The sequence below is a fragment of the Pezoporus occidentalis genome, unplaced genomic scaffold, assembly GCF_034315485.1.
Source record: "Pezoporus occidentalis ecotype Australia unplaced genomic scaffold, CSIRO_AGI_Poc_V1 ctg4, whole genome shotgun sequence".
Taxonomy (NCBI): domain Eukaryota; kingdom Metazoa; phylum Chordata; class Aves; order Psittaciformes; family Psittacidae; genus Pezoporus; species Pezoporus occidentalis.
This window is the reverse complement of record NW_026915724.1, coordinates 4417210-4657760: the sequence shown is the minus strand read 5'-3', so window position 1 is coordinate 4657760 and position 240551 is coordinate 4417210. Positions and strand designations below refer to the sequence as shown.

The 240551-nt window shown below is 38.7% G+C and overlaps 6 protein-coding genes, 1 long non-coding RNA gene and 1 other non-coding gene across 32 annotated transcripts; 2 read left to right on the top strand and 6 right to left on the bottom strand.

Annotated features, from left to right (window-relative positions):
* The first annotated feature begins 3332 nt into the window (after positions 1 to 3332).
* On the top strand, positions 3333 to 10824 carry MCMDC2 (minichromosome maintenance domain containing 2). 4 transcript variants are annotated; one of them, XM_062633239.1, is made up of 14 exons: positions 3333 to 3472; positions 3564 to 3694; positions 3791 to 3850; positions 4167 to 4362; positions 5454 to 5576; positions 5766 to 5873; positions 5977 to 6105; positions 6599 to 6830; positions 7748 to 7953; positions 8259 to 8419; positions 8598 to 8774; positions 9319 to 9461; positions 10002 to 10111; positions 10508 to 10824. In XM_062633239.1, the coding sequence occupies exons 1-14, from the start codon at positions 3373 to 3375 to the stop codon at positions 10672 to 10674; spliced, it is 2043 nt and encodes a 680-aa protein (XP_062489223.1). In that variant the 5' UTR covers positions 3333 to 3372; the 3' UTR covers positions 10675 to 10824. The 4 variants fall into 4 exon arrangements, 3 of the variants coding, with proteins under 3 accessions (XP_062489223.1, XP_062489224.1, XP_062489225.1); XR_009967546.1 differs by lacking the exon at positions 9319 to 9461 and having other exon boundaries at positions 10508 to 10646; XM_062633240.1 differs by lacking the exon at positions 5766 to 5873.
* On the bottom strand, positions 3508 to 14039 carry LOC134171224 (uncharacterized). 4 transcript variants are annotated; one of them, XR_009967547.1, is made up of 5 exons: positions 12607 to 13265; positions 11825 to 11968; positions 10373 to 10572; positions 7798 to 7965; positions 3508 to 5130 (listed from the first exon to the last, which is right to left on the bottom strand). It is a non-coding gene; the product is annotated as an uncharacterized LOC134171224 (long non-coding RNA). The 4 variants fall into 4 exon arrangements; XR_009967548.1 differs by lacking the exon at positions 7798 to 7965; XR_009967549.1 differs by lacking the exons at positions 3508 to 5130; positions 7798 to 7965; positions 10373 to 10572 and adding an exon at positions 13759 to 14039 and having other exon boundaries at positions 11277 to 11968; positions 12607 to 13619.
* LOC134171359 (small nucleolar RNA SNORD87) lies at positions 12054 to 12132 on the bottom strand. Its single transcript, XR_009967612.1, has one exon. It is a non-coding gene; the product is annotated as a small nucleolar RNA SNORD87 (small nucleolar RNA).
* Positions 14040 to 17845: 3806 nt separating the features above from the next.
* Positions 17846 to 25615, bottom strand: TCF24 (transcription factor 24). Its single transcript, XM_062633238.1, has 5 exons — positions 25265 to 25615; positions 24166 to 24251; positions 23112 to 23203; positions 21812 to 22221; positions 17846 to 18906 (listed from the first exon to the last, which is right to left on the bottom strand). Exons 1-5 carry the CDS (start codon positions 25463 to 25465, stop codon positions 18793 to 18795), a joined length of 903 nt encoding a protein of 300 aa, XP_062489222.1. The 5' UTR covers positions 25466 to 25615; the 3' UTR covers positions 17846 to 18792.
* Positions 25616 to 28688: 3073 nt separating this feature from the next.
* On the bottom strand, positions 28689 to 53034 carry PPP1R42 (protein phosphatase 1 regulatory subunit 42). Of its 4 annotated transcripts, none has more exons than XM_062633261.1 (7): positions 52748 to 53025; positions 50644 to 50810; positions 50068 to 50206; positions 47870 to 47986; positions 42439 to 42556; positions 40766 to 40894; positions 28689 to 30159 (listed from the first exon to the last, which is right to left on the bottom strand). In XM_062633261.1, the coding sequence occupies exons 1-7, from the start codon at positions 52874 to 52876 to the stop codon at positions 30155 to 30157; spliced, it is 804 nt and encodes a 267-aa protein (XP_062489245.1). In that variant the 5' UTR covers positions 52877 to 53025; the 3' UTR covers positions 28689 to 30154. The 4 variants fall into 4 exon arrangements, with proteins under 4 accessions (XP_062489245.1, XP_062489244.1, XP_062489243.1 ...); XM_062633260.1 differs by lacking the exon at positions 28689 to 30159 and adding an exon at positions 38189 to 38289 and having other exon boundaries at positions 52748 to 53034; XM_062633259.1 differs by lacking the exon at positions 28689 to 30159 and adding an exon at positions 38314 to 39463 and having other exon boundaries at positions 52748 to 53034.
* A 9778-nt stretch (positions 53035 to 62812) lies between these two features.
* COPS5 (COP9 signalosome subunit 5) lies at positions 62813 to 73214 on the bottom strand. Its single transcript, XM_062633258.1, has 8 exons — positions 73003 to 73214; positions 72674 to 72908; positions 70038 to 70166; positions 68751 to 68816; positions 68069 to 68154; positions 66885 to 66996; positions 65970 to 66118; positions 62813 to 63218 (listed from the first exon to the last, which is right to left on the bottom strand). Exons 1-8 carry the CDS (start codon positions 73158 to 73160, stop codon positions 63134 to 63136), a joined length of 1020 nt encoding a protein of 339 aa, XP_062489242.1. The 5' UTR covers positions 73161 to 73214; the 3' UTR covers positions 62813 to 63133.
* A 142-nt stretch (positions 73215 to 73356) lies between these two features.
* On the top strand, positions 73357 to 131730 carry CSPP1 (centrosome and spindle pole associated protein 1). 13 transcript variants are annotated; one of them, XM_062633254.1, is made up of 31 exons: positions 78516 to 78638; positions 80012 to 80108; positions 81343 to 81443; positions 82142 to 82165; positions 84677 to 84757; positions 88947 to 89048; positions 89908 to 90353; positions 93728 to 93829; positions 94449 to 94531; positions 96235 to 96328; positions 97298 to 97355; positions 99397 to 99411; positions 100354 to 100520; positions 101404 to 101522; positions 102245 to 102335; positions 102713 to 102833; positions 104626 to 104773; positions 107003 to 107155; positions 107918 to 108030; positions 109035 to 109184; positions 110475 to 110618; positions 111431 to 111535; positions 112476 to 112542; positions 113990 to 114110; positions 114828 to 114985; positions 116299 to 116439; positions 121057 to 121097; positions 122380 to 122443; positions 126221 to 126330; positions 126524 to 126674; positions 130908 to 131730. In XM_062633254.1, exons 1-31 carry the CDS (start codon positions 78537 to 78539, stop codon positions 131132 to 131134), a joined length of 3696 nt encoding a protein of 1231 aa, XP_062489238.1. In that variant the 5' UTR covers positions 78516 to 78536; the 3' UTR covers positions 131135 to 131730. The 13 variants fall into 13 exon arrangements, with proteins under 13 accessions (XP_062489230.1, XP_062489229.1, XP_062489231.1 ...); XM_062633246.1 differs by lacking the exons at positions 121057 to 121097; positions 122380 to 122443; positions 126221 to 126330; positions 126524 to 126674; positions 130908 to 131730 and adding exons at positions 73357 to 73651; positions 75915 to 75957; positions 77029 to 77101; positions 77782 to 77883 and having other exon boundaries at positions 78535 to 78638; positions 89905 to 90353; positions 114828 to 114989; positions 116299 to 116436; XM_062633245.1 differs by lacking the exons at positions 121057 to 121097; positions 122380 to 122443; positions 126221 to 126330; positions 126524 to 126674; positions 130908 to 131730 and adding exons at positions 73357 to 73651; positions 77029 to 77101; positions 77782 to 77883 and having other exon boundaries at positions 78535 to 78638; positions 89905 to 90353; positions 114828 to 114989; positions 116299 to 116436.
* A 2813-nt stretch (positions 131731 to 134543) lies between these two features.
* Positions 134544 to 227830, bottom strand: ARFGEF1 (ADP ribosylation factor guanine nucleotide exchange factor 1). 4 transcript variants are annotated; one of them, XM_062633233.1, is made up of 39 exons: positions 227557 to 227830; positions 197670 to 197700; positions 193333 to 193489; positions 192141 to 192287; positions 184620 to 184799; positions 183202 to 183504; positions 182564 to 182681; positions 181745 to 181917; positions 180697 to 180830; positions 177103 to 177337; positions 171111 to 171210; positions 170850 to 170989; positions 170636 to 170744; positions 169401 to 169602; positions 168234 to 168345; positions 166839 to 167044; positions 166657 to 166741; positions 165843 to 166014; positions 165110 to 165261; positions 161864 to 161992; positions 158232 to 158390; positions 157700 to 157850; positions 152990 to 153080; positions 152272 to 152312; positions 152005 to 152174; positions 151308 to 151459; positions 150974 to 151146; positions 149863 to 150023; positions 149118 to 149248; positions 148184 to 148313; positions 147189 to 147324; positions 146965 to 147103; positions 142299 to 142368; positions 140110 to 140239; positions 139124 to 139263; positions 138590 to 138758; positions 137694 to 137832; positions 136734 to 136851; positions 134544 to 135995 (listed from the first exon to the last, which is right to left on the bottom strand). In XM_062633233.1, the coding sequence occupies exons 1-39, from the start codon at positions 227678 to 227680 to the stop codon at positions 135831 to 135833; spliced, it is 5574 nt and encodes a 1857-aa protein (XP_062489217.1). In that variant the 5' UTR covers positions 227681 to 227830; the 3' UTR covers positions 134544 to 135830. The 4 variants fall into 4 exon arrangements, with proteins under 4 accessions (XP_062489217.1, XP_062489218.1, XP_062489219.1 ...); XM_062633234.1 differs by having other exon boundaries at positions 182564 to 182677; positions 183240 to 183504; XM_062633235.1 differs by lacking the exon at positions 182564 to 182681 and having other exon boundaries at positions 183240 to 183504.
* Between the last annotated feature and the right edge of the window lie 12721 nt (positions 227831 to 240551).

Below are 240551 nucleotides of genomic sequence, written 5' to 3'. Positions count from 1 at the left end.
TGCTGCTTCTTGAGGTGTTGGAAGGAGTGATTGGGTAAAAGAAGTAAGAATTGACATTGGTATGGAAGGAAGGACCTCGATTGTTTGTGGAAGTGAAGTAGTGGGTTGGCTCTCATTTACTGTGGTGCTGCTCTGGAATTTTGAGAGGTTTGGAAATAGCTGTGCAGACGGTCAGAACAACCAGCAACTACATGAATCCTGTTACTGCCATTATAATAATGAGGAAGCAGCAGCATTGCCCTTTTGGGGGAAAAAAAAACAACAAACACAAAACAAAAAACCAAACCAAACACCAAAACTCATGTCTTTCTGATGGACTTGAAAGCAGAAGCTGAGTGTGAGAATGTAAGCGTCCATCATTCTCATACCAGATTTTCGCTCTGTATACTGCTGAAATTATTGTGGGCTACTGTAACTGCCTTAATGGCAAAGAAGTACAGCATTGTAGAGAGACAGGAAGAGGGGATCCTTAAGAAGTTATTGCTGGGGAAGGTAACACCCCTTTCAGTTCATCTTGTACCTAGCTGCCTGACTGTGTGAAGGGTTTTGGGGAGAGGGTTATGACAAATTTAGGGTTTCTTGCCTTTCTTAAGATGGTGGTGGTGGTAGTTATTTCTAGGAGAGCAGCTCAGTAATTGCTTATAAAGCTTTTTCTGTCTGCAGGCTCTGCCTTTTTGGTGAAGTGTGAATTTGTTAAACATACCACTTGAAATAGTTCAGTTCACTTTGTTCTACTGTAAGTTCATGTTGTGAAATGCCTGGGTCAGCTCCCACCTTGTGAAGATAACAGACTGGGTACAGCATCAGGCAGTACAGGCTCACAGCAGTGCTTCGGCACCTAGTGCTCTTGTTCCTCATCTCCCTGCATCCCATGATGATGGGTTTCAAAGTAAGATAGGTTCAGAGTGTCACAGCTCCTTCACCCAGTGCTGAGCTGGCAAGTGAGCTCGGAAGCACTAGTTGTGGTAAAGCCTGGACAGGAGATAGTCAGAGACCCTACCCAGGAACCACCTGTGGTGCTCCCTTTCTGTTTTGGCAGATGGGTAATAAAGGGAGGTAAAATTTGACTTTGTGACTAACGGAGGGGGTTTTGCCTGTCCTTAGTGAAGGGAAGTTGTTCCTCCCTTCCAGAGAGGTACATCCCAGCCCTGTGAGGAGCAGACCTCTCCTGGTGCCACGAAAGCAAAGGAAAGTTGCACCAGCTCTGTTGGTTTGGACATGGGATGGGAGTGGGAGAGGCAGCAAGATGGCCTGTATGGCAGTTGTAAAAACACAAACTGAATGAAATGCAACAGAAGAAGTGTAGATACACTGTTCTGTGAGATAAGTTTGCAGATGGCTGGCGGGATAGGCAGCAGTTAAATATGCAGTATTTATTAATGAGAGAAAATGGTTTTACATTGGTATTTAGTACTTGCTACACTGAGTGCATGACACTTTCCTGGTGCCCTGCCTCATGCGCTGGCCAAAGTAAAGGAACGGCCGTGCGCCCACAGTAGCCGTATTTAACGGGGCAGAGTCCTCCAACAGAGGTGCTGGCGGCTGTGCTTGTGCAGCCGCTGGGTTTCGGGAGCCGTCCTCAACCGCGACGCTGCTCTTCAGGGCCCCGGTGGCGGCGCCTCAAGAGGCTGGAGTGGGGAGAGAGCGCGGGCGCCTTTCCCGCCCGGGCCGCGCGGGGCCGTTGCCTCACGGCTGCCCCCGGCTGAGGGCGTGAGGGAGCGGCAGCAGCCGGAGGCTGTGGAGCCTCTCGGTACCAGCTCGTAAGCGGCGCAGCTGGCCTCTGCCGCGGGTACAGCGGCGCCCTGAGGGGGAAGGCGCCACACCCCGCTGCGGTGTGAAGAGCCCGGTCGGTCTCTGTACCCACTGCTGCCGACACAGCAGTGCTGCAGAGGGCGGCATATGAACCTGTAGAGCACTTGGGAAGCAGCGCCAGTGAGGTTTATGGAGGGGAGGGGAGGTGGGTGGCAGGAGCTGGAAGCCAGGAGGCGGTGCTGGGTATCGCTGGCTGTGGGGAGCACCGATGAACACCATCACCCCCGTAGTGGGACAGGTCAGACTTTCTGAAGTTTAGGTGCTGACAGTATTTAGTGTACGATGACCTGGGCCATAGTTTAATCCTTCCTAGTCGTGTTTGGTGTCCCTTCTAGCCTGGGGAACACAGGGAGGGGAGGCATAGTGAATCTGTGTATGTGTTTCTATAACCCCTTCTTGATAACCATTTTGAGGGACGAATCACTAATCACGTAGGAGTAGACCTAAAGAAACTCTGTGTGTGTGTAAATCTCTACTATAAACTATCTTCCAACTTGTGTTTAAAATGTGATGCTTTGGGCACTAAACACATCTACCCGGCCACAGCGTACAACTGTCAGTCAATAGTTTGCACTGCTGCTGCACTGGTGTTGCACTAGTATTCAGTTACTCATCTCTGATGTTGATCTGTTTGTCTTCCCAAAGCCAGTTCTGTGAACTACAGGGGATCTTTCATATGCTATGAGCTTTGATTCCTCATCAGCCCAATAATTTTGTGTCTTACCCTCTACTAGGAAGCTAAATCTATTTTTGAAGATTGAAGTGGCATTTTTATATTGGTCATCAACAGAGAGGATAAAGGACGCTTTGTGGAAGAAAATCTGTAAGACAGTAAAACAGATACATATATACAAAATGCTGTATTTTGGCCTTAGTAATCCTCCCTCTAAATTCAGCAAAGTAATGCTTTGTGGCACGAGATTCTGCTTTAAAAAGAAAATAATTATGCAGCAGTACACAATGAAAGCAACACTGAAGAGCACAGCCTCCAATCCAAAACTGTAGTTGTTAAAGCTTTGTCTGTGGGAGTTGGGACTGATCTTCTGTGTACATGGTTGGAAATAAGTGTGTGCAAGATCAGCACCTTAAGTGGGTAATATAGGAGGTAATAGCAGAGTAGGAAAGTCAGATTTAAAAAGGGGAGAATATGTCCAGTTTTGCACTTCTAGCAGCCAAGACAGACTTCTTAGGTAAGGGAAGTGTTTAAGTCCTACTTTTGATAGGCTGATTATACCTATAAAATATAGAGGGAAGTTAAATTGAAGCTTTCATTTCATGGGTTAGGGAATTGAGCAGTGAAGTAAACCACTGAGAAAAGAAAACACCAGAGCATTCTCCAAGAATTTACTTTGGGAATGTAGTATGCTTCAGCCATTGGAAAGAACTTTCCACTGAATTTTAAAAATCCTTAGAGAATTGCATAGTCTGAAAAAGAGACTTACTTGTATGGCTTTGTTCATATTTCCCTTTATTGTTATCATAGCTTGGACAGCTCTAACGTTATTTCTTCACAGTTTATTCCAACATTTTGATAAATAGCACAAAGGTCTTCCGTGGAAGATGCATCGTGAAATACAGAAGATGAGGGAAGTTGCCCTTGTTTACCTGGACAGAAGTGGTGGCCTTCAGAAATTCATGCAGGATTGCAAAAAATACAGTGGTATTACTCAACAGATAGTCTGTTAAATTAATACATAATGTTACATAAGTCTTCTGTTGTTTTTTATTTGAGATACTTTTTGCTCCTACAGACTCAAAACAAAGTTATGCTGTTTATCGTTTCATTATTTCAATAAACCCTTCTGATATTGCTGAATTAGATGCAACTCTTGGAAACTATATTCTTCATAATCCCATACAAGCTGCACAGATTTTTCAGTCAGTAAGTACAGACTGATAGACAAGAGTAGACAAAAGTACATCTTCTACATTTTAACTAGATTTTCCTTTCTAAAATGACACGATTTGTCAATCACAGGTGTGCTTCATAGCTATTAAGACATTATCAATAATTGAACAACTGCAGACAGAGGCCCAGGTGAGGCTGCAGTTTTCCTCCATTTAGATTTTAAATCTTTCAAGCATGGTGAAGTATTAACTAGTATTATTTTTACATTAACTTTTCATTTAGCGTTTTTCCCTTGGATTGTAGTATTAGTTGTAATTAAAAATAGCTGGAAATCTCACCCAACCCTATCGCAAGAATTTAGAGATAATTAATATGAAACCTCATGCATTTCTGATTTTTCTAATTGCCATATATCACATTGTATGCTTGTCCATGTAAGTAAAGTGGGTTTAAAACAAACAAACAAATATTTTGATGGTATTAATGTGATTGTGTCTCTTGTTAGATCAGTATATTGCTGAAACCAACCCATTTGCCACCTTTACCAAGTTATGTTCTGAATCTTGCTGCATTTCCCTTTAATTACACATCTCAAAGATTTTATATGTCTGAAGGAATAGCAATTGCAATGGGAATTGTAACGAAATATACACAAGGAGCAAGATTTCTTTGTACTGAGGAAACCTGCCAATTTTCTAAAGGTAATAAAAAAAAATTGGTACTATTTCAGAAGCTTTATAATAATTTTGATAATTTAAGAGCTAAAACCCCAGCATGACAAAGGCATTTTTCTATGCAGTCTTATTATGCATATATTTTTGTAACGAGCACAGTATGATTTCTGTTAATTGAAAGCAGTGGACCCTGCCAGTGGTTGCTCAGCATTATTAAATGTTTTGGAAGCACAGCAATGCCAGCAATCCATTTTCCTAATGATGAAGATAATTTATTAAATTATATTGGCATACATATTTTCTCATATAAACTGAAAGAAAAAAGCTAAGCTAGCAGAATACTTTTTTCCCTTGGAAACTGTGTTTCTGTGTGTATTTGTACACTGTAGAACAGTATCCTTAAATGACTGGCAAAAACTGCTAGTGTAGAACAAGTTTGTTTTAATAAGTAGCTCACTTCAGTGGAACAACTTCTTTCAGTAATATTACTGAACTGCCTCCATCGTTGCAGGATTAGGCCTTAAGGACTTTTAAGGCTGTTTTGTCTGCTTCTTCCTGTAACATAGACCATGAATAATAAAAGAAAAGCCAAATCCCGAAGTTAGGAGACTGCAGAATAAATCATAGTGATGCCTTTATGAGGGCACGTACCTTTCGTAATGAATATCCGTTTTTCCATGGCATTTCCAGGCGAGGCAGAGGCGGCAGTGGCTTCCGTCCCACCGCTCAGAAAGCCGCCCCAGGCTTTTCTGCTTGCGAATGTGCCGTAGGAGCTACTGCCATCTTGTGGTCAGCCTGCAATAAACGACAGAGATAATTTTATTGGAGGCATAGTACATGAACGTATGCTCATCCAAAGAAACACATGATACTTTTGGCATTTCAGTGTCCAGTATTTTAACCATAGAATCATCGCATGGTTTGGGTTGGAATGGACCTTAAAGATCATCTGGTTCCAAACCCCCTGCCATGGGCAGGGACATGTCCACTATACCACACATAGCCCCGTTCACCCTGGCCTTCAACACTTACAGAGACAGGGTATCATGTCTATACAGAATGGGAAATTTGAAAGCCATGTCCTCATTTTAAATGTTCCATAAATAATTTCTTTTTAGGGTTTAGGTACATAAGAGTGCATCTGCCTGGAGCTACAGAATCTGCCACAGTGAGAAATGATTTTGTGTGTGGTTTGTGTTCTTCACCACTGCAGGAAGACATGAAATTTAGAGTACTTGGTGGTAGGACCTATGTAGTTTTATCTGTATTACTTTCCTACTTCTGTTAAACAGTAAGTAAGCAAAATGGTGAAATGGAAAAAACTTGAAAATCATAGAACCATAAAATAAACCAGTCATTTAATAAAAATACTACTAAAAGCCATACTGTTTTCTAGATAACTAACCTTTTCTTTGCCTTTGTTTTGAAAGATAAGCAAATAGTTGAAATGATTGATGCAAAAGTTCTGAACGCTTTGAAAGGATATTCCAATGATAAATCACATTTCAGGATTCAGACCTTCACAGTTTTCTTGAGAGGTAAGCTGAATGTCAGTTTCTGACCATGTCTTTTTAACTAACTGGTTTATACCTCACACATCTGCAGGTTTCTCCCTTCCCCTTCCATTTTTTTTATTTCTAGATGAACTGGCCAATAAAATGAAAATAGGAAACCACTACAAGATTATAGGAATTCCAGCTTGTGTACAAAATGGCTTACAAGCTACAGCATGTATAGAAATCAATAGCATACAGCTCTGTAAACCAAGTGGTAAGAAAAGTTCCATTAAAAATCTTCTAGAACAAAATCTTGAGAACTGGTGGAGTTTTCTGTTATCTGGAGGTCCAGGTTATGAAACCACTCTGCGACTTTTCTTCTGTCTGCAATGCATGCTTTCTGTTCCTTGAGAACATCTTCCTTTGCCCACTTTCCACACATTGGGAAACTACATCATTATTTACTGCCATCCTTCCAACTTCTCTTTCCAACTTTTCCTATCCATTGAAAACTATTTTGAAATCATACATTAGATAAACCTGATTATTTCAGTTTGTTATTCCTTTCTTAGCCTGTCAGTTTTAGCAGATCATGTCTGCTAGCTTTTAGTAGTAAAATTAATGGTGTCAGATGCTTACATTCTGAATCTGTGCTTAATACATAGTAATTGTCAGTTTTGCATCAAGACTAAACTGGTGATTTGTTCTGATATATCTGCACAGTTGTCTTATTAAGCATTTGTTAACCTGTACTTTGTTTTCATTAGGTCCTTCCTTTGTCAGTGACAATTTTAAGTATCTGCTGTCACTGACTGCAAGTTCATGCTGGAGGTTTACTGCCATCCTTGCCAATATCTTTGCTTCTGAAGTTGTTCCACCAGGCACTTACAATACGCTCAAACTGGCAATATTGCTGAGTCTAGTACAGACGTGTGAAAAAGAAAATGCAGATTACCTGGATCTGTTGACTGTGGCAACTGACACATTAGTAATTGATAGGTAAAGAGATTGCTTATTTTTCATATAGGTTAGAATGAAAAAAAGAGTATTTTTTAAAATAATAGTAAGTGCACGCAGAGCTTGCAAGTTCCCACCCAGATTTTTCATTTATCCCAGATGGTCAGGATTACTAATGCCATACCCTCCTAGACTGAGGGAAAAGTTTCTTTAGAAGAGGAACAGGAATTAACAATATAGGGTTAAATTATGAGACTTCTTTGACTTCTTAGGAATTACTTTTATTGCAAACCACAATTTGCCTCACGTTAAATCCATAGGGAATACAGTCCTGCGGGGAGCTGTTGCAGAGGCGGCTTGGCCTCCTACGTTCGTGTACTTTGGACACAGAGTTACTTCAAACATTTAAGTTTTGACACTGGTTTTATGTTTAAGTTTTACGTTGGGTTTGTTGTTGCTTCTGAGTCTTAATATATGTAAATTGATGGCTTGGCTTCACAAGCAAAGATTTTGGGAAGGGCTTTAACCACGCTTACTAAAAGCACGATGACCAAGGGCATGTGGGCTATCCAAATCTGGTTGGAAAAAAAGGATGCTTAGGCAATCAAGAAGTGTCCGACCACGACTGTCAACTCCTGAGCTAACTCGAGCTACCCATGTGCTGGTCCACCCACATGCAACTTTGGATCTGCAGCTTCCCATGCACCTTGTCACCTACTGTTTAGACCCCTGCCCGTCCATACAGACAAGTGAGAGTAAACCCTTCCAGCCTGCACAGTGGATTTTTTTAGGTGAAGCGCAGCTTGCGCAGAACTGGCCCCACCCTTTAAACCTGAGGTTTAACTGCCACAGCCTAGTTAGCTAGGACGGTGACGGCAAATATGTAAATACTATTATAAAGTGTTGTTAGATTTTGAAAACTGAACAATAATTTTACAATTTGTTGTTTAATCTTTTAGGCTTCTGAATTACAGCCTCTGTCTTCTGCCTCGTGGCATACGACACCCACCTTACAGTGACATTTTCCCTTCTGTGTCCAAAGACAAACACGGAACTGGAAGCGCTAGTATTCAAGCTTGCAGTGCTGTGCTGGCCAAGGGTGGTATCTGCTACATAGGAGACCTGGCTTCATATAAAAAGGATAAACTTGAACTTCTACAGTCAGGTAATCTCATGCCTAATGAGGGGACAGAACAAAACAAACATGCAAATTTATGGCTAGGTATGTCTCCCAGTTTATGGCCCTCAAATGCTGTGAAAAGCTTTAACCTGGTTTTAGTAAGTCTGTGTAAAAAAAAAATAAAAAAATATACAGGACAAAAAAGCCCAGGTCCCGTAAGCTTACATTTGCTACACAGGCAGAGATCACTCCATTGATTGTGACAATTCAGTAAATACATAATCGTGACTGGTTTCAGATAGTGGGGGGGGGAGTTAGGATTTAAACTGATGTATTTTTTCTTATCCTAGTGCTAGAGAGCAGAACAACAACAGTCTTCATTCCCGGGAAGAAGTATGGAGAAGAGGTTGACCAGCAAGTTACTATTTCACTTCAGACCAACTTTTGGTCTTATGTGGATTCTTCCTCAAAGAAACATATACAAAAGGACAACTTTTTAATTGGACAGATGGTAAAGCACATGCTTTGTTATGACTAACTGTACTACAGCAGCCATGTGTTTACTTTGTTTCATGAGTCGAAATAACCATATTCAAATTTGTATTTCCCAAAAAGTCACATCTTCAGGGACTTCAGCTCATCATGCTAAACTGAAGTAGCTGTTTTCTTTCTCTGGGTCTTCCCTCTAGGACATGAGTTTGATTCCACCTAACCTTGTAGATGGATTTGGACTTTTGATACACAATGAGTTTCCTTCAGGCCAACAATCTTCACCTCTGGTACACCATACCTTGAAAAAAGCCATTCATCCTGAAGCCATGCTGTACAAAGTCTCCCAGCAGTTCAGAATGCAGGATTACGAGGAGGTAACAAATACTACCCAGTAATTTAAAAGTGCATTATACTTGGGAATATCATACTGTTTCTGGGATTGGAAGGTTCTCTCCACATTCAGACTGCTAACGCTCATTTTCTACCCTTCCCCACCCCACCCAACATTCCCACCAGTACTAACAGGATCATTGATAACATTAGCTTGAGTTCCTTAAAAGGACCAGCATAATAAATTCCATTTGATCTTGTTTCTGAAAAACATCCTGGGTTAACACTGACATGAGAACTGATCTCCAGTACCTACTTTTGACAGGAATAGTTTACAATTAGTAGTAAAAGTTAGTATTCCATTCTAAACAAACTGTCAGCGCCTCTAGAATAATTAACAGACGATTCTGTTTAGCATCTGAGATGCATTCCTTATACACAGCTGAATGGTGACAGCTGTCTTTAAAAAAATATTTCTAGAATACATTGCCTAAACTACACTACTATGCCACTGGCATGTTAAAAGGCATAAAAAAGGTAAATTCTTCATTTTCCAGTTAAATATTAAAATGTATAACCTCTCTCCAGTTTATTTTGTTTGCTAAGAATCTTCATGTTGAACTGAGTCCAGAAGCAGAAAGCCTCATTCAGGGCTACTATCTTGCAAGTCGCAGAGTGAGAAGAGATTCTACTCATGGATCAACACTATCAGCATCTGCACTAAAAATTCTGTATGTCCTACTTTTCATAATAAAGGAAACACACCTACATTTCAAATAGAAATTGTGCTGAGCTACTCAGGAGCTTGCTAAGTAAAAATCTAGACAGGACTCAAAAGTTTTGAAAAGTTCAAGCATAAAGAATCTCACCATTTATAAATGCCATTTATTTTACATATTGATGTTGGAGGAAAAAAAAAAGTTTAAAGAACTTTGCCAGACAAAACCCATGATTTAAGAAACAATTTTCAATATTAAAGCTATCTAGAAAAATGGGATTTTAGTTATTACAGCCTGCTGTTATGAAAATAAAGGTATTAACAGTATATAATATGCCAACTTCCACTGCTTTCAGAGCGTGAGAAAATCATGCCTAGTGACACTTGTCAGTGACAAGTAACTCCACAGTATCTGGGGGAGTTACACAGCCAAAATACAAGAAAAACCCACTTGTGTTAACTTTTGAGGTGTGGAAGTGCTTGAAGCAGCACAATACATACTACATTAATGTACACAGTATTTATTTCTGATATGCTTGTATTAATCTCTCAGGATTTCATTGTCTAAGGCTCATGCTAAACTAAGTTTAAGAAAGAAAGTACTTGAGGAAGATGCGCTGATTGCCATCTTGTTCCTTGAATCATCTCTGACCCTAAAACACGGTAACTAATGCAACTCAAGTCTTTAGTCTTGGTACAGAGTTTTCAAATTTTGTCAGTTTGAAAAAAGTTTGTATCATCGATTGTAGGAATAGCTCATTTCAAATCAAAGTCCAGAACTTGCACTGAAGACTCTGCCACATAGTCAGTGCTGTCCTTTATGCTGGCAGATTTCCCTCCTTGGGGAAACGGAAGACAAGGGTTGGGGGGTTTTGTTGTTTTATCTAGCATTAGTCACAAATCTGACACTGAGACAAGTATTACTATGTAACACTCCATAACACAATCTTCTATGTTACCATTTAAGTAATCTGTGTCACAGCTTTTTTTCCCCTTCAGATGGAAGGTCTGGCAAAAGTTTATCACATCTTTTAGCACAATTCTTTCTTCTTTGCTTAGGCAAGTCTGCATTATGCATAGCACCAAATCCTCTGTTTCCATTTGACCTCAATGATGAAAACTCCCTGCAACAGAGAGACAGTTACCTCATACAGTGTCACCATCAACTGCTTAAGTTCATTGGTGCGTATGGCCCAGGAATTCACGTTAACACTAATGAAGAGTGAAAACCCCATTGTGCAAGTGAAGCCTGAATCTTTAGGCTTCCAAGACTGCAGATAGAAATATACAACTAGTAAGTTTTTAGTGTTTTTGTCAGACGGTTCAGTGCTGGTTTGCTAAGGAATAAAGCATGGTTGACAAGATTTAATTACAAACTTTGTGACAGTGTTGTTTGAGAGGCAGGAGTTACATCTTCATCCTGAGGCCACAGCTACAGAATAAAGCCAGAACCTGACTTCCTGGTTACCACTGTTCATCCACAGCTAAGTGAGGAGTAAAGCAGGACTTTTAATAAGACTACAGCTAAGAATTAAACCAGGAGTTTAGAATCTGTCTCCAAAAAGTTTCTCTTGTTGCTTCTTTTTAAATATACCACCCAATGAGGGGTGGTAGGTTCCCAGCATAAGCCAACTTTCTTAAATTACTCATGCTCTGTAAATTGTAAAATGTATAAAAGCATCACCATGCTGCTTGATGTTCTGTGTCTTAGTTTCACATTTACAGCACCATATTAGCACAGGATGCCCAGGATGCTCCTGCAGTCTAAAAAACCACAGTATTTCCACATTACTGTGTAGAGACTGCAGGGGAGAGTAGAACCCTACAGGAAAGTGAAACAAAAAAGCTATTAGATAACCTGGTGGGTAGGCAGCTCAATGAGATCAACTCCTATCTCACTGCAAAAAACACTGTAAAGAATGGTGTGGTAGAATATGAGGTGTTCAAGACACCACAAGGTTTTACAACCATGGACTTCCCTGAATTCCATCTTCCTGACAAGGATAAGGTAATAGAAAGAACACTGACCAAGTTTTACATCCAAAACGGCCCTGGTTAAACAAAAGGCAGCAGAAAAATTGTACAGGCTGTCAGCTCTTGACAAGCTGAAAACCAAAGGTTTGCTTGGTGTGACTCCTACCCAGGGTGTCCAGCAGGACGTACCCCTCACATCACCTCAACAAAAAATCAGTCACTGAAAACAGAAACCCAAGATTTTACTCATACACACGCTGCCAAAACCACTCTGATTTAGACAATTTTTCCTGCAGGTTTTAACACTTGATTCGTTCCAATTTTGTTCTGTTTGGTACATTCAAATACTCAGTATGAGTTCTTCAAGTGCCCACAGGACCATTTCCCTTTCTAGAGTTTCACCTGAACATAATTTGAAGATTGTTCACAGAACAGCTGCTCCCTTTCTTTCCTGTTGAATCAAGCCGTATTTCCGAGGAACAGGAAGGGCCAGGAAAGCATTTCCAAGCTCATTAGGACTCCAAATTTCAGGCTGCTGTGTTCAAGCTAAGGACAGACACAACAGAAAAAAAGAAATTTCAAAACTAGTGTTCTGTGCCCTTAACTGATCTTACACAAAGAGGCTAACTGCACTGGCATGTCAGAGTCAAAGATACACATCAGAAAAAATTCAGATGGGTAAACGGCAAAGATTTCATCATTATGCCAGCAAAAGTTCTCCTAAAATAAACTTAATACAACACCTTTATAAATCACTATTTTTGCAAAGCTGTATTAAGGAAGGTACATCCTCAGAAAAGGGTTTTCTCTAACAGCACAGCTTTTTATTACAGAATCATGAAATGGTTTGTGACTTAAAGACCATCCAGTTCCACCCCCCCTGCCACAGGCAGGGACATCTTCCACTAGACAAGGTTGCTCAGTACCCTATCCAATGTGACCTTATCCTCACCTCTCCCCAGTTTCTTCTGGGCTGTTTCAAACAATAAATTAGAAGACAAGCAGCAGTACCACAACTGAAGGTCAACAAAGTCAGTCAGTAGTCCAGACGTGTCCCTAACAGGCAACACTTCCTGCCAATGGAAGCCTGCACAGCTCCAGGCAGCAGCAAGTGTGGTCACTACAGGCTTTCATCAGTACCACTTACCAGTTACTTAACTAGCTTTGTAAAAAAAGCAACTTACCACCTTAAAAACCCATTCTTCTAGAGGTGGATGGAGTCTGCTGTTGCCTGTATGTGCATACGCAGGTTTTGGAGACAGTGGAGGTCATGTGATGTCACAGCACCTTTAAAATGATGAATAAAATCAGAACTGGTGGTAGCAAATTAAACTGGGAAAACCCTCCTAGTTAGCTGGCACCTCAGATACAACACTGCTCATCACACATTTCAGCTGGGTAAACGGCAAAGAGTGATCATCATAATGCCAGCAAACAGGTTCCTGCCTGTTGTAAGGCTGCTGTCATGTTCCCAAGGTATCAAACACAAGGGGATTTGTTTGTCTCAAGATACTCACTTCTATAAACTGAAGGAGAGCCTTATTTGTAACTGTTAAGCACAGAATGGTTTCAGTAGAGATAGGAGCAAGAGAAAAAAGCTCTTTCAGTACAAAAATACAGGTCCCTCCCTGTTAATTCAAGCCCCAGGTGCCAAGTATCTTTCCAGAGGTGAAGTTTAGTGCTGCAGCCACCTTTCCCTTCAGGATATATTCCAGTAGACTGACACAGCTAAATGACAGTAAAAGTAGTGACTTGAACACACTGTTCTTCAATCGCTCAGTTCTCCACAGCAGAAGCCTTGTTTCCCACCCCAGTTAAAAACTAGACTCTCTGATACTATTACAAACCTCTCCCTTACAATTCCTTCAGAGTTCTTGGGTTACATCTGATTTGGAGCACGTCTGGGAGGTTTTACAGCTGGCATAACAGCTTCTGTTACTGAGTTTCAACCTCTTAACACTACATGTAAGCATATTTCTCCCTGTTCCACCTGTAAGAGAATTTACAAGCCAAAAAGCATCTTCAGAACTCTAGATTTCAGAAGGCTTTCCTCAACATTTTTAGGTACAGGAAGAAATAATTACTTCTGTAGCTCCAGAATTCATGTGACATCTTTCTGCTTGCAAGGCAACAGCATAGCAGGGTCCAGACTGAGGATTCCCAAAGCCAGTAACAAACTCATAACTTCACTTGCTGCCTGAAACAGTGAAAAGAAATCAATGACATTTCATTTAGAGAACTCCACTGCTGAGCCAGTAGCCAAAAGCATTGACATTTCCTTGGGGAAAGTAAGCGAGTCAAACAAACAGCTACCTCACTGCTGCCTTTGTCCTTACCTGGGGATAACAACTACTGACAGCACCAGCTGAGCTGCTGGTTAGACAGGATTCACCTAGAGAGCTCCCACGTCAAGAATGACTGATTGCAGGAATGCTACACTGATCCTGAAGAACAGCCATCCCTGGGGAGAGGAGTACCCCAGCAGGGTACAGCCTTTAACCCCAGCTCACCCACCACTACTGACCCATTTCCCTATTGGTTGAGTTAGGGTCAGCACTCACACGATGGTTCTGGCAGGAAAGCATGGCCACAGTGACCACTGAGCCCCTGGGGTCATGCTCCCGCTCCCTGAGAGGCCACAGCTACAGGGCAGTCAGGGTCACCACACACCACTTGCCAAATTCCCAAAAGGAGAAAAGAGGCCATTTATCTTCAGAATTAGGACATGCATCTGCCGATGAAAATGATTTATCAGCAAAACCGAGTCTCTCTGGATGTCTGATCTGTCATTCCTTTGACGACTCGATGAGTCAAGAGGTAAAGCGACCACCACAGCTCTCGCTGGCAACAGAGCACAGCACACTACCAAGGTCCCTCTTACTTTCACAACACACACACGTCCCTTTGTGGCCAACGGGCGTCAGCCTGTACTCCACAACTCCAGCATCCAGACTCAGCCTGTTGTTAGCACACAGCCACTACGCTTGGCAGCCGAAAGAGTTACAACAGGGTGATAACTGCTCACCTGTAAGTGATGTCTTTCGCCGTTAAGGGAAAGGTGCCAGCAACCCGCCCCTTCAGCTCCTGAGGTTGTATGGTTTTGCGCTGCCAGAATTGAACTTACAACCGCAGCCTGGTTTGGGTCGGAAGAGACCTTAAAGATCATCCAGTTCCAACCCCGCTGAAGCTGAACACCAGAGAACAGTTCTAATTCCTCTGAAAAAAAAGCGCGAAACGGCTCTGCTGCTTGGACGAGCATATGCTCTGCCGGAGGAGCTGCCTCGGGGAGGCAGCGGCTACGCCCCTGAGGCCGGGTCCACCACTCCCTCGGCCGCTGCCGGAGGGCCCGCACAGCCGCCCGGTGGCCCAAGTTACGGCTTCGGTGCGGGCGGCTGCGCCACGGACGGAGCCGCGCACAAGTCACAGAGCTACCGTACATCGTCCCCGCCGCCGGACCGATCGGCACCGCCGAGGGCCGCTCCTGCAGCGCGGGTCCCGCAAACGCGGGCGCACCGGCCTGAACCGACACCCGGAGCCCGCCGCAGGGCGCTCCACACCCAGCGAGCCCTCACCCACCACAACCGGTCCCACCGCCCGCGGGACGCGCCAAAGGGCTAAGCTCCTTCCGGGACCCCCTTAAATAGGCCGCGCGCCAGGGGCGGGAAACGCGCGCGCCACCGCGGCTCTTTGCGGCGGGGCGGGGCCTGACCGAGGCTGCGCGCGCACGCGCACGGGAGGGTTGCGATGCCGCTCGGTGTCGGTTTCTCTGCCGCAGCGCGGGGCTCGGCCTGTCTCGGCGGGGTCCTGGCAGCCCCCAGCGCTAGGCCCTCGGGTGGCACCCGCGTACCCGTCGCCTTGGTCTCCCGCCCTCAGGCCGCCGCCGACACAGCTCGTCCTCGGCACTGCGGGGACGCGCGGTCCGTTGGTGCCGCGGCCACCGTAACGGCGCTCCCGCTGGAATTGGGGCAGGAGAGCCGGCGGTGTCGCGGGAGCCCGCGGGCGCCGAGGGAGCGGCGGGGCCGCCGTGCCGGGCCCGGTGTGGAGGAGCTGGCGGCAGCCCCGGGGCTGTGTGTGCGGGACGGCTCCTGGGGCGGCGGTTTCGCTGAGAAAACCGAGGTGGGTCGTTCCAGGCGGGTTACAGACAGGACTGCCAGGGGTGGGAGCGCCTTCGCTTGCTTTTTGGTGTGTCTCATGTACAACCCGGCGTTCAAAACGCTTCCGTTCCCACAGTCGGCCTTTGAGAAGTCAGAGCCATGGAAAATTCGTGTTTGTGGTGTCGTCATTCCTTAGTTTACACAAGCACAATGAGTGCGTTGTCGTAAAGGTCTCGGGGAGAGAGGAGGGATTGGCGGGGTGTGTGCTAAGGGAAGGTGCCGTGTGGCTGCAAGGCACGGTGCTGCAGTTACAGCCGCAATAGGGTGTGTCAGGAAAAGATGGATGTGCAGCAGGCTTTGCATAGGCAGGTTATTTAGATACGGCCTTTAAGGTTTACCAGTCCTATCCCTTTCAAGGAAAAGCTGGGATTTCAGTAACTGAGGTTCGCTAAGACTTTTATGTTACTTCTGATAGCGGTGTGTGAATATCACGGTTTTATTCCTAAGCACCTATTTCCAGTGCCAGTGCCAAACTGTTGTTTCAGTATACAATGGTATGAACTGTTCCTAAGAAACCTGGCGTTGGATCCAGGCATCAGATTTGAAACAAAGAGGTTCAGAGGATCTGTTTTGATCCTGATGTAGATTCCTGGAAAATGAGCTCTTGCACTGGTGGAAGGAAGTGGGTTTGCCAGCCTGGTGTCTTGGTGCTGGGGGAAAAGGCATACAAATTTGCAGCTGATGCTGAGTAATGTCTTGGAATAAAAAAATCCCAGCTCATACTGATGGGGGGTTCTCAGGTAACTATTGAGTTCTGTTGTAACTGTCCAGATCTCACTGGCCTTTAAGGCATCTGTAGAATGCCACTGAGATCTTTGCGCTGTCACCTCTGTAGCCACAGCTTCTGCAGATGAGGTGCACAGTAGACATGGAATTTACTGCTTGGCCCCTCTGCCTTCCAAGCATTGTGAATACTACACGCTTACTGTAATCAAAGTTTGAGTAGACATGTCCTCTTCATACCATCCATGCATAACTTCCTATGATTTTAACCCTTATCACTCTCCATTTTTCATGCTTACTTCATGGATAAACACTCCAAGTCGTTCATTTACATTTAGAGGAAAGAGGCCTTTAAAAACAACAGGGGACCTATCATTTTTATCACCGTTTTTTTTCCTGCTTTCTGGCATTCTGTCCCTTCCAGGTGCATTATTTAAGAGCCCATGAAGTAACCAGCACCACTGTGCTAGGTGAGAGCACACAGTTGATGCGGACCATAACCACAGTTTTTGTTTTCCTCACGCTGTTCTGTGTGCTTGAGTCACACATGGTCTGTTTTTACTGTCACACTGCTGCTCCACAGCAGCAGCTCAAGGTTTGATGTTGAGTTCTGGCTGAGATTTCACTTGCCCTTTTCTCCCCAGTGCCACCCGTTCAGATCTCAGTTGCACACAAAACTAGTTTGAATTCTCTGTGCTTCTGTGTCACCATTTAACATTTGTCTGAAGCGTGATCTGTCTCACCCTCATCTCGTACAGCTGAGTCCTCCTGAGAACCCTCACTGCTCTGTCACTCTCTCTTACTTCACTGTCATCACCTCTACAACTCCTTCACATTGCCTCATTAAGAACCCCACACACAAATAACCATTCCCATGATAAGAGGTTGTGCTAACCCACTTTTTAGTAATATGGAAAGCACATACACTTTAAAAAGTCAGGCTCTTATCCATGAGTAGATATTTCTGTATGCAGAACTACTCTTTTGTATGTATTTTTTCACAAAATGGAGTAGCTCCCGTGTTGAGTGGTGCCCTGGCAGTGTAACCATCATATCTTAATAAACCACTTACCATTTCCAGCTGGAAATATGAAGTAGATGCCTAAAATATATATTAAATGTATTTCAAATATTTAAAGTACGTTTACTATTTAAAAGAATAATCTTGCTAAAAGCTCAGAGTGCTGCAGGGGTGATGGCAGCCCACACTTTCACCATACTGCCATCTTAGATGGTTTGTCCAGCTCTTTCTAATGATTCTCTCTTTTGCCAGGGGCTTGGGGTTCTGTGAACCTGGGCACTCAGCTCAGCACCTCTGAAAGACATCACAGGTTTGACTCAAGACCAAGAACAATAGATATATATTTATATATATATATATATAAAAAGGTTGTTCTTCCTAGTATTTTTGTTTTGCTTTTTCCTAAATGTAATTTTAGAACTTAAACCATTAAGTCTTCAGAAAGAAGTTACTCTAAATGCAGAGTATTACTATTAAAAACTAGCAGTCCTGTACAATGAAAAACAGGCAGTTTTTACAACTTGGTAAGTATATAATGTTCACTGAATAATGTTTAATAAAAGGTTTACCTCGGCAATAACAAGTAGTACAGTGTTTTACAGAACAGACACATCAGATGGCACTTATGCGCTTAGTTTCAACTTTTCCTGCCTAAATACAGATGCTGCTTTAGTGAAAAATGTGCTGTGAACAAACTAACTCCTCAGGCTTCAACGTGAAGTTCACCTGCTTCAATACATGGGCCCACTAAAAGAATAGAGAAATGCTCCTCAGTGTCTTGAGCAGATAAGTGGTTGTGCAAGGGAAAACACCTAAACACATTTTAAACATGCACCACAATCATGGATTGACACAAGTGATACTTAATGTGCAAGAGCAGCTCGTGGCTATTGGACATGGTGCTGCAAGACAGACCTCAGCACATTTTTACTGCAGGTGAACATGCATCCACTCTTCTGGGAATAGCTCTGGACATCTAAGATTCCCCAAAGGATGAAGCCCTTGCCTGACAGCCATGGTCCGTGGGATTTCCAGCATTGGCTTTATGCAGTGAAGAAAGTGCAGACAGGATTCTGATTGCTATTTTGAGGCTTGCCTTTTGGTTTCCACCTGAGCCCACGGTGCTCTGCTCTCAGCCAGTACTGCACCCTGCCTTTTCCCTCCTTCTCTGCAGCACACCCCTCCACCACTTGTCCCAGAGGAGGTGCAGTGTCCCACTCTACCAGCAGCCGCTTCTGCTGGTGGTGGCTGCAGTCACCTTCCCTAATACCTCTGTTCAGACCCCAGCAATGCCCTCTGTGATAGAACCAACCACACATCACATTCACTTAATGAGGTATTAATTACATTTAAGAATCAAATTCCTTCTCTATAAACAGTATTTCAGGAATTGCAGCTTGTCTATAGGTACTATTTTTAACTTAAATATATAAGGTGTAATAAATAATTATTTTTAAAAGCCAGAAGGGAGGTTAGATTTGTGGAGCTGTTGATGTTTCTCCTTGGTTTGCATCATCTCCTTGCGCTGAGTGAGTCAGAAACTGCCCTGTGGCTCCAATGTATAACCTGGAACGCATTGGCCACTTCTGCAAGAGAGGAGAGACAAGCAGAGTGCTGACCCACCTGGGATCTTTGCAGTCTGAGTGCCGCACTCTGCAAAGCTTAAGTGTTGATGGATTACGGAATGAGAAAATAGGAAGCTTGCTATCCCATTTTGTCACTTGTTGGGAAAAGTCATTAGAAGCTGGGTAAGGGAACTTCAGCCTGGGTGTTTGTTATCTTTGGTATTTAATCACAAGGCTCTGCTCCCAAACCCCACTGTGACCCAGCAGGCAGGAGTGGGCCATGCTGGTCAATCTCCTACCACCACACGTATAACCAATGCACCATTGGTCAAATAAAGCAAAGCAGTCCTCTTTATGGTGCTGGAGGTACTACACGGATACACCAACACCTGCAGAGACTGTAGCCCTGTGCACGTACCTTCCATGCTCTCAGCCCTACGATACAGGGGCTGCAAAAAAACGTATTAAAGGGAATTTTATCTAATTGCTGCAGCACTGGCATCTCCTTGTCTTTGTCAGCTCTGGCAATGAACACTGAGACACCCCATCTTTCTGTTCAGTGATTGTTGGAGTCATCAGTTAAATTTGTGTTAGATACTTGCAGCTCAGGTTTCTTTACCCAAGGAAGTTCCTTACTGCAGACAGCAGCTGGACACCCATCTCTAAAGAGGAAGGGTTCAGCTCCACTTTGATAAGCCAAGTTCATTATCAGAGAGATAGACGTTTGAAAGACAACTTGTCATACACATTGGATGCAAAAATACCTGACACACAGGTCTCTGTTGGTACTTATCAGCTGCCAATTATCACTAGCAGAAAAACACTTTTGTTCCAAAAGACCACAATTTATTTTGGACACTTTGGGAAGTAGGCTGGCACCTTTCCTGGGGTGAAAAAAAAACACAAACCTTGCTGTAAAAGCTAGAGAGGCTTAATACTGCAGCTGAATCTCAGCTTTTCTATTTAAAGACAGGAAGCAGCAGCATTTTCTCACTTGGAAAGACCATACAACCTCATTCAGTATTTAAATCTCAAGAATGATGTAATGAATTTGTCACCAGTGAGACAGCTGAGTTGAAAGCCATTAACGGTATCTTTTGTTCTGTTACACACAACTGTACCTGGATACTTTCCTCACTGTATTTACTGTGCTTGATACACAAATGTTGTTAAGGTCCTCATTGTCCTGGTTCTCTCATATCCTGCACTCGGGTTTGTTTTTTTTTGAAGCACATAACACGATTCATCTGTGACACGTGTTTTAGTCCCAACTAAAACAATTAAATTGGCACATAAGCTTGGTTAGATTGATAGAATTTCAAGACTAAATAAATGCAGGTAAATGGCACATCTGTAAGATTAAAAAATGCAGTTGCTTAAATGAATCCAGTATCGCTGTATTCCAACAGCCTGGGGAATGCACATCTGGGTCATTTAGCTGCTGTAATAACTATTTACAGGTGTTTTTCTGCAAGTAATAGTTGGCAGCTGATAACCACTGTAGGAGACCTGTGTCCTTTTCGCTCCGACCAAAGGACTAACAGAAGTGGCGTCAAACTTACTTGAAAATATATCACACAATTTTTGTTTCTTAAATTAGAGCCATCTTCCAATTGCTGTACAGGTTTTGCTTTCTGGAGGAGCTGTTGATCAATCATCTGGCCTCAGCAGCACACGTTCGTATTGCACTTTTTACAGTGACCAATGGCATGAATAAGAAACTCTGAATTAAGTTCACTTTATAGGAATTAAAGATTACCTCACAGATTAATCTTAATTAAATCATTCTGAATTCATCAGACTGTTTAAAACAAAACAAAAAACCCACCCCAGTCCTCTTAACTTGCCCCCCGAGACCAGAGCCAAAGAAAACACCCTGGGGTATTGGAGTCCCTTCAGTCAGTGAGCAATGCGTGTGAACACAGATTCCAGCTGCAGGCCCTCCCCAGGAGCAGTTCTCTGTTCTTGTCGCCTCCACATTGCCCTTGTGTTATTTTTTTTGGATTCAGAGAAGATCTACACTAACCACATGAAATGAACACATCAGGAAAGCACTTTCACAGGAGGGGTTAACATGTGGCCAGTGATTAACACCGCCCTTCATGCCATGGCTGCCTGGCAAGAGAGCCAAAGTGGGCCTGGCCCTGGGGCTGCTGTCACAGGACCATGCATCACAGCCACACACATCCCCTCCAGTGGGCTCTGATGGGTTTGGTGGGGGATCACCAAGGTTCCCACATGGGGACTGAGGATGTGCTGGTACTTACTTCCAAAGGGACCGAGCCCCACTGGGTCTGGACCTACACTGTATTTGGTAGTTTTGTGCAAAGTCCCTGAGGGAGACAGCTCCTGGACATTTCCAACAGGCCCTGACCACCTAGACAGTGGCTAGTCTAGGCACTGTTCTCACATACTCATAGAATAGATTCACAGAATGGTTTGGGTTGGAAGGGACCTTAAAGATCATCTAAGTTCCACCCCCCTGCCATGGGCAGGGACACCTCCCACTTAGACCAGGTTGCTCCAAGCACCATCCAACCTGGCCTGGAACACTGCCAGGGATGGGGCAGCCACAGCTTCTCTGGGCAGCTTCCTCACGATCCTCACAGGGAAGAATTGCTTCCTAATAACTAATCTAAATCTACCCTCTGTCATCTTAAAACCATTCCCCCTTGTCCTATCATTACATGCCCTTGTAAAAAGTTACCTCTCCAGCTTTATTGTAGGCTCCCTTTAGGCACTGTTAGCACTAGGAAGGCTGCTATAAGGTCTCCCTGGAGTCTTCCCCAGGACGAAGAAGCCCAAATAGCTCAGCCTATCTATATTAACATTAGCAAGGTAAATATAAATTGAAATTTTAGTCTCATCTAAGACCACTCTACTTCTCCACCGAGAGGAGATAGCAGCTGATCCTCAGCCCTCCTACCTTGACAGGGTGGAGGTACCCATCCCCTCGGAGGGTACCCAAGCCTTCTCCCGGTGACTCCTCCTCATCCTGAAGGCTGCGGGTGAGGTGTGCGATGTAGGTGGTGGCCAGGAGGAGCACATCCAGCTTGGAGAGCTTGGTGTCGGGCGGCACGGAGGGCAGAGTCTTCTGCAGCTCGAGGAAGGCATGGCGCAGGGTCTGAACCCGGCTGCGCTCCCGGGCGGCATTAGCGGCAGCGGGTCTGCCCGGAGAGGCTCCGGCCTGCCTCCCAGCCACGGCGGGGCTGCAGGAATTGCTGCCGGCAACAGGAGGCAACGCGGAATCGGGCTCTGCGCCCGGGCTGGAGGTCTCCTCGCCCCTCTCACGCAAGTGTCCGCAGTCCATCGGTGACTTCCCCGGCGGGGAGGGACCTGCAACCAGCAAGAACATCTCTGGAGCCAGCCCCTGCAGCAAACGCTTTCCAAAACTAAAGATTATTGGAGATACAAGTGCTGCCCATGCCAGGGAAAGCCGGGATGCAGCGGTGCAGGCTGCTCTTCCACTCGCTGCTTGCAAATTTGATACCACACACAGGTACAGAAGCAGAACTCTTCAAAGATTGTATTTAATACTTTTTGGACAGTACTGCATAGAGCAAGTTTTAATCCCTCAGAGTCCAGAGATTGCTTCTAAGAAAAGCCTTTCTGAAAACAGGCTCTGCTGAGCAGCACTACCTTGGTGGCTCCCATTCACAACCAACTGAAAATTAGGCTAAATGTGATTTTTTAAAAAACATTATCTGTATAATTTGGCATGTAGGACTGTCTATATATATATATATGTATTCTATTTAGCTGCAATTATTTCATAAAAAGTCTTACAGGTGATCAGTTTGGATTAAAGAAAGAAAATCACTGTTTTCAGGCAGAGCAATGTGTGGAGCCACAGAGTGCAGCACCGAGGTTCTGGAGGGCAAAACTTGGTCCAGTTTTGTAGGATCAGGAGCAGACTTCTCCTGTCCTCCCTTAACATTATTCAAATTTCCTTGCTAATCCTCTATCTTCTACACTTTCAAGCTTTAAAAGAATCCTGTAAACTGTACTTTGGCCATTGTGGGGCAAGAGAACCTTTGGAAAACAACAGCAAAAAACTTTTGAGCAAAGCTGAATGTAAAGCCCGGGAGGTCTTTCCGTAGCTTTCAGAAATGTCAGCCAGCTCTCCGTGGAGTAACACTCACAGTCCTTTAGTTCATTTAATTCTGCAGTAAAGCGTAATTCAATCAATGCTCCAAAAGTGCAGTACTCCTTAGCCAGAATCATACCTGTTCCTGTCGCCCTCAGCCAAGCAGCCTTCCCAGGCCTCTCGGATCCTGGCTTCCACGTGCTGGGAGCGGCTGTTCCTGTGACAGCCCAGCTTGAATGGAAGAACAAGAACAAGACATCAAAACTTTTAATTTCATTCAAATACTACGCAATTAAAAACAAACAAAAATGATGTACATAAATGACCAAATATCTAAATTTGCAAAAATTAACCTCGATTTTACAAAGCATTTCAGTCTCACAGATGCCCCTCTGCAGCCGGTCGCAGCAAAACCCAGGACAATGAAGCAAATCACAGGTTTCTAGCAGAAAAGAGGAGAGGTTTCTCAATAACCCATTTTGCAATGCTCTGGTTTGATGGCATTTAGAAGGCATTATTACAATAGAGTGTTCTATTGTGATTTTCTGTTAATGAGGCTCGCAGTTTTATCAGGTCAGGTTCTCTTAAACAGATGTACGGTTCAGGCTGAGATTATTTATGAAAGTCTGTGTGTGCATCATAACTGTAAACCAAAGGGGAAAACCCTCTTTAAAAAAAAAAAAATGGTAATATCTATGACCAACATAAAACTCACGCTAAGCCTACATGAGCTTGTTTTGAGGGAGGGCTGAAAAATGGTCCTTAAATTGGCTGTTTCCTTTAACTCACAGGAAGAAAAGGTGCCATGTGCTTTTTTTTCTTTTCTCGTGTGTTCAGGCACAGTCAGGTCTGAATGCATTTTATTATCAGAAAGAAAACAAAAATCATCATTATTGCAGAGTCAAGACGATCATGAGAACTAGCAGAAAAGCACAGGCTCATGCCTATCAGCAGTGTTTCTCATTTGCCACCCAACTGAAATCCCACCAAAATGATGTATTATTCCCCTATTAGTGGAAAAGCCTGAATTGCCCAAGAACACAGACCAGCTTCATATAAATCCATGCTTGCCTATTGCAGTACAGGACTAGGGCTGGTGTACACACTGTTCTTATGGTGCTGTGTTGGTACGTAGCCACAGTTAGAACTGGGATGAGTTTTGCAGGAAGTACAGGACATTAAAATGCATGTACCTAAAACCCTCATCTCCTTGGGCACTCCTTGAAGTAGGAATTTCTGGTTTACAAGCTTCACACCTACGTCGGCTGAAATCCTGGGCCTATGGAAAACAAGGAAAGGCAAAATTTCAGCTGTGAAAATGAAAGATTTAATTCTGAATTAATCCGTTCTCTGTCAGATTTTCTGTCATATACATACAGCAAAAGGCTCAGGAAAACCCACTGCGTAGAAACACGGGATCTGCTGTAGGTGTGCAAGTACATGCAGCCAGAACACGGTGGTTCCTGTCACACACTGGGGTGGGCAGTGTCACCCTCCCAGTGGGGAGGTCGCGATCACCCAAACCTCACGGTCCGAAAATCTGTTGCTGAGCGCTAAAGTAAACGAAATGCCCCTGAGCAACAGCCGGTTTCCAGGTAACCTCCTTTAAAAGAGAGGTTTGGATTTTAAGGTCATTTCAACGATTTTTGTCAACACCTGCTTGCTGCACACCTGGAAATGCAGGGGTGAGAGTTTAACTTTTTAAGCATTCTTAAAGTATTTATATTCTTTTTAAAGCATTCCTATTGCAAAATTTGTAAAGCGGGCAGATGCATTAGTGGTTTTACATGACAGTACAAAGGCAGAATCAGTTTGAAACCTAATCAGTTTACGGAACAACACAATGCTTATTTTAGTTCTATATTCCGTGTGAGCAAAAGAGCATCAGGAAAAGATCGAAAACACCAAAGCGGAGCACACAAACTAGGAAGAAATAGGTGGAAACCTCAGATATAGACGAAAGCCTCCGATAACCTTGCTGTCAACTTTTGCCGTTGTTCCTAGAGGGGGAATACAGTGAACCTGCATTGTTTTGCATCGGGTTTAAGAACACCTCGTCCTTCGCGTAACTCGGTAATAGTTAACGAAACCACTGTCTCCGAAGAAGTGAAAGAGGATCTTGCCCATTCCCGTGCGAAGCCGGCACAGTCGCTGACCCGAGCCCCCTCCAGCTGCGGTACCGCGGCTGCCCCATCCCGCACCGGCGGCGGATGAACCCGGCCCCTGCGGGGATCCAACGCCGCGACCGGTATAGGAGATACCCCTCGGTCCCCATCCCGGGGATGAACTTACCGTTCCCGCCCGGCGCGGAGCCGCCCGGCACAGCCCCAACACGACCCGTCCCGCGGCGCCCGTCTTAAGGCGTCGCGGCCGGTGGGCGAGGCGGGGCTGCTCGCACCTGGCCGCTGGGCTCCCCCCGCCCGCCCGGGCAGCAGCGACCGCCCCTTCCCCGGGGGTTCCGCCATTAATCACGCAGCTGTCGGAGGGCGGCATCTCCTCACGGCCCCGTTCTTCCCCCCCGCCGGTGCGGAGATCCCGCGCCCGTTGTTTCTCTTAGGATGAAGTAACGCTTTTGCTGGAGGACGGGAACACAACCGCTGGGCTGGGAGCGCCGGCGGGGCGGAGGGGGCCCGGGCGAGGCTCCGTCCCGCGGCCGCTGGAAAGGGGTCGGTGGTGGCTGCCTTCGGGACCCCGACCCTCCTGCGTGGGTCCAAACGCGGGTGGAAACGCGAACGGCACTAGGCGCGGGCGGGCGATTGCAAAGTGAACAGGGAGCGATTAACAGGCGGTAACGTTAATAAGAAGGGGCAGTCAAAATAAATCCTGGCGGTATAGAATCGGCCCGGAGAAACATTTTGAACGAAGCCCGATCGTGCGATAACAGGGACCCAATAAATCACGCCTCGGGGGCAGCAGAAAAACAAAGTCTGAGCTGTTCGCTGCCGCTTTTGCAGCCAAGAAAATCAAGAACTTAATCTTTAGCGGCAACGGGGAGTCCCAGGCAGGGATGATTTAGGAGCGGGATGGACGAGCCCGGAGAGCACACGGCGGGGGGGCAGCCGCTCCCGGGGAGCCGCGCACCTGACCCCGGCCCCGGTCCCGGCAGCGGCCGCAGCAGCCGTGGGCCCCCGGCACGGCTCGGAGCGGGCGGAACGCTCCGGCCCGAGTATGTCACACCGAGGGGACCGAGCAGGAGCTGCCCGCGGGCGGGACCCCCGGTCGTGCCCCGCCGAGGCCCAGTGGCTGCTTAAAGGAGGTGAATTTAAATGCTTAAGCTGAAGCTGTGCCTCAGCATCGACCTTTGCCTGGAGCTGGTAGCCTCGGTAGGGGTTTCCCATCTTCTGTTAGGCCTTACTGTGACCAAAGCTATTCTATCAGTGTATACAAGGTCGTGATTATGGGCTTCACCCACAGTACAGAGCATCCTTCAGCCTCCTGGTGCCTGGAAGAATGATGGCTGCAGCCTCTTGGAGGATGGTGGAGGTATCTCCAAGCATCCCTGCTGAGCCAACTTCACATCCTGGCCCACGTCTTAGTGACAAGGTTTCCAGGTTTGCCTCCAGTGCAAGCGAACATTCCCAGAACCTTTCTGCAGCTAAAACCTCTTAGAAGTTCACTTGCTGGACACCTCTCTGCTTAGCCAGTCTCTGGGGCTCAAACAAGCAGTTCTTGAACAAAGGCTCAACTGGTGTTGAAAACATGCTGGCTGATACCAGTTCTGTAGGGAGCAGGGCCTTGTCTTCCAGACCCAGTTTCCCTGGGGCTCCTCTTTCAGTTTGTAGCTGTCAAACGAGTGCTGACTGGGTCCAGTGCCCAGATGTGACTGGGGGCTGGCTGTCCCACACCTCACAGAGGTGTCCTGGCTCTGCCTGCCCAAGGAACGCCTGCTCAAAAGGACATGTAAGGAGACTGGGGGACACTTGGCTGCGTTAATATGAAGGGGTCAGTGACAGGCAGGTGTCCAAACTGCCTGAGATTTCCCAGCACCCTAAATTAGCATATCCTGAGTGCTGTGCTCACCTTCACTGCTCTAATGATTTAATGACACAAAATTACGTGCTGTTCTGACTTTAAGCAACCTGATCTAGTGGAAGGTGTCCCTGCCCATGACAGGGCGCTGGAACTGGATGGTCTTTAAGGTCCCTTCCAACCCAAACCATTCTATGATTCTATGACTGCCCACTGTACATGCACGGAATTCAGCTTCAGAGCAGGAAACCCAGCAAAGGGGCCTGGAAGAGAGGTGATGCAACCCCTATCACCAGCTTTCAGCAGCTCCAAATCCCATCTTCTGCAGGGTGCAGTTAGGGAGATTTGTGAACAGGGTTTGGAGAGACCACCCTGGCTACTAAGGCTATTACCACAGAAGATGTGCTTTAGATACATTAAAAACCCCAAGAGGTACAAAGGTCAAGACAGTTGCTCTTTGCCTTATCAAGACTTTCTTTCACTGGAAGACAACTCTGCTGTAACCACAAGTAGACCCAGTGATTATTTTCTTGTATCAACCCACTATTGAAGTCTAAAGCTGTGACAAGCTGCTGCAGCTGTTTCTTCTCTCCCACTTAAATGCCTGAGAATTCTTTTCCTGCCTCACCTTTCTCAGTACATTTCAATGAGAAACGCCAGAGCCACAGAAGAGCCAGATTTCCAGTGATTTAGGTAAGACAGAGTTCTGCAAGAGGCAGAGCAATGTTCTTCCAGGTGCACTTTGCTCCCTTCATGTCAAATTATTTGCTGGCTTTACAGCTACAACTTAGCAAAAACATTCCCCTTAAAAATTCTCCTCTCTCTAGATTTTTCCATCAAGTCATAAATACAAATATTTTAATGTAAATGGTTTGGGTTTTTAAAAGAGGCAGAATTATCAGAGGCAAGTTGCAAAAATGAAGCTTGAGTGACTTTAGTATTTCATACTCCCAGCTACCACCAGGAAGTAATAATAACTTGAAAAATATGTCTAAAATACATATCAGAAAGGCTCCATTTTGGGGGGTTGTGTACTAAGGGTTAGAGCATAATTTTTCTTAAAGCCTTAGAGATACTGAGATCCCACCACAATTCCATTTCATACCCAAACCTATTTAAGGAAATACTTTCTGACCTGCAGATCAGAAGACAGGTGTCCGGTTTGGAAGGGTCTCCCTGACCTTGGCTGTTCTAACTGTAGGAGAAGATGAAGGAGAACCAGGGTAGAGGCAGCACGTCCCAGGGTCTCTGGCTCATAGGAGCTCTGGCTCACAGCTCTCCCCACAGCTCTTCCCTGCAGGAAGCACAGGACTGCAGCCAGCATGAGTGTCATGGGAGCCAAGCAGGGTCAGGGCTGTCTTTGCTGGAGCTGGAGAAGTGGGAATATTTAAGCATCAATGACAGAGTGAAAGACTGCACTGGAGAGGGACTGCAGACTTAACATGCTGCAGGGCTTTGGAGGAGGCCAGAGAGTGGGACTGAACATACATGTGTGCGGTGGGGATGCGGCCATATTACTACAGAATGTAAAAAGTGAGAGGAAGATTAGATCCAGTGAGAGCGAGACCCACTTACCACACTGGTGCTACTTCACCAGCAGAAGCATTTGACAGGGGTTTGCTTTATCTAGATGTGAGCTGCTTGGCTGCAGGATTCTCTGTGGGAAACCCCATGGCCCGCATTGTAGGGGCTCATTTACTACCTGAGGTTTGAAAATCTTTATAATAAAGATCATGTTATTCAAGGGGAGAATGCCTGCAGGAGTTAAGTTTATTTGAATAATATTTATCAAAGAGCAGTAAAATATTACCAATAACAAAATACTCAAAACGTTGAAGGTGAAAAGACAGAACTGGATCTCCTTATTCAGTAAAAATTCCTTTCTTATTTCAGAGAGGGTCTCAAGCATAAAGTAATAAGGTAGATTCAGATTAGACATTAGGAAGAAATTTTTCACTGTGAGGGTGGTGAGACGCTGGCACAGATTGCCCAGAGAAGCTGTAGCAACCTGTGCCCTGGCAATGTTCAAGGACAGGTTGGATGGGGCTTGGAGCAACCTCATCTAGTGGAAGGTGCTCCTGCCCATGGAAGGGGGGTTGGAACAAGATGATCTTTAAGGTCCCTGCCAACCAAAACCATTCTACGATTCTATGAATCTATGCTGAGCTGAAATTCATACAGAGAAACTCCACTAGGAAAGGTTTTATTCCAGGGACAATTTACAATCTGGGCATTCCTTTCCTTATCTGTATGTTTGGAATTTTCCTATATCAGGAGTCTTGAGCATTCATTTAATCACTCAAACCAGTGCAAAGCAGCCAAACTCAAGTTCCAGTTACTTAAAACAGAATTTGAGTTAAAATGAATGTGTAATACTCCCAATCCAAAAATTAATCAGCGCAGGCATCATTAATCTTCTTTTACCTTGCTCTCTAACTATTTCACATTATTCACCAGAACTTGGAAAAATCCAGATGATGGAAATTACTTGTTAGGACTACAGATCTTCTCAAAAACCATGTGCTACTTTTTCTTGAAGTGAGAGACTGTAAGCATGCCTCTACGTAATTGCTAGGAGTATAGAAAGAAGCAGGTCTTCAGGTATTCAGGTCACAAACTAGGTAAGACACTGGTTAAGAACAACTCCTCCTTGAAGAACTGTAAGAACTAGGTAACCGGTTTAACCTACCACACGCAGATGTTTTTACATGCCTTCAGTACCAAAGCACTGCTCCTACATAAATAAGCAGCCCCCTTATTTTTCTGAATGCTCTTAAAAGGCAGTGTTAAGTTCAGCATACTTCACTGTGGAGATTCCTACAGGACACAAGAGGAAAATTTTTCACAATGAGAACAATCAGGCATTGGAATAATCTCCCCAGAGAAGTGGTGGATTCCATAGCGTTGGATACTTTTAAGATTTGGCTGGACAAGGTGCTGGGACATCTAGTCCAAGTCATGTTTCTCTAAAAAGGCTGGAGCAGATCATCCTCAAGGTACCTTTCAACCTGGTATTCTATGATTCTACAATTCATTTTGTCAGGTTTTGAGATTACAGAGACACAGATAACACATCCATAGAGACACCAGTACCTTTCTTTCTAAGCTTTGAGGGAAAAAAAAATCAATAAAATAAAAATCCAGGCCAAGTCTTCACATCCTGGAACTTCTGGGTGTTAGCATTCAACTTCTGCTGTTACTTCAGATTCCTCCTCAACCTACATCAGAGAGATCAGAGAAGACAGATGAGACTTTCACATCAGAATCTCAGCAAAGCCCCTACTGCTCACATCTTCCTTAGTGCTTCCCAGGACTACACAACACTTCTACAACATTTCTAAGCAGTATTATCAAAAGCTGCAGATGAAAACCAAAAAAGGATCTAGAGATGCAGTAAAAGACTTATTTTTTTTCCAGGTGCCAAACCTGGGGCCAGACTAATCTGACTTGACATAATCTAATCATTGGGGTGTTACACATTCCTTTATTAAAAAATTGATTGATTTTTTCCACACATAAAAATGGTGAGAGTCAACACATAAATTTGTATCAAAGAATGACAATTTTCAAGTTCCATAAGAAACAAAATCTTAGTAATAATCAAAGCAATTTCTCATATAAATGAAATCAGATAAGCCTCAGTCTTTTATTCCAAAACATTTTTCTACAAACTATGTGTAAGTGATTATACCAAACTTTCCTGGGCATGTAATTAGTGATTACTATGACAGCCTAATGTATTAACTGTCCAAGAAAGGAAGAGCATATTGCTTATTGCATCCATTTTGAATGAAAGTATTAGTCTATTACATGGATCATTTCACAGCTGGCTCAGATTTATCTAGAGTTTGATGCAGCAATTAATTCTGTTCAGAATTAAGGGAACAGAAAGAAGCAGTCAGTCACTTCTGTAGTCTCCGGTTACAGTGTTACATGATTGAAGAGGGAACACTCATCTTTTTTTTAGCAGTGAACTCCTAGAATCCTTCAAGGCCATGAAACCTCAGTAGTTTTTTAACCCAGCAAAGCAAAATGTATTATTTAGAGTTACAATATATAACATTTATGATTTAGTGACTGTGAATAAGCAAGTTCATATATTACCTGGTTTTCCTCAGAGCTGTCAGGATAGCTACTTTGTACAATATGCCAAGATAAAAAAATCACGAGAAAACCGAAGAAGAACCTTTCAGATCCCCTTATCTTTATCAGTTACACTCTGAATTACAGTTACATACTTTCCCATATTAATAGATCATGTGTCTGAATCCTCATCCCCAAAAATCAGTGGGCACACTAACTAAATTAGTTGGCTGTTTTTTTCCCTTTCTGCCCCAGTCTCAGAACTTTTGGATTGTATAGCTTTTATAGCTGTAGCACAGGCAGTTTTATGCACTGCTTTGTACCTGCATATAGAAAGAAAGAATATGGCATTAAATTAACTTACACCTTGCACTAGTTTTAATGTGTCATTCAAGAAAAATAGCAATTTTTCATTGGTTACTGAACTAAAGTTCAAGTGTCAACTTTAGGTCAATAACTAAAACACTGTGTGTGCACACAGTAATTACAATGCTTATGTATCACAGAATCAGAATAGTTTGGGTTGGAAGGGACCCTAAGATCATCTAGTATACCTGGTATCTATAAATGTATTCTGATTACGGTCAGAGCAGTACCAAGGGGAGGTGTTCAGGCACCGAGGCCTTATTTCTTTCCCTTTTGGTACTTCTAACACACCAAAAAAGCTACAATAGTACTGCTGGTGCTCTGGAGGCATCAGAACCTTTACTGGCAAGGCCTGATCTCACACCTCCTAAGTCCCAGGCACAGTTTTTGGTGGGGGGAAATACTACCAACAATAGATGATGACTAATTTAGGAGCCACTAAGACTAATCTGACATATCCAAGTCTTTGCAACTGGATGGGCTGCAACCCAGCGTGCCAGAAGTGTTACTAAGAAATTAGTGGTTGTAATGCTGTCCTCCAAAAAATGTCGCATCTCATCTTGCTAGATAAGGGCACAATTATTGTGGTTTCACCTCAGGTCTGTGAAAGCAGCTGCATATGGGAGTATGCCTTTGCAATGTGTGATAGGATACAGGAAGGCAAATACAGTGTTTATATCATTACAGTTAAATTAGTTTATTGGAACTGACTTCAACTGAATTGCTCCCAGGGTTATACTGAAGTGATTAAAGAATTTATTTATATATCTCCATTTAAGTAGCATTCTTTATTTTAACCTCAAATTACTTTTAAATTCTCCATGCAGTCTGCTTTAAAAACCTGAAGACACAGCATTATTTTTTTCATTTGGTTAATTTGATTCATGCTTTGTGTATATAGAAGTGATTTTTATAATTCTGTATATTAGATACACAATAAAAAGTGTGCAATGCTAACACAGCTGCCTAAAAATGTTGTGAAGTTTTGAGTTTGTATCTCAACAGTAGCCTGTAAAAGTTCTGGCAACAGGATAGGAAAAGAGTAAACAGTGCCTACTGGATGTCTGTTTCATTTATCCAACAACAGTTACAGCGAACACACAACACCTGAAAAATAAATATGCAAAGATTTGAGTTTGCTTTTTGTTTATGTTACTGTTCCACAGTAGTACTTTGTTCCTGATACTATTTTAACGGAGCCATTTACAAGATGCAGCTCACTCTGAAGTCACTACTAGTTTGTTCTGTATATGAATTCTGTTTAAAATGTTATTGACCTATGGCTGGACTTGATGATCTTTAGGGTCTTGTCCAACCTAAATGATTCTAAATATTAATGTATTTTATGTAAAAGGTTTCAGACAGTCTGAGTTTCAACATTCTTGAAAGTGCATTACAGCCTGCAGACTCAGATGTACCCTGGTAGTTTTTAGACCCTCTGCTGGCTGACAAGCTGCATGTGCCATTTGATTCTCTAAAGCTCTGAGAAATAACCTGTATCTCCTGGAAAAGGTAGTAGATTAAAAAGAATGTGGAATGCGTCTGCATGGTATCTGGTCATCCAGACACGTAGGAGTACATGTGGTCTAGCTGGCAATCTAATCATCAGGAGGTGTGCACTCCCTCTCAACAATTTGGAAAAGCATTTATTCTTTTCAAGGGCAAAGGGTTCTGTCGGTGCATGTGTTCTGTTGGTGTATTTTAGTTCCTTTCTATTTCACAGTTTTGTGCCAGCAGCACAGCAGCACAGAGCACTGGAGAGGGGAGGCATGGGCATGGCCAAAAAGGGATGCCTTTTAATACTGGTTTTAGGAGCTGAATGATGTGGCATTGTTAAGTACTACAGATTTGGCATATATTAAAACTACTTTTCTGGTTGTGCTTTTAAATTACCATTACTGAAATCTAGGTTTATATAGGAGATAATGCCATCTCTATGTCATCTTGCATGTTTGCAATGATGGAGTTGAATTTTTCCTTGCAAACAGATTACGAATCATCAGGGGCAGAATCAGCAAACACCACATTCAGCAAGGCTGTAAACATGGGTACAGAAAATACCATAAAGATACACATTACTGTAATGTTAATTGTGGTGCTACAGAAGCACTTAATTCACCTTTGCAGGTAGTACATATCCTCCAGAAAAAAGAGGATCAACCACTAAATTGGGTGAATTGCCCTCTGAAACCTTACAAGGGCCGTAGTAACCAGAAACTGCTAGTACCTGACCTCCATTCAAACAGCTCTGCTTCAGCAACAATTTTCATTTCAGAACTTCACTTCATCTCTTTATCAAACTTACACTTTATCTCGCATAACAGTGACTCCTTTCATATCCTGTGTCATGGCTGAATAACTCAATGAGAAGTAAATTCCTTACATTTCTCTTCCACAGCTTCACCACTAGTTGCTGATAGATATTTTCTAGGCCTCACTGAGGTGGTGTTTACATTTTTCCTTCAACACCTTCACCAAGAAAAGGCAGTGAGTCAGGCTGTAGATGCTGGACAAGGCACTCCAGGTCTGTTCAAAACATGCTTTTATCTCTGCCAGACTAGCTGGTATCCAAATATCTAATGCACCTAATTCTGAATTCAGTTTTAGTGCCTGTAGGTTATTCAGTGGATGAAACTCCCTGTAGGATTCATAGCTGAAACTGCACTGGTTTGTACCTTAGTTCTATATTTCTTCTTGTCATGAAGCCAAGGCTGAAAGTATTGTTTATTTTTGAATTTTCAGAAGTTTGCTGGAATTTACATTTAGTAAGAGAACAAGATCTAGGTTACCTGGAGGTAACATATTCCCCCATAGTTCTTTCAAATAAGAGAACTATATTCTGTAATAAGAAATAAACATAAGATTGTAAAAGTTATAGTTTGGGTATGCAATCTTTATAGCTTGTATCAGCCCCCCCTAAAACTGTGACATAACAGGCCTTAATAGAATCATAGAATAGTTAGGGTTGGAAAGGACCTTAAGATCATCAAGTTCCACCCTCCCTGCCATGGGCAAGGACACCTCACACTAAACCATATCACCCAAGGCCTTGTCCAACCTGGTCTTGAACACTGCCAGGGATGGAGCATTCACAACCTCCCTGGGCAACCCATTCCAGTGCCTCACCACCCTAACAGGAAAGAATTTCCTCCTTATAGCCAATCTAAACTTCCCCTGTTTAAGTTTTAACTCGTTACCCCTTGTCCTATCACTACAGTCCCTAATGAAGAGTCCCTCCCCAGCACCCCTATAGGCCCCCTTCAGACACTGGAAGGCTGCTATGAGGTCTCCACGCAGCCTTCTCTTCTCTTCTCCAGGCTGAACAGCCCCAACTTCCTCAGCCACTCTTCATACAGGAGGTGCTCCAGTGCCCTGATCATCCTCGTGGCCCTTCTCTGGACTTATTCCAACAGTTCCATGTCCTTTTTATGCTGAGGACACCAGAACTGCACACAGTACTCCCAAGTGAGGTCTCACAAGAGCAGAGTAGAGGGGCAGGACCACCTCCTTTGAGCTGCTGGTCACGCTCCTTTTGATGCAGCCCAGGATACGGTTGGCTTTCTGGGCTGCAAGCTCACATTGCCAGCTCATGTTCATTTTCTCATCAATCAGCACCCCCAAGTCCTTCTCCACAGGGCTGCTCTAAATCACTTCTCTGCCCAGCCTGTAGCTGTGCCTGGGATTGCTCTGACCCAGGTGTAGGACTTTGTACTTGGCATGGTTAAACTTCATGAAGTTGGTATCAGCCCACCTCACAAGCTTGTCAAGGTCCCTCTGGATGCCATTCCTTCCCTCCAGGGTATCAACCGAACCACACAGCTTGGTGTTGTCAGCAAACTTGCTGAGGGCGCACTCAATCCCGTGTCCATGTCAGCGACGAAGATGTTAAACAAGACCGGTCCCAACACTGATCCCTGAGGGACACCACTCATTACTGGTCTCCAGCTGGACATTGAGCCATTGACCACAACTCTTTGTGTGCAGCCATCCAGCCAGTTCTTTATCCACCAAGTGCTCCATCCATCAAATTGATGTCTCTCCAGTTTAGAGACAAGGATGTCCTGTGGGACAGTGTCGAACACTTTGCACAAGTCCAGGTAGATGACATCAACAGCTCTATCCCTGTCCATCAGTTCTGTAGCCCCATCATAGAAGGCCACCAAATTGGTCAGGCAGGATTTCCCCTTAGTGAAGCCATGCTGGCTGTCACCAAGCACCTTGTTGATTTTCATGTGCCTTAGCATGCCTTCCAGGAGAATCTGCTCCAAGATTTTGCCAGGCACAGAGGTGAGACTGACTGGTCTGTAATTCCCTGGGTCATCCATTTTCCCCTTCTTGAAAATGGGGGTTATATTTCCCTTTTTCCAGTCATCGGGAACTTCATCTGACTGCCATGATTTTTCAAATATGATGGACAGTGGCTTAGCAACTTCATTCACCAGCTCCTTCAGGACCCATGGACGGATTTCATCAGGTCCCATGGACTTGTGCAAGTCAGATTTTTAAGATTGTCTTGAACCAGTTCCTCTCCTACAGTGGGCCCAAGGTCTTCATTCTCACTGTCCCTGCGTCTGCCTTCCAAGACTTGGGTAGTGCGGTCAGAGCCTTTGCCAGTGAAGACCGAGGCAAAGAAGTCACTCAGAACCTCAGCCTTCTCCAAATCCAGGGTAGCCAGTTCTCTCGAGAGCTTCCTGAGGGAGCCTACGTTGTCCCTAGTCTGTTTTTTATTTGCCAGTTCCCTTCCAGGGATTCATGTAATTGTAATGCCAGTTAGATTCATATAAACAAAAGCCCAATATACATGCAGAACACTTTCTTACCTGTTATCAGATATACATTACTCTATAAAGATTCAGACCACACAAATCACCTCTGCTCAAGGCAAATCACCTCTACCTACAATGCTGGTAGAGTCACCTGCTAAAAGAGCTAAGAAGAGGAAGAAGTAACACTGCTCACTGCAGGTTCCTTCCCTTTGAGCTACAACTTGAGCTGCACAGGATGTGTATGGTGGCTCAGAGAGTGGCTTATGATTAGTTGGCACAATCCAGTGTACTTACTATATGCTGACTGCATTATTTAAAGATATAAACATATTGCTAATCACATCACATATACTGGAGAGACAAAAGGTGACTTTCCCACCAAATTCTGAACTGCTACAATATTGCTATGAATACCTACTATGATACTTAATTCCATGAGTAAGGAAATGTGGGCAGAAACTGCTGGTTACAGGTTAAGTTTACAACATTGAAATTTCAACAACTTCTCTATTTAGGGAAAATTCATATTCATGCATCCCATTGGAAGGTATTAGGTATCTTTAAAATAGTTAAGAAATTTGTTTTCTTTTAATTACTTCCTGCCAATATCCATAATTCTCTCTAAATGTTCAAAACTAACTTAAAATCCAATATAAATTTGCTATTGTTTTTATATCACCCAGAAAGAAAGATTAATGACATATTTCAGTAATCTAGTAATAACTGGCTTTGTTTCATTGTTCAAGCTGTATGTAATCCTCAGTGGATCTTAGATGTAGGTTAAAAAGGCATTTAATGCCTGTTTTTCAGTTGCCAAGGTCAAACATCACCTAGCATGTATAAGGAAAGAGGAAACATCTGTTGGAATAATTTATTTGACTAACAGAAAGGTTAGGATTCAAATTCACTAATTTCTTTGGTCCAATACTGAATTTCATTAAACAATACAAGTATTTGTTCAGTTCCTCGTTTTACATGTGGGCACATTTATGCATATCCCTAATTACTGGAGCTGGCAAGGGAATACTGTGATTTCTCATTATTTTGTATTTGCGTATACTCTGAGAATGAATATTTATGTATTTTGAGGTGGTTTTTTTTTACCCCCAAAAAGAACATTTTAAAGAATTCACCAACCTTTAGGTAATTCCCAAGACTCTGGTTTCTGTGGAGTTCCACTAATAACAAAATTAGAATAGGTCTTAAGATCAGTGATTACACATGAAATTGTAATTAATGAACAGCAATCTTCAGCATCCGAGATAAAAGTCCCACTTCCAAGATTTTGAAATTATTAAATGCATGTCATCTGACTGTAGTTTATTCTAACCTTTATGTGATTCAGAGTCAAACCTTCTAGACTAATAATAAAAACAAAACAAAATAAAATCACTCAAATAGTTTAATTTGCAAATGTGCATTTATATAAATATAGACATTAAGTTTCGATCAAGTATGGGAGATGCAATCTTTGCCTTTCTAGGATCAAAAGGGATTTAAAGGGATTTACAAAGGGCCAGGATTGTAGTCCAGCTTCTTAATACTGGGAAAATTTTTGTCAAGCAAACCAGCTCAACAATTGGTCAGCTTTTAAATATAGTAGTGTAGAATCAGAATTCATTATCTCAAAGGAGATAGCAGAAGTTCTCTCACTGAAGAAAACATCTTTCTGGGAGGTGCTGTAGACACTTGTTCCACCCTTCATTGTCACTACTTGTAAAGAAAAAGCGTAGTTTTATTCTGCTGGCCCAAAAGACAGAACGCTAATAAAGATGCAACACAAGCTGACAGAACACTGAGCATGTGGACAAACTCATTTGGCAATGGAATTAAAAGAAATGCATGTTTGCATGGCATGAATACTAGCCTGCACTCGTCTACTCGTTTCACAAGCCTGGGCTATTCACTGGAAAATAATTGTGTAGTAGTACTATTTTGTGATAAATAGTGCATTATTCCTTCAGTTCTTGTTTTCAAACTTCTCCACTGCAGCAGCAAAAAGAAGAAAAAAAAGAACAGGCAAATATAGGATGATTTCAGTTTCCTCTTAGGCCAGAATACATCCATTGTGATATGAAGGACAAAAATGATACTTTGGAGGAGAGAAGCTCTGTGATTTGTAATTTTTCTTCCCTTTTTAAAGAGAAAGGCAGCTATTTTTAATCAGAACAGGAATCAGTAAGAACAAAACTAATGGAATTGAAAGTGGTAAGTTGTCAAGAAAAAATTGTATTAAATGCTGCTCAGTTACTAATAAATTCTGATTTGAATGTAAAATAAAACACTACCTTTAGTAATTTCATTACCAAAGAATTCTTGTGTCAGTTGAATTTATTTACCTGCAGCATTGCATAAATGATGAATTTTTTGTGAGCCAGCCCAGCTGGTAAATAATAAAACAGTGATGTTAAAAGTAGCATTAAAAATCTGGAGGGAGTAATATTAGGTCCCCAATACTGAACTAAGCTATTACTACAGGTAAAACTGAAAAAACTGTAGGTCCCAAACTGCAAATCCCTGTGAGCAGATCTTATTTCCACAAACAGCTGGACTAGAGTTCACAAAGCTGCTTAAGTGAGTAAGAAATACATATGCTAAACTCAAAAACTATTTAATTTAATCTAATGTCTAAATGTCTTTAAGGGACACACAGATTTTCCTTCTAGATTATCTTGATGGTCTTGAGCTGATGCTACAGGAAAATGCTAATCAAGTATATACTACACTGGAACATGCCTGTTAGAAGTAAGGTAGAATAATGAAAACTGATTATTTCTCCTTCTGCATATTACTGTGTGCATGGGATCAGCCTTTGCCAATGTTGTTGACAGTGACTGTACTTCCAAGAATTAACTTGGATATTATTTTATCTTTGTGGAAGATTACAATCAAATGCATATGAGAGAAACTAGTAACACAGAAGTTATTGCTGTTAGCTAGTCTATTGATTTATAACCAGAAATTGAAATCTATTATCCTGTGTTTTGAAGAAAGAAATATAAAAAATATAACATGGTTAAAAAAACAAAACAAAACAGAAAACTTCTTTCATATTAAATTCTACCTTCATGTCCTCGTTTTCCAAATGACTCAGTAAGAGCTGTACAAGCAATAACCAATGGAACTAAGAGAAAGATAGTTGAGGAACATATCTAAGTTTTTGTTTCACTTATTTTTTTCCCCAGAATTCTTGGCAGAGGTTTTCTTATAGCTTTCTGCATCTCAGACGAAACTAAAAAATCTGGGTTTCCTTTCACAGGGTGACTGTACTGACAGGGAAGAACAGGATAAAGTGTTTCCAAGTCAGCTGCAGAAAACAAACAAACAAGGATTAATTCAATATCCCAAGTCAAAACTTATCTGTTTTAATATTCAGTATGATTGATCACAGGTTCCAATATATCTTGTTAAAGAAAACAGTATAATAAGCCTTAGGGTTATGCCTCAAATTTGATAATTGAGAATAGAAAACTTTGTATGAAATTATGGAAAGTGCTGCCAACACTGATGAAAGGGAATACTAAAGCAGGTATTCCCATTCAGGTACAGTTATTTGAAAGGGAGGAAATTCAATTACATAGCACCTCCTTATACCAGCAGTTATTCAGAAGACAGAACATTACTTTCAGAATTGTTGCCATTCACATACGGTTTCCAAACACTAAATAAACTGCAACTTTATTGGGCTTGAGGCTGACAGGCTGAGTGCTTTTTTACTTCATGTCTTCAGAAACAACTAACTGGTCTTCATGAGATTTCATGAATTAATAATTAGTATGCATTAGTAATTAATAAATAGTGTGGTTATAAAGAACATGCTCTCTCCCTTAAGCTACATATCAGTTAATCCTTTGAAAGCAATAGTGTAACTTCCACCAGTTTTATTTGATAAATACAGTCACTCAAACCATTTTGAGTAATTTGAAGTCTAATGTCTACTTCCAAACCCTGCAAGATGGCAAGACATGCTGGCAAGGTTTTAATCTATAGTCAGCTCTGTAACAACAACAACCCCCATGTTTTGAATAAAAAAAGAATAATCAAAGTTTATTTCAGGTTTTGCTTGAGTTTCAAGACTAATTTGTTTCCCACCTCAAGAACATGTTGATTTTTCTTATAGTTTTAAGGCTTTTTTCCTTCAAGAGGGTTTTCTTTTTTTTTAATCTTTCCAAGTTTAAAACTTTTACTGCTGCTAGACATGTATCTTGGGAAAGCCTTTAGAAGGACTGAAAATCTACACAGATCAAATAATTACCAACAAATACATTTTAAAAGTCTGATGTATTTCATGCATATTTATTCTAGAATGCCCAACAATTTTGCTTTTATTTATTATTTATTTTACTATGGAAAGTAATCAGAAGTAATTACAAACATTCAAAATGTAGCTACTCTTTTCCATAATTCTGGGAGATTGGGATGGAAAGAAAAAAAGCCATATAAATTACTGCTAAAATTAAAGTTTTTAATGAGAAAGTTCAGTTTCTTTTCCTGTGTTTGGTCTTACCAGCAGTACAAGTCTTATTCTTAGTATCTTTACTGTTAGTTGCTATTTTATTTTTGCTATAATGTTACAAGTAAGCATGAAGTAATTGATTAGTTTGCTTACATAAATGTAGATGGGCTGCATGCTCATTTGTCATTCTTTCTTTGTTTGTTTTCCTGGAAGCTTTGGAGGCTTTCCAATTCATTAGGAACTGTCTTTCCATTTCTTTAATTTCTTTCCCATCAAGGGATTCTGTCAAAGAGAAGAGAACACTTCCTGTGATACCCAGAGTTAACTAAAAGGCTGTACAAAGCTGTATGCAATGTGTACTCCTTCTGTATTTGCTCTCTTCAAATCTTTTTTGCTGCTTTTAGTCTTTTGGTAAAAAGAAATACCCAGTAAAGCTTGATACTGATATTCAACGTGCAAGAGTAAGTTGACATGTCTGAATTACAAAAGAGAACATCTATTATTTTTATAACTTCCAAGGGAAATATATACATTTCACATTCTGTTAGCATGCATCACATTTTATGCTATGCTCTTACACAAGATAAATATAGATGCAGAAATTCGGGTTAAGAGAGAGAAACTGCATGTCTTGGCAATCAAGGGATCCTACTGATCATGAAGACAAACAGAGATTTGGCTCTTTGAGGTTAACTTTACTCAGTTAGGTGGGTGTTTATGCTCTATGTTTCCTTGGTTGCATCTGCATTTTCACGTCGGACCAAATGAAATACCTCATTTGGCCACAAATTTATGTTGTGTTAGAACTGTCCTAAGGCACTGTTAGTTAAACTGTGCAGATAAGCTTTTGCTTTTCCTTAAGGGCCAATATTTTGTACTCTCAGGAAAAAAGAAAAACAGGGTCTGTAATTACAACTCCTAAGGTAATTGCCACCTTTATCCCAAAAAGTAAAAAATGAGCAGATAGGTTTTACTTTTTTCTGCAGCATGAATACTTCTGCATCATGAAGACTAAATTACTTCCTTTATGCTAAAATTATCTCAAAATAATGTAACTGCATCACAGTAAGGTTAATAAATACATTCATCACAAGTGTAGATTGCTTTTGAGGACAAAAGTTATATAACAAATTCAAACATGGTAAGGTACAGCCTGTACAACTGTAACTGTAGAAATAAAACACGTAAGCAACTGCTACAGGTTGATAAGGGAGAAGACTAGACTTATCTTTGAGAATCATTTTCACAATGACTGGAATATGAACACAAAAAAGTCTTATTGCTATAGCATAATAGAATCTTATGATAATAGAATACTATTATAATAGCATAATAGAATAGAAAGTTTAGGTTGGAAAAGACACTTCAGATCATCAAGTCCAACTGTAACCTAGCACTGACAAGTCCACCAGTAAACCATGTACCATTTACACATTTTTTAAACACCTCCAGGGATGGTGACACAACCACTTTGCTGGGCAGCCTGTTCCTGTAGTTGACAACCCTTTCAGAGAAGAAATGTTCATCAGTGGCCCAGCTAAACCTGCCCTGGCACAACTTGAGGAGCAATCTCACCAATCACCTATTATAAAATGAGTTATTACTTCTAATAGCAAAAGCTAAGCATCATGGTTTGTGCAGTTGATTACAGAAGCAGGCTTAGCTACATTATCTGTACATAAATAAAACTATTATAATTTGACCTCAATATCTATGGCAGTAATTGTATTTACATGCATAGTGCAATTCAAGAATGATTAATATATCAGTTATGTTCTAAAACAGGGAGGGTTACGGATGGGTTTTGGGGATGGCTATTGTTTTACCTAAAGTTTGTGACTGTACTACAATCCTGTCCCTGTACTTAGGCTTGTTGCAGATGGGGTTTCCTGCAAGTTCCATTCTGCGCAGCTTTGTCCATTTGTTTAATACAACCTCCAAATCCTGCAATTGATAAAAGAAGAGAACATTGTCATTATTTTTCCCTCTCCAGAGTAAGCTTCAACAGTAATGCTATTTGTTCTGTCAGGCCTAAATCCTGCACATAGAAATAACTTCAATGAGACTATTCATGTATTAATATGCATGTTAAGAATGTGCATTTTCACGTACAGTGGTGTATAGCATTCCCTGAATATGTCAAAATTGCACAGAAAAATGGAAAACTCTGCATGATTATGAACACAGTAATACCAGCTATGGAAAATTACCACTGCAATCCCACTCATGAGCACCTAATGCTAAGGAATTACCAGCCCAAAAAAAAGCTATGATATGTAATGTCTACTAATGTATCCCCATGGTTCCACAGAGCACTCAAAAGTATTAGTGTCTGATTGTATTTTGAAAAATCTGTGGAAGAATAAATACTTTACAGAGAAAGAACAGACTAAAAAAAGCAAAAATTGTGCAAACCACAGTAGACTGTCTTGCTCTTTATTTCTATGTAAACCTGTACTTTACAGAAGAAAGAGTAATTACCCCCCCCCGAACTGAGTGTGGTCGGTTACAATATTGGCCCAAATAGTGAAATTTTTGAAATATACCTTTCTCCATCTGGGTTCTGTCTGGTTACTCAAGGGCAGTATGACCTAGATAAAATTTCTTCTGTCTTTTAAATACAATAAATTCAAGTTAAAAGGATGCAAAGCTTAGCAGCTTGGTCCTTTCTACTCTACTACTTTCTGAAATACTTTTGCCTCAAAATTGCACTTAACTGTCATCCTTAATGGGCTTCCTTCTGCGTATGAAAAGCTTAAGGAGGGATTCAGAGCAATCCATATGACTGAAGGAGGAGAGTTTATATTCTATGGTTGTAATAATCTGAAAAAAAAATCTACTAATCATGATGTGACAGATTCTAAACTGCACAGTCTGTAGAATTTTGTAGCTTGATGCCAATAATGAAGCATCAAACAACACAGGTATCACTTAAATCCTTCAAATTTAGAAAAATCACCTGGGTACTGCAAACAAGGAGAATTCTGGTTTTGCAGGCCCTACTCCCTTGGTAGAAAATCCTCCTGGGAATATTCTATGGGTTATACAACAAGTGTTTAGAAAAATCATATGGAAGAGGAGGTGGCAGCACAGCCTCACACCTCCAAACCATGTCATTTTTTGTCTATTGATATCATCTATTGTTACCCAGTGATGATAAAGTCTTTTCTGAAAAACAGAGAGCAAAATCAGTTCTGTGAGGAGCAAGACTGATAAAACAATGCAAGAAACTGAGGACCAGTCCACTGGAAGAAGTGTTGATAAATCTCATAATATTACACAGCAAATCTTAGTCAGCATGTATCAGAACAGCAATATGTATCAGATCAGCATGTATCATAACAGTTTCGGTGCTAACAGTCACAAACACAACAATTAGGGGAAAAATACTTTAGGCTAGGGCTATTAAAAAAGAAATATCATTTAACAAGTGTATTTATTTATTCTTACCTGAACATTCAGGCATTGTCACTGAACTCTGTAATGTGTTCTAGATTTTACTAGGAAGAATTTTTTCCAGTAATAGTTTTGCAACACAAACTTGTCTATTACTAAAATATAATGTATACAGTTTATCTTTGATGAATGTGTACAAAGAGTCCTGTAGATCTTTTTTTAAGCTGTTACTTACTTGATAAATGACCCAGAACATGCTTACTCCAGTGTGTGTTTATCTAAGAGCACACTAATCCTGTGCTGAAATATGATTACCCTTTTGATACGCTCTAGTTGTTCATTGCCTTCCTGTCTCTAATAAAGTGCTTTCACTTCCCAGCCTTTCAATAAGCTGTACTAAAGGGACCAGACACTCTTCTGGGCAGTCTCCATTTGATAAATGATCATGTCATGCTATCACTTTGAGGTTTGCTACAAAATACTGACGAGCAAATTGTATTCCATTGGGGGTGGAGAAGAGGGGGAAGGGCAAGTGCCTTAGTAGACACCTGTAGTGCTGGCATTAATGCTCTTACCAATTAATGATAGCCATTTAAGAATTGGTATTTGACCAGTATGCTCCAATTTTTATCAGAAACGTCTAGTCCAACTGCCTGACTACATCTACAGACAGCAATTTGTCACCATTTTGATTACCTGTCATAATCTATTTGAGAAAATCTATAATTTTTCTCTTGTTCCTGACTCAATTCTGAAGAGAATTAATTCATCTTTTGTGATATCCTCTTGTCATAATCAATATTGGGCAGAGGTTGAATAAATTAAAGACTTAAGAAATACAGACTTTTGTAAATATTTCTAACTGTATTTTCTCTATCCAAGTACTCACACAAGTCATACTCTTCACAAAACTAATATAACAAATAAATACTATACTGTCTTTTTGTAAACAGGAAGAGTTGTAGGTGTTTTCAATAGGAATAGTTGTTTGTTTTTAAATTCCGAGTATTCCAACCCAAAAACACTGGAGCTTAGAAGTCCTTGTGAATGTGTCTATAGTAAACCAGAAGCTTGATATGATAAATAAATAAAGTAGCAAGCAATAAAAACCAAAGAAAAAACAATTCTATTAAAATCAATTATATTCTTGGTAAGTGAGCCAAGACATGCTTTCTACATGTGGTAGCTAGTCCTATTAAGTTAGTCTGCACGAACTGAGAAAAATGACTTCATTTTGTTCTGTCTACATATAAATTCAGTCATGTGAAACAAGGTCATATGCCTTGATGTCTATTAATTTTGCTAACAGTGCCCTGAATTAGCCAGAACTTCAAGTGCTTGAATTTCCTAGCCCAGATTTTCAATTACATTGAGATCAACATGGCCTTGTTGACAAGTGAAGGAGTATGGGTTTTCCTAGTAATGTGAAAAAACTCAGCTAAATGTTTAGATATATGATAATTCACCAATTCTTTAAAAGTGAGAAAAGTCTACACAAGAAGATTGTATTTCATGCATTTCTTATGCCTTTCACATTTCCCTCTTTTGCAAAGATTCTGTGTTATTCCTGTTGCCATCCATCTCTGCTACACAGCTCGCTGCTGTTGACCAGCCCTGCTCAGCCATGCATGGCTCCTCTACAGCTTCTCTTCCCATGTGGTGAAGCAGAGCTGGGTACATAGCTCTCTGACACTTCTGTCATACTGCATTGCTACTGTCTCTGATCAATGCCAGGCATTCCTGGGGATGTTCTTGATGGCAGTGATGGGGAAGCGGGAATAGGAAGACAGGGGACATAGAGTGGTGTGAAAAGAGGTATACCTAAGAGTTTTGAATACAGAGGGGCAAGAAGGAGGAGAATGGAGGCAGCTTGTGTGGGAATGAAAAAGCCTTTGCTGTTTGTAACAATTTCAGCCAGCAGAAGTGATTAACTATATGTAGTACCATGTATACTAAAATCCTTTCAGCTATCACAATTTAGAATAATGTCAGCCATGGAAACATGAAGTGCAGGGTTGCAAAAAAGTTGAAACATACTTAATGCTTCCCTCAGCTATGTTTATTTTTAAACAGTTTTAGTGGATATATAAGATTGTTCTGCTAGATGGTCACTCTGAGTTAAAGCCTTTTAAACAGAGCTTAAACTGCCTTTTTAAAAAATATTTTTCTTTTTCAGTAGTGTGGGGTTGGCGTTTTTAATTTAAATAAGAACTTATATTAGTGATAAGTAGAGCCTACTAAAATGTAATCTCTAAACCTCAGTAATTGTATCTGTAAAGTTGGATATCCAGCTGCACTGCTGTCAGACTGCAGCTGCATTAATGTTAGGCATATTGAATATGGTCATTCATTTTACGGGTCTGCAAAGATATGAAGAGAAATACCCAATCTGCTCCATATTTGCAAAACTTGGAGATTGTTTAGAAAAGATTTTCTAAATTTACCAGAGCTTAATCCAAGTGTAACTGCCAGCAGCAGCAAACTCAAATGCTAACCATGTAATTTTTCAAAAGCTGTGACTGCGTAACATGGAAATGTAAATGTCTGACTGATTTGGATAAATATGAACTCTGGTCTTCCTGATGATTAAATAATGAAATTTAATAACGATTAAATAATATATACACAGCTTCTGAATAATGCAGTCTTTTTGTTCTCTCCTTGTTCTATGTCAGAAGATACTGTTTTTCCCTCTGAGACACTGAAAACAATCTCTGAACTGGCATCCTTATTCTTAAAAATAGTTGGTTCTTTGGCTAAGACCATCTTCTAAGATCATCACAATTGGAATATTTTGTATTTATAAGAAACAAAAAAATACAATAAAAAGATCTGTAAAAAAATGTGGTAATGCATTTTATTTAGAAAAGAAATCCTTTTCAAAAGGAAAGCTTCACAGACACGACCTATTTAAGAAAGCTTACTGTTATTTTGTATGTAACTAACACATTCAATATGGCTTTAATTACCCATCCAAAGCCTACATGAATTCTATTTCAATATGAATTCAATCACAACTGCCAGCCAGAAACACAGCTTGAAATGCAATACATTAATAATCCTCTTGTAAAAAAGAAATGCATTGTTCAACATTTTAAAATAATAAAATGCAACAAATTAAGAGTCCAAATAAATTACATTGACCTAGAGAGCTGATAAATTATGCAATAAAATACTGAAATCTCCTCATCAATAAACAGAACTGACAAATTTATTAGGTGTTGTAAGAAGTAATAAGAATAGTTATTTTAATAATTACTAACCATTAAAAGTTAACCTTTCTAAGGAAATAGAATGCATATGCAAACCAGTAATGCAAACCATTAATTATTTAATCATGTTTTTTTCTTGGTGGTTTGGGTTATTATTTAAGCCAAATCATTTTAGCATTTATTAATAAAAATATAAATTTAATAAAAAGCAGAACACTCGTGTCTATGGTTTATGAAGTGAAAACAGTGTTTATTAAGTTATTTATAAAGTTTGTTCCATGCCTCTACCATGCAATGATGGTGACAGATAATGTTCAACAGAAATTTGATATTCAGTTACTGGCATGACACTAGAATTATTTTTTAAGTGTTCTTCATGTCAAGAAGTAGAAGACATATTAACTTATAAAGATAATGAGAAAAGACAAGGCCAATTCTCCTGTTCCTTTTTGAGAAGATTAGCTGGAAATTTTAAGTGTAGAATATTCTGTTCGAATCACATATACTACTGCAAAAGAAAGAGCGAAAATACTTTTGTTTCAGTTGGTTTAGCTGTGACTGTGGAAGTTTGAGTTTCTGCTTATGAAGACATGTCTTTCCTTAGCAGAAATTTATATCACCCATACTAAACAGAACAAATATTTAATACCTTGATATGTCGAAGTTGATTGTCAACTGCTCTAAGATAAGAAAGATTTTCCAAAACTGCCAGGTCATCTAATTCATCAATGTTGTTATTGCTGATATTCAACACAGACAAAGATTTCTGGAGGAAGAAAAGCAGAAAAAGAAAATATTTTTTGTCATGCCATGCATGAGTGAAGTTATAAATTCATACAGAAAATTCTCTTAGAGCAAGGACAAGCATATGAAGCAGAAACATGCAAATACACAACCACCACATATCTCACACATTGTTTTATGTAGGCTTTCCATATTGTCCTAAAACACTGTTTATTTTGGAGTCAAACCAAGACAAGATTATTTCTCAATTACTTCAGGAATTCTTAGTGAATACAGAATTTTTATTTTTCTCTAAATATATTCAAATGCTTTACAGTTCTGTGAATGCTACTAGCTCTATATTTGAAGTATGAAACAGACACAGAAATTGACTGCTTTTACCAAGGTTACATCTGAACCACATAAAGCTGAAATCCATGTCTGATGCCTATCTCATCTTGTTTAATGGCTTGCCTACGCTGTTTTCCTTTCAGGCTTGATCTTAATAACCTCTGGGTATACATACATCTGTTCCTTGTTCCTTCTTTGGAACACTAGTGAGTCACATAATGCACTTTGTAACAGATAATAGCTAGAGAGTTCTTTACATTCTAGATAAAACATAAATGGGTTTCAGGTAGTACTTAATATATTTTCACTTGAAAAAAACAAGAAGCTTCTATCGCTAGAAGATTAAAACTGACACCTATTCAAGTGAGTTTAAAATTATACCACATATGGGATTTATCATTAGTTACAAAATGTCCTTTTCAGCAGTGTATATAGGAAATGGAACCCGTTCAAAAATCTGACCAAGGTCTACATTGCAGGAAGAGGTTACCAGAATCATCCTGATATGCACAGTGCATAAACTTAAACTCCTCAGTCAAAAGATTCATTATATTGTCATCATCCAAACATTTGCTTCTAGTACACAGAGAATTATATGGCCCCACATTTTTGGCTCCTTCATCTCTGATACCATTAAGAGCCAGAAACAGAAGATGATGAAGTAAGAAGTGATGTCTTAAAGATGGACCAAACACTTAGCACTTGAAGGATAAAAATAGAATGTTTTTACACGTAGCTTTCACAAAGATGTTATGTGGTCAAGAATGCAAAGTGCTTATTTCAAAACAAAAATCAAACCCACACCAAAAGACCTTAAACAAAAGCCATGAAGAAATAAATGCTAGTGATTCTAGGCCAGGATGCTGAAAAACACTGAAGTATCTGATTTATTATCCTAGGAAAATATTAGCTCTATAATCTCCCTCTACTTTCATAATATAGAAGGAACGAAATAAAAGTGCTCTCACAGGAATGACTTGTTTCTATTAAAAGAAAATGGCAATACACGTCTTGGATTACTTAATCTCAAAACAGAAAGAATTAGAGCTGGATCAAATGTTTATGACACACGCATGAACAGAGGGACTCACTTTTCAGTGAGTGCTTCATCTTCACAAAAAAAAAATAAAAACCCTCATCAAACCCTGACTACACTTTGGGAGATACAGCAAGATGAATATTTTTAGTATAGAACAACATCCATTTATAAGTAAAGTCTGTTTTTTTAACCACTTCAAGGATAATAGTTGATGTTTAATGTGTTGAAAGAACTTCAGAAGTTGGCTTTCCTGAAGCCTTGCTATAACACAACATAGAAAAATTGCACAACTAAAACTGAATATTTTTGATTGTGTTGCTGTTAATATCCAGAAAAAAACCTGTTTACACCTCTTTTTTTGTTATTGTACTCTCTAGAGAAATACAAAAGGAAGTAAATAACAACAAACTGACTAAAAATTAAGTAGACTGAGATAACTAGCAGTGATAAATTCCTACCCCTTTTTATTGACATTATGTTATATAGGTATATGGCATTCACACATTTCCTTACTTCCTCTCTCTCTTTATTCTCAATTCCATCCTCGATAGAAAAGTAAATGAAGAAGTAGAATCTGTTGGGCTCCTTGCTTATTTAAAAATTGGAATGGGAATCCCTTGAAAGAATGCCACCAATCGGCAGAAAAGGAAACCGCACGGTGATCAAGCCTTAATCACTTTAAAAAGACTGAACTACCGATTAACGGCTCACTGAAATTCTCAGAATGTACTTACTGCCAGGGACCTAAGAGATCTTGGATCAAACAGAAGCTTTTCACTATGGGGGAGATGCTGACTTTCAATATGTAGCTCCCTTATTTCTTCTATTTTATCCAGACCTTCTACTACAGTGATGTAGTTGCCCCCCAAATACCTGCAGAATAGAACACAAAATAGATTTAATAGCCTTTGACAGTAAAAGCAAACACAAGGCCTCAATATGTTAAAAAGATATTTAAGTATTATTGAATAATACCTTGGAATTATAATAGAAAAATTAAATGACCTAGCATGTGAGTACAGCATACAGCTAACAAACAGATCCAAGGGGTTTTAGCTACTTTATAGCTATTATTATTTTTATAATAATAATTATTATTAAACGGCTGAAAAATGAAAATAATTTAGATGTAAATAACTATGTTATGTTATTACTTACATCATAGAATATTAAAAAAAAAAAAGCAATAACTTTAATTTGAAAAGCAAAATTTAAGAGCTCAAAGGACCTTAATGGCTACATAGTATTTAATTTCTTAGTGTAATAATTATTATTTCACTAGTGAAATAAATACATTAGTTTCAACTTACAGCTTTTCAAGTTTTTTCAGTGATGAGAGATTTTCCATACAAGAAATACAATTGTTCTGAAGGTAAAGGTGCGTTATATTTGAAGCAAAGTCCAAGTTCTGAATTTGACTGATTTGGTTATCATATAAATATAGAACTCTAAGATTTTTGCATGAAGAGAGGTCACCCTGAAATAAAGAATAACAATTTAATGCTATGTAAGATTTCACTCACTGCCTGCTTCTGGAAGCTGTTTATTGGTTTTATATTTATGTTCTGCTTCATGGTTTATACATTTTTCACCTTTAACAAACACTTTTAGCAACTGTTATTCCTAGAAAGGCTGTTAAGTGCCAGTAATCATCAGATTGACATCCATCATTACTATTCTGGTGTACAGAAGCTGAGGACTACAGACACCATCACAGTTATGTACATGTTTGCCTTCATGAGGTGGATTTTCAGAAAAGTTAGTGTAGCTGGCTGTGCACAGTCCTAGGAGTGGGCTGAATAAACCCATTTCCTTGCATGGCTCTGTTCACATAGAACAAGCTATTTTCTCTTGACTGAAATCACACTTTTAAAGCAGAAATCCACCATACACAACAATTCAGTTGTTCAGGGTTCATCAATTTCAGAATGTGCTCAGTATCTTCAGGGGATTTGAATTAACGCAGGACTTACTGAAACCTGTCTAAATTTCCTATTATTAAACTCAAAGGAAGAAGGACTGGGTTAGGCTTGCAGGTTTAGTCTTTGAAAATGGAAAGGTCATGGATTATTTTTTAAATGAATAAGCCCCAGGGAGGAATTTATAAAAAAAAAAAGTAGATTTTAACCCTACTAATTTGAAAAAGCCACCACACCAGTCCAAATCTGTTAACCTCACTTGGCTTATATCCTGTTCTTGAACTCCCCTTTCCTTTCTCAGACTTCCTCTGAAATCTAAGGAATAAATCACAGATAGATTGAAAAGATTGTGCTGTGAGTTAACAACTCTTTGTACGAAGTCTCAAGACTAAAAAAAATATAGCATTAATGAGACTAAAGTAAGTGTTACACTTAATTGTATGTTCAGCAATACTACTTCCTTGAAGAAAAATTCAACCTGATCTGCAAAATTTCTCATTCATTACATCTTCTTCTATTCCAGAGTTTGCATTTTTATAAAGGTAACCATTAAGAAATACAAATATTTAAATTAAAAAAAAACAAAACAAACAACAAACCTGCTGAAAATATGAACTTTGGTTTTAACCTCAGACCTAAAGTCTCCAAGAACAATGGAGCTAGATTTCAACAGGGCTAAAGCACTGCTGTCAAAGCCCTGCACCTACTGATTCAATGGCAACAGCCTGAGTATATTGTATAGGAAAAGTGTCAGGGCTAAATGATTAATTTGAAATACTCTTTTTCTGAAGTGGCTAAAGAGGTAAGCAAGTGGAGTTATTTCCATTCTGGTGACTTCCTGAAAGGCCCTTTATAATGTAGCAACTGTACAAAATAAAATAGCAAATTGTTTTGGTATTTTATTTTTAAGAGCTGCAAATTTCTGTTATAGAACTGTGAAATACTGAAAAAAAAAATACTTAATCTCCCTTGTGTAACTACTTATATGGATTTTCTCTTTAGCTAATGGCAAAAATAGGGTACTGATAATACCCTTCTTGTCTGCTATACAGATGATATATGTTTCCACAGTTTGAGATAAGTAAAATAATTTAACAAGATTTTTTCCACATAAAGAAAAAAGTGTCAGGTCAATAATAACAAATGCTGCAGACTGTTGGAGCTACAGTCACCTGTTTTGATGTTTTATATGAAAAGTTACAGCTGAAAGGTTATTTTCACGTTTCAAAGGCCACATATTTAAAACCTATTTAAACACTGTTATGTACAAGCAGTGTTCCACACAATAACAGCACTGAACACTAAAGCATGTTTCCAAACAGATGCATGATTAAGGCTTCGTTACAAGACAATATAAATGTTTAACTGTAATATACCTGTCGTAAAATAGAAACTTGCTTTACTTGTCTCCCCAACTATAGACAATTCATTGTATCAGTAACTACAAAACATATGAATAGGCAGGTTAAAAGGAACAAAGAAAAATAAATCTTACAATTGCATCTATATTTTTAGCTGATAAATTCAGATGAGTTATTTTTCGCAGGTACTGCCCAAAGTCCTCTTCACTGCGATTCTTATGACTGATGCTTCTAGCAATTAGGTCCACTGTCAGTTGAACCATGATTTCTTAGTAGGCCAAACTGCTCTAGCACTGCTTTTAATAGTGTATTCCATGTGCTCTTGTAGGTAGCTTTATAAAACGCCTTAAAAATGAAAAAGGAAAATGTTATACTTGTACCCCAGATCTTCAGCAAAGCTTCTGTATACTTCAAATCTGATGTTTCCTCACCAGTTCCCTTTTTGCTTAGTGACACATTTATATGTAGTCCAAAGACTTGTAAGACCCTATCCATTTTTTGCTGCCATTTTTTCCAAGCTTCTTGTATTTCACCTGCTGCTTCAGTGTGTTTAAGTAGGTTGTACCCTAGTCTTCATCTTTTTGATATAGAAATCTGAGCAAAATGGTCCACATTCTCACACATAAATAACTAATTAATGGCAGCTCATAACCTAATTATTGGTTAGAAAGCAAATCACTCTGTATAGCAGGTTTTACAGGCTTTGAGAAGTGGTATAAAGCTACAAAACTCTTTATACAGCTGCACAACCCTTTTGTTATGCACAAAATTGCTCACGCATTTGTTATTCACAGTGAAAAAAATGAAGCAAAAAAAAAGTTATGTACAGTGAAAAAAAAACCCACACTGAAGCAATACTGTAGAGGCTCTCACAATGCCAGGGTTTTTTGTTTTTTTTTCCCCCCTTTTTAAACTGTGGCCACTGTTCCAAGTGAGCTTCCCCTGATTCACATGTTGGAACTGCATGGGGACAAAATCGGTCTGGGGATAAAATCGGTCTAAGGATAAAAATATCCTCACAAATACAATTTAACAACTCAAAATAAAAAAGCCGCCTTTTTACCCAGTATGTGTGTTATATTGTAGCCAAGACATAATACCCAGCCCCCCTTCCTCATCAGTGTATAAAAGCAACCGAGGACGCAGCAAAAACCATCCCAACACTAAACCTCATGCAGCCACATAAACCAAGGCATGGAGAATCCTCCTTGCCAGTACTACGTTTATGAGAATTTGAGGAAAAGCAAAGATTTAAACTATGAAGACAGAAGAAAGTTCCTTACTTACTATGCCAGATGGAAGCTCAGTAGTCCCCCCTCCCTTATCCATGCTATTTTTTTAAGGTGAGGGAAGGGGGAAAGCTGAAAAGGTTTTTGCTTGTTTGGCTTGGTTTGGGTGTGTTCTTTTTCTTAACTAAATGTGTGTTTTTTTCCTTGCTTTTTAAATAAAAATCTCTCTCAATGCCCTTTCTCATTCCCTTTTCCAACCCAAGCAATAGCAGCAGAGACAAAGCCTGCCTGCAAGCGGTGCTCTTTGCGTGAAGCCCGTCTCCCTCCACCCCCCCCAGCTCCCACAGTGGAGGGGGGAGGGGAGGGGTGGGGGGATGTGTCGCACTGTCATCCCTGCCCCCCCCCCGCACCGCACCCAGCAGAGGCCCAACGACGACAGGGACCAGCCGCCACCCAGCGTGAAGACTGCTCCGACCTCCCCACCCGTAAGCAGAGAGGGAGGAGTGGCAGGAGCCAGGACGCTCCCGAGGCCCGTCCCAGAGGAAATCACCCCACAGCCTCCGCGGCCCCGCTCTCCCCCTCACCTCCCGGCCGCAGCGGCGGGACGGGAGCGCACCTCCACCGCCCCTGGTTGCCGCGGCAACCGCACGCCAACAGCCGGGCGGTCAGAACGCTCCCGCCGCCGGGCCCCGAGCGCCCAATAAGCGTTGAAGAGAGACCACAGGCGGAGGGGGCGGGGGCAGAACCACGCGTACGACACGGTACGGACCCGCGGGGTCCTCGATGTCACCGGGGGGGGGCTGCTGGGGCTCCGGCCGTGTGCGGCCGTGCCTCCCCTGGCAAAACATTGCGGTGCTGGAGCGGGTCCAAAAAAGGGCAGCAAAGCTGGTGAAGGGCCTGGAGCACGAGTCTGATGAAGAACGGCTGAGGGAACTGGAATGTTTAGTGTGGAGAAGAGAAGGCTCAGAGACCTGATTGCTCTTTACAACTGCCTGAAAGGAGGTTGTGTTGAGGTGTAGGTTGGTCTCTTCTCCCAGGTAAGAAGCAGTAAGACAAGAGCTAATGGCCTCAAGCTGTGACATGGGAGGTTTAGACTGGATATTAGGAAAACTCTTTTCACAGGGTGATCAGGCATTGGAACAGGCTGCCCAGGGCACTGGTGGAATCACCATCCCTGGAAGTGTTCAAAAACCGTATAGATGCTCTCAATGATACAGTTTAGTGGTGGACTTGGCAGTCCTGGGGTAATGGTTGGACTTGATGAGCTTAAACGCCTTTTCCAATCTAGCTGATTCTATGATTCTGTAAGGCCCCTTATGTGCCCACAGGAGTGAGCCGGGGTGGGGGTTGCTTTTCAGCCTGCTATGGGTCTGGCTGCACCTCTGAGGAATAATCCTCTGGGGTTGCTCCTCCCCAAGTACCAGTACAGGTTGAGGGCTGACCTGAGCAGTTCAGCTAAGACAGACCTGGCAGTACTGGCGGATAAATTGACTATGAGCTGTCAGTGTGCCCTTGCAGACAGGAGGGCCTATAGTATCCTGGGGTGCCTTAGGAGTGTGGACAGCAGGTCAAAGGAGATGATCCACCCCCTCTACTCGACCCTGGTGAGGCTACATCTGGAGTACTGTGTCCGGTTCTGGGCTTCCCTGTACAAGAGAGACAAGGAACTGCAGGAGAAGGTCCAGCGGAGGACCACAAGGATGATTAGGGGTCTGGAGAGACTGTGGGATCTGGGCCTGTTTAGTCTAGAGAGGAGAAGACTGAGAGGGGAACTCATGTTGCACTTTCATCTTTGTATAAAGGTATAAAGTGTCCATCCTTGCAACCTCAAATTTCCTGTATCTTCTCTGAGGATACATAAGATCATAAGATGTCTTTATTTCTGTGGTGGAATCCAAACTGAGCATGCCCTGGAGCTGCTTGTTCTTGGAAATGTTTCTGTAAAAAAAATATGTTAATGTTTTAAAAGTTAATTTTGGACTTTCTTCTCCCTCATGGCTGTAGATTTTGCAGGTGTCTGGGACTGTCTGTGAGTAATTTGATTTAAAGGCAGAAAAAGCTATGAGAAGTTTCAAGAAAGTATTTATTCATTAAGATTTGAAATAGGATTCTCATCTGGTGGCACATAATATTAAACAATCATCTGTGTACTCTCCAGGATGGCAGTAATTTGGCTCAGTACATGAAGTCCTTATCTTCAAGAAAGTTTTGGAAATTACCTGGGTAAAATAATTGATGGCTGTATTTCTTACAGTTCCAGACTGGAACATGGGACTGAGTTTTACTTTTAAGGACATAAAACACCTTTAGAGAACCTCCCTTGCATAAGCACTGCCACACATTTTGCATAAAGCTATTTCTGTGTATATGGATTTTATATGTGGGATGTGTCATATAACAAGTAAGACAACATTAAATTCAAGCCTAACAATTTTTGACAGTCTTTTTCAGGGTCAGATTTCAATCTTTTATTCAACCTTTTTCCTGAGTATCTCATCTTTATCTTTTGTGGCTAGACAACTATGTAAAAAGGAATCAACACAGTTTCTTCAGCATAGTTGTTTTAGAATGTAAAATGTATGAAACAACTTTTCCCACTGAATTGAAATTTGTTTTTTATGTATTTAAAGATAGCAAATACAAGGTTCTGAAAAACAGGGCAGAGCAAATAGTGCTTTAATTTCAATAAACTTGCAGAGAGCTGTACTGAAATATCTTTGTCTGAAAAATAAAGCTATGATCCATTAAGTCTGATGTTGTCAGCCTGTTTTTTTCACGACATGGTGCTTATCCGTTCTTCCTTCAGCCACAGCCCAGCAGATGTAAGGGAGAGCTGGAGCAGTGTGGAGAGCCTGTTACAGACCAGGGTGTGGGAACTCCAGCTATGACCCATGAACCTTCTAGTTACAGTCAACAGCAAGTAAAATGCTGCAGTAGAGAGGGCATCGTTATTTTTGTTGCTCATGAATAATAATCCTAGTAAATATGTAGTTTCCTCGGTTTTGTCCACATCAGACTTTTTCTGAAGTAGGTGCATGGAGCCATAACTCTGCATGTATGTATTTTTATCTTTGAAGTGGTTTAGGTGAGACAGGTACATGGATACTTACTCATGGAAAGCCCTAGCCTTGCAGGCAGTGCTTTAAGTTCTCAGGCTTGTTCTGTTGCATGACAACTACCTGACAATACCTTTTGATTTTATTTGAGCAGGAAACTACAAAAGTTCCTCACATTATGTCTGCAAATACAACTAAAATCAAGCTAAAATAAGTCCACTACCAGACAAGGCCTAAAACCCAATATGGTTTAATTATTATCATAAAACTTTCAGGTCTGTTATTAGTACAAAACTGTTACCATCATTAGTATTATTGGCAGGTGCCAAAAAGTGAAATAGCCTTTCTGCATTTCCCAGGATTAAAATCCATTAGTTATTAGAAAACTGCTTGTTAGGACAAACATTTAATTTTCATAATGCTTATGATGGTGTGTTTTTTTTAATGAACATTGCATCTTACCTCCAGCAGAGACTACGGGGTTGATTTGGGAAATGCAATATTCTGTTTCCAAAGATAAGTGATGAGAAATAATTCAAAACACACTTTAAAAATTTTCACCGTAGAGAAAATAACAACTTTCCAAATATTTTAATGAGGTTTGACAGATGAAGCAAGAAGAGAAAAGAATTATATGCTGCTATTACTCAGACTCAGACAGAAGACGTAATGGTATCCCAGCATTATTTTGTCCAACTCTGTATAGAGAGCAAATCCGAGTATTCACACAGTCCTTCTTCTTTGTTCTTAAACAGATGCAAGATGCTGTTTACATGTTATTTGTCCCTGGCTGATATCTTATGTAACTATTGTGTTAAACCATTTTTGCCACTTTCAGAATTTTACCTAGTTGTCATTAGCATTTTTGAAGTGGAAAAGGAAGATGTTCCACAAAAACATGGTATAATGAGAAGCTAGTCTGGGGTTTGTATCACCACATAGAATACGTACATCTCATTTAAGCTGGAAGAATATCTGCTGTTCTAGTGCCTCTGAATTACTCAGTTGTATCTCCAGCTTTGTGGAGACTAAAAATGCCTCAATTAGATTGAAAATAAAAGCCTAATTCTAACCTAAAATGCTATAGTAAGTGAATGCAACTTGTTTTCAGATGGAGAAGAAAGTTCAGATGGTTGTAATTATTAAAGACTGCATGCCCTTAGATGCAGGCACATAAATTAATTTCCTTTTATAATGAAGTAATGCCACTGCAGTTACACACAAGCCCTAAGGTAACTGGGTCTAAACCAAACAGGAATTCACACAGGAAATGATGGACAAATTACATAGGAGTCGAAGACATGTTTCAGTTGAAAATGAAGAGTTGCTGATATAATATATTTACAATCCCCTCAAAGGGATTAAGCATTCCCTATCTGTGATGATCTAAATAGACAAACTATACAGAACAGGGTAATCATTCTTTGCTAACAGCAAGAATTGTTATTTGTATTTATGGTAATGTCTGACAAAGTGGAGATGTAGTGAAAATAGTAGTACTTACATATACTTTTTCAACCGTATTTTAAAAAGGCTAATGATCAATCTTACTATTTTATAAAGGAAAACAGACACTAGCTCTGGCAAAAATGCCTTGCTAAAGCTTATGCACTCCTAGTTTGTGAAAAGTCAGGAAGAAAACCCAGTTCTCCTGAGATGCAGTCCTATGACCTCTCCACTGGACCATGCTACTTCCCAGAATACTGTAGTTTTCAGAAAGCCCTGTATGAAGCAGTTTTTCATAATTAAAAACAAACCAAATGTCAGAGCAAATCTTTCATATGTTAGAAGTTTCATCTGAGGGTCAAAATTAGCTTTCCTAAATTATGTATTTCCTCATGGATATTATTCCTAGGCTCTGAAAAGTAAAACTACAGCTCATAAAAAATATACCCTGAGGAACAAGATACTTCATTAATTTCTTAAAGGTTTAGTGTAATTGTTTTGAACTCCAGAAAAAACCTTCAACTAAATGGAGACTCTCTGATGTCAGCTCTTCAAGACAAGAAAAAAATTCTATGGGCATGCAATTAATCTTATATATTACCACCTCATATTTTAATCATTTTCACCTCTTAGGGACTTGCGCCCTTAAAATGGTGCTAGCTCAACTCAGTCGTATTTAAATTTTGTCTGGTTTAGTACTTTTGAAAGTATTTGTTTTTGTCATTTTACCTTAATCCAGTTTATGGTGTGATATACAAAATCTTTTATATTGGGATTTCAATAAATACTTTAAATACTGTAGATAAACATTAATTATATGCTAGTAGCGTAATTTTATGCTAGTAGCATAAAATCCAATTCTGATTTGGACTTTCTGGGGCACAGCAATAAAAATAGATTAAATAGTATGTTCATCAAAAGAAAGTAACAAACCAAGCTTATTTTAAAGCACTGACCTAAAATTTAAAAATCTCCAAACCAAGTAATTAATTATGTTTAGCATATTTTTAACCTTATAAACAAAATAGTATCATGTTAACTATTAGCTTTTCATTTTGGATTCTTGTGGGTTTAATAATCAATAGCAATCAATCAACTGGCATTAATCTTCATAATAAACACAGTAGTACTATAGAAGCACTGTATGCCTTGGGGCTACATGCTACACTGTACAGGAGTGATCCAGTACCCAAGTTCATGGCAATCTTACACCTTCTAAAGCTATTGCGTCTAAAGCTACTGTGAAGTTCATGAAACACTAGACAGGTTAAGGTAAAAACAAAATATCCAAAAGCAGATGCAGTTGAAGCTTTATAAAGGCACAAGTGATAGAAATGCAAGAAAATGACACTTGATTTACTAAATAGCAAGTTTAAGAGCTCATTCTATTTAATCTGAACTCATGTGCACAAACTGTCACCAAAAGCAAGGAAAACAAGAGAGTCCCTTGTATAACAGAGTCTGAACAGACACATTGCGGGGTAAGGAGAGTTTTCCAGGGAGTATCAGCTAGATAGTGAACAGATCTGTTGTAGCCAGCTCACAGCTGCCTGTTATTCCAGCACCAGAATCAAAGATAAGTTATGAAAAGCTCAAGGAGTATTTCTTCTGGCCTGGTGTGAATGTGAGACAAGGCATGACTGAAAAACTTGCAACACTGCTCAAAGTAAAAGATTAAGGTTAGCCTTTTTATTAGCTTTCTTTACAGCAAAAACATTTCGAGTCAGTGAGGTTGTTCATACAAATACTGCTTGTCTTCATTAAAAGGAGAAGAAGGTCTGACAGGACAGTGAAGCACCTCTGACTGTTCCAGTAATCAGGGAATAAATCTGCAAGGCTCTTATTAAAGCCTGTGCATGATAAAGGCAAACTAGTTCCTTATCAGGAAAGACACCTTAGTCCTTAGGATCTGATTGCTACAAATAAGCATGTATTTCTTTGGATTTTGTCGAGATTAGAATGTATAAATTGTTTAAAAGTACAATTTTCATAAATGAGCAAGCTGAGGATAACTTGAAAAAGAAAACCAGAACAGGAGATAAGTTCAAACATGATTCAGCATTTTCAGCATTCCATAATTTTAGTATCTGCTGGCATATACTGTTAGATTAAATTAACTATGGTCATTGAATTACTTTTTTATTAAAATGTCAAAGGCACTCTGAATTTCTGTAAGCATGCTTGTCTTAAAAATCTAAATAAAGAGAATCTATTTGCACATGCTTTACTCTGTACTGAATTACTTTAGCCATCACAGTAATTACCTGGTATATGGCACTCATTTACATGAACTAATTTCTAAATAAAACGCGGGCGCAAATGTGGAAGAATGAACTCACATTTGTTGCTATACAACATGGATTGCTGTTAAGAATACCTTTATTCCCAGTATTTTTTAAAGTCTCAAAACTACTTGGTAGAACAAAGGTGCACCTTCTATCCCTTAATGATTCTCCATCACTTAGGACACACGTGTGTGCATGTATTGAATGACTCCTTTGTGGTAATCATCTTCAGTGCATGAATTCTGATCTCAGTTAAGGCAGAATTTGCAATAATGATAGCATTAAAAATGGTTGATCAAAGAGAAGGGCATCACAGGGCACAGGCACAGGCACAGTGCACGTATGATTTTAAACTGAGTTATAACACTAGTGTGTGTTTTACTTGTCGGGCACAAACACAATGGACAACCATTTACATCAGCATTCAAGCACTGGCATTTATACTGCTATAGTTTATAAAACAACTTTGTATTTTAAAGCCAACTGTGACTAACAAATGAGAGATGAAACTATTATTTTGTATTGCAGGTAGATACAAGATGTCAAAAACTTATGGATCATGCTATGCAAAGAGAATTCTATAAAGTGGCAATGTAAATGCCTATTAGGAAATAAAACCCATCTCACAAAAGCAGTGTGCTACTTTATGTAAACACATAGTGGCTGTGCGCTGAAAGTCTCACAAACACCTGGGGAAGAAAGTAAGTAGGAAAAGTTAATGGCCAGGGAAACTTGCTATGTTGAACTTGAAAGATATTTCTGTGGGCCTACATACTGTGCTTGCTTGTATGGAAGTCTGTTGCTGTCGTTTCCAAGAAAATCAATAGCTTTGAATATTAAAATCCCACAGCTCTCTTCTCCCGCATCCCCACCTCTGCCATGCTGGAAGAAGCATAAAATTGTTCTATCAGACTGCACATCAGATAATATCTCAATTTTACTAGCTCGGATTAAATATCTTTTTTCTATACTACTAGATGCTGCTGCTTTAAAACTCTTGATGAATTTCTGCTTCAGGCTTTTTGCATTTCCCTGATGAATGATAATTTTCCACTGTATAAAACTTGCATCTTAGCTTCCAATATGAATGATGAAAAAGCCCCAAATGAGTAATAGCTATTAAAATTTCCAGACCAAAACAAAACCAAAACCCACATCAAGGCAGAGTTAAGGTTGAAAAGTAGTATCAGTTAAAGTATAAAGCTTAATAATATATTGTATAAAGCATAAATTATCCCAAACGTAAACATTCTAAAAACCCCAGGAAACTTGAGATTAAGGATAAAAAACTTAAAAGAAACCCAAACATCCTGAATTATTGAAATGCAGCATGGAAGCCTCCAAAACAAACTCACATCAGCCCTGCAGCAGCACCATGTTGTAAGCCAGCAATTATGACTAATGCATTTTAGTATTTGTGGCCCTAAATTACCCTAATGTGTCTTTCAGAGAGAATTTTTCATTGTGTTCCTTTGCATGCAACAAGTGACCATGACAAGCAATAGGAGGTGAGCAGGAGAAAAATAATGGCATATAACCGTATTATTAGTTTCACTGCAGAACTGGTTGCTACCTGACTACTTAGAAATACACAGTATCATAAAACCAGACTGGTTTGGGTTGGAAGGGACCTTAAAGATCACCTAGTTCCAACCCCCTGCCACAGGGAGGGACACCTTCCACTAGACCAGGTTGCTTAAAGCCCCATCCAGCCTGGCCTTGAACACTGCCATAGATGGGGCAGTCACAACTTCTCTGGACAGCTTGTACCAGTGCCTCAGCACTCTCACAGTAAAGAATTTTTTCATAATATCTAATCTAATTCTCCCCTCTGTCAGTTTAAAGCCATTCCCCCTTGCCCTGTCACTACATGCCCTTGTAAAAAGTCCCTCTCCATCAGAAGTGTGAAGCAAAATACATGAATGCTTCCTCACTGTAAGAAGAATGCATTTCTGACTGGACCAGTAGAACTATTAGATATAAAGGATCTATTAGATTTAATAACTTGTTAAAACATAAGCAAATGGGAATTAAATTCTTAAATACAAAAATGAGAATCTGAGAAACAAATTTCTTACACTGCGTAGGTTACCCATCTGATCTTGAGCAGACAGAACTTTTCTATGGAACAGTAAGAAAAAGAGCAAGAGGAGATGAGTATTTGCCAAAAAATGCAAACCCACTCATTTTCAAGATTGTTTTATTGCAGGTGGATAATAGAGATAAATACCTAACAGGAAAATCCAGTAAGTCACATATTTATTTTCATTTTGGAACAGTTCTCTAAACTGGTTGTGTTTTATCATAAAGAGAAAAACAAGTTGCGCTACATTTCAGAACATTTTGTTCTTTAAAAGTGGTCAGACAGGTGGGAAATATTAGATGTACTACAAATTAAATGGATAATTTTCCACTCCAGCTTCATTTCCCAAATTGAGCAAGTCCAAGCAAAAGAAACCACAACTTTCTCTGCTCTGGAGATGCATATCAGTTGGTGATGCACTTCAAGCTATATTAATTTGATTAAAAAGTTTATCCTTAATAACCTGAGACATCAATCCATGTATAGCTTCTATGGTGGTCTTGCAGCTGAAAAACAAGCATAAATTCAACATTGGCCAAACACTGAACTGTCATGTTAATTGAAGATATTCAGCTGTTTTGGAAGTTCAGGGTGCCCATAACCCCATGAATCTTAACAACTGTCCAGAAAGGAAAAGTCACATACAGTTATTTAGCCACTGTTGCCAATAGCTGTTTGTTACTTGAAAAGCAAACTGATGAGAACTATGAACACAAAAAATGATTCCAGAAAACTTCTTTGGCAATTTTGGACATCTTACATTAATGAGAGCAAGTGAGCTCTGTGGTCATCTGAGCCAAAAAATAAAATAAAATTAAAAACCATCCCTGCGAATGGAATGGAGCTGCCAGCTGTTATCAATACCCAAAAGCTCTCACACTGTTCTCTCTACCTTATCTCCTTTGTAAAGCTCAGGCCAGTAGTGCACAGTAAGAACAGGTCCTCTGAGAAATTTTACAGAGAACATTACAAGAAGAGTTCATAGAGCTAATCAGTTATTAGTCAAAATATGAAACATGCAAAACCCCCAAACAGCTGAGAGGATTCCTACTGATCCGAGTTTCATCCAGGGTGTCTGACTTAGGGGGATATATTTAACAAACAAATGAAAATGTCTCAAAAACAATATACAAATGCAAAAGATGACTCAGCCTTGAAGTCATGGAGAACGGAAACAAATTACTAGACAGATCCCAGCAAAGGAAGTCAGCTTGGAGCCGAGTCTGGCTAAAACATACGTACTCTTAGAAAACAACTCTAAAGAGATGTGTATGTACTGTAACAGAGGACACCATACAGCCAAGCGTAAGTACATTTATGCTAACATCTGACACCGTTTTTCCGAAAACAGGTACACCCAATAATCCTTTAGCTGACTTTGCAACCTTATTTTTCAAAAATAGTTTAGATGCCACTGTAATTTTTCTTAGGAAAGATTACTGAAGATAAACATGCATCAGTGACAGTGTTACAATCCATTCTGGGAATTACAGTAGACTCTGTTACACAGGAAAGCAAAATGGATGACAACACCAAGCCCTTCCAGTATTACAATTTATAAACTAACTACTGATGATGTCTAAATAAAACCAGAAAAATTTCTAGAAATGCTGCAAGAAATAATACAGTTTGATGATCAGGAGTTCTCTCTTTGAGCAACTGTAAGCATGTAAGAGTAATGTGAAAATAAAACGTGGTCAGTACTATGGGACACTTAAACAGGGATCAAAATCTAAGCAAACCTGTCAGCTGCTCCATCCTTCTCATGTCTTTAAAACATTGCTATTGTAACTGTTTCACTACAGCAACTGCGAAGTACCGCCTAACCTGGCTGTTTTGAGTCAGCAGTAGCCTTAACTCTCTTGCAAGTGAAATAGTTTAAATGGGTATTAACTTCTTAAAGTCTACCTCCCTCCAGCCTGATAATGTTTGTTAGCAAATAAAATCCTAACATATCTGTTAACCTTCCGTAACTCCTGTCTTTATAAAGGCAAAGCCTGTGTTCACCTGAGTCATACTGAGCAAGATGTAAATAAAATTATTTATTTGTAAATCACTCTTCACAAAAAAAAGCCTTTTTTTTTTTTTCTTTTGTGTTTTCTACGTATCAGGATTAAATGAGGAGGAAGAGGGATACAAAGCCTCCGAAACTGAAAAGCACAACATCCCAGATTTTATTACTTTTTTTTCAGTCCATTCCAAGGGATTCTACAAAATTGTTCCTTACTAAATGGAATTATATCTCACTCAGAAAACTCCTAAGATGCATGTAGGTGAGTTCTGAATTCTCCACAGATGTGCCTGAGATTGTGCCAGTGTGTACAGCACAGTACTTCTTGGTTTTCAAAGTCTGAAATTTGCCAAATACAACGTTCTTAAACAGCCCAAGACACTGTACAACTTGCTGGACACCATTACCCTTTATTAAAGGTTTTACTTGGAAAAGTGGTGACCATAACGTTATGCAGATAGTCTAAGCAATATGTATTCTTCAGACTATTGTGAGAAAGATGTGTTAGCGAGAAGTAACACGTTACTTCTGTAACATGTAACACTGTCCTTCAAAGCTCAAAAAAGAAACCAGCTGATTACCAACAAACACATAAGGAACACTGAAGGGAAACAGTACACCTTCTTTGAAATAATGCTGTACATCCAGTTCATTAATTGATAATAGCAAGTCTTTGTATCAGGCAGGGGAGGTAAATGCGAAGGCTTGAATGTCTGTAATGTACTTCTTAGAAACAAGACACAAAACAACACAAAACCTTCCTTATTTGTGGAAAAATGATGCATTAAGAAATATGAAAAAAGGGTTTTTAATTTTTAAGTGAGTGAACTTACTGGACTGTTAGTACTAGTTCTTACAATCATGTTCTATATAATAATGTTATTTACTGCGAATTTAAACCTGATTAACCATATAAAACATGCTATTTTTTAGCAATGTTCCATTTTGCACTGGATAGAATAAATCTTTTTGGCTTGTCATAAATGATGGAATTTAACAGGGATTTTTTTCTTTAATAAACTTTAAACTAGAGTTGAATTTTATCCCAGAAGCAAAGAGATTGAAAAGCCACTGTACACTTAATAAAGGTAAGATTTTCTTAAACTAACATTTGGAGTCTCATCCTTATCTATAATATGACCATTCTTACCTATATTCTCAGTAGGTTATAATTTAAGGCATGATTAAAAGCTTGAAACAAAATAACACTTTTTACAGGGAAGAATACAAATATACGTTATCTTACCTGTCTCTTGTTGCTTTTGCAAGTTTGTCTTCTGATTTCTTATCGTGAGTTTCCAAACCCAGCATAAAACTACCCCTTCCAAGCTGAGCTTCTGACTGCTCTAATTTTTCAGACAAATCAAAGACTTGGCCAGTGGTGTAGTCAGCATTCTTAGGAGAAAGAAGGCAATAAACATACTGAATTCTAAGGTATAAATTCAAGCATTTATATACAAACTGAATCTGAAAAGAGCCTTTAAGCCTGTAGTACTGCATATTTTAACCTGCATCTGCAACTGAAGGGATACGGAACGTGAGTGGCACATGAGTGATGGTTAAGAGAACAGAAGCAGAACATCTGACAAATGCTCAACACCTAAAGCCTGAAATGGGCAGTCTTTACTACTTTGAACCCATGCCTTAAGTTATGAAAAATTAAAATTCATTTGATTTGGACCAAAAGAAAAGGTATAAAATTGGCTTTTGCAGAAGGAAGGTGTTGATGCTGAGCTCTTACATTGAAGGTCTGCCTGCAGTATTTCTGTTGAAACCTCATGTGAGCAGTTCCACTGGTTTTGTTGCTGGTTTTTGTTTTTAAAAAGTGTTTACTTATTCAATACCATTATTTTAAAGCATACCATTTATTACAGTGCTGTAAAAAGATGCAAGTTTAAAGTGTTTAGGACAAAATTTAAGTGTATCAAGAACTCAGTAAAATTAAACTTTATTCCCACCTTCTACTTTTGAAGAGCAGATATAAGCAATGTTTCAGTGTTTATGATTAGGAAAATCCTCCTTTCTTGTTTAATCTGACAAACAGATTCTTAATGTAGAATCTAAATCTGTCAGTGTCCCGTTTACCATTTTATAGTAGAGGGTCTCGCTTTCAGCACTAAGGAATTAATACATGCAAATGATAACATACCATGGTACTTACAGTAAGCAAACTAGAAGAACTGAGAGTATTCACCCAGTACTTGTTCCACAAAAGCTCAAGCAATTTACGATCCAAAGATGATTTAAAGTATGAAACTTCTAAAGCATAATACCTTTAAAGACAAACATGCAAAGTAAGCTTTCATCTAAGTATGTCTTGTTTGGCTGTGACACCTAAAGTACATGCATCTTAAAAAATCCTTATCAATGGCAAATACCTTACAAAATTCAAAGCACTGAACAATAAAAAAAGTTATGCCAGCTACAATTCTAACTCTAAACAAATATCCATGCACCAAAAATGTGAAAACACTGTGCAGCAGCCTACAAGACACAGGACCCTGGTGTCAATTTGATCCTAAAGTTCTATGCACACAGATGTTAAGCTACAGTGCTTGTCAGCATCTGAAGGCAGAACTGAAGCCAGGCCTGAAAACACTGAAAGAAGTGGTTCCATCTTTCCTTAGCTGTTCTTTGCAAACACTGTCTCCAACATCTGCCTTTACTTTCCACCCCACTATAGCTTAACTAGCAAGAACTGGTGCTTCAAGCTGGATCAGCTCAGGCGACTGACCCAACAAAACAAATGCCCTGCCAAACAAGTAATACCTCACAAAGTAAGTATGAAGTGAGGAACACATGGCTGAGGATAAAACAGTTAAAGAAAGAATGGTTAAAACTAAACTATCTTTCAATTCATGGGAAGTATACTAGGATAAGAGAAAAAGTATTAATTCTTCCTGTTGCTGATGTTATCCCTCCAGGATCTGCACTTTCCAATCCTTCCAAAGACAGAAGCAATCTTAACATGCCCAGTGATGCAGAACAGAGAGATATATAGCACTTGCCACTACTTAGAAGAGCAGACATTACAGTCTCCCTAGCCCTGCTACTAGGGAAGCATGTACATCTGAGCCTTTCCTCCCTGCTGTAAGAAAACACAAAGGTGTTCAAGAATCAACTGCTAAAGCTTTTAACCAGGTTCATCTTTGTAACAGTTCTCCCATAAAGTATCTCCTGATAAATGACAATAACACTTTTCCACAAAGCCAACAGTGCTAAAGTAATAAAAAACTTCACGGTTTGAAACACTCCCAAGAAATGCAGTTTTCCATACTGAATCACTAACCTAAACACAAACATTGAGAACTTGTGGTACAGGGAGTAGTTTTTTTTGTTACTTACTGTTTACAATGTACACCAAAGTCTTCAATTTTATTAAGTGGAATAGTCTGGTATTCGGAGGGACCTTCATCTGGAGGTTTATAGCCCTAAAAATGCAACAAAGGGCAAAGATTACACAGTATCTCAAATATTTCTGTCATTTTCTAGTTTTTAGCCTAACCTTTCCACGTTGTTGGGGTTTTGTATATTATTTTGTGGAAAGACACAATATTTATTTGAAAGAATTAAGTAGACAGTTTTGAACCTTCCTTTTCTAAAATGAAAAGCACAATACCACATATTAAACGTGCCATTATTGTTTAGTTTTAGGTCTAAAAAATGACAGAGAAGAATTAACATAAATGTACTTTGATGAATGCTACCTACAACTATAACCGTTAAAAATTACCACATGGAGCTATGTAATTTTAGGGCAGTTCCACTATCTAGACAGTCTATTTGACACTGCCACAAATTTATGACATACAAACTAGAAGTCAACCTTTGTAAATCTAATCAATATCCAAAAATATGCAATAACCAGTATATCAGCGTATCTTCCTTTTAGAAAGAACAATGACATACAGTACAGCACAGCAGATCAAACTGTCAGATGATCAAACCGCAGTAACCTTTAGAACCAATCTATTACTTATTTAAAGGCCATTTAGCAATCATGCACTAGATAATTTTCACTATTTACCTTAGGATATGTCCTAAATGCTCCAAGATTTACTTTTCCTGCAGATATTGTTCTTGTTGGATCAATCTGTAGAAATAAAGGTAATGTTTGTTATACGCATTTTATAAATTATTACAGGCATACACGAACTCTACAATAATTGTATTTCAGAAATGCAGTTAGTGCAAATTGTATTCATTTTGTCATAAACAGTACCTTTTCAGTCAGCAGCTATTGGTATGAGATTCAACTCTACAAAGACAGGAATATCAATAGCCTTATATGGACCATTTTTTCAAACTTATTTTCCTTGTTTCCAAAATACATTAAGAACAATAAACCGTAATAAAAGTCTGCTTTTTAATCTTATAACCCTTAGAAGTAAGAAAAAGCATATTGTGATCTGCTGCATTTTGGTGGAAAATACAGGAAACTAATGAAAGAATCTCCTTACTAATACCCTGTTTAATTTTAAAAATAACAAAAAAAAACCCAAACCAACAATATAAAAAACAAACAAAAAAAAACCAAACAAAAAAACAAAGAAAAAAGCAGTCCCAAGGAAAATGCTCTGAATCTGTGAAATTATGTCATAACATAGGAGAATTCACATGGTGGAAATACTTCTTAAGAGTGATTTATACTTTTGTAATGTAATTTTTCCATCAACGTTACAGTCCTTTCTGACTAATTCCAGTCTTTCTTCCCCTCATTTCCTTCAGTAGGAAATACAAGCACTATCTAAAATAAGGTTTACTTTTGATTTCAGATGTGATCTGAAGCCTGGAAGACCCTGCATGGCTCAAAGAGTTTTTTCATATTATGTTTTTCTTAAATAGTTTTTGTAGTTTCTTCTACCTTGCACTATGCCATTGATTTAATTTAAAAGGCATTTTAGATGCAAAGTAACATCTAGGTATTTAATTGCTCTCTTTTGACAGAAGAAGCAATGAAGAGAACAAAAGAAATTATTTTTGTTATATAGCAGGAGGTTGAATATGGATTGCTCAATATATTGGTTTTCTTAAGTACCAAGTAAAATCTGAAGTTGAGAGTAATGCATGGATTTGTACAGAGCTACCATACCTGAAATAACGCAGTGAAAATGGCCTTGATAAGCAACACTACTAGTTTGACCAGCTTGCGGCCAGCAAAGCAAAAGGAGCAATACCAATTTAAAATCTGGACTGAACACTTCCATCACGCAAAATGCATTCTACTGGAATGTTAACAGACTGAAAGCTAAAAATTATTATCCCCTCAACATAATTTGATATGCAGTTTTATCAACTATCAGACAGTACTTACAACCACTGCTACAAAGGGCTCTTGAAATTGCTGATTTAGCATTTGGGTACTGACGTCGATTCCAGAGAGCCAGCAGCCATAGCCAGGGTGACTGTGATACCAACCAATTGCATTTTCTAGACGACCAACCTACCAGCAGAGAAGGAAAACAAAACTGTTCATCTCCATTCAGAAAGTATCAGCTGCCCTCTATTGGGCTTTCCAGCATACTACAACAGAGTGAGAGGATAGAAACAATTGCACACACAGCCTGCAATGCTCAACTTCCTAATACTGAACTCGTGTCTTATTTTGCTAAACCGTTTTCTAGAAACTACACAATCTGAAGTATTAGTATTTTTTTTACAGCTACTACCACAGAGCAAAGAACTACAAGGAGCTAGGAGCTCCATCTTCAATGACAGCTGATGTACAGAAGATTACACGTGGTGAGACTGTAAGCTGGGACTCCTCTGTGTAAATAAGAAATTTCTTAGGGTAGCTACGACATAAATATATATAATTCCATCCAATATATGGTATGTCCGTACAGAGCGAATGTTCGTTATTTAGTACAGTAACCCATCTCAGAGGCATATGGAAAGATTAGCGGTAGGTTTAAAATGTAACTTCAGAGGCATGTTTTCAAACATGGTGGCAGAAATTATTGCCAGAGCAGGCTCTGAAAGCCAAAGATGAATTTTTTAATTTTTTTTAGGCTCAGAAAAATGCAAAACAGGAGTTTCCAAATAATACCCCTGGCTATCTCTACAAATACTGGAAGAAAACGAAACCACAAATAAAACATAACAAAAACCAGAACAAATACCCACTGCACCTAATTTTGTACCCCTCTCGCAGAATTGCTTACGGGCTGCTTCACACTGAGTTGAATAATTTTGGCATGACCACATCTGCTACTTCTTAACTGAGTTGTGTGTTTGTATGCATCATCTGCTTGCTTTTGCCAAATATTGAATATATCCAGAAGGTTAAACCAGAAAAATGCTGAGATGAGACAGAACAGGCAAACTACCTACTGAAGGGAACACCAAGTTTATTTTGAATTGGTGAATATTATTTGTTTTCTTTATAACTCCCATATAGAGAAATCAACAAACCACTGAAGAACGTGTTATTTTTCAAAGCCAAATAACACATTTGGCTATATTAGCACCAGATCCTGCTCACACAGAAGCAAATAAGCAGAACGCTGGTGTCTGTGAAGTGCTTATGCAGGGGAATATATCAACTTGCAATCTAATGTTAATGAGTTATTCCAGGAACAACTACTTGCCAAAATCAAATGTGCAACTGCCAGCATGCAAACTCTGACAGAGCACAAGTAAAGCTGAGTTGTTGTATTTGCACAAAAGTTCAATTTCCCATTTGTACTCCTACATAAATCTGGACTGTTTTAAATATCAGATGAACTAACTATATGAAAAAATACTACTATTATGCTATAGATTTACCATTTTGAAACCCATTATGTCGACCTAAGAACTGGGTAGTATGAATACATGTTTAGGTACACATATCTTTTCAAGTTACCTACTTTTCTGCAACAACAGTATTATTATGTCATTAATACTTTCAGATAAAAGGAACTAGATTATTTCTAAATTTGCTCATAAGTAGGGATGAACTATTAAAAGTATCAGAACATACCTACTTTTGGATTATGTTTAGTCTTTTCTGATGTTACGATCTAGCCCAATTCACATCTATTTAAAAAACTCTTAACTGCATATAAGGCTGTGAATAGAAGTACAACTCTCCAAAATAACCCAAATACTGCTCTGTTATTTCCAGTGAGTAAGTAAGGGGCTTCTGATTTCAGCTAGTTTAAAATATTTTGAGAATTAAGGAATCAGAGGGCAAAGTCTGCCTCAAAACATTTGAGCTTGGAGGGCCAGAGTTATTCCAGCACTTATTTGTAGCATGGGATTGCCCTCTATTGGAAGGAGCGCACCAGTAGGTGATCTGATGTGCCATGCTGGTTTCTGTATCAGCCACAAATGCAGCTTTGTATTTCTATTACCCTTCTGCATGCGAGAATTTTACTACACAGTCAGGCTTAGTATGAAATGGATTTCTGAATACAGGATAACGAAGACGGCATTTCTTCACAAATGTGTTTATTTTCATGGAAAACAGCAGCATGGCTATGCAGTAAGACTTCAAAAAGCAAGAAGTTACAAATAAATATCATATTCCTGATCTACAAATAGTAAACATTTCTGACACTTATTTTATATTTAATTTTGCACAGTTTTTTTAGAAACATGTATCGGCTATTCTAGAAACACACGTCCTCCTTTTTCCATCTACAAGCCACCAACTACAGCTACAAAAACACTTTCTCAGCAACGAAAATAATTTATAAAGGAATTCAAGACGAATCCAGTACTTGATGACCTACTGGAAGACATGGAAATAGGTATGTGAAAACGTTTAGAGGCCCCAGTGGTTGCTTGCTGCCAACACAGTTCTCTTAGTCTTTGAGTTAAAAAAAAACAGGGCGCTGGGCAGCCACTTTTATCACTGTGAAAGGGGGGAGGCCTGCAAACCCCAGAGCATGTTCCTGCGCGATTAGCTTACAAGATCTGCAGCTATACCATGGAGGGTGAGAAACACGCTCTGCCACTTCTTACCTGCTTCGCGTTTTCGATGTAGGCAGCCATGTACTCATAGGCGGCAGCCTGAGCGTTGACGCGAGTCTCAGTACCCTCCACCGGCAGGGCGAAGCTGTCCATGATGATCATGGTCTCCCCATCCACCTTGCCCAGCATAAGCCCCATCACCTCCAGGTTGCCCCCCGACCTAGCGTGCATCACCATCTTCAGGAGAGCCAGCGCCGAGATCTTGCAGTACTTGAAATAATGGTGGCTGCAAGACAGAGACCGCGGAAGCCATCAGGGCCAGCCCCGCCACCCCGGCCCTGCCTCAGGCCCCCCTCGCCGCCCACCCCGTTCCCCCTTACTCTTTGGTCCAGGGCTTGGCCGCCAGGATCTCCTGCTGCTGCTTGCGGTCGTACTTGTAGATCTCGTCGATGCTCTGCGCCTCCTGCATGTTGTTGGCCAGCTCCCACGTCTTCTGCGCCATGCCGCTCCCGGAGGCGCCGCTTCCCGCCGCCGCCATGGCCACCCGCCGCTCCGGGCCCGGCCCCGGCCCTAGCCCACCTCACCGCCGCACCGGGCCGCAGGGAGAGCCAAACGAGGCCGACAGGGCCCTGCGGAAAGTGGTACGATCCGCGCAGGCGCGGGATGGGCGGCGCTGCGCCCCCCAGCGGCTCGGCACGGCAGCTGTCGAGCGGTGCAGCCCGGCTACCGCAATGTGCGGTCTGGCGGAGGCGCCCGGGAGCTGCAGTGCGTTCTCCATACTGGCTGCCGCCCGGCCTAGCGGTGTGTCACGGGAGGCGACCCCTCCGTAGAGAGGAGATCACGACCACCACCATCTTGCTTCCCGCTCCTGTTCACCTGTTGAAGCAGCACTGGGGCTACCCCGCTCTCGCCCTGCGAGGTGGGGAGCGAGAAGGGGCCCCCCACTAGGGGGCGCTGCTCGGCGCTCCCGCCGGTTTCCGGGGAAGCGGTAACGAGCGGGACGTGGAGAGCTGCGACCGCCGGTGAGCGGTGAGTGGAGGCCGGGAGAGCGCCCGGGAGTGCACCCCACGCAGCCTGGCTTGCTGGCCCCGCCACACAGAGCGGGTGGCCGAGCGGCTGCCTTGTTCACAGCCCGGAGCGGGTGGCGGCCGGGGTGAGGGCGGTTCGCCGGGGAGCGGGACGGGCCCGGGGGGGGGGAGGGGGGGGTGTGAGGGGAGGCGCGGTGGAGGGAGCGGGACCGGACCGGACCGGACCAGACCGGGCGGGGCAGGACAGGTCAGGGCAGGAGTGCCCCGGCCGGGGCCCGAGGCAGTGTCAGGTCTGGGCCTCCTTGCGGGGGTAGCAGTTTTTGCAGGGCCTTCCGGCAGGAGCAGTTTGTTTGTGCGGCCGTTGCCTAACAACGGCGCCGCACTTCTTAAAGGGTCTGAGCCCGGGGTGCTGCCTGCGCGCCCTGCCGGCGGGAGTGCCTCACACCTGGGCCGAGGGGCACCGATGCTTCCGGGAGTGCCCCATAAATGCTGCTGAGGAGGGAAGGAGGGAAGCGGTACGTGTGCTGGACCCCGCTGCACGCCCGGGTGGGGGAGAGGCGCTGCCCCGACCTGTCAGGCTCAAGGAGGAGAAGCTCTTTGTCCCGGCTCTGAAGGGTTCTTCCAAAAATAATGGCCTTTTGGATCATACGGGGTGTTTTGGGAAAGTAGATAAGCCCTTAATGGTGAGGGGAAGTAACTCCTAAACTTGTTGGGTTGTTTCAAGGGTTAATTGCCTTCACAGTTATGAAGAAGTCGTGTTGGTTTAGTCAGTTTATAAATTATGAGCGTCCAGACCCTGGATTTTCTTTTATTTTTGTGCTTTTCCAGGTAAGAATTTGAAAGGTAGAGCAAGCACGTCTGTGACAGCTAGAGCTTATTGTAAATGCCGTTCCCAGGGGCGGCCGGTGATGGCTGTTACGAGACTTCAGGGAGTTTGCATGAAACTTTATGACATGATTATGTAACCATATAACCTGTAAGCACAATTATTAAACGTAGCATATAATTGCTTTTTTCAAAGCACTTCCCTCCTCACCACCCTTGTTGCAGTTCATATGGATGGGAATTGCCATCTTGTCATTCTTCTTGGTGGTGTTTTCGTATTATGGTAGGACAGGAGAGGTGACATCTGTTTACTTTTATATGCTGGCTTTAAATTTTGCTCCCCATTTTGCTGAAAAAGTAGGAGGGGAAGGGAAAGAATAGAAAGGAATGCAGTAAACACTGCTTTAGATGATGAAGTTGGTACGCAGTACACAGCTAGGTATAGTACCTATGATACAATACATATGCACATAGATGTTTTGCATATCTTGAATACAGAGATGTGCATTGTTAACTCTGGCCATAGATCCTGTAAAAATCTCACGTTCAAGCTTGACTAATTTTCTTGAATATCTGTATGCTTTCTATTGCTTGGTATACTTGCTTAAGTCTACGTGGCTGACTCTCATTATTCAGATTTGCTTTTTGAAAACTTCCAGTTTAAAAGGAAAAAAGATTTTATGAAAACCAAAAATCTTAGAAGTAAGCATTATAGAAAATACTATTTTTATGGGACGTTTTCAGACAGTAATTGAGTGTATAGCAGAAGTATGTTTAATGGAATTCACTCTCAATAATACAGTGTTTTGAGATTTAAAGATACAGGATTTAAAGATGCAAGAGTGAAAGGAAGAGCTGATAAGATATGTCAAACTTTTTTTTTCTTTTTCCCCCAGCAGTATTTTCAGAATATTCTGTTTTCCTAAAAACTTGAAAAATACAATGTCTGTACCTCATAATTTTGGGGAACCTATGGTTTATCCTTGAGTTTTCAGATGTTTACAGCATGTTCTAACTTTCCCTTTTTCTCTATGCACATGCTTGTGGAGCTGCCTCCAAGCTTACTTTCGAAGCTGCCACTTTTACTAGTAGTTGCAAGGGTCTAGAAATACACCAAATGCATTCAGACATACTGCTAAACTGAAAATGGATGATTTTGTTTTGAATTGGAGTGGGTTTATAGTGGCAGGCTGTGCTTTGGTATGTTTGTGCAGTCATATGAAGCCAGTTTGATGGTTTGCTTTGAGTTTAGTGCTGTCACCTCTGAGATAGTTCACTGCATAACTGGGAACTGCGTTAGCACTCTTTTCAGACAGAAACATAATGTTTCTTTGTTATGATTAGTCATGATCTCGTCACTTCATACAGTAGTTGATAAAATTGATTAATATTCAGTAAGTTATTTGCTAACATACTGGTTTGTTTTTTGAACTTTGCAGTGTATGTATCACATTCAAATTGCCAGTCTTTTGCTTAGAATATGTAAGCAATTTTAATTTTTTCTTTCAGTATAATACAGTCTTTTTGCATATCTCATAAGGATTGTGCATATTTTAAGATCAACTCCAGCAGAAGGATATAAGAAACAAATGTCTAGCTATTTTCTAAGAGTTCTAGGAGGCATTTAGCCACTTTTCCTGGTTATTCAGCTGTATTAAAGGTATTCTGAATCATTAGTGCTGTAGCATTATTTGCCTCAGTGTTCTTCAAAGCCTGGAGTTGTGAGATTTCTTCACACCAGTTGAATTGCCTATGTAGTTCAACTGTAACTGTTTTGTCTTTGTTTTTGTAATTTATTAGATTGCTCTCTGAGCAATATGATTGGAGTGCAGAATGATAGAATATTCATTGTGTTACTTGTGCTAGATAGAGAAAACACTGCAAATACTCCTCTCCTTATACCATCTCTCAGAATAGGTTTGGTACCATTCCAGTACGGTGATTTGGAAACAGTTCTGGAGTTTATAGATGTTATTTTAAATAGAAGTAATACAGATACTAAAGTCAGTGAACTTTAGGAAAGACGTCTTACAATGCCTCTTTCTTCTACATGAAGTAATTTTCCTCTTGGTGGTTATGCAGCACTGGATAGATGATGAGACCAACTTTTAAATTCTTTAGTATGACAAGTTGTTTCACCCATTCAGAAGAGTTTTTTTCTTTATTCTTATGTAATCTAGTAGGCTAAATAAAATTTATCAGTGCCTGAAAACTTACCCTCTTTTAGATTTCTTTTATCCTTTATCAGTGTGCAGAACTAATGAGATTAAAGATTTAGGACGAATCAGATGGGAGAATTTATATTTGGAATTAACTGTCCTGTATTATCACTAGGGGTTGTGAATAGGTTGTCCTAGTTCTGCCTTCTTTAACAATATTATAATTTCATATTATGGATCAAAAATGGCATTAATATAAGAGAAAAAGTTGAAAGGAATATGTTTTAAGGAATACATCAAGCAGATTTATTCCTTAAATTAAGTTAGCATGCAATTACTTGAATTTATCTGGTGGAATTTTGACATTTTTTCTCTTCATCTTACTTTTAGTCAGCATTTATCTCAGTCTCTCCAGATACTTTCTTAAATGTTTACCTATGAAGTGTCTTATTCCCCTGTTTTTTGAGGTTGGTTTTGTTATTTTTTTTTTTTTTAATTTTTTGATCCTCTCCCTAAAAGCGTTTTCTGATATACTTTTATTATTAGCCTGTTGTTTACTTCATACAATCTATAGACTTTAGAGGGATACTGAATTAGCCTTACTAAAACTGCTGTGCAGTCTGAGTTCAGATACTGTATGGGATTGCTGAGGAACCTGCATAAGCAATCCTTTTGCTTAAGTTGTTTAGGTAGTATTAGCGGGATTGACGGTCATAATTCTCTGCTCAGTTTCACCTTTCCTTTATGTGTAGAATATATGTATGGATTTTTATCTGTAGGCTTGGTTTTGCAAAGCTTATCCAGTAATTTATTGGAGAAAATGCTGAGTGGGGATTGGGATGAAGTAGGCTTTATATTTGGTTTGGTCTGTCTTCTTTCCATGGTTACTTAGTATGCAGATCTACAGTACTTTTAGTCCTGGCAAGACTATCCTAACAAAGAATATTCAAAGTCTGAGTGCGAGCCTTAACTTCTCTACAGTTCCATTGTCATGAATTTGATTGACTTTAGTTTTTATTGTGAGGCTGTCCAGGAGCAGTAATATATACTAAATTGCACAGATAAGATGCTTTCAGTTAAATAGGCAAGATGCACAACTAATGGAAGCAAGGTAATGAGCTGCTCCTCAGTATGTGTTTTCTTACAGAAGGGTGTCTTGTCTGATTGCAAGTCAGTGCTGCCTCATATCCATGGTTATTGCAGAGTTGGAGCTGTTCTTACTGCCTCTGCTATTTTGTTGGTAGAGGAGGTAATGATACATTGTTGGCTCCAACTCCAGAAACACTATGCATGTGTTTTATGCTTGGTTGTGGTGGTTTTTATTTTTTCTTTTCTTGGTTATTTTTTTAATGGATTTTTTTTTTCTTTTGGTTTTGAGTAAGCTTGATGATTTTTAAGACTTCTTGTGATAGTAAGTTAAGCACAGAATTAATTGCATGATTTGTTCCTTATTTTAGAGTATATGTGTATTTTGTACTTTTTGGTATTTGTTTATTTTGTATTTATTCCTTTATTCTGTTTATTTTTGTCTAATTTGATTTTAGCATTCACTAGCAATAAGCTTGTGCTAGTGTGAAGAGCCATTGGTAGACTTGCAGTCAAAGAAAAAAAAAAACCCAAAGCACTTAGAAAAAAAAAACAACCAACTTGGAGAAATACCTTCAGTCTTATAATCTGAAATATTTGAATTTTCTCTCTATAAAAGTAATCAAGTGAATTACATCAAGAAATGTCCATGGATGGGTTTCCTGATTCAGGTGTTGCACTGACCCGGCAAACATCTTATGGCTTCTAGTTCTACGGGAGAAACTTGAACATTACTTAACTACTGTCTTAAGCAACTGTAACGCATCTTTACATTTTGGAGGTTCCATGTTCTATGTCTTTTCCATAACCTTAGAAATGATGGCGGATGATTTAGACAAATTTATTGAAGATCAGAAGGCCAAGTTGGCACAAGATAAGGCAGAACTTGAAAATGATCCACCGTACATGGAAATGAGGGTAAGAGTATTAACTAGTTTTCACAAATTTAAACACGTCTGTTGCTTGGGTCTTGATTTAAGCTTGCTTTTGCTGTGCTTTCAAACTGTACTTATAGTTCAAATATATATTATTTATCTATTCAAAGTAATTTCTAACTTAAATTCTTTATTTTTATGTAGAAGTTTCAAAACTTGTTTGCCACCAGGCATATACAGTAACATTTGTGTATTACAAGTGGAAAAACTCATGTAAATGTTTATTATTGTTCCTTCCTCCCTTCCTAGGGAAGCTGACTAAGCAGGGATCTGCTCTCAGCCCACTCCAGAGCATGGGTATTGAGTTGGTGATGGATGATATAAATATCGTCAAAATTACCATTGCAGAAACTAGGAAATATAAAAGGCAAATTACTTAATCCAATCAATTAAATAAAATCTGTTCTTATCACAAATTTCCCGTTAGAAATTTTAGTACCTAATTCTAAAGCTATAAAGATTTTATAATTTGCAGAGCACCATTAAGTTGTGTAAGAGTGCCAGTACCTGGCAAAAAGCTGTATCTAAATAATTCAAGCTAGCTAAGTGTTATGGTGGCTAAGTCAAGTCCTTGGTGAAAAAAAGAAGTTTTGATTTATCTGTTGTTTGACTTACAAAGCCCCAAATAGCTTGAGCTTTTATCAGCAATTACAATATTCTGTTTTCATTCCTTTTTTTGTTTAATCAGAATGTTATGAGAATTCATCTTTCCTCTTCCCTGGGAAAAGGATGTATAAGTTTTTTTACCTAGTTATCATAATTCTTTCCAGGAAGGTTTATTAATTCGCTCCAGAAAGTTAATTCTTAGGGAGCTATGGAGAGTTGGGCTTCCTTTATTTTTGCTTCCTCTGCTCAGAGCAAGTTTAAAGGGGAGAATGTTTCCAGCCTATAGTTTGATAAAGTCCTGAGCTGCATGATGAAAGTGCAGTTACAGGGAACAGGTGTGTTAAACTTGACTGTAATACCATGTAATTCATAGTTTCAAACAGGGTGCAGTATGTCACATCAGCCCCCATAAAAAAAAAATCAAACCAGAGAAGATATGTGTAAACTGTGAAACAATTGTAGATTATGACATACAGTTTATGAAATAAATTGCAATATATATTGTCAACATATTTCATGACATGAAATACTTTGAACATGCTGAACTGATAATTCCTTTGTTGTAAAGGAGAGCTACTTTTTTGGTGGTATTAGTGAAATGTATAACTTGCTTACTGTGCTAATCCAGCATCTTTTCCAATCTTTCTATTCCTCTGTTCTGTAGTGCTAATAATTATGTTAATAATGTTGTTCCTGTATGTGATATTTATTTTACCTTGTGATGCAGCAAAGTGTTTTTTTTGTTTTCAGAATAAGGAATCAGAGAAGCTTTCTGAGACTCGAAAAATGTTAATATCCATGGCTAAAGAAAATATACCTCCAAATAGTCAACAGAACTATTCTTTAGGTACAGTATGTATATTTTTTTATATGTCTTCTAGATTTAACTAGTATTCAGCTACCTTTGAAAAATTTTGGAAGGGAATTACTACTTTGGATTTTTAATTATAAAGTAACCATTATAATTCAAGTGAGTACCAATTCTTCAGTCTTCCAAATGTCTTTGGGTTGTGTGGAATTTGTTTTATAGTTATGCTACTCCTTGTGCACCCCCAGTCTACTCGCTGGTGAGATGGGAGCAGAAAAAGCCTTGGCTCTGTGTAAGCACTGCTCAGCAGTAACTATAATATCCCTGGTTTATCCACACTGTTTTCAGCACAAATCCAAAACATAGACCCATACAAGCTACTATGAAGAAATGTAACTCTATCCCAACCAAAACTAGTGTGCTCTGTAATAATAATCTGGGCACTGAAAACACTTTTGATTATTGGTGGGTGGTTGTTTCATGTCATTGGCTGGTTCTGCTTTAAAGCAGTGTAATTTCATTTGGATTAAATTAGACAGAGACTTGTTCCTTGGAGAGCAGTGAAAGTGGTTGCAGAGGTGGGCTTCTGAGGCAGAGGATGTATCTTACAAAGTACTTTAAGATGCCAGCTTGCATGGCATTGTATTTTAGGAGTGTAGCTTTTATGAGACCTGAGAATAATCTTGGAAAAGTACTGTGTATTTTGGGTCTACTACAATTAAAAACACTGAGGTGGAAAGAAAAATGATTTTCAGCATATGGCCAGCTTCCTTCCTTCTTCCTTGTGTGGAAGCCACGTATTTTTTCACATGCTTCATGCTAAATGAATAGATTGTTTCTTTCTACTTGCAAAGTATGTTTTCTATTATGTGATTAGCATGGCTTAAAATATCAGAGTAATTTAAAAACTAACATGTCAAAAGATATTTCCTTTGAAGCATACATTGGCAAAAGAATATGTACAATATTTAGGTTATTTTATACTATTTGTCAAACTATCCAAATACTGTTTATGTTGTTTGTGTTTTTTTTTTTTTTTTCCTAGTGGGAAGAAAAAGCACAAGGACTAGAGGAAAATTGACATCCAAAACCCAATCCAGTTTTCCAACTGCTCATAGAGAGAGGGTGTTTTGTATTTCAGCTGTTTTGTAATTACTGGTTGCGCAGTTCATTTTTCTTATTGCTGATATCTAATAAAAATCCAGATGCAGGATGTGTTTTGTATTGACACAAAATAGTATGCTAATAATATTTAATGGTGTTAACCTTTCAGGTGACTATGGCTTGAGTTTACCTCTTGGAGAAGAATATGAACGAAAAAAACATAAACTGAAAGAGGAACTCCGACAAGATTATAGGCGATACCTTTCTCAGGTAAAGCTTCCTGTCTGGTTGCCTGAGTTGAACGAGTCTTTTAAAAGGATTTGTTCATTTTAATTGAATGAAAATGAGTAAAATCTGTGGAAAATCTTTCTAGGAAGGCATTCATTCTGAACCATGGCTGATTTTGCAGACTTGAGTAAAAGTAGTTTCAAAATGTCACTGCTTGGAATGGTTGTATATTCCAGGCTTCTGTAGATTTTGCTGCTACGAGGCTACATATTACTTAGTACCTTTTATCCTTAATAGTTTAATTTATTTGTATCTACTACTTTCTTAGTACCTTCTTAAGAATTTAAAATATCATGTTACTTCCTGAAGTACTTATGTATTGTGTGGTCTGTAATTCAGTAAGAATATTCCTGTAATTAGTATGACTGCATTTGACAGCTTCTTTTCAGTGGTAGAAATAAAATTGTTCTGCTTAACATGATTTATTAAATGTCACAGTAAATTTAAAATTGAAATGGTATGTGTGAAATGATGTAGTCTTGGGAATATTCTGTATCCCTTCTTAGCCAAACAGAAACAAATCAGGAACCAGATAATATCTGTTGTCTGAAAATGCTAATTATCTTTAGTTCTTAAAATAAAAAAATGGATTGGTTTTAAGAGAAGTCGTCTTTTTTGTTAAGTCAAATATGTTTGAATGAAAGGCTCTTTTTGAATAGTATCTTTTCCCTGATCTTTAGGGTATTTCACAGGCAAAAAGAAAGGTAGGGTGCCTGCAGTATCTTTTATTTTTGTTCTTTTTTCTTTTCAAATTAGTCACTTTTTGCTTTGAAAGCTTTTTGCAATTTGAATTAATAAAAAATCATTATTGTGCTTTATGTGATTGTGCATGCCATAGTGATTAGTTGTGATTAACAGCATTGTTGGCTTTGTGCAAATGATTACTGAAGTTCATTATTTCCATTGGTAAGATTTTAAAACACTTGCTGATTTCTTTTTTTTTTCCTTTGCCATTGCTATTGTTGCTGTCTAATGTTGACCTTCTAAAACTTTTTCGTTTAGTAGACTTTTGCTTCAAGGCTTTTAAGTTCCATAGATGTTACCAGTTCAGACCTATTTAATTATTTATTTTTTTTATACACATACTTTACAAAGCTGGAATAAAATCATAAACCCTGAAATGTTATGTCCTTGGAATCAGAGCTAGTGTGCTTTTCTTCCTTATCACTGACATCTCATCAGTGGTGGTTAGGGAAGCAGTAGGGGCAGTTATTCACCACCGAGTGTCCAGAAAGTGAGAATACAAGTATTGTGAAAAAATAATACAAGAGACACATCTTTGCAAGCTTTGTTCAATTACAGTAATTTTTTATTATTTATATCATTATACTGTCAAGTATATATAATTGTTAAATTTACCACTGTCCATCCAGGTCGTTCAGATTAAGCACCTTGGGTGAAAGGACTGGGAGGTAATGTGGTAGAAACACAACCCTCTGGTTTTTCTGAGGCTTTGAATAACATGCGTGTGATACAAATTAGCTATATTAGCATGCAGTAGAATTCCTGAATAGTAATAGCGACAGCAGAACAGGCTTCTTAACCTCGTATCAAAATAATGCTTATATAATTGTTGCTTCTTGTTTAATCTTAAAATTCAGATTAATTTCAAAGTTAAAATATTGTGTAAAAACTTATTATTTCATAATTCTCACCAAAGTACCCAAATAATATAGTTTAATGTAAATTTCTAGTGTTTTATTCCCAATTGAACTTCAGTTGTACAAATTTTGTACAGTTTATTTTTTTAATGTACAGTTTAATGTAGTTTACAGGTTTTTTTTTTTATGTAGTACATGTTAGCTATATTAAGCTTGCAATTCTGCAGAAGAGGTAGGATAGCAATCTCTTAAAGAGAGTGCAACCCTTAGAATCTCTCATCAGGATATTTTGGTTAACAACTTGCTTAGTCTTGCTTATGTAGAAAATACAGTTTCCATCTCAGCTTCTGATTTTTATCAAATACCTTTTAAAGATCAAAAGTATTCTCTATAGATCTGTTAAAAAAGAATTAATAATGAGGATTACAATTTATTTACTTTTTCTGGTAAAAATAACTTAGTTCCTATATTAATCTAGTTGGTTTAGTGCTTGGATATTTGTGTGGTAATTAAATCCCTTAAATCTTTCAATGTTTAGTTGTGAAATGTAATTCATAATGATGTGGGTTTGCACTGGAACAGGTAGAGTGCTTATGTGTTGACATGCCTCTAAGCTTTTAAGCTACATAAAGGATGGAAGGAAACAATGCTAATGAAATACCGTATCTAACCCATTCCTCTCATCAGCCCATGCCACACAAATAGATGATCTTTTTATTAAAGATAATTAGATTTATAAAACATAGGTGATTGAGAATGGCCTGGGGATGCTTTTAGTAAATGAGTGATATAGGAAAAAGCCACTAGACCTGGAAGCAGAGAACCTGTTCCAGCACTGGTGTTTGATTTGAAAGGCCAATACTGTGATGTATTGCACAGCCCAGTTCCCAAGCTGTGGCCCAGGGAGCTGTATGGAGCAACCACATAGTGTTTTCAATGAAAAATTCTGTTCTGAAAGTGACTGATGGTCTGTAAGGAATTAAAAGATTTGGTGACAAGTCATTACACTGAAGTTTGGGAACTGCTGTTGCAGAAAACATAGTGTTGAGATGCAGAGTGGTGGCTGTGCTAGTGTTAGTATGGATTTCATCTCCATCTGTTAAAACAAGAGGTAGACATATGTTATCCTTTTTTTTTTTTTTTTTTTTTTTTTTTTAGAAAAAGCGATTTTTCATCTTGAGTAGTGTCTTGGAAAGTTCTTCTTATGCTTGTACATATGCTTGTGCTTATTTTACTTCATTACAGGAAAACTGAGTACTGGTGTGGTTTCTTTGAATAAAAATATGTATTTTTAATATAGGAAGACTATCTTATGTGATCATGGAAGTAGTGTAACAGGGAAGAAGTGACACAAACTCTTTGAAACTCAGGCTTAAAGTGTGACAAAGCCCATTACTTTCTGCATTCCTTGACCATTCATGTGCTCCAAGATCATCCTACATTTTCAAAATGTGAAGGTTGTCTTCAGTTTTTATTTAATTGAATTGATCAGATATATTTCAGAAAATATTAATTCCTAGCAAGTATTTAGCAAGTAAGATTTGGTATTTTAAAATATATTGAATATATATTTAAAAAATATATTTACTTTTTTTTCTTTTTTTTTAAATGTAGAAAAATTATCAGACTACTGATGAAGTAGATCCATATACTCAGGGATTATCTCTTCCTATTGATGAGCGAAAATCTGCAAAGGTAGGTATGTGGAAGGAATGAAGTGGTATATAACTTGAAAAAGAACCCAAATATTTAAACTGTTGTGGAAAAATCACTTCCACTTCTTTGTTTGTTTTCCCCCAATGTTTACAAATAAATGTTTTCGGGAGGTGGTCATTAGAATAATCCTAGGTTACCTGTACTCTAAATTTCTAGATAATTAGATGTGTAAGTTTGCACTGATACTATTTGGAGGTTTGCTATTTGCACTTCATGGCTGCGGGGCACCCACTGGGTGTTTTCAAAAGCTCTCATTGTGCTTGGGTTTTTGTTCAGCAATAAATATTGATCTAATAAATAATACCATTTTTCTTATAAATCCTCTTCTAATTTATTACTCTTCCTACTGCAGCCTGGGGATAAATTTTAAAGTATTTGCTTGTAGCTGTTTCTTCAATGATAGTCTTACCAGTTCTTACCAGAACTAGATCTTGTATTTCACATCTTGCCTGCTCTTAATATGGGAAACTTACCAATTTCCAATCTTTCTTTGAAAATACTGATACTAATGTGCTTTGTCAAAGGAGTACACATGCTCTTCTTGTGTTTAACCCCTTTGGTTTCTGTGAGATTTCTTACTAGTTTATGGTCTTGCTTTCATACATTGGAGAAGGATACTAGCCATAACTATCTCTCTGCTATTGGCGGTTCATGGAGGTTAGATATGAAGATGCAACATGCATATGTGGATTTTCTTAAACTCTGATCTATTCCTCTGATGCGTAGTATGATTCTGTGAACACCTAAATCAATCTTACACAGGTCACCTCTCCTCTGCCCTTCTACTGTTCACTTGTATTCGCAGTTCCTTTCTTGTGTTTGCTTCTAAATTGATCCCGGAAGTTGAAACTGCAGAAACACTGTAATTTAGCACATATTTTTGCTGTCTCAACAAACACCACTGGTTGGTTGTTAGGTTTTATCAAACCCCAGCAGAGATGCAAGGCAGAAAGAGAAGCTGTCTTGTTGGAGGAACACTGCGTTCTTGCACCTTTGGGGATTTTGTTTCACTTATTTATTTTTAATTAATTTTTTTAAACCTGTATTTCCTTGGAGTTGCATGTTGCTTTGTGTTTGAGGCTATGCTGTTGTTGTAATCTGACACAAGACTTCTGCTATGGAATGTGTTGTGCTTACGCTTTCTGCCTTTCCTGTGCTGGCAGTAATGTTTGGCTGTATGAGGAGCCTGGTGAGAGCTCAAGTGAAAACTGCGGTTACGAAAAAGTCTCAAACTCCAAATTATACTAGTGTTAAAAAAGAAAAAGGAGGCAGCAAGAATGAAATGCCTAAGAAGGGGAAAGGACTCCTCAGTGGCAACGTACACATGTGCTGGGTTTACTTTAGCTTTAAGTTCTTGTGAAGTTAACCCTAACACATACTTGTGTTAACCCTTGCAAGTATGTGTGCTGAAACAGTGAAAAATAAAGTATCTTTGATTAATTCTGTGAAAATTAAAGACGTATCTGAACTGGGAATACGTCTGATCATTGATGGTTTTATATCATAGCAGCTCAACCTTTGCTGAGATTTTATGCCTAAGTGCATTGTACCCTTTTGCCTTGGTTTATACCCTAGCCAGACAGCTTGTTCACTCACTCCCAGTGAGTGGTGCCAGGCTGAGAGCATGAGAGCAATCGAGGACACCCCCCCACCCCGGCCCGGGCTCTGCCCTTCCCCACTCCCGTGAGGTATGGGGAGGAGGATCGAAAGAGTGCAACTCCATGTACAACACAAATCGCCCCTGCTACCACCACCACCACCAATGATAAGAGAAAATAACAAGGGAAGAGAATACGATACCACTTGCCAAGAAACGAGTCCGACCCAGAGCCTGTGTCCTTCCGGGTAACTTCCAGTTACCCCCCACCCTGGGCATGACATGCTGTGGTATGGAATACCTCTTCGGCTAACCTGGGTCAGGTGCCCCGTTTCTGCTTCCTCCTGGCTTCCCCTCCTCCCTGGCAGAGCATGAGGCTCACAAAGTCCTTGGTCAGGGTAAACATGACTTAGCAACAACCGAAAACATCGGTTTCACCAGCACTGTTCCCAGGCTGGAAGTCAAAACACAGCACTGCACCAGCTGCCACGAAGGAGAAACATGACTGCTTCTGCTGAACCCAGGACACCTTTTTATCCACTTATTTATTGGAATTGCAGAACCTAAAGGCTGCCAGAAGGTGTCACAGTGTGCCCTGCTAAACAGTCTCTGGGCAGATGATGATTAGAGGTTAGCATTTGCATTTTAGCTTCCTCTATTAGGTAAAACGTGCAGCCACACAGCATATTGAATTTTCTGTGGAGTGTTTTGCCACCTGTTACAGGCAATGCTACTTTCTCAGCTTTGGAAATTCCCCTCAGGCAGCTTTCATAGCAGTCTGCAGGTATGAAACTTGTAAGCACAAATCTGGGGGAAAAAAACACAAAGTTTTTGGGAGCATTGGTCTCATTTGCAAAGCAGTTACTAAGTTGATATTTCTGTGGTGATAGATCTATAAATTATTTTTGCTTGAAATTTGTTTGTGGGAAGTAAATTTATATGTAGTGCTAAGGTTTTAAAATATTTTTTGCTTTTTTATATTGTAAAATACTGCAGTAGAGAAGATCATAGTTCTTAATATTGTAATATAATACTCTTCTGTGCATATATATGATGGTTGGAATGAGTTAGTGTAAGACATGCCCCATGAATCATAGATTCGTGGAATAGTTAGGGTTGGAAAGGACCTTAAGATCATCAAGTTCCAACCTCCCTGCCATGAGCAGGGTCACCTCACATTAAACCATATCACCCAAGGCCTCGTCCAACCTGGTCTTGAACACCAGCAGGGATGGAGCATTCACAACCTCCCTGGGCAACCCATTCCAGTGCCTCACCACCCTAACAGGAAAGAATTTCCTCCTTATAGCCAATCTAAACTTCCCCTGTTTAAGTTTTAACCCGTTCCCCTTTGTCCTATCACTACAGTCCCTAATGAAGAGTCCCTCCCCAGCATCCCTAGAGGCCCCCTTCAGATACTGGAAGGCTGCTCTGAAGTCTCCCCACAGCCTTCTCTTCTCCAGGCTGAACAGCCCCAACTTTCTCAGCCTGTCTTCACACAGGAGGTGCTCCAGTCCCCTGTTCATCCTTGTGGCCCTCCTTTGGACTTGTTCCAACAGTTCCATGTCCTTTTTATGTTGAGGACACCAGAACTGCACACAGTACTCCCAAGTGAGGTCTCACAAGAGCAGAGTAGAGGGGCAGGATCACCTCCTTTGGCCTGCTGGTCATGCTCCTTTTGATGCAGCCCAGGATACGGTTGGCTTTCTGGGCTGTGAGCGCACACTGCCTGCTCATGTTCATTTTCTCATCAACCAGCACCCCGAAGTCCTTCTCTGCAGGGCTCTAAACATAAGGTACTATTATCAGGAAATAATGCAAATCAGAGTTTGCTTTACCTATAGACTTTTGTATTTCATATTACATTATTAGGTTATTGATGTAAATTTCCTGCAGGTTTATTTTTAGATCTGAGCAAGCTAGATATAAATGTTGTCACCTTGAAAAAGCAGCTAGGACAAAGTGGATGAATCACATTTTTCTTAGTTTTCCTTGTATTCTTTGTGCTTTTGACTCTTTTTGCAGTCAGCTTAACTGCTTGTTTGAATTTGACAGTTCAAGTTATATCCTAAGCTCTAATTGACACATCTTGTCTACACATGTATTTGTGTTCCTGTTTTAATGATTACTTGTGACTTGCCCCACTCATCTTAACACACACAAAAGTAAGTTTAAAAATCATATGTAAATACATTTAGATTTTAAATTAGAATGTGATCTATAATTGGCCAAGTAAAGAGGCTTTGGAACAATTTTGTAATATACTTAGCAAGAGGAAACTGGTTTAAGATTGAACTTAATATTACAGTAGTGTTACTGGGGGCTAGACTTCATGCCCAAGAAGCTGACTTCTACTTACAGATTTCAGATTAAGAGAAAGTAGTATGTTCAAGAGTGAAGAAATACCTTGAAGCAATTCAAGCACTATTTGTACATCATGGGGGGATGGGAGGTGGGGAGAGAGGGGACAAAACCACAGCTTGCACGTGTTCATTTAATACTGCAGTTCTAGGAAGCTAAAAGGTACTAAAATATGCAAAATTATGATGGCCTTTTCAATGCCTGTTTTAGGAGAAACTACGGCTTGAAAGAAACAAAGAGTACAATCAGTACCTCAGGGATAAAGAATTGTGGAACGAAAGGCTAAGGAAATTAGGGAAGAAAAACACAGAGGTAATACATGTTTATAGTTTTATCATTGACTTATTATTGTATTGATCTGAGAAAGCCTATCTATTGCTTGTTCATCATAAAATTTTGTGTGGAAAGGATAAGTTTTCTTTTTTAAATACTGCTGCCTTAGTTTTAGTGATGGGCTGCAATAGTTTGTAACTTTCATCTCCTGCATGTTTGATTTAAGAAGGCCTTCCACTTTTTTTTTAAGATGGAAATTCTTAAATGTAGAGTAGTGTGAGAGCTAGGCTGTTTCATGAAAGGACTTGTATTTGTCCTCACCACAGCTGAAAACTTACCATCTTTCTTGCAGCAGACAGCAAGTGCAAATATCCATATATTTGTAAGTTCCATCTAGAAAAAAGTTTGTCTATCTCCAGAAAGATTGTTTTCTTAGGAGAAAGATGTTTTTCTCCAAGTGTATTGGAGTGTCATGTAGTTGAAAACTGTTTTAATCCATGCGGACAGCTATGAGGCAGTATTCAGCCATCCTTTATCTTTTTAAATTCACTGGCTAATTTGTACTGGGTTCTTAAAATTCTGGAGAGCTACACAGCAGTGAGCCCTAGGAAAAGCAAAAATGCAGCTTGCGTTTTGTAACTGAGGCTGTAAATCTCTATAAAGATTTTTATATATGTTTGGGCATTTATGTTTACTCAGCTGACTTATCTGATTAGGTTTAGGGAATTGAGGTTTTTCTTTCTGCTTTGCTTGTCATCTTGTTGGACCTTTATGTTATATTTTTGTTATTCTCATGTAGAAATAGTTTTATCAAAATCTTTTTGATAAAAGAACAAACATTTGCTCAATGTGGTTTATTTAGACTCAGATCTTTTAATTTTTTTTTTCTATTAAGCAGAATGAGATGGACAGGAATAAAAAACCTGTTTTTGTTACAAGGCTTCAGCCAGAACTACATACAGAAGTAGAGCCCTTTAATACAAGTGCAGAACGTCCCAAGAAGGATGCCTTTACTTCTACAGAAGGTTATGAAGAGCTGCTAAATAAGAGACAGCTGGAGGAAGACAGGTATCATAGGTTAGATGATGACATTGAATTAAGAAGTCGATTATTAAATAAAAGACTTGATGAAGATTTGGATGTTCCCAGTCGAAGGCATCATGGATTTGCTACCCAATCCGTAATTCCTATTAGGAAGCATCACAGACTTGATGAAGATCGCAATTTTGGTAGAAGATACTACAGAATGGGTTATGAACCTGAGATAAGTGAAGGGATGGACCCTAGATTTAGATCTGAAAGCGCTTATGACAGAAAAACTCCTCGTTTTTTTCATGCTGAAAGGTATTCTTAATTCTGTTTTCTCCTTTATTTCTGTAGTGTTGTTGACGGCTATGTTTACTTCTTATTGAAAAATAGTCAGGATTTTCATGTGAATGTAGGATTTTTGTACTTCCTACAGACCTTTGAATATTTTTTAGAAGAAATACTTTAAAATTGGACCAATACCTAAGACTATACATCATACATTAGGGAACATTTTGTGTATTTTGGCAAACCAAGGGTACCAAGAGAAATTACCTCAGAAAAAGGAAGTCCACAATTCATTTTTATGAAGAGTAGTTTGCCAGAAAACATTCATTATTAAGCAGCCTTTACCAGTCTTAACTGGTAAGTCAGTTTGGTTGCTTTGACATAAAAGGTTAATCTTTCTTCTAGGTCACTCACTGAAAAGGGAAAAAAATAAGTATAACCTTCCCAGTCATTCAGGATTTGGCAGTCTGGCCACCTTTGGTTATTCCATTCAAGAGCCAGTTGCTTTCAAAAACAGATGGGTTGTGGCATGCAATAGTAACAAACTTGAAATAGATGTGTTTTATATAGCTAAATTCAAATGAACTAAAGCAGTTAAGTTTCTTGTAAATAAATTCTTAAAAGGTGCTTAAAGAGTGTACATTTTTTCACTTTTCAGATCTTGGGAACAGGCCTCTTGCCAAAATTATTCTTCTGCAGCTCCTTCAGTGAAGGAAAAGCCAGTTTCTTTCCCTGGTTAGGCAAAATAACCATTTCTTCCCCCTCCTCCCCTAGAATTAACACTTCTAGAAAAAACAGAAGGCAAATTGTACCACTTTCAGCAGTGTTAAATACTGTGATCATGCTTCATTGTTAATGCCTGGTGGATTGGTTAAATGATCTTTTGAGTTGCTGTTTACAGGGATAATTTCCTGAATAGTACTGCAGATTAATAACTGGGAAGAACAAACCCTGAAATGCTCTACTACTACAACAGTTTTTTTTTCTGAAATGGATGAAGTCACACCTCTTTTCCAGTTTCAAATGCCAATGGAGTTAAAATAACTTCTCTACAAAACCAGCTTTTCATACTCTTTCCCAGCTTTTTCAAAAAAGAAAAAAAAAGCAAAGAAATCAGCTACTGTGGTGCAATATTGGTAGAAATGAGCAAAAGATGTTTTAGGCTAGGGATGTCTTGTCCTGCAACTTTTCAGAAAGAAAAAAGTTAGAAGCTTGACTTGGTGCCTAACAAAGATAACCAAAATATTTGTAGTTTTGTGACTAACAGCAATATTAATCCTCTTGTGTAGATTAACACCCAGAAGAATGAATGTCCTCTTTTTTACTAGGTATCTGTTTGCCACTGTCTAATTCAGTTGGACACGGAGCCTAATATTTAAATAAAAATGACCGTTTGATGAAGTTTGAGGGCCTATTTTGTTCTCAAAGAATATACTCAGAATTATAAATGTAAAATATCAGGAAGGATGGTGTTTAAACCAACAATAGGCACTATCATGTTGAGTAATAGTATACGCATTCTTAGTTATTCAAAAACCACTGATGATGCTTGTATAAATATGAAACTCATATATCACTAGACAATTAACTGCTTAATTGGAGAGGACTCTGAAATAGTTTCAGTTCAGTTTTCTTACATTTGTTATTGGCAAACTTGGTGCCATCTTCTTAAAAGCAGCTGCTGGGCTGTCACCTGAATTGCCTGAACTTAGATTTGTACATGAAATTTGTTTTTTTTTGTGTGTATTTTCTACTTTGCTGCATTTTTATTGAAAATTCCCCTTTTTTTAATTAAATGTGCTTTGTAATCTAGTACTTTCTTTCCTCTTCACAAGGAACTCCACTTAAACTTTTATTAACTATTTTCAGTCTCCATTCAAGAAGAAGAAACACTTCTATTAGTTACTGACAGCTCAGCTTTGGTAGAGTTAGCATATTTTTTCTACATTTTCATTTTGGGCAATGTCAACTTTTCCAGAACACATCTGATTCAAGATGGAAACTAAATTCATAAGGAAGAATATTTCTATTTGTTATATTAAAGTGCTTATGTTTTTAAATAGGCTTTATTAGTTTGGAGAGGCAAGTGTTTGCAACAGGACTTTTTGGAAAGACTTCTGTTTGATGGAGACACAAGGCCTGTGGCATATTTCAGAGGAATGCTTTAACCCATCCCCAGCAGCCAGCTCTGTCATATAAACAGGATACAGCAGCTTCTTGATTGAATTGGGCCAACATCTCTGGGCTGCCATTTGCTGCGTTTTACAAAAAAAGACTGCCTCTTGAATCTTAAAGTTTGTCTTTTTGTTTTTTTCCTGTGTCCTTTCATCACTGACTGTGTTTCAGTCTTATGTGACCAGCATTGTAAATAGCAGATTGATCATGAAAGATCACGTTATGCTGAGAGGATGGATATTGTTCTTTCATATTGTTCTTGTGGGTTGTTAAGATGCCAAATCGATGTTTAATAATCTGCTTGCATCCTTTCGCCTTTGATTACTGGCTTTTATTTAAATTACAGAGATGGGCAGAGCTGTGAGTCTTTCTACATAAAAGAATAACATGAGGTTTTTCCTATGTTTGCCTAGCATTTTTTTGTTTGCTTAATAAGAAGTCCATGGCTCTGTCCAGCTCAGGAAAATATATAACTTTGTTAGCAGGTGTTGGGTAGTTTACTTTTTATTGAATACCTATTTCTGCCTTTTATCAAGGTAACTTGAAGTCCTCATTAGAGAGTAGTTTGTGAGGCAAAAAAAGCCCATAAATTCAACTACCCCAGATTTTTTTTTTTTTTTTTTTTCCAGGAAAAACTCCCTTGTGTCCATACATTATTTGGCATCTTTGGAATTATTTGAAGTTTCAATTATATTACTTAATATGTGGATGATTCAGATTTTAGCTCCTGAATTTTTGTATTTATCATGTTACCTTTGTCTTTTTATCAGAAGTTACCTCCCTCTTTTAAATTGTATCAGGGGCATAGTGAAGGGGAGGTTGTCAATAAAGCTTTTCATGTCTGAATTAACTGTTTATCAGACTTGCCCAGTAACTGTGTGCTGAAATGAGTTGTAGACTTTGTTGGCTCTTGGGGATTAAGACTAGCAAAATCTGTTTCAATTAATGCAGTGTAAATGCTCTTTAGCTCTCATAATTCTTAATCAGGGTCAATAGATAAAGGCTGCATGAAAGCAGGCTTGGGAATTCAAACTCCAGACAGAGAGCTGCCTTAACAAGGCTAGCAAAGTGGAGTATTTCTAGAAAATTTGTGTGATTTTTGTCAGAACTGGTTCTGCCACCCTGTAGGCAATCGGGCTGAGAATCAATTTGCGTGAAACTGCTAGACCTTCCTTTTAAGGTTGTACATTGTTAGGCAAGCATAGCTGATTATTTTCTATTTCTTTAAGGCCCTCTCTGGATGGAATAGTAAGAGACCCACCTGCAGATTATGAAGATGAGTTAAAGGAGAGAGCACCTGTGCAGCAGACCTCAAGACCTGGAAATTCTAGGTGTGGCATACAGTGTATTTTCCTGATAATTGCCCTATAAAATCATGGTGAAAAGAAAATGTTTATTTAAAATCCCTAATATGTTGTCTGAAATGACTGATAGCTTTTCCTACAACTAGGATGTAAGAAAAGCATGTGTCCTTTGAGAATAGCTGTTGAAGTTTTCTTTTTGAAACAATAGATGACCTATTCTCCTATTGAAGACTCTTAATTGGAGTGTCATGGAATCCTTTTTTGCTAGTAATTTTAAAATTTCTCTTTGCCTCTTGTCTTGGTTTTGCAAGTCCTGAAGTGATTTTAAGTGGATGAGGCAGAAACAGAATACTTGTAAAGCTCTTACATAAACTCTTGACTGGCACCACTCAGTCTGTCAACATTGTTTAAGTGCTCAACGGAGTCATTGTTTCAAATGGCTTCAGAAACTGCAGGCAGATGAGAACTGTGAGGAGTGCCTGTTTGCCAGGTGGTTTCTTCTTTTGCTTGTGATATTTCTTTGGATTTTAGGAAAGCTGTTTGTCATAAATGTATCGCATAATGATGTAAGTGCATTTATCATGTTTCACACAGACTGCAAGTACATTCTTGAGTACATTCCATTTTCTTTTTTGTCTTTGCCCAGGAATCAGGTGCAGACTAGTTCTTCAGCTATTGAACAAGCCAAGTCTGCAGCTGAAATGCCGTATACAACAGGCTGTGTTCTTGGTATGTAATAAAAACCTAACAAATGACACGAGCTAGACTTGCTTTGCATATTTTATTTTTCTTTGGGAATAATTAAAACTTAGGAAAATTAGTTTTTTTATTTGTACTAGTTGTCACCAAGACTGGTAAATAAAAAGAAAAAACATGTTCCTTTTCCCTGTTAATGTAATGGGGCTTACTAATTAATTTTGAAGAGCCCAAATTTTTTCTTTGATTTCATTAACAGTTGAAGGCTTAGATACATTCTTAAGGTCTTTTACGAAATGAAGTATAGAAGAAATACTAACTTGTGTATTGTTGAAGACACAACCTTGGGCAAGAACAAATGATTCTGATCATCTCTTACTGTTTAAATGTAGCCATAAAATTTATCAGGAAGCATTGAGTGTAGTAGAGAGAAATACTGTTGAAAACATAGCATTCCTAGTTAAATTCAGAAAATAATAAGCCAAAGATAAAAGAACTGTAGTAGTTCTTCAGACGGGAGCCTTCGAAGGCAGGCTAGGTTTGAATTGTGGAAAAGCTGACGAACAGTTACCAGAATAATTGCTATATATTCTTGCATTTGAACTTCCCTGAGCTTCAGTGCTGTTTTTTTTGAACTCTTTAAAGGCAACGTTAAAACAGTGGTGTTGTAATGGTCAGTCATCTCGCTTGTAGTAACTTGAGTACGCAGTTGTGAATTTATATTCTAGCAGTCCTGGTTAGGAGAAGAATATTGTTAAAGATGTTGTATAAAGATTAAGTAAATTGAAACTTGAAGGTTTTGGAAACGAGAAATGATTTCAAACTCCCCGGAAATCACAAAATCTGAAGTTATCGTGCACATTTTGGTTACTTTAGAGTCCCAGCACAATAATTGAATAAAAAAATTAAGTCAGTCGTGCATCATGATTTTTTGTTCTTGTGTTTTGGTTTTGTGTTTTGTATCTGTTAGTTTGTTGGGGTATTTTTCTCATTTTCATTTAGTTTCCTTTCAGGTTACTTCACTTTATTGTTTGGGTCTGCTTTACTGGATATCCACAGTGACTTTGTGTATGGAAATATGTTAGGAGTCCTTGTGTTTTCTTGTTGTTTTTAAAACAACAGAAGACTCCATGCTTACTGTGGGGGTACTACCATAAGTTGGAAGTTTTTTGTTTTTCTTTAAAATCCATGGTAGATACTATCACCATTTCCTTTTACATATGCATATCTGCCAATACTTTGCTAAATCCTAGTAGTCACGAGAACCATCCTAAAAGTGGAACGATCCGCTTTCTTGCCTGTGGGTTTGACTCTCTTCAGTTTTAACTTTCAGTTTTGTCCTGAGCACTGCCTCATAATTTTGGAGTGCTGTAGTGTATCTTCCTTAGTTGAGCACTAGGCAAAAGAATATGCAAAATATGTAACTTGGGTTTAAATTGCTGTTTAAGCACATAGCTTTGGAATTTGTAACTTCTTGACTGTACAAAACCAGGCAATTTAAAAAAATAGTAATCAAAACTTTAGTAGTTTGGATCACTGTACTCCAAACAAACTGCATATTAAAAACTAGATATATCTTTTTAAGTCAATAAAGATCCAGCATTCTTCTGCACGTTCTCAAATCATACACGCTGTTGTGTATCATGTTTTAAATTGACTGAAATGTAATGTTTTTTTCCAGTTCCTTTTGTGTTTTTTGTGGAGCATTTAAACAAATGTGTGGTTATTTCCATTAGGTGTTCAGGACCGAGAACTTCTCCAAAGGAAAAAAGAGAAATACAGGCAGGAACTAATAGAACAGATGGCTGAGCAACAGCGAAATAAGAGACGGTAATGGAAAGTTACTATATTTATTTTAAAGATAATGGCTGAAATTTAAAGGCATTTCATGAATTCAGTATTGTAAGAAAAATTTTCACAACAAAGGAATTCCAGCTAGCTAGGTAATACAGCATTCAGTCAAACTTATTAGTGTGAATGCTTTAGTTTTAAATAAACACATTTACCAGCTTTCAGTGAGACAAAGGAAAAACCAGATATTTTTCATTAAAAAAAAAATATTTTTAGTTTCCTAAGAAGCTGAAGTTATCTTTTTTTTAATCCCCTCCCCCCCCGTACAGAAGTGTCTAATTATTTTGCAAAGTTGAAAATAGACCTTGGTTTGCCCTCTCATTTAGGAAAGTAACCTTTCACTTTCAAAGCACTTGACCATCTGACTTATGCAGAATAATAAAATACGAATTGTCTTGCTTATGTGTAATAGCTGCCTGCTGAATGATAGATGGTGATATTAGTGAAGGTTTAAGGAATTAAAAATAATTTACTATTGATGGTTTCACTGTGATGGAAAAATTGTACATGCTGAGCAAGCCTGAGTCCTGAAATTACAATATACTACTTACTGCTGTACTTCTGAATCATTCATTTCAGTATGTTTTTTATAAACTTCTTGCTGTAATGCGAATGAAAATCAATTTAACAAGTGTCTTGAATGGTTGTAGGAAAAAAAAACAATGTGGTGCTTTGTCCTTTTGGAGGAGTTGGATTTTTATTAGGCGGAATAGATGATAGCCAGATGAGAGTTCTGTTTATTCTGTTTGTAATATAATCTGGAAGGATTATATTATATCCTTCTTTCCTAACTCCAGAATAAATCAAATGGAATCATGTCTTTTGTTATCCTGTGTTTTCAAAGCTATTTTAACTAGAGAGTTGTGGGATCTGTACTTTGAAAGAATGAGTATAGTTATTACTGTTTTCTGATTTGATCTGTTGTTTTTGTTTTTTAAACAAAAACAGTGAGAAGGAACTTGAACTCTCAGTTGCTGCTTCTGGAGCTCAAGATCCAGAAAAGAAGGTAAGGAACTTGGATTTTCTTTCCACTATAGATACATACAGACACACATACATATCTAGGCATGTATATACAAATGTCTATATATTTTTTTATTATTAGATGTACACTGTGCTTGCTCAGACACAAAACTTTGTAGAGTTTTTCTAGAATGGTAAATACGTTTTTTTTTTCCTGCAGGGCGTTAGCATAGAGTAAAATTGAAGCCAGGGATGATAAGGCAATACATGTTTTCAGCCTAAGAGGAAAATATTTTTGCAGAAGTTAGCAAACATTTGCTTTTGCTGTGACCAAGGGGAAATTTTGTTCCAGCAGTGGGTGTCATGGAAAAAATACTTAGTGTCCAGTGTTAGCTTGTACATGCACACATTAGTAACCTGTCCTTGGTAATGTACAGGATGTTGCAGAAAGCTTTTGCTCTTTTCCAATTAAAAATAAATCCAGGTGTTTTGCAGCCCAGTTGATGTAATTGTAGCAGATTTAATTTCAAATTTGTATTTCTTTTTTGAAATCGAATGCAGTGTTCAGGATTGCAAGCATTTTTATAGGATTTTGTAAAAAGCAAGATGTTTAATACTGTGTTGCTTGTTTTAACAGAGTTACTGCTGTTCCACTTCCTTAGTAAGGTGATTATTGTACTAGAATTTTGATTAACATATATGAAGGAGTAGATTGTCAGCACTAGTATCATTAGTAGCAGACTGATTGTCACAGAACTAGCACTATTTGCATGTGTTTGCTAACTTCGAAGCCACTGTATCTTGGGTGCAGTAGAGATCTAATGTTGGAGGTGTAGGAAGGGTAACTTTGTCAAGCAAGAATAATCTGGTTGTTAATTTAACTGGTTTAAATTCTCAGTTATGCTGGTTTTGGTGGGAGGCTACAACACAGAAACTTGTGCTATTTCTGAAGGGTGCAGCAAGGTGAAAGAAACTCTTATTTTCTAGAGAATGAAGATGTATGAATGAATAGCTGTAAGATGTTATTAGGCAGCACATGGGGCAGGAGACTGAGAATGCACGTAGAGAAGCAATGAAGCTGAATCAAAATTCCTGCTCCTTAATGGGCAGGGAGAGCACTGGCAAGTGGTCTGGCTTTGTGTTCCTGCCCCTCTCTGCTCAAAGTATCCATAGAGCATGTGTTATCCCTTTTGCAAACTGGCACAGCTTAGTTATCTGGCAAAAATCTTCATTTTTTTGCTACTTTAGTTGGCTTAGATTGGTCGGTTGGCTGATCAGGGATTCAAATGGTGAAAGGGAGAGGAATGGAGTGTACAGCTGGAGCCAGGCAGGAAAAAAACAAAAAACTGAGCAGAGAAAGCTGCCTCTTTTGGCACAGCAGGCTGTAAGGTCAGTGTAAACAGTTTCGTCTAATCAAAGCTTCCTGGGCAGGAGCATGCTGTGCTGCAGAACACTGCACCATATGCATCTCAGTCAGAGACTGAAAAATGCATGTTGCAGGAACAAAGTTATATCCAGAGTAAGTCCAGGGCATGTATAATATTTTAAAACCATTAATTTAGCTGAAAGCCTTCAATTAAGTAGAATTGCTACATTCATTAAGCATCAGTCACCTTTAGCTTTAAATTGCCTCTTGGGGAGAGATTCTAATTAGGTGGATTTCTTGATTAATTACAAGTTGGTTAAACAGCAATGACTGATTACGAATCTATAAATGTAGACTGTTGTATATACTGCTTGTTTAAAATAAAACAATCCCCAGGATGAGCTGAGTACCATAGTCACATCTGAAGTCAGGTGCAGAGCTGCAATCATAGTCACTTTAGGAACAGTTTACATTAAACTTGGAGAGAAAAGCTGTTTTAATTATTCTCCTGCTCAGGACACTGGATTTGAAAAGGCAAGTTAAAAAAAAAGTCTTAATGCTTTATAGTTTTTAGTTGTTGTAGCTCATATTTATTATCTGATTTTGTATTTAATTCTAGAAATTTGAAGCTAAGTGTTATAAACAAATATTCATGTCTAGCAGATTTTGTAGTTCATGATTGGAGAGTACTAACTACCTTCTATATACTGTCTTGCAGCTAAGTGATGAGGAGGTAAAGATTTAATATTTTGCTGAAATACTTCTATATTGTAGGGTATATGTTTGGCTGTTAGATATTTAATATTTAGCTGCTATTACTTTCTCTGCATGTTAACTGAAGCACCATAATGCTAGAACCAATAAATTCAAAAACAAAATCTGATTTACCTGATGTGTGAATTTTCTGTCTTCTCTTATATGGACTAATTTAAACATTAAAATATTTATGCATAGCAGCTGCTGTAAGGGCTTTCTGGGTGTCATAGGATAGTTCTGAAACTAACTGACTTGCATGCCTTCGTGTTATTTGCATGTTGCCTTTGACTTTCTTCTGAGGCTGCCAGTTACCAATAAACATTTGATACTTGTATTTTAAAAAGAACACTTCCCCTCCCCAGTCTCTTCTCATTGTTGTGGATGAAAAACTTAATAAAATCAAAGGAACTTGTAAAATAATGGTTTTGCAAGGAAATGTTTATTGGAAAAAGTATGTTTTTGATTTTTAGCTTTAACTAATTATGAGCTATATTAATATTGGGGCAGGGATTTAGGGAACTTTCCTTTGCAGAAGATGAGAATACTCTCTGTGTAAGAAACTGGTAGCTGTAGATAACCTGTAATACAGACAACTGTAGAAAAGTTTTTTTTTTTCTGGACATAACTAGAACCATGTATTTCCTGAAACCTGCCATAAGAGGTTGGCTTTTTTGTAAATCTGTGATAAACATGCTAAATTTCCTTGTAGTATTATATTTCCTGTAATTTCTTGGGAGAAAAAAAATGCAATTACTAAAATTTGAACAGCTACTTGGGACCCAGTAAAGTGTTTAATGCTACCTAAATGGAGGTTCAGAGTATTTCCTAGTAATAACAAGGTAACTGTTCTGTTTGTTTGTTTTCCTTTTTTATTTTTTTAATTTTTTTTTTGTTTGCTTATTTGTTTTCTCCCCTTCAGCCAAATAGATTGAAGCAGCTTGGCTTGACAGCAAGAGCTTCTGAAGAGAAAGTACCTCCTGAAAAGCCTAGGGTGGCTTTCCAAACACCGGTGCCTTCAGCCTCTCCATTGAATGAAGACTTTCACAGGGGACTAGCCAGCACTCTTGGTGACATAGCAGCTCCCAGGTTTTTTGCCATCATGTTCATTTTGCACATTAAATAAGATTGTTGTTAAGCATGTTATCCCTGTAAGGTAGACCTCACTGGTGCTATTGATCCTTCTCCAGGGAACTAATGACGGAAGAAATAATACTTTGGCAGTTAACAGAAAAGTAAACTACTTTGTTCTGAAATAAACTTTTAATGTCTGTTTCTTCACAATTTATTGTGAAAAATCTGGGGAGGCTGGATTGTCTGTGAAGACAGCTCCTGCTTAGTGTGTTTGTGTAGAATGAGGGTCATGCTGTAGCAATGATGTTCATGGCTATAATATTGAACCATATTGCAAGAATTCTTGGGCACATGCCCAGCAGTATCCATGTCATTAGGAGGCTGGTATGGCAGGAGTTCAGACCCTGTTAATTAAACGACCCCCAGGGCTAAGCCCAGGAATGCAGTGTGGGCAAGGACAGCTTCTGGTAGGTGCTGTGACTTGAAACTAAACTGTTTAAGGAGACGAAAGGAGTTTTAGGCATGTGGCTGAAGTTGTGCTGTGCCACTTGCCCTTTGACCAGAAGACTAATCCTTGGCTTGTTTTATTTACTGTTACTGATGTAACCAGTAAGTATCATTAACTGGACCAGTTAAAGAAGGCATACTTGGTTATGTTCTTTAGATTTCTGGAATAGTGAGGGTTGACATACTACTCCTTAGAGGAAGGTTCATTCCCTACTGACACTTGTGAATGGCACTAAGGAGAGGCCTTGGGATAAGCTAAATCTAGAATTTTCCCATAGTGAATTCTCTCTCTCCTCCCTCCCTCCCTCCCTCCCCTTGCCTTCTTTCTTCTTTTAATGATCTCCTTTCAGTGGTACAACAAACAAAAAAATTATGTTCCTCTTTCTTTAAGGCTTGCACCGATGCCACCACCTCCACCACCAGTGTTGACAGACAACTATAGAACGCCTTACGATGATGCATATTACTTTTATGGGGCTAGGAATCCTTTGGATCCCTATCTTGCATATTGTAAGTTGATGATTTTAGGTGGATTGGTTGTTAGAGTGACTCAGATGACTGCTTTTCATGTAGTTAAATGATGAATAAGGTAGAACTAATAATAGCAATTTAAACTCATTTCTTAGATGGGTATTGAATGAAAAGTAGGCTTTTTGCCAGTATTGGTTTTGAATTAAGTAGTTTTCTCCAACTGCAAAAGGGGATATGGAATCCAGAAATCTTGTTAATTGCTTGAACAAGCTCTAGTCTCAGCTACTTAGCCACTGCTCCTCCCAGATAATTTTCTTCTTAGTTTTGGTAATGAAATTGCTAAAATCATGTTATAATTGATTACTTGTTTAGGTGTTATTACAATCCAGATATGATTTTAAGTATTTTTAAAGGAACTGTAAGAAGTAATCAAACTTTTTATCTTAAGAACTTTTTTTTTTTATTTACCCTTTGCTTCATGATGATTTAATGAGTGAAACAACTGTGATGTGTTGGGGAGGGGATGGATTGTATGGTGTTTGGTTTCTTTTTTCTTTGTTTTTCCTTTTTTTCTAACTTTGTTTCTATTTTCTTGCTTTTTCTTATTTTCCTTTCTTAGAAAAGTTTGTTACAGAAGTTGAGAGTCCTGTTTGTAATTCTGCAGTTTGAACAGTGAGCTCTGTTCTTTTAAGTAATGGCAAGTGTTTATATTGGAGCATTCAAAATTTAAAATGCTAGTTGTTTTTTGTTGTACTCTTTAGATGGCACAGGTATGGGTCACTTACAGATGGGAATGCAACCCACACCTAATCTGGATCCTTCTTTAGGTCAAGCCCCAGTGGAACAATCTGTGTAAGTATTGTTTTATTCATGTTCTTTGTATTTCTCTGTATTGACACACTTTTCATGATGGAAGTATTTTGCTAACAAATGGATATGCCTTGGAAATAAAGTATGTTAAAGACAATTCTTCAGACTTTTAATGAAGAATTTCTATCTTAACATTATTCAGTGAAATCATGTTTTTCTATGGATTTATGAAAATGTTTGAGACATTGAAGTGCCAGGCTGTGGGAAACTTAAATATTTCAGGCAGGGTTTTTCTAATTTTTTTATTTTTTATTTTTTATTTAATTTTTTAACAGCTCTCTACACCACTTCCCTTCCACCTCCCCCCCTTCTGGACCCTATGATGTTTTCCTTTTATATGTGTGTTTTTTCTAATTTAGAAGTAGCATTGGACAGAGGAATTCAGGAGATGGACAATTAAGCACAGGAGTATTTTCTGAAGAAAAAACAAAGCCTTCCAAAGAGGCAACATTATCTTATCAACAAGAATTACAACAGCAGGTACTGACTGATAAAGCTTCTGATGCTTTCTTTTTTTACCATTTAACATATAATAGTTGTAACTCTAGTACTCTTTCAAACATATTTTAGTTTATAAGTAAAAAGCTTTTTAGCTCCTCTCCCTTCATCACTTCCCCCCATTCCTGTGACTCTAGCTCATTTTAGCTCTTCATAGTTTTTCAGAGGCAGAGAGACTGTTAAGACTGACAGCAAACAGCTTAGTTCCAGTCATGGAGTTTTATATAATTATTATCATAAACATCTACCAGCATCTTAAAAGCAATGAGATGTATTGCTCTGATGCTTCTGTTATGCTTTTGAGCATAATTAGAAACACTCTAATTTCACTAAGTTCTTCATGATCATTTGGATGCTAATTCAAAAGCTTTCCTAATGTTTACTTCCAGTGTAAGTGGAGTCTTATTACCTCTTTTCAGCCTCCTTTTTGATAGACTAGACAAATTTCTTGAGTCTCCTGTCTTCGAGTAGGCATCCTGGTCCCCTTTGATAGTAGTGGTTTTTAGCAGCTGCACCTAATGGGAGTTTTTATTTGTATTCAACCATGATATGTATGTTATTTCAGAAGAGGTTTTGCTAGAACCTAGTTCAGTGGCACTGACATTTTCTTACTCTTCTTTCTGTATTTGTTCAGTGGAGGTTAATAATTACTACAAAAATATTCTAATTCTAATAGGGATAAAGAAGAGGCTTCCAATTAAACTAAAATTAAGAATAGACATGTAGGAATAGTGTCTGATATTGTACTTATGTTCTCTGAAGGCGTTTTTTTTCACTGTAGTCTTCACTTGTGCTTCTATAGAAGTAAATTTTATCTTGCCATGTGAGAGGCTGCACAATTTGACATAAAGGTCTAAAAGATGTTGCACAATACAGTCTTTCAAAGTTACTATGCTGCTTATGGTTGAAAGCAAACAGAAGGTATTCTGCCTTTTTTCCTGTAGACAAACCTGCCTGACCATTTTTGTTAACAGTCAAAGGGGCTAGATGGGTCTTTGTGTTGACTTATTTTATCTCTTAGGAGGTAAGACTCCTTAATTAGGAGAACTGTTTATTTAATGCACAGAAAAAACAGACTTAAGGAAAACACAGCTACCTGCATAGTGGCTAATGTTTTAAAAGCTTTGAATGGAAGATGGATTTTTTTTTTTTAACAGCTGCTGTCTCTATAAATGCTACATGAAGTTGTTAGGAGACTGTAACTTAAATTTAACCTGATTTTGAAGAAAAGGAGGAACGAACCATATGAACAGTTCTTTGTTATTTGCATACATCATCATGTATTACTGCAGAAAACTATTTATAGAGTTGTGTAGCATTCTATTAAATCATTCATTGTTAGGAGTCTTTATCTCATGTCATCTCTAGTCTAAGTTGAGAGAAGCAAGTGCTGTAGTATTGTAGGATTTTGCCTGTTTAATTTTCAGGCAATCTCTGTATCCAAGATCCAAAGTTATGGGAGTTTTGATTTGCTGCAAGTGTCAGTTGTGACTTTTACTGAAACCTGGAAGTCTTATAATGTGTATCTGTATGTTTTTCTGTGATTATGGACGATGGATGTGCATGTTTCAACAACAGTGTTCAATGTACTGCCTGCAGTATAGGCAGTGAAATGTTTGCAATTTGCTTGATACAAATGGGGGAATGGATAATTATAGCTCTCAGTTTGCTCTGTTAACTTTCAATTAAAATTTATTGACTACTCAATAATACTGATTACTCAACATATCAGTGTATTGATATTTTTATGCAACTGACTTTGGTTTGTTTTTAGATAAGAGAAAGGGAGGAACGACGCAGGCAAGAGAAGGAGGAGAAGGAACGCTATGAAGCCAAGTTAGAAGCAGAAATGAGGAACTACAACCCCTGGGGAAAATGTGGTGGTGGTGCTCCTCTGAGAGATCCAAAAGGAAATCTGATAAGTAAGTTTGCCAAAATTGTGGGTTGTATTTTCAAGACTGATGTTTTCTTGCTCTTGTAAAGGCTCTATTCAGATATGTTGTTCCTTGTTTTGCAACACTGGTAGCCTTTTATTGACAAATAGATGTACTTGTTTCAATCAGATGCACTCTAGGAATACTTAAGTGATTATTTTGATTTCTGTAGAATCATTCAAAGAGTACAATTTGAACAAAATGGGAAACATGGGATATGTCAGCTAGAGTTAAGGACACGATGCAATAGTAAAGGAAGAAGGAGGAAAACAAGCTGTTAGAATCATCTGCAATACAAATGTGCTGAAGTCTGTTGTGAAGGCTTTTATTTAAACATTGCACAGGAACTTTTTTTTTTTCCAATTCTTTTTCTTTTTTTTTTTTAAAGTATCTCCTAGGCTTAGAAATCTCTGTTTGTGACATGGAAAAGGGAAGCATGCTTGAATAAATATAGAAAGTTAAGTGGAATATTTAAATTTACCCAAGTAACACTGCTGCCGAACAGCTATATAAATAGCAGTCAGCAGTAATGTTTTTTAAAGTTTGTTTTTTCCCAAATGTTATTTCATACAAGATGGAAGCAGTGAGCTGAGAGATAGCTATGATCCAGGGGAGTTCATTCACCCCTCTAGTATGTCAGGGATAGATGTAAGATTAAAACTCAGATTCCTGATCCTGGTTCTTAGTGAGCCCTTCAGGAGTATTATATCTAAAATAAAAATAGTATGTAAGCACAATTAGATTTTTATATTTCAAAATCTTGGCCCATGCCACCTCTCTTAATTCTTGCCTTTAGCATCTGAGTGAGTGAGTCTTACAGTTTTATAACTATTGATTTTTAATGTGAATAAATTGATTTTCTAGTTATTGGAATATAATGTTGATTCTGATTAGATTTAAAAGTCTCCTGGTAATCTGAGAATCTTCAAAGCATGGAGCACTTACTGGATAATAGTTTATATATAAATAATTATAGTTTCAGTGTTATGACACCTGAGTGTCATATGGATAAATTCATAGTGTAGTTTGAAGGAAGGAAAGAGAGTTTAAATGATTTTTAAAGATTGTGTGCCCAAATTATAAGTTTAGAATCATTTGTTGAGGATCCAAGCTTGTGTTTATCCCCAGAGCAAACAGAGGTGTTCACACTGCTTAACTTTAGGCGCTGCATTTAAGTGTCTGGCTCCTCTAGACTTCACAATGGTGTGAGTAGTCAGAGGAAAATGTAGGAATCTCATATTAGCCTGAGCTCTTTGTATTCCTGCATATTCTGAGAAGCTTATCTTCATCTGTAAATGAGGAACCAAGTGAAAGAAATTTCTTAGCCTGTTTTCCTGAATTACACATGTAAAGTTATTCTTTTTTCACCATAGTTTAGCAGCGTAATGGTTAAGCTATGAGTCAAATGTCATGAAACATAACATGCTTTCTGACCTGTCTCTCTCTTTATATCTCTTCTTTTGTCTTTCTATCCTGAAAATGTCCATAAATAGCTTTTGCAACTCGGATGTATGCAAAGGCTGCTCTATAGAGAGAGATGTTATTTAAAGTTCCTGGAATTTGTGTGCTTAAATGACTACCATAATTCATAATTATCAGAAACAGTATTTTAACATCTCTGATTGGGGATTTTTGTGGTATTTGGGAGGCAGTATGTAAATTGTGGTGTAACTGTTGGATGGCATTGTTTTGCTTGTGTACAGAAATCTGCACCTGGATTACTACTGAAGACACGAAGATGAAAATACACTTCAGTGTTCAGTTATGCTTATTGCCCTTATAGTAATCAAATAGAGATTCAGTACTTAAAATACCAATACTAACCTCAAAATTATTTTACAGTTTTAAATAAGGGGTGGTTTCTGAATACATGCTGGCCAACGCAGACATATCAGTCATTCTTGTCTTTGAGTTCTTTATCTTTCCATTTCATGGCATTTTTTGGTCAGAGGAGTGGGGAGGTTTGCTCTGAAGAATCATTCCTGGCAAAAAAAAACCAACAAAATAAGTATTTTAAAATCAGTGAGTTCCTAATGATTAATATTTTACTTACAGCTTCTGTATTCTTATCTTTCCTTAAATATTTTGTTTCCATAGTTGGTATGCCCTTAAAAAGTTGAGTCTGCTCAAAAATCATTTTTTTTTTTGAGAATCTGTGGTGAACATACCTTTTATGAGAATAAATTATTATAAACAGTTATTTCCCCTTTCCTTTAGCGGACTTGAATATGATGCACAAGCAAAATGAAGATGCATATCATAATCCAGAGGCAAGACTATATGAAGATAAAAGGGCTAATGTGTCTGTTGACCTAAGTTTGGCCTCCCCAAGACCTGAGAACACAGAAGCATCTACAAATAAAATAGCAGGTTTTTAAGAATACTGTATTATAGCTCTATTTATAGGTCTTAGTGATCAAAATTGTCTAGTTTCTTTACTCCTTTCTAGTAGTCCTATGATAGCGTTAGTGCTCTTTACCTGCAAAGCCACTATCATGCTTCTTTCCCAGACTTCTTGATTGCTGTCATTGTGTGCACTGAAAATGCGTTTTCTTATCTCAGTGATAACCAGTAACTTTTAGCACTAAACAGTCAGGATCAGTATTACTAGTTTTCTGGGTTCAGTGTTATCTAATCAAATCTTCATACATATTTCTTTTAATTGACACAGTAAATACAACTGTATAGTAGGAATAAAAGGAGAAGGGTCTGCAGATATATGGTGTTACAGGTTAAAGTGAAATTGGTACAGTAACTAGGTTAACAAATTCTAAAAAGTTACAGGTAAATCGGATACATATGCAGCCCTGTTCACTGCCTCCATGTTTCAGGGATTTTATTTTCCTATTTAAAAACTAACGCATCTTTATCCTTTTACCTTCTGCAAGGCATCTAAATGAGAGCACTGTGGTACTCCAGACCTGACCATAGTCTAAGCAGTTAAAACCTGACAGTATTCTAGACAGACAATGTAAGAACTTTTATTCCCAGATATTCTTTTCAGCTATTGCCTTGAATTATGGCTGTCATGAACTACCTTTTGAAACAAGAGTCTCAGATTCCTGCTTCTTCAATCTGGCTTGCTGTCTTAAATTTGCTTGATTTTTACCTGTAATTTCCTTCCCCTCTTAGGTTTTGAATTTGCACAGACCTCTCCTTTTGCTCGAGGTAGTGTGTTCGGTGAACCACCATCTCCACAGCATCTTAAGCGACAGGAGTCATACAAGAACTTTCTTCGTCTACAGGTGAATCTGGACACTAGTTTTCATCTGGTTAAACAAATGCTAACAAGAGGGGTTAATGTCAAAGTAAATAATCACTGCTGACAAAAGATTTTACCTAGTCATACCCAACTCTGTACACAAGAGGTGTATTAAGAACTATGTGCTATTGAGTCTCTCAGATTTTGCCTTACATAAGAGGTGCTAGTAAAAGTAAGGTGGCTTCATTAATATGGGTTCTGTCTCTTTATTTTTTTTTCTAAGTATAGCTCTCTAAATACAATATTGAGTTCCGAACTGTGCATACAGTACAAGTTTGCATACATACATATGTAAAGAAACAAAGATATTTGCCCTTGGAAGTCTGTATGTTACAAATACATGTTCATTAGAAGGAATGGTGATCAGTAAGACAATAATAGTGTAGTTACCTATTGATGGGTATATAAAACATGATTGTTCTTCTACCAGCTTCTGTCTTCTTCTGTCTGTAATACTTTGCATATAATCTTGTGGTGTGAGAATTAAATATCAAATTAATTAAGTATCAGTATCAGGGAAATCCTAGATAATTTTAGAGAATATGAATGTCATACAGTGGCTTGATGGGGATCTCTTAAAAAGAAAAGATCAAGGTTTCCTTCTATGTATAGTGCTGCAGAAAAGAATAAAGAATGGGCAGACCTTTGCCTTTAGTAAGCCAGCACTGTATCTAAAAAAATTTCCTATATTCTGTTATTTAACCAGTAAAGTATTATTCTAGCACATGTGAAGTAGAGTTGATGTTAGGAAAAATCCAGGTTTTATTAGTAGCATTTATAATTCGTGTTCTTATGGGAAGCTGGTTCTGTAAATAGTGACAAAGAAGTAATTTCATTTTAAAGGAATTTTGAAGCTGAAATGTATAACTGACCCTATGATTCTTTCAGTTGCTTCATACAATCTTTGTGCAAGTAGGTATTGCAGAAGTCATAGAAGATCGTGATGGTAAATACTGAAGTTGAGTACTCCTTTGCTTTATTTTCTAGATTGAAGAAAAGAGACGTAGGGAAGAAGCAGAGCGAGAAAAACTGAGACTGGAAGAAGAAAAAGAAGAAAAACAACTAGCAGAACAGAGGATGAGAATTCGAAAGGCATATGAAGAGGAACAAGAGAAGGAAAGAAGGAAAGAGGAGGAGGTGTAGTGTTTGATACCTTGACTTTCTTCCATCTGAAATTGACCCTTTGTAATATTTGTCTTCTGGATTGAGAAGGTGAACTGGGAAGTGTCCTGTCAACTGTTCTTTGTTTTAAAATGGGTCTACATTAGCCGTAGGAGAGGTTGAAAATTGCTGGTATTAACTAGCACATTTTTCTCACTTTTTATGGTATACTACCAATTTGAAGTACATTTTCATTCCTCTAAGAAAAGCTCTATCGTTTTATAATTGACAGTGGTGCTCTCCTTGTTAAAGGAAAGATGACCAATAAAAAGCTTTGTCAAATTGGTGAATTAAAAAAAAATAATCCCCAAACCAACCAACCAAAAACCCCCCAAACAAGCAAAAAACAAACAAAAAAAACAAATCCCAAGCCACCAGTTTTTGTTAGCCTCTTAAGCCTAGCTGTCATGGAATTATTTGTATTCTGAACCTAGCTGTACAGGAAGATTTTGTAAAGCTTTTTTTTTTGAATTGGCCAGGATATATCTTTGAGATCAGAATACTGCTTGTTTTGGAAGAATGACAAGGAAATCTAATGAATACTTTTCATGGAGATAAACTTGTGGTTTAATTCAAACCCAGAAATTTTATTTATCAGGTTTGGAAAATGGAATGAATTTGCATAATTCAGAATCTCATAAATAATCATAGGAAAAGGACACAAGGCTGTGGGCGATGGAAAAATCTCTCAGTACCTTGTGGGATTATGGAGGATCAGTTCAGGATGTAGTACTTCAAGATTTCCAAGACACAACACTTAGCTTAGATTGTCTTGTTCTAGTATGAGCAAGTTAGTTGGATGAATGTTGTCTTCTGGATAATAGAACTCGTGTAGTATAGAGTTAGGAAGCTAACTGGTGTCATAGATTTTCACGGACACAAGACTAAGATGAGACTGGATGATAATTTTCCCTGTGGGCTTGTGATAGAATGGTGCATGTTTGCAGTAAGTTTTGTTTGAATCCAGATCTTCAGAAATGACTCCTATAGTTTAACCTTAACTGGTAGCAGATCTGGGGACACAAACTGGTGTTCATTGAAGTTATTAGAAATTCTGTTACATGATGTTAGGCACAGCCAGGACTGCAGATGTTTAATATTTGCCTGGCATATTTTTTAATTTGAATTTGTGAAGTCAGCCTTATGAAATAAGCTTTTCATTTCATGCTAATCACTTTGTGTAATTTTAACTTCTCAAAGACAAATAAAACAAAACTTCAATAATGTTGAGTCTTTTTTTATGTACTGATAATGTTTGTGTTACAGCGAAAATTGAAAAATAAAGAAATAATTCGATTAGATGAAGAGAGGCAAAAAGAGGCAGAAAAAAGAAAAGAAAAAGAACAAAAGCAAAATGAACAACTTAGACAATATATTGAGAAAGAAAAGATGGAAGAGGAAAAAAAGATGGTATGCTTCAGTGACTTTCTAAGATAAAAATCCTACTTTCTAACTTTTAAAAATAACTGTATTTTAAAGGAATTGTGTGATTTCTTAGAATTCTGCCCTCACTGTTCCCCTTTTAGTTTCTTGAGCTGCCATACACTTAGTGCACACACAGAGAATAGCTAATCATAAAATCAGAGAGACAGCAGCAGTTTATCTTGCTGATCAAATCTGCATTTAAAAAAAAGGAAAGGCAATATAAGTAAGAGCAAGCTGCATTCTATAGTTAAGTTTTATATCTGCTGTTAAGTACCCTGGCCTGCTTTTACTAAGGCCCAAGTACAAATAAGAATAAAGTTATATAATTTAGAGGACTGTAGGACTGTTCATCTTTAACAGTGGTATTCTTTGTATCTTAATTATTTTTTTTCTTGACCTGGATGATGTAAGAAGTCCATAACACAGAATTCTGATGGACAAAATCTAAGTAAATTACAAAACTGTTTCTCTTCTAGAAATGTCTACATGTCATTTCTCTGAAATAAACAGATGAAAGTGTTTAGAGGAAAAAAAGATATGTAACTTAACCATAAATTAAAAACCCTACATCCTAGGAAAAAAAGATTAAAATTACTGTAGGTAGAAAATGTAATCACAGGAAATAATTTTTGCAATAACTTTATGCAGTTAAGAGTTGAAAGCAAATTAAATAAATAATTAAAGTAAGCAAAAGCATTTTTCTGTCAAATGAAAAATATTAACAAAGGTCTCTCTGTTGATGATAATACTTTATTCAGAATCTATAGGAATGTAATTTCTTGCTTTCCTCCTTTCAGATTTCAAGGCAGCCTTCTCCCATTGTTCCTGTTCTTCAGAACAAATTAATAAGAAAAGAAGAAAGGATTCCCTCTGCTGAGAGCCATACATCTTACTATGCACATGTATGATTTTTATAGTAAACTTTTACTGATTTATTTAATGTTTTTTATTTTATATTTTAGTGTTTGCCAGTTATTCCGGAATACCATAAATAACTGGAGACAGTCTTTATAGTAGCCGGTCTTGTAGCTCTGAAATTTAATGTTCAATTTTATTCAAAATACTGAAGAAAATCTGGGGCAGTGTTTATTTTTTTTCCTGCATGTGCATTTTCTGTAGAGATGAGCACCTGATTTTTGAGTGTGCATACACTGTCCAGACTTACTCAGAGCCTAATGATCCTAATTTTTAGGATAAGAAAGTTTATGTCTAATCTGGCAACTCGCTGTGTTCAATCAGAAAATTTAGCTCGGGCATGAAGTTGATTCCTAGCTGTTACAATGTAATCATCTATGATACTTGAATCTCAGGCTACACTTACGACTTTTTGTTGGGAATGCATTTTTTGTTGTTTTTTTTGTTGTTTTTTTTTACCAACTGTATGAACTGGGTAAAAATTTAGAAAAATGAATTTGCCATGGAAAGGATTATTTGGCAAATATTTTCACTTTTTAGTGAAGCTTCAGAAAATGTTTTAAGTAAGACTTTAGGCCTTACTCAAAACTGTTGTTTACCCTAGATGTTATGAATGCTCTGGAGGAAGGTCAGCTTATTTCTGTCTTTCCAGTACGTGGTATAGCTTTGCTTAGATCTCTGAATAGTCCGTTATAGGTATTATCATAATAATTTAGGTTACACAGATTTTAAAACACCTTAGGCATTAACAACCTGTAAAGTTACTAGTCTGTCTTCCAGAAGTAGAGGTAGTTAATTTAAATTATAACAAGGAAATAAAATGTACTTAATTTAAAATGTACTACATAAGTACAATAAAATGTTCTTATGTCTGCTATATTTTCTTCCTTTGACATATCAACATTTCATATTCATTATGATCACTAGGATCCTCCAAAACCAAGGGCTCCTTCTCCACCTGTCCCCGCTAGAAGAAATCAGTTGCGTGCATTTGGTAGGTATCATCTTTATTGCAAGCTCGCTTCCTATTACACCAAAATTGCTCTCAGTTACAGTTCTCTTTCTTACCTGCAAAGGAACTGTCTTACAAAGTTTGCATTTCTATGTGTTCCCTCTGTCTGAATATTATCAGTTTATTAGTACAGTATGTTTGCTGTATTAATGTAGAATAAAAATGCATTTATTATGTGTCTTCATCAGGAAATATTTTTTTTGGTAAAAATTCTGATAATGAAATAATCTGCATGGGAAGTGCTGGTCTTTCAGTCAAGACAGTGATGAAGGCTGTGTGCAAAATGGGAGAGTTGGATTGGCTGTGTTAAGGGTTAGACCAACAATGTGTAGAGCATTGCGCTCCTAACTCTTAAATTCTACTTTCCTTTGTTAATCTGCCTAATCCTTTGATTGTTCCTTTTCACTTTCGGTGGTGGTTTTAAAATTCAGATGTGCTGGGAGGATCTCCTTTGCTCTTTATATGTTAGTTATCTTGGCAATATGTAGGTGAAAGGCAATAATTTTCCTTCTGATTCTTTTTTACAAGTATGAAAGAAGCATCACATGGAATGTAACAGTAAATGTTGTCCTAAAATGCTACCCACCTGCAGTCAATACCAGGGTGCATCCTGGGGAATTACATCTCTTCCACTCGATGGAGGGCAGAGTGGCTCTTAATGCAGCTCTAGGAAATCAATTGACTCAGATCATCTGTCATGACAGAAATGAAGATATACGAGTTAAATTTTATGTTTGAGGATTTAAGCTAGAAAAATATGCTTTTCTTCTGGCTTCTGGACTCAGAAAAGGCCAGTAAAATATCAGATTATTAAGCACATTATTTGGAAAATAAGGAATTGATGAAACTGTTTTAACTTGTGGAGGGAGGCTGTTCTGACCATAAAAAAACAGCTTAGTCCCAAAGTAGATCTAAAAAGTCAACATAAACATGTACTAAAAATAAGTGTTGAAATTAGAACTCTTGAACACTTAAGAGAGTCTGCACTTAGCAGACAAGTATCCCACTTTTGAGTCAGAAAACAGAAATGAGGTTGTGTGCTTGCTGATACCACCTTTATTCCTCTCGTCTGCCTCTGGAACTCTGAGGACTGTGTGGATTTGCTGATTTAAAAATAAGGCTATTTACTGGCAGCACCCAGTTGCTGGTATTTAATTTTCCTTTTTTAAATCCAGTGAAACATTTCCATTGAAGTTTGGATGCTTTCTGCTGTTCAGGGGATCTGGTCCTTGTGCAGTGTCAAAATACTAGCTGTGACCTAACTTCTAGTGTATCAAACGCTGTGATTCTTGTGCTTGTATAATCCTTTTTTGAATTAACAGTTCATTATCTCGCCTTTTTTTTTTTTTCTTTCACCTTCCATTTATGGGATGGGCAGAAGAGTCTCTCTGACACTCTTTATTTTTAAATTGCTTGTGTTAAATTCCAGAGGACAGAAAGAATATGATAAATGAGTTATCAGAGATGAGAAAACAGCTTCGTAGCGAGGAGAGGCGGCTGCAGGAACAGTTGCTAAATGTGGCCAGTGATGATGATGTACCAATTAAACGGTGAGAATTTCATCTTCAGTTTTAAAAGTTAGATTTTGCATAGCAACTCAAGGCTACTGTGTATTAGTAGTTATTATTAACTGGCTAATATACATGAGTGAAATGGAATATAAAGATAGAACTTGTATATGAACTTTTCTTCATTTTTTCTAATGTATATGTTTGTTTTTTGAAGAATTTTGGTAAAGCTTAGGATAAGAATGGTTGTACTGGTAAGGTAGAAAGTTGCAATAACCCTGTCTTAGAGAGTGGTCCAGAATAGATGTCTGTGGCAGAATTTTCTCTCATTACCTTTTTTCCTAGTGTGTAATTTGTATCTGTAAACTGCAGTACCAGTGCTGATGAATATGCTCATGAATAGCATATTGCTGTTGGAAGTACTTTCTTTTTTATTGAAAATCATGCACTTTTCAATTAAAAAAATTGGCTTACTTACTTTCAAAATATATCAGTTAATCATGCCAATTAGTTGGTGAAGATTAATCAGATCTTCAGTCTTGGTTCCACTCTATAAATGAGTGTTTTTTTAAGTTATCCCTAATGCAATATGCAGTGTCATTACTTTCAAATTTATATTCTTGTTTTGATAGCTTTATTTAGATAAAAGATAATTTAGATAAATTTAGATAAAAATAAGATAAAAGGAGCTTTATCAATATTGTATTTCCATCCAACTTACTAATATTACAGAGTTTACTTTTATTCTTCTTGGTTTAGAAACTTTTCAAGCGGGAGGAGAGAGAAGAATCAAAAGGACATATTTGAGATGGCCAGGCTTCGTCTGCAGGCTCCAGTAAGGCGACTTTCCTCAAAGGAGGCACGAGATCCTGTCAATATACAGAATATCCGGGAATTTAATGAACTTAAACACAAAGGCAGGTAGATCTTCTTGTTATTGATGAAGAAAAGTAGTGAAGCATCCATCCTCTTGCATGCCACCCAGGGTTTAGAGACAGAAATAAAAGTCAGGCTTTTCACAGTTACTGCCCAGATTCAACATACTTGTAGACAGCATTTTGTATATAGAATCATAGAATAGTTAGGGTTGGAAAGTACCTTAAGGTCATCAAGTTCCAATCTCCCTGCCATGGGCAGGGACACCTCACACTAAACCATATCACCCAAAGCCTTGTCCAACCTGGTCTTGAACACTGCCAGGGATGGAGTATTCACAGCATCCCTGGGCATCCTATTCCAGTGCCTCACCTCCCTAACAGGAAAGAATTTCCTCCTTATAGCCAATCTAAACTTCCCTTGTTTAACTTTTAACCCATTACCCCTTGTCCTATCACTACAGTCCCTAATGAAGAGTCCCTCCCCAGCATCCCTAGAGGCCCCCTTCAGATACTGGAAGGCTGCTCTGAGGTCTCCCTGCAGCCTTCTCTTCTCCAGGCTGAACAGCCCCAACTTTCTCAGTCTATCTTCATACGGGAGGTGCTCCAGTCCCGTGATCATCCTCGTGGTCCTCCTCTGGACTTGTTCCAACAGTTCCATGTCCTTTTATGTTGAGGACACCAGAACTGCGCACAATACTCCAGGTGAGGTCTCACGAGAGCAGAGTAAAGGGGCAGGATCACCTCCTTTGACCTGCTGATCACGCTCCTTTTGATGCAGCCTGGGATATGGTTGGTTTTCTGGGGTGCAAGTGCACACTGCTGGCTCATGTTCATTTTCTCATTGACCAGCACCTCCAAGTCCTTCTCCACAGGGCTGCTCTGAATCTCTTCTTCGCCCAACCTGTAGCTGTGCCTGGGATTGCTCTGACCCAGGTGTATGTATATAGGTATATGTCTTTCTGTGTGGCTGTTTCTGCAATTGCACACAATACACATTGTGATGCCGAGTTATCACTCAGAGTACTCACCTAGCTTCTAGTCCTTGCTGCTTGAATTTCTTAGGCTTCTTATGCATTTCTTAAGGCTCTTATGCATTTGATACTATGATGTTACTGAAAGTAGAGTGAATTAGATTTATGTTTTTTTTTGCCCACCAACAAATTATGATTCTGTGTAACTTTCTGTTCCTCCTTTACCAGAAAATCATTACAAAAGTGGCTTATCCTCTTGGGCAATGTCACCATTATTTTTAATGTTTTTTTATTACCTTGTATCTGTCGCTAGCTCTTTAAAAATGTTTTTTAGGAAAAGTTGGCTTAGGGAAGAATTTAAATTTCATGTCTTTGCTCTAGATTCTGAGACACGAATGGCCTTGAGGCACATGTATCCTGATTCTCCAAAAGATGACCAGACTCTAGAGATTCAACAGCAGGCACTGTTGAGGGAGCAGCAAAAGAAACTTGACAGAATGAGAACAAGGAGAGAAACAGAATGTAAGGAATGAAAGATCTGAGATAATGATTTTTGTTTATTTGTTTTGTATTTGATAAGAATTAAAAGCCACCAGCTGTACTTCTTTCAAGTTCAGTGTCAGCACTGTGGTATAAAACAGTAAAACACTGGATGCTGAAATGCTGTCATAATGTAAAGCACAAAAGAAATTGCTGTTTTTTGTTTTTGTCTCATCTTGTTTTTTAATTACTGTGGCTGTTTTCTCTTTGGTTCCCTGAAGGTAATTTAACTAGTGCTTAAAAATAGCATGTCTTTCTTCAATCTTTCCAAAAGTTACAGTTGCACTTGTACTAGTGGACTCAGTTTTGCAAGATCCGAATTCCGCAGAGAAGTGTTTTTCTCTCTAATTCAGACTGTGTTAACTAAGTTTCTGAAGAGACAGTAACTTCATTTCTGTGGTGGTTTAGCTAAACTCAGCTGCTCCCCTGCCCACATTCCCTCACTTGTACTCCTTGGCAGTATAGTAGGGGAAGGAGGGAGAATAAAGTTTGTTGGCCAAGGTACAGACAGGGAGGTTGCTTGCTATTTGCTGTTGCAGCCAAAACAGACTCAACTTGGGGGAAAATTAACCTAATTCTCATAAAATTAAATAAATATTTAACTAACGATTTTGAGTAGCACAAATAAGAAGACAAAAAGCAAACTCACACGTTTTCTGCCCCCTTCCTTGTGCTCAGCTTCACTCTTTCACTCCTAATTGCCCTGCTCTCCTTCCTTGGTACCACACTGGTACCTTGATGCAGTGAGTGGTGTCAGGCCATTGGGAGTGGGTAGCTGCAGTCAGTACATAAGGAGTTTCTCTCTGTTCCTGTCTTGCTCCTTTCTGCCTGCTCCACCATGGTCTCCTCCAGGGGCTCACTGGGAATCTATGCTCCAGTGCTTGGAGCACCTCTTCCACCTCCTTCTACAGTGAATGTGCTGTCTGTTGGTCTGCTGCTCACATGCTTTTGTCTTTACTCCTCGCTGCCATGCTTTGTTTTTTCCCTTTCTTAAATACGTTTTCACAGAGGCACAACAAGCTTGACTGATGGGCTCAGCCATGTCCTGCAGTGGGTCTGTTGTTGTATGGGGTGTGCCCAGCAAGGGGCAGCCCCTGGTATTTTCCTGCAGCCCTTCCCTTGCCACAGACACCCAGTACAATTTCAGGTTGCTCTAGATTTTTTTAATCCTTAGAGATGAGGTGAAAGTTTGGCATAAAAATACCCAAACATATCTGAAAGAAAAAATAGTTACACCTTTCCATAAGGCTTTAGAAAAACTGCATGCCTCCTCTTATCACTGGTTGTGCTTTGAGGCTTGTTTGTGTTACCTGTTGGTAGATCCATAGGTGAGTAATATTAACAAAATTGGTACCAACATGTGAAGGGTGATAAGTTACTTGCAGAATGTTTGGTTTAGTAGCCTGTTGAGTGTAACTCTCATCCATCTTGGACAAACGTGTTCAGACTGTGTGCAATATTGCTTATGGATAACAGCATCGCAGTTTCAAGTAAGTGTATCAGTACCATTTCCTGTGTTAATTGCAAGCTCTGGAATATCCTTTGATGTCTAAATGAGTGTGTAGGGTTGTGTTCAGTCTTCCCCTTTGTGAGATTAACTGAAATGATGAAAAACAATTCACTAGCTTCAGCTGAGTTCTGGGGGTTGATTTTGATTTGCCACCATTAGAATATTTTTCAACAGGCCAATTTAAGAAGGGTTTAATTTATGTTGTCTGGAGCAGAACTTCCATCATTTAGAAAGCAAATTTGCCTTTTCATTGATTTTTAAGGGTAAGAAATCATTTTAGATGTGTGCTGAATAAATAATGCAGGCTTATATAGCGACAGCCTGAAGAGGCATTTCCTAGAACAGTTTAGATTAGTTGGTAGAGAAGCAGCTGATTTTGAAAAAGATTTTCCACTGACGCTTGTAGAGGATCCTTGAGCAGTTTTTCCTCTCTTTCTCTTACTGCTTTATAACATCATTTAACTTTATGGTCTGTCATTGTGTACTGAGCAAGAGAATTAATTAGTTGCTATGTATGACTATTTCAAGTTTATTTTCCTTGGAGACAAGTTCACCATCTTCCTCTCACTGGAAATATATGAGTAGTTTTATTGTCTGATTTAAGGCAGAAACGAAGATGAGTTAAAGCAGTATGTATTCTCGTACTGTAGGTGAAATATAGTATTATAGGCTGTAATGGCAAAGGCTTACCTTTTTTCCCCAAGCTGAAGTGTTCTGTACTTTGTATGCTTTATACACTGTTCTGTCTGTTATGTTTTTTCTTTCTTTTCTTTTTTCTTTTTATGTAAAGAAATCTGTGCACTATTAGTGGAGAAACAACCTGAGGAACTAATGATTTTTTTAAATGTCCAAAGTTTTTTAAATGCTTGCTGTGTCCTTATAAATAAGGCAGTTATTTTGCAGACTTCTGGGTTATTATTATTTTGGGGGATAGGAGAGAAAGACACAGGAGCAGGTCTGATACCGTTGCACTGCAGTGCTGGGCTATGCTTGACTGTGCTTGAGTAGGATATCGGGAATGGGCCGGTTAGTCAGTTCAGGAGGAGTGACAGCCTCTGTGCTATGGTGTTTGATGTTAGACAGAGGGTCAGCTACAGAAGTTTGCTAGACAGAGATGGAAGAAATAAAAACTATCTTACTAACTATTTTATTTGAACACTTAAACCAAGTAAGAAGAGTAACTTCAGTTTTGGTTCCTTGTATATATCCAGCATGCATGGGGTCATTGTTAGATTAACTTTCAGGATAATTCTCTCTGCTCTCCAGAGGTGAGGTTTTTATCCTTAGAAAGTACTTTCCCCTTTGAAATGCTTGCCTGCTAGTTGAAGCTCTCTTTGAAAGCTGCAAACATGGTGTGCTCAGCATGTTGAGCATAAAATCACTCCTGGGGCTTTCTGCAGTCTTCTGCTCCGATTATTTCACATTATTTCCCTGGCAGAAATCAAGGGAACTGATTTCACCTAACAGTTTATTGTGACACAGCATCCTTCTTGCTAGTCAAATTGCTTGTTGAGATGTCCCACCTAGGGGAAAGCATCAGTAGTATTGAGTTCTGTTGATGTAAATACAACGGTTTATATATACAAACATGCCTATTCCTGGCAAGCAGATATCTAGACAATAGAATAAATATTTTTTGAGTATCCATGAGTTTTAAATGCAAAACTGTTGTAATATTTAGCTTCATATAAATAAGACTCCTGACTCACTCAGTGTAGCTTTTGATAGACCAGTAAAAATAAAAAAAACCAAAGTGGAGTTAGGAAATACATGGCTCAGGTGGTCCCTAATTATGGAAAAAAAATTTGGTTTTGGCTCTCTAATTTTTGAAATTTGATACAGTATTGGTTTGGTTTTCTACATATAAATAAGAGCAATTTCTCTCCATTATTGTTTTTCTTTTTCGTGTGTCCTAGCTGTGAAGTTCAGATGAGTTTAAAGTGTAACAGTTTAGCACTAGCAACCACAGGGATGTTGAATACCATTAACTTCTGCTTTTTTTTAAAAACATTCAATTCACAAATGTTTTTCATGTAATAAAAATGGGACATATAAAATTTAATATGTGAAGATGATGGCAAGAAAACCAAAACACTTATGATAGGGAAGAGAGGATGATCTTTATTATAGTAAGAAGGCCATCCATTCTGAGTTCTTTGGTACACTTTGGAAAATGAGTTTCTGTTTAAATGCTTTTTCATCTGAAATTACTTAACCTGGTGTGTTTTCTCAGTACCACATGCCAGTTGCATTAGGATTCAGTGGTATGCAGAGCATGATGAAAAAACATTTCTTGTTAGCTGTGGGACTGGGTATTGTTTAAGATGCAGCAATTAAAATAATATAGATCTTAAGGTATCAACAGACAAAACAGAAGAGGGTAAAAGAGAAAAATGGAGCATTCACACAGCAACCTTTTGTGCCCTCTTGTGTTGCTTTGATGGCTTAAACCATGCTGCTTTCCCAGAAGTTGATATTTTTTACATTACTCAGTCAACACTTGGACATGACCTTTCCATAGCAAGTGTTGACAATGTTGTTGTAAACACAGCACAAAATTAGTTCTGACTGTTGCAGTGTAGGCAGCTTTTCAGAATTCAGCACAACTTAGTGTGATTTTAGCATTTAGTGAAGTGTGATTATATCTTCTTAAAAATACTGGGTTTTGGTAGCCACAAAACCAGTTATGCTTCCTTTTTCTGGATAGCAAGTCAGTTCTTGAACCAGTTGAGAAGCACTGATTTTTGTTAGTGATGAACAGTATAGTTCTAGTGCGAAAAGTATGTTTGCTTTTTGGGAGAGACTGATGAATCCAGCCTTAAGAAGGGCTCGCACATGCTCAGAGTTCTTCGAAATAGTGTACTACTGAGTTCTGTTTGATTTCTGTGATTCTACATAAATTACCATAAGAAAACTGGAATAAACATAGCATTCAAAATGTTTTAAAAATGCTTGTTGCAATGTGTGTAATTTAAAGTAGTAATGTGTAGTGATCTTCATTTTTGTAATAATATGTTGATAAAACTTCTAATATACTTTTAATACTTTTATCGTTTTGTCCCTTGTCTCTGTGCCTTTTGTTGATCAAGATGATTCTGCTTCTGGTGGCAACCCACAAACCATGAGACTGGTAAGAATTAAACAGCTTTTTGTTATATTGCTTTGTCTTTTTCAAGTACAAGAGATACATACTATGTCTTTCACAGATTTGGTGAAAGGAACTGCACTTAAAAAGACAGCAAGCTTATTTACTTCTCTTGCTTGTCAATACAATGAGTAACAGCTTCTTTAAATTTGACATACACATTGTTTATCTTTGTATATAGAGACAGTCTGATTCTTTAAACTCCCTTCTTTTTATTCACTAGTACTTACTTTATTTTCATGTGATGTTAGATTGCTGCTGGTCGTGGGAATTAATAGAAAAAGCCAACCCAGAAGCTGTTGCTCTGAATTCAGGTGGCTTAAATAATGCACATAGCCAATAATTATTTGTTATCTCAAATGGGATTTTTATTTTCTGACTTGGTGAGAAGAGTGAAAGAACGTGCTGTCTAATTGGAATTCTACACTAACCTGAACTGCAAAATAACCAGTTGTGTCTTAGGGGAATGTGGAAGCATATAAAATGGAAGACTGTACAAGGGGAAAGCCATTAGCCTCAAGGATAATACTAACTCCACACAGGAATTAAATATTTTCTTATTAAAATAAAAAAAACCCACCTTTATGTATTTTAAAGTTGTAATTTACTGCCTGAAATTCTTCTTCAGAGCAGTGCTTTTCAGTGAAGAATTTGTTTTCTCTTGTTCTGTTTCCTCTGATGGTTTCTACTGCTTTGATTTCAGAGTGGTTTTCAACATAAATTATTCCATAGTAGAATTTCTGTAACAAATGGTTGCAATTATGCAGTGAACTAGAAGTATTACTCTTAGTGCTTGTTACGACTGAGAAGAAATTTGTTGTTTTAATGCTTTGATATCAAAGATTGCATGTGGTAGGCTAAGTGAAACATGGAATCATTCTTTATTTGTTCAATACATCATACAAACCTTAGGTGCAAAACTCACTTCTAGTGCCGACTGTTCTGAAACTCAAGCAGAGTTACAAGGGTATGTTTCTTGATGGAAATTACTGTGTTACACTAATCACCACTACAGTTGCCGTATGTAAGCACATTCAGCAAATGGGATTACAACAGAAGAATAAAAAATCCCTAATGTTTAAAGAGAACATGAGTTATTTAAAAATGTATAGGTATCTTGTAGCCGTAAAATAAAGAATAGTACAGAAGACAGTAGAGCTGGTATTGATTTTGCAGGAGTTTGGCAATTAATTTCTATTAATTATAAGTTGGCCCAGAAATATATTGAGGCATCTGAATTTGCATGTCTCCTGTCTCACTTTTGTAGTTCAGGAATGAATCTGATGGATTCTTCAAAAATTCACTGTTGGAGTCGGATAGCGCTTTTATTGGTGAGTTCATATCTCCCCTTAACCATGTTACAAGTGTACAGACATGCCCTTTAACCTAATGACCTGTCTTTAAAATGATTGTTACTGTTTTAAAAGTTGCAAGGGGTGTAGCTATGATGATTGTTTTGAAGTATTAGAAAATTATGCCTCCAAATTAAAATGCAGATCTTGATGGAAGTGTACTGCATTAAATTTGTGTAGGTCACACCTAAAATTAATGATGCTGCTTGCTTGCTTTATACAGCTTCACATCTTTTAATGAGAAAACACCTTTACATGCTCATTGGGCTCTGACTGGGATATTAGTCTTCTCAAGGAGCTTTTTTGACACCTTTCCAGCTTTGCATGAGGAAAAGCTAATATTTGTTCAGCAAATGTGTAGCAGTGGTTACAATGGTAGAATATGCAATGCTGTCCTATTATTCTGCAGCAAAGAAAATAATTTATTAGCAATCACAGTTTGCAAGTATGAGCTGTCTATAGTGAAATATAAAAGTGCTGGGCAGCCAGTGATTCTTTTCATCTTTATTCTTTTGTTTTACAAGCATGCTCAATTTTAAGTCTTATTATATGGGCATAAGTGATTCATTCTAATCAACTGAAGTAGGTGATTTTTAGTTTTCTTAAGAGTTTTGTATAGAGCAATGTGTCTCACACTGTCTTATGTCTCTTAATTCAACCTTTATATGCATGCATGTGGAAGTGCTGTTTCAGATATGATTGTTTCCAGTCACTAGAAATAATAAAGCTAGAATTTATCTTCTCTTAAAAAAAAAAAAGCCCCAACCAGCTCAAGCCTCCATGAGTTATTTTCCATTAGTAGGCATTGGTCATCTATGAGAAATCATCTTACAAGGTTTTATTCTTTGCTGTAGGGGAGATGCAGTAGATTTCTTCAAGTGCTTTTTAATAAAACTAGGTATATTTCTATGTACCAATGATTGTTATCTCTGGATTTGGTTTAAAAGCAGAATGTTTCGTTTGAAGTGTATTCCATCTTACTCTGCTAGCATGCAGGTCTTTGAGTACAGTATTAGGAAGGGCACAGGACGGGGCTTTAAGGTTTGTTCAGTGCATTTGATACTCTCTGTAGTCTGCAATGCATTCATTCTCCTTGAGGTTAGGCAATACTGTGCATTAGTTACAGCCCAAATGATGAAAAGATACTTTAGGAGAGTCCGTCAGTCTAGAATATATCCTGTTATCTAACAGGATGAAATAGGCACTATTGCCAGAATAAGCACATGGGGAGAATGTGCTGGGTGGGCAGACATGCAGCAACACTGCAGAGTACTCTCCCAGCCTCCAGTGATTTGTAACTCAGAGGCTTGCTTGGTCAAACGCTGTGTGTTTGCATTTAGTAAAACCATTGTTAAGATAGGTTGCCTTTCAAGAACTGGAATTGGCATTTCTGAATCCCTCTGATTGTTTACCATCAGTGGTTTGCGTGGATAAGTTTCCTTATTATGCCTTCTGTGAACTCTCTTAAATCTACTCTGAATGCACCACCTGTGTAATGGGGCGCTCCTTGGTTTTAGTCATGGCTTTCACAAGGTTTGTGATATCTATAACCCTCCCTCCTATTTCCTTCTTCTGCTCATCCAGCTGATTCTTGCAGCTTAGTTAACTTACAGTACTATTCATCCCCTCCATTTTTTCCTTTTTCTTTTTTTCGCAGATCATTTATGACTGTGGTGAAAAGCATATTCTCCAGTACTGAGCTGTAGGCACTAAAGCATTGTCACCTTTTGCATTGTTCAAGCTTTATAAATAGTTATTAAAATTCTGAATATGAATCTGGTGATTTCCATCCCTGAAATGAAAAAGGAAAACTGTCATTTATCTGTGGGCTGCCTTCTCTGTGAATTGTGCTGCTCACACTGTCTGAGGTCTCTTGTGAAGTGTTTGTGGTGTATTTTAACAATGTTTTAGTTTCATAAGAAGAGCAAAACACTGCCCTCTGTGGTTGTTTTTCTTTGGGTTTTTTTTTGGACATGGGTTTAAAATCTAACTCCATTTTGTAATAGATGTTAGCATTACAAATTGATTTGTCTTCATGTCCTAGGGCTCAGATATTTGAGGCAGTTCTGAGTAAAGAGATTTATCTATTTCTTTTCCTCTTTATTTGCCTCACTTGAAACCCTAGAATTTATTAGTGTTAATGCAGTGATTTGGAGGCATGTCTGTGTAGCAGCATCTGAATGATAGATACGGAACATGTAGCATCTCACACTAATGAAACACTACAGGTACAAATAAATTCTTCTTTAGCTTGTACTTTGTTTCTGTTGGGATAAATTCACATGATTTAACAACTTTTTGTATTCTGAATAACAGCAATATTTGGAATATAATGAAGCTCAACTGATCTTGTAACTAAAATTCTGATAAGTGGGTTGTTAGCCATATATCATTTCAAAATTATGCTTTGATTTGTTTTTACTTGAGCCATTGTGACGAGAGCATCAATACCTTTGGTGAAACTGGGGGAGTGAAAAGGGGAGAGGGGAATAAAATTTTCTTTTCTAGGGAAAACCCAACTTGTAACGTGAAGGGATTTTTTTTTTGAAATAGCTGTCTGTGTCTCTGAGCTTCTCAATTTTCAACAGCAATAATTGTTACTTAAAAAAATTAGTTTTAAGATCTTTGAAACTTGTCAATGATATAAAATATTTCATGAGAATGTATTTTCAACTCGCTAGGAAGTGGAAAATCCCATTCTTTCCACAGTTGTGGTTTATTTTTAATGTCACAACACGTCTTTTCAGGCAAATGCTGCAGAATTGTTCAGTACTCTCTGTGTGTGTATATTTACACACATTTATCTTTTTTAAAATTAATGTGTCATACTCCCCTAAGAGCCTTTCCAAAACATGACTGTTGTCAAAGAGTAATTGGTGGTAATGGATTCTGTACTGGTTTTGTTAGCCAGAGACCTTTCTTTCTCTGGGAGGCTCTGTTCTGTGAGCCTGAACTGGAGAGACTGAACTAGAAAATGGAGCCCACTGTCCGCACCAAGCAGCGGCAAAGGCATAAACCAGCCCCAAGCAGTGGATACGGGTCCTGGAATGAAAAAAAGTATCTGTTTGAAACACTTTCTATTTGAAGTTATTGTCAGAATCGGCAAAGGAAGGGGAAATAGACAAAAGAAGTGTGAAGCAGAGATGTCACCTTAGGGTTCATTTATATTATTAAAACTAGATGAAAATCTGCCACTGTAATGTGGTACAGGTATGATAAAAAAATTTATTTACTTACTTATTTTTATATGAACAGATTCTAACACTTATTACATGAAAAGACTAAGATACAACTAAGGATATATGATTAAGGCACCAATTATGTTATCATAGAACATCCATATATTTACATACATGATTTATTCCATGACTACTATGCCTCCCATTTACCCAGTGTTCTCTCTTTCACTACATTCAAGTACTCATCTGCTTTAAAGGTCTAGGTATAAAGAAGGTATGGTGATAGGTGGTGGATCTGCAGGATGTGAAATGCTTTATCCTCTACATGAGAGAGAGGTCTCAATACATATCTCAAGATATTCCTTGAAGTTCATCCCTTGCTGCTGTTGTGGTACCTTGTTCTTTTGTCTGCATCTGGATTATCACTGGCTTTATGCAAGATGTCCTAATGAATAAATTCCTTTGATTCCTGTGATTAAATCAAGTACAATATATTGGCTCATTTCAGAACATAAACAGGTTTGAACACTGCCAAATATTTTGATTGCTTTGAAAATGATTTCACCTGTTTTTCCAGGTGCTAACGGGGAAACATTTCCAGCCTTAGAAGAAGTTAATTCATCACCGCAGCTTCGACCTTCTGCAAGGGAGAGGAGACGAATGAAGCAGAAAGCTTTGGAGTGTGCTGTATGTATGGTAACTGGATTAACCTAAACGTGAAGGTGGACCACAGATCTAATGTCAGTTTCTGTGGTTCCTTAGTGGCTAGATGATATGGATGCATCGATGGGTATGGATAAGTGTACATGTATAGCTATTTGCCCTTTTTAAAAGGATACCGTTTAACTGATGGATTTGTGTGTTTTGGGATTTTCTGTAGGAGGGTGTTCCATGGGGTCAGACACCATTGCTGCAGCCTGACAGCTCTTCTTTGCACTCAAGCTTCAGCCTTGATATTGATCAGTTGAAAGGCAAGAATGAAGAACGTTTGCACAGACTGACTGAGCTCCAGCAGAAATCTGCGTGCTTAGGTATGCCCTTTGTGGTAGAGGTGATGCAGTGAATACTAAGTAATGACAATAATTAAAGGAACGAATCTTAAGAAACTGCTTGTAGTTGAAGCAACTAGCTCAAACAGGAGTTATTTACAGAGCTCTGTAGTTGGTGCACGAGGTTCACCAGCAAACTTCAAAACAGCTTTAAGTTTAGAGAAGGGTAGTAGGAAAAGATGCTCTAATTCCTATCTGATCAGCCACTCATACTTGTCCTGTCTGTACCACTTTTAATACTGTGATGTGTCACTGCTAGCAGTAAGAAGTATCTCTCCGGCTGTGTAACTGAAATGTTAGTGAAAAGAAATGAAACTCCAAACTGATGAATGTTGATGGGGTGCCTGTGTGAGTTTATTGGCATTCCTAGGAATCAGATATCTGTGGTCCAACCAGCATGAAGATAGGCCATAAAATTGTCTATAAAAAGCACTTAAATTTCTAGTTAATTTGAATTTTCTATAGGTTTGTTAACATAAATGATCATTCAGTATTTGAGGTTTATTGATGCCTCTTTCACTATACCTGCACTTGAATTTATTATGTAAGTCTTGTAACCATATAAACATCAAACTTGAGGAGTTAATGCAGGGCTTCTCCGTTGGCTGACTGCCTGATGTAGATCCATTTTGGGTATGAGGTACCAATTATGGCATCCATTAGTGGCCTTCAGTTTCTCACATGGATCGTGACAGCATTGATAAGCTTTGTGCTAATGAGTTTTTCATGTGTGTCTGAAATCTCCCCTTTTTTTTAGGAGGTGGTTGCTATGCTGTCTAGGCAATTACAGTATCAGTATCCTTTTTATAAACTTAATGAGAGTACAGATGCTGACAGTGTTTCTGTTGCCATGGGTACTTTTACGAGCACTTCATCCTCTTCTCAATAGTTTGTTTTAACCATCTCACTGTGATTTTTAAGTCACTGAAAAACCCCATTCATGTTCATTTCTTTTTTAACCTAAACAAATGCTTCTGTTTGTTATGGTCCCCAGAGCTACAGCCTTTATATATATATATCTATATCTATCTAGTTTTTGTGTGTGTATGTGTATATATAGATATTTGTAAGTCTCTATGTAGCTTGTTCTTGGATCACATGGGAACCATCATTCATCCTTAGTGTATGTGCCTCTTGGAAATGTAACAGGAGATTCTTTTGCTCAGCTGTGGTTGCCAGGGCTGCACTGCTGCCTGCCTCCTGTTCCCTCCTCATACTCAGTGACATTACAGAAATAATGAATGAAGCAAAGTGGGGTTATTCCTTTTCCCTTGCTGTTTGACAGAACCCTCGTGGCATCCTCTTGCTTTCCTAACAGCTAGGACTGTTATTTCTCCTCTGCTATCAGAGATGCTGCTGGGGGGGAAAACAACTCTGCCAGATATATAGTTAAGGAGCTCTGGTTATGTTCCTTTTAAACCAGTGGGATAAGGCAATTGACAGGCTTTGATAAATTATAAGAGGTGATCCTGTTGGCACGGCAGGGAGCCTCTGTTCATAGCAGTTCACTTTCCTTTATGGGACTGATGTGGGAATCCTAAAGCCACCCAGAATTGTTTTCTTACTTGGAAAACCAGTGCATATTGGAGCCAGGCCTCCTTCTCTTGTTTTCACCCATCCAAAAAACATTCCCATCAATGTAGACTTGGTGAGTGTTTGGGTGATGACGTTTCTGCAAGACAGCAGCTATTTTTTGTAGTGGGCAATGTATGCATGTTCCTAAGTGCGTAAACAAGAGCAGGCTCAGCTGCAGAAGAGAGACTTCTCACAGCTTTGAGCATGTTAAGTATGTATGTGGTTGAGACCCACATGTATATGAAGTTGCCTAAATTCCTTGAGACTTAGGAATTCCTCTGTGCCTCTAAGTAAAAGAATGCTGGAGCGGAGATGATCTACAGCAGGGCAGCAGTACTGATTCCTGGTAAGAGCAGGTTGACAGAAGACAAACAAACACCAATATCCAGTCCAGGGCACTGAAGGAGTTTGTTCTCATTTATGGGTAGGGTGTGCTGCTGTCAGTGGTTAGTGGGAATCCAGACATCACTCAATTTCCAAATCAGTATTTCATGTGAAGGAAAGAAGGCTACTTATCCCCAGCCTCCAAGTACAAACAGTGAATTCTCAAGTGGCAACTCCAAAGAAAATTCTTTATATGTAGCCCAATTAGGAACAGGTTGTTTTTTTATGGAGTGTACAAAGTGTTGAAATTGTGATGAAGCAAGTTCTGTACTGCAGCTATCTGTTGTGCTGTCTGAAAGCAGTACCAAGTGAGTTGTGCTATAGTGTTGTGCACGATGACCTGTGATGATCTCATCTCTGACAAAAGAGTTGTTCTTCCCTCTGACTGCTGGAAGATCCAATGGCTTTGTTTCTGAAGGCAGCAGTAGTTAAGTGCAGGGAAATGCAGCCTTCTGGCCTCAAAGTCTGCAGTTTGTCTCAAAACAGATGCCTTATTTTTAGTGTTTATAATCTCTTAAAGAAGTAGCAAAGAGAAAATTGATTTTCCTTAGGTACTGTTTTTCCTGCTGTGTGCTGTTGTTACATACGTTATGGGGGGTTAACACCTGCAGGTTCCAACTGACAGCAGAGTTGGTCTGACCCAGGATTTAGGAGGGAAGGAAGTTCACTGCCAGCTTTACACCGAGCTCAAGCACTGGAGATGACAGGCTCTAGAGAGAGGGAATTAGTTACGCTTTCAGTGCTACAGAGAAGTTTGATTTTAACTGAGAAGGCTTGGAGGAGGATCAGATCATTGTCTGTATGAAGTGCAGAACTCAGGGGTTCACTGCCAAGTTCTTTTAGAACAAAAAGGATGTGGTACTTTGGTTTACAACTTGCATCCCTTAGGCACTATGAGGAAAGCTGAGCCTTCACTCTCAGCGCATGTGGGATTGTGCAGTTTCTGTCCTTCCCTTGTCTACACACCTGGTTGCTGCTGCTTCTGCAGGACTTGGGCTCTCCTACCCATGCTTACACCATCAACTTTCATGTTTTAATGAGACGCTTCAGAGAAACTTTGGTTTAAAATCAGATTTTAAAAAGTCTTTTTTTTTTCTGAATAAAAACCTGACACATTGCTTAAGTGAAATGTTTGAGCACTAAAGAACACACAGTTCGGTTACGTTCTGCTGAAATTAAAATGTTTCTACAAAATTTTGGTGCGTTTTTTCCTAATCTAGAGACTTCAAACATTTTTCTGCCTAGCTTAAAAAAATCCCCAACAAACCAGAACGTCCTTTTACATGGCTCGTCTTTAAAGAAGAAAACTGCAGTTTTCAGTTGGTATAGGTGTGGAGGTTTTCCATTGTGTCTTGGTTTATTTATATATGTAAAAATTGTGTCATGAATCCAAAGAATGAAGAGCACAGAGAAATGATACATTTATATCATTTTGTATTTATGCATATAATATCTAGTCATGTTGTTTGATAATCCACACTACAAGCTGTCTGTTTGAGGTATTAAGTGTGTGTGATTGCTGTCAGATTTGTAACAAGTAGTAGTGGAGTTCAGAGTGACAGTGACCCCAAGCTCAAAGGCAAGGCTGTTCTGGTGTTTTGGGGTTTTTTTGGTGTGCTTTGTTTTGTAGCTGGAAGACGTTGACTTACCTGTCCCATGTGCATTTCAGAATGACATTGCATTAAGGTCATTAGCTGTGCTGAACCATCATGCACAGACTTGCTTGTATTTGCACTGTTTACCAGTGGTAAAATATTTCTTCCCAAGTTATCTCCTGCATAAGAGACTGCCTATACCAGGGTGTTTAGCCATAGCACTACAATTAATGACCTTGTTTTTATGGGCATTTTCTATGCATGTATGTAGTGACACATTTGACTTCTCCGTACAATAGGAGGCTTTTGGAAAGAACCTTTTGCCAAATCTCCCTGCTCACGGCAGGAGGTTGGAACTAGGTGACCCTTAAGGTCTCTTCCAACCCATGCCATTCTGTGATTCTACGAAATCCATCCAGGTTTGTCCTTAGGTTGATGTGGCAGGAGGAGGAGCTGTTGACATTAACGATGTGGAGTCTGCTGCTTACTCTAGGTGGGCCCAGTTCCTCAGAACACCAGCAGTGTGTTTCAAGTAGAAATGAATGTGATTTAAAAGCATTTTTATGCATTCATAGCAGACAGATAAGCTTGTTCAGTATTACAGAATGTTGTGGCAAGCTTTTGTCCCCTTTAACACATATATGTTGCTCTCCTCTCTCAGGTGATAACCTTTCCCTGGGGGAAGCGGAGGACCTGTTGAAGCCTGCTCCATCCAACGCTGGCAGGCGGCCTAGTTCTGTTGACACGGTTGCAACAGAGCCCTGGCTGCGACCAGGAACTTCAGAGACGCTCCAGAGGCTCATGGCAGATGAGTCGAGCCCAGCAAAGCTTTCACCTGAGGCCGCGCTACCGCTGAGCTGGCAGGGGCTGTCCACTGCGCACGGCTGACCCAGCGCCCCCGAACCGCTGTGCCTTGTGCAGGCAGGGGCCACGCCGCACTACTGCACTTTCCAGGGCTGCCGAGCCCTCCTCCAGGGATGTAGCATGGAGATGTAGGTAGGATTTTAAATAGCAATAACAAGGTAACAGAAGCTGCAGTGCAGTGGAGATGGAGGGCAGGGATGTTTTGTATTGTATGCTGTGTGGAGGAATAGTTTAGTGGTTTTGCACTTTTTAAATGAGTTTCAGCCTCAGAGCTGGACTTACCACAAGAAACTGTGTGTTTGTGTGTGTGAATTTAATATTAAATCAAAGTGAATTTTTAGCTTTGTTTATAGTCAAACTCTAAACCAGTTTGGAAATAGAGTAACCCAACAGCTGAGGTGCATTTTAAGCTTTCACCAAAACAGTAAGTAACTCGGAGAAAGGCACTTGCTTTTCATACAGTCGGGAGTGCTGACCTGCATGAAAGCTCAACTGTTTCATGGACTATTAGCAATGTATCTTATTCCCTAACCTGTTATGTGCTGGAAATACAGATAGTGTTGCATATATTTAATTTATGGTTCTGATTTAAGAGTTAATAAATTATTTTATTACTAAAAGTGTGAAAGCAGATTTTTCTTATTTGCTTATATTTACTCATGAACAAACTAGAACATTGAGGCTGCCTTCAAAGAAGCAGAAAAAGTACATATGGAAAAAGCATTGAATAAAAGCATGGAGCTTTAGCAAGAAGGACTTGTAGCTACAAGCAAGATTTTAGATGTTCAGTGAACAGAAACACCAAGATAAAGGGTAAGGCTGTGACTTTGCTCTGGGTTAGGAATTCCCACGCAGAAGCCAAAACTTGACCAACAGGGAAAACAAATAATGAAACCAAAACAATTTGTAAAAATGTCTTTATTTTCACTAAAATGCTGCCTTCAAGGCAGTCTGCCTGCAAGGCAAGGGCCTGTCTGTGATGACAGCAGGCTGGGGATGCTTACTGAGAGCTGTAGTACTGCAACTTTGTGTTGTGCTTCGCTTCTTTGCGGGTTTAGCATGTTAATTCTCAGACAACAAGTGCCACATTGCGCGCAATCCTACCCCTTAGTTTCTGGCGTACCAGTTGGGGTATGTCAGAAATGGCCAGTAAATAATGGAGGGAGTGTGGTGTAATCCAAGGCCTAGGCATGTAACATAGGGCTCATGTTGGCTTGAATCCCCAACTAATTTTAAGCAGCTTAAGTGAAAAGGTTTTATGTACAGTTACCACCCTACCAGCACCTTTCCTGATGAAGTCCACCTCATGTATTTCACACCTCAATTTGTCACGTGCCAGCCCTCCCCTTGGTTTTGATGCTCAAAGACCCTCTTCAGTTGTTTTATGCGTTGAACTTTGTGATGTGTTAGATACAGAATTTGTATCTAAATTCTGTGCTAGATACAGAATTTGTCTTCTCCCTCATTGAGTGGCCTAGTTAAAGTAAGTGTTAGCCTAAAACACCAGGCTTATTTAACTGCAAGGAGCTTGGTAAATGTCACTGACCATCCCATCCAAGCGTAGGACACTGCACAGCCCCACTTTGATTTGCTTCCTTCACTGCTGCAGTGACGAGACCACTGAACCTACTTTACCCTCACTGCTTAACAGCATTTAGCATTGTGATTTACACTTTCATTACAGCTGTCCTCCCCTTGACACTGAGGCTGATACCCAGGATACTCTTGCTCCTTCATATATTTCCCAGTCTTCCTTTCAGTATATACAAAGCTCAGCTGCCAGCACAGCCTTTTTGCCCACCTCCCTACATGATTTTATTTTTATCATGACAGTCTCATCTGCAAAATAAAGCAGCTGCATTCTGCAGGCCTGAGCTCAGAGCTGAGCTGACTGATGTAGAACTCATTTCCTGCCTCTGACCCTGCTTTTCTGATAACGATGTGTAGATGCAAGTTGAAAATGATACCCAGAGTACAGCAAGTGCAGTTCTGGCACTGCAACAGCTAAAGAGAGGTGCAGGAGAGAGTCACGATGTGCCAGGAGTTCAGTTTCCAATCATCCAAGGCTGAACAGCGTATTAGGCCTCTTCCAAGTAAGCAATTAATAAGGGAAGGCCTGAGAAGGTCATGCTGTAAGGTTAAGTCCTTAGTAAATAGGAGCACACAACAATGAAGCAAATAAGGCTTAAAAAAATCTCAACCCCACAGATCACAACCCAAACTACCAGATGTTTTAGGTAATCTGTTGTACTTGGTGCTGATGAATCTTCAACACAGCCATTTAAAAAGGAAGTGGGCATACATGGGTAAAGGATATGTGACTAGCTGTTACAGCAGTGCTGTGGGTCACAGATAGTACCAGTAACACTACTTGCCACTGGTGTAAGGGAGAGTCTGGTATCAAGAGGAATGGGAAGACATTATAGGTACTCCAAGCATTATTACTGATCACTGTCAGACCAACAGACCTTGGGTCTGACCTAGTACAGTGGTTTAACCTTTAAACATTACACAACAAACTGAAAAAAACCCAAAATACAGCCCAAGAAGAAAGGCTGTACAACTGCAGTTAATTAAAATAACTCAGTTCTCCCCCTTCTGATTTTGTTAAACGCAATTTGGTTTTGCTGCACTCCAGTTAACATTATGAGAAAACTCCTAGTCACAGGTCATGCTGTTTAATTCCCTTCACTGCACTGAACTGCTTACTTTTGTGAGCAGCTACCGGAAGATATATTTCTCTGTCGGGTCAGACTCCCTTGTCCACTTCTCAGTTGTCACACTTTTATCCTCTGCTAGTCCCAAGTTTTATCACAGAATAGTTTGGGGTGGAAGGGACATTAAAGATCATCTAGTTCACTAGAACCAGAATACTGCCAGGTACAGGGCAGCCACAGCTTCTCTTGCCAACTTGTGCCAGTGCCTCACCAAATATTTCTAACAAATATCTACTCTAAATCTCATGTCAGCTTAAAACCATTCCACTACCTGGACTTGGAAGAAGTCCATCTCACATTTCTTGTAGGCCCCCCTTTGAGCACTGGAAACTGCTCTAATGTCTCCTTGGAACCTTCTATTCTCCACACTGAACAAGCCCAATTTGCTGGGCCTTCCTTCATAGCAGAGGTGCTCCAGCTGGCTGACATATTCCCAGGCAGCAGTCAGACAAAATGTTATACTCTGTTTCCTATTAATATGTTAATTTCCAGAAAGCAGACTGCGGTGTTTGAGTTTCTATCTGTGCAGCACTGCAGGGTTCATTTGACTGGTCAACCTACAAGCACCTCTATTCTTTCCACAACTATCAACCAAGGGCACCCACCTATCTGCCCCCAGAGGCCCGGGATTTGTTCCTTTGGAATGAGAGCACGAGAGGCAAAGGAAGCTGTAGGACAAGTAGCTGTGGGTTAGACTGGTTTTGATTGCACTGATGAAAGAGTTCAAAAACTTTATTGACCTATAACCTGATTAGAATATGCCAGATGAGAACCAAATATTGTACAGAAAGTTGTACAGAATATTTTTTTACATAGAAAACTTTACATATCTGTACCATATACATTTTGTCCATCTGAAAAAAATTTCTACATCCATTGTAATACAGAATGCTTGACAATCTTGTCTTTAAACCATCAGAGCACAATTCACAGTATGAATACATTTCCAATAAATTTAACCATCCCCAAACCATGCCAGATTTGTTACTTGAATATATTCAACACTAAATTCTGTACATAAGAGTGAAATCTACATCAAACAAAAAACATCTGACAGCAGACACAACCTAGACTTGTTTGCAGCGATTCAAGTTCCAGTCCTGGAAGGATCATCATTTCAATGGCTCATTATAGTTAAAAGCCCTAAAACATGTATATTACAGGCAGTTATGTCAGTCGTGATATTTCTACCTCTGTTCTTGACAAAAGTCAGCAACACCAACTTCTGGGCTACAATGAAACCAAAAAAGAAGGTAGAAAAAAAGAACGAAAGCAAGAAAGAAAAGAAAAAGATCACAACCCCCAAAAAATAAACCCAAACTTCTAGTGCATCTGGTAAACAGTGAAGTGTTACGGGTTTTCAGCAAATCAAGAATACAGAAATAAAACAATCCAGGAAGAACTGTATAGTGTTAAAGAGTTTATATTACAGACCTGCATCTCTGTACATTTTTCACAGAAGGATGATTCCCAATGTCTCAGACAGCCTGAGTGTGCAAAAATCTTAGAATATCAGACATAGTTGCTAAATATCTTTTCCCATGAACAATAATCTTCTTTTCACTATAAACATTTTATCATTCAAAATACAGCTCTCCTGAGTTGTACTTCTTGCAGAAGCTCAAACCTTTACATATATAGTTCTTTGGGTACATTTTACTTTCACACCAACCATAAACATCTGTTGCTAAACTGCTGTCTAGGACAGTAAAGGACACTGCAGCCCATGCTGACAGAAGGACTGTGCTAAAAACTGGCTCTGTGCTCAGCATGAGCCGGGTAAGAGAAACCAATAGAGATAATCCGTCAGGAAATAAAGGGACTGGAGTATTGCAAGCCTTAATTACAGTTGTAAGCATCGGTACCGTTAACCCTTGGATACACGTTGCCAGACAAAGAAATCATTTTTATGGATATCCAGACAGAATGGCTCAGCTACCTGGTCCTTTTACTTAGCTGAGGAATAGAAACTTTTCAACAGAGCAATACTCAGTCACTATCTGCTACTGCTTGCTTAATCCAGACTCCTGTTCTGGTGGCTGGGATATCTGGAAAACCATACCAATCCGCAGAAAAAACCTCCGCAGAACAGCTCGAAGTTCAGGAATCAGGTCAAATTGCATAATTTCACACAAGAGAGGGTAGTAGAATGAGGCATGAGCCTTGAACTGAGGAGAAAACAAACAGAAGAAATTATTCTATTACACATCAGTACACCTCAGAGGGCATGCTGCCAGTGAAGGGTTTTAAAAGCTCTCCCAAGTCAAAGTGAGAAACCCACAAAGGGACAAGCAGGAACACTTTGTAATTGAAGCCAGCACTGCTAGAGTAAGGCTAAGACAGCAGTGAGGTACTCTGACAGATGCTCAATGGCTACACACAGCTCCTTTCTAATGCTTGTTTTTTAAGAGAAAGTTTTTCTATCACCGGGTTTTTGTTACAGGGGACCCTTTTCACTTAGTATTTCAGCCAAGTTTTGTTAGAAATAAAGGGAGATCCAAATATGGATTTATTTACTGCAGAATTGCTTTGGAGAAGGTCAAAGTGATGTACATGTAGCACTGGAGGCATAAACAGGAGTTACTTCTTTGAATAAATTATCAGCCACTAATCCTCTTCCTCAGCAGGAAAGGGGTAAAAGCAATTTCACACATGCTTCTAAAAGATTTTAGCATCTTTTGAATTTTCTCAGACATGTTTTATTTCATCACTTCCTGCACCCTCACTCTGCATTACTCTCAGTGCGTCAAGTGTATGCATTTCAATGTACGTTTCCTCAATGAAGAGGGTCTACAGAGCAGAAGGAAGTTTTAATGTCAAGTATTTAACTGTGTGTGAAGAACTGGCCTCAAACTACTTCTTACCTCTAAGTGTTGTCTTAAATACCATTCCAAACAGTTACTTACCCTTTCATCACTTATCTTCAGGACTTTAGTCAAGAATAAGAGTAATAGATTAGTCCAGGCTTCCCGATGACTTTCTGAAGTAAGAGTAAGGAAATAACTCAGAGCCTCACTGCAGACACTAGAGAGAAAAGACACAAAATCTAGTTAACTAGCATCTGACTTAGAGCTCTACTGCAGAGAGGGCTTTACAACTGTACCAGTGTAGAGGCCTGGTGCAGAACAGCATCATTTTATGAAAACTACTGTAAGCCCGAGTAGTAACAGAAAGCAGTGATTTTTGTTCAACTCAAAGTCCCAGGACTCCAGGAATAAATACACTAACAAATCAGGACTGCGCAGTTTGTGCATGTATTTAAAGCATATCAAGTGCTTTTTGAGAGTTATTAAACTGCATGTGCCAAAACGGTACATAGACTTTAAAAATCAGTCTCATGCTGATGTAACCAGCCCTGCTCCCTGGTCTGTAAACCTTAAAGTACTTCCACTGTGTTACTCCCATGTTTTAAGCCCTCTGTTATATCAACACTTGCTTGAACAGCTTTGCAAACTAAGAACATTCAGGTGAAACTCAGTATTCACAGTAATAACCAAAAGGCCAAAAGTTTCTGTATGCCCACAGGCTCCTCCATCCCAGTGCTCCCTGCAGACAAAACCAAACTGCATCATTTACCTAAACCATCCAAGGAGAGTGAAATAAAAAAGCAGGGTTTAGTTGATAGAACCATAGAATAGTTAGGGTTGGGAAGGACCGTAAGATCATCTAGTTCCAGCCCCCTGCCATGGGCAGGGACACCTCACACTAAACTATATCACCCAAGGCTTCTTCCAGCCTGGCTTTGAACACCGTGTCCACCACCTGTTAGCTCGAGGAAGTTTACTGCAAACAGAAGTCTACCCTTTTAAATAAACATTCTTTAACATCAGAAGTAACATCAACAGGTTCAGCTATGTGGAGCTTACTTGAGTAGCCTTTGCTGGACTTCCTCCCATGCACTGGTACGGCTTTCATCCATGTACATACGGAACAGGATGCGCAGCCCACAGGCAAGACTGCTAGTCTCCTGTTTCAGAAGATTAGGCTTTGATTTGCCTTTAAAACCTAGAGAAATTCCAAGCATCTGTTTAGATTCCTGTTTCATCTGACATTTTCCCTTACAGTCCTCCACCTTCTAAGCATCTTCTGCATATAGACAAAAGAATCCCCTTATGGAATTTTTTTCTCATAACATTTAGTACAATGGAGTCCTGCTAAAAATTAACCTACGTATATGTACCAGAATTGTGTTTGGCATCCATTTTTGTATAGGCTTCCAAGTACATCTGAAACGTGGGTGTATGTTAAAAGTGCACTCTAACCACTAGAACAATGGACCAATTTGTCTCAATCATATATATATATATTTATATATATATATAGTGTATACTGGTTTATTGCTGGTTTTGGATTCAAATATTAATATAGCTTACTGTGGTGCAAAGAATAGATCAGACGCAATGCTAAAGAGAGTCCATTTTCCAGCTATTTCAGAAAATGACACTTATACAACATTGGTAGGTGAAGCAAACACCCTTAATAGTTTTGGAGTTTTCTGGTGGCAGCTTCCAAGTATGAGGCTCACACCGACAACCAGGGATCAGCTTGGCAGCTGTAACCCAGTGAATCCTTAAGTCTTAGGAAATCCAAAGGGTATTTGCTCAGATGAGGTGGTCTCCCCTTAGGGATTTTAGGGTTATGAAGTTAAAACCTTATATTCAATTTCATTTTCAGCATCCAAGCACTTCTGACCTATTTTTGGGTCAATTCAAAGCACAGTAACACATTCTCACAAAATGACTCTCCGAGGTGACTGACTCACCTGCTTTCCAGAGAGCAGTTCTTTGTTCATTGTTGGAGTTAAATGCTTTAGCAAATCTGTGAGATTCCAGCAGACAATCGAGGAGTTTGAAAAGCTGCTGTGACGTTAGAAAACGATACATCCCTTGGTCTTGTGTATCCACATGGACATCAAAGTCTACTGCATCTCTCTATTACAAAGGAAGAGATCTCAAGTAAAAATTTGCAACTGACTTCAGCAAGCTCCAGTGATTAACTCAGATCCTACCCTGTTCCCATCTGTACTCGTGTTTAAACTTAAAACTGCATTTGGAAGTTGTATCTACATCCCAGTTACAGAAATCCCTTTAAACAATACATGTTTTAACCTCCACAGTGCACTGCCCCAGCACAGCAAGTGCAATTTAATACAAGATGTAAAAGACCTTAACAGTCTGCTGGAAATTCTCCAGCACTTCTAAAAACTGTAAATTAGAACATGTTATGGGAATTTATGAATTTTTATTCGCTAGAGGAAAACCTGTTAAAAAGAAAGACACCAATCAGTTTTACTTACTTGTGCTGCTGCTAGATTCTCCGCATCCTCTTTTTTGCTAGTTGCTGGGAAGAATACAATGTTGTCGATAGTCTGAATGAGTTCCAGTTGTACAACACATTTGATTAAAAGAGCAGCAAATAACTTCTGTTCTGGAAATTCTTTAAAGGAAAGAAAACTGCTCGTTAACTGATGAACTACAATACTTGTTTCTTTTTTGAGTTATTTTGGGGGTAAGTTGAAGAACAGTTTAACCTCAAGCACATTCATAAACCAAACCTGGAATCCACCCACCTGAATTACTCTTATAAAACCAGGACTGACAACCATGATTCTATGAACCACTGTTAACAATTGGCAGGTTCTTAAGAACTACTTCCGAACCTTAAAGCTGCCTGACAAATACTGGACAAATATTCAGTGTTACCTAAAAATCACCAGAATTAGTGATCTTGTTAGCATCAGTGCAATGGGAAGAATGACAGGCTAAGACTGCACAAAGGCAGAGGAAGCTTAGGACAGCACTGATAAAACTGATGCTTGTTTGTACTTGTGGCAAGTACTCTAATACCACCAGGTATGAGCATTTTAAGCACCAACACATTAACTCTGACAAATATCTCAAGTATATCTTGATATACGCTCTTCAAATCAGTCTAAATACACTTTCCTCCCTGCTCCCCCCATCCCCCAGCAATTGCTTTTGTTGCTCTCTGCACAGAAAGAACTCTGCTCTTCATTAAAAACAATATACTGATCTGGGTTAAAAGCCTGTGAGTTAGCAGCTGAACTCTAGATTTGTAAGGCACAGGTGAAAAACGTGGACCCACAGGACCCCAACAGCATTCTGTCATGCTACATGAAGACAAATATAATTTTCTTCACATGATGTTTCTCAAGTTACAGCTAGGGCTATAATTAAAGATATTAAACCTCTGCTAAATAAACTTCTGCTAACTACTACTATGTAATGGATATAAAATGCCAAATCACTACAAAACACGCACTTGCTGTTGGCCTGGTTTTACTCATTTCTTCACCTACTGTGGACCCTGGGCTGGGTTGGTATGGTCGTCCATCTGAAGATCTAGGCTGAATAGAATCATGAATATCTACTGACTTCTGTGAGATGGTATCCTGAGAAAAACAAAACAAAACGATTAAAAACTAACTTACAGAAACCTCCTGCGATCTGATCCCCAATAGTGTTGTGCTCTTTATAGCTTCAGATTGGCTGTTTCAACACAGATTGAATGTGTGAGGTTTGCTGCAAGGTTTCGATACTGGTAAATAGAGCTATCTGCTCTGATCTACAATAAAATCTCTAACAGCTTCTGTGAGTATTCCTTTTGTAACAGGTGAAAATATGAACACACAGCTCTTAAATGACAAGTCTGATTAATAAGAGGTATCATCAAACTTCAATCTTTACCTGGCCTTTACTCCCTTGAATGTTCTCATTTACAAGCTCCTAACATGTTTGTAGGTGCTATGGGAATTTACCACAGTAAAATGATGATGAAGGAGAATATATGTGGGTCAAGAAAATGTTTTAATTTAAAATGCTCTTGCTAGAGAGCTGCTTCAGCAGACTTCTTCAGTGTATTCTTATTCTCCATCTTGTAATATGTTATATTGTGAGGTAAATCACAATGACTTTGGCAGATGAATTGCTGGGGTTTTGATTTATTTTTTTAATAAATATCTTCCTTCTCGAGCAGTTGAATGTGAAGTGTTAAGACCAGTGGTAATACCTATTGTTTGCATTTCAGAAAGCACCAACCAAAATAGGGAAATGTCATTAATGTAATTAATGGCAAAATATGTTATCATTAACTGCAAAGCAGTTATATATAGCAATTGTTGCCCCTTTCAACAACCCAGCACCTCTATTGGCATTTGTTCCGTAAGTGCCACTGGAGACTACACATTAGTTCCCTATGTTGTTAGCAGGATTTAAATCTACACATACAGTTCCTATGAAGAATGTATCAGCTTCTCTTGCCAGTGAATTACAAAGGTTTTCATCTCTATTAAGTATAAACATACTTTCAATAGTAGATAATAGAACACTTCATTAGATTTGAACTGCCTGAAGAAAAATCAGATGGAAATACCTAAAGCCTGCAAAAATTCTACCCTACCAAAAGAAAGCATCCAAAATGTATGTTTTAACACTATTTATTATACAAGTTCTGTTAACTTTGGAGTAGTAAAGTGCTTTTTTTTACACATAAGACAAACTTTTTGAAAACATTCAAGTTAAACTATTTCAAAGAGAAAAGATCTTTCAATTTATTCATGACTAAGACATTGATTATATTTGCCATTCTGCATGCTGTTATATTTGACATAAAACACAGCCAAGATAAAACCTTTTATATATCAAACGACTACAAATGACTGAAGGTATAACAAACACATTCAGTCATGGATGTAAAATACCTGTATAATAAGAACTGGCTATCACTGGCTATTTACGCTCTGTTGAAAGTAAATGATGTTAGCACTCCATGAAGTTAAACGGAGGGAGTCAAGTCTCTCTTAGTAGAACTCATTTGGGACCATATCCTTGAGCAATTTTTATCAAATGCTTCATTAATCTATAAAGAACTTGCAGCAATCTAGTGAGAATGTCCAAAAGCAAAACTAATTCTCATGAGTAGTGAAGTAGCTACACAGCTGCCACTTGTAGGCAAATCTAAATTTTACATCAATTTATTCAATCACTGCTAAGGAATCTGACGGTTATACACATTCTATTTTAAATACTGATGTTTAAATTCTTATTACCAGAGAAAATTTGAAAGAAAAAGTCAGTCTAATTGGCAATCTTTCCACCTCCAGCATTTTCTCCTCATACCAATATATCAAAGAGAATACTGAGCAAAATGAAACAAAAATGATGGCCCAAATCGGAAAACAAACCCTAAATACAGTATTACAGAGACCTACCAGACACAGGACATTACCTAAAACATACACAGATAATGACCAACAGCCAACTTCTGCAAGCCAACTTTGCTGCAAACAAATGCTTTCTCTCAAGCATTAAATAGTGCTTTATTTGGAAAAAACCCTTTTCAAGTGCATCAAAACTGAAAAATGGGTTTAAACCAAGTGTACTTTTCACTTCTTCCACACCAGAACACTTTTGCATCAAACTCTCAAAGTATTTTTTATTTCAGCAGCTTACCAATTTTTCCTTTGCATCAGAGGGAGACACAGAGCCAAACTCCCCACTGACTGGTCGCCAAGTCAGCAGCCTTGAAAACACATAACCAGCACCAAATTAGTAAGTTTGAAATACAAATCAGAACCAATATTCTAAAATGCCCTCTTCAGTATGGTGGGGTTTTTGTTTGGTTTTATTTAAATCAGTTGAACAGAGGGTCAGATACAGATAATTCCGTAAGGCAATAAACTAATTGATGGTTTAAGTATAGATTTTATTCTTCCACACATACTGAAAAATTTAAGTATTGGGTTTTTTGAACTTGACCATTTCTGCCAATGGCCCTGGACAGACAACTGGCTTATGTGGAGGCTGATTCACTTTTCTCAGAAATACTGAATTTGGCTTTGGACAGTGCTCTAGTGCCATTAGTGGGCCTTGTTACCTCACAGTGCCTTAAGATTCACATGGAATAAGGAATGAATGTACTCCAGGACAAATCAGCACAAACGTCTGGAGATGTTCTGCATTCTCTGTCTGGGATATGTTACAACACTGCAGTTCTATTTCCACTTAGGATTCAACACTTCCACTTAGGATTCATCGCTGTTACTAGGTATCAAGTCACTGACAATACTTCTGATGTCTTCCCTAGCACTTTTTCTCTTAAGGATATTTGCCTTTAAGCACTAAAAAATTTCGGCATTAACTGATCTTACTGAGGCTGGCTCTTCCTGCCAGGAGCTGAGGGAAATTCAGTTACATAACCTAAGTGGCCCCATCATCTCTTGTTCTTTCAAATTTACTGCTACACAGTAGATTAAAGTAATCTGTCACTGTTAAGATCTCTTAACTATTTAGCCTCAATCTGTGTGAGGAAACACATGATGGACATTTGTGTCTGCCATCCTAAATGAGATCTTCACCACTGTGTTAAGGATCCCAAGTTAACATATCACTGATGTCCACACAACTACAGACCATATAACTAAAAAGACAAACTGGAGATAAGATAAAATCTTGAGGCATGTAATGAGACAAGAAATAAAGTAGAGCAGAGAACTGAATTGATTCTTGAAAGCCACCAGGACACAAACTGCAGATTATTCTGGATTAGAGGTAACATTTTTATTTTGGGTTATAAAGTCTTACACTTCAATCTGCCAAAGGAAGTAATGGAATAATGAGCCATTATAAGCCAGTAAAAGCTAGATCATCATAATTTGTGCAAGGAACCAATTTTATGTCTTGAATTTCCTGAGGGCATTCATCCTGACTTTCTCAGCACCAGCGAGCCAAGAGTTGCTCTCATGAAGCTTCAAAAAACTTCAATTAAAAACTTACAAACAGAATAAAAATGAAATAAAAAGAAGACTCAAGCAAGCTGTTAAAATGAGCTAATGAAGTATGGGCTGGATGAGCACACAGAGGCGGACTGAAGGCTGGCTGAATCGCCAAGCCAAGAGAATGGTGATCAGGGGCATGAGTCTAGTTGGAGACCAGTAACTAGTGTACTCCAGAAGTTAATACTTGGTCCAATTCTGTTCAACATCTTCATTAGTGATCTGCATGATGGGGCAGAACAGACCCTCAGCAAGTCTGCTGATGACACAAAACTGATACGAGTGCTGCTACCCAAAGGGACCTCAATAAGCTAGAGAAACGGGCTGACCGGAACATCATACAGTTTAACAAGGGGAAGTGCAAAGTTCTGCTGGAGATGAACAACCCCTGGCACCAGTACATGCTGGGGGCCACCCAGATGGAAAGAAGCTTGGCAGAGAAGGGCCTGGTGGTCCAGGTCAAGGGAGGTGATCTTGTCCTACTCAGCGCTGTGTGCAATCCTGGGCTCCCCATTAGAAGAGGGACATGGATATACTGGAGAGTCCAGCAAAAGGCCACAAAGATGATGAAGGGACTGGAGCATCCCTCCTATGAGGAAAGGCTGAGAGAGCTTGGACTGTTCAGCCTGGAGAAGAAAAGGCTCAGGGAGAACTCATCAAAGTATATAAATACCTGAAGGAAGGATGCAAAGATAACCAAGCCAGGCTTTTCCCAGTGGTGCCCAGTGACAGCACTAGAGGTAATGGGCATAAATTGAAAACTCCTCTAAACATCTGGAGGCACTTTTTCACCGAGCATGAAGGAGCACTGGCACAGGTTGCCCAGAAGCTGCGGAGCTTCCCTCCTTGGAGATATTCAAAGGCCAGGACATGGTCTTGGGGAAACTGCTCTGGGTGGCCATGCAAGAGGCTTGGACCAGTCAACCTCCAGAGAGCCTTTCAAACTCAGCCCTTCTGTGTGATTCTGTGTTAGTAACTTCGCCTATCAAGACCTCAATGATCCTGTGGAATCCTGACAAGAGTAGTTTGGGCTTTTCTAGTAAGTGATCCTTGCTGGAACTGGTAGCTGAGTAAACAGTCTAGTGCTAAGTTTTCCAAACAAGGAAATAATATGATCTTCTTTCTTGCAAAAAAGGGAATTTGCCAAGAATGGGCAGAGGCTAGTACTGCAACCAGGAACTCCTGCAGGCAGTGCTGTACTCTTAAATTGAAGATGTGGAAGATGTTTTATATGAATACTAAAAAAGAACAAATTAATCCCACCTGATCAATCAAAACCTCTGTCAAGACACTTCACATTTTATAGAGATTCATAGCATCTGACTGCTTCAGAACAATTAGCAGTAAAGCACTTGCCCATAAAACCTGCATATATACACTGTGATTTGTCTCTGTCTTCATTTCAATGGTAGCTACTATGTTACTTCCACATATGGTAAAACAAAGCTAAAAGGAGAACCTGATGCCTTCGTTAAGTATTGGGACTAACAGAGAGACTACAAAATACAAATATAAAATGCCAAACCACAAGCCATAGAAAAAGAACCAGATCACGTAAAAAGAGAGGAAAAAAAGAGAAGGAGCTGTACAGAAAGTAGTATCCTCCTAGGCTCAGAAAAGAGAAGGAAAAAAGAGGCAGTATAAAGACTCCATTAAAAATGTGAATGAATACCTGTATGTTGCTATCATAATTTTTATGTTACCCACCTAAAAAGCTTCAGCTTTCATCGAAACAAAAAGATGGTTTTGAGCACTTTTGTGTCACCCAACAATTATCTGGAAGAGAGCAGGCATGCTTTCCCCATAGGAAAGGAGACTGATTATGTATGTTCAAGGGATTACTTGTGTAAAATCCAAATAAGATTTACTTTACCCTGCAAAAGTTGGGAACTCCCCCCCACCCAGAAATATAAAAAAGAATAATATAAAGAAGTTCTCAAAGAAGGCACAGAAAGATTGCAAAAGGAGATGAGAAGTAAAGAACGGAAATCTAGGGAAGGAGTTAGATACCCTCCTACGAAAAATAACTCATTTGAAAAGCAGACGTGCCATAAGCACAGGAAATAATGCTTTCAGCTGTATCTGCTTTGACACATATGCAACAAGAGTATTTTGAATGTGTCTAAAACCTTAGATGTCCAATATGGTGCTCTAGAAGGATTTCTAACATTCACCTGTAAGAAATTTTGGTCATATGTGGAAATCAAAGCAAATGTTCTGCTAGTGAGTATTTACTTCAGAATCTTCCCAGGTATAGGCCATAGTAAGTTACGGCCAATTCAATTGGACTTTTACATCTGGAAACTCGGTTTCAAATTCTATTTCTGGCAGTTACCAAAACGCAAACAAATTTTCCTGCTAATTCCCAGATGTTCCAGTTTTACTTTAGTACTATTTTTTGGATGTAAGTAATTCATACCTACTCACACAGAAAAGTGGGTGAGGTAGTGATAGATGGAATAACTCATCTTTTAAGCATGAATGAAGCTCTCTTACAGTGCTATCTGATACATAACTCTAAATTAAGAAAAGACTGATGTGCAGAAGGTTCCCTTTTGTTTCAGTTTTCTTTAGGCCTGAACTAGGTTAATACCCAGAAGCAAATGTTATAAACTAGTTGATAAATAGAGAACAAGTACAACAGTTCAACATTAAGATGATCAGATTTGATAACTAGTGGTGTTTCACCTCAGTATTGCTGGGATAGGGGAAAAAACCCCTCATCTTTGTTAAAATGCTGAGTGTGATCTCTTGTTATTCTGCTCTATGATGTATCCGTATAACGTAATACCTAGAACAGTACAGGCCTTGTTCCAAGAAATTTCACATAGAGTTAAATATGAAAGGAAAAAGTTACCAAATACGCCAGATAATTTTCAGTAAAAAATTAGGATTCATAGAAACCTATGATGGAAGTTAACTATCATCCACAGAGGCTCAAATCTCTTGGATTGTTGTAGTATTTTAGTATGCCGCAGAAAAAGCCTCCTAACAAGTCTACCTATCAATAGCACGCTTCTGTTATGAAAAGAAAATGACAAAAAAAACCACAACAACGTAGTACTTCTCAAAACATCCACCTTTTAAAAACTGAATTAGGTTACCGTTTCAGGGTTTGGTTTTTTTCCCCTTACTCCAAATGGCAATTCTAGCTTTTAACAGTTCCATCATTTACAACACAGAAGTAGTATATCTAGCACATAATTTATCCCTACATTGCAAGAATGTTTCCCTTACATAACAGCTTTTTGTTCACCCCAGCTACTAGATACCTAACAGTTTGAAATTAGTAAGTCATCTAGCTAAACTATTTTACAAAGTATAAACATTAACAATCATCTTACGCATGAGGGATCGTAGTTTTGAAAATATCCAGCATGCAAGTACAAGTTTTATCCCAGATTTCTAAGGTAAACTTTTCACCATTCAAGATGACAACATTCTCCAAACAGTTTGTACCAGACCGTGCCAGTTGCTCATTGTCTGAAAGACAAACAGTGCATTTGTTTATTCACATGCAACACAGTAAAACATTAACATTGTTTAGCATAATTTGGTACAGTCCTACCTTGCTGCACACACCAGTACAGCTGCGCAAATATATCATCCAAAAGAACGTCACTAAGTACTTCTAAATATTGTGTGAATACATCACATATTGCATAAAGTGCGTGATTGCAAGTAGTTGTCATCCATTCAGCTTTCTAGAAGGGAAAAGAAAAAAAGTTACAACTTCGTTTAACATGAAACTTTTAGGATATACACCCTTGCAGGCAGACAGATAATTTGTATTTACTCAATTTGAATTGCTTCATAGTGACACGCAATTCCTTTCTATTATTTCAAAACACCTAAAACTTGGAGCCCCAACTTTTGCTTTGCTAACTAACTAACAGGTTTAAAGAACTACAGGAACAGACAAAGCAAACTAAGTTTTCAATGTTTCTCCTAAATATTTGCCAGGGAATAGCCAGAGACTCCCAAACAGCTGACAATTTTGATCAGACTTTTAATGTTAATAATGTACACATAATTCACATTAAAGACATTTCTGTTTCACTTCCTTGTCAGGACAGTACCTGGTCCTGGTTTGACAGGTCAAAACCTGTTTGGCTGATCGAAAGGATGTAGTGAAACATAGTGCTGTTTTGGGTAGGCTCTTTTGGTTGGTTGGTTGTGGTTTTTTATTTCCCTAGTCATCAAAAAGTTTTGAATTAGCAGATCTTATTTCTTCTGATCATGAAATGATGTGTACTCTGATTCCAGACACCATTTGTAAAAGCTGCACTTCTTACAAACCCTAGATCTGTTGCATTTTATGATAGTCTGCTATTGTTTGTAGTGTAAACTACTAGGGCTTCAACACACATGGTTTAAAAAAATGAGAAAAGTGACAATACCTCTGACAGAATGCTAATAAAACAAAGTAAATTCACTAGAACCACAAGTTCTATGCAAGTTTTGTGGTTTGCTTTATATTACTTGATAAGCTATGTTGCTAATCAGGTGTTCTACAATAATATAGACCTCATCTATATAAACACAGATCCCACTTGTTTTCACCTCAGTCTGCTGTTCTGGCAGTTTCATGTTGTCAAATATCCTGAAGACAATTCGAAACAAATCTTGCCACCAGTGTTTCTCATAAGTATGGCCATATGTCTTCATTATTTCAAACATTACTGTTAAGCCCCTGAAATGAAGAAAGAACAACATGTACTAAGAGTTACAAAAAGACATGCACTAGATCAAGTATGTCCAAATGTAACAATTTAACACATACGGACTATAAACTGCATTTAGAGTTTATCTTCAATATTAACATAATGCTGTCTGTTACGTGTTAGGAAAGTTAAAAGTTGTCTTCCACATTTCACTGTGTTCAATGTTATGTTCTCTGTGTTTGGACGAAGCCTTGGGTGGCATGGTTTAGTGTGAGGTGGCCCTACCCATGGCAGGGGGGTTGGAACTAGACGATCTTAAGGTCCTTTCCAACCCTAACTATTCTATGGTTCTGTGAATGCATAAACTGATTGTAAATTCAGCTGAGCTGTTTTAAATAGTTTATAGATTCTATAATAAACATGAAGCAGTCACTGTGTTTTAATTTACTTAAATGTTAACTTCAAATGAACTATTTAAATAGTTCATGGCTATTCATCCTAAACAGGCGCTATTTGAATATTTAACTTTAAGGAAGTGAAATAATTATCTATTTAACATAATGCCATTACAACCACGTAACTTCATTGTTCAGTATAACGGAATAGAACGATTTCATACATAAAGAACACAGACTTTCTACATTCCAGCATCTATTTAAAAGGTGTTTTTAAAAAGTCTGTTTATAAAGAGTTCGGTGTTCCCACAGCGGTTATCACCTAAATTAAAATATCTAAGTCATTCTACAATAGCTGTGTTTACTAAGAGAGTTGTTTCAATTTTAAAAGTACGAAGTAAGCCTTTTAAAATTTGAATTACAAACACTGATTGTTACCTGGTTCTTACATCTAATTTGCATCTATTGATGATACATGACAACTCAAACAGGATTGGGAACCATCCCCGCACCCACACTCTGTCTTCAGGAGCTACATTCATATCATCACTTGTGTATTCCTTGAATGCCTTTAGAAGAAAAGACAGGGTTACACAGAGTCATAAGAGTTAGGTATTTTCAAAACAGAACACTATCTGAACTGCAAATAACAATCCCGGCTATATTAGTACACACCCTGATACCTCAGTTGAGCTGGCAATCAAAATAGTAATACTAAGAAGGTCAAGTGTTTTCAAAGTAATGCTTAGCATATGATGAAAAATAAACTAAAAAAAACCCCACCAAACAACATGAGACATTCAAGCATCAGTTTTTGCCTGCACTTCAGTGTGAGTCTCTTACTCTCTCTTTATAGAGACAGCACTGAACGTGAGGTTCTACCATAACATTTTGAGGATATAATGTGTTTTTGCTTTTGCTGTTCCAGCAGCTCTCAGGAAAGCTAACCACTGCTGAACAGGGTGGATGGAGACTGGGGGAGAGACTGAAGAAAAACACAACTAAAAAATCTGATACTTTCAACCCCTGTGGCATTTTATACTCCTATTGCTTCTGAATAAAGCACATTTCTCATTGATCTCTGAAACTTGAAGGAAAGCCAGTAAGATTAGCATGAGTACTTTTTTCTTTGCAAAAGCACTACTGATTAAAGCACTTCTAATTTAGTTAATACAGACGATACCTGAGGTCTGTCAGATACGTATTTTGCACAGTGGCGAATGAGGCGGATGGCTTCCATACTAGTATCTGGAAATGCTGCATTGCAGGCAAATTCAGACAAGCACTTTACTGCATCCTGGAAAGAATCTATCGTTGCTGGGAAGTGTTTCTCAAACACAATTGCTGGAGAAAAGCGTGAACAGAAGAGAAAAACCATCATGCTTTAAAACCTATTAACTCTTAATACAAACCGATTGTAACAGAAGTCATGAGAGACTGGTTCATTGATTGGAGTTGTCAAATGCATGAGTAGTAATAAAACCTAAGAAATGAACACTCAACCATAAAATCACCTAGAGGGCATTCTGCTTTGACAGTAAGTATCTAAAATAAAACAAGGTAGCATTTAATATAAATGAGGGAAATTTTAACAGCTGAGCAAGAACAGAGCAATAGGCTTACTGCTTAATAGTCTGTATGATTAGAGCTTAAGAGGGATACCTAGAGCAGAGAGTGACATCTACAAAAAGACTTCCTTCAGCAATATGGTCCTGTTGCCTTTATTTTATGTCGCTTTTGAGGAAAAAAAAAATAAATAATCAAACCCATTCTTCATTAATGCTGAAAAAGTTTTAGGAAGTTGAAGAGGTTGAGACAGAAAAAAAGAGGTCCCTTATGGCACTTAAAGCCTGAGATCTGAATTAGAATGGGAATTAAAATATCATCATAGTGCCACCTTGCTCAGCCCTTTTTCCTTAATAGGGACATAGACAAGCACAGTTCAGAAACAAGGAAAAGGATAAGCAAACAACATAATAGTAAAATGACTATAGTGACTATTAAGTAAAATTATCTAAGGCTTGACTTTTTTTACTCCAGAATGCTATACACAGGTAAGCTTGTTTTTTTTTTTTTTTCCTTTTTGAAAGGCATAAAGGAAGACAGATAACTATAGTCTTATTGAATTAATTTCCTAAGTATTTTTCCAGAGGACTGGTCAAAAGTGTAAAACATTGGTTCTATAGCACGAAGTGGGCTTTACTCTGCAGCCTGTAAAGCCAAACATAAACAAAGCTTCTCAGTCACTGGAGTTACATGGACTTTTATGATGTCTGAACATGGTGAATACTCACTGACAATGTGTCCTGTAGTCTGGAATGCAAGTTCCACTATACTTTCATCCTGATCTGAGGCTGCCAGATGAAATACTGAAAAAATGTTTTTCCAGCCAGAACGAATGTTAGCAGCCTGGGAATTTACCATCTGTGCAATACAGCGTACAACCATATCTCGAATAGTAGGAGACCTAAATTATGGTAATAAACAATAATTGTTTAAACTAAATTACATCATCAATTAGAACAGTATAATTACCCAGCAACTGATTTTACAAAAGCAATTTGAAACATTAATTGCAGAAGTTGGTGCTTATGATCCCAGGTGATTTAGTTAATTGTATGTTATTACCTGTTTCTCTTCATGATATGTTCAAACGGTCTTAGAAAGTCCTTCTGGAATCGGAAATTAGCAAGTTCTCCTTTTTCTAAGAACTTCATTGATAACTGCCTTAATGAGTCCACTGCAAAAATAGCTACATCTTCATTGGGATTGCAGCCAACCTGATAACGTAGAGTAGAAATGCATAGTAAGCTTGCATCAGAAATGGATTCTGCCTAAGCGGCCTTCACATTTGATAATGGAGAAATAAGCAGAACTGGAAAATTAACAAAATTAAACAGTAGCCAGTTCCACAAACTGCACTGCTAATGCAATTCAATAATCCTAACCAATTCAAGCTATTTTCTACATTATCTATCCTAGCATTTAAAACTTTCTAAAAATAATCAAGCTGCCTAGAAAGGCTTCAACAAGCTGTATTAAAAATGCATGTCAAATATTCACCTGATAAACAGTCAATTCAAACTTGAACAGAAAACAGCCTTGTAACCCAAACCTCATATGACATCCCTAAAAATTAGAATATATAAATAAAGGCAGATAGTTCTAGACCTAGGTCACAATAAATAACGTTAAGCTACTTATACAGAGGGAAGAAAAAAACAGTGTAATTCAGATGAGCACATGCTTTCCCAACAAAACTCTAAATAAAATTTCTTTGTATCAGTAATTCAAGGGTATGTAGTATAATTATTAACGGGAATACCTTATTAAAATGATCTCCAATAACTTCCCATATTCTAGACCACTGTAGCCTTATCCGGCCCATGTTGTAGTACGAAATTTCTACTATCTTCTGCAGACTAAACATTCGAGGGTGGGTAGCAGACAGCAGTTCATCCATAGAAACAGCACAAAGCCAGCGAACGAAATCCACTGTTAAATGACCACAGAATTAGATGCAGTATTTTCACAGGGTTTAAGACAAAACTGCTTTGTAGTTTATGGGGAAGGGGGGAAAGATAAAACCTACCAATAGCATTTCCATCCAACCTTGTAGATCCCGTAAATATTCTGTAAAGGGCAGTTTAAGACACTGTTACAATTTCTTAAAAATTATTACTAATTGTGGAAAAATACTGAGCTTTGAAACTAGAATCAGAAATATTTACATTTTTTTAATATTTAAAAATAACTCCCATAAGCAGGTGGGGAGACTGGGAGGAGAGCACTGATTCTAATACTATCCCCTCTCTGACAGTGACTGATGAATAATGGCAGTAGTTTATAGACTATTCATCCTTGCTCCAAATACAGAAGTCAGACTTTCCCAGTGATCAATTCCTGTTTATCATGACAAATACTCGAAACACTTCACATTATGAAGAGGGGAGAAATACTGCAAATCTAAAGAGCTATTATGTGTCTGACATTAAGCATCCAGTTCACTTGATGTGAGATTACTGCAAGGCAACTTTCATTGAACTGACATTGATTCTTGCTGCCTATATTCAATCTAATAATTTTAGATCAGTGAAAAGGCTTCTTGCCTAATCTTTGTTCTGTTCTTTCCTGCAAAAATACTTCTGGCTCCAAGAAAAAATGAAAAAATCCACAAAACCAAAATGCACTTTAATAGTGTAATATTTATATATTTTTTTCCATCTAAGGGTAAGGTCTTATTATTAGTACAAGGTACTGAAATATTGCTTAAAAAACTTGAAGTGGCAACAGCAAATTTAATCCAATACCTGTCTACAGCAACAACAACACTTTGGGAGCTGGTTTCACCAATGGATTCCTGAATACTTGCTATCTGCTTCCAATCCACGTTTCCACCAACTACAATGAACAAAATTGGAAAAATAAGTAAGAGATAATAGAGAAAGGCTGGAAAGAAAGAGGGAGAGAAGTCATGCCACTACCAGTGTAATTAAATATATTTCTAATTCACAAAAAAGAGAAGTATATTATTAATTTCCCCTGCATGGTTTCAGCATCTCATTGAACATTTGCACGTCAGTCTAATTCTCTAAATTCTTTATCCATTTATAAACTGTATTACTCCCAGAAAATTGTCCACATTAGAACAACTGTGTGAATAGATACAAATGAAAAAAAAAAATTAATCACAAGCAAAAGAACCGCCTTTTTCTCTGTATCTTTCAATGGGTATTTCAATGGTAATTCTGATACTGAAAATATAGAACACATGATGGAGAATATTGCACAGAGGAGGAATTTTCACACTTTATTAGCAGCAAGTGAGTAAATCTATCCTGGTAGGGTTTTTTTAATCATTCACAGAGAAGAGCTCCCACTAAAACTCCATGTTACAGCTATATCTCAAGCGCAACAAAATTATCACCTAACAATAGTGAGAAAAACCTGTAAATAAAAATAGCAGTATTGAGTTTGGAGGCTAGAAACTGTCACCCACACCTTGGAAAGATCATGTTAAGAAAATGCTAAATCACAGCGAGCAAATTTCTGTCTATGTGGCTATGTAAGCCTTCCTCCATGCCCCATTAAAAAATAATAAAAAAAAAAATAAATTAGGAAACTTGCAGGAATCTTGCAACCATTGTGGGTACCCTGTATTTTCTTTTTTTTTTTTTCCCTTGGGCTGCCTATCAGAAAGATAGGGGAGAAGAGACTTGTAAGGAGGCCAGTAATCTGTTCTCAGAGCTTTGCGAAGACAAGAAGCTCTCACATTTCAGACCGCCTTCTGAAAGTTTGCCTCTGAGTCTTGCTGTGCTCCACACTTGGAAGTGGCTGGAGATGACTGGCTATTCATTCTACATAAACCACCCATTTTTCCAGAGCACAGTAACCTTTTTGTATATACAAGCACACATACGTAACCTCACACTAGTATTTCAGCAACTTACATTACTGTTGGGTTTGACTGAGACTTCTCGTATCTCTCTATTCTTTTACTGGCACAAAAGCTGTCAGTACCAATTAGCTTCTATCTTGGCAATGCTTTAACTAAGAAATGTATCAAATGAGCAGCTGTGTGAACTTGAAGGGCTATTTCTAAGAAGTTAGGTAACCATAACAAACTCCGCAAGTTTGCATGAAAATTCCTTACACCACTGGATTTCTAATCAATGTTGGAAAAGATACACAGACAGAAGATTCATGTTTCAGCAGGTACGAGATCTTTTACAACGAAATGCTGAGTCACCTACATAATTCTGCTTTATGAAAAACTGATTCATCACATTCCTTTGTCCAAAGAGGATTTCTCCTTATCGGGGAAGTACTCTTTGGCTATGACCTACTCAGAGCAGCAGTATTTACCTTCCAATTTTGTGAACAGAAACTAGAGAAGAAAGCTGAACTTCACAGTTACAAGTCAGACAACATTCCTATCAAAGAAACAAAGGAATAAGATGCTTAATCATCTACTTTTACAACCCACATGATTGTGAAGCTTTGTATTTTCAAGCTGGTATGAAAGATGAAGCTTTCATGTCACCAGACTGCAACTTCACTTACTCCAATTGTACAACTATTTTCTTTACTGTAAAATATATGTCTGTATACATAGAATCAGAGAATAGCTGGGGTTGGAAAGGACCTTAAGATCACCAAGTTCCAACCCCCCTGCCATGGGCAGGGACACCTCACACTAAACCATATCACCCAAGGCCTTGTCCAACCTGGTCTTGAACACCGCCAGGGATGGAGCATTCACAACCTCCCTGGGCAACCTATTCCAGTGCCTCACCACCCTAACAGGAAAGAATTTCCTCCTTATAGCCAATCTAAACTTCCCCTGTTCAAGTTTTAACCCATTACCCCTTGTCCTATCACTACAGTCCCTAATGAAGAGTCCCTCCCCAACATCCCTAGAGGCCCCCTTCAGATACTGGAAGGCTGCTATGAGGTCTCCATGCAGCCTTCTCTTCTCCAGGCTGAACAGCCCCAGCTTTCTCAGCCTGTCTTCATACGGGAGGTGCTCCAGTTCCCTGATCATCCTCGTGGCCCTCCTCTGGACTTGTTCCAACAGTTCCATGTCCTTTTTATGTTGAGGACACCAGAACTGCACACAATACTCCCAAGTGAGGTCTCACAAGAGCAGAGCAGAGGGGCAGGATCACCTCCTTCGACCTGCTGGTCACACTCCTTTTGATGCAGCCCAGGATATGGTTGGCTTTCTGGGCTGCGAGCGCACACTGCCGGCTCATGTTCATTTTCTCATCAACCAGCACCCCCAAGTCCTTCTCCACAGGGCTGCTCTGAATCTCTTCTCTGCCCAACCTGTAGCTGTGCCTGGGATTGCTCCCACCCAGGTGTAGGACCTTGCACTTGTCATGGTTAAACTTCATAAGGTTGGCATCAGCCCACCTCACAAGCATGTCAAGGTCCCTCTGGATGGCATTCCTTCCCTCCAGGGTATCAACTGAACCACACAGCTTGGTGTCATCAGCAAACTTGCTGAGGGCGCACTCAATCCCGTGTCCATGTCAGCGACGAAGATGTTAAACAAGACTGGTCCCAACATTGATCCCTGAGGGACACCACTTGTTACTGGTCTCCAGCCGGACATTAAGCCATTGACCACAACTCTCTGTGTGCAGCCATCCAGCCAGTTCTTTATCCACATCCATCAAATTGATGTCTCTCCAATTTAGAGACAAGGATGTCGTGCGGGACAGTGTTGAATGCTTTACACAAGTCCAGGTAGATGACATCAACTGCTGTACACCGTCCATCAGTTCTGTAGCCCCATCATAGAAGGCCACCAAATTGGTCAGGCAGGATTTCCCCTTAGTGAAGCCATGCTGGCTGTCAGCAAAAACACGGACGTAGGCTATACGGGTTCTCACAAGAATTTAGATTTACAGGAAGGCTGCTCGAAAGCCATAGTTTCAAAGGATCATAGAAAGAAATTGTAAGTATCTGCAACATGGAATTTGTGGAGAAGAGTGAAAAAACTAAACAGTTGTTCTAACAGTGCCTAAATGCAAGAAACCCAAACTGAGTTGGCATTTTCCTATAATATTGAAGTGGTATTATTAAAAACTAATATACATATAAAAAAAAAGTTAAAAAAAAACAAAGTTTCCATATTCCAAATATGCACTGTAACAAACATTCAAGAAAGTCAATTCAGAGAAACATTTTATGCATTTGGGCACAGCCTGTCTTCCTTAGTAATGTAGTTGAAAGAGGGGAAAAAAGTCTTTATGAGCTGGATCTCCACCAACAACTAGCAAATATGATTTACAGACACCTGACTACAGTTTACATTCTTGAGCTATTACGGCTTAAAATCTTTAAAGGCCAGTCACTTCAGCATACAGAAACTGCCAGCATTTGGAAATAGCAAAGTTGGATGGGCCACTGGGGAACACTAAACTGGAGGATGCATATTAGAAAGGCAGGGAGAAGCTCAGTATATGAGACGCTGGCAGACGCATTAATTTCAGGCACAAGGTTTCCCTTCAGCAGCTCTTGGCATGGTGAGGGGAGCACAGAGGCAGGCCAAAGGGGAGCCTGAAGGAAAGGAAAAGACTGACTGCAGAGTCAGAAAAACTGTCTGAGAATGCAAAACCAGACATCTAGGACTAGCCGAGGGCTACGATCAGTAAAACCAGTAAAATAGTAATTTCTCCTAGGAAAAGAAAAGAATAGTTACATTAAAATTTGAGGGAACACAGAGCTCTTGCTCAGCTGCGGATTAAGCTGCTTAAAAGGCAGGAGATACTGAGCTTCATACTGAAATGGAAACTTTCTAAAGTCAAATGAAGCTATACATACTTCCTTAATGCTTTCACAGTTTCCTAATACCCTATACCTGTGTGCCTTCAGCTGTCTTCCTATTTAAAAAAAAAAAAAAATAAAAAAAAAATCAACCTTTTCAAGATAGCTGAAGCTAAGGCTGGTATAGTTTTCTGGGATAGGAAACAACATCTTATTTACAGAATAAATTTTGGCTCTCAAGCCAACCTACAAAAGGCACTTCTTCAGTGCCACAGTAACTAAAAGAGGAGGAAACAGAATTTCACCATTTGAGCTAAAATAACCTCCTACTTGGTTTGAATACTGTGGCTTTCTTGCAGTTTCATAACAGGATGCTTAACCTACACATACTAACTTGCCTGACTGGTAAAATACTTGGTAAGCTAACATTGCAACATCCTTAAATCTGGTCATGCCATCCTGTCCACAATCCATTCTTATTTGGTTGGATATATTGTAATAGAAATTAACAATTTATCATTTTCTAACATTTCCTGCTCACCCATTGTAGCATTAATACTTACCAGAGCAAAACAAATACTCCAGAAATAGGAGTAACTCTATTCAAAGTCTAAGACAGTTTTACAACTTCTTCATGGTCTCGTCTCTGAATCACACAGTCAACAATAATGAAAACAAAGGACAAACTTTAATATCTGTCTGAACAAAGCCAGTTAAATGAAATACTTTGTATATCCATTACTTACCCAGTCCCAGCCCCACAAATTCATCGGGTGCCTGATCTTTTGTTCCAGTAAAAGAACCTTCCCTGCCACGCACTGTCCCTGAGATGTAGCGGGGTTTTACTCCAGTTCCTATTAACTGTGCCAGTTCAAGTTGACTAATGCATTTCAGAATCTATTCCAGGAAACAAAGAAGTTGTTTATCAAAAGAAAGCAGTCTGAAATAGTACAAAATAAGTAAATAGAAGTCTTTAGGCAGATCTTTAGAAATAAAATATTCTAAACACTCAAGGTCAGAAAAGTATTTCTGTTCTATCCAAAATGAGTATTAATTTATATATTATTGGATTAGTCTTTCATAATTTAATTTGTCACTTGGACATGTTTTACTACTTTAATTGGCTGCATAATATGCAATTCTACATTATGTATGTACAGAAGTACATACTTGGCACTTATCTAAAACCCACTATATTCATGCACAAACAAGCACACTACTATGTTCAAAATCAATACACGTGCTTTCTCACAGTTTAAGTACAAATTACTTTTATACCTCATGCCAGGAATTTCCTAAGTAGTTTCCATCTGTATGAGCCACTGTGATGAGAGTTTTAATCGTGTCAATATTCTTCTGCTTCATTTCAGTAATACCAGAACTCACTGTAAGTAATGTAAATCTTGCTAATGCTTGGACATAGGCATCTCTTTCAAGCTACAAATGGGAGGGAAAACAAACAGAAAAGTTGTCGGTAAGTATTTTCTCAGTTTCTTGGTTCTTAGTGCAACCTGTGTGATTTCAGCAGCTATATTGTTTACCTTTTTCTTCCTAGAACTGAATTTCTAAAGCATTCTACATAGTGAAAATGTCTCATCTTCTTCTGTAGTAAGCTGTGGGATAAAACCAGGCTCTCTCTATTAAGGAACATGATGTGTAATGTCTGAAAGAACACAACACTTTTTCTGTTTTTTTTTAGGTTTCTGGCTTTGGTATTTTGGGGAGGTTTTTTTTTTGTTTTAGGAAACAGGATGTTGTTTCACAAGAAACATGGTTTCTTAGTTAACTTAGTTAATACTCTTGTGCTATACCTGGACCTACTCTGAAAATTCTGCCTTAGCCGACTCTCTCAAGTTGTAGGGCAGTTTTGGCAACAGAATCTAAGTAATATATCTAAAAGGCATATTTTGCCAATTCCAAAAAACTGCTCTTTAGTTGTTTTAATCCACACAATTTGGAGTACTCCAGAAGCTTGTGAGGCAAGACTGCCATGGGTGGGTGAACAGCAAGTGACCTATAATCTAAGCAGGTGAAATCAATCTTACAAAAAAGGGATGTTCCACATGTGGTACTTGATTTTTAAGTACAGGGTACCTATGAATACCAAAAGAAGCTTCTAAGATCCCATATGAACTAATTACAATGATAAAAGGGATTACAGTTGAGCTCAGACATGAATTTTACATTCCCATTATGTATGACCTGAAGGCCATAAAGTGAAATCAAGAGTTGTTGGCCATCAGAGAAACAAACGACAACTATGAAATATATTTAGCTCTTTGGATGTTTAAGACTATTTTGAAAAAAAAAAATCATTAAGCACATAATAAAATCAAATATAAAATATATAAAAAAGTCTTAGGAAGAATGTCTGTTTCGTAAAGACAAACACCACAACAGGCTGCAGTAACAGGGTGGATTCTCACTGAGCCACATAGCATGGCTTCCACATTCAAACCCAATTACTACTACAGCATACACTGGCAAAGGAACAGCAAATGACGTATAAGCACAGAAACATGGAAGTTTCATGGAAAGAGTACTATGCACAGAAGCTTTAGAGTCTTCTGTGTATCTGCTGTAAAAAGAAAATGATTTCAGTTCTACCTTCCCTTTCTGTTCCATACAGGTATTCCCTCCTCTGTCCCTTCTCTAAGCCATCAAAGTACAAGAAACGTACAATGCGTCAACCACAAAGTAAAACTAGATGATATAAGCAAATTAAGTACATCCTTTTGATGTGTATCTTGTCCCAGATGCTTAAAGACAAAAGCCAGACTGTGACAGCCTAAGATTAAAAGCACAAATAATTAAAAACAGACTCTTTAACTGATATTTTAGAGGTGAACATGCAGAGTTTAAACTGTATTGTGTACTTCCAGAATTTTCTTAGAACTAAAAAAGTCTACAGCTCCCTCTATTATCTCTCATGAAGTGTAAACTAATGTTAACTGTTCTTAGGCACCAATCTGAACTTCTGTATATTTATTCAATGAAATAATTGTTTGTGGCAAACAATGATAGGACAAGGGGTAATGGGTACAAACTGGAACACAAGAGGTTTCACTTAAACTTGAGAAGAAACTTCTTCTCAGTGAGGGTGACAAAACACTGGAACAGGCTGCCCAGGGAGGTTGTGGAGTCTCCTTCCCTAGAGACATTCAAAACCCGCCTGGACACATTCCTGTGTAACATTATCTAGGTGTTCCTGCTCCGGCAGGGGGATTGGACTAGATGGTCTTTTGAGGTCCCTTCCAATCTCTGGCATACTGTGATACTGTGATACTGTGAAATAGAAAAGCTGCCAGCACCAGTCAAGCACCAGAGGAAAAACCTGCTTCCAACAGAAAAGATCCCCAGGTCAGCTCAAGTGCAGATCTGCCAGTCTCCTTCAAACCGCTAGAGCTATCTGGCATCTTAAGTCAGACTACACTGCCATCTAATCAGGACCTTGTGCAATGGAATAATCTTGGATCATACGTAACATACTGAAATCATCAACAAACTGGTATTGTTTTTAATGATATCAACAAAACAGAATTCCCATAGGAAACCAAGTAGTAATACCACTTATATTGAAAAAACAAACCAAAAGTTTTTAAATTTCAGCAAATGAGAAGTGCGGGTTTTGAAATGTCTCCAGTTCAATCACGTCTGTCCCAAGCCAATGAAAGGGAACAACTGATTCTGGTAAATTCTTGGGGCATGGGGATCTTGCAGCATGTGTCCTCGCCCTCCCCATCCAAGGCACACCACTGCAGGTCTGGGAGCCAACCTCTGCAGCTGCTGAAACTGATACTTGTACCAGTTCCACTTTTGCAACTTAGAAACAAAATAACAGGAATGTGAATTTCACTGCACTACTGAAGGCTCCAGGGAGGGCTCTAGTAACCAAATTTTTAAGCCTGTTAAGCTTGGGGGGGTGGCAGGGTGGAATGAAGTGGAAAGACAGAGGAAGGAAACATTACATGATCTCAAATGGGCTTTTTTAAGCAGCTATATCAGAAGTCCCAGTGTGCTTTTCCACATTAGTGGTAAGTTATCTAAACTGCTAAATACAAGTGCAAGGGGAGAAGGAAGCAAAGCGTTCACTATCATATCACAGTTCAACAGTTTTTACTGAAAGTTAGTCTTATGAGGATGTTGGTTTGTTTTTTTAGTTGTTTTACTTTTGAAATGTTTTCAATACACACATGAAATAAATGCAATGTCAAACATGAATTTTGTTTGCCCCCTCTCTTCAGCTATCCTTACAATGGATTTATTGCAGATCAGTACTCCATTCATTAACTAACAGTCTACAATAACATAATTATATATTCATTACCAACGATGAAAAAAGTGCCTGCCCCCCCCCACCCCCCCTCCAGCTTAAACAGAATTACCCTCTGGAGCCAGAGGGTCTGGAATTCTTGGCCTTGCGCTTAATGCAAGATACATTCATGCATTACATCAGGAACGACATTTTCAGCGTCACAACTGTTAAAATGGTATCCAATAATAGAAGTCTTGGATTAGTATAATCTCTCTGAAGTTGGGATCAGTATTTCAAACAGTTCACAGAGATACTATTTTACTTATGGAACAGGTTAGAAAGACTCATTTTATGAATCACAACAAAGGTAAACAGCTTTGTAATAAAGCTAGAAAGAAAATACTTTGACATGAAGTATTCAACTTGTGGGGATACAAAAATTCACTCCATAGGCATGGCAGCCACGTACCAGTTACAAAACACTGGGAAAAATGAAAGGTCACTTTAAAGCGCTTCCAGTCAAATATCAGATGAAGTAGTAACTGCAGAAGCAGGCAGTCTCTAGGTATTGCAGTGCATACAAGGACTCCTAGAACCTCAGTAACATTCTGCTAGTACATAAATCAAAGTATTGTCTCAAGCTCAAATTTTTTACCTGAATGTTGAAAATGCAAGCAATGCGGATTGCACATCGTATACCCTCCAAACAAAGAGAGGCGACTTCTGTGTCATCACAGTCCTGCAGACCCACACTGAATGCAGCCAGAAAGGGTGTCCATGCCAACTGCAACATACGCAAAATAAAAGCTCCATTAGCAACTGTTGGTATTTGAAGGGAATGATATAGTTTCAACAGCTTGCTAAAGTGTAAATCCTGTCCTTAACTCACATCATTAACCTTGAAGGTACCTTTTGCCAAAACAGAAATGGAATAGAATAGACATGAAGCATAGAACACATGTAGATTGATGCTGCTCTCAAAAACACTCTCCTTTACCAACCAACACACACAACCATTTTCAGATACCTTGAAAAAAAAAAACAATCCCCCCCCCCCCCCCCCCCCCCCCCCCCCAAAACTCTGTCATTCAGAGTGTCTACTGGAGGTTTGGCACACTCAGGATTATTTTTATTTCTCATTGTAAAAAGATGATGGTTGAGTCAACAGTCTCTGCAAGAACCAATGGTGTGCAATGGATTCTTTATGATGGAATGTATGTACTTAAATAAGACAAATTTGCCCTGATAACACTAGAAAGAAGGTGGGGGGGGGAGGAAGGGAGGGTCAGAGAGGGAGAGGGTAGAGGAGGGAGAAGAAAAGAGAGAGTAGGGTAAAATAGGGTAGCAAACTAGTAATTCCACTAAAATTATAAGACAACAATAGTAAGAGATGGGACACAACTCTTTCCTTGATCTCTTTGCTTTTAATTTTCTTGCCCTTGGCCCTCAATCTTTTTCCATCTAAAGAACTGTAGATGCTTTAGTTGGGACTAAGACTGTAATAGACCCAAGTAAAAATTATTGCAGGAGAGTCCATGCAGTCCTGTCCTTGTGATCAAGGCTCCCTTTCCCACAGGCAGAAAAATCAATCAGAAGATGCAGAGGATCCTGCCATAGCTACACGTGGTCATGGATCAAAACCCCAGGATATCTGGATGATTTTAGAAATAATTTCACCTGAAGAGAGCCCAGATGAAATAGTCACTGGGCACAGCAGGGAGCAATATATTTCACGCTTCATTTCATAATAAAATGATGCACCACAGAGCTTTGGTTTCATTTAAGCCAGCAATTCCAAAAGCACAAACTCAGAGAAATGTTTAACACTTGCACTTACCAAACCATAACTTCAGAACAATATTAAAGGCATCAGATGCATTCTTAGATCCAGGACTTGATTTCCTATTGCATGACCTTTAAAGGCTCCTTCCAACCCAAATTATTCTATGATTTTATGTTCCAGAACTGTATGTTTCTCCCCCCCTCTTTTCTAATCTTTCATTCCTATTGAAACATACACTGATTTTAAAAAACATAAAATTGAAACTCTTTGAGAACTAGCTAGAGATTGGTATAGTATGCTTTATAACTAGATTTACGCTGTTATTTGTAATAGACTGTTTTGTCCTTAAAGGTGAAAATTAAGTCTCTTAAAACAGACAATTTTTGGCAATTTAGGTGTGTGCATAATGTGAATTTTTCTTCTGTTTTCCTAAGTTACCAAATATATCTGTAAATACAGTTATAATGATAAATTTTAAGTTTGCATCAATGGGTGAAAGAGATACCCAGAAATTCATAAAGCTTTGATGAAATGAAAAGTAAAACATCTAAATAAAAAATGTGAAATATTTAAATTCCACAGTTCTCACTTTTTTGAGAAGACAGCTCTCTGTTCAACATATTACACTGTCCTCAGTACATTGATTATTTTATGAACTAATAAAAGTTTGTAAGTAAGAAGACTTTTTATTCATAGCACCTTCACAAAATACCTTTAGGGTGTTAATTTACCCCAATGCTTTGTATTTTGCTCCTTTGAAAATGAATTTGCAAACCTACTTTCCAGGTACTAAAGGCTAGGAATATTATAGAGTAATAGGTCGGGTATCTTAAGGAATGATAGTCTATGAATTTTGTAAAATTACCTGCATGCAAGTTATTTCATGTCAGCCTCAAAAAAAGTCAACTGAGAGAAATTATCTATAGTACACCTCTGCTGAGTGACACCCTGAAAGAAGATCCTAAACAAGGGCTTCAGGCTTCATTTAGTGTTATTTTGTACAAAGAGAGTACTATTCTATTAATATGGTGATAAAGAACTCAAAGGTTTCCCTCATGGACAGCAATCTTACAGCTAGATCCTCAATGTGCCCAGGTGGCCAAGGTACTCAATAGCATCCTTGCTTGTATCAGAAATAGTGAGGCCAGCAGCACTAGGGAAGTGATTGTCCCCCTGTTCTCAGCACTGGTGAGGCCATGCCTTGAACACTATATGCAGTTTTGGGCACCTGACTATAAGACATTGAGGTGCTGGAGCATGTCCAGAAAGGGCAACAAAACTGGTGAAGGATCTAGAGAGCAAGTCTTAGAAGGCTCGTCTGAGAGATCTGTGGTTGGTTAGTCTGGAGAAGTCTCAGGAGAGACCTTACCGCTCTCTACAACTACCTGAATGGAGGTTGTAGTGAGGTGGGTTTTGGTCTCTTTTCCCAAGTAGCAGCAACAGGACAAGAGGAGATGGCCCTCAAGTTGTGCCAGGAGAAGTTTAGACTGGCTACTAGAAATGGCTACTAGAAAAAGGGCTGTCAAACATTGGAACAAGCCATCCAGGTAAGTGGCTGAGTCACCGTCCCTGAAAGTATTTAAAAAACATGTAGATGTGGCACTTACAAACATGGTTTCATGGTGGACTTGGTAGTGTTATGTTGACAGCTGGACTTGAGTTACTTAGGCCAAAGACCATATCCAATTGCATACTGAGGCATAATACACTACTGAACATACTCTTTCATCTACAAATCTGAACCACTGGTATGGAAAAGGCATTTGGGATGCAGACAGCTTTGCATAAACGCAATAGAAAGGCAGGTGTTTAGAATAATGTTTCATACAGGTCCAGGTACCTCCCCTAAAACTAAATGGCAGTCCTAGGCTTTCTGAAATACCAATTTGCAACAGACACTGGCCAGAATTTTGTTCTGATAATCCCAGGGTTAATGAAACTGAAGTAGAAGGCTCAAAATCCCTTCTTTCCTGAAGCAAGTTAAACAACTTACAAAAAGATCATAACATAACAGATGCAAATCTTTTCAACAAGTACTTTTAACAAACCCTGACAGTCAGTATTTTGTGTTAAGAAACTGTGTGATATTCTCAGTGAGTATCAAAACATGCATCTCACCTTAAACATGGGTCTTACATGCTCGAGGTGTGTTGCACTAGTAAAAGGTGCCTGAACGTGACTCACTGCCTCCATAAGTGCTTTAGCTGTTTTGGCCATTTGCTCCATTTCCAAGTTATATAGAAGTCTTCTCTGTTTTTCACTAGCAACACCTGTAAACACATTTTTCCTCTCATTTGTGCATGTTTAACAATGGTGTCTTCAGAAATATAATTCAAAATTTTTCATTAAGTACCATACTCTGCAGAATTTTTTATATTAGTTGTACTTCCTAAAATTACACCAGCAAAATATTTCTTTTACAATATAGATAAAATTTAAGTCAAAATAATGTATAAAATGGTTATTGCAGGAAAACACAATGGCCACCTTAGAAACAGAAGGCACGACTATGTGTTTTATGCCCTATGCCTATCAGCCACATCATTACTTCATAAAGCCCTCAAATGCATTTTCTATGTTGCTGTTCAGCAGCAAAATCTGTCTTCTCCATGGTCAATGCACTGAATACAGGGAATTCAGCTACAAGGGGAAGTGAAAATAACACTTGCATTTAACACAGGTTTGAACATCATGCATTTATGTTAAAAGGAAAAGGTTACGAAACTAGGAGTTAGGACTCATTTTGAATTAAGTAAGCGGTGCTTGCTTCATTTCTCATTTTAAAAAGGAGATTGTTTCATTGAACTGTAGAGACAACACTTTGAAGAAAGCTAACACTGCAGCTACTTACTTTGTTTACTGGATTTTGTGGGTATTGTTAATTCTTTTGTTTCTTTCATTGAAATCTTCTTTCCAGCTATTTCATTATAGATAGCAGACAAATATTCTTCAGGGAGATCTTTACTGTCATTGATACCTCTATTCATTTTAATATACTGTTCTTTTGTCATTTTATTCTTAACCTGAAACCCAGAAAGCAGCTATTAATATCAACAAATGAGGCAAGTTCATAGCAGTTACAGTGCTGCTCATAAAGCACCCAAACAGATGAAAAGTTGACAACAAGGACAAGCCTGCTGATTCAGAAGACATTTTTGAGTATCTAACATATGCGAGATTACGCTGTCAAGTCTACAAAATAACACAAGGTCATGTGAACAACATACACAAACATTCAGTAGGATCTGAAGATCAATAAGACACACATTACTAAAAAAAGGTGCTTTATCTTGTCATACAGACCAAGCTAGCTATTACCTCAACTTCAAATATTAGGCTTTGACTGCAGGTTTGCTGTAGTAGATTGACTGCAGTAGATTGCTACTGTGAGTGCCATAATATGAAAGCAAATCCATACAATTCCTATTCAGAGAGTAGGGAAATGATACCTTACAGAAAGGTCTAATCAAAAGAACTTAAAATCTCAACACCCATGAAACACATATTGTTACTTAAAAGATGAACAAAACCATTATTACACATTAAATTACACACATGTTGGTGTTAAATGTTGGTGTTGGACATGAAGCTTTTACAACTACATTGGCACAAAGCCTGAAAATTAGATGTCTGTGGAGTACACAAATATTTTTCTAGCAACATACCTGTGGACTGTGAAGATCTGTTGTCAACATGATAATTGAATAAGCTAAAACATACGCAGTATCTGCACTGGCAAAAAGAGTTTGCCTGGAGGCAGAAAGGACAAAAAGAACAGCAGATTTAACATAGTAGGAATTTTTACTTATTCATCTTTCCAAAGTTCTGAAGACAAAGTATGGCTTACCCTTGGTTACATTCTAAATATCTAGCAGCAAATTTCTCCATCAGGCGATCAATTTTTTGAGCCTCTCCTGGAAGACGGAATCCCTCTAGAAACATACGCAGAGCTGAAACAAAATCCTTTCCGGAGAAGTCGTGTTGGTCCACATATGCATACATGACTTCTTTGTTAAATTTATCATTGTCTCCCAGGAACTCCCCAACCTGAGTCTAAAATGAGAACAGAAAAGACAAAGTGCATTTACAATGGAAAAAAAATGTAAATGTGAACAACAAAGTCATACTGCCCACACGTCCCACAAAAGAAGAGGCAGTTGAGAATGATGTATTTGTTTCTCCTCTACTCTCTGAAGCAAAGTATTTTGGCCATATATTACCTCATAATACTCTTACAGGCTCATACGTATCTGCCTGCATTACTTTTTCTCTCATTTTACTCATGTACTATTTTTTCTAATAGGTGAATTACATGAGTGCACACGACAAAGTTAAGATTATCAATGATTACTTGTTGTTTGCTGTAATGATTTTTGTAGTTAGGAAACTTACTATGGGAATGTCAAGTTTACTAAACTTCATCTCCACTAGAGTACAGATCTCAAATAGATTTATGTAATGCTCAAATATAAACAGCTGGCACACTAATGCATCCAAGTTGATCACCGTTAACACAACAGAGTACAGTGAAAAATACTGTGCATTCATATTAAAATGTCTGTATAAATAAACTGAGCTTAAAGATCTCTTTTGATGCCTGATTCTAAGCTCCAATTCTGAAATTTGTGACTTCAGTCACAGTTGCAAGCATGGGCACATATGCAAGCCTTTCCTTACAGAACAATGGGAGTGGCTACTAAGCACAGCGGTGCAGACTGCCATTTCAGAAAGCAAAGGTTTTCATGACAATAACCACGACATATTCCTACCCCCCTCAGCCAGTATTGCAGGCCTCGTCGAAGTCCAGCAACAGCTGCTAGTTGTAAATAAAATCAAAGAACTAATCTAGATTAAGTAACTTTCTTTTGGGAGCTAGCAAAAAAATGCTTCTCATGCTGTTGAATGACATTATTTTTTGGCTGTCTCTGAAGGACAGTTACTTCTGGCAGCCCCTTACTGGACTAAAGTACATACTGTTTAGTAAGATGCTTCTAGCTGTATTACCTACTAAGTACAAGTCTCCCTTTACCCTTTGATGAACTGCAGGATGTTATAGTACAGTGTATAGCTCTAATGCATACTCAAAATTCCTTGAGCTTACAATTTTAGAATTTGTAGAGAGAAGTCTTTTCTTCACTGTACAATAAAACTGAGCTCTTCAAAACACTATAATGTGATCTGCAGTAAGTATAAAATCCATCATCATGAGCAAAAACAACCATCAGGAAAAGAGTTTTCTTACTGAATCTAATCTTTCCTCTTGATGCAAGAACTGAGCAATATCTTCAGGGGTAGTGCCAAGCATTCCTTGTTCTTGCAGGTACTGAATCCCCCTCTTTGGTTTCTTATTGAATCTGTACAACGAAGATCAGGATGGAATGAGAGTTAACACACTCACCTACACACAAAGCCGCACCAGCTTAAGTAAAAAGATTCAATGATTTTGGATGAGGTAATGAAAAATCTATGTATTAAATACTTTTCCTTCATCAAACTGTGCATTAGACAGGAATATGCTATCCCCTTCTATGATTATTATTCCCTTTATCATTGGATGATTTTATATTTTTTCCCCTGTAAACAGCCTCCTCTTCCTCTCTGCTACATAACTGCCAGCATGGCATCTATGCAACTCCCAGTAAAGAATCCTAAACAGTATGATTTACTCTGGCGCTCGTGAAGAAAAAAGTATTTCGCAGAAATAGCAAAATCTTGGCTTGGAATGGAACAATTACGCTCTGTTGCTTTTGGTTTAATCTGTATGAAACAATCAAGAAATCTATGAGTCGCCTGCAAGAATGGAAATGTACAAAGACATGGAACCATGTAACTGAAAGAAACTGAAATCCTGAAGGACTAACAGATGCTGTTCAGGTTTGAGAACCATACTGCAGAAAGCTTTTATTTTTGCATAAAGTGCCCTCACTAAGCAGGCAAGGTGACAAAGCTGAAACCCCACAGAAGATTCATGTCCGACTGCACAGAAAAATGCTATCTCCCAGTTCTAATTATGACAAATTAATTAATCAGAAGAAGCATGAGATTAAGCATACAGATACTTTCATCAATAATGTGTGCACTAGAACAGGTTGTATTCAACTGATCACGAGTTCAATGTTCTTTTTATCCAAATATAAAAATCTTATTTTAGACAAGCAGGTCTGGAGAAAAAAGAACAAACATTCAGAGTACTCATCTTCTAGCTGTGAGGAATTAGGTTAACACAAAACACTGTTGACAGGCTCCAAAGGGGACACCATTCAGCACTCTTTCACCAGAGGAAGTGCTGTTACATCCAGTTTTTTTCCTAACACAAGATGAGTATCTATGAGGAGAAGGAAGAAAAACCCAGGAATCTTCGTAGCTCCGTAAGAATCCACCCTCCCATGGGTGATAAAAGGGCACTCACAAGTCAATTCCTTGTTCTATTATTTCCTTTTGTTGCTTTAGGACCTCAAACTGCTCTGGGTTGTCAGTGCCAGACATCTGTGTGCTGTAACTGCCAATTCCAGATGAAGCAGTAGAATCCAAGGAGTTTAAGCTTCCATATCTATTAATTGTCTCAGGGTGTTTGGTTTCATTGCTATCCTGCTCTGTCGGTTTTTCTTGGCCTATAAATTGGAAAGGGTTACATACATACAAAATGCATACAATGAAAAGAAATTAAAAACACAGGTTATTCTTTACATCCTCTCTGAAGGTTTCTAAAACTCATGATGGTTATCTTCAATTACCCATTTGTTTTTACATAAATATTCTGCTTTTGCTTTGATTGGGAAAATAACAACAAAAAAATCACTACAATGTATCAAGGAGGATTCTTCCAGTCCATCACATACCTGAAATTTAAGCCTTAAATTACAACTATAATTTCTAAACACTTAGGAAAAAAAAATAAAAAAAATCGAAACAAGCATGGCACCATGGAAACTCAGTTACAGATCTTTCCTTTTATTTTCAAGTCTGATGTTACTTTGACCTGAAGCAAATCATGCTGTTTTTGAAATGGAGTGTCTAGAAGTGTTTATGATCACACATGCCAAGGAGCTGGTGCTCTCAGTTCACAGCAGCAGCTGTGCTAACCACCTCTAAAAAGGTTATTACTTCACCTACCAATATTATCTGCTCAATCTGAAAATTCTACCATAACCTTAGTATTTTTTCTCTCAGGTCAGATGGAAACCAGATTAAAACAAGTAATGATTTAGTTACTTCACTGCTTACAATATTGAAAATCCTACATCTATATATTAATGAAAAAATTCTCTCCATCCAGCTTGCTTCAGTAGTAATTTGATCAATATGAAGTTAGATGAAATTAAGGGAGCTTCAAAGTAAGTTTTGTGAGCCTTTTAAAATTACAAATACAGAAAATAACAGGATTTAGTAATTTTCAGTGTAGTAGCTTTCTAGGACTTCACATGATTAAGAAAAGACAATTTATGATATGTTGTTCAAATTACATTAATCCAACTTACCAATACTTCTACCAAAGAAAAAAAAAGTTTATTATATTTTTTTAATGCAAGAGGTTTTACCTATCTGGAAACCAGCAGTATCAAAACACTGGAAAAAATGCACTAAATGCCTTGAGCTTTAAGCATCTCTTGACTAAAGGCAGAAGAATCACATCTTGTGTCTTACCAAGTGTTGTCTGAGAGTTGGGATTTACATATTGATCCTTACTCCACTCCACCATGCACTTCAAGATCGAAACTAAGCATTCCAATCCTTTTTTTCTCAAACTTAATTCCTAGAAAAGATTTTAAAAGCAATACATGAGTGGAATGGAGAGTTTAGACTTAAACTATCATGGGAAAACCTATGAAGCTTCCTGAAGTTTTGGTGGAATTTTTACCTGAACATTGGACATGCCAAGTTCTTGGCTACCCCTTCCTTGAGCAATCTTTGATAGGTCATTAACCAGCCTTTCAAATATATTTGCTGCATTTAAATCACAATCATAGTTCACATAGATGTCAACAACACTCTGGGCATCTATAAAACAATGGGACATTGTCAAACTTAGGAAAAAAAAATAAATCATTCAATGAAAGGAGTACAGTTTTGTTCTTTAGCATAAAACCGTAAAAAAAAATAGCCAAATGGCCCTTAATACCTGCGCATATCCTTGTCAGCGTTTGTATAACCATCCATTTATGATCAAATGAGCTAGTAGAGGTTTCCAAGATATACAGGAATATTTCTTTGAAGAAAACCTAACAAATATTCCAAGAAGAGGGAGAAAAAAAAAAAATCTATTAAAAAAGGTCACTTAACTTTGATGGCCAACATCCTGACAGAACTCTGAAAGCAGCACTTTAGAGGTACAAGGTAAACAAAAAAAAGAAGGGAGGAAATACAACTTACACTTGATACATTCAAATTAGGAATTTGAATTATTACTGATGTACTTCTGGAGCTCTGTCCAGCTGAAAAATTTGGGTTATATTCTGATCACTCAAAAATGGAAGAACCTGGAATAATGTGAAATCTTGAAGCCTTTCTGAACACTTCAGCCTAACAAGAAGTCTAAGTTGCTGTTAAGAGTTCATTGGGGATCTTGACAGAAGATGTATTACCTCACCCACAGAATATTCTTCTCTGTAAGATTATAATATTATGCCACAAACATAACAAACAGCCACTTACACAAATTTAAAGTATTGGACCTTCGTTAGAAGGGAAACTTCCTGACACAATAAGGATCACTGTGGTCTTAGGTTACTGGAAGAAGGGTACTAGTCACTCACAGCATAAAAAAATGCAGCAGGTCCTGTAACAGGGAAGTTACTCTTAATTAAAAGAGATTTAGTTTTCCCTAAAATTGCTTTAGTACAGATGCTTTTGTTTGGAACAGAGCCTATTTTATTTCCTCTCAATTAGTTCCTCACCAGATTCATTAATATTACAAGCTATTTCAGCTCAGCATGCTTAGCTGCTTGGGCAGGCTTTTTCTCACTTCTCCCCTGAACAGCAGCAACTGCTGAAACAGCGCGTGAGCTCAAAATGTGAACTACTACATGGCATTACATCACCACGCCACACTGCATTACACTGCTGTTCTGTACTTCTGAGAGCTGACCTCTTCACAGCCAGTTGTGTGAACACCAACACGAGCTTTTTCTAGAACACTGACAATAGTCTCAAGCCATCAAGCTTCTTCAACAGCAGCATACAATTATCCAAAGACGCAACTACTCTTGTTTTTAATATCAGATACTCCTTTATACCACAGAATTTCTACAAAGATTTTAGTCAGACAGAGATAAGTGTAAAGCTAATTTTGCTTTAATTCAAAACGTTTGGGGAAAACCAGCAACACTAATTTTTAAGCAACTTTGATGGCAAGCCATTTCCTCAAGCAAACTGCGCTGCTAATACTTATATTTTATTGGCCTCTTTAGAGAAAAAGGGGCACACAGCAAAGTACCAGTTATTAATCTTAATAAGGAAAGCATCCCTATGAAACCTAAGGAGTTCAACATGTAACAGATCAAAAACTTTCAAGCGCTTAAATACACTCAAGAGGACTAGGCTGGTTTCAGTCACAACTTTGTGTAATCTAAACAGAGGAAGACATAACATTTTTATAAAGGTCATGCTATGAGCAATCCTTAGCTATAGATTTGCTGTTTTCTCATCTTTTACTGAAAGACAGTAATGCTATAAACCATCTGAATTGGGAAAATGATTATTTTATTTTTTTTTTGTGATACAGAATTTTAAAGAAGTCATTGATGAAGCACAGAAAAAGTGTCAGGTATGAAATTTAACCCCAAATCTAAGCTAGAAGAGATAGTACCCGGAAGGTCTGCATACTGTAAAGACACTTTAGATCTATATGCTTCTGAGACAGAATTGACTTCTTGCTTCTGGTGTCAACTTTGGACAAGCATTATCTTGGAATGAACAGCTGCTCAAAATTGTACTGATTTTTTTACATTTCAGATATTTCAAAATACTACCTATCACTATGTTACTCACTGCAATTCATGTCACAAAGCTGAGACCTGACTTTACTCCTACAGTATCAGAAAAGTAAACCAGAAATAAGCTAACTGTTTAGTCTGGTCAACTGATTGCTCCTGGGTGGGAGCAATCCCAGGCACAGCTACAGGTTGGGCAGAGAAGAGATTCAGAGCAGCCCTGCGGAGAAGGACTTGGGGGTGTTGGTTGGTGAGAAAATGAACATGAGCTGGCTTCAGTGTGCGCTTGCAGCCCAGAAAGCCAACTGTATCCTGGGCTCCACCAAAAGGAGCGTGACCAGCAGGTCAAAGGATGTGATCCTGCCCCTCTACTCTGCTCTTGTGAGACCTCACTTGGGACTATTGTGGACAGTTCTGGTGTCCTCAACATAAAAAGGACATGGAACTGTTGGAGCAAGTCCAGAGGAGGGCCACGAGGATGATCAGGGGACTGGAGCACCTCCCGTATGAAGATAGACTGAGAAAGTTGGGGCTGTTCAGCCTGGAGAAGAGAAGGCTGTGGGGAGACCTCATAGCAGCCTTCCAGTATCTGAAGGGGGCCTCTAGGGATGCTGGGGAGGGACTCTTCATTAGGAACTGCAGTGATAGGACAAGGGGTAACGGGTTAAAAGTTAAACAAGGGAAGTTTAGATTGGCTATAAGGAGGAAATTCTTTCCCGAGGGTGGTGAGGCACTGGAATGGGTTGCCCAGGGAGGTTGTGAATGCTCCATCCCTGGCAGTGTTCAAGACCAGGTTGGACAAGGCCTTGGGTGATATGGTTTAGGGTGAGGTGTCCCTGCCCACGGCAGGGAAGTTGGAATTTGATGATTTTAAGGTCCTTTCCAACCCTATTCTATGATTCTATATACAAAATGCTGTTAAAGCTTAAACAGGGGAAGTTTAGATTGGATATGAGGAAGAAGTTGTTTACTGAAAGGGTGGTGAGGCACTGGAATCGGTTGCCCAGGGAAGCTGTGAATGTTCCATCCTTGGCGGCTGGACAGAGCCTTGGGTGAGATGGTTTAGTGTGAGGTGTCCCTGCCTATGGCAGGGGGGTTGGAACTAGATGATCTTAAGGTCCTTTCCAACCCTAACTATTCTATGATTTTATGATTCTGTGAAAATGAGAGTTTTAAGATGGCTTCTTCAGTTATGGAAGGGTGGTAATGGTAAATACAGTTAAACGACACCCCGGTATCTGGGACTTGACTTGCTGCAAACATATTCATTGACCCATTTAGGAATACAATTACAATACAATTAAGGTATGACTATACCTTACTTGAGGGCAGTAATACCTGAATATTTAAGTCAAAGGACCAAGGCAGGCTCAGTTGCAACGGAATCTGAAACTATTATTTTAAAATATGCCAAAAAATGTCTTACACAGATGAAGAATGTAGCCTCAATCCCGAAATACACAGATTTTGCATATTATAAGTCAGAGCATATGGCTCTCCTTACAGCTCCAAGACACTGAATGTGAAGTTTTCTACTTGTCTACCCACATCTTCTGAATAACCTTTAAGATCAGTAGCTGAAAGAAAAGGAATTCTTAGCTCACAACCAGGAAAAAGAATAAGTTTCTAGAAACTGCTGTCCCTTGTACTTTGTAATAGATGGATACTTTGGTAGCATCAAGGTTTTGGCTTTCCTATTTGTGAGGAGGAAAGACAGCCCTGCTATGTGCTGAGGGTCCTAATTTAGCATATTCTAAAAGCTGCTACAATATTGTAGGGTACCCTGTATTCAGTTTTCCTCAGATATGTCTTCATCCCTTACCCAGTTTTCCTCAGATGTGTCTTCATTTCCCACTGGGAATTTGGGGAAAGAATAGCAGTGGTGGAAGCTGATCAAATTTCTGTCAGGGAAGCTGGACTGCAATGCATTTACCACCTACATGCTGACTTGTAACTCTGCAAAAACACAGCAAATCCAGCACTTGCTGGGAAGCAGGCTGTGTGACTGAAAAGCAGCTCAGCCCAGTCTGTCTGATGTGCTGAACACCACACATGCACTACAGTCTTGTTGAGCACGCCCAGTTTGTCTTGAAAGTCTTCAGAATGCATCGTATTTTCAAGGCACATCACTCATCAAACCTGTATTTCTATCCAAGCTATACTCAAGGAAATACTGGAAATCCTATTGCTTTTTCCCCAGAAGGTATCAAAGTAACCTGGTAAGTGATCAGAACACAAGACCCTTCTGACATAATACTGGCAAAATTAGGTTCTTCCTCCAAAGCTGCCACAACATACCAACTTGCACAGTCACATTCATAGGTGAAGAAATCCCTGAATTCAAGGTCCTTATAACAGCAACATTATCAACATTTCTTAGCATCTTTTCATGTACTTTATCTCTACACTCAGAGGGCAATACATAGGCTTCAGTATTCACACAAATACTGAACATAAAATTACCAAAATGAAAGTAGGAGCACATTGTGCACACTACTATACTCGCTGAGGAGAGAAGTTCTTTATCACACAGGATACACAAGGTATCCATGTGGTTCAAATGGCCAGAATCATTCCCACAAGCTGCCTGTACCCTATAGCACAGGAGTCAGAAGTCCAGAACAAAGCCTGTATATATGTCTTGCTTTCCTCTAAGACTTAGAATATACTGATCCAGTGAGAAAATCTGCAGTGTTTGTCAGGACTTGGATAACTCTCATTGCTAAGAATATGGACTTATTTCTACTTAAGGCCCCGGGAGTTAGATTGTGCATTCACTTTTTGAGACCAGAGGAATGAGATTATCTTATTTAGGATATATATTGATGTAGGCCCTGATATACGAAGAGAAGTGGTTACACTAATCAGATAGCTGGGATTTCGCTAGAGAAAGAAACTTGTTCAAGCAACCTCAAAGAGAAACACAATGTGTTTCAAGGCATTAATTTTTATTCTGAAATTCCTTTGCAAAACCATGTATAATGTATTCCTTTCATAAGTTTACTCTTTTTTAATTTGTACTACATAGTGCAGAGCTAAGACTTCTGAATTGCATTACTGAACATTAGTTGACCAAGATTATCCACAAACCTACTCATTTCTGAGTTTCAGCACCACACCATGATAATACCACGCCACAGCCAACAGAAAACTCTACTTTGAAATAGAGGAAACTAACTCATACAGTAGTAGTAGCGGGTTTGGGCATGATAAGTTGACTGTAAAAATTCACCTCAAACACAGCATAAATCAAGGCATGGTTTGCACTGTAAAATTTCTTAGTTTATGTTAACATCTATTATTAAGGGATGAAACAGCCTTACTTATTATTTTCCCATCACTTTCTATTTCACCAAACAACACCACCACACCTCACATTACTTCTGATCTTACAGAGTAAACGTTAATTAATTTGTAAGTATTCCAAAGGAAATGTTGCTATTTTATCTGAAGGGGGTTTCAAGGTATTCTTGCAAGCAAGTCCATTGTCCTGGGTTCAGCAGTAGCAGTCATTTTTCCCCTTCTTGGTAGCTGGTGCAGTGCAATGTTTTGACTTTCAGCTCGGGGACAGAGCTGATAACAAGCGATGTTTTGGTTTGGCAAGGACTTTGTGAGCCTCATGCTCTGCCAGGGAGGAGGGGAAGCCAGGAGGAAGCAGAGACAGGACACCTATTATTCCATACCACAGCACGTCATGCCCAGGATGTAACTGGGAGTTAGCCGGAAGGGCTGGGAGACTGCAGGGTTGGAGGAGGTATCGGTCGGAGCTTGGTTGGGCCTGGGGGGCGAGTTATCGGTCGGCTGGTGGTGAGATGATGTATTCTCTTCCCTTGTTATTTCCTTTATCATTATTATCATTGGTGGTAGCAGTAGTGATTTGTGTTATACCTTAGTTACTAAACTGTTCTTATCTCAACCCGTGGGAGTTGCATTCTTTTCGATTCTCCTCTCTGTCCCTCCGGGAGCAGGGGGAGGGCAAGAAAGGGGGGGAAGTGAGCGAACGAATTACCTGACTGGGTTTAAACCACGACAACAGCATAGGAAGATCTGGCAAGTATTACACAAAAGCAGAGATTCCAAAAAGAGAACAAATTTATATGAGAAAAGAGCAAACTACACAAAAATATAAACAAATGTTCACGTAACACCCCACCCCTTAAATTAGGAATTCATGTAACATACCTCGATCTGCATCTTTAGATGAGTCTTAAAGTTTGAAAGGAGGGTAAGAAATATGGAAAGTGAAAGCTCAAAAACTTCTGGAACTGATGAGACTCCATTTTTTGACAGTGCAACACAAAGGTACTGCTTAATAGCATTAATAAACATCTCATTTGTCCTGAAGACAGGTCCTGCATTTTGCAGAATGGACAGAAGCAACTGCAATGAAAGAATCTTTGATCGCAGTTCATGAGATCTAGAATAAAACAATGCAGCATATCAGCTCAGTGTAAGTCATAAAAAATACAACAGTCTCTTGAAAGGTCAGTATACACCACGATGACTTTGTATGTTAATGAAATAAAGCTTACACAACCTGATGCCGAAAGAGTCATAAAAAGATGTTGATCTTTTTTGTTGAAGTGGTCACTCTTCAGCCAAGAAGCTGGACAAAAATAACCTTTTGCAGTTACTGTTTCTCTCTATTACTACTGAACCGCTCTTCTGCAAGACATCACTGCAGAACACCAGCAACAGCAGGCAATGCTGCCCATCTTAGCCAGAGGATGAAGGGAGCATTTTTTCCTTTGAATGGCTATTTTTTTCCTGGAAGAACCCATCTAAAATAGCCAGTCCATCTACAGAACTTTGAGTACCAAAAGCTGGAAAATCCTCCTCCTCCTCCATTTCCACCAGTATGGAGAGCTGAAGGATCATAAAGACAGCTGTACTGCCTGACCTACTTGCTTCCAACACTGAAATATCTTTTCTCAAATACTGTATTTCATATTAGTTATCAACCACTGTCCCCATCACACTCCAAGAGCAGCTAAGCTATATAACATGCCTCACTTAAGCGTTGAAATAGCAGTCAGGCAACTGTAGCGTTGTCAAGGGCTCCACAGTAACATCATGTTTTTTACAGAGTGAGATAAGCTAGAATTCATGTCAGAAGAGTGCTACTATTTATGCTTTAAAAAAACAAAACAAAAAACAAACCAGCCCCCAAAAACCCCAAACCACACACACACCAAAGTGTAAAGGAAATCTGTATCTATAAAAATATAATGAATTTAAATAGTACTCTGGGTGAATGCATTCTCTCCCACTTGTGATAATCTGAAAAAAGACTACAGCTCTTCTGAAGAGCAGGTACACACACAAATGGTTTTCCCAACAAGACAGTCCACAGTTTTCACAGAACAACCACCCACTGACAGAAGGACAGTTATGAAACAAAAGGAACAGTGACAGGAAATTTTTCAGAGTACAGCCCAAATACAGCAAAGGAGCACTTCAAGTCAACATGCAACACGCACAATAGTTGGCTATTTGCTTGTATGCTGCAAAAATACTAGCTTAACAACAACAGCAACAGTAATTCCAGTAGCAAGTCTGTTGCAAATAAATTCAATGCTTTCTAGATGCTGGCAAAAAAAAAAGAGGGTATTGATGGGGAAAAAAAATTAATTGATCTGCAAACATTTCAAACTCATAGAATATAATCCCAAATTTAGAGTTTGTCTGAAGACACTTTTGAGAAGGAAAACACTGGCAGTTAAATTGAGTGAGGAATTTGATCCTCACATTCCTCTTAATGGAATGCAGGTCAAAGTAAACGCCCCAAAATAGCTCTTCTTAGGAGTTCTTCAAGAAAATGCCTGGCTCTGGACTCTGAACAGCTGCATGGAACCTAGCATAACCTTTTGACGCAAAAGGCCTGAGTTTCGCATCCCACTGTACCAAGTATGCAGGTAGCATGTGACCAGACCACACTCTGCTATGAAATGTAAGAATTTAAATATGAATTTCAATGATAAACACAATATTAGATATTGCCTACTTTCAGCAAGAGTCAGCTCGTAACTGAAGTCCTAACTTGCTGGCCTTATTAATTCTGTATGATGTGTAAAGTCCACTTAATTTAAAACAAGTTTAAGGACTAAAATCTAGTAAGTGAACCTTCAAGACATTTCTCCCCCATTTTATTTCATTCCATGGAAAAAGAAGATAAAGACATTAAGACATTAACCAGGTTCCCATGCACATAACCTTGATTTCAACTCCCAGCCTTCTGATTTTAAGCTAAAGGTCCATGTACTGTTAGCTAAATTTAAAATAAAGTAGCTGTGAAGTCTGTAATTAACTGGAAAGAAGACTTTTTAAAAATGCTGTAGATATCCTACACCTCCTCTTCCAATTACAGCATGTTTGTTACTAGTTCAAAAAGCCATCAACGCCTCAGAACCACCAATAAATTCTAGGCACTCCTCCAAACACAGGACATCTTTAAATGCTTTTGCAGCTAATTCTTGTTGCCCTAAATGCCATTTCCTCCAATTTACTCTACATGAAGAGCTTAATCCGTTCCAATACAAACGTCAAGGACTCCATGGATTCAGGTGAGATTCTCCAAGTGCCTCAATAGCTATTGCTGCTCTTTCCAGAGGGAGTTAACCCATTAAAGCCTTTAATAAATGGACAGTGTTAGGCTCAGAGAACTGACTAAAGCCACAGGATTTTCATGGCATTTCTCCTTCTTAAAAAGTGAGGAAAAACCCCATGCCTTAGTCTTCATTCTTTAAGGTCCTGACTTTCTGTAGTACATCACTAGATAATTTGAAAATGGCTCTAGACTAACCCTTCAAGACCCTTTTTACTACATCAATTTTTTTGTCAGCTTATTAAATTTACAACCCTTATCAGCAATTAAAGTGTCTTAAAGTTACCTGCTGTAAAACTTAGACCATGAAACAGTAAAGCTGATCCAATTTTGAAAAATACTGAGCCTCCATCAGAAGTCATACCATAGTTTTAATATCTTATGAACAAAATAGCAATCTTCTTGAATTGCTTCTAATGTTCAAAAACCATGCATATAAATTGTATTCAAGATCACAAAACCAAAATCCTTTGCCAGTACTCACAACTAATATTAGCACCCACCTATAAAGGAGAGTATTTTTTTGTTTACCGTAAAGCCAAATTGAAAACATGCTATCTTTAATCTGAGGACAAGATTTTTAAAATAGCCATATAAAGGGTGTGTTTCAAAACATTTTTTTATTTTTTTATTAATTAGGGATATTGCCAAAATTATCCAACCTGAGCAAAAGAATGGAACATTGTATCACGAATTTATCATAACTACTATCAGATCAGAATGAGGAGCTTATATTAAGTAGAGTTGGGTGTGTGCACTGGATACCCAGTATGCAAGAGATGTAAGAAACTATGGGGCATAAACAGAACCTAGGTATTACTTAAAAGCAGAGCAACATTAGGTGAGACCAAAAATACCTGAAGACCTTCTGTACAGACCCTTCTGAAAAGCATTAGGAAGAGCATCCAGGAAGAACATCAAGGTATACTTCCCAGAAGCAAAGATTTTGTTATGAAACTTCAAACCAGGCAGATGGGTAGCACCAATTGCTTTCATTTGACATACAAAAGATGGATTAGAACATAAAAGTACCTTTTCAAAGTTTCTAAGTTCATTTTACCATACCATTATTTTCTCAGTGACTAAGAACTCTCAAAAATATTTAAAGAACCTTCTTCCCCCCCCCCCCCCCAATAGAAAGACTGGTTAGGAGAACTCTCAATTCTACTTACTTTGGATCTGGTGGTCCATCTGACAGGGGCTTCATGGAGAGTTTACAGAGTGACCTGAATACAAGGAAGGCATCCTTCTGTAAAATGTGGGAAAACTTAGCACCAGGGGTAGGTCCTGAAGAATTTCCAGATTCCTAAAGAAGTTAACATATTTCAGTATTCCATTTTGCATTAGCAGGGTGTGTAGGGAAATCCCCACCTCCTAGCAACAAGAAGTTAACATATACAAATATAACCAATTCACTGTAGCTTTATGGTCTCAAGACTAAATTAACACAAAAGAAAATAAATATTCTGTTGGCCAGTTAAAATAAACTCACTAATAAATAAAAGTTAAAAGTCAGAATTAAAGACTGTCCTGAAAATAGTTAGGTCAAGTCTAGCTAAGGTAACTTGCAGTAAATTCCCTTCATATATCTTCAGTATATGACTAGTGTCATAAAAGCCAAACATAACAGTTTAATAGAGAATGCAAGTATTTACATATCTGTCGCAAGATACAATTGGTAAAATTTCTGTAGTACAATAATTACCCCTATTACTAAATTCTTGCAACTCTGTACTTTTGCTCCTTATATAAGCAACATGTTTAATGCTTATCTATTTGTATGGCATATGTGAGTACAGCTTTCTAAGCTTAAGATCTAATATTCCCAAACCTAATTACTCAGTACACTTTGGCAACAGATACCCTGTCAGTTGATATTGCACACATGCTGGTATCTTATACAAGAGTGTATTTTCACATCTCTTTTATTAATGAAAATCAAACCCTCTCAGACATGAAACTTTTAATCTGAAATTGCTGCATTAAGGCCATGCTATAGGCTTGAAATATCTATTTATCAGCTGAAAAGAGCACACTGAAATTACATAATTATGTGTATAATTGGCTACATTCTTCACTATGTATATCAAATGCTAGTTTCTCAGAAGCACTTCATAAAACAGGGAACTGAGCTGTCTAATTTTGGAACTGTATCCTCTATGGGGCAATATATAACACATACTACTTTTTTCATATTTCCTAATTTACAGCTGTCTGTACCTGAGTGTCGTTGGAAGAGACAGATAATCTGTCATCAGGTAAAGATGGTGTATAAGCAACAGAAATTGGAGTCCCTGGAATTCCATTTGCCTGAATGTTTTCACTGTCACTGCCATCCTCTAATGTTACAATTGTGCCATCGCCACTTGCACTTTCAGCAGTCCCTTCCACATCTATTAAAAAGATGTAAGAATTATACACAAACATAAGACTGCAAATTAAAAAGAGTTTTTAAATCTAATATTTAAATACTATATCAATCATAACTATCATAGGAGGAGCTTAAGGCAGAGTTCAGATGTCATTACATAGCTAAAAATATTCCCAAATGCTCCTTAATTCCCACTAATGGAAATTATAATTAAAAAACTGACAAAATTTGACATTACTAGGTTCACCATTCTACCAAGTTTCCAAGAAGTACTAGGGGAGGTGGGGGAAGGCATTCACTGATTTGATATATACTTTCTAACAAGCTGAAGTATGTAGTGCAACCCTGCTACTGCAGACAGGCCATTTCTGAAGAGTTTATGTGGAAAAAAAACAGGAAAAAAATAAAGGAACAAGAACTTGGATTTCTGAAAAGAACATTAGTCTCCAATTCAGGGAGTGTACATTAACACATGAAACCTTGTCCATTTTACTATTAAATAATGCATAGCTAGATTTGAAAACCAGCCTAATGAAGACAACTGAAACTGTTTCTTTCAGCATGTTAGTTCAATGACATATTTTAAATACTCAGAAGTGTTAAGATAATTCTTAATGTCAAGATTCAGACTGCAGTTGCTACTGACTAGACAGATACTAATATAATACCTCCAACTACTATGTTCACCATTTCCTGCACAATACTTTCTACAATTTCTTGTGCCTTCTCTTCACACTCATTGCTTTCACCATCATAAGTTCCTCCGTCAGATTTAGAAAGATCTTTAAAAAGAAAAACAAACCCAAACAAAAATTAATGAGAAACTGAGGAATTAAGATATTTTACTTGCATTTTTCATTTAAAAATTAAATTACAAATATATTGATAGGAGAGTGCACCTTAAAAAAAAAAGTGTTAGGATGCTTTCAAAATAGTATTTGCATAAGATAAGCACTCCAGCGTTTAACTTGTAAATGGTAATTAATCCGCACACCTACGTCAACAAAAGACATTGATTTTGTATCTTCAGGTACACTAAACACTGAAAACTGGTAGCTTTGAGATTCTATTCTCAAAACCTTTCACAATATTACATAGGTGCAAAAAGTGCACTACTACAGTGACTACAACAGAGTGTAAGACTAAAGGGTATTCATGATAAAGTTTAACAGTGGTAACAAGGACAACAGGCATTTTTACATTACTCAACTATCTCAAAATATATGCCTGTCTCCAAATTTGGGAGAGGGAGGAAAAAAAACCCCAAAAAACCCCAATCCTCAAGCCTTTCTTCTTACAGATCTTTTCCCTCCCCTCCATTAAAGAGAAGTACACACTGATTACTTTCTGCTGCTGTGGCTTGGTCGGCTTCTGTCTGTTCATTTTCAGCACTAGAAATATCAGATCCATTTTCTGCCTCTGTATCTTCTTGAAGGCTCTTGTCCACATCATTTGTGTTGTGGTCAAGTTCCCTCTCATGTTCTTTGGACAGCTGTGTTGGAATATGTCTCAAATGGGGTGACTCAGGCTCATGATGGCTTACAGGAGACTGCTGTAGATGGTGTTGCTGTCTGTGTCTTTCCTTTTCCATCTGTTTTGCTTCCTGAAGCTATAAAAACATTGCAATCACATAAGAACTTCACCACTGAAACAAAACAGGGAGCTCTATACATACTGTATGCATTACTTTATAAATACGAAATCTTTATTTTTTTCTGCTTACACAGTGCATTCACAAAGTTGTAACAGTTTAAGAAAATGCATCTTTTGTATTAGAAATACTTCTAATATCTAAACTCTAAACATCCAGGGGAAAAACACAACAAAAAACAGGAGTTCAAACTGAAAAGAGCCACAGTTCCAAAACACTACAGAAGACAGATCCTCAGAGAGAAATCATACTTAAAACTATATGACAAAGACTAGTTTAGTTTTGTTGGGTTTTTGTGGCACTATAGATCTCCAAGTGGATGTTGCCTTCCAAACTACAGCTCAAATAGTTCCTTCTAGCATTCTTTAGTGATTATACAAAAATAACTGCCCTGAGCGTGCAAAACAAGCAGAACAGTTTATCAACTTGCACAAAGACTAGATACAGTCTGGCAAAAATGAAGAATTCCTTAATAATATTTCTTCCTTAAAAGGACAGTAACTGCACAGATTTCTGAAAGCATTCAGGTACTGCATGGTTTTTGTCATGACTTATAAATATGGCATCTCATAAATCTTCAATTGTGATAGTACCATGTATCTTTGTTTTGTTTTTTGTATTAATATAGCAGAATTACTTCTAGAGGTAGCTAGGAATTCAACCAGTTCTCAAATCCACGCTTCCACTTATTCATTTCTTTGGTATTTTGTGGTGTTATTTTTGTTTGTTTGTTTTTTGTTTTGTTTTTTAATAGGCGTTATAACAATTACTTTACCTTACTGATCTTTATTATCAGCAGTAGAAGGTACAGGGCATATACTGGGGTCCCTGCTGACAATTCGCAATAGCAGTTTCAGTGAAGGAAGTATCTGTTAGTGACTACTATGCATTAAAATGTTGAAAAATATTATATATCACTCTTATGCCCCCAACATATATACCAGATTTTTTTCCTCTCCTCAAAGTACATAACTTATTAAAGCCAAAAATTTTAATAATCATGACAAACCAAATCTCTCAAGCTGGTTTGCTTTTAAGAGCTAGTTTCTATATAAAGATACTGAGATACTCACTGCTTGATTTTCCATACGTGCAAAAATGACATTCAGCATTTGTGTTAGAGTGGCCTTGGCTGTGGTTTGATTTATAAGATTTTTGCTTGCTAGATAGATATTGTAACATGTTCTTACAGCCTGTAGCACTGTTCCTTCGTGGATTTCTATGTGTTGAGATGTTACTGCAGTGAGCAAAGCCTAAATAAACACAAACACGTATTTTCCAGTAAAAACTTTTCTTATAAATCAGTTTATAAATTAATATAAAAATTGAATCACATTTAAAATATAACTAAGCACATATCTCGAACTGCAGTTCAATTACATTTCCCCATGCATTCTTACATCCACATCAGATCATACATACCAGTTACATTAAATTGAAAGTGTTTTTAATCAACATATCTGGGAAATATTTGGTTCACAGAATGTAACAGCAAGAAATAAACAATGGAGTTATCAGACAGGTAGTTAATGAAAAGTCATCCTAGAATTTTCCAGACACAAAACATGAACAACAGACCAGCTGTGAAGTCTGGAGGGCAATCCAAAGGGTTCAAAACCTATTTTACAAATAAACATAAATGTGCAGAATAAAGACTGAGTATGAGACTAGGCAGTTCTAACTACCCTTTCTAAACACTGTTTCTGGGTAGATGCCAGAATACTGGTGTTGCCCTCTGTAGGCTTTCACTTCTTTCTTTCCATTTGAGGTAGTTTCTGCTTCCCTCTTCTCAAAAAAAAAAACCAACAAAACCAAACAATCCTCTAAAAGATCAAGTAACACAGAAGTATTATGTGGCGTAGACACAGGGTGGATTAAAGAGCAGAGACAGAGGCAGATGAAAGATGAGGGCAGGGCGTGGAGACATTGTCAGAGGTACGCGTTGGAGAGTGGAAGGAAAGGGGTAAAGCTTGGTGCACAGGAGACCAGGCTTTATACTGATGCCTGCACTCCAGTAGAAAAAATCTGGGAATTTTATGAATTAAAGACTCTCACAAAGTTAATGATTTAAGGGGTTGTTTAGGATAAGAAAGAAAGATCTGGAAGCACTGGAAAGCTCATACTCCTGTAAGTTTGTCACAGTTAAAACCAAAAGTTACTGCAAGTGTTGTGTAATCTACTCATCAAACCAAGCCGCATTTCACTAACTGACATTGTCAGCACCTCTGTCCACACATGGCACCAGCAAGTGGACAAAGAGAATCTACTGCTCACTCAAACCCTTTAAAAAGCACTGTACAGCCTAATGGGAAAAGAAACCAAACACCCTCAAAGACACACTTAACTGAGCTACCGCTGAAGAGATCTGAATTCTACTTCTAGATAAGCGGTCTGATTAAGGTTCCTTCTTTTACCTGTGGTGCCTCAGCTCTTTCATCAGTGGATGTTGGGAGGTACATATATTTCTTACTGGAGAGTATGACCACTAAACAGCATCTCATGCTACAATCTACAAAGTAGTATTGCCTAAATGCCCACTACAAGTCTCTTGAAATAAAAAATAAACAGAAAAAAGTATTAAGAAAACCCCCAACCAATTGAAAAGAAATCACAAAGGTATGTAAACTGTAGATGATGGCTTTGTTAAAGGATTTTAAGTCTCTGAACACTGGTACTGTTCTTTTCTGTCCTCACAAAATTCAGTTTGTCATTAGCCTTCTAAAACTGAAGTGCCAAGTTGAAATTTATACCACCATCCTTAATTCTTACCTTCTCTCCGCAATGCTTCAACACCATCACAGAACTTATTAACACACTGCTTCTGCTAGTAGAAACATCATTCAGGGAAGAGGACATGCAAAAGCCATAACAAAATTGTGGTGCCTTATCTGGATAGAGATCAGTGACAAATGGTGGCCCTCAGGGGTCTGTACTGGGACCAGAACTGTTTAGTATCTTCATTAGCGACACTGTCAGTGGGATTGACTGCAGCCTCAGCAAATTTGCAGACAACACCAACCTGAGTGGTGCAGTGACATGCCTAAGGGATGGGATGCCATTCAGAGGGACCTGAACAAGCTCAAGGAGTGAAGCCATGTGAACCTCATGAGGTTTAACAAGGCCAAGTGCAAAGTCCTTCACTAGGGTCAAGGCAACTCCCAGTATCAATACAGGCTGGGAGATGAATTGACTGAGAGCAGCCCTGCCAACAAGGACTTGGGAATTCTGGTAGATGAAAAACTGAACATGAGCCAGAAAAAAAACCACAAAATCTTGCAGCCCAGAAAGGCAACCATATCCTGGCTACATTAAAAGAAGAGTGACCAGCAGGTTGACAGAGGTGATTCTGCCACTCTTGTTTTTAAAAGTTACTTCAGTTGATTCAGATTATTAAATGCATGCCATGACAAAGGATGGACTAGGACACCTAGGAGCAAAGCTTGGATAGAAAAATGCCTCCCTTGCACAGGTCAGAAACAGTAAGCTACTGCAGTGGCTTTACTGCCTATGGAATCAGAGCATTAGGTTGCTCTTTTCTATCACAGTAGATTTGCTGCTCAAGGCTTTTTGCAACCAAGTTCCCACTTCTGGTCGCACTTCGCTCATCTGTTTTCATCCAATATGTTCAGTGTGAGCTAAGGAGAGAGGATTAAAAAAGAAAAGAAAACAAAACAAAACCACCCTACTTTATTGTATTCCTCCCCTTTGCTGTTCTTTAGGCTCTGAAGGAAACCTTTGTGAAAACAATGTTAGCACTATCTCCTTATATTTCAGATCCTTCCACAAGAGCCGCCTTAGCCACAAAGCCTGTAAAAATACCATCAGCCATCAAGCTTTCTTTGTTCTGAAACTACTGGCTATCATCCCGACTTTGAGATTGTTTCCTTATGCTTTCCTTCCAGTCCTTCACACCTATTGTTCTATATTTGAAAAAGACCTATTGTTCTGTGCCTCTACCTAGTTACTATAAATAAAGCTTATTCATTTTCATAAACAACCATCAGATGGATTTGGGAAAGGAGAAAAATATTCAGGATCATTTCTTGAGTTACAGGCTGTACCTTTGTGCAACACCCATGGTATTTGTACTTTTAGCCTGAAGCATATTTGCCTTTTTAGTGAATTTCCTTTTATGTAAAATGAGTGCGTTAGAACACGCACACGAGATACCATGATTTGTGAGGCAAAATGGATGTTGTTTAAAAAGGTAAATTAAATTTACGTTAATTCTCTGCTAAAAAGTCTGTCTGTACCTGTACTTTTCATTCCTCTCACACTGAATATTCTGCAAGAACAGACTGGTTATGGTTAAAGAAAGGAACTACAATGAGGAAAACAATTTAACAGTGCACAAGAGGCAGGTGCAGCTACATACAGACTTGCTAGTAAGCCTAGTTTTCAACTCAGGGACTTTGTTCTCTTCCTGTCAGGAAATCCATTCATCTTTGGAAGATTTATGACACAGTACAGCTGTCATCTGATCAGCAACCACACTTACTTTGTGTGAAATACTCATAATTCAGTTGCCTGGGAATTCTCAAGCTCTTAAGAGAGCACATAAAACACAGTGTCCCTAACCCCTCTCTCTACTGTATTTGCTATTGGAACCATGTAATTCCATCTGCTTTGAGAAGGGCCATAGGGTTATTTTTAATAATATTTTTTAAGTGAATTTGAAGTCCAAACATCCACTTATGTTGTGTGAGCATGTCACTACAGACTGACTTTTAGAAAAACGCAGGAGACTGAAGTCCTTTAGCCACAAAGCAACAAGGTTGGACGAGGCCTTGGGTGATACGATTTAGCGTAAGGTGTCCCTGCCCATGGCAGGGTGGTTGGAACTAGATGATCTTAAGGTCCTTTCCAACCCTAACGATTCTATGATTATATGCTTCTATAAATGTATCAAATAACTCTCCAGATATATCATTTTTCAGTATGAATGACACTAAAAAACCCTATAATCGTACAGAACGCAACAACACAGTTCTCTAAGCGACATTTTCATTGTGAGCAAGGGGTGATATTATCTCCTATTTTTTACCATTTCCAATTTGTTGTTACTTATATCATACATTTATGTTATACAAATGTTATACATTTACCACAGCTTTGAGAGACTTATGTTTATCTTAGTTTACCATCTTTGAAAACCTATGGAAATACACCGTTAGGGTATGAAAAATAGAAAAACACAGTGTTTGCTTTCAGCATGCTTTCAGTCTAGACAGTGATTTCAGTCAACAGTGTCATATGGTAGATTCTACACTAGATTTCACTGACAATGGAGCATTAATTGTCAGTATTTGATTATTTTTTTCCTACTTAACATCAATTTTAAGGAAAAAAAAATAAAATTCCATATTCACAAGCATGTGGTCAGTTACCAGTCCTGAAACACACTGAAGGATTATGGCTGTGGACAGTGCAGAAAACAGAACTGTGTTCTAGCTTCTCCTATGGAAGATAACATAAAGAACACAAGTCATGTAAGAACATAAAGTTTTATCTTTTTCACTGAAAAGTTATATGTTCAAAATGAACAAGAATATAATACGGAATTAAACTGATGCATATTTTTTTGCAAAACAGAAGTGTTTTATGTCCAACTCTGAAAACACAATCCTTCTGTAAAAAAATAAAACTGCAAACTGACAGGACAGCATTTTCAGATTAAGTAACTCAGTTTTTCTTAAGAGCCTTCTCAATTTGGAATCTGTTTTCACACAGGTTTGTTTCAAACTTATCATTATTTTTACTCCTCAGAATTAGTTAGCTTTTACAGTCTTCCCATTCTGTAATCCAATGAGTTGCCCTCTATTTTTAGTTAGTTTCAAAAGGTGACTTGTGCAAGCAACATTTGATTCAACTTTCCTTGTTCCAGGGACATTGGTCATACTGACAGCATGACTAGTTGCAAGAAGACACATACAGGAGTTGACCTTATGAACAGTCTGCTGCACAGGGTAGATTCAGAAAGTGATCACTAAAGTAACATTCAACTTTTCAGACTACAGCTATCAAGCACACACAGAAATTTTTCTTGGCCAAACATGAGCATGTAAAGCTGTAAAAGTATCTAGATGATAATAAACACTCATTATACAGCAGACCAAGGACAGCAGATCTTGATCTCATGTTCCATCCTTCTTCCTCATCCTTATTCTTGCTTTACAGACTTACAAAAAAAACCAAAAATATAATTTTGTCATAATTGTAGGTCTTCAGAACAAAAAGGCCAGACAGAAAGTTCAACTAGAACCTCTGCATATGTCAAGAGAAGTTTGCACACACACCCACACCCACCCCACAAATGCCATAGTAGCCCTAGCAGAGGAAGCCAAGGCAAAAAGGTTCAATCAAGGGAGGCCATTTCAAGAATAAACAATTTTAGTGGCAGCAGTAGCCTAATTACTTGGTTTTTATTTCTACCGCAGCAACCCCCACCATAACAATTGAACAAGAATTTGCATGGCTTCTCATCAAAATAATGCCAAATCAAACTAAACTACAAGAGGAAGGAAGGAAAAGGCCAAAGTCTGGTTTGCTGTGGAGTCTGCAGATAGAAAAATGAGGGGATAACAGAGATAGGAGCACACAAGTAGAAATAGGGGCAGAAAAGTTAAACTGGCCATCAACTATCAGAACCACCACCAAATACACCTCAAAGCTTAGATACCTGAAGAGAGACAAACTACACTCCTCGGTCTCATTAAGATTAATTTCCTTGGTAGTCACTAGAGAGGTAGTTTCAGAACACCTAAGTGGCTCTGTTTGTTGGGAACCCGCTTAAGATGACCCTGCCACTGAAAAGTCATCTAGTAATGAACACACAGCATCTTGTTCGAACTCTGATCCAACGCTAGCTGCCAGATGTTAGACTGAGGGCAGCATGCTATAAAAGGCAGTCCATTCAGCATGCAGAACTGAGATATTCCTCCAGGAAAGGTGTCTGAATCATCAAGGTTCTCAGATTTTACCTTGGTGTTAGTGACACAGCTGCCCTGCAGAAGCACTGTTCATGTTGTGAGTAACAGCCTGGGAGTGCAAGAACAGAAAGTGGGAGATCCAAGACCAGGCCTTCTATCTCCCTGATGGCATTAAAATTCTTCAGAGAACATACTAATCACCAGGACTACAGAGGAGACTGGCAAGACACATAATTCATCCTTCAAATCATACTGGAGAACTGGGGTCCACCCTCAGCCCTTCAGTAACTGAAGAGTTACGACACCTAAGAGAGTATGACTGACTTAGAAGTTTCATTATTCCCCCGAAGGAAGTCAAAAGTTCTGGGTTTTGCTAAAGTCATTTCTAATTTTCATGTTTTTTTATAGTGTTCAGTGTACTGGACAAACATGGGATCAAAGCCAAAACAGTACTCTTCGCTCTCTCAAGCTATCAGCATGGCAATTAGGTAAATCTGAAGAGGCAAAAAGTTAAGGCACTAAAGGAACTTACACACTTAATGCATTTTACAATTGTTGAAGAATTTACTTTCTCAACTACTTTCTTGGACAGCAGGAATACCAGCTCATGGGTAACTCCCTTCAGGGGGGGAGGACCAGAATAACAATGCATTCAGAAAGAAGGCATCACAGTGAGAGGGAGATATAATGGTTTCAGCCACTGGAAGTTTAAACTAAACAAGGAGTTCCTTTTGAAATATGAAAAATGTCTTAAATGCTTAGGCAGAACAACACAACAGATCTAGGCAACAGCAGCATAAACCAACACTTGTAACAACTATCTGCTGGAGAAGTGGAGTGCCAAGAAAAAGATCTGAGCTAAGAGAAGGAGTACAAACTGCATTCTGCAGTCAGACTAGTAAATACAATCTGTGAGAAATGTCAACACCTCAGGATACATATACACAAGAATATGAGGTAACAAACACTCCATTACTCATTACTAACTTTAAATGTATTCCTCACTACTGTTCATCATCACAACCATTCAAGGACTACTGTTACAGGAGTACAATATTTCCACTAGGTGCCTACCTTCTATTAGTTGGCATCATAATTTCCTGTAATGAATACCCATAATTAATAGGTGCAATCAGAAAACAGCTAAAGTTCCCCAGAAACAGTTATCTGTAAAAACTCCACATGCAACATTCATATAAGCTGTAGAAAGAAACCTTAGACCTCCTTCAAACAAAAGTCTATGCCACAGCAGCACAAAGCTACTATGGTAACGCCTGACTGCCAGGTCTAATTGCATTTCACAAAACAATTCCAAAACAGATTTCAAGATTTGCTGCTTAATTACCATCTTCCCCACTGGGAGTGCAGGATTACTTCATAGCAATTCCTCACAATTAGAAAGTGCCACAGGTCTGCTGTGAATGAGATTTCACTCAGTGGTCTGTGCACAAGACTTCAGGTCACAACCAAAAATTCACCCCAAATGCAATGGGAGAGAATAGGGAAAGGAGCATAAGATAACAAGTCTTCACCTCAAACAGGATCAAGAAAATATTTTAAAATTACCATTACATTTACAAATTAAACAATTCTGCTTCTGAACTCTGAGATCATGAACATCTTTTTGCTGTCAACACTACAAATACTGGAAGTATTAATCATTACCTTTATTATTTGTAGCTGAACCCCTTCGTCTGTCTGAGGGCCTTGGAAGCAGCCACATATTGTCTCAATAATTCTATCAATTAATTTTTTGCCTGGAGTTGTACTGTCTGGAGCATTCCCTGTCAAGTGCCCATATGCTATAAGTTTCTGGAGGGAAGAAAAAAACCACGCATAAATAAGAGCTTAAAAAATAAGTCATTTTTTTGTTATAATAAACAAATTCCCTAGATCACTCTAACTTGCACAGAATAATTAAAACAGTACATTTTACCACGTCCCATAAAACATCAAGGATTTTTCTTAAATGTCCTCCAGATTTATTCAATTTTCACTCAGCAACGGCAATATGAAGTTTGTCAGCAAGTTTAACCTTAAAGCTTTTGTTCATCAGTCAACAATGTTTTAAAACAAACAGAATTCCAAAAAATAACTCACATCGCTAAGTCTTCATATGTAGTCAGCACAGAACTGTTTTTAATACCTGATAACCCAGCTGCAAAGGCTTTCCATTTAAGTTCACTGCTATTCTTCTGGTTTTAAATATTCTATTATACCTACCTTTCTCTAAGTCTTCAATACTTTGAAATGGAATTTATTACAAAATTAACAAAATCCTCTTCCAAACACTTCAGGCATGAGAGTATTTGTAAATCTCCATGACCTTCCTACTTAAAAATACAGAGTAGCAATGGATCATAGTGCAATGGATCATAGTGCAACAGCATGCCAGCCCTTCATGTGCCCGTGAATGTGAATTTATTGAGTTTACTGTTGGGCTACTCAGGAGAAGTGAATGGCTAAATTCCCTGCTGCAGAATTTGTTCTGAAAACATTACAAGAGCCTCTGACATTTGAGAGGCTTGACATCTCAAACTGCAAATATTTTACTGCAATTGTCAACAACATAACATGAATTCGATAATGCTATGCTTGCTGTGTTAGTTTAACACATAAACACATGGAAATAGGTAGCTTTACACTAACACAATAAAACCGATTCAAGCATGTAACTGTGGTAACACATATATGCACAAATAAACATATAAATACACTACATAATAAGACACACTTGGCTGTGTGTTTAATAAAGTAAAATAATAGAAAATCAATGACATTATGCTACATAAAATGTACTTCCCCTCCAAATCAACAGAATTTTCAGTTGACAGTTAAAGCTGATCTTCATACAGACCTGTAAACAATCTAGAGACGTACTGACAATCCTGGGGCACTTAGACTGGCATGCCAATTCAAATGGTAGGAAGTACTTGTCTGCTTCAATGAAGCTTGTTTTTGATTTCACAGGTGGAAGAGTGCTTGAACCAGGCTTTGCTTCTCCATGAGGGGGGCTAAACAGAGTGATTGTATTAGAATGCTGTAAGCAATCACACAAATAGTTACCACCACAATGCTTGTGAATAAGATAAAATACCAAGAAAATTAACATTAGGAAAGAGTAACTTCTATGAAGTTAACACAACAGTAGTATGGTTGTATAAACATTCTTAAATATTCCTTAAAGCTTTTATACTTCATCTGCTCCTTTGTGGATCTGGCAAACTGTCCCATTTTGCACACTAAGTGGATATTCAGTGGTCCCTGCTGTTTGAAAGGCATAAAAGACTTGTTTCCTCTGAAAACAGGAAGACTCTCCTTGGTTGACGAAGGCAAGAAGGGAACAAGGGAAATCTATTCAGTGTAATTTCCACATTAAATAATAACTCTGACAGAAGTCTCATCTGTTCTTACTAGAACAGGTAAAAATTCAAGCTGCCAAAAATTTTAATGACCCTAAAAGGTAAGAACTACCCAACTACTGTATTATGATACGAGTTGGTTTAGTACTTAGAAAAAGTACATCTATTTTGGAGGTTAAATCATATCTGAACTTCAATCTTAGGCATACTCGGGAAAAAGCAAACCAACCAACCCACCAAGGAAGAGAAAACTGCAAACTCTGCTCAAATCTGTGCTTCAGATGACACCAATGAATTGAAGAGTTCAGCACTTATCAATGCCTCTCACTTGGGCAATATATTTGAAATGACTAACTACAAAATCTGAGAAAATGGTAAGCTGTTGAAGTCTTTTTGCTTACAGCACCTTAGAAATGGCATGCTCATCAGTACTCAGCTAAAAGGAACAATTACGAATAGGCAATTTTTCACTACCTTGTGTGCATCAATGCAGTCCGCCTTTGACTCAAAGCAAGATGTTCAGATTTGTCGTTCCACAGAATAGCTCATCACCTTTCTATAAAGCATTCCTGACCTTTTTTATGCACACATATGAATCTTTACATAAAAAGTAAACTACACTGTCTTATGCAGACTTGATAAGTGGTATTAAGAAAAAAACAAACAAAACCCCGAAACCCCTCCCAAGAGAGGAAAGGAGCTTCATATTCTGTAGACAAAGATTATAAAATTCTTGCAGCAATTCAAATACATTTTTACAGAACAAGTAATTTCAAATCCGGGTCTTATGCATTTGATGCAAATTAAATCAGATGCTTCAAGGAATGTAGAGGATAGCAAATACACATTTTTCATGTTGCTGAAGAATGAATGCAGTCCCGTGCATCAAGGAAAGAGCCTTAAACTAACCAGCATGATAAATTATTAATTTCAGCTTTCAAGGAGCAAGCTGGATTGTCCTTGAGAAGATGTTTGGAACCACATTCAAACAGCACTTGCTTAGGCTGCTTAAAGAGGGCAGCTAAATTCTAAGTCTTAACAGTAAATAATTAATACTAAAATTCTACTTTCTACTAAATAACTTCTATTTTGAAGCTTTAAGGGCTTATTCCTATGTATTTTTTTTCCCTGAAGCAGGGCAGAAGTTTGTTTTCCTGTTGGATGCATAACTTTATTTATTGCACAATGCTGTTCTGCTGGAAAGAGAGCTCTTTTGGACAAAACCCAAATTAGATAAGTTACAGGGGAAGTACATGACTCTTCTACGCTCTTAAATCCTATAAAAGCTTTTCTCTGAGGAACGGAGAGGTAGTATCTCTTGCCCATGTCTTATGACAAGACTCTTGTCATCTAGTCATTATGTGTACTGATGCCATTTAAATTAGGTTAAAAGAGCACTTCACAAATACAACCAGGATTTTTCAGAAACAAGGACCAGGCCATGAAGAGATTCCAAAAATGAAGAAACTGTATCTACTGCAGAAGCCTGAAGCTTCTCTTAATTGAAAGCTATTTAAAAATGCACAAAATAATAAATATAGAAGATAATGCTCTATTTGTCTCTGGAAAGAACTCAGGAAGATCATCTTGCTGTTGATGGATAGGAAGGGGATAGCAGGGACAGAGGAGAGAGAAAGCCAAAAGGTCTTTCCTTCTTAATGTCAGTGAAGAAATTACTTCAGCTAGTTTTTTCCAGCAGACTATGAAACCAGAAACTGTCCCCAGCAAAACTTCTTCTGCCAAAGGATCTGCCAACCATAAGAATTACAAAATATGCTTGAAATATGCTGATGTTTACCTATCAGCCATAGGAACAGACTAAGGTATGTATTAAGCAATTAATTTTAAAAATTGTTTTGGCAGCATTTCCTGTATGAGGGTTATATAAATAAGCCTGTTCTTTTCTATTCCATTCCCCTCCATCCCATTACTAGAAACCAGTTCTGTTTAAAAACAAACAACAAAACAAAAGAAGCAGTTTTCCATGTAAACATTCTGACAGGTGGAAACTATGTATTTTTCACTGCATTCCAGACTAAACATGAGATCACTTTCCTTGGATAGGAACCAGAAAAACCTGAAAGAATTAGCTTTAGAAGTCCTTTGTTAGGATATTCAAATCTCAATTACAGAAATATGAAGCTGAAAATAATTTGATAAACCAAAAGGTTTCTCTTTTCTTAGGGCTAGAAAAACAGTATTTTCTACTGCATCTAAAAGTTTGACTCTGTAATAAGAATAGCGCAAATCCATTCACAGTTTCCAAGTCCAGTAGTGCCTTCATAGCAGCAAAAGGCTACAGTCAAAATAAAGATAGCACCAAAGAAATCAAAATGTTTTGAAAAAGGACATGCGTAAGGCACACACATTATACCCCCCCAAAATCACAACTTTAGATATTAATAGGTCAGAATTTAAGCACCAAAATTTCATAGATGAATGAACCATACTTGTACAAATTATTATATATCATTGCTCTCGTTATATGCTATTTAACCACAGGATCAGGTATTACTTTCCCTTGGTCAATGTGCAGAACAAATATCCCTCACTGAATATTTAACATTAAGCATTTTTTTCTTATCATGCTTCACAATGTGGACTTCTGCTTTATTTATAATACTCAAAGTAAAGCCTATTATAAAAGCACATTACTTTGTGCCTGAGACTGCTCTGTGGTGCTTAGTGCAACATTTTCTGAACACTACACAAATATTACATTTAATTTTACAACCTTACTATGAGCTGATGATATTGACTTTATTCTCAGATCGGAGAAACTAAAGCACAGTGATTCAGTCTGATGCATCCACAAATCTGATAAGCTGCAAGACTAAATTTTTAAGCATATTTGATTATTAAATTGTGCATTATATCTTTCAAAACGAAGTGCCCACTGGCTTCCTTTCCAGCTACAAGCGCTCATATTTTCCAAACCAAAACTTGTAGATTTCAGCTCAAATACCCAGGAGATGAGCAGAAATCATTAGTGGCCTATTTTGATAGCTGTGGTTTAAACGATTTGGCTAAACCAGAAATTCAGTTACAGGTCCCCAGGCAGCACTCATCTGCCTAAGCTGCAAGAACGCTTTCATCATCAGTTTCACCCACTGATCCAATTCTTTCAGTAAGTGGTATAAGCAATCTTCACCACACAGCCTTGACTCATGGTTAGTAACGTACACTGAATGAAGATGATCCTGTGGAACATGTAATTAAACACTAATAATGGGTTCCACAGTTTACCAATACCTAAAAAAAACCCCAGTACTCGATGATAGCAGCAGAGTGCTGAATAGCAATTTTGGCTTCTTCGCTTTTAGAGCATTTGTCTCCAGAAATCTACATCTATTTCCTAACAAGGTCTTTTCCAGACACTGTATTTTCAAATTACACTCGTTTCTCCACCCATTCCCACTTCCTCCCCCCAACTTCCTCCCCTCACTCACACACAGTTGAAGTCTTTTATTTGCAGTCCAGGCTCTTCCCTCTCCTCTGAACTCACGTCAACAGCTCAGGCCCCTTCACTAACACTTTCCTCTTGTGCCACCTACAAAGACTTTTTCTAACCCTGATCCCCATCCCTACCCTCTCTGGCCAGACAGTATCAACCCGCTCTAAGTTATCTTCTGCCTCTAGTCCCAGACCCTGTGCCTTGCACCGTAACAGACAGTCACAGAAGCAGCATTCTTATTTCCAGACATCGCCAACTTTACAAAACATACTGAAAATGGTTTTCAGAGAGAGCCCATACTCCCAATGCAGAATAAGTATGGTACACATTTTAGAAAGTTAAAAGCACTATCACTCAATAAGATGAACTATCACATACCTTTGCTTTTCTGTTTCAGCCTTTATTTCCTCTGTAAAATGAAACAAAGGCATAGTTATGGAAATGGTATCATAACCACAAATATAAAAATAAGTAACTAAAAATGACTGGGAAACAAAACTATTTAGGCAAACATTTGAAACCAGAATTAGTTTAAAACACAAAATACAGGTTTATAAGCAACTTTGTAAGAGCTTCTATTCTTCACTTGCACTGGTTACAAGCCATATCAAAATTTCTTTACAAACCTTAATATTCAAAACGTAACACTTAACTCAAATCCAGCCATGTCAGCTAAACACCACATCCCTAGAATGTTTTTGCCAAGACACTGGCAAGCTTATGTATGCAGAAATAATGAGGAAAATGCAAATATTATTAAAACTGTTCATCTACCCATAAAGGATATACTGCGTGTTAAATGCAGGTTACACAGAAACAATAAAGACTCCACCATTGCCAATTCTTACATGAAACCCTGATGATTAATTATCATTTTTGACTTTCAACAGAGATAGATACCAAGGTAATGACTAGAGTGAAGAAAAAAGAAGTCTGTAGCACCTCTATTTCCTAGTTTAATGCTGTTGACAATAAGTAATTTTTAATAATACATTTTAAAAGTAATTTTCAATTACTGAAACTAATTTTAGGAAATTTCAGGAGTACTTTTTGTCTGTATTTTCCAGTTATTTCACACACTTAAATCATAGGAGATTCCATAAAGACTAGGAATTTCAATGTCGTAGGAATACATTCCTGAAGTCAAATATACAAATGAAGTACGAGTATATGTGTATATATATGTTTAAAGAAATCTCAGAAAACCTATTCTATCATCAAGTCCTGCTCAAACATGCAAACACACCATTAACTAAAAGCAATGCTTCATTTTTTTTGTGCATAAGCTTTAAACTAGTGGCATGAATTAATCCAAGAAACAGCTAGTCCAGAAGTGGTTCAAATTGGTGTTATGCAGGACTACACAAAACATGAAAATAATTCGATATTTCACTATTCAATATTTCTCAGTAAGTAACAATAACAACAAGTCTTGTAGTCAGTAATGTTTTGGGAAAGTATGCCCAAATCCTGTCAGATTATGGTCTTTGATCCATTCAGTTGCTAGAAGACAAATTCCTGACCACAAAGAAGGGGGAAAAAAGCCCCTCTTACTCCCTTCCAGCATCTTCTTACCTTTCATTGTTTTACCTCTCACCTTGGCATTCACACCCAGGAACTGCTCTCAAGTCTGTCCAACAACCATTACCAACCAGATAAACTGCCAAACGGCTTCTGAGTTCCAAATTCCCAACTAGAACAAAACTGAACAGATTTTTTCCCAATACCCAACTATTTTCAACACAGAATGAAAACACAGTAGATGGCAGAAACTAAGGGAATCCTAATGCTCTGCTTAGATAGCAATACCATTAAAAACATCAATGAAATATTTATAAATTTGTTTGTAAAACGACACAAGGTATTAGAGTAGCGTCATTAAAAAGGTGGTGGTGGGGCAGAACTAAACACGAAAAGTAGAAATCATGTCTTACAGAACTTGCATTAATTTGAGTGACAAACTCCTTTAAATCCTTTCTTTATATATATTTAGTTCTTAAAAAGGATTAATACATGAATTTAGAAACCACTTACACAATCTGAACTTAAGTCATGCTAAAAAACATTTGTACTGTTTTATACTTATTCAAGATTATAACCCATTTTATGGTATTTAAAATGAAGAAAGATAATTTAATTCAAGAAAAAGTAATGAATATTAACACAAATTTCATTTTATGATTTTATCGTCTTTTAATAACCTGAAACAAACACAACAGTTTTAACACTTTTACTTAGGATCACTTAGATACGGGAGTAAACTACTCTACTGACAACAAAGATTTGTGCATTTACAAGTTATTTTATACTTTGGCTAGGAAAGAAAAACACCATAACAATGATTTCAGACTACTGCTATAACAACAAGAATGCAAAGCTCCACTTCATGTCCAATTCTGGCTACACTTCTCAGACTGCACCATGCCACTGGAACACTAACCCCCTAAGGCTCACCACTCCCCCCCTAGGGAAGGTGCAAATTATAGTGGAACTTGCTCATTTTTCAGAAAGAGTTTTGAGTATTGAATTAATATGAAAATTGCTCAAGGAAGTACAAGTAAGCCAGTTCTCAGCTCCCCACCCTCTCCATCTCCCCATGAACAGTATTTTTCCAGTAAAAGACAGCACATGTCCTAAGCACAAACACTCTTCCGGCACTACTTAAAGCAGATGTGACAGTAGGTGAGTGTTCAGACAACTCATGCTAGTCAGCTTTATAGGTTCCAAAACAGTGGTTACACTGTATGCTTAAGCACATTTATTGAGCTGAAAACACTGCATGAACAAAGACAAGTCCCTGGCAAACAGACACACATAAAATAACATTCAGGAAAAGAAAGATCAAAACCAGCAGTTCCACTTTGTGCTAACTCTTTTTATTCCTGAACTAGAAGAATGTATCAAACACAGCCAGCTGTCATCCTGATGCTACTTCAGATTATCTCTGAATTTATTCTCTGCATTGTAAACTACAACAGTACCTGCAAAGATTACCAAAATAACGGGAAAAAAAATCAAAAAAAAAAAAAATCCGAATCAGAGCTGCTTAAAGCAGTGATGCTGCTGATATTCTAACAAATTATGACTATTCTTTCTTAAAATACTGTAACAGAGTCTTCAGAAAAGAGCACAACAATTCATATCAGAAAGCAGAAATTTCTGTAATTGAAAGAAGTATACTATGATTACAAGGAAAAAGCTTATGCAGGTGTCGATCTAATTAAATGTTACTACCATTTCAAGCAACACTGCATCAGCTTATTAATGCTAAAGCACAGATTTTACAACCTTTGTTAAATAAGAAGACATGTCCTTAGAGCGGCCAACATCAGTTATTTTAGAAGACTAAAACATTTTAAATGGCAGATAAGCACATGATACAATACAACTGCTATGAATGAGGTAGACAGCAGACTTAAAAGTTTACTTTTAAGAGAAAATCTAGTTTTCTTCACTGTCTGATTGCTCCCCCTGTTCTCCATGCTGGAACACAGCTTAATCACCATACAATTTCATGGTCGTGTAACAATCACATCCAGTAGGAAGCATACAAAAAATTCAAGCAGTGTTACCAGCAGAAAAACAGATTATAATAAAGGTAACCAACAATCCTCACAGCAGATAAATAATCTGTTAAAGATAGACGAACCAGAACACTGACCGATATATTCTTTCATATGTGAAAAAGTAATCCCGGCAAAACTAAAGAGTATCTGGAAAAGGGAGATGAAGCCAGGCTTAAAAACACAGGCTGCTTCCTTGTTTGCTCTCCCTCTCCCTCTGAAACACACAACCAAAACCCCAAAGGAGAGGATCCCAGAGCTGGAAAAGCATCATCTCACCATCTCTATTCGTCCTGGGAAGGGGGAGTAAGAGAATGCAAGATGCTGGAACAGGAGAAGATGTCTGTATAAAACTAAAGCTCACAGTCTCCCTCTGTATTATTTGCCATGTCTACATATTATCTGTCATTACTATGCCAAATACCTCAGATTATGCTATGGCACTGAAAGGATGTGTCCTAAAATGGAACTAACTGGGGTATGTTTAGTACTCTTGAATAAAATTCACACACAGCTCCAGCAGAAGACGTCTTCATAGAGTTCTATCACAGAATTAGTGGAAACATATGGCTTTTGCACACAGAAGATAGAGCTGATCAAGGAGATGCACTATTTTGCAGTTTTACAATGGTACACATCAACTGTTTCACAGAGCGGGCAAAATAAGTCATGTACATTAGTTTCAACATAGTTTTCCATTTCATCTACACTTGCACAGACCATCATAATTTCAAAGAAATTTCTGAAAATATCTATGATCGCCAGTATACAGGTGTCCTGCTTTTGGTTGTGACAGTTAACTTCTTTATGGTAGCTTGTATAGTGCTGCATTTTAGCTTTGAGCCAAAACCAGTGCTGATCACATACAGATGCTTTAGTTACTGCTGAGTAGTGCTTACACATAGCCAAGGCCTTTTCTGCTCCTCACAGCACTGCACCAGAGAGTAGGCTTGGGATGCACAAGGAGTTGGGAGGGGACACAGCTGGGACAGCTGATGACCCCAACCGACCACAGGGATATTCTAGACCATGTGGTGTCACACTCAGCAATAAAAACTTGTGGGGGAGAGTCTGCCTGCCATTGCCTGGGGACTGCTTGGGCATCAGTCACCCAGCAGTAAGCTATTACTGCATTTTTGCAGCACTCATGTTTATGGGGTTTATTTTTCTTTGCTGTGTCATGCCCCCTGCTGCCCCCTTCCCCCCCCCCTTTCCTTTTTCCTTACTAACCTTTCTTTACCTCAACCCAAACTTTTTGTACTTTCACCCTCCAGTTCTCTCCTAGATACCAGCTGTGAGCAGCTGCATGGGGCTTAGGTGCTGGCTGGAGGTATGGAGTTAAACCACCACAACAGGTTTCAATAACGTCATTCTCACCTCTCCAACTTTAATTCACTGCTTCAGCATGTCCTTTGAACATTTTTTCTTACCCCCTTCAGAGTCCTTACAGTTTCTAGTATGAAAAAAACAAACTAGTTTCCAGTTTTCTTACTGTCCCTTTAACATCTTACAAGCAGCTAATCTCATTTGTAACTATAAAATTAACAAATCTGTCTGTAATGGCAGTGATTAACACCTAATAAGCAAGGTCAAAATGAGCCAAGCAGGTGCTGGGGGCAATACTGCCTTAACTGGCCTATAATGCTGATTAAACTCCAATTTATAACCAATTCACAGTTTAACCCCACTAATCTGATTCTAAGGATGATTTAACCTTAACTACACTGAAGGGTATCTCTAAGTCCCATTTGAAATTTGTTTATGACTGGCTTATTCCCTTGGTTCCTAAACCAACATTCCCCTACATCTGAAACAGTCCCTCTTCTCCAGGAGAGTATTATCTTTAGATAATACTTCCTTCTGCTTACCTGCAGTTACACTTTGGCAGAAGTCAAGGATAACTTTCTCATCAAGGGGGTAACTAAATAGCTATCTTCAGGAATGGTTCACAGAGCTAAATTCTGTGGTATCAGCTCAGCATCAAGCTGTACAATAGATTACAAGGAAAAGAGTTCTTCTGGAACTTGCCTTGGGAAAAGGGCAAAATATTTACCATAAAATGGAAAAATAATGCAGAGGTTCATCACAAAGTATGGTGCTAGGAAAACCCTACACATTTAAAAGCATTTAATACATATCTCACATTGTATTTTTTCCATTCTTGTATCAGGATTGTAGTAAAAAACAAGAGCATATTACATTCCCAAATACATTCCCAATGTATTCCAAGCACTGCCTGCCAAAAAACCACATGCGTAACTCCCAAGCTGTCCAAGGTTCTGCACATCTAAAGACTAATAGTATAAACATCAGAATTAAAGTTTATTTAAATAACTGAAAGTAAATCTATTGGAACAGAAAACATACTGAATTTTCAATGGGGGTAAAAAAAAACCAAAACCACCAAAAAATAATAATAAAAATTAATAATAATAAATATAAATATAAATAATAAATAAAAATAATAATAATAATAAAAATGTAATGCCTATTCCTCTGCTCACTGGGAGAGAGGCAGAAGCAGCTACTCTTTCACTTAACACTGCAAAACAATTTGTATTTTCCAGCTCTTCTTAACACCAAAATGAATGCAGATGACTAAAAATCACAATGGTATTACAACTTTAAAAAATAAAAAAGGAGGGTATTAAGTATATCATTAACTCAAGAGAGTAAGCAGCGGCATTTTAAAGAACTGTAACCATCCTGGTTAGAACCAGCCAAAGCACGACAGGCTGCAATACTCCAGGGAAACAAGTGTTTGGAGCTCACATTATTTATACCATAGAAGACTACTGTGAGAAGGAAGCAATTTGAATTCAATTATTTCAAGTCAAAGCAGGTGGATGAGATCCGAGGAACACACAGTGAAGAGAAATTTAAACTGTACATATCTATATATATATATAGATATAAAAAGTGAAATCCCGTTAGAACACTAAAGGCTTTGCTTGAATTGAATTGGCTTGCTTCTTTCCATCCAAGCATTCTAGCGACTGGCTTCAATATCATACAAAAAAAATTAATTTAATTTGGGAATAAAATAACACCAAAATTTTTATCATCTACAATACTGAAGCTATCCTCCTCCAAGGCAAGGTATATGAACCTAGCAGTCCAAAGGTACTTGTCAATTTAAACCTGTAAGATAAAGTTAGCAGTATTTTAAATGATATGAAACTAAAACCTCAGTATTTATTTGAAAAGAACTTTAAGTATATTCCCAACTATGTAATCAGATCATTACGTATATGGTGATAATTTAAAAAAAAAATTACTGAGTTCGAACTCATAGTTGTAAAACCATATAAACATGATGGGAATAAAACCAAGTCCCCAAAACAATCTCTCCTTCAGAGAAGTAATATTCCAAACAGACCATACTAAGTCTCCAGCCAAAAGGTGTTAGTAGTATGTATTTCTAAATAGATATCCCAAACTTTTCTTTTCTTGGTATCTGATAGCTGTTAGCTCCAAGCTGTGTCAAAACCAAAAAAAGTCTCTTGCCTATTCAACTAAAATAAGGAAGTACTAAAATCCGAGAGCCAGTAACAGACTTCAGAAAAAAGCTAAAATAATTAGGTCTAAGGAATCGAAATACTCGAACTGGAGAAACATGCAGCCATCTTCAACTCAAGCTCCACTGCATTCAGACAATGATGATCCAGAGATTATCCTTGGGGCAACTTCTGCCCCAAGGGGCAACTTCTGCCAAGTTAATACGTCTAATAAAAAACAGCAAGTTTGTGGAAAAATAGATGCTGCAAATTCAGCACTTGCTTGTACCTAAATATTGTTCCTAACATCTAAACCCCTTATAGGTCTTCTGCAAAGCCGAGGATTTGCTAAGAGACAAGTTGTGTCAAGCACAAAACACTGCATAGAAATTTTCTCCATCCTTCCAGCTGACCACTCTTCTCAATCTCACAGAGCCTCTAAACTCTGAACTACTCCGGTTTCAGTATGTTTTCCTGTGCTGAAAATGTATAGGAAGAGTAACCACCAAACTCAAATTATGGTATTTTCCTCTCCCATTTTAACTGTAGCACTGTAACCAACTTTCAGTAACTTTTAATACCCCTATCTTCAACATTAATCTATATCAGTGTATGTAAATGGCAAACAGACATAAACCAAAACCTTTATCAGAAGTCACAGTGGGATCTCAAATTACCATAGAATAATGAAACAGATTAGTGCAATGCTGTTTGTTATTCCCCTGAATTACCAAATCAGGCTGACTTGCCTGAAACTGGTAATAAGCGTATGTGAATTCATTAATAGGAAGCTACTACTGAAATTAGAATTACTTTAGGTGGCCTGCAGAAGAAACCACTGACTATGAAAGCTGAAACTGTCCCTTAAATGGAGTTCTCGAGATGCGTATCACAGCACTGTGTCTTCTTGTAAATCCTTGTTGTGGTTTAAACCCACCCACACAGCTTGTTCACTCACTTCCCTCCGCTCTTGCCCTCCCCTTATTCCCAGAGGGCCAGAGAGGAGAACTGAAAAGAATGCCACTCCCACGGGCTAAGATAAGAACAGTTTAGCAACTAAGGTATAACACAGATCACTACTGCTACCACCAATAATAATAATAATGATAAAGGAAACAAAAATGGAAGAGAATACATTACTTCACCACCAGTCGACCAATAACTCCCCCCCCCCCCCCCCAGCCCAACCAAGCACCGACCGATACCTCCTCCAACCCTGCAGTCTCCCAGCCCTTCCAGGTAACTCCGTTACCTCCTGGGCATGACGGGCTGTGGTATGGAATACCTCTTTGGTCAGTTTGGGTCAGGTGTCCTGTCTCTGCTTCCTCCCGGCTTTCCCTCCTCCCTGGCAGAACATGAGGCTCACAAAGTCCTTGGCCAAACCAAAACATCAGGCCAAAAGTCAAAACACTGCACTGCACCAGCTACCAAGGAGAAAAATGACAGCTACTGCTGAACCCAGGACAATCCTATGAACAGCTCTCTCCATCATGCCTTCTAGGATGCACAGAGATCTCTCTTCCCTCAAATCTTCCTGAACACAGAGACATAAAAGATGGACCAAAAAAAAAAAAAAAAAAAGAAAAAAAAAATCCTATTTGTGGGCAGCCAAGAAGAGGCCAATAGCAGCACTGGGCTTTCAGTTTTTGTTCTGTTTTAATCAAGGAAGCTGACCTAAAGAGAGATGGGATAGCAAGAAATACAGACCCGAGTGCAAGCATATACAGTAAAGCATGAGTTTTACCAGTATGCATTCTCTCCATTATAGGATACCAGGAGTGTTTCTTTCCTCTCAAAATTTTTAAGCCCAGACTTTACCATAAAACCCTCACAGTTTATTTACACACCTGTTCATATGACTTCTATTATTCGCTGGGGTCAATGAACCTTTTATTCTACTCAGTTTCCTCTATCTGCAAGATTACAGTTCATGCAGCTATGATACGTGGATGGAAAAGAGCAAGGCTCCATGCAGATTTAAGAAAGTCACTGCTGTGGTCTTTGTGCAACATTTACCTAATTGCAAATAATTCTTGTACAGACAAACAACCAACCTTAAGAGTATTTTTGAACACTCCCACTTGCTTTCCATCCCAATGTATTATGCTGCTGCAACTTCATGTTTACACGTACTGAAGGAGTAACAGAGGAAGAACAGATTAATTACACTATTTAAGAAGCAGGGTTCCAAACAGCAGTTGTATTTTGAGTCTGACAACTCTTGATGAAATTGTGTAGATCCTCCTTGTTGTGCTCTACAAAATTCTGAAACCCTTTAACCAACTGAAACACCAACTCATATCTCACTATCTTAGAAAAACAGAGTAGTAAGCTTTGACGCATGTACAGAATTATTTGTGTACATACACACAAAGTAGAAAAAAAAAACAAAAAAAAACAAAAGCCACAAAGCAAACTTTGTTCAGATGAGGTGCTCCAACTTTAGAGGACACTAATCTTCTGAAGAGAATGGTAATATAAGAAAAACATTGCATGTTGTTACTTCCTATACCATATTTTCTGGTATCTTACAGGTTTGCAACAAATCCTATTGGAGTATTTCTCTATTTTTATATTTGAGATTCAAAAGACAGTATGTCTGATAGTCCTTATTAGGCTTTTTATCTGTGAAGCAAGCTTCTAATTTAATTTTCTTTTTAGATAGTCAAGCACGCAGAGCTACAGCCTCTCCCCACCCCTGCTCATGATGCAATATCATTTGGGAATATGCAACTCTGGAATAAATTAAAAAACTTGAACACACAACCTGTCTCCACAGAGCCAGCCTTGCTACCTGCTCCTTCTGCTCATTAGGTATGACATTTTCAAACAGAGAATCCCTGGCAAATCTACTAAAAAGAAGAGCAGAGTGGCCTCATTCTGCTTAATCTTAATTCAGAATCATTCAATCCAATAGGATTTTATGACAAGATTTTCTGCAATAATCTACTTGCTAGACCAAGTTGATACTACTGTCAAGTTGCTTCACTGAGTACTTGGGAAAAAGAGGAGGCGTGACACACACATATAGGTCACATATTGTCAAAGATAACTGAATTGTAGTCATTATTAGTAGCATTTATATTCAAACGTGCCTGTAAAGCTCATTTTCTGCAGCAGTAAATCCTTCTACCTCCCGTCAATATTAAATGAGTCTCCATCCTTTACTAAATCTACAGCAAAATCCAAGCATTATCCAAACCTTCACCCCTTTAAAGAAATTTTTTATCCTCAAAGAATGGAAATAAACTTTTTGTTCACCTCTTTAAACACAGAGGTTAACCACAAGAGGTTAAGCCTCTTAAATGAGAATAGCCATTTACATTTATTTTAATCTAGCAGGGTTGTTCCAGCCTTTTTTGATACCTCATCCCACTATCCCCAAATATTAGTTTGACACTTAAGGGCTCATGGCACAAGTTGCTGAAAAGGTGTATTAACATACAAGCAATTTGGTTGCTCACCAAGTATATAGTCATCTAACCAGTTACAGGAAAGATCTTGCATAGAGCTACAGTTTTACAACATGCTTTAATCCAATCCAGCTGAGGGCGACTACCAAAAAAGGTGGTTCCTCCTATTCCACATCACTTTGTGCTTATTTGTACACCCTTATACAATCACTGCCAAGGCACAAAGTCTAAATAGCTTGACAATTTTAGTTTTCATTGGGTCAGTGAGCTATTTCAACTCAATGTACAGCTGCATGATCACGAGTTGCCACACCTCATGTATCACATGTTTCACGAAGGAAGAGCTGTAACAGAACAGCTCATTGCAGTGGATGCCCACAGCTGCAATGGACTAAATACACTGCAAAACCATATGAAGTTTACCCACTATGTTTCATCAGCATTAATATTTTTTTTGTAATTAAGACAGTTTTGCAAGGACAGTAATGTTTATTTATTAGGTAAGAGGGGGGAAGCCTGCAGCTGTATATTCCTCTTCATATTCACAATGTGTATAGTGTTCTCTGACCCTTCTTTCTCACGTCCTATGTGAAAATTCTTTTGAGTTGTATAAATCCTGGCTCTAGAGGCTACAATCCCAGCATATAAACACAGCAACAGCTATCCAAATAGAGAAGCAGGTAGCACAAAACATTATAAACAGCACAAACTAAGTACAGTTGGATATTTTTATTAGGGTTTTTTTTTGCAATTTTTTGCTGCTTAAAAGCAGCACATATACCCTAGACAGACAGATAAGCCACCTACTGCTAGAACAAAGAAAGATTACTCAGGAAGAAAAATCTTAGAATGTAGTTCAATGTGTAAAATGGTACAAATGTTTTTGCTCCTTAACATCCCTTTCCTCCTGACTGCATCATCATTTCTCCATATTACACCACTATAACTGTCTGTGCATGCCTGCTATAAAATCGCAGAGGGGCCTTCCAAGTTGACAAGTAATAAACACTGCATTAAGAAAGTAAATGTTCACATTTTTAACTTGTATTTTAAAAGATTTTTGTTACAAAATATGGATCAGTTCCTTAATTTGCTTTTATCATGTGGCCAAGGGTATGATGGGTAAGAAAACAAATGATTTAGCCAGTGTTATTGCTACCGCTGGGGATATATGGGGTGTTAACTATAACAGACTGGGATCACAGGAAGAACAGAAAGATAAAGTCAATACAGAAACATCAGGATGTGTGTCAAGTGAGGCAATTTCTTTCTTTACTAAATATGAGAGGACAAAATACTGCAGAGATACAACCGAATCAAGATAGACCCCCTAGAAGAGTCTGATCAAAGGATATGCTACAATTATTCAGGTCAGAATAACTGTAATTTACAGAAAAAGCAATTTTAGCTACTGAGTGCAATGGTATACATATACAAAAAGGTTCTTACCAGCTGTCTCATAAAAATACCAACATGCTGGACTAAGAAAAGTACTCTGCAAGTCTTTCGAGATTAAAAAAAAAAAAAAAAAGCAGCTTCTCTGCCTCAGTAATTGATTTTTCTAATATTCTTGCCAAGAAGCACATCTGCCATCTAAGTAGCCCATAGCAAAGTAAAAGAAACTAGTTACCAATTTAAATTCCATAAAATAGGGATTACAATCAGCATAATTCTTTCCAGAAGCGACACTTCTCCATCATTACAAAGCGTGTGTGTGAAGTTCCTGAAGAACCTCTAACTCCATTAGAAAAGTTAGGAATCTACTCACTAACTTAAGTTTAAGGAAGGAGAGGAGAAGGTAAGCCTTGCAGGACAACAGAATTTAATGGTTTGAAATAATATGCAACTCCTCTTGTTTCTCTAAAATAGCTTGTACAAGACAACGGGACTTCCCAGCACCACCACCTCTCGCTTACCTGATTCAACTGATGATATGCATTAGTGTCTCAGTATATTCAAAGAGAAACTAGAGCGAAAAATCAGACAAATTCCCAACAGCATTCCTCTCTTATCGATTTTCTCAACTATTCACTAGTTTATTTGAATGAGTATTTGCTACACTCAGCAGAACCACAGCTTGTACTGTGTGTAAGAACAGGACTGCAGAGGCTCTGTGAGCATGGTGGGTTTATGCTTCCTCAAAGCCAGAAGGAAACCAGTAGCTCTGCTGTTTAAGATTGTGAAACATGTTTGCCTAGTTCTACAGATGATGAGTCAGCGATAACTCTTAATTTGCCACAGCAGATTGACATTTATCTGAAATTTAGAGATGTCGAAATGTTGCAGCCTCAGTTCTTCTGCTCCAACCTTTAAGAAATTAATTTGGATCTAGGTCTTTGTATTTTTCCCTTTGAGCACTGAATACAGTTATTTTGCATTCATAGTAGAGACCAGAAATTTGAGATTCAGTTTTAGATATATGTGCACTCATATATATAAACACAAACACATGCACACACAGGATCTCCATATATAATGTGATTTTTACTCCCTAGATCTAACCTGTAACTTGAAGAGGAAGTTCTAACTAAGCAGGAAACACCACAAGTATTTAACTAATAGTCTGAACCAATACGTAGGTCATGACTGAAACTACAGTTGGAACACTAATACATTTCCAGCCTCTACCATTGTTTCAGACATCTTGATAAACTTCTTTTGAAAAGGTACTCTTATCTACTCAAACACAACACAGACTCTTTTATTTTGAAAAGTTAAAATTTAAACTCATGAATACAGGCAAATAAAATAATTTATTATGTATGCTATTTCTGGCAATAGCGATCAGATATGAAAGAAGTGCAGCATCATTTCTTACACAGATATGGCAATGCACATTGTATCGTATCATGCCAAGTACCCTCCCCCTCTGTCCTTACCAGAGTAGTCTGGTTTCTCTCATTTTTAAGATCAGAAAATCCAGCACACCCCTCATACTGTGTTTGGAAAAGTGTGAGTTTCTGCCAAAACACAAAGATTACAGAAGCAGAAACAAATTCTGCAGACACAAAACTTCATTTGATACAGGGAAAGCATTTTCAATCAATCAATTTCCACCTGTCTGAAAAAGCATCTCTGAAATGAGATATATCCAGAACAAAATCCCATGATTTGTAATTCATCTGAAAGGATGTGAGCTTCTCTTTGAAGATCATCTTTAAATCTGACCTTTAAGTTCAAAGCAGGCAAACACAAGCAGCCCAACTTTAAAAAACCCAAAGACCTGATAGAAAGAAATTATCTCACTCCTCTGAAATATAATTGCTGGGTTCTTCCACCATATCCATCCCTGCAGGAGAGAAATTTCTGCACATTCACTTGCAGCCAAACAATGTGATAAATAAAGGCTTAACAGAAATACATCTCAAATATCTGAGTTAACATTTTTGCTTGCACTGACAACTGGAAAGGCATCGCGAATATTCAATGAAATATTCTAATGTCAAATGTCATGTTCAGGTTAGGATTCAGTCTGATGTATGTGATGTTTCAATCTGCATTGTTTCATGCATACTCTGTGTCTGACCATTTCTAAGTGCAAATTATCAATGTAATCAACAGCTGAGAAAGCGGTGCAGCAGACTGGGAGGTGTCAGAAGGTGTGCTTCAGGACTTGCCCAAGCATTCTTCTAAGCCAGCAGTGAGCTGATCAATATAATCAGTGGAATACAAGAGATTTGATAAATATGAAGGCCCCTAACCTTAGGTATCTTACTCTTTACCCACAGAAGACAGATAACATGAACTGAAGTCACAAATCCAATTTCTGGCTGTATTTACATAAATTATGACAGCAACTCAAACAAAGGAAAAGACTTCCCTTATGCACATGGGTTACTTATGAATCAAACTTTTAGGGCTAACCAAATATATATTGGAAAATCAAGCTGCAGCATATTTTGCAGCAGTTGAGCTCTCCTGTTATACAAGCATTCTGTCCTCCCTACTTCAGCTACAACACAGCTTTTTACACCTACATGCAAAGTTTAATTCCAGAATTAGTGTATCTTCAGTTCATGATGCCATTCCCAAAACACCACATTTTCATCATCATTTCATGTCGTAACACAGGTATTTGCATGCAGCAGCTCTAGTCTATTTAGCTAAGAAAACAATTTTCTTTTTTCTTTGTAGTTAAAACATGCATTTTAATATATAAAATATTAAAAAAGAAGAAAATTTAGCATAAACATTTTTGAACTTTTACACTACCCAGTTCAAAAGCTGTTTCATCACAGACTGCAGACATACTGAAACTAAATGAGAACATATTTCAAACAAGAGGAAGGAAGGCAACTAATCACGCCTGACAGAAATGAATGCTTCATGAGATACATAAACAGGTGAGCGCCCAAAGAGGAAAACCAGAACATAGCACCCCTATCCCAGATTTTTAAATAAAGTCCATGTAAACTTTAAGAACTAGGGAACATACCCAGAAATCAAACCTCAAAACATCAGACTGCAGTGGACAAAGATAAATAGAAAGGCAAAATTTTCTTAAATCTGAGTGGCCAACAGCATAGGCTTAAGGAAATGCAGATCATAAAAGCCAGGGCAAGAATACTGCAATAGTCCTCTTCCACCAGCATCTATCTAGCCATCTGTGGCTTATACTCTTCCTGCATAAAGACTGCTCCTGCAGGTTTGACAACCCTTGCTAAATTTTCATTTAATCACTTCTTAAGCCATTTAAACTTTTGGGATCAATGTAAGTAACAAGCTGCAGGAAAGAGTTGTTTTTTGGGTTTTTTTTTTTTTTTTTTCCTCTACTTTAAATAAGGTGGTTTCTTTACAGGATCTCTGGATCTGCATTATGATAAATTACAATCAATTATTACCACTGCATGTCTATGCCGCTTACAATCTTACAAGCTTCCTTTATGTTCATCCTCCTCATTTATTTCCCCTCCACGGAGCAAGCACCATGTAGTCTGCTTGATCTCTTCCGGAAAGCATTCCGTATGTTCAACCATCGTTGTTGACTTCCACTGCACCATTTCTAAGCCCACTATTTCTTTGGGAGGCAACAGAGAGCAGATTTACACAAGGAAGCCGGATACCTTTACTGCATCAACTGCTGTAACAGCTTCATCTTTTTTCCTCTATTGTCTTCATACTTGTCTTTTTGATAAAAGAATTAGTATTTTGATGGACTCATTCACTGTAAATAAATTCTTCCTCCCAGACAGATAAGCCTTACTTAAAGCCTGTGTTTGTGCATGCACAATTTAGACCCATTTTCTCTTTCCACTCATTTGGATTAGTTTGCATTTATTAACACTTAACTGCTGCCATTTTATCAACAAACGTGTCAGTGTACCACAGCTTCTGGCTTTAACAGGTTGCTTTTACTCTTTTAAATGTTTTCTTCTGCTAACCTTTGTCACCTCACTCCAAAACACCATGAAACTCTAAAGAACTGAGATACCTCTCAATTGGGAAAAGCAGAACACATACTTCTTTTCAGCTCAGTACTTTCAGGAACCTTGGGTGAGCAACCTGGTTGATGTAAATGTTGTTAATGTAAATGATGTTAATGTAAAACTTTACACTTATTTACACACTCATCAACTCTGCCTTACAGATTTGTGATGGTAAGTTTCCCCTCTGCAAAGTCTGTGCCATTTCCTCCTCACTACGGCACACATCCATTCTGTCCTCTACCAGCCTTACTCTGTGCTACAGTTCAGACTTGCCATGCTGAAGTTCTCAACACTTTTTCAATCCCTTATACACTTGGCACTTTGTAGACTAAAACTGCTCACATTTAGTACCTCTCATCCCTTTGTTAGCAATCCATGTAATATAAAAATTTCATTCTCTATTAAACATTCTGTAATTTCAGATTAGAGGGCCTTCAAAAACTCCTAATCCCAATGAGTTAATAGGAACTCTGGATTAAACTCCAAATTGGCATTCTTTTTCCTGACTCACTCCTTGCAATTCCACTACAGGAAACTTCCTCTGTTTCCATATACAAACCAAATAATGTATTTTGGTCTCCTTCCATATCTTTGTATTCCCCAAATGCTTCTGTGATACCATTATAATTTACGAGCCATACAGATATGGGTCTGTTTTCTCCTTCGCTATTTGTCCACACCAACTTCATCACAGGCTTTTGTGGACAGCTGGTATCCACTTCCTCTGTTAAGAAAACAGGTGACAAAGAATCACCATGTTAGCTCTGAGCACTTTGCTCCCTTATAAAAATAATACATGCTTTAGTAAGTCTTTTTCACAACTACTATGAAACTGAATTTGAGCATATTGTTTGAGCATGTAACAATGAGAATGCTTATTATTACAAACCAGCTTCAGTTGCTACATCTTATGCTAGTTCCTGGGCAGTGCTTGAGAAGGACTCAAGAGCTGCTCAACACATCTTAATTAAATGTTACCTGTCAATGCAGATGATTTATTTACCTAACGTGACTAAGCTTTCTGTACAGTACAGCAAATTAAACATCCATGCCAATGTAATTAGTACTATGGACTAGAGCTTTTCAATAGACTCCTCATTCCTGGCCTGTTAAGACATCATCTTCGTTTTAAAACCGCTGGTATTTCAGCTGACCAGTTTTGAAGACTTCCGTCATGCATATATAAGCAAGCATACATTTGTTTTTTGACACTGTTACCTACTGATGAAACTATTTCTTCAGATGTCTCTTATTTTCTATGTTCTACTTGCTCATATGATTGGCCAGTGACAACTATGACTGAAATAAACGTTTTACTAATGCTTTGTTTTTATTCTGGCAAAGACAGGCTACTGCTGCAGAACAAGACCATCATTATGTTTCTCCGTCTTGTGTCTGGACCATTTGGCAGCATGAACAAAAGCTACATGTCCACTTTTCACACAGCCCACCTTTTCGGCAACATTTTGTCACGTAACGCAATCCTTCAAACACTTACTTTTCCTTAAAATTTTTGGGTTTTTTTTTCTTTTCAGCAATGGCAATGCATCCTTATTCCACACTTTTTAGACTACAGAATATACAAACTACTGTGACATACAGTGAAGTCTCTCAAGTTTCACAGTATATTCAAGGTAAGAAAGGCTATTATTGCACATCTGCTGTCCCCTCCATGAACAGAAACATACAGTGTATTAAAGTAGGTAATGTACATGGAGAACAGATTCCTGGAATAAAATAACTGCTGGCATATAATGATGATTATTCTATGCCAGGGACGTGAGTATATTTATCTGGATGTAGGTGTTTGACTGCTAGATTTTTTTTTTTTTTTTTTTTTTTAATAAAGAAAATCCAGAGTTAAAACATCAAACTATGTATGCAGCAACCAGTCCCACACACTACAAAAGGGAACCTTCATGCTCTGATGATTAGCCTCATGACAGGGGCAATCATTTCCCATAAAATTTTCAATGTCTCTGAGATGGTTTCATATACCTTTCTGTCAAGCAGTCAGTATTGTGAATTGTCAGACTTGATACAACTAGGACAATAAGCTCTTGTGGAATGTGAAGTTCTACGAACAGCTAGAATCAAATTAAAGGATTCCTTTGTAATATGGGAAAATCTGCATTTTACTTTTAACTTCCATCTTTGCTGTAGATATCTGACTGCAATGCTTTTTTGCCTTTTTGAAAATGTGTAGTTTAAAAGATAATTTACAAGTTGGAAATTACTAAGCTTTATTTCAGACATAAATATAAGATCCTTATTAGCTCATGAGAAATGGCAAAAAGCCCCACTCAAACATGCTCCCATTAAGCAGCCTGCTTACCACAGTAACTTCAAAAGCAATCTGCAAGTAGGGATGAAAAATAAAGACGCAAAACACATGACACTGCAAGATACTTACCCATTTCAAGAACTAAAACTTTAAAGGTCACATGTAAGTCTACACATGAATTATTCTACTGGTAACCTTCTAATTAAAAAGGCATTATGCCACCACCTTTTTGCCATAGCTCTGAATCATAAGAAAATCATCATGTTTTCCAGATACACTAAGATAGCCAGAAGACTACAATTTAATGATTTGTCTATAAAATTTATCAAGCTACATTTGACAGAGGAAAAAAGCCCTGCCTAACACAGTAGTACAGACTTCATTTTTTTTTTTATGCCTATGCTACACCCCCCAAAAGGCTACAAGCATATCAAACTTTTTAATTTTCAAACAAAAATTTGTATGTGTAATAGAAAGCTCAAACTTTAAATCAGAAGTCCTGATCTGAGATCTTCCAAACTAAGCTTTCAGCGGGATCACACTGTTCCTGATCAGTTACTGAAAGTCCCATTTTCATTAGATTCCAATATAGGAAGCAGCTCAGACCAGACGCTTGAATGAACACAAGATGTAAGAATGTATTACACTACTTAAAAAGCTCCAGTGTGACCAACTTCAGTATGCTACGTTATGTATTAGATTATTAATAAGACTTATTTTCCATTTCCTTTTATTTACATAGAAATAACAAATTTAAAGTTCAGTTGTCGGTTACGACAACTACTCATATGAGAACTACTCTTTCTTTTCTCAGATGCTGATCAGAAGGTTCCCACTTGGAAGACTACTTAAAATAAGTCACCACAACACAGTACTGTTAACTCCACCCATGGTGAACAGTGTTGTAACAAGGGCTCCTTATCACTGCTTACCAGTGTGGAGGTAGAAATCTTTTACAAAAGTCAGAGTTATGAATCACTAGTGCATGTACTGCCACAGGTACAAGCTATGTAGTACTGCACCTGCCACTGGTACAGTGTATGTACATTTTACAGATACTGGCAATAAATAATAAAAGAATCTTTAATCCTGTCTGTAAAGGTCCTCAAAATTACAGTTTATTGTTCTTTAAAAAAAGAAATTAAAAATCTTCGTCTCAGAAAAATTTTACCTGAATTAAATTTAAATTAAAAATTAATCTGGAAATAAAAGGACTGAATTTCTAGATATGCCTTTCATGCAGAGTAGCACAAGGCTGCAGCACCAGTGTTCAGAAAACAAGAAATGGTTGCGGAAACAGGGGCTGTCTCTGAAAACGGAGGACAGAGAGCCAGCACATGGGAAGGATGTTATCCCCAGCTAACTTTTCCTGTCTGTCTCCATTTCTCTGTTGAGAGAATTTCACCCTGACACAGCCCTCACTCTGGTACAGTCTCAGAGATCAGCTTTGGGCAGAGGGAAGGGAGAATTCCAGTTTGAGGGGTGTGTGTATGTTATTTAAGTGAACACCTACATAGAAGAATAAAACAAAATCATCCAAAGGGTAGACGTAAGAAATGTCTGGGTGCCATGTCACCTGCCTCAAGCTCATCACTGAAATGCCTGGAGAGAACAACAGACAGCAGCTTCTGCTTTTATGTGAAAAGGAGGCCATAAAGGAAAGAATGTCCAAGCACTGCTTTTCCTTCAATGTAAAAGACAGTGTTAATAATTTGAATGAAGAATTTTATTTTGAGCTTTATAATACAATGTATTATCAGGGATAGAGATCAAACTTTACTCCTCCCCCTTTCTGCATCTAAGACAAACCTAAAGCTCTCCCAAACATCACTAGCCATCAGTCTGTTTCCCACAGTGTTTGATACAGTTTTATTCTCTAAAATTGTTTCTCTGTACAGCAAAGTTTCTAAGCATTCGAGATCTATTTATATGCGTAATTATGCACACATAATCACACAAAATAAAGTGTCATGTCTTAAATCACAAGTTGAAAGCATCTAAGTGTCTCATTTCACTGCAGGTGAAGAAAATTTTAATCATACTTCTCAGGCACTTAGGCAGCAGTTATACAGCTTTCAAACTTCCATGCAAATGCAGCTGTCCTATCCTAGCAATTTTACTTACAGCAATTATAAGCCCCTGTTTCCATTTCAGGATAATGAAAACAGAGGTTAGTTTATTCCTATCCACTTTCCCATACACTGCACAAGATCCAGTACAGGATTCTTGCAGATGTCACAGTCCATTAGCCAAATAAAGCAAGCCAAGTTAAGACTGCATTTTCCAGGCTTCCCGAGTTGCAGAAAAAAAACCCAGTGAATTTATACCAGCTGCTGCACACTCGGTCCATTCAGTAGTACCACCCAGACATTTATATACATTGAAATATCCTGCAAGGTTGTTTGCCAGGCATGCACAGGTATGATAGTTTTATACACAATAGAACCACGCCTTTGCAAAAAATATCTTCATTTTAAAAGGCATTCCCATTAGTTTATGCTTATTACCTGCATTAGAAGCACAGTTTTGTGCAAGTACATCTCTGTTAATTTGTAGCATAGTTTTAAAATTATAATATGATGGGAAGCTACCAAAGAAATCAAACCACTGCCACACTACTTATATTTAGTTTATATATTTGAAACTTTGTAAGTATACCCCATACTATTCAACTGGGCAGCTGAGTCTCGTAGCATAAGTTACTATTTAATATTTTTATCTCAATTTGAAAGTCCAGGAATATCCTGTCCCCAGTTTCTCTCAAACTGCAAAGATGAACACTGCAGTGCTGAAGCACATTGGTCATTCAAATGTTCCTGACAACTACAATGTAAACTGATGCTCAAGAGTCCCACACTTACATCAAGTAAAACCACCAAGTGTTAAAACACCCCTCTATCCAGAATTGACAAAAATACCTTGACATTAAATATTTGCAAACCTAATTATACTTTTATTTCTAAATGGGAAGAAGTATAACATTACAAAACCTGTTATTATTAGAACAGCAAGTGCTAAAGAGAGTGAGTGCAGAATTTGTATTATTAATGGATCATCTTTTTTAAACCTATCTTCATATGCATTTAAGGGCAGACAGAAAAGAAGGCTTGAATAAACCCATTTATCTCAAGAGTAGCTATTTTCAATTATCTTAAAAATATCTTTTTTTTTCTGATAGAAGAAATACATGAAATGAAAAAAGATTGAAGAGCACTGGACAGCAGATATTACCCACTTGAACAAAACCAAGTATAAAATAGCATAACATCAATAACTGTGTAATGTTGCACCACATTAGCGCAACATGATACACAGAGTACCAGAAATGCTGGGGGTAGGGAGAGGCAATTATACGCTACATGTCTTAATAAACGACTCTTGGTTTTGGCAAAATTTACTTAAGCTGTTAAGAGTGTATATACAATTCTGTAAAGCTGGGACAAAAGACAAAGAAACGTACCCAAACATGACAAAAGAGCTAGGCAGATAATACAATTAGAATGAAACCTGTTTAGCAGAACAATTAAATGATACTAGAACAGAGCTAGAACAGCACACTGCAAAAAACAGAATATGAGCCAGTGAAAGAGGCAGCCAAGTGAGTTTATCAAAGTAGAGAGGGACTATGGTCTACTACAGTGGTCAAGTGTAAACCTTTGCTTTACATGGTTGGGTTTGTCTTTTTATTTTAAAATCTACACAAGATGCTACTGAAAAATTGTTCTTTGTTCAAGCCCAAAATATATCATGGGAGGAAAAAAAAAAATCAAAACTGAGCAGAAAGGTATTTTGTGAATCTAATCAAACGTTTCAACCAAATACATTACTGCTTTGAGATCCTTCACTAGCATGAGTACATTCCATCACAGCTTAGAGAAGAGCTACAAGTAGCCCCTTTAGAGAACAAACACCATCCGAATGCAGCTATGATCACTCAGTTCAGGAAGTTTTGGTGATTTATCTTTCCTGGAGAGGTGAAAAAAAAACCAAAATCAGTAAGCAGGTGACTAAGGTGGAGAAAGTGGAATTACCTCTCAAATTGAAAGCTCTAGCTGTCATTTTTGGGTTTCACACTCACAAACAGCACTTCCACAGTACACTAAACACACAGGCTTTGGTATCAACAAACATCGTTGAACTTACAATTCCCATAAAACCAAGTATGACTTTCTTCTTAAAGAAAAAATTTCCAACAGAATAATCTTTGCAGTTTAAGAGGAAGCATCCAGTGTGACTGCCTTTTACAAACTCCTGAAAAGCACAGCCAGATGCAAGACATCTCTGAAACAATTAAAACATATTTTTTGAGAAGAATGAGTGATACAAAGACTTGCAGAATCAGAGAATAAAACCAGCCCACTGTTTCCTACCTGTGTCTAAATAGAAGCAACACTTCATCTTGATTCTTGCACTGTTTCTTTCATTCTCTAATTTGTATGGCTCTTTAAGCATGTCTGGCTGGTAATAAAATCCACACACTGCTGAAACCAGGTGCAATCGTTACTTTAAAAGTTGTACCAGGTAGTATAACCTCCACATTCCCTATCCAAGCTTCAAAGCTCCTCTTGACTAAAGCATCATATTAAGAGCTGTTTCCTCCAGACTTTAAGATCTTTTAAGAGCTCCTTGCTTCCCAGCTAAAGTCACATCATCAACTAATACATCCACATTGAAAACTAAAATGTAGAACTTTAAAGAAAACAATTAAACAAAATCAAACCCAGAACCTCCAAAAGAAATCCAAACAAAATCTCCAACCTAAAAGCTAAGACAATGGTTACAGCAGAAAGAAGCAAATGGACAGAAAAATAATAATAAGAAAGTAAATACTTCTCAATTCAAATGGAATTTTATCAAGCCTTCTCCTACCAGTTTGGCAATTTTTACTTCTAATTGTGTAAATTAAGAACTGAAGAACACAGGAGTTACACAAAACTAAAATGTGGAGATAATGTCTTAAAATCCATCCCAGACACTTAAACTGGTGGAGGGCACTTTTCTGTTGTTATCTTTTTCAAATCCTTCCTGTTTGGCATTTTTATTCTCACATAACATATCAAGCTACTCCACTATCTTGCCTGGGATCAACATTACCCCAATACTCTAGTAATCACCTAGGTCATCCCACTCATCCTTGCAACAATGTTGGCAAAGCAGCTGATCTCCTTCAGTCCTTCAGAACTTTCTCAGTGTCCTAACATTATTAGAAATCAATAAGGGAATTCTGCCAGGTATTTCAAACTTTTGGGACTTGAGAGACCTATTTTTAGCAGCTCTTCTACTTTTGTACTCAAAATGGGAAGTATCCCTCAGAACATGTATTTGTATTTAACATTCCCCTGCACTCCATTAAGATTTCTAGAAAACACACAGGCTGTTTGATTTTTGCCTTTTTTTTTTCTTTTTTTGGGGGTGGTGTTTGTTTTTGTTTGGGATTTTTTTCCTTAATTTTACATTCTAGTACTAGGTGGCTGGCTTTCCTATAAACAAAACACAATAGCTACCATTTGTTCAATCTTTTTTGCACAATAATCTTTCTATAAAATTCCACAGAAGCATTTTATGTTTTCCCTGGTTGTTTGGAGACTTTTTGTACGTATGTGATATCTATTAAAGGTTTGGTTTGCCTAACAATAACCTATAGTTTCTTTTACTATTTATTCAAGGACATGAAAATAACTACCAGCTATACACTGAATACTTCTTGGTCTGCATCTACCTGACTAGCACAGCTAGATCACACACTCCTGGCTTTCAGACACACACAACAGAACTCTGCCTCCTCATAAAAATTTGCAAGCTTCTTACTCAGTTCTATTTCCCTGACACCTCCCTCCTTCCTCCAAATCTGAGGAGTTGTGTTTCCCAAAGCCACTTCAGCCTCTGAGGCTCCACTGACAGTAGCTGTCTTTCCCAGACAAAAATACTTTCTTCTGGCAAACCACCAATTTACACATCACATATGAAAGCTCTCTGACTTGCAAAAGACATGAAACTGCCTTCCCCCAGCCTATCAGAGTCACTGAGTGACTGCTGCAGAATTGAATGAGAGTCATGTACAAGTTTGCTGGTCTGGCTTCCCAGGCCCCTGGCAGCATTTGTTTACTTTAAAGTACTAACTAATCAGAACCTTAATAAAAGTATCAACACCAATGGAAAACCCAAACCTGGCAGGTAGGTGCCCCAGAAGAAGACAAGGCTTCCTCATCTAGTTCGAGAGTCAATGATTTCAGCTAGGAGCTTCACCAAGAACAAGGAAGAGAGACCGACTAGACCTCCACTGGCTGATGCTTTCCTCCATGAACACCCATGTGATAATCCTTCCTGAGAGCTAAACAAGTCAGTGCATTTAACAACATATTACCTCAATGCCAATTTTTCTCTGATGGACTCCAGAAAAGGTCTGGAATGGACATCTAACATCAACAGCTATGCTAAGGTTTTTTTCAACTGTAATCTAAGACAACGCACAACAATGGATGCTATTGTCATCCTGAAAATATGAAACAGCAATTAACTGGGGACACAAACCAACAGAATAGGGGAAAAGATGACAAATGCAGCGATAATATACTGGAAGAGGGTACAGAAAAAGATCCAACTCAAACAAAACCTCACAAAACAATAAAAATACTTCATCGTAATAGATGCAGCCTTCTCCACAAGGCAACAACTTTCATTTTATGCTTCAACATTCCAGTTAGTGCTCCAAAGTACACAGCAGAACAGAGGTATTTAAAAGCTGCCCTGTGTCACAAAGATGTGCTGAAGCCTTTCAAGATTAGATTTTAAAAGATACTGAAAATCAATGTTAAAACTATCAAAATATCAAAGGCTTTAACTAAGGACATATTTCAGGACAAAGTTGCACCATTTTTTTTTTTCCTTCCATGACAAAAAGCAAATATTTGATACTCATTCTCTATTAACTCCATTGACATTTTTCTAACCCCTTGTCTTCTACGAAAGTGTTTTTACGTGTACCCTGCCAATCAACCCCTTTCTGAAGGCAGATAAAAGCTTGCCAGCATTACCATTCTTTACAGCCAAGAACTGATTATATTTAAAACAATAAGAATTTCCACTATGCCCCACAAATTCAACATAAATGGCACTTTACAGCTCAAATGCAGAAGGCGTTCTGGAAAGCAGTTTATGGGGCCAACGAAATATTACTGTTACCAAACAAGATTTAAATCTTTGCAAGAGTAGGTAAAGCCTTAACCACACAGAAACCCTGCTAGTTAAAACCCAAACTTAGCAAAGCAAGCAAGAGGAGGGAAGGGCAGAGGCACTTTTGTAGGGTTATATATATTTTTTTCTCAAATATACATCTTGGTTTGTACTAGCAAAGAGATCTCCATTTATCTTGCTTGCTTACTTCAAAGTAAGTGTTTCAGAAGAACAATTACAACCAGAAAATACATTCTCTATGGACAACTGTAACTTGTATATTGTGAAAATAAATGCCTATAGCACGTGCAGACAACAGTGCAACACCAATTCCTTTGTAGTCAACTCCAAAAATCCTGGAGGCTTTGGCTTCTAAAAAAGGATGACTAATTTTGATGAAAGATGGAAGGTTGCTTCCTGAAAACAGCATTATCAAAAATACAGACAGAACTTTAGCTCATCCAACACTTGCCCAGTAAAATTAATTCCAGAGGAGTAACAAGGCAATGGTCTTCAAAATGCATTTTTAACTGTTTGTGCTAGCCTTAGGGTTTTTTTCAATGCACCCAGCATTTGCAACATGTACATGCATTTCTGCATTAACTATTAACCTAATTTACCCTGATAATAGAGCATTATTATCTACACATGCAAAGGACATGAGACCAGGAAGGGTAAAAAGAGAGACAGAAAAACCTAAGCAGGTGAGATTTTCCCAGGCCATTTACAAAACTGAGTAGGTATAGATGAATCTTCCCACCTCTGGATGAGTTCTACTCCAAATGTTACCCATTTTCAGTAAAAATAAGATTCACTGCTTAATTATATCCTGCTGCTTCATCATCCTACACATGCATTTAATGGTAGCGCAAACTGAATTGAGCTATTACTTTCACAGTGCATGAGACCTACATCACCCAGCAGGATCTTTGTGTGACAGACTAAACAATCCAAGGAGCACTGAAGAACCTTTTAAAAGTAAATTTCAACCCTCTCCAGACAGAATTCCAAGCAGCACATGCATGCTTTTCTTCAAAGTACATACTAGATACCTATCTGTATCATTTTACATTAGTCATGGTTTTGGAGTTTTACAGGACAGTTGCTTGACTCCTGATGTGCAGTTGAACTAGCAGCCTTTAATACATGCAGGGAACTCTGGTTTGCTCAGCTTGGTCCTTTCTGCAGACAAATCCACACCCCAGATTCTGACACAAAGCACTAACCATTTCTGATCAGTCTATATAAAAACATTACAATCAGCTGAGGAACCCTGCTTCCCCCCCCCCCCAGTAACTTTTCTGGTCTCTGCATAATGCAGTGTATTTATTGTAAAGCCTCCTAGACTGTAATATGGCTAAAAACCAATACAGAAACAGCAGTGCAGAGAACTAAGAAGGGAAGGAACATCTAAATCTAATCCAGCTGTCAGCCAATTTCCTGCCTGATGCCCCCTGCAAGTGGCCAGTTTTCAAGATAAACTCATTCCTTACATAGATTAACGTAGCTGCTATGCAAATATACAATATGAAGTTCTAAATTAGCTGTATTTCGTTAGGTGACTAGAGAAAAATGTTACATTTGTTACACAGAGAGAATGTCTTTCAGAAAGGACAATGATATGTGAATAAATACATTAAACTTGGGAGTCAACTGTTCTGCATTAATCCAGACACAACCTGGTGCATCATTATATACGGATACAAATATCGGGCTTAATGTCATCCCTGTTAAAACCCCCAAATATTTATCATTCAAGCTGCAATATTTAAGATTTTGCTTTCTTACCTTCTAATAGCCCGGAAAAATGGTTATACTAGAAGTACGTCTCAGCACCTGTTCAGAGGTCAGACTACCACAGCAACATATACCAGGAATGTTGCGGGGATTTTCTACCTCAGAACTCACAAATCAAAAATAGCTTAAGTATAATCTGAACAGAATGCAACAGCACAGGTTTATAAGAAAATACATAGGGATTTAAAATGACAAAGGAATATTCTTAAAGATTCTTAAAATACTGCTTGTCAATATCAATCTAAAAAGCAGAGTTTTAAATTGCCTCTTATACAGGAATACCTGTATTCCTTGCTTGTTTATCAAATACTTGAATAGCAGCTCATCTTATGCAAACAACGTAAAACAATGTAATAATGGATTTAGAAAAAAAAATAATTTGAAAAAACACTCCAAAACCCGAAACAAACAAACAAACAAATCTGGTAGTCACAACTACTAGTTATAACATTTGATACAGTAATAGTAAGCAACATTTTACTACAGTCATGCAGTTGGAAGAAAGATCTTAATGGCACAGTTTAGTATTACATCAGATTATTTCAGTGAAGACTAATAAATTAAATATTCAGACTGAAAAAAACATGATCTTGCTTTGAGGATTTACAATTATTTATATGATTTTTAAAAGCTACTTTTTATTTACCATTTTTAAAAACCCAATAAAAACTCAACATTAGACTTTGCAGGATTAACTCCAACTTGAACTTAACTCTAAATTACTATTTTTCTAATGTTTTATCAATAATGTTGTTGCTTTCTAAAATAAAGCAATATCTCAGGAATAAGAAGTCTGCACTCCTTACTTCAGGTGGTAAAGCGTTCAGTTGAAGAGTACTCTCCAACAGATGAAGAGCTACATGAAGAGAGCACAATACATGCATCCCAATTCCAATTCTGCTACAAAAGCCACAGCTCAGCTTTAACACCCAGTTGTCTCATATGTTAAACATGGAGGATACTTACTTTGTTGTGAAAAGCTTTTTATAGTTAGACATAAGCACGACTCTGTTCAAGAATAGAGTATCTGAATTAGGAGTCTATGACACACAAAACCAGATAATGGACCGTACTACATTTACAATCACCAACTATATCTCGTGCCACAAGCTAAAAAGTATTTCAGTAAAAGTCTATGGTAATTAACTTAATGTCTGATATTTTTCAAGTTCATGAAGCCCTTCTATATACATTAGCTACTACACACAACCTTGTACTTCTTTTTTCCTGCCTCACTGGCTTTTATACCCAGACACCGTATAATTGTCCTGTTTTAAGCTCCAATCACACGATCAGATCCACAGGAGAAGGTTTCAATGAAGCTGTAGCATAGAAATCACCGGGATGTGTGCTTGGGGGTCCCCTTGCACAAATCGGTTTACAAGATAAAAGATGCAGACTCTACAGTCTAGATGGTTTGCTTTATAATCTGTGTAATACAATAGAGCCGTGCTTGGAGGCATCTGGGTGATATTTAGGACAGATCAAACTACTGAAGTAAAAGTACAACAGAAACACAAGATTAATACCAGTGTCTAATTCTATGGATAACATACAGGCTGGATAAAAACTCAGTTTAGTAATAAGAAAACATTTCTTCATTTTATTTCTAGCTTGAATACACAGTCTAAAGTCAACAGAAAGGACAGAGTTATCTGTCTAATCCCATCTGCCTAAATCGTAAGATTATTATTAACAGCTCTACTGGTGAGAAATGTAAAAAAACCACCAACAAACCAAAAACCAACCAAATAACATAAACCCTCCCCAATCTGTTTAAATTATTAATAAATAGTTGAACTACTGTGATTTGTCCCCTTCCATTTGACAGTCTTTCACAAAGAAAATAAGAAAATGAATGTTCTTTTAACAGACACAAAAAAATTAATGTATTGTAAAAGACAAATGAATAGAATGACAAAATGAACAGCTTGAAATTACTTATATTCATTTTTAAAACAAGGAAGTTTCAGTTTAATAGTATCCCTTCGAACAATTCATTTAAACAGACATTATTACCATATAAAATCAAGATAATTATCTCCAAACCCAGAAACAATTACAAAAGAATGGGAGGGGCACAGTGCATTTATGTATCATTTAAATAAAGGCCTTTCTCCAGAATCTTTCAGTAAATACATCAATATTTTGCCACATAGGCTCAAACCCTGACTATACTTATCACAGGAGAATTTTAAAGCCCAAGTTTTTTCATGCTGCCTGTTACTAAATGTGTACATGCTTTGTACTATCCAGCCCCGGCACTTCCCTGGCGCTTCCCAACGAGGTGGTGTTGATACAGCTGTACTACAAACCTAACGCCCCTCTTCAGCTCGAGGCACACAACTACTCCCTCGTCTTCCGTGCCCGCACCAGCTCATGCTGAGGGAAAACCCCTTCCCCACCAGCTGTTTCTCCACCAGTAATCAAATGGCTAAGGCTCTCCCTTGGAACACCTCCGGCACCACCCTCTCCCTCTCTAGGCCTCCTCCCCAGGGGCCAGCAGCCCCAGACGTGGCCTGGTGTCATTGTTTCTCGCTGTCCCCCAATCCCGTCCCTCCTCCCTTACCGCTGCCTGTCACCTGCTCCCTCCCTGCCGGCCGTCTGCTTCCAGGTCAGCTCAGCTCAGCTTGGCGCTTCGGCTCTGCCTATTCATCCTGCGAGTGGGAAGAAGAGCCCGCTGGGCGCCGCAGCGCCCTCGTCACCGCTGTCAGCATGGGGCAGTGTGCGGAACGTCCGCGCTCGGCGACGAGCGACGCTCTTCCTCTCGGCCCAGGGGCAGGGGCACGGGCACGGGCACGGGCACGGGCACTGCCATAGGGCTCCGCAGTAAGACGAGAGGCCTCAGCCTCTCCGCGCACCCGCCCCGAGTCTCACACAACTAAGCAGATCCTCCGCTCGCATCCCCAAACCCATGCCACGCTCAGCCTGCAGCCCCACCTCCCTCAGCCCCCTCTGCCTCATCTCCCCAAAGAGCCTCCAAAGCTCCTCTACCCTCGCCGCCCCCGGCCTTCCCCCCCCCGCAACACACACACCAGGCAATAAGGGAGGGGGGGACCCGGAGCGCACCCCGACAGCCTGCCGCCCCCTCCCGCCGCGGGCTGCGCCTCACCTAGGGCCACCTCGCAGGCTTTGCGCAGTTGGGAGTGATGCGCCTTCTTCACCTCTTTGTCGGCCAAGATCTTCTCCAGGGCCCGGGTCAGGAACATGTTTTTCGTCTTCTTCCCTTCATACATGGGCGCGATCGACACGGGAGAGGAGGAGGAGGAGGAGGGGTGGAGTGGAGAATGAAGAGCGGGACACCGGCCGCTCCCGCCGGGGGAGGGCTGCGAGGGGCCGGGGCAGGCCGAGCCAGGCGCTGGGGAAGGGCTCCCTCGGAGGGAGAGCCGCGGCTCTCCCCGGGGGACGGCTGGGGTGGGCCCGGGCGGCAGCGACAGGCAACCCCCGCGGCTGAGGGAGGACGAAGCCTTCTTCTTCTCCTCCCCCCCGCTGCGTGCTATCGCGGACGGCGCCCGCGACGCGCTCAGTCCCTGAGCCGCCCCAGGCCCGCACCCGCCTCCATTAGCACTGGCAGCAGCGGCGGCGGCGGCAGCAGCAGCAGCAACAACCTGCCCTCGCCATGTTGGAAGGAAACGACGTCAGGGCCGCAGCCGCGCGGCTGCGGAGAGAGAGGAAGCGGCTGTACCCCAGCCGGGCGGGCGGGCGGAGGGAAGCGGGCAAGCTGGGGAGCGCTCGCCTTCTGCCCGCCCCGCGGGAGCGCTACAGGTGGAGTAGACCCGCGAGAGGCGGTGGAGAGGGAGGTACGGAGATGGCTGCTGCTACCTGGAAACGGCTTGGAGGAGGAGAAGAAGGGCTTCCCTTCCGGGCCACTAGGGCTAGGAGGGGGAGGAGGAAGAAGGTTCCCCTGGGAAGTGTCACCTGCCCCTGAAGGGGGGGCCCTGCCAGGGGTAGGGCAAGAGGCTTTCTCGCAGAGGATCTGCTGTCTCTCCCCTGGCTGCGGTCTCCCCTGACGGGAAAGCCCCCGGGGTTCCCCCTGACGGAAGGAGTGAGAGGAGAGCAGCTCTCGTAATGAGAGTGCCGAGGGAGGAAGGAGCGCGTTAGAGTGCAGGACGCAACCAGGCTCCCTGCGCCCCTTCTCGTGGGCGCTCCCTCAGCCCCTCACCTCGCATTCCGGTGGGGCCCAGCCTTCGCCGTGTGGGAACAACGCGTCCAGTGCTTCTGGAGCCGTCTGTCCTCATCATTGCTGCCCGTCGCTCTCGGGCGCTGGAGGGACGCTTCACCCGTGAGTTCTCGTGGTTCCATCATCCCATCGCTGCCATCCTCTGCCTTTGGGACACAGTCATCCTACACTTCTCCATTGTATATGCATTAGGAGTACAAAGTATTTAAAAAAAAAACAAAAAACACCAAACAAATTTGCACCTTCATTTACAACTAAACAGTGACTTCTGTGTTGGTAAATTAAGATTTTATTATTTTCTTTTGTAAAATCGATACTTTTTGTCTTCACTTGCTTTCTTTGGCTTTTTTCCTTCCCAGAGTGCTAAGGGGTAATTTCCTTATGCTTTGGTCAGGTCTAAGAAAAGCAGTGAAGTGGGCCCTGCTTAACTGTTCAGCAGCAAAAACATAATAGGGCAAGTTTTGCTTTCAGTGGTGATATAACATTATTTTAAAGTAGTATGTGGCACTAACTGAAGCCAGGTCCCTTACAGAAAAAAAACTACTTGATAGAATAAAATATTAATTAAAAATAATCTGGAAATATACTGAATTTCAGGCAGAGTGGGACAAGGCTGTAGCATCAGTGTGCAGAAAGCAGAGATGATTGTGGAAACCAGGGGCCTTCTCTGAGCTCAGAGAACGGAGAGCCAATGCATGGGAAGGAGGTTATCCCCAGTTAACTTCTCCTGTCTGTTCTCTGTTCCTTTGTTCCTTCTGCATCAGTTGGGACAACAGCCTTCCAAAGTTAAGCCTGATCCCTTCCTCACGGAGAATTTGAGAGAGTTGTACCAGGTTGTCATGCCACCATGCTAGGGCCTTGCAAGCAGCCTTGTGTTCTTGACTGACTAGCGTATTTGAGCACCTCTGTTTGCCTGCAATGCTATGGTTGTAGCTGAATCCATACAGGTAAAGGGATCCCAGGTAAAGAGGCAGCTAATGCTGCTCAGTATTGTTTTAATCAGTTTCCCAGATGAAAAATGATCTGTGCCAAAATGATTTGTTGCTTTACAGGTAACTATATCTGGGCTTTTTAAGGAATAACATGGCATGGTGAATTCTGGTAAAGCTATAGGTGAATGCCAGGCCTGACAGATAGGGCAAGTGAAGATGAAGAACTTTTTCCTAATACCCATTCTAAACCTCCCCTGGAACAAGTTGAGGCCATTGCTCTCATCCAGTCGCTTGTTATTTTTTAGGACAGACCAACCCCTACCTTTCAGGTAGGTGCAGAGAGCAAAAAGGTCTCACCTCAGCCTCCTTTTCTACAAGCTGACCAACCCCAGTTGCCTCAGCCGCTTGTTATAGGACTTCTCCAGACTCTTCACCAGCTTCACTGCCCTTCTCTGGATACACTCCGGCAACTCAGAATGTTTCTTGTAGTGAGGGTCCCAGAACTGAACACGGTATTCGACATGCAGCCTCACCAGTAGTGAGTACAGGGGGACAATCACTTCCCTAGTGCTGCTGGCCACACTATTTCTGCTACAAGCAAGGGTGCTATTGGCCTTCTTGGCTGCCTGGACACACTGATGCCTCATGTTCAGTGTCTGTCAATCAGCATGGCCAGGTCCTTTTCTGCTAAGCATTTTTCCAACCACTCTTCCCCAAGCCTGTAGCGTTGCATGGGGTTGTTGTGGCTCTCACCTCGTTTCTTGTGTTGGTGCGGTTGTGCAACTGGCAGTCAGTCAGTTCGGCCCAGTAGTCCAGCCAAAGATCAGCCTCATAAGAAAGTTTTCAGTGCGATCAGTGAATTGATCAGACTTGTCTGCATATTCAGTAACTCTTACCCAAGAAAGGATATGGGGAAATGTGGTCAGGGTGATGAGAAGAGCTGGTCTACTGCTCATGGTTGCACTGTCTTCATAAATCATCTTGATGAGCTTTGAAACAGCACAGTAGTAGTTAGATTGTGATCACTTTAAACTAGAATAAGATAGAACTGCCACTAAAAGAAGCAGTCCTTCTTCCTGCTCCTGCTTATATGTTTCTTGCTTCCTTGGTCAGTATAAGCATTTACATTGTCATGTGATGAATTATGTCTGAATTATATTCAGAATTTAATTAGGTTGAAATTAATCTGACAAGAAACAGAGGATTTTTAATCTGGGTGTATTCCATATCCTGGTTCATCAGGCAACTTCACAAATACTTGTGTAGCTCAAGGGGATAACACCAGGACAGGAACAAGAAAACGGGCAGGAAGAGGGCAGACTTGCACTTTTTGGCAACAGTACCGGTTTATGCCAACTTAAAGTATTGTTTAAACTACTACTATTAATAAAAATTTTGTTCAGTATTTCACTGTGCAAAAAAAACACTCAACCCTGTCTCTCCATGTGACCCCATATATGGATGGATGGATGGGTCAATAGATAGGACCAGTGTGTTAGTCCAGCGTGTATGATCCTTTAATTGTAGTGGCTCACTTGTCACTTTCGTTAGCTGCAGTTTAGTAGTTCACATTTGTTCCAATTCTGTTCTCATGTACCAGATGCAGATAATCAGTGCATGATGGATCAGGGTCCAGATGGATCTGGCAGATGGGAACCTGGAACAGGAGAGAAACAATGTTTCTGTTCTGCACCTGCAGGCACCTTGGTGAAGAAGTTTCTAAGTTTCTTACTGCATGCATAATGTTTAACTGGTCTGATAGTGGTTCTTGCTCGTGTACTACTCATGTGCTACTAAGGTACAAAGAAGGCATCCCTTTGTGGAGTCACAGGACTGCCACCCTTGTAAAAAAAAGTAAAGCAGAATTCAAAGTATCCACTGTATCCATTATGCAAAGTATCACAATCTGTCAAATGAAAACTAAGAGATACACTCACAATATGTACTTGAATATTTTAAGAGATTTGGTTTTTGGTTTGGTTTGGGTAGGGTTGGGGTTTTCTAAATAAATTCAGGAGCTGAAATTAAGAGTTCATAATTTGTAGAGTGAATGTTACAAGAGGTTAAAACAGGCTGCAGTATATCTGCTGCTGCACTGAAAGAACAAAAAGCAAATATTTATTAGTTCAGGGAATATTGATCATTAGGTAATGCCTAGGTTGGTTTCAAACATTTGTACAAAAGCATATGACACCCTGGAGTGACCGATAACAAAATAAACATCCATCACTGTGAGGAAGCTCTTGCAAGGTGACAAATTTATTCCTTAAAGCTAAAATATACAGGCTCTTACTGTTTTGAAATACATTCTTAATAGTACAGTTAAGTGAGGATACATCATCCTAGTAAAGCATTATATCTGTCAGTTGGTGACAGCTGCAGGAAAAATGTCAGATAACAGTGAAGAAAAAAACCCCCCACCTCTTGTAGTCAATGGAATAAAGTTTTGAATTGTGGCTGGAAACTGTGGAGGACATCAAACATTCCCAGCTGTAGCTTGCACTTCTGTGCTGGAAGTTGTACTGGTGCATGTGCTGGAATGTGATCCTTTTTTTGCTAGGATTTTTTCTGTGGGAATACATTTTATTCTAGCTTACCTACAGGAACTGTCAGCTTCTTTCTTCAGCATTTTGCTCCTGCTTATAGATTAATAATTCAGTTCCCAGATTCCATGGCATCTCAGCATGCCATTCCCTAATATTGTGAATGAAGAAGGAATACAAGTATCCATCTTAAACACAGAAGGAAAAAAACTTTTTTAAAAAATGTTATATAGGGCTTTTTAAAAAGTTTCTTTAGTAATTTTTTGAACTTGAGGACTGATTATAGATATATCAACCATTAATTATCTGAGAAGGTGATTTTCTGAGATACCCTGTTGGAGAAAAGGTAGAGTTTCTTTTGGGGAACATAGAAATGAGTAGCACATCTTCATCCTGAACCAGGAACCTACTATATGGTTATTGTTGTATGTGAGGCTATGCAAATGTAAAGGTAAACCCAAGTCAGTATAGTGACTCCTTCATAATGGCAAACATTTCTGTCTCTGAATACCAAGAGTACAAAGTTCTGGCAACTTCCCGAGAGCCTTTCACTGCAAAAGAAGATGTATGGAGGATGTATGGCAAAGACAGCAATAAGAGCCACTGATTTATTGCTTCTCCTAGCCAGCTGCAGCAGATAAAATTGCTAAGGAACTGTTATTGGAATTTAAGGAGAAACTATTGAAAGGGGGGGGAGCCACAACCTGCCTTCCCTGTTTCTTGGAAAGTGCTGTCCCTACCATTACACCTTCCTAGATTACTGTGTGGGTGTGAGTCTGGTTAATTAGTTATCTCCCCAAGCACCTGTAATAGGAAGGACTTCCACAGTATATAGTTATCCCAAATTCTTAATCTCCAGTTTCAGTTTACAAAATAGGATTATTCTGACATGTTGCAAATTAGAAAAGTAATAAGTTTATTGAAAATGATGACTGTTCTATCTTTATATCCTAGCTTCAGACTCCTGCAGGTCTTTGTGACTGATATGGCATGACCAATGTAATGTGTGCCGAGTTGTTTTACAGATTAGGTCTTAAACATCCCAGCCCAACTCCCAGCATATTGGGAGCATAAAGCATTAGTTTTAACCTATTTTTTATATGCTGAATGACACTGTTCCCCTTGATCTGAGGTGAATTCAGCATATCACTTTAGAACTTGTGCATTTTCAAAGGTTGATGCAGATCTCGCTCAATAAATTGATAATAACAAAGGATGGGTTGAAAATGAAAAGGGACTGAGAAAAGCTGAATGGAATTCAGCTAAAGAAAAATATCCCTTTAATCTCTGGGCAGGGTAAGTCAAATGAATAACAAGGATGGTTTCCAAGTATTTTAATATCCATGTTGAAAAGCTTAGACAGAAAGGTCATAAAAGTCATGTGAACTAAGGTGAGAAGCAATAATACTGGAGCAGTAACTACTTTTTACTGCCATTAAATGATCTTTGAATCTGCCTGATTGTTTCCTTCAGCAACTGCAGTGGGTATTTCCCTGTCAAAAATGCAATAACATATATTTCAGCATTTACATTATAAGATGGGCTTTGTGACAGGAATGGATGATTTTGAATATGAATAACTAGAAAGATACAATTGAATGGGAGTTAGGGGTATTCTTGCCTAGAAGAAAGACATTAAAGAAGCACTGTAGTGTTTCATTCCTGTATCCCAGTTAACTCATTAAGTATTTACTAGATGTGTATTCACGCAGGTATCTTTACAAGACATTTTGAAATACCTACAACAGTTTTGGTTAGACTTCCAAGAGGTTTCTAATTTCAAGATAGATGTCAGAGCTGATGTGCAATTTGGATCATTAAAAACTGGACTGACTGGTTCACAGCATATATAATAGATGGTTTCTTGTCACAGTCAAAGCTGCAGTTGTCTGGGTTTGAGCCAGGCGGATCTGGAGTGTTTAATTTTGCTACCTGAAAGTGTGTATTGTGTGCTGTTTCTTGATAGAAGCTTTGTAATTGTAGATCTCCTCATAGAGGAGTAGGACAGTAGCTATCAGAAAGTATTGATGTGCCACTGGTGGAACTGTTGAGGTGCAATTTATAACTGTATCTGAGAAGGGTAAACAAACAAATGTTGTTTGACTGATAAAATCTTATCACAGTTTGTGTGACATGCAGCAGATAATTCTACATGGCCAAGTTTCTGCAAATCCATAGAGCCATTATGGATTTTGGGGGCTGGTTCTCTTCTCAGTTCCTGACAAATGTGATTTTGAGGTAAGTTGTGCTTATCAGTACCACAACCGTTGCTTAAACGAGTCTGTAAGGAGAAGGCTTTGCGCAGGGACCTTATGATAGATACATAATAATACAATTCAACACTAACAGTAATAGTTATGGTGTTTTATATGTGCTTGGACCATAGCTGGATACTTAGAAACCACTTAGAAACCATAACATTCAGTACAGGCAACATGAATTTCTGCAGTACATATGATACCTGCAAGCTTGCTTCCTTAATCTTAAGGACAATAGTCCATGAAGAAACATGTAGAGGAGGGCAGAGAATTGCCAAGCATTCGACACTGTCCCGCATGACATCCTTGTCTCTAAATTGGAGAGACATCAATTTGATGGATGGACCACTCGGTGGATAAAGAACTGGCTGGGTGGCTGCATGCAAGGAGTTGTGGTCAATAGCTCAATGTCCACCTGGAGACCAGTAACGAGTGGTGTCCCTCAGGGATCGGTGTTGGGACCAGTCTTGTTCTACATCCTTGTTGATGACATGGACAGTGGGATTGAGTGCACCCTCAGCAAGTTTGCCGATGACACCAGGCTGTGTAGTTTGGTTGATAGGCTGGAGGGAAGGAATGCCATCCAGAGGGACCTTGACATGCTTGTGAGGTGGGCCGATGCCAACCTTATGAAGTTTAACCATGCCAAGTGCAAGGTCCTACACCTGGGTGGGAGCAATCCCAGGCACAGCTACAGGTTGGGCAGAGAAGAGATTCAGAGCAGCCCTGTGGAGAAGGACTTGGAGGTGCTGGTTGATAAGAAACTGAACATGAGCTGGGTTCAGTGTACGCTCACAGCCCAGAAAGCCAACTGTATCCTGGGCTGCATCAAAAGGAGCGTGACTAGCGGGTCAAAGGAGGTGATCCTGCCCCTCTACTCTGCTCTCATGAGACCTCACTTGGGAGTATTGTGTGCAGTTCTGGTGTCCTCAACGTAAAAAGGACATGGAACTGTTGGAACAAGTCCAGAGAAGGGCCATGAGGATGATCAGGGGACTGGAGCACCTCCCATATGAAGATAGGCTGAGAAAATTGGGGCTGTTCAGCCTGGAGAAGAGAAGGCTGCATGGAGACCTCATAGCAGCCTTCCAGTATCTGAAGGGTGCCTGTAAGAATGCTGGGGAGGGACTCTTCTTCGGGGACTGTAGTGGTAGAACAAGGAATAATGGGTTCAAATTTAAACAGGATATTTAGGTTAGATATAAGGAGGAAGTTCTCTGCTGTAAGGGTGGTGAGTCACTGGAATAGGTTTCCCAAGGAAGTTGTGAATGCTCCATCCCTGGTGGTGTTCAAGGCCAGGTTGGACAGAGCCTTGGGTGACATGATTTAGTGTGAGGTGTCCCTGCCCATGGCAGGGGGGTTGGAACTTGGTGATCTTAAGGTCCTTTCCAACCCTAACTATTCTATGATTCTACAATTCTATAATTTAAAAACAACAATTTCAGGCATTCATGTCACAGAATGCGAGACCTCACCAGAATTTTCCCCAAATTTGTGAAGTCTTAAGTTCATGGTTTCACTTCACTGTAGTGCTGGATCAAAGGTAGAAGATTAAAATCCAAATTGACTTTAAAATCACAGTGTACTGTGTAAGAATGAGGTTGTGTCCTTCGAAATGGGTGTGAGCCCTCTACGAAGCTGAGTGTGCTCTTTTAAAAATCTGAGTGATAACAGCAGTGTGTTATAAGCAGGCTTTGCGTATTTGTGTACATTTGGTAAATGTGTTCACTGTGTGAAATATAATATTAAAATGTTCTGGTGTATCTGCAAACCTAAATCTTCTTGCAATAATTGCAAACATTAATTTATTAAAAAAATAAAATCACAAAACACAGAAATCTGTAGTCACTATTTCTATGCATAAATTCTGAGGTTATTTTTACTGTCACTGTACTAGAAAGCATGTAGTTCACTCAGACAATTCTATTAAATGTTTTACCATAAAGCTATGACTGCATTTTGGTTTTCTTGCTCAGGAAAAGCTCAGAGCAGATTTTCTTTTTAATGAAGGTTTTGGCTTTTATGAGAACAAGATTGGTTTCTGCAGTGGGAAGTTGAAGGGGCTATAGTTTACTTTGTATATTTGTTTACTAGTCTCAACTGATCATTTGCATCAAACACAAAGTTCTTATAGATTCTTATAAAAGAAGATAACATTTTCACTTTAAATTCAGGGACCACTATAAACTCAGTAGCCTTTAAATATCATATAATGGCTACTAGAAACAGGAAAAGGAGTTTACAGAAGAAACTGACTGCTGAAAGGGGTATCTTGTATGGATTCAGCAGGCAGCTGGCAGGCAGTCAGCTGCTGCTGGGGTGAAAACCACAGGGTCTCACCAACCCTGGAATTTGCTGGTTTCAGTGACGGATTTGGAACTACCCCGTGATGGATTTTGAATACTCTACATTGCTTGATTATTCATGTACTGGTATGTTGTGTATCTTTGGTATTCTCTGTATACTGTATAGTAGCATTTGTTTAACTTGTAAAAAATCTGTCCAGGAAGAAAGAAGAGAAAGAATGCATCAAGCAGCTAACTCAAAGCCATGCACCTAATTGTTATTTATGGGGCTCTTACATTTTTGGCTCTCTCTCCAGCAAACTACAAGGACAAGAAATGAAATGTGAATGTAGAGTAACAGAAATAACTAGCAGGATTAAAAGAGACGTGGGAGAGAGGGACTGAAGTGGAGAAGCATTCATGGTCCACGGCACCTGAAAGACACTAGTCTTCACTTGTGGTGGCTGAAGAAATTAGGTCTGCCTGAATTTCATTTGAAGTTACATGACAGAAATACATGTCAACAGTTTTCTGATTATGTGCACATTACTTTCTATTAGGCAAATATTTACAGCTAAAATAAATAGCATTTATTTTTAAGAAGGCTGTTTTTTCCTTGAACGTCTCATGGGTAACCCTGAGAGTAAGAACTTCAGGCATCAGAATTATGCCAGAGCTGGCACGTAAACGTGGTTGATGTACTGGAAATTACACGGTAAGTCTCATCCTAGGGTGGAATTTGTCTTAATTAATTTTAGCAGTTGTAAAAACTAGTCACCCAGTCTAAACTGTCATCTGGACTCCTGCTATGCAAAAAGATTAGCATCTCATGAGTAATTCATGCAGTACAATGGTACCAAGTCTAAGATAGACATGACCTGTCATCCTCTATATCCTTTATTTTTCTCTACTGAAAAATATTACTACTTGGTACCCTGACTACAGCTTTCATACAGTTGAAGTCAGATGAGTAAAAAACCACCTACAGAACAGGACTGTGAAATTCTCTTCCCAGACAGGTGATAGTTGAGGCTTGCTACCCCAGGGAATGAATACAGAAAAACTAGAAGGTGAATGGTGACATTGGTAAGCCTGTAACTTAACACTTTGGGCTGTAGGATTATTGACAGTTGTTGTCAATATGCTGAAAAATAGTGACTGTTGTTAAGATTTGGATCTTTTCTTGTGGTGGTGTATGTATTTGTCAGGTAAACACAGATTTGTAGTTGGAGTGTGGGAGCTCTGATAAATAATACATATAAAAATAATTTTGCAGAGGTTAAAGATTTTTATTTATTATTTTTAAAGATATATACTAGGCAAATAGACCAACTCTGGTTGTGTTAAAAATTATTTCCCACACTGAATGGCAAGTAAAGTCATACATATCCAATAGTTTTCCCTTTCAGTGCAGCCTTGAGTTCTATACTGCAGTGAATTTAAGCAAAAACTGTGGTTTAAATAGATACACATTGTCAAGATTTAGTGAAGCCTAAGAGAGCTTTCCTTGGAAACATTCCTATGTAAGTCCCATTTCCTGGGTTCCAGTGCTGCTTTCCCCTTGGAATTTATTGCATGTCTTTAATTTCATACTCTGTACTGGTGGTGCAGTAACTTTATCCTTTTCAGGTATGGTATCAATCTATACTTGAGAAGTTGTGTACTTACAAAGTGCACTGCAGTGCAGAAGAATAGAAAAAAATCAGCATTGCGTAGCATGATGAAAAGTGGAAGAAGAAATGTGCTTCTGCCATGCAGGGGTATCAATATTTTGATGAATTTTATGACAATTGAGGCTTTCTGTAAAAGAAGCTAATCTTAACCCTCTTTACCTTTTGGTCTCCAGCATCTTAAAGCAGATATATAGTGCTTTTTGCACTTGCACGTGTTCCATTGTGGAAGTATGGCCCAAATATAGCCAGTAACGAGTGGCGTCCATCAGGGATCAGTGTTAGGACCGGTCTTGTTTAACATCTTTGTTGCTGACATGGAAAGTGGGATTGAGTGCGCCCTCAGCAAGTTTGCTGATGACACCAAGCTGTGTGGTTCGGTTGATACCCTGGAGGGAAGGAATGCCATCCAGAGGGACCTTGACGCGCTTGTGAGGTGGGCTGATGCCAGCCTCATGAAGTTTAACCATGCCAAGTGCAAGGTCCTACACCTGGGTGGGAGCAATCCCAGGCACAGCTACAGGTTGGGCAGAGAAGAGATTCAGAGCAGCCCTGCAGAGAAGGACTTGGGGGTGTTGGTTGGTGAGAAAATGAACATGAGCTGGCTTCAGTGTGCACTCACAGCCCAGAAAGCCAACGGTATCCTGGGCTGCGTCAAAAGGAGCGTGACCAGCAGGTTGAAGGAGGTGATCCTGCCCCTCTACTCTGCTCTCGTGAGACCTCACTTGGGAGTACTGTGTGCAGTTCTGGTGTCCTCAACATAAAAAGGACATGGAACTGTTGGAACAAGTCCAGAGGAGGGCCATGAGGATGATCAGGGGACTGGAGCACCTCCTGTATGAAGATAGACTGAGAAAGTTGGGGCTGTTCAGCCTGGAGAAGAGAAGGCTGCATGGAGACCTCATAGCAGCCTTCCAGTATCTGAAGGGAGCCTATAGGGATGCTGGGGAGGGACTCTTCATTAGGGACTGTAGTGATAGGACAAGGGGTAATGGGTTAAAACTTAAACAGGGAAAGTTTAGATTGGCTATAAGGAGGAAATTCTTTCCTGTGAGGGTGGTGAGTCACTGGAATAGGTTTCCCAAGGAAGTTGTGAATGCTCCATCCCTGGCAGTATTCAAGACCAGGTTGGACAAGGCCTTGAGTGATATGGTTTAATGTGAGGTGTCCCTGCCCATGGCAGGGGGGTTGGAACTTGATGATCTTAAGGTCCTTTCCAACCCTAACTATTCTATGATTCTATGATTCTATGAATATAATGCAGACAACTGCTACCTCTGTATAGACTCCACTGCTCTGCTTACTTGCACAGCAGATACCAATCTAGTTTTGGTGTCTTAGGCTGTATCCACATCTAAAGCTGGAAGGGTGGAAATAAAGTGCCAACTTGTATGGAGTGGGAAACACTGGAGTTGCCAGTGAAGGCAGTAAGCATTGCTAGACAGATACCTTTACCTCTTCACTAACATACACACACACTAAAAACTAATTATGTCACAGTGTTCCAGAATATTAGTTAACATTGTCCCCATGGGGTTATTTCAAGGGCAGGTAATTTTTTAGGTGAGAGAAGCTCAATTGTGGACTCTGACACTATCAGGTGAACAGAGAAGTGATTCTCTCAATTTCAGTGTCCGTTTGGTCTTCTCCGCTTGTTTGCTTTTAGAAATAATCTGAGCAGTATCTGCTTACTTTGCTTACTCAGGATGAAGATATTTTTACACTTCTCGGACTGTCATTCAATACAACATGATTAGTCTCTGCTTGTTTGCCAATTTTGTTTCTAAGTTTTGTTATTCCAGCTGTTTGTTTAGTCACGGATAGCCAATCAGTCTCCCTACAGGCTATCTGACCCAGCAGTCCTCTATTCAACACATTAACATTATTTCCTTTCATCTTTCTGAAGTATTGGTGCTTCACTGATTTTATTTCTGATTAAAAATAAAAATGCCTTTTCATACAAATCCAAGTAATTGCTGCTGCTCTTGGGGCCTAGAGTCTTGCTTTTTGATTTGGACTTTTTCTGCTCTACCATGTTAGACTTCTGTCCTTTACCTTTATTTTTAGTCCTGATACTGAGTGAAAGACATACTCCAAATGTTCCACCTTTGGTCTGTGCATTCAGAATTACAGTATGAAGATGATACATATTGTACTTAGTATGGTTTTACATAAAACTTTCCATAAATCATTTGTCTTCTGGGATTATTCCCCCCCCTTCCCCCCCCTTCCCCCCCCC

Coding starts and splice junctions, on each gene's coding strand:
- COPS5 (XM_062633258.1), bottom strand. CDS start 73,160: ATGGCGGCGGCGGGAAGCGGCGCCTCCGGGAGCGGCATGGCGCAGAAG. Junction 72,909..73,002: donor GCCAAGCCCTGGACCAAAGA/GTAAGGGGGAAC, acceptor TCTGTCTTGCAG/CCACCATTATTTCAAGTACT. Junction 68,817..70,037: donor AGCCCTTTGTAGCAGTGGTT/GTAAGTACTGTC, acceptor TTATTTCTACAG/ATTGATCCAACAAGAACAAT.
- MCMDC2 (XM_062633239.1), top strand. CDS start 3,373: ATGCATCGTGAAATACAGAAGATGAGGGAAGTTGCCCTTGTTTACCTG. Junction 4,363..5,453: donor AACCTGCCAATTTTCTAAAG/GTAATAAAAAAA, acceptor ATTTCTTTTTAG/GGTTTAGGTACATAAGAGTG. Junction 5,577..5,765: donor GAAATTTAGAGTACTTGGTG/GTAGGACCTATG, acceptor TTGTTTTGAAAG/ATAAGCAAATAGTTGAAATG.
- TCF24 (XM_062633238.1), bottom strand. CDS start 25,465: ATGCCGCCCTCCGACAGCTGCGTGATTAATGGCGGAACCCCCGGGGAA. Junction 24,252..25,264: donor CTCCGCGCCGGGCGGGAACG/GTAAGTTCATCC, acceptor TGTTTTCCATAG/GCCCAGGATTTCAGCCGACG. Junction 22,222..23,111: donor GCTGAGGGCGACAGGAACAG/GTATGATTCTGG, acceptor TGCTGGTTGCAG/GTCCCTCCCCGCCGGGGAAG.
- PPP1R42 (XM_062633259.1), bottom strand. CDS start 52,876: ATGGTTCAACTGACAGTGGACCTAATTGCTAGAAGCATCAGTCATAAG. Junction 40,895..42,438: donor AGTACAGTCACAAACTTTAG/GTAAAACAATAG, acceptor TCTCTTTGACAG/AATCCCTTGATGGGAAAGAA. Junction 39,464..40,765: donor TGCAGCCCATCTACATTTAT/GTAAGCAAACTA, acceptor TGTTTTCTGCAG/CTGACTTGGAAACACTTTAT.
- CSPP1 (XM_062633254.1), top strand. CDS start 78,537: ATGATGGCGGATGATTTAGACAAATTTATTGAAGATCAGAAGGCCAAG. Junction 102,336..102,712: donor GCCCCAGTGGAACAATCTGT/GTAAGTATTGTT, acceptor TTTCTAATTTAG/AAGTAGCATTGGACAGAGGA. Junction 104,774..107,002: donor TCCAAAAGGAAATCTGATAA/GTAAGTTTGCCA, acceptor CCTTTCCTTTAG/CGGACTTGAATATGATGCAC.
- ARFGEF1 (XM_062633233.1), bottom strand. CDS start 227,680: ATGTATGAAGGGAAGAAGACGAAAAACATGTTCCTGACCCGGGCCCTG. Junction 184,800..192,140: donor TTCAGCTACAAATAATAAAG/GTAATGATTAAT, acceptor GTGTTTATTTAG/GCTTTGCTCACTGCAGTAAC. Junction 165,262..165,842: donor CACAAAATCCAGTAAACAAA/GTAAGTAGCTGC, acceptor ATGTGTTTACAG/GTGTTGCTAGTGAAAAACAG.